Source organism: Marmota monax, unplaced genomic scaffold (assembly GCF_021218885.2).
Source record: "Marmota monax isolate L192 unplaced genomic scaffold, Marmota_monax_Labrador192_F-V1.1 WCK01_AAM20220418_F8-fsc00021, whole genome shotgun sequence".
Classification (NCBI taxonomy): Eukaryota; Metazoa; Chordata; class Mammalia; order Rodentia; family Sciuridae; genus Marmota; species Marmota monax.
The window spans coordinates 20,011,419-20,262,942 of NW_026695228.1; the positions used below are offsets into that span (position 1 = coordinate 20,011,419).

The 251,524-nt window shown below is 54.0% G+C and overlaps 8 protein-coding genes and 2 long non-coding RNA genes across 31 annotated transcripts; 6 read left to right on the forward strand and 4 right to left on the reverse strand.

The window, feature by feature from the left end:
• Positions 1-5,572: 5,572 nt before the first annotated feature.
• On the reverse strand, positions 5,573-16,341 carry LOC124088038 (uncharacterized). 3 transcript variants are annotated; one of them, XR_006850255.2, is made up of 3 exons: positions 16,154-16,341; positions 10,546-10,688; positions 5,573-5,733 (listed from the first exon to the last, which is right to left on the reverse strand). It is a non-coding gene; the product is annotated as an uncharacterized LOC124088038 (long non-coding RNA). The 3 variants fall into 3 exon arrangements; XR_009226077.1 differs by having other exon boundaries at positions 5,573-5,736; XR_006850254.2 differs by lacking the exon at positions 16,154-16,341 and adding an exon at positions 11,594-11,737 and having other exon boundaries at positions 5,573-5,736.
• Positions 14,950-24,657, forward strand: Homer3 (homer scaffold protein 3). 2 transcript variants are annotated; one of them, XM_046437342.2, is made up of 10 exons: positions 14,950-14,973; positions 18,199-18,280; positions 18,360-18,516; positions 18,762-18,893; positions 21,096-21,203; positions 22,098-22,219; positions 22,647-22,803; positions 23,096-23,206; positions 23,304-23,390; positions 24,237-24,657. In XM_046437342.2, exons 2-10 carry the CDS (start codon positions 18,267-18,269, stop codon positions 24,426-24,428), a joined length of 1,080 nt encoding a protein of 359 aa, XP_046293298.1. In that variant the 5' UTR covers positions 14,950-14,973; positions 18,199-18,266; the 3' UTR covers positions 24,429-24,657. The 2 variants fall into 2 exon arrangements, with proteins under 2 accessions (XP_046293298.1, XP_046293297.1); XM_046437341.2 differs by lacking the exon at positions 14,950-14,973 and adding an exon at positions 16,549-16,683.
• A 728-nt stretch (positions 24,658-25,385) lies between these two features.
• Positions 25,386-33,951, reverse strand: Ddx49 (DEAD-box helicase 49). 2 transcript variants are annotated; one of them, XM_046437339.2, is made up of 13 exons: positions 33,797-33,950; positions 32,064-32,187; positions 31,160-31,245; positions 30,953-31,074; positions 30,412-30,599; positions 30,176-30,316; positions 29,097-29,172; positions 28,754-28,830; positions 28,480-28,577; positions 27,385-27,459; positions 26,129-26,217; positions 25,970-26,041; positions 25,386-25,884 (listed from the first exon to the last, which is right to left on the reverse strand). In XM_046437339.2, exons 1-13 carry the CDS (start codon positions 33,909-33,911, stop codon positions 25,696-25,698), a joined length of 1,452 nt encoding a protein of 483 aa, XP_046293295.1. In that variant the 5' UTR covers positions 33,912-33,950; the 3' UTR covers positions 25,386-25,695. The 2 variants fall into 2 exon arrangements, with proteins under 2 accessions (XP_046293295.1, XP_046293296.1); XM_046437340.2 differs by lacking the exon at positions 27,385-27,459 and having other exon boundaries at positions 33,797-33,951.
• Positions 33,952-34,228: 277 nt separating this feature from the next.
• Positions 34,229-50,867, forward strand: Cope (COPI coat complex subunit epsilon). Its single transcript, XM_046437113.2, has 10 exons — positions 34,229-34,404; positions 40,784-40,846; positions 42,473-42,573; positions 43,905-44,057; positions 46,058-46,111; positions 47,005-47,086; positions 48,218-48,373; positions 49,297-49,365; positions 50,330-50,404; positions 50,654-50,867. Exons 1-10 carry the CDS (start codon positions 34,279-34,281, stop codon positions 50,699-50,701), a joined length of 927 nt encoding a protein of 308 aa, XP_046293069.1. The 5' UTR covers positions 34,229-34,278; the 3' UTR covers positions 50,702-50,867.
• A 3,434-nt stretch (positions 50,868-54,301) lies between these two features.
• On the forward strand, positions 54,302-78,341 carry Cers1 (ceramide synthase 1). The gene is made up of 7 exons (XM_046436387.2): positions 54,302-54,588; positions 56,942-57,101; positions 64,817-64,997; positions 66,423-66,584; positions 67,167-67,314; positions 67,532-67,641; positions 78,202-78,341. The coding sequence occupies exons 1-7, from the start codon at positions 54,340-54,342 to the stop codon at positions 78,242-78,244; spliced, it is 1,053 nt and encodes a 350-aa protein (XP_046292343.1). The 5' UTR covers positions 54,302-54,339; the 3' UTR covers positions 78,245-78,341.
• A 272-nt stretch (positions 78,342-78,613) lies between these two features.
• Positions 78,614-80,390, forward strand: Gdf1 (growth differentiation factor 1). Its single transcript, XM_046436386.2, has 2 exons — positions 78,614-78,935; positions 79,531-80,390. Exons 1-2 carry the CDS (start codon positions 78,614-78,616, stop codon positions 80,328-80,330), a joined length of 1,122 nt encoding a protein of 373 aa, XP_046292342.1. The 3' UTR covers positions 80,331-80,390.
• Positions 80,391-80,663: 273 nt separating this feature from the next.
• On the reverse strand, positions 80,664-115,809 carry Upf1 (UPF1 RNA helicase and ATPase). Of its 2 annotated transcripts, none has more exons than XM_046436873.2 (24): positions 115,322-115,809; positions 102,964-103,103; positions 101,126-101,215; positions 98,806-98,973; positions 98,234-98,414; positions 96,292-96,453; positions 95,520-95,637; positions 95,269-95,367; positions 94,459-94,567; positions 94,151-94,310; positions 93,930-94,048; positions 93,223-93,387; positions 93,005-93,119; positions 92,307-92,450; positions 91,719-91,932; positions 88,714-88,831; positions 87,789-87,945; positions 86,634-86,776; positions 86,191-86,365; positions 85,442-85,523; positions 83,897-84,058; positions 83,538-83,755; positions 83,122-83,244; positions 80,664-82,508 (listed from the first exon to the last, which is right to left on the reverse strand). In XM_046436873.2, the coding sequence occupies exons 1-23, from the start codon at positions 115,550-115,552 to the stop codon at positions 83,125-83,127; spliced, it is 3,390 nt and encodes a 1,129-aa protein (XP_046292829.1). In that variant the 5' UTR covers positions 115,553-115,809; the 3' UTR covers positions 80,664-82,508; positions 83,122-83,124. The 2 variants fall into 2 exon arrangements, with proteins under 2 accessions (XP_046292829.1, XP_046292830.1); XM_046436874.2 differs by having other exon boundaries at positions 95,553-95,637; positions 115,322-115,808.
• Positions 115,810-154,690: 38,881 nt separating this feature from the next.
• On the forward strand, positions 154,691-161,473 carry Comp (cartilage oligomeric matrix protein). Its single transcript, XM_046437071.2, has 19 exons — positions 154,691-154,789; positions 154,991-155,076; positions 155,424-155,475; positions 155,852-156,021; positions 156,670-156,807; positions 157,058-157,132; positions 157,225-157,383; positions 157,464-157,568; positions 157,664-157,771; positions 157,925-158,084; positions 158,492-158,610; positions 158,848-158,900; positions 158,985-159,166; positions 159,302-159,480; positions 159,602-159,650; positions 159,920-160,116; positions 160,698-160,870; positions 161,180-161,319; positions 161,403-161,473. Exons 1-19 carry the CDS (start codon positions 154,711-154,713, stop codon positions 161,447-161,449), a joined length of 2,271 nt encoding a protein of 756 aa, XP_046293027.1. The 5' UTR covers positions 154,691-154,710; the 3' UTR covers positions 161,450-161,473.
• A 4,556-nt stretch (positions 161,474-166,029) lies between these two features.
• Positions 166,030-242,723, reverse strand: Crtc1 (CREB regulated transcription coactivator 1). 14 transcript variants are annotated; one of them, XM_046436536.2, is made up of 16 exons: positions 242,565-242,723; positions 192,118-192,234; positions 190,939-190,986; positions 189,257-189,394; positions 188,137-188,198; positions 186,003-186,097; positions 183,857-183,942; positions 181,273-181,313; positions 180,586-180,806; positions 176,145-176,278; positions 173,940-174,092; positions 173,781-173,831; positions 171,686-171,790; positions 168,493-168,579; positions 167,739-167,919; positions 166,030-166,772 (listed from the first exon to the last, which is right to left on the reverse strand). In XM_046436536.2, exons 1-16 carry the CDS (start codon positions 242,688-242,690, stop codon positions 166,561-166,563), a joined length of 1,857 nt encoding a protein of 618 aa, XP_046292492.1. In that variant the 5' UTR covers positions 242,691-242,723; the 3' UTR covers positions 166,030-166,560. The 14 variants fall into 14 exon arrangements, with proteins under 14 accessions (XP_046292492.1, XP_046292494.1, XP_046292496.1 ...); XM_046436538.2 differs by lacking the exon at positions 190,939-190,986; XM_046436540.2 differs by lacking the exon at positions 171,686-171,790.
• Positions 192,987-198,847, forward strand: LOC124087593 (uncharacterized). 4 transcript variants are annotated; one of them, XR_009226012.1, is made up of 6 exons: positions 192,993-193,299; positions 193,928-194,952; positions 195,459-196,007; positions 196,426-196,576; positions 196,807-197,086; positions 197,303-198,847. It is a non-coding gene; the product is annotated as an uncharacterized LOC124087593 (long non-coding RNA). The 4 variants fall into 4 exon arrangements; XR_009226011.1 differs by having other exon boundaries at positions 192,987-193,299; positions 195,043-196,007; positions 196,807-198,847; XR_006850163.2 differs by having other exon boundaries at positions 192,992-193,299; positions 196,807-198,847.
• Positions 242,724-251,524: the final 8,801 nt, after the last annotated feature.

Below are 251,524 nucleotides of genomic sequence, written 5' to 3' on the forward strand. Positions count from 1 at the left end.
GGTGGGGTGGCTCTTTCTTGCTTCCGGACAGGCAGCCCTGCCCCTCTGGGACCACTTCCTTCTGTCCCCACTGCAGCCCGTGGGGAAGGGAGACTGGAGCATCTGGGAGGGTGGAAGCTGGATCCAGGACTCAGCGTGGGACCCTCGGAGGAAAGACAGAGCGGTGGCTTCTCCACCTGCTCCAGGGCCTGGGGCCGCCACAGATGGCCCGGGACCCTGGGAAACTGTCCCATGGAAGCTCAGAGTAGGTGAGATCTGAGACCCAACCTGTGGGTGAACCCAGGGGAACTGCTCCGCCCGGGTTTCACATTATCATTTTCCCCTAATTAGAAAACTATTGGGCAATTCCCTGATGGAGAATCGAAAAGGCAGAAAAGAAAACAAATGAAAACCACAGCCACGGCCAGCAGCGCCCTGCGCAATCTCCCCTGGCGTCTCCAACGACTGCCCTCCGCCATCCCTTCGCCTACATGTCTTAAATATAGTTTTATTTTATTTTTGTTGTTAGCTTAGTAATGTGACTCTATGGGAGAAAAAAGAGTCAACAAGATAAGCAGGAAAAGGGAGTGACCTGTCACCCTCCACACAAGAACTGCTAGTCTTTTAGAGAAAAAAAAAAAAAAAGAAGAGTTCTTTTTCTTGGTATGCACCTACTTCCAAGTATGGCGGTGCATGCCTGTTGTCCCAGCTATTTGGAAAGCTGAGGCAGGAGGATCTCTTGAGCCCAGGACTCGGGGTCAGCACTTGCCTAGCACATTCGAGGCACTGGGTTTGATCCTAAGCACTGCATAAAAATAAATAAAACAAAATAATGGTATTGTATCCATCTACAATTTTTAAAAAATTTAAAAATGACAAAAAAACCTATCACAATTTAATATTTATACTTCTTTCCTCTGCTTACAAAAATATAATAAATATTCCCTTTTCACTTAAATGAAGCATTTTGTAGCTCCTCTTTGGTACAACCAAAGTGTCAGTATTGCTACTCTTGCACTTTGGGACTGTTATTTAGTAAAATAAGGGTTACTTGAATATAAGCACTGCAATACTTTGAGTGTACCTAATAATTAAGACAGCAACAAAGTGACTACTGGGGGAATAGCATATACTGTATGGATACACTGAATAAAGGAATGATTTATGTCCCATCCAGGATGGAGTAGGATGGCTTGAGATTTTATCACACTACTCAGAATGACTATTTGAAACATAAATTTTTTTCTTGGAATCTACTATTTAAAAATTTCAGACCACTGTTGACTGTGGAGAATGAAACCTTGGATAACTGGGGACTAGTATAATGTACTTACTGTGTCCAGGACAATTTTAAAATGTGACGTTGAGCCAGGAGTGGTGATGCACACCTGTAGTTCCAGCTGTTCAGAGGCTAAGTCAGGAGGCTCACTTGAACCCAGCAGTTCAAGACCACCCTGGACAACAGAGTTGAGAGCTTGTCTTTACACACACACACACACACACACACACACCACAAAACCTAATGTTTATACTTCTTTGCTTACAAAAATATGACATGCCTCACACATACACACAGAGCAGCTGCTAATATAGGAGGAAAGGCTTGCAGTCCCACCCAGCAGAGTCCTGTCTGGGACAGTTTAGGATGGGAGACAAAGTTCAGCCTCAGCCTGGAGCCGTGAAGCATGAACAGCTCTGATCCGGTCCTGTCAGAGGTGGGGACTGGGCTAGTACAACCAGCCCTCCATATCCGTGGTTCCAAGTTCATGGATTCAACCAAACTCATATTGAAAATATTTGGGGCTGAGGCTATAGCTCAGTGGAAAAGCGCTTGCCCCGCATGCATGAGGCACTGAGTTCGATCCTCAGCACCACGTAAAAATACATAAAGATGCTGTGTGTTCATCTACAACTAAAAATATATTTTTAAAAAATATTTATTTTTTTAGTTGTAGTTGGACACAATACCCCTATTTCACTTATTTATTTTTATGTGGTGCTGAGGATCGAACCCAGTGTCTTGCACGTGGGAGGCAAGCGCTCTACCGCTGAGCCACAAACCCAGCCCCACTAAAAATATTTTTAAAAAACATTTGGAGGGGCTGGGGATGTGGCTCAAACTGTAGCTCGCTCGCCTGGCATGTGCTGGGTTCGATCCTCAACACCACATAAAAATAAAAATAAAGATATTGTGTCCACCTAAAAATAAAAAATAAAAAATTTGTAAAAAATTGTGTTTGTACAGAACACATAGCCATTTTTCTTTTCCTTATTCCCTAATCTATATACCAACTGTTTTACATAGCATTAAGTCATTTAGAGATGATCCAAAGTCTATGAGAAAATGAGTTGTTATAAGAACAAACTCAACCCCTGAATGACTCTCTAGCGTTCTTGTTTGGTGATGTGATTTCTCTCTTTCTTTCTCCCTCCCTCCCTCTTGTACACTTCCACCATCTGCTGAGGTCCTCACTGGAGTTAAGCTGATTCCAGAACCATGCCGTTGCATCTCTAGAGCTGGAAGCCAAACAAATTTCTTTTCTTTATAATGTTAGACCAATTCAGGTTTTTCATTATAGTAATGAAAAATGGACTAATGAAAATCACAACAATAGAAGCTGTTTTCCAGGCATTGGGCAGGTTTTCTGGGACCGAATCCCACAAAGCTTTGAGAATTAAGGCTCAGAGTAAGAGCAGACTTTCTCCCCAGGATTGGATTTCTGTATATGGTGTGAGGTAAGGATCAAGTTGGTTTTATCCCATGTGGATATCCAGTTGTTCCAGAACTGAAAAAGCCTATCTTTGCTGGGCCTCACCCAGGTAACCAGAGACAGATCAGGGATTCCAACTCGTGTCCATCTGACCCAATCAGGAACAGTCTCCAGGTCTCCTGTGAGCTGTCCTTAGGGTCAGCTAAACAAGCTTTGCTCCATCAGCAAACTGGAGTACTTTTTAAGGTCACAAGCATTTACCAAAGGAAGCAGGGTAGAGAGATTCGGGCCAGCTCCCCTGTGCTTCCTTCCTACAGGGACAGTGAAGTGTCCCCTTCTGCCTTCTGCCCACCCTGACCTCACCTTGTTGTATTTTTTCCTTTTCCTGCCCTCTTCCCAGAAGCCATGGGTACACTGCCCATGCAGAACACCTCCACTAAGGGGAAGTTCAGGCTCGTGCTCAAGGCCAGCACCTTGACAACCGCCAGTCATTCCAAGAAGAACTGCCCCAACATGAGGTCCATGCTGCAATCCCTGCCTGCCACCAAGGGTCAGGATCGCAGGGTGTGGCCAGGCCCCCAGCCGCTCTCAAACTCGCCCAGTTAACTCAAATCTCTGAAATGAGGGAGAGGCTCTGTGAAGCAGGAAATTCAGGAATCTGACTAGATTCCTCCCTAAACCTCCAGAACATTTTCTCACTTGACCAACTTCTCGTGCCCCAACCACCATGCAGACAGGCCATCTTTCCAGGAGGCTGTCCCAGGTCGTTCTTGGCCTCCCCAATACCACTCTCCCATAGTGCTTTCTCCCTATGGCAACCCCAGGGAGCATTCCAGAATTTAAAATTCCAGCTAAATTCAAAATGGGCCTGTGGCTCCCATCATCCTCTAAGATATTCTGACCCTATCTTCTTGCAGCCCTGAGGCCCCCTCATTCCCCTGTTGCATACCTACCACCTCTCCATTTTTTTCAAATACACACAGTTCCTTCCCACCTCAGGGCCTTGGTACATGCTGTTCCCTCTACCTAGGATGTGCTTCCGCCAGATCTGTGTGTGCCTGCTCTTTTGGATCTCAGCTCAAGTATCCCCTCCCAGTGTCTCCACCCATCCCAGAGACAGTAGCCTCCCAGCCATGTCACTCAGGCCAACCCAGTTTCCTGTTTGATTTCCTTCTGTGTTCAAATTGCCCTTCAGCTTCTGCTTGTTTATATGTACAGCTGGTCCTCTGGATTGTGGGCTCCATATCTGTGGATTCAGTCAACCGTGGTTCAAAAACCTGGGGAAAAAACTGTGTCTATACTGAACGTGTACTAACTTTTTTTTCTTTTCATTATTTCATAAACAATTGAAGAGAAGAAGGCAGTTTGGGCCTCAGGACCCTCTTTATTCCCATTAAAGGAGCACCCACCAGACCCTGAGCCTCACAGTGGCCTTAGATGGGGAAATTGAGGCAGAGAGAAGGGAGCTGAGGCTGGGGTCTCCTCCCTGGAATGGACAGAGGAGGTGCTGAGGAGGTGAGGCTCCAGGAGGTGGTTTTGCCACAGAGCGAGGAGGGGTCCCTCTGAGGCCAGGCTGGCTCTGCACCCTACAGGACAACAGCAAGGGGCCACTCGCTCCTCTTCTGAAAGCTTCCAAGCGCCAGGCACAGCTGGCCCGTTTTCTCATGCTTTCCTCCCTTCAAGCATCAACACACAGAACCAATCAATGTGCTTTCAGGGTCATGCCTTCTCCCTCCCTTGTTCACGGCCCCATCTTTGGTCAGAGGGCCTCTTAGGATCTGCTCTGGAGACCTTCACCATGACCTTATTTTCTGGTCCCACCAGATGCCTGCGGCTTGTCTGGCCTGTGTCCCGCTCTGTCTTGGGATTGGCTGTTTCTCCAGAATCCCTCGACCCTTTTGTGGGACACGGCACCTAGAGACCTTAGCTGGAGTTAGGGGTGCTCTCCAGGTCCTTTGTAGTTCTGGAGATGGAGCCTGGAACCCAGGGCCTCATGCACAGTAGGCAAGTCTCCACCCAGAGCCTCCCTCCAGCCCCAGGCCTCCTCCCTGGACACAGAGAGGATGTGCCTTTCCTTTCTGAGAGATGATACATTATATGTTAGACCAGTATTGCCAATTTCCTTATTTAGGATCACAGGATTTTATTTAACTGCATTGCCTTTATACTTGGACTTCTTTCCTCTAACACTAAAATCTGGGTTCCTAACAACATTAACATTATTTTATTTTCTTTATGCAAAAATACATAGAATAATTTCAGACTGGTAATGCCAGCAATTATAGCTAACACTATGATTGTCAAAAACAGCTTAAGATTTGCAATTCTTATGCACAACCAGACGAATGAGAAGTTATACTCCATCTATGTATGCTGTGTCAAAATGCATTCTATTGTCGATTAAAACTAGAACAAATTTTTTAAAAATTAAAAAAAGATCTGCAATTCTTTTTTTGCCTTGGGGTGTATCCTACCAGGGAATATGTGGATAGTGTGCTCAATATACTGTGCTTCAGCCAGGAGCAGTGGCACACACCTGTTATTCCAGCAACTGGGGAGGCTGAGGCAGGAGGATCACAAGTTCAAGGTCAGTCTGGGTACTCAGTGAGACCCTGTCTCAAAACATAAAAAGGGCTGGGGATGTAGCCCAGTGGGAGAGCACCCTTGGGTTCAGTCTCAGCACTGAAAAAAACCTACTGTGTTTTAAAGTCATTCAAAATAATTCCTATTTGTGTGGTTGAGCTGTCAACTCCAAATCACAACCGCCGGCTCATTTTCATTTCAAGTTTCTCTGGTTCTCTCTTTCTCTCCTTCTCCTCCTTTAATTTGGTTTTGGTTTCAGAGTCATGTTGACAAAAATAAGATAAACTCAAAGACATCCAGCCTCCATAAGCCTGTTCCTTTTATCCTATTTCTTTTTTTTTTTCTCTTAAATTTTGAAGTTCATTCTTCCATTTTAAATATAAGCAAGGAGGGACTGGGTGCAGCTCGGTGGTAGAGCACTTGCCAAGCATGCATAGAGCCCTGGGTTCCCATCGCTGCCCTGCTGGAAAAAAAATAAAGTGAGAAAGACACAAGCAGATAAAAATACATTCATATTCTGCCTTAGATGAGGGACAGCCTATACCATGCGCTTTTCTCTAACCTGAGTTCACTCTGATGCTAACGCGCTTATTGGTTTTGGTTCTGGGGATTGCACCCAGGTGCGTTCTACCAATGAGCTTCATCCTCATCCCTTTTTATTGTTTAAAGTTTCCCAGGCTGGCCTCAAACGTGTGATCCTCCTGCCTCAGCCTCCTGAGTAGCAGAGATTACCCGTGTGCGCCACCACGCCCAGCGTGATGCTGAGGACTCTAAACATGGACTGGAATTTATCAACATGGTATTATTCTGTTTGGGCTAAGCGGGGAAAAAAAGAAAGAAAGAAACCCAGAAGGTAGTAGACCATTTTGCTAGTACCAGTTATTTCAGGGCATTGGTTTTATTTTTTAAATTTCATCCACTTGATAGATATTTATGGAGATATTTATGGTACACTCAGGGTGTACACAGATCACTGTCACCCGGGGCAAAAACAGTATCTGAATTTAGTTTTCTGTGCCAATGTTTTTAAATTTACCAGTGAATACCAGGAGCAAATAAACAAGTAATAAAAATTCATTGAGGGAATGAAATGCTTCTGCCCGGGATCTGTTTAGATCATTTACATTATGCACGCCTGTGTTTCCTGAAACTGTTTTCATAGTGAACACTCATTACTCTGGCAACCAGGAATGGCGATAGCTGGGGCAGGGGCTCAGGGGTAGAGATCTTGCCTGGAACATGTGAGGCTCCAGGGCTGGGTTCCATCCTTGGCACCATGACGTCAGAGAAGAAAACTTGTAAAGCTGCGTCCATTAGAGAATGCATGCCCTGCTCGTATGTCCATGCCCCTCCCCATGCCCCGTCAGCGCCATCTGCCTTCACACCTCCATTCTGGTTCCTCCAGCCCCAGCTCCCCTCAGCCTCTTCCCAGGCCTGGGACCCACAGAGCCCAGCTCAGGGGGCCTAGTGCAGGGCTGGGCTCCTGGTCAATGTGTATTAAGATGGGACGTATTGATTTCCAGGAGGGGAAACAGGCTCAGAGAGGTCAAGTGACCTGTCCAGTGTCACATAGCGACACACAGCTCTCTGCCCTTGCTGCCCCCTGGAGTGGACTCAGGCTAAGTCCAGATTCCTTTCCTGGGACCTTTTTGCTGGGCTTACAAGACACTGCATCCCCCCAACCCCGGAGACATATTCAGTTCCTCAATGGGCCACACCAGAAATTACTCCACTTCCTGGCACCCAGCTCACACTGGTTCTGTTGGGCCTCCAAGCAGCCTAGACCTCAGGCCTGGTCCTCAAGGAGTCCCTAGTCTGGAGGCAGAGCCAGACTCCGTGTTTACTCTTACCACCATGGGTTCAGGCCTGGGCTGCACAAAGGAACTGCAAGAGCCTAGAGGGCTGCCTGGAGGAGGGGCCATGAGCTGGGCTTGAAGAATGAGTGGGAGGAGGCTGGACAGAGTGGAAAGGCAGCTGGGTGGACACGCAGATTTGGATGATGTGGGCTTGTGTGGGTGGATGGAGAGGAAGGAGAATGGTGGAGCAGCATGGAGGAATGGGGGCTGGGGAGGGGAGGGGAGGAGATGGGTAGATGGTGGACAGAAGACACAGTGATGGTTGGGAGTGAGGGAAGGGCGGGTGGGGAGATGGCTGACTGGGTGGATAGATGGATGGCTGGCTGGATGGATGGGATGGATATATGGATGGATGGATAGGATGGATGGGTGGACAGAAGGATGGATGGATGGATAGGATGGATGGGATGGATTAATGGATAGGATGGATGGATTAATGGATGGATGGATGGATGGATAGGATGGATGGATGGATGGATGGATGGATAGGATGGATGGATGGATGGATGGATGGATAGATGGATGCATGGATAGGATGGATGGATGAATGGATGGATGAATGGATAGGATGGATGGGATGGATGGATGGATAGGATGGATGGGTGGATGGGATGGATGGATGGATGGATAGGATGGATGGATGGATAGGATGGATGGATGGATGGATGGGATGGATGGATGGATAGGATGGATGGATGGATAGGATGGATGGATGGATGGATGGATAGGATGGATGGATGGATGGATGGGATGGGATGGATGGATGGATGGATGGATGGATAGGATGGATGGATGGATGGATGGGATGGATGGATGGATAGGATGGATGGATGGATAGGATGGATGGATGGATGGATGGATGGATAGGATGGATGGATGGATGGATGGGATGGATGGATGGATAGGATGGATGGATGGATAGGATGGATGGATGGATGGATGGATAGGATGGATGGATGGATGGATGGATGGATAGGATGGATGGATGGATGGATGGATAGGATGGATGGGTGGATGGGATGGATGGATGGATGGATGGATAGGATGGATGGATGGATAGGATGGATGGATGGATGGATGGGATGGATGGATGGATAGGATGGATGGATGGATAGGATGGATGGGATGGATGGATGGATAGGATGGATGGATGGATAGGATGGATGGATGGATGGATGGATGGATAGGATGGATGGATGGGTGGATGGGATGGATGGATGGATGGATGGATGGATAGGATGGATGGATGGATGGATGGGATGGATGGATGGATGGATGGATGGATGGATAGGATGGATGGATGGATGGATAGGATGGATGGATGGATGGATAGGATGGATGGGTGGATGGGATGGATGGATGGATGGATGGATAGGATGGATGGATGGATGGATGGATGGATAGATGGATGGATGGATAGGATGGATGGATGGATAGGATGGATGGATGGATGGATGGGATGGATGGATGGATAGGATGGATGGATGGATGGATGAATGGATGGATAGGATGGATGGATGGATAGGATGGATGGATGGATGGATGGATAGATAGATGGATGGGTGGATAGGATGGATGGATGGATGGATAGGATGGATGGATGAATGGGATGGATAATGGATGGATAGATGGACAGATGGGGGATGTGTGAGTGAACAAACAAGAGGTGGATTGGAAGGGTGGGGCTTGGACTGCCATGTTTTCTAAGCATGCTGGCTACCCCCAGAGAGCCCCGTATAGACAGCCTCCATGGTGGGGGCTCCAGCATGCCTGTGCATGGCAGCCCATCTCCAGCCTGCCCTCCACGGGGCTTTCCCAGGGCCCCTCCTCCTGCCAGACTCCAGACTCCTGCTCTTTATTCAGGGTCTGGTGCTGCTCTACACCATGGAGTCCCACACCGGCAGGTACCACAGCTGCCAGGGGGCGGAGGTCTTCAGCAGGTATGACTTGGAAGTCACCGTGACCAGTTACACTGTGTGACATGGACTCCAGCATCACCATGGTGTCCCAGCTGCTCTCTGAAAGGTGCCCCCAATCCATACCACCCTGAATGTGCCCAATCTCATCTGAATGAGCCCCTACAGGTGTGGCCGCTCTCCTGGGTCGATACGCCTGCATTTACCCACGTGTTCCTCACTCACACGTGCAGCCAGGTCCCCAGGAAGGCCCCACCTCCCTGCACCCCAAGGATGCTAACTGCTGACTCCTTAGCACCCACCACCTGGATTTCCACTCCCCCTACTTCTGCGCATCACCTCCTTTGGCGTTGCCCCCAGAACAGCAGTGCCCCCAAGAGACCCCTGAGGGCTCAGCCTAGCACCAGCTCAGAAGAACCCCAAAACCTGAAGAACCACAGATATGATGGGATGGTGGAGCAGATGGCTAGGGGTACTGACGCCCCTTCCCTAACTCTGGCCTTTTGATTCCTATTTACTTTGGGATTTATTTATTTAACAGAGTTAAGGGATTTTGAGAAGTGGGGCAAGATTTTTTTTTTTTTTGGAGCTGCTGAGAATGGAGTCCAGGGCCCTCACACATGCTAGGCTAGTGCTCGCACTGAGCTACATCCGCAGCCCTTTTTATATGATTTTATTTTGAGGCAGGATCTCACTAAGTTGCTGAGGCCGGTCTTGAACTTGCGATCCTCCTGCCTCAACCTTCTAAGTGGCCAGGATTGCAGGTGTGGGCCACCATGCCCAGCTTGCATGTAACCCTTCTGGTCCTTCCTGTAGGGGTCCTCCCTCCCCAGCCTGCGTCCCCTGTGACCCCCTCCGGGGGTGGAGGATCTCCCTGCTTCCGGAAGCAGATGTTTCCCTCCCATTGGTGCCTGGGATCTCAGTGATAAGACCCGGAGCCGGCCGTCAGGGCCTTGTGAGGGAGAGGAAGGCAGGACAGGACAGGAAGGGGTTATTGAGATGAGCTTCCTCCCCAAGGCCCTGGGAGGGATATGAGCTCTGAGCCTGTGGCCATCCCTAGAAAAATAATGAAAGTGATAATAACAATGCTGCGTGTTTCTCAGGCATGGTCCTGGGCTCGCCTCCCTATGCAGTAGCCGGTGAGAGCTGCGTTAGATTCACCAGCCTCCGTCTATCATTATGTGGCTGCCTGGTCAATCTTATCTAATGATGGAAAAGCCGATCATGCCCCTCTCCTGCTAAACAGCCTTCTGTGGCTCCCCAGTACTCTGACTCCAAAGCCCACATTCCTCACTGGGGCTCACAAGGCTCCTCATGCCCAAGCCTGGGAACCTCTCTGCCCACGCACCTCTGACCCTCTCCCTCACTCTGCTCCAGCCACACCCACTCAAGGCTGCTCCAAGGGGCTTGAGCGCATTCTCCCTTAGGACCTTTCCCCTAAATCAGCTCCTCCTCAGGGTGGCCTTCAACAACCATTCTAGAATTGGTCTGTGGTTTTACCTGATTTTCCTCCTCACAAGATGCTGTCGGAAATTATCCTACGTAGCCAGACACAGTGACCCACGCCTGTCATCCCAGCAACTCAGGAGGCTGAGGCAGGAGGATTGCAAGTTCAAGGCCAGCCTCAGCAACTTAGTGAGCTCCTGTGTCGAAAAATAAATAAATAAAAAGAGCTGGGGGTGTGGTTCGGGAAGAGTGAGGCCCTGGATTCCATCCCTAGAACCACATACACCCACACCCACACTCAGCAGAGGAGGTTAAAGCACAGGCCAAAAGGCAGATTACGGGGGCCCAGCCTTGGCCTTGAGCTGCCACAGTGATGTCTTCCTTCCAGGTTTCCCTCTGAGCACCCCCACACTGGACAAAGGTGTGGCCCCTGAGAAGCCTGGCTTGGCCTGGCCTCCAAGAAGACTCCATTCCGGGGAAGAGGCAAAGTCAGGCTCAGACCCCTTGCCCCCCACCACCCCCTGCTTCCTGAGGTGCCAGAGCTGGTGGAGTTGGCAAGGGAGCTAGGAAGGCTTCCTGGAGGAGGGGGTCTCCGAGTTGGCGGTCTAGGCCATAGGCAGGAAGGAGGCTGAGCCTCCGTGAGGCTCATGGAACGTGTTGGGGCAGGGGAAAGAGCAGTGTGGCTGGGGGGAGGCTTCCCTGGTGAGGGGGCTGTGCTGGCATCCCAGGGGACACAGCCAGGCTGCTGGCCACCAATCAGGACAGTGCCAAGGACCAGGAGCAGCCTCCTCTGGCACACCGAGAGAGGAGGCTGTGGTGTCTGAGTCACCCGCTGCTGGGAGAACATTCGGCGCCCAGAGGCCCCGCGTGGGCTGTCACCAAGCAGGAACACGGCCCCCGGAGCCCCTCCATGCCGCCTTCCCCGGGGCCTCCCGCTCTCTGTTCCACAGCTGTTCCCTGAAGGCCACAGAAGGAGCGTGGGATGTGGGGGGGGGCAAGTGGCGAGGAGGCTGGAGGCTGGAGGGAGGCTGCTCCACCAGCACCCGGGAGCTTCCAGGTCGGGGGGCCTCCCTGGCGAGGGCCCAGAGGATCCCGGGGTTACCTGCGTCTAAAGACTGTTCAGGATGGGGAAACCAGGGCTCAGAGAAAGCTGGGTCGGTCTCCGTTCTCCCCGGGTACAGACACCTCGTCGTTGTTCCCTTTTAAGAGCCGAATCCCTGCCCAGGCCTGGTGGTAGGAAGCCGAATGTGCTCCTCCCTCCCCGGCTCCAAACTCTCCCATGGCTCCCCAGCACCTTCAGAACTAAACCCAGACCTCACCACAAAGCCTGCTGAGCTCCTGTGACCCCCACCGCGGGTCTCAGCAACCTCCCCACCCTTATTCCGCCCTGGTCACCCCGGCCTTCCCAGTGCTCTTCCAACAGGCCCAGTTTGTCCCCACCTCAGGGCCTTTGCAGATGCTTCTGTCCAGAGCACTCGTTGTGAATGATGACACAAAGAAGTGGCCAGTGGGAACGGGGACGGGAACCCAGGTCCACCTGAAGCCCCAGCCCCGCTCTTGCCAGCGGTGCTAAGTTCAAAAGAAACGTTTAGGCCAATGGGCTGTGGCGCTGACCGAGTCTCAGCAAGTCCAGAGCCCACGGCCACTGGCCGGGTGCCAAAGACCCTCATTCCTTCCACCCAAGCCCCTCTGCTCAGAGAGCACCGAGGCCACCACAACCCAAGGCCGTGGCGTCCCTGCTGCTGTGTCCGCAATTTCTCCGCCCCACTTTCTGCCCTCCACGCGGGTGGATGTTGGAGCCTTCAAGGACAATGAATCCAAAAATAATCGGGCGACCTACCTCCCAAAAATGGGGCAGCCCCGCCCAGCCACCTGGCACCCAGGAGGTAATTAGTGCATGTGGCAAACTAGGGTAATTAGCTCTGCGGGAACTGAACCTGGGATCCAGCTTTAGGGGGCTTCGGCACCCACCGCCTCCTCACACCCCCAACCCACCTTGGTCCTGGGACATTAAGTCCACAACCCAGTTCCAGACCCCACCATCTAACCCCACCCTGGCTCCGTGCTTCCCGGAGCTGCTCATTGAATGAATTACGTTTGGTCTTGGGCAGAATTAAGTTCTGAATTGAAGGCAGGGTCTCCCCTAAGAAATGTGAAATCACCAAATTCCCCTTCTCCAGGGCCCCCATGTGTCCACCCTGTATACCAAGGGACACTCAGGCTGGGGGAGTGAGAGGTGGACACAGAGACTGCCAACCATGGGGTTAGGCTGAGTTAGAAGGGAAAGGGATGGGAGAGGGTCTAGAGGAAGAGGAGGGAGGGCTTCCTGAGATGGGGGCATTGGTAGCAGGATTTTGAGGGATGAATAGGAGTTGGTCTGTAGGCTGGCCCAACTAGCTATGGCTACGGGACTGGGGGTTGGTTGAAGGGGCACACAAGGGGATGGAAGCTATCAATTTCAAGGATGTAATGCAGGTTGGACCCATTTCTGTCCTACAGAACTCATGCCTTATTGGGACCCTTCAACCCCTGAAAATGAAAATCTTAAGAATTTCATTCAGGGCTGGGCGTGGTGGCACACATCTGTAATCCCAGTGGCTTGGAAGGCTGATGCAGGAGGATCTCAAGTTCAAAGCCAGGAATTCAGCGAGGCACTAAGCAACTCAGTGAGACCCTGTCTGTAAATAAAATATAAAATAGGGCTGGGGATGTGGCTCAGTGGTCCAGTGCCCCTGAGTTTAATTCCCAGTACCAAAATAATAATAATAATAATAATAATAATAATAATAATAATAATAATAATAATAATAATTTGGTCCAGGATCAAAACCATATATCACCAATGTTTATAACAGCAAGCATTTATTAAGCACCTAAGGTCATGCTCTCTTTACATAAGAATTCATTGGATCCTTACTGTAAACCTCAGAATTGGGCACCACATATAATGCCCAATTTATAAGTGGGGAAACTGAGGCACACAGAGAGGAAAGTGACTTCAGAGTTGCACTGCTAGTAAGAGGCAAGGCTGGCTCGTGTGACTCTGGAGGCCATGGAGGTCCAAGGCTGGGGCCTAGGGATACCCACTTTCTGAAAGCACCTATGGACACTGCTGCCGGCTAGGCTTGCTCTAGGTGCTGGGACTGAACGTGTAAGAAGTGAAGTAATCAGGTCCGAGGTGGTGGCTGAGGCCCACACCAGGAGGCTGGACACACAGCTTTGGGGAAGAGTGACTGGACCTCTCCTACTCTGTTGGGTAGGAACCCTCGGGAAAGGAGAGGCAATTTAGCTTTGGTCCAACGACTGAGTCAGATTTAACCAGGCAGAGACAGAGCTGGCTAAGTAGCTGCCACTGCAGATGCAGCTTCACTAGTGCCGAGTGAGCTGTCCTGGTCCTTTCTTGGTCCCTCCTATAATACGAAGGTCATTCCCTGGCACCACTCCTGCGCCCCCAGCTGTCACATCTAGTCAGCTGCCTTCAGGTGGTGACCACTGCCTGCCCTTTAAGGACATTCCCATTCCTGGAAGAGAGGCCTCAAGTCCCAGGCAGAAGAGGGCTCAGTCTGAGCTCTGGGCAGCCCCCTACCTGTCTACACCCAGGGGACAGATACTGCCTGGACATTCCCTGCCCTTCCCCTCCACCTCCAGCCCTGCGACCATCAGCCCGTTCTCCAGGCTAGGAAACTGAGGGCTACACTGAGGAAGCTACTCCCTCGGCTTGCACTTGGCTGAGACAGCTTCAGGTCGAGTTTGCTCCAGGCCAGCCCTGTCCTTACACCTCCCAGAGGCCTGAGAGGGGGGGTGTCCAGGGAAGCAACTCAACTCTGCACTCTCTCTCACATTCTTGTTTCTGCCCACATAAGGAGCAAAGTCTGCCTGGGCCCCTTGCCCAACCACCCCCCTAGAATAGCCACATGGCCCCAGCTCTGCAGCCAGCCCAGTCCTTGGCAAACTGTGAGCAGTTTCCAGACAACTTGGCCTTTCCAGCACCTATCCCAGATACTTATTTTTTTTTAAATATTTTGTTGGTAATAAGAAAAAGTCACTCTCTGAACAGAACAGACGGTATTTTCTTTGTTCCCCACAATGTTCAGGCATTTCATGGCTTCAGGCCTGAGAACAAAGCCAAATCCTTTGCTTCAGCACATGCCTCATGGAGTCAGAAGCAGCTGAGGAAACTGAGGCACAGAGATGGACAGCTGCTCCTGTGCTCAGCAAAGCTGGGGACCAGGATGGGCAGCCCTAGAGAAGGACCCAGCCTGGTCCCGACCCGTATCATAAACAGGTAACAGACCTCGTGGCCTCAGAGAGGAAGGAAGACACAGGTCAAAATCCCTCCAAGCCCTGGGACTTCAGAGGCTTCCTGGAGAAGGCAGGAACGGAGCTGGAAGGACAGAGGAACAGATGCACGAAGAGAGGGCATTCTGGGTGGAAGGATCTGCAAAGGCCCGGAGGGAGGAGAACTCAGATCGTGGCTTGGGAGTAAGTCTCCAAAGACAAATGACCTGGAATTCACCTACAAGTAATTGGAAGGTAGCTACCAGCTCAGGGACGTGACTCACGCTGGGAGGAAATGGAAATAAAAGACGAGGGGAGAGAGGACAAGCGCAGAGGTCTCTTAGATGAAAAGCAACAACCTCTGAGGAAGTCAGGAAATTTAAGGGTGAGGCTCCGAGCTCTGGGGAACCGCAGACCTTGGTCCCAAAGGGCCAAAGGGAAGTTTCCAGAGAAAGAGCAGCAACAGGATTCACAAGTGGGGCCCTCTGGGGGGCTCAGGACTGAGGAGGCAGGTCTTGCTTAAGTTCTAGAAGGACCGTCTCCTGGCGAGTGTGGCAAGAGAGAGCTCCCTGTGCTAAACACAGCCTTAGGGGGTCCCCAGGATCCGGGAGCTGGACACCCCCAGCACTGGGAACCTCTAACAACATATAACCTTAATAATGATTCAACCATTCTTTTCTTTTTGGGGCTGGATGACAGGATTTCTGTTACTCAGACTGCCCTCCAACCTGGCTCAGCCTCCCCAGTAGCTGGAACTAACTACATTTTATTATTTATTTATTTATTTTTGCTGAGGAGGGATTCCAGGACCTCCCCTACTAGGCAAGGGCTCTACCACTGAGTCATACCCCCAGATCCTTTGATGGCATTTTTTGGGGAGAAGGATACAGGGGATGGAACTCAGGGGCACTCGACCACTGAGCCACACCCCCAGCCCTATTTTGCATTTTATTTAGAGACAGGGTCTCATTGAGTTGCCTAGCACCTCGCTTTTGCAGAGGCTGGCTTTGAACTCGCGATTTTCCTGCCTCAGCTTCCTGAGCGGCTGGGATTACAGCTGTGCGCCACCGCAACGGACCATCGCTGACATTTTTTACTGGTGTCTTGAGGGAGAAAGAGGGAGACGGATACCCGCAATCAGGGCTGGGAGGGAGGACAGATAGAACAGTTTCTCTCTTGGTCCTACTTCCAGCCATCTCCCGGCCTAGGTCTCCAGTTTCCTGGCAACACCCATTGAGCTCTATGGTATGCAGATCGTGGGAATGATTACTGCACCCCTCCATCCTCCCCAACTCCACTGGTGGGGGAAGGACCTGACCCCCATCACTGTTTGAAGGGGATGATACCGGGCACGAGGGCAGAGGCAGCAAAAACCAGGACTGACCCTTAGAAGCCTGAAGGAGAGTGAGGTCACATCTCTGTCTGATCAACTCTGTCCACCTGCTTCCTGTGCCTCCTCCAGTCTGGGTCTCTGCCTCATCCCGGATGTCCGTCCCTCTGTCTCTGTGTCCCCAGCTCCTCCTCCTCCTCCCATCCCCTGGTCCTCCCCTCTTCGCTGCTGCTTTTCCTCAGTCCCGGGGGTCCCCTTGCCCTCCACACCCCGGCCCTCCCTCTCCCTCCTCCCTCTCCTGCCCGCCGCCGAGGGCCGGCAGGGGGCGCAGCGGGGCGGCCTCGGGGCCCCGGGAGGCGGGGCGGGCCGCGTCCGCGTCGGGACCGGCCGCGATGGGACCGGAGGCGGCGCGGGCGGCGGCGGCGGCGGCGCAGACAAAGGCGCGGGCGGTGCGGAGGGCGGCGCGGAGGGCGCGGGCCGGGGAACCAGGGAGTGAGCGGGGCGCCCGGCAGCGCCGAGTCAGCGCCGCCACGGGGGCCGCACCCGACGCGCGCCCGGACACTGGCGGGCGCCGACCCAGCAGGGTGAGCCCGGCCGGCCATCCTGCGCCGGGAGCGCAGGGGCCGCCAAGCCCCAGGGCCCGGGAGAGGGTGCGGAGGGTGCGGGGGACCCCGAAGTTCTGGGCTCGGGGCCCGGGGGTGGCGCGAGGAGCTCTGAAGTTCCAGGGCTGGGGGAATCACCGGGGTCCCGAAGTTCCGGAGTCGGAGTCGGGGAGGGGACAGAGCGAGCGGTTCCAAAATTTCTGGCCCCGGCATTGAAGAAATCAGCCAACGGGTCCCCGAAGTCCCGGACCTGGGCTGGGAGAGCGGCGCAGAGGGGGTTCTCGAAGTTCCAGACCAGGGACTGGGGGGTTGGCAGGGTCTCCTGGAGTTCTGGGGTCGAGATCAGTGCCAGTGTCTCCAAAGTTCCGGACCCGGGGTTGCCGGAGGTAGCGCGGGGCGAGGGAGGAAGGACCCCAAAGTTTCGGACCTGGGTTGGAGGAGGCAGAAGTGATGTCCCCAAAGTTCTGGAACCGGAGTCAAGGCAGCGTTGCGTGGATCGGGGAAGTTCCAGGGTCTGGGCGGCGCGTTATGAAGTTGGGGCGCATACGGGATGCCCTCCTGACGCGGGTGGGACTGGATCCTGAATGAATATCAGGCCTCTGGATTGGGGCGCTTGGGATGAGGTCTCGCCCCCAGCCCGATTGGGGGTTCCTGGGCTCTGCGAGGTGTTGGATCCCCCTTGGGGAACCCCGCGGCCCGCGGCGTCCTAGGCGCATGACTAGTTGGTGAGTAACTTTTCCCAAACGCTGCGAGTCACGGCAGGAGCCGCCGGGCCGGAAGGGCCTGGGTTCCGGGGACCCCTTCAATCCTCAGCCCCTGTCAGTCTCAGGACCCGCCCCCAACCCAGGCCTTAGCTGCCGCTCCTCCCCCACCTAGGGGCTCCGGTTTCAGACCCTGTGACCGGGATAGCAGCTGCCCAGGACAGGATGGGGGGGCATTCCCCCCTCTGACCTCGGAGGCGCCGGGCTGGGGGCCACCCCTCCCCCTCCTGGAGTCCTACTTCTCCAACCCCCTATTGGATCCCCTGCAGATCCCTGGGATGTAGGTTTGGGGACGCCTGAGGACCAGGAAGTCTCCTCCCATCAGCATTGCTGGCTTCCTGGGACGGTGGCTATTGGAACCAACTGGGAGGCTGTGGAGCCCCCTTCTCCCAATCTTGAATGTGCTGGAAAGTACTGAGCAGAGTTATCCTTGGCCTTGCCACCCAGCCCGAGGGTGGAGAGGCTTCAATGGGGAGCCCAGTAACCAGAATGATGAGAAGTTTATATTACATGTTAGGGGCCACCTGTCTTCTCCGGAGCTGCCTCCTGCCCAGAATGTTGTGGGGCTTTCCCCAAATGGAGAATGATGGGGTCCTTTCTCTCTGGTACCTCCTGATTGTCATGCCTTTTTGATTAAAGTTCTATAAATGGTACACCTGGTGGTGTCCTGAGATTGGACCTGTTGGCCTTCTCAGCCTGACCTGAGAGGACACTCACAGGACCCCTCTGTCCCCAGGGGCCAAGCCAGCCACTCTTGCCACCCCTCTGGCTGCTCCTTAGAGCCCACCCAGCCCAGCCTGACCAATGTCCACAGCCAGGTAAGCTCCCACCTACCTTACCCAGCCCTGAGCTCCTTGGAGGTGCTTGTCCCCCACTGAGTCCCCTCTCCCCGTTTAGGGAGCAGCCAATCTTCAGTACACGGGCACACGTGTTCCAGATTGACCCGGCCACCAAGAGGAACTGGATCCCTGCGGGCAAGCATGCACTTACCGTCTCCTATTTCTACGATGCCACTCGCAATGTCTACCGCATCATCAGCATTGGGGGCGCTAAGGTCTGCAGGGTCTGGGTGGGGTATAGGCACTAGAGCCCCAGGAGATAGGCCTGGGTCTGGTCACTGCCTTGCTGGGTGCTCTGGGAAACAAGGAACCCTGGCCCTTTCTCGGCTCCCATCTCTTCCTCCTGAAATGGCTCAGAGCAGTGACCTCTGAAGCCCTAAGACAAAATGGTGCTCATTCATCCAGGAATTCATGTGCATTGTCATCAGGCCCTTCAACCTTGATCTCTGAATCCCCACAGGCCATCATCAACAGTACTGTTACCCCCAACATGACCTTTACCAAAACCTCCCAGAAGTTTGGGCAGTGGGCAGACAGTCGTGCCAACACAGTCTACGGCCTTGGCTTTGCCTCTGAACAGCATCTGACTCAGGTAGGTGGCATGGGGGGAACAGAGGGGAGAGACGGGCCTGGGCCTAAGTCTTCACCTGGTCTCACTAGGGGACAGTGCACAGGACCTGGCCTCTGTCTACTCAGTGGCAGAATGGGTACACAGAGCCAGGCACAGTGTTGCACACCTGTAATCCCAGCAGCTCAGGAGACTGAGACAGGGGGATTGCAAGTTCAAAGCCAGCCTCAGCAACTTAGCAAGGCCCTGTCGCAAAATAAAATATAAAAAGGAGCTGGAGATGTGGCTCAGTGGTTAAGCGCCTCTAGGTTCAATCCTGGAAACAACAACAACAAAAACAATGGGCACATAGAATTAGACAGGCAGGTGGCACATGCCAGTAATCCTGGTTACTGGGGAGGCTGAGGCAGCAGGATCACAAATTTGAGGCCAGCGTCAGCAACTTGGTGTGAGCCTGTCTCAAAACTTAAAAAAAACAATAAAGAAGGCTGGGGATGTAGCTTAGTGGTGGGGCACCCTGGGTTCATTCCCTAGTTCTGGGGGGGAAGACGAGCAATAAGCCCCTTCTAGTTCCCTGGTTTGAATCCCTGTTCTGCTGGCCACTTGCTTCAATTTTAGGTACACCCTTGCCCTCAGGTCATCGCCCTGGTGCCTGGACTAGGGGTCCTTCCCCACTTTCCCAGCAGTACTCAGCTGTTACCTCCCTTCTTCAGGATATTTTCTATATCCATTGTTCTTTTTTTTTCTTTTTTCTTTTTATGATTAATACTTCCTGTACCCTGAAGATTTTCTCTGTTTTATTCTAGAAGTATTATAATGTTCTTTTCAAGGTTAGGTCTTGAGTTAATTTCTGTGGGTGATGCAAGGTAGGGCCTGAGGTTCATTTTATCCCCACATGAATATTAAGTTATTTTTAGGCATTTTGTTGTTGTTGTTATTGTTTGTGCTAGGGGATGGAACCCACGGAGCTGCTTTTTTGTTGGTTGGTTGGTTGGTACCGGGATTGCTTAAGCACTGAAACACACCCCAAGCTCTTTTTATATTTTATTTAGAGACTGGGTCTTGCTAAGTTGCTTAGGGCTAAATTGCTGAGGCTGGCTTTGAACTTTCAATCCTCCTGCCTCAGCCTCCCAAGCCTCTGGGATTATAGGCATGCACCAACTTGCCCTGCTCAGGGGTCTGTTTTTGAAAAGATAATTTTCCCCCAGTGAATTACACTGAATACCTTTGCACGAATCTAGTGGTGTGACTGTAAATAATTTTTTTAAAAAGTTTTTGTTTGGAGGTATTGGGGATTGAACCCAAGGACTTGCTCATGCTAAGCAGGTGCTCTACCACTGAGCCACACCCAGACCCTAAACATTTTTATTGATTGATTGATTGAGATGGGGGTCTGCCTGTGTTGCCCAGGCTGGCCTCAAACTCCTGGCCTCAAACTCTTGTCTCAGCCTCCCACGAAGCTAGGAATACAGGGCATGCCACCACACCTGGCTTTAAAAAAAAAAAAAAAAGGTTTAAACAAAGGGAACTTATTTTAAAATTAAAACAAAACAAACAAACAAAAACACTTTCTTTTTTTTTTTTAAAGAGAGAGTGAGAGAGAGAGAATTTTTCAATATTTATTTTTTAGTTTTCGGCAGACACAACATCTTTGTTTGTATGTGGTACTGAGGATCGAACCTGGGCCGCATGCATGCCAGGCGAGCGCGCTACCGCTTGAGCCACATCCCCAGCCCCACAAAAACACTTTCTATCTTAACTGGAGAACCAGTATTAATTGCCAGAGCTAGGTGGTAAATGTAAACGCTTGGCTTAATGAAAACTGGAAGCAGGTAATTACTCTTTGACTGTCGATGCCTCTCAGGGGCTCCAAGACCTCCTCTCTCTGTTATAAAGGAATGTTAACAGGTGTTAAAGAAAGGTCAGCACCAGCCAGAGGCTCTCCTTGTTGAGATAAGCCTGACAGAGAGGAAAAGGGAATCCCTTTCTTAATGTCTCTCAGTGTACTTACTGCCACCTCCGGGAACATCCCTCCCACCAGGGTACCCATTCTGCTCAAGGGGACATCATTTTCCAACGTGCCCCTTTTGGTTTGTGAGATAAGGGGGTATGCACAGTTCCTAAGTTCCCTTCCAAGGTAACAATGCTGGCAGTGGGTGGGAGTGACCTGGTGGGAGGCTGGAGAGGGGCTGGAGAGTTTGTTCACCTCTGCTTTCCACCCCCCAGTTTGCTGAGAAGTTCCAGGAAGTGAAGGAAGCAGCAAGGTTGGCTCGGGAGAAATCTCAGGATGGAGGGGAGCTTACCAGCCCCGCCCTGGGGCTTGCCTCCCACCAGGTGAGCATTCCCTGCCCCTCCTCCTAGCATCTCTGCATCAGCCATGCACTGTGTGGTACCTAGGAGAAAATGCTCACAGATGACCTAACAGTAGACCTGAGGCATGGACCGTGGAGGCAGGACTTGGGCCATGGAGCACATCCTAGGAGGTTTAGCTTGGCTTGGGCTCAAAATCAGCTCAGATGACAGAATTAATTGAAGACTGGAAGTTAAAATAGCTAAGGGGGGTGCGCAGAACAGCGATCTGTCTGTGGGCACTACCCCCATTCATTTATTTTCAGTGTAATTTATTGAGCACCTGCCGTGAACAGCGATCTGTCTGTGGGCACTACCCCCATTCATTTATTTTCAGTGTAATTTATTGAGCACCTGCCGTGTGCCAGACCCGGGGCTGGGTACAGGGGTTACAGAAATGAGAAAGTTGCTGTCTCTGACCTCAAGGCTGCAGGCCCAGGCAGTGAGATTGCTCCCAAGATGCAAATTCCGCCTGGGGAGGGCTTCCTGCGCCTTTCTTAACAGTGTGTTGAAATTCTGTCCCAGGGAAGAGCAGTGCTCAAGGGAACAGCTTGGAGCAATTAGATTCTGGGCAGCGTTTAGCTTTGCAGATTGTGTATCAGGTTTTCAGGGGTTGGGGAAAGCCCAGCCGAGCAAGGTGGGAGGCTCGGAAGTCCAGTCCAGGGGTCATGGGGAGCCGTAGAGGGTGGGTGAGGACGGGAGGGATGCGCCTAGATGCCAGTACTGGGAAGGACCTACCGGGGTCCGCAGGTCAATTCAGATTCTCTGACCCCAGTCATGACCACAGGGACTTCCGCCCTGACATCAACTATGACTTTCTAAGCCGTTCTTGACTGAAGCCACCACTCACCGTCACCCCGCTTTCATCCTCACCCGCAGGTGCCCCCCAGCCCCCTCGTCAGCGCCAATGGCCCAGGCGAAGAGAAACTGTTCCGCAGCCAGAGCGCGGACGCCCCGGGCCCCACCGAGCGGGAGCGGCTAAAGAAGATGCTGTCGGAGGGGTGAGGGGCGGGGCCTAGGGAGAGGGCGGGGCGAGGTGGGCGGGGCAGGGAGGAGGCGCTCCGGCTGTGGATCGGAGATGGGGAGGGGGAGGAGGCTGACCCAGATCCTGCCGGATCCCGAGCCGGACCACGCCTCCCTGGGGCTGGCTCCACCCCCCTCTCATTCTGGAGTCCTTCCTCCCTCATTCACGCCTCCTTACCCCGTTCTGGCCACGCCCCAATGGGATGCTTCAAGTCTCTCTTTCAGAGGACGTCCTGGGGCTAATGTCACGTGTCTGTTTTGACCCGGGCAGGGACAGAACTAAGCCTGCCCCGCGCCGCCCAATTCCCTAGCTCAGCGCTATTTGGGCCCCGCCCCGCTCCAGCCTAGCCCCGCCCCCAGCCTGGGGCTTATCTACCCCTCCTGCTGACCCCGGTTTCTCCACAGCTCGGTGGGCGAGGTGCAGTGGGAGGCCGAGTTCTTTGCGCTGCAGGACAGCAACAATAAACTGGCAGGCGCCCTGCGAGAGGCAAACGCCGCTGCAGCGCAGTGGAGGCAGCAGCTGGAGGCCCAGCGTGCAGAGGCCGAGCGGCTGCGGCAGCGGGTGAGGGCACTCTTCCCTCCCAGAGACACTGTCTGGCTCTGGCAACAGCAGAGGGGTTCCCAGGATGGCCGAATGACTTCAGCAGATCATTCCGGAGCTCAATTTCTTGCTCTGTAAAATGGGTCTTGAGACCGAAAGCCTCAGAGGGTCTGTCATGCTCTAAAGTCCAAACTACCCGGAGGAGGGGTGGTACCACCTACCAAGAATGAGTAGGAGGCAGATTCTCCAGGGGCCTGGGGAGCAATGGGACAGCACACGCTGGGGTGTTGTGCTGAGCTTCCTGTGGGTGTAGGTGGCTGAGTTGGAGGCCCAGGCAGCTGCAGAGACAGCTCCTGTCGTCGAGAAGGAGGTGCCCAGTCAGTCACTGGAGCAGCTGGAAGCCCTGGTGCAAACAAAGGACCAGGTGAGCACCAAGTGTGGTCCCTGAGCCCTGCCTTCCATCAGCTTCCCCTGTGGATCCAGGACCCCCAGAACAGACCCTGGGAACCCTTCTCCCCTAGGAGATCCAGACGCTGAAGAATCAGACTGGTGGTCCTCGAGAGACCCCGGATGCCACAGAGCGGGAGGAGACCCAACAGAAGGTGCAGGTGTGTGGGGGTGCCAGGGTGTGGGGTGACGGAGAATGGGTATCCAACCCCTGGATAGGACAGTCTTGGGGTCTATGTCCCTGGGCCTTAATTTCGTCATTTGTAAGTGGATCAGGACCATATCCACCTAACGTCATGAAGAATTAGGAAGACTAGACCCACAGAATTCCTGACACTTAGTAGGTGCTTTATAAACAACAGTAATTAGTAGTTTCATATCTGTCCTTCACTCAAAGAGCACTTTCTCAGTCCTTGCTAATTCCATTGCTTAACCCCATCAAATCTTCAAAATGTTCTGGCCTGAGAACACAGAGACTGCATTTGAACCCAGGTCTGGCAGGCTTAGCTTTCACTGGAGTCTTCGAGAAATGTTCATGGGGTACTTCCTATGTGCCCAATACATGGAGATATTAAAGGGGCTGGTGCCTCCCAAAGATTCCTGGAGAGAAAAGTTGGGGAAGTGATCCCTATCATCTTCTGGGCACACGGCATGTGCAAAGGCCCTGAGGTGTGAAGAAAGCCAGAGTGTTTAAAGAACTGCAAGGCTCGAGAGGCTGAGTGGGAATGAGCAAGGAAAGGAGAGCCCCAGCACACCCCTAGGGATGTGCATTTATTTCCAGTGTCGTGAGAGTCATAGGAGGGCTTTAAGTGGAGGAGAACCACAATTGGTTCTATGATGCTCAAGATGGCTGGGGACAGGGAGTGCTGGGCAGAGCAGACGTGCCGAGAGGCGGCTGTGAGACAAACAGGTCCCAGCCCAGCGCCCTCAGATGCTGGGTACCCAGTCAGGGCTGATGACCCTTGAGACTTGTTGGGGTCCCCAACTCTGCTACCCTGTCCCCACAGGACCTGGAGACACGCAACGCAGAGCTGGAGCACCAACTGCGGGCCACGGAGCGCAGCCTGGAAGAGGCCCGGGCCGAGCGGGAGCGGGCGCGGGCCGAGGTGGGCCGGGCCGCACAGCTGCTGGACGTCAGGCTGTTTGAGCTGAGCGAACTCAGAGAAGGCCTGGCCCGCCTGGCGGAGGCTGCACCCTGAGCAGAGCTGGGTCTCAGGGGCTGGTTCTACCTAAAGGATCCCCGCGTGGGGTGAGGCTGGGGCTCAGGCGGCACAGGCGGGCCTGTTTGCCCTGGCAGGGACCAGGGAGCCTGACTCGGCCTGGCCACAGCCACTCACAGCATGGGGCCCGTTTTTGAGCTTTTCATCGTGTAGAATTTCTAGAACCCAGGGGCACGTGCTGGTGCCCAGATTACATTTCTAAGTGTGACTGTGCATGTGTGGTGTGTAGGCACCAGACCCGTCGCCCCCTCCCTTTACCTGCCTCCTCCAGGATGGATCCTGGCTGCCCTGCATCCCTGCGGTGATCCCAAAGCCCTCTTGCAGGTGGGAGGCATGTCCAGGTCACATGTCCTGGAGCCTGCTCTGCCTGGCGCCTCTGCCTGAGTCCCCTTGGGCTTAGCCATATTGTTTGGCCAACTGGTGTCTATATAGGGGATTGAACCCAGTGGGGCTTTACCACTGAGCTACATCCCCAGTCCTTTTTAAAGTTTTTTTACTTTATGACTGGGTCTTACTAAGATGCTGAGGCTAGCTTCAAGCTTGCGATCCTCCTGCCTCAGCCTCTTGAGTTGCTGAGATTATAGGTGTGCACCAACTTAGGCCTTAGGTGGCCCCTGGTTAAATCTCCCTCACTCTGGCCACAACCCCCAGATGTGGGCAGTCAGGGAAAATCCTAGAATACAGCTGTGCTCACTAGGCACAAGGTGATCACACCAAAATCTCCTGGCTAGATTTGAAATGGTGCAGTTGCTAAGCCCATGTGCTCAGTTAGCAAACTGAGGACCAGAGAAGGGGCCTCACAGACCCAAGGTCAAGTGTCTGGAATGGCTGGGCCTGCCGGAGGGGTTGAAGAACTGGGGTAGGTGCAACAAGTTTTGAGAGAGGCAGGCAGAAGCATCCCACCTGTCCTGCCCTCATTTCTAAATCAGGCTGAGAAAAGCTGAAAGACCCATTTATTGAGTGCCACCTATCCACGGAATGCTGTGCCTAGGGGCACCTGTGCCACAGTGCGGAGTTTGTGGAGCAGGGTTCCGCCTCAGTCAGTGCTCCTTCCTCCTCTGCAACCTGACTCCTGGCCAGGGCCCTGGGAAAGGGCCAGCTGGGGCTTCCGGACAAAGGAGTGGGGACTGCATGATGTAGGTGTCCATGGCTTCCACTGAGGGGCACTGGAAAGGCTTGAGGGGAGTCCCTCAGACCCTCAGCTCAATATGCAGTCCCAGACTGGACAGGAAGGGCCATGGTGAACTCAGGCCGGGCCCTGGGTCGGTGCTGGGGCTGTGTGGGACCCAGGCTGGGCCCGGGGTGGACGTCCCCTGTGGCCAGCCCTGCTGGCCTTCTGTTGCTGGAGCGTGTGTTCCACCTTCTCCTTGAAGCGCCGGTTCTTCTGCTTGATCTTGGCCAGCTCCGCCTTGCGCTTCGCCTCCAGGTCGGGGTCCTGGCATGGGGAGGACCAGCAAGTGGCTGAGCTGGATGTCCCCCACCTGGGGACCCTCGTCACCACCTGCCAGCCTGGCACTCACCTTCCCCTCCAGGATCAGTTGCTTCCGCTTGTTGATCTCCTTCTTTTCGTCAAAGTGGGCCGCCTCCAGTTTCTAGTGGGGGAGGGAGAGATGGTCACAGCTTCCGTCTTGAAGGGGACAGCCAGGCCTGAAGTGCAGGCAGCCCCACCCGACACTCACAATCTCACACTCCCTCCGCACGATGTTGACCTGTGTGAGGATCTGCAGCACCTTGGCCTCCTCCACTGACAGTTCCTCCAGCTGCTTCTCTGTGGGGACAGCGGACAGGGAGGTAGTGAGTTCCCTGGGAGAAGGGGCACACAAGCTACCCAGGGTTGTGTCAGGTACAGACACAACAGATACTGGTGTCAGCAACACTATGACCTGGAATACAGTGGCCCTCTGTATGTCACATTCTGCATCTGCAGATCCAACCAGTTGTGGGTGGAAAATATTCAGAAAAAAGAAAACTGCACAGACAACTTCTTTCTGTGGTGCTGGTGATGAAGCCCAGGGCCGTGCACATGCTCAGCAAGCGCTCTACCACTGGGCTACACCCCCAGCCCAGACTATTCCTTGTCTTTAGTCCCTAAATAATACAGGACAACAACCACTTCCACAGCAACCGCGTTGCACTAAGTACTCCAGGTCACCTAGTGACAACATGAAGTCTGCGGGAGTAAGGGTGGTGACCCCTAGGGCAGGCTAGGACAACTGAACTGCGTGTACCAGGTGGGGAGGGTCTAGCAAACACTGCACCACTTTCTAGACGGGACTGGAGCATCTGTGCATTCTGGTATCCATGGGGGTCCAGGAACTAAACCTCTCCCACAGAAACCAAGGGACAACTGGATTCATTTCTTGGACACAATGTCCTTTCAAGTCAAAGATGGGTGTGACAGTAGACATCTATAGGATCGCTGAGATCTAGTAGTTCATGGCTGGTCTGGGCAACATGGGATCTCACAGGGAGCTCAGGCTGTATGTCAGATATTAGCCCTGATGAGCCTCAGCCTGGATCTCTACACTCTGGGCAACATGGGATCTCACTACAAATTAAAAAAAAAAAAAAAAAAGTGAAGGCTCTAACTTTGAGGATGGTGTGCACAGCACCTGGAGACGCTGCAGCCAGTGGTTCTGCTCAGGCCATGGTAAACCACAGCGAGGGGCTCAGCAGGCCCAGGCCTGCCACAGTGGGTGGTCCCTGGTCTCAGGGACCATCTCCACACTCCGGTCTGAGAAACTAAAGTCCACTCCCACTAGACATGGTGTCAGCAGACAACGGTCCTGTGGGGGAGCTTCTTTTGACAATGGCAAAAGCAACATGTGGGCTGCTCACAGGGGGACGCACAGGTGACCTGCTCTGGAAGCAGCCTGCAGGGGTAGATGGGGCAGACAGTGCCGCCTAAAGGTGCCCGAGTCCCTGCCCCACTCACTGATTTGTTCCTCAATGGCGTGTACCAGGTGGATGTCATATTGTGTCACCAGCGTGATGGCCTGTCCCTGCCGCCCTGTGGGGACATACCTCGGTTATAGGACGAGGAACCAACAAAGGCAGGTCCTGATGGCCAGACACCTCTGGGCTCCCCTTGCAAGGTGCAGAATAAGGGCTCCGTGGGGAAAGGACCAGCTCAGAGCATGGGGGCTCGCCCTGTGCTGGGCCTGTGTAGAGGGTGGGACTGTCCTAGGGGAGCCTCCAGACACCGGAGAGAGGTGGTTCTCCTGCCAGCCTGGCCTTACATGAGGGCAGGTGACATGGCTGCCAGGGAACTCAGGCTGTTATGTCAGATATTAGCCCTGAGGAGCCTCAGCCTGGATCTCTACACTCCAGTTTCTGCTTCCAGTATCTAGGATGGTGACTAGAGCTGAACTGGTGGCTGGTAAGGTCCATCACCCTCACAACAGCCTGAAACAGGCACCACCGTTCTCGTTACCCACCATCTGATGAGACAGTGGGACCCAAGCAGTGGATGCAACCTGCTCCAGGCCACAGGTCACCCCAGGAATCCTACCCCAGCTCCAGGAGTGAGAATCTCATGAACACGGTGCCCCTCCAGGACAGGGCTGGGAGGCAGACACTGGGTGTCTCCTTGGCCCTTCAGCCAGGGTCACTCGGGAGGGCTGACCTTAGAGACCAGACCTTGAGGGCAGCGTCCTACCTGCCAGGGCTCTCCATCTACTTGTTACTGGGTCCCAAACAGTAGCCCTGACATGAAAGGGCCCTTGAGTGAGGCCACACAAATGGCAGGGACTAAGGCAGTATGTACCTTTGCTGGTGCCCTTTTTTTTTTTGTGGTGGTGGCTTAGAATCCAGACCTCACGTCTGCAAGGCAAGAGCTCTACCACCAAGTCACGCCCAGAACCTGCCTTTGCTTTTGAAGATGGCTCTAACCTACTGCCTCTGACCCGTGGGCTCTAGCTCACCTACATCCCACTGGCATACGATTTTGGCTCCTCGGCATCTGGGGCGGCTAGGGGGACGGTGTCCATAGGCTGCCCACCTTGTCTGCTAACCCTGCCCACCTGCTCACCTGCACGGGCTGTCCGTCCGACTCGGTGGATGTAGATCTTGGGAAGTCCAGGGGTGTTGTGGTTGATGACCACCTGCACTGTGGGGATGTCCAGGCCCCTGTAGGCACAGGCCAGTCACACCCACCGTCCCAAGTGGGGAAACTGAGGCTTAAACCCCTGACAGGGTTACTCATGACCAAGACTAGGCTCCCTGTCCCTCCTTGGGGCCTTGGCTGCCACTGGAGAGGAAATACCCTGGGCAGGGGGTGAAGCATGGACCTGGGTGCTACTCACCGAGAAGCCACATCTGTGGCAATCAGGATCCGGTATATGCTGGATTTGAACTTCGCCAGAGCAGCAAAACGTTCTTTCTGCACAGTGTTGGGGAGAAATTTGTGAGTGTGTTGGGGAGGGCTTGTATGTGAGGACCAGGGACAGGGTAGAAACCAGGTCAGCTCCTACCCTCAGGGGGCTCACAGCCAGTAAGGGTGGTGACCCCTACTGAACAATGGGAGAGACATGAGGCCAGGGAAAGAAGGCAGCAGGAAGTGGGTTCTGGGCAGAGAGCATGGGCAAAGGCTGGAGGCTGGAGGTGTCCTGGGGCTGGGAGGGGAGGTGCAGCCACCGAGTCCCGCACCTGTTTCATCATGGAGTGTAGAGCCACTGTGGGGAAGCTGAACTTTCGCAGCATCATACACAGGATTTGGCAGGTCCTGGTGGGAAAGATGTGACTGTCAGCTCCTCCTGCTCTGGGTCCTGGGACGGTGATCCCGCCCCAACCCACCCAGAGACACCAAGCAAGGTAACCCTGTGTCACTCAGAAATGAGAAAAAATACAGGGGCCTAGAGGTCCCGCCTGCCTGCCAGACTCTCTGCTGACCCTTCCCTGGGCCTGAAGTGATAACTGGCCTGGAGAGTTAGGGGTACGGCTCACGGCAGAGTCCATACCTTGGACTACACACACGCACACACACACTGTGCCCTGGGACTGCTGCTCATTTCTGAACAAGCGGACTCCTGTTCTTTCGGTAAGGACCACAAGGGCTGGGAAACTAGAAACTGAGCCACTGTCACAGAAGGGCATAGACTCCCCAAGGGGAGCTGATAGAGGGTAACAGCTAAAAGATGGATGGAAAGAAACAACTGGTGTCTGGGCTGGTGTAGCTCAGAGGTGGTGCCCATGCTTATCCACGGGGGCCTGAGCTCAGTCTCTAGCACTTGCCGACCTCACAGAAAGTGATCCCATCCCGTGAGCTGCTGGGTACTGCTGTGCCCGACGGTCACTCTGTATCCAAACTTTTCTCTTGGGAGCCAGTTCATCTGGACTGTCCTGAGTCCTGTTCTTCTAGCCCACGCTGGAATAGCCCACAGCCTCTTGATCATGCTCCAAATAGCTCAAAGGAGGAGCCAGTGTGAAGTGCCCATAAGAGACTATGCCGGCACATTAGGTAGGCCTCAGTTAATTGTCACAGCTTCCCATCAGAGGGTCTGGAAGCCTAGTGACACTCTCGGCCATAACAACTAGGCTGCTGAGATAGCTCTGCAGGGTTTCCTGAGCCTTCCATCCAAGATGGGGCTGAGCCCCTCTCCCAAAAAACCTCCGGTCTGAGCTAAGGCAGGGAGAGACCAGCCTGGCTGTGTGCCCCAAGCCTGTGACTCTGGGCCACCTCTAAGGAAGGGCTGTGGCAGGGAGGCAGGCCTCGCCCCGACACTCACTTGCATGTGTTGGTGAAGATGATGATGGACCAGTCCTCATGCTCGTCCTGGAAGGTCTGGATCAGGTGCACCAGGTATGCATCCTTGACCTTCTCAGGCACCAGCAGGTAGCGCTGGTCCAGCTGCTCCACAGTGCGCACCCTGGGGACAGAGGCCACCAGTTTCCCCTTCTGTCCAATGGGGCTGCTGCCCGCCTGCCTCCAACCTCGGCTGCCCAACAGTGGCCACGGACTCACGGGGCCTGTGCCTCCCAGAAGAAGGGCTGGTTGGTGGCGAGGCCTTGCAACTCCTTGAGCGTGTCTGTCAGCGTGGCGCTGAAGAGCAGAGTCTGCCTGCGGGCGGGTACGGCTGCCAGGATGGTTTCCAGGTCCACCGTGAAGTCGGTGCAGCCCTGCTCCAACAGCCGGTCTGCCTCGTCCATCACCTGCAGTGTCCGTGGGGCAGGAGGTGGAAATGGGGTCCAGGTGCTGGCTGTGGCCCCAGGCCTGTCCTTCCTGTCCTTCCCCAGCCTGCCTCTCCCGAGGTGTGGACACGAGCTCTGAGGCTCTCTCCTCTAGGCCTCAGCACGAGGGCACCTCCTCAGTCAGATCTTGCCCTCCTCATCTTCACTAGTACTGGCTTCTCTCTTTTTGGTCCCTGAGTGGCCTCGTCACTATTTCTAGCACTTTACTAAATGATCCATGTGACCCTCGTTTCCCAGATAGATGGAACAGTGCTCCTGACTCCATCCCATGCCCAGAGGATCCAAAATCAGTGAGCACAGCTGGGGCAGCTCACCAAGAAGCGAATTTTCTTTATGTGGAAGGTGTTAGAGCTGCGGAGGTGGTCAGCCAGGCGTCCTGGAGTGGCAATGACCACATGTGGTTTCCGAGAGAGTTCCAGTGCCTGGGTCACCATGTCTGGGGGTGGAGGGTGATAGGTGAGGCTGGGCAGAAGATCTGTAGCTGTGGGGCTCCCATGCCCAGAACCCACCAGCCCCAGTACCCATGCCACCGACGATGATGCAGTCTTTCAGACCCAGGGGCTTCCCCAGCACCCGGAACTGCTCTGCAATCTGGTAGGCCAGCTCCCTGTGGGCAGGAAGGGGCCAGACTGGGTCAGGCAGTTCTGTGCCTCTCATTCCCAACACCGTCCCCAGAATTCCTCCCTGAGCCCCTGGCTTCCTGTCTCTCCCTCTACTGTTTATACACAAAGGCTCTGAGGCTGAGTACTAGAGCCTGTTGTGGGCTCATCCCAGAACATCCCATGATGATCCCTCTGCCAGTCCAACCTAAAATGGCTTTGGCATCTCCCCCTCCGCAAAACTTACACCTTCTCCTGTGTCCTTTTCTCAGTAATGTTGGCCAACACTACTCAGTCGCCCAGTCAGAGACCCAACCAGTAGCCTCCTCTCCTCTGGGCCAGTCAGTCTCCAGGGCCTATGTCTGCCAGCCCTTGCTCTGCTCAGGCCTTTTCCTGAGCAGAAAAGGCCACTTCCTGGCCTCTTTCCTTGCTCATTCCTGTTTACACACCCTCAGAATCAATTCTAACCCCCTGCTTAACATTTAAGGCTTTCTCAAGCTGGTTCTAACACGCCCAGATCCTAGAACCCTTTGTGCTCCCTGTTTCTCTCATACTTCTGCATGCAGGGCCCTCTGCCTAGGATGCTTTTCTATTCATTTAGCTGTATTGATTGCGGGCAGCTCCCATTTGGCCAGTACTTGCCCTGGTCAAGCTCTATGCTGAGAACTTTTCATAAACTCCTGGTTCATAAAACCTGTTCTGTTGAATTCTGTAGCACTCATAATTTTTGTCCCATGGGCAAAGTGCAGCTCAGAGAAGTAAAGGCACTTGTCCAAGAGAACACAGGTGGTTAACTCACATGCAAGGGACTTGTTGGGAGGCTCACCTGGTGGGTGTCAGGACAAGGCAGAAAATGCCATAAGGATCCTCAGACAGCTTCTGCAAGATGGGCAAGACAAATGCTGCCGTCTTGCCACTTCCTGTCTTGGCACAACCTAAGCAGTCCCGACCTGCACAGAGGGCAAAGCAATATAAACACACTCCAGGTGAACACAGCTAGTCCCTTGGGCACATCTGGCATAGTCCAGAAGGGCTAATGTATGTTTGTTCATTTATTTAACAGGGCTAGGGATTGAACCCAGGGCCTTGTGCATGCCAATCAAGTGTCCTACCACTGAGTCCCCCCAACAATGGCTAACACTTAATGATCAGTCTCTCTGCACCCACTATGCCTTTTCCACTAGGCAACTGACAAATCTTAGCGAAGAGAGACTGCTATTGTCGCTATCTAATAGAAGAGGAAACTGAATCTCAGAGCCGTACCCAGGACATACAACTGGTAAGTAGCAGGCTTAACCGGAACCTATATCCCACTGGCCCAAGATGGTGAAGATGTTGCTGACCACCACATAACTGACTCTTTTCTGAAGTATCCGAGGTTGAGAAGCCCAGAATTCCCCTCCTTGAACTGCATCCTATATTCCCCATTGATTCATTTATATTTGTTTACTTAATCTCTCAATTTGTCACGTCTTAGGTTTCCTGTGACCTCTCCTTTTTTAAAATATTTATTAATATTTATTTTTTTTTAGTTCTCGGCGGACACAACATCCTTGTTTGTATGTGGTGCTGAGGATCGAACCCGGGCCACACGCATGCCAGGCAAGCGCGCTACCGCTTGAGCCACATCCCCAGCCCCCTCTCCTTTTTTAAAACAAGTTATCTTTAAAAAATATTTTTAGTTGTAGATGGACACAATACTTTATTTTTTATGTGGTGCTTAGGATTTAACACAGTGCCTCACATGTGCTAGGCAAGTGCTCTATCACTGAGCTACAATCCCAGCCCCCTCCTTTTTTGAGATGGGGGTCTATGGTCCCCTGGCTGGCACTGAATTTGCAATCCTCTTGATTTGGACTCTACAGTTATTGGGACTGGGTTTATAGACATATGACACTGTGAACAGCAGCCTGTGAATATCACTTTAATGGAAAAACTAAGTTGGCGGTAGCGCACGCCTGTAATCCCAGAGGCTCAGAAGGCTGAGGCAGGAGAATCACGAGTTCAAAGCCAGCCTCAGCAACTTAGCGAGGCCCTAAGAAACTCAGAGAGACCCTGTCTCAAAAAAAAAAAAAAAAAAAAAAAAAAAAAAGTTAGGTCACAGGGCTGGGGTTGTGGAATAGCGCCCGCCTAGCATGTGCAATGCGCTGGGTGCCATCCTCAGCACCACATAAAAATAAATAAATAAAATGAAGGTACTGTATCCAACTACAACTAAAGAAAAAAAAATTTGAGTCAGAAAATCGAGAAGAGTAGTCACAGGACCAGGGAGTTTCACTTGCAAAGTGAAAATAGTGCCACCTCTGCCACATTTTCATAGTATTACAATCAGTTGTTCATCAGCCTTTCCCGTGCTAGGTTAAGAAAGTTTCAGAAGCGACATCACTTGTGTGCGTACACAGCGAGTCAGTGGAGCACGCTTAACGTCAACACTGCCCAGCATGCCTCTGGAATCAGATTCATCCTAACACCTCGCTTCGTGCGACCTGCCTGGGCAAAGAAGAGAAAGGTGGAGAAAAGAGAGGAGACGACTTCGAGGGAAGCTACCGGGCCACTTACCCTCCAGAATGGCGGGAATACAACCGAGCTGCACGGGAGTGGGCTGCTTCAAACCTAGCTGCCGACATTGTTCCACGAGCCACGATGACAACCCAAGCTCCGCGAAGCCGGCCATCCTAGTTGCCAGCCTTATGGCCTGTGTGATCCGCACTTCCGGCGGGCCTATATGACGTCAAGAATATCCCTTCCCATTATTGGTTCTGCTTCCTTCATGGTTCCACCCTCCTATTAACTAGGCCAATCCCAGCCTCGATAGCATCTTAATCGGGTTTCCCGGAATCCCAGACTCTCTCAGGATCAAACGAAACTACAACTCCCGAGATGCCTGGCGAGAAGCGCTTGCGTCCCCCGCCCCCTTACTTCCGTTTAAGAGCCTTATATTATCTCATTCAATTGACACATTTCCCATGGTGCCCCATTGCGGGGCCCTGCTTCCGGCCGACGTGTCTCTCCGGAAGTGAGGCGGGTGAGAGGACCCCGATATGGCACCTCCGGTCCCCGGCCCGGCCTCCGGCGGCTCTGGAGAAGTGGACGAGTTGTTCGACGTGAAGAACGCCTTCTATATCGGCAGCTACCAGCAGTGTATCAACGAGGCACAGCGGGTGAAGGTGCGGACGTGCCGGGACGGGGGGACGCTAGAGGTGGAGGCTGCTTCCTGGTGGCCTGGAGCAGTCCCCTGTCTTGTTTCTAAAACCTTTTCCTGTTTTCACGGCATCTTTTCTCCATGCACCTTGCCAGAGAGCAGCGAGAAATAATCATTTTGGGTTTTGCCAACAAAACCCAAAGCAGTAACTTTGCGTGTTATTGCTCACTCCTAGAGCGCTCTCTTCGCCTTGAAGGCACCTGAGTAAGGGGGAGTTAACAGTCCTTCTGATTTGTCGAGCTATACCCTCACTACCCGTGAAGGAGCGAGTTTTGCTTATCTCACACTTGACGACACCAAATTCTCAGAGTGGGAAATGACTTTCCCGATGTTACTCTGCCCGACCAGCCTGGTTATTTCTCCCAAAGCTCTCTCAATTTTCATTCATTCCTCTTTGAGCATTTGCATGGATCAGGCACTGTATTCCTACTGGATTCAGAGGGAGGCAAAAAAGACAAAATTCCCAGCTCGATTGGAACGTAAGCCTAGCAATAGCAACAGAGACAGTGAACGATGGAATGGTTATGGAGAATGTTGGCAATGAGCGTGGGTGTTTGATGGCAAACCCAGCCAGAAAGGATTGTAACAAGAGAATGAGCAGCAGGGAATGTTTCTTGCAGGATCTTTCAAAGAGGGATGTGGATGTTACTGTCACTTTGAAGGTGAACTGTTGGAGAATGTGTAACTGCAGTGAACATAACATCACAGCCTAATGTTTTGACTGTAGTATGTCTGGTTGTATAGTTCAGTGGTAGAGTGCTTGTCTAGCATGTATGAGGCTCTGGGTTTCATCCCCAGCACAGAAAAAAAAAAAAATGGGGCTCTCGGGGGTATCTCAGTGCATGATTGCTATGTGTGAGGCCTTGAACTCAACCTCCAACATAAAAAATAAAAAAGATATAAGCCAGTGTAGCAGAAATGGAATGAATGAGGGGATAGACAGAGAATGGGGTGGACAGGGCCTTCAGGGCCCTGTAGGGGTTTGGATTCTGAGAGGTAAATGTCTTTACTAGTACATGCAAAAGGTTGGGAGGAGTTTGACACTGAAGTAGAGAAGACTGGATTTCTGTGTTCCCTGCCTCTGGCAATGTATCCAATTACCCTGAACATTGTCTGTATGATTGGGGATAAAACCTGGAAAAGGCCAAGCACAGTGGTACACACCTATAGCGCCATTCACTTGGGAGGCTGGGGCAGAAGGATTACTTGAGCCTAGGAGTTTCAGATCAGCCTGGGCAACACGTGAGACTCTGTCTCAAAAACAAAACAAACAAAAAACTTCACACTGACTTCAGGAAGCTGTTAGGGTTTGTTGAAGCAACATTTGCATGGTTGTATTTTATTTTGCCATAGTGACAAATTATAATCATCCCTCAGTATCCACAGGGGATTGTGGATTCAGGACACCTAGCCTCCACAGATACCAAAATTTTAGAATGCTCAAGTTCCTTTTATAAAATGGTGTAGTGCTTCCATAGAATCTATGCATATTCTCCTCTGACTTTCAATCATCTCTAGATGACCTACAATTGAAATTACATTGTAAATGCTATGGAAATAGTTGTTGTATTACTTAGGGAGTAATGAAAAGGGAAAAAAGTCTGTACATGGTTCATACAGGTGCAGTTTTTAAAAAATATTTTTGGTCTGCAGTTGGATAGCAGAAGTGACTGTGCCACAAATGCTGTTGAAGATAGAACATGTTTATTAATCTCACAGTTTGTGGGGGTCAGAAGACAACTAGGCTCTGACCAGGCTAAAATCAGGTTGTTGCCAGGGCTGTCTCCTTCCTGGAGATTCTGGGAAAGAATCCTCTTCCAATTCAAGCAGACGACCGCCTGTTGGCTAGGGGCCACCCTAAGCTCCTAGAAGCCTCTCTTCAGTCCTCAGCTTCTCATATGGCCCCTCCATCACAGCCATTCATGGGGCATTGAATCCTTTTAACTCAATCTCTTGGATTTCCCCTCCTGTTGTTCCTCCTCTGTTTTCTGTTATAGGATTGTGTGACTAGACTGGGCCCACCCAGATAACCTAGCATAGTCTTCTCATTTTAGGGTCTTTAACCTTAATCACATCTGCGAAGTCCCTTTTCCATATAATAGAAGCTATTCTTAGACTCAGGGACAGTGGGAGACTTCCTCCAATCACCCACAACTTGTGTGTGCCTCCCTTCTGGGTACTACCAACTAAGAAGAGCCAGACAGACCTAGGCTCAAGATTTCAACTCCAGGCACTGCAGCTCTCTGAGCCTCAGTTTCCCCTTCTGTCAAGTAGGAATGATGACACCTAGCTCAGTAGGGTTGTTGTGAGAGTGAGCATTATGCTCACATTTTGCCTTCCAACTTCTGCCAGAATTCTGTTCTGTTTGAATTTTCTTGTGTCAGAACACTGAAATTTTTTTTTAATATATTTTTGTTGTAAATGGACACAATACCTTTATTTATGTACTTATGTATTTATTTACGTGGTGTTGAGAATTGAACCCAGGGCCTCACACATGCTAGGTAGGTTCTCTATCACCGAGCCACAACTCCAGCTCAGAACCCTGAAACTTCTGAGAACCAGTGTGATCTGCTTTATGTAGACAGTGACTGTAGATGTAGACAGATACCAGACTGGTGGACACTCTGGCTGAACCCAAGACCTATGCCCTCTCCTTAGCAGTGTGGTCACCAAACAGATATTCTCCCTGATCCATCCAGATGAATGGGAGTATTCTCCCCTTCAAGCCATTTGATGTGATTTCATTCTGGTCCACAAGCCACCTCAACTCTGTCAGATGTGTCCTGAGTTGAACCATGTTCCCCCAAAGATATGTCTACCTGCAACACATAAATGTGGCTTATTTGAAAAAAGGGTCCTTGAGGATGTAATTACTTGAAGCGATCCCTAGGTGAGATCCTCCAGGATTTAGGATGGAACCTAATTCCAATACCAAGTGGCCTCCTATAAGAAAAAAGGGAAATTAGAGACAGAAAAGACTGAGACAGAGATTGGCGCAACACAGCCACAAGCCAAGGACTGTCACAAGCCACCAGAAGTAAGGTGGGGGGGAGGGGGGTGGGAGAGCAAAGGATTTTCCTCTAGAGCGCCACCTTGTGACTACTTGGTTTTAGACTTCTAGCCTCCAGAACTGTAAGAGAATAAATTGTTATTGTTTTAAGCCACCCAGACACCAGACAGTGGCCCCAGCAATCTCAAGTAGGCCAGTAGGCCACTTAAGGTGACCCCAGGTAGAATACCTGTTAAGTCTTTGCCCTCTTGTTGATTGTAGCACTTATCACCTTTCATGATATTTCCCCATCTGTCAGTCATTTATCAAGTGTCCACAAGATGGCAGGCACCACCTAGGTACACACAAACCAACCTTGGAGTTCCTGGTCTACTGTGTTCAGGTGACTCAGGGCCACACAGACAGTGAAAGGGGACACCATCCCTTGAGATTTCTGGCTGCAGAGCCCCCACCCTATCACGAGCCTCCCCACACAGCACCCTGATCCCTCCACCCTGGCTGCACCTCTGAGCCATGTGGGAGGGGCCAAGGTGAGCCACCCCAGGGGCAGAGTTGTCCTTGGTGGACAGGGACCTCCTGACTTTGTAGGTTTCTAAGCTCCCAGCTGACTAATGAGAAGTTGGGGTTGATGATCAGAGGGCTGACCTGATGGGATGCCTCAGAGTCCCCGGTGCTCCTGAGCCAGGCTGTCTGAGCCCTCCCGGGGGGTCTCAGTCAGTGGGTGAGAATGGGCCTGAGACTGCTCTTCTGTCTCACTCCTGGTCCTGCTGCTGCCAAGTACAGGGACTGGACTCAGACCCTCCTGTGCCCCCTCAGGCAAGCCTCCTGACAACTCAGCCTCAGGTGTTAGCACTCCAGTTTACTGGGAGGGCCTGCCTCAAGGGGGGACTGCAGCCTCAGGGTGTCATGGTTGCTCAGCTTGGGTTTCAGGCAAGCCCCCAGTGCAGGTTCACCAGTTCCTAGAACATTTCTACCTGACAGGCCTTGGGGCAGGGGGTTTGTCTGACCACATCACTCACCCTGTGCCTTTGCAGGAAGAGCACTAGGTCTGCAGTCTGTTTTTAGCAGAGCCTCTCTAGTTCACACCCCAAACCGAAGGTTCCCAGAGGTAGCTTCAGACAGAGCAGATGCTTGCAGGTGACAGTCTGCTGGGTGGCAGACTGCCAGGTATGGTGGTGAGCCTGGACTGCCTTGGGTTGGTAGCTAGGACTGTGCTTGTATGACTGGCCATTTCCCTCAGGTGCAGGGGTGAGTGGCACCATGGACTTGCCCCTGTAAAGCATAAGCCCTGGCTCACTGGTAGCCCCAGGTGAGAGGTACCCAAGAAGCACTTGTTCAGAAAGGCCATCCTGTTTCCATGTATCTTGGGATCTCCTTGACCATTTGCAACATGGGCTCTGCCCAAGTTCCAATGACTGGCTTTCCTTTCCTTGCTCTGGCTGGCCCGGCCCCACCCATTGGTTTGGATCCCCCAGGTAACGGGCAGGTGAATGAATCTCTTACAGGGAACAGGCCAGAGTTGGCTCCCGCTCCTCTGCAGCAAATGATCGTGTCTGTGCCTGTCCATCTGCCACATTCCTTTTACCTGATGTATCATATTTCCACAATAGGGACTCATTGGGATTTATTTAATTATACCTCTGTTGCAGGGCATTTAGGTCACGTCAGGCTTCATGCTGGGGTGGGCGTGTCAGCAAACATCTTGCCCTGACCTCACTTCATTCAAAGCTGACTCCTTTCTGCTCTCACTTTCCCACCTCAGAGAGATGCAGGCTTCACCTCCAGTTTCCATGGGATCAATGAAACATGAATGTTGAGGAAGATTATGAAGGTTCCAGAACTACCCCAATCCTTTGGTTCTAGAAGCTTGATCACTCATGGTCCTGAGTCTGCATATCTCTTCCTATTCCCACGCTAATGACTGTGAGGTCTTCTTGGGAGCCTTCATGGTTCTGCAGGGCTGGTGGCACACTACCTGTTTTGCACATGGGGGAAGCTGAGGCCAAAGGATGGCCTCTGATCTTGGATTATCCCATCTCATAGTGTCACACCATGTCTTCATGTCGAAGCTACTAAGAGCTGATGTTTATCTCTTGTTTCTTACTGAAGTTGGTTTGTCCCCAGGCTGGTTGTCCTTGGTAGTGTCCGCTTCTGAGGGTCATTTGAGAGCTACTTATTTAGTAGACTCCACATTCTAAATTATGGTTAGTTGTCTAGCCTGGCCACTAGGGCCTCAGCAGAAGTTGCTAGGATTCTCGGTGACACCGACCCGAGTCTGACAGGGTCAGGGTTCCACTGTCCTGCAACAAGGACACAGTTGCTGTCCACATGCCTCCCTCAGGCAGGGGAGAAGGAAGAGGGCCAGGGAGCTTAGAATCTGTGGTTCTTGGGTTCTTGGCTTCAGGAGGACAGAGCAGTCCTGGCATTCCCCCACCGATGGGGTGCCAGGTCCTTGTCCCTGTGTTCTGACAGCTGACAGACCAGCTCACAGTGTAGTTCCCAGGCCCCCTGGTTTGCAGGCTGTTTGTAGGCTTGGTAACTTCAGGACCAAGATCTGCTTTCACTGCACTTACTTCTCCCAGCCCCCAGGTGGCCTGTGCCAGTGTCCCCAAGTCATGGGCTGAGCTGCTCTATGCCCTCCTGCTCCAGGCACTACAGGGCTTTCCAGGAAATCAGCCAGCACTCAGGAGCCCCATCCACAATTATTCTCTTGAAAAAGGATCCCCTGCCTCCCTGCCTGACCGGGCTCATGGGGCTTCCTCATGGTCCTGAAATGCATGTTGCCAGAGTCACCTCACACCCTGTTCCTGACTGCATGCCGTGGCTGAGCTGAGGCACGTGGTCTGTGCTCCCCAGGGTCTTGCTGGCCAGTGGAGGCAGATCCCTGCACTGGGCATCCAAGCCAAGCCCTCTTAGAAAAATCTTCTCACTGGGGACAGGGTAGGTCATCTAAGTGTAGCAGATATGTTTATTGTTTTTAAGAAATGTCTTCAAATAAAGTAGAACAGGAACAAGGCAGTAAGAGGTCAGAAGTATGGTCTCTGCCTTGGTTCCCTGTTGTGTGTTTAGAATAGGGACTGCTCTTGTGTTCAACAAGGGTGACAGTCAAGCCTCCTTTCTAAGGTGGTATTGAGATGGAACAAGATCAAGCACTCTCCACCCTGCATGACACTGTAGGTCACAGGCAACTGAGGTCCAAGGCTGGGACTCAAACCTTGGACCCTTCTGTGGCGGCTGCCCACTCCTACCTCAAGGGCCCATCAGTCCCGTGACCTGTGCAGGCTGTTCTGTGCCTTGACCTCTTTGTCTTGACCTGCCTCTGTTCCTACAGCTGACAAATCCAGAGAGGGATGTGGAAAGGGATGTCTTCCTGTACAGAGCATACCTTGCTCAGGTGAGTATGGGCCCAGGACTGGGACATGAGCTTTGGGACAGGATAGTAACCCACAGAGTGCCAGGGCAGGGGTTTGGGCAGGAAGGTGCCCGAGGTGGTAGGACGGGTAGGCATAGCAGAGATGCAGCCTGCAGGGCCCCCCAGCCAGTCATTGTGCCTCCATTATACACCTGTGTAACCGAGGCCCTGGACAGCCAGGTCAGGGCACCTATGTCGCCATTAATAGACATTTTCCTCCAAAATATAATTAATAGGTTCTATTTTTTTATTACAGTTTTAGGTTTATAAAATAACTGAGCAAATTGTAGTTATATAGTTCTATATGTTCCTTCTCCTTCTCTCTCTCTCTCTCTTTCTCTCTCTCCCTTTTCCTTGGAAGTACTAGGGATTGCTATCCCAGCCCCCCCCCTTTTTTTTCCATTTTGAGATGGGGCTCTCACTAAGTTGCTGAGGCTGGCCTTGAACTTTAGAGGCAGGCTCCTACCTCAGCCTCCTGAATAGGGGTATTATAGGCATGGGCCACCATGCCTGGTCACATTTTTTTTTTTTTTTTAATTTTATTTCTTACAGTGCTGGGAATTGAGCCCAAGATCTCATGCATGCTAGGCAAGTGCTCAACCACTGAGCCACACTCCTAGCCCTGTGGGTGTGTTTGTTGGTACACTAATTTGGCACATTATTAATTGGAGTTATTACCCAGAGTCCACAGTTGACACCAGGCACTAGGCTTTTTAAATGCAGGGTACCCTGATAATACAATAGCCATGTATTCTCATGTTCAGAAAATAATCCTAGCTGGGCATGGTGGCAGCAACAACTCAGGAGCCTGAAGCAGGAGGGTCACTTTACCCCAGGAGTTTAGGGCTAGACTGGGCCACATAGTGAGACCCTGTCTTAAAGAGAAAAAATAAATAAATAGCAGCTGGATACAGGGACACACCCTGTAATCCTAGCTACTCAGGAGACCAAGGCAAGAGGATTACGAGTTCAAGGCCAGCCTGGGCAATTTAGCAAGATCATGTCTCAAAATGAAAAATAGAAAGGGCTGGAGGTGTAGCTCATCTTAGAGTACGCTGGGTGCAATCGCCAGTACTAGGGGAAAAAAAAGTAGCACATGGGTGTATAAAATGGAAATCATCTGGAAGGGAACGCAGTGAGGGGCAGGTCTTCTGACTCCATGAGTGACCACCAGCATCCGTCGGTGTCAGCAGGAAGACCTGCCTGAGGTGGGCTGGGTGGGATGCATTGCTTTATAGAAGCACATGCCCAGGCCTAGTCCCTCCCTGGTGCTGCCTTGCCCCAGGTGACATGCCCACTTCCATATGTCTTCTCATCAATAGGGGTGGACAGCTGGGAAGGGAAAGTGGCCTTTCAGAGTCTCCAGCTAGAACAGTGGGCAGCATGGGTAACAGATGAGGGCATATCTAACTGCCCACTGCCTGTGACAGGTGACACCTTACTGGCTTCTGTAGTGCACTCTGGAGAGAGTGGCAAAAGGCGGGCAGGGTAAAGGCTTCCTGTCTGGAGGCACCACCAGGACAACGCTTGGAGCTGGGCTGAGGACATAGGAATCCTTAATGGTGGGCAGGTAGAGCTGACACAACTGACCAATTGTTTTAACTACAGAGGAAGTATGGCGTGGTACTGGATGAGATCAAGCCCTCCTCAGCCCCTGAGCTCCAGGCTGTGCGCATGTTTGCTGAATACCTTGCCAGTGAGAGCAGCAGGTGAGGCCCAAACACGCTGGGGGCCCTGGGCCTTGGGATCTCTCCAAGAGATCCCTCTGGTGTCCCTCTAACAGGGTATCCCTCCTTCTCGCCCCCTCACCTCCTGATGCCTCAGTTTCTCTCACTTGCATGATAAGGGGGTAGCAAGGGACACTGCTGCAAAGGACCTTTGGCGGGGGCTAGGGATGTCACTCAGTGTAAAGCACGTGCTTAGTATGCACGACGCCCTGGGTTCCATCCCCAGCATCATAAAAGGCGGGGCTGGGAGTTGGAGATTGCAGAAATCATATGTGTGTCTCAGGGCTGTGAGGCACTCTCTGAACCCACAGCTAAAAATGACAGTTAATGGCCAGGCATGGTGGTGCACACCTGTAAACCCACCAACGCAGGAGGCTGAGGCTGGAGGATTGTGAGTTCCAAGCCAGTCTCAGCAAAAGGGAGGCACTAAGCAACTCAGTGAGACCCTGCCTCTAAATTTTTTAAAAAATATTTATTTATTTATGTATCTTTAGCTTTAGGTGGATACATTAGTTTGTTTTTATGTGGTGCCGAGAATTGAACCCAGTGCCTCATGCGTGCTAGGCGAGCACTCTACCACTGAGCCACTACCCCAGCCCCTGCCTCTAAATTGAAAAATGCAAAATAGGCTGGAGATTTGTCTCAGTGGTCTAGTGCCCCTCAGTTCAATCCTTGGTACCAAAAAAAAACAGTTATTGTCCAGCCCTTGGCATTGCCAAGAGCACCTGCCCTGAGACCACAGGGGCAGTAGGGAATTGGGAGCTTCTGTCTTGTCTTCTGATCTGGCTGTCTTCCAAAGCACAGGAAGAGGGCACCCACCTGCCCAGCCAGAGACCAGACCCGCCTGTTCAGCACAGCCTAGCAGGTCTCAGGCAGTTCCTGAGCCCAGGGTGGCGGGGACATCACAACTCCTAGCACTGAGGACCAGGGGAGCTTGGGAGCCTGACGGTTCCTTCTGCTACTTTCTGGGCAGAGCTGGACTGTCCCTCTCCCATTCCACAGCCTCCCCGCACTAGTCCCACTGCTTACAGCCTCAGTTTCCCATCTGTCTGAAGGTCGAGAAGTGCTTTATGGGAAGATAACAAGGTTGGCGCACAGGTGTCAAGTGCCTGTGCCCACTGGGGCATGTCGGGGCTGCTTGGTGCTCTAGAGACAGCTGGGGCCATTCTGCCACCTGCTGCTGTGCACCTCTAGGGCCCTGGCTCACCTTTCCTGGGCCTGTCTGTACCTGTTAAATGGCAGCACTCAGGGTCATGCCAGGTGTGAAGGTACTGCTTGCCTGGCCTTGGGCCCTGAGCAGCCTTGTCTTGCAGGGACTCTATTGTGGCTGAGCTGGACCGGGAGATGAGCAGGAGTGTGGACGTGACCAATACCACCTTCCTGCTGATGGCTGCCTCAGTGTACTTCCATGACCAGAACCCAGATGCAGCCCTGCGCACCCTGCACCAGGGGGACAGCCTGGAATGGTGAGCTGCTGCTGTGCCCCAGGGGACTTTTGTCTTTTTCTTTCTTCCTTTGTGGGTTTGTTTCTCTGTCTCTCTCTTTCTTTCTTTTTTTGAGGCAGTGTCTTCCTGTGTTGCCTGGGCTGGCCTTGAACTCCTAGGTTCAAGAGTACCACCTCAGCCTCCCAAGTAGCTGGGACTCTAGCTATGCGCCATCATGCTCAGCCAAGGGGACCAAGTCTGTTTTCTGCTGCTGTAACAGAACACCACAGACCTGGGAATTTATGGAGAGTGGAGTCATATTTGGCTGATGGTTCCAGAGGCTAGGAAGTCTAAGAATATGACTTGAGCATCTGGCAAAGGCCTTTGTGCTGTGACATAATGTGGTGGAAGGGGAAGGTGAGAGAGGATGGTGGGTAACATCCTATTGTTAGGACACAGCAGCGATAGTTCACCCACTACTGTGATCAGCCATTCTTCAGGGCCGAGCTATTGACACCTAATCGCTTCTTAAGGGTTCCACCTCTCAAGACTGTCACAGTGGCAAATAAGTTTTGGCATGAGCTTGAGAGGGGACATTCAAGCCATAGCAGGATGGCACAGGGGCACTGAGTGACCCTCTACAACTCCAGGCGGCATAGGGCCCCACTGGCTACTGTTGTGGGAAAAGTGACTGGGGCGGCTCAGCACAGCAGTCCCTGGCCTCCCGTCAGCCTGCAGCTCCCATTCTCGGGCCAGGAGACATTTTCATCTGCATGGCTGACCTGGCACTCCAAGGACACAGCGCTGGAGGCTGAAAACCTTCTGTTCCCAAGGGCAGAGCAGAAAGCACCTTTGTCTCTCCTCTCGGCTTCTGTCCCTCCACCCCCATGCAGCCTTCGACTCTGTCCTGGGCCCTGATCCAGGTCTCTTATGCCATTCTGGCCCCACAGACTGGCCAGCCAGCCTTCCTTCAGCACGCTCTGGGCTGGGGCCACTCTCTGCCCCAGGGGGCCTTTCTGGGCCTGCATTGTATCCAGGTCATGGTCATCCCTCCCAATGAGCAGAGCTGTCTTATCTCTTCACAGCACCTTGCTTCCCTCCGTTGATCAGTCGTGGCTGGCTGTGTCTACTCACGTCACATCACTGTCCAGCAAGGGGCTGGGGGTATGGGTACAGCTCAGTGGTAGGGCACTTGCCAAGCATGCGCAGAGCCCTGGGTTCCATCCCGGCACCAAAAAGGAAAGGAAAAAAGAAAGAAATAGGGCTAGGGATAGTGGCAACTTGGGAGGCTAAGGCAGGAAGACAGCAAGTTCAAGGCCAGCCTGGCCTCTTCAGTAAGATTTGTCTTGAAGTAAAGAATAAAAAGGGTTGAGATAGAGCTCTCAGAGGTAGAGCAACCTTGGTTCAACCCTCAGTACTGGGGGAAGTGAAAGAAGGAAATAGAAAGGAAAGAAGGGAAGAAACAGGAATGGAACGGGGGACTGATGAGTGACCTGTCATCTGCTGGTCTGGTGCTGGCTCCTGTCAGGTGGGAAAACACAGGGACAGGCAGCCACATGAGTAACTGCTGGTCTAAGCTGGCGGGGGTGGGGCTGAGAGGGAAACTGGGCAGAGGGGAACAGAGGGCTTAAGGGGTGTGTGGGGTGTGGGGTTCAGATGCCTCCTTAGAAACAGGAGTGGGCATGTGTCCCTCCGCTGCGGGGCCTCATCCTGGGCCACAGTGCTGGGTGGTGTCAGGAAGCCTGGAGCAGGTGTTCCACCCATGGGCCTGAACAGTGCAGCTCCATCTACAGGGGGACAGCAAGAGGGCCATGCGCCTGGAGCTTCTCCCTGCAGACCTTGTGGGACATCCTGGCCTGAGCAAGCTTGGCAGTGAAGTGGAAGAGCCAGGGTGTCCCCCTTTGCAAGATGGGGCTGGTGGACCAAGATCTTTTAGAGGAAATAGGAATGTTCTAGAAGGTGGTGCCACATGGAGTGAGCCCCTGGTGGGGGTCTGCAGTGCTTCTGGGGCTGTCTGCTGACCCCACCTGCCCTGTCCACAGCATGGCCATGACAGTACAGATTCTGCTGAAGCTGGACCGCCTGGACCTTGCCCGGTGAGTCCCCTACCTGTTTGACTGGTCTCATGGCCACAGCTCAGCCATGTACCAGAGCCTCTGTTACTCAATTGTTTCTGGTTGTTTTTTCCGTTGCACTGAAGCAACCTGCCATCCTTTATCCAACACTTCCCTGCAGTCATTGCCAGAAACACGGGCATTACTTACTGCCCATGTCTGTTTCCCTCTGGGCGGTTGGTGGTGGGGCCTGACCTTCAGGGTAGGGGTGGGCTTTGTGGAGAGAGTAGAGGAGGCTGAGCCACGGTGCCCGCTTGCATAGCCCCTCTGGGTCCTCTCCTCACTCAGATCCTGGAAGCAGCAGAGTCAGAGGCTGTGGGGAGCGTTTAGGGCCCCCCCCCTTGCTACATTTTGCAAGGCTCTTGCTTAAGAATTGTCCTCAGGGGCCTATAGCTCGATGGCAGAGCGTTTGCCTTGCATGCATGAGGCACTGGGTTCGATCCTCAGCACCACATAAAAATAAAGGCATTCTGTCCATCTACAACTACAAAAAAATTTTTAAAAAAAGTTTTCAGGTTTCAGGCGTGGTTCAGTGGGAGAGCACTTGCCTGGCATGTGCATGGTCTGGATTTCATCCCCAGCACTAAAAGAGAAAAGGAAAGAAAACTTGTTGTCACTCTGCCTCTGTCACCGCTTCCTGAGCTCTGTCCCCCAGGGAGAGGGAGTGCATCTCCTGAGCCCTTCCTCCTGCGGGCACTCTTAAGGGGCAGCAGGCAGGGCCTAGCCTGCCCTTCTGGGCATGTCGTGAGGCAGGAACTGTTGAGGGACAGTGGGCTGTTGGTGCTCAGGCTCTGGGGACCCGTGAACAGGAATAAGGGGGAGCACCAGGTGGGCGTCTTGGCACTCAGTGCCCTCTGTCCTCCCCCTGCCCCTAGGAAGGAGCTGAAGAGAATGCAGGACCTGGATGAGGATGCCACCCTCACCCAGCTGGCTACTGCCTGGGTCAACCTGGCTGTGGTGAGCCTCTTGACCTTGCAGAGTCTCGGGGGGGGGGTGGTGGAGATTGACGCCCTGCTTCTGCCTGCTGCCACGGGGACCTCACTCCTATGGACTCATCCGCTCCTGGCTCATGTCCTATCTCGACCCCATCCCAGGTCTCCTGAATCCAAGCCATGGGGACAGAGCCAGAATGAATAGAGGGACTGGGGGTCCAGAACCACAGGCAGCTTCACAACTGTCCTCTTCCCAGGTCCCCTTAGGGTTTGTGGGGCTCACTCAGCTTTGTTGGTCAGACTCCTGGAACCGGGCTGGACAGGGTCTTAGTGAGGCAGTGTTCCCACCAAAGCTATGGAGGTGTCCTCAGCCCGGAGCTACCCGCTGCCCCACCCTCCTGGCAACAGCACCTTTTCTGGAACTTGGCTTCCTTTCTGAGTCACTCTTTTGTCTGGGCCTTCCGAGTGTACCCGCTGCCTCTGCTTCTCTGGGGACCAAAGCTCCATGCCCAGGGACTTCTAATGTCCATCCAGTTGAGTGTACAAACTCCAACACAGCTTTCTGATAGTTTTGTTTATTTTGAGTTTTTTATTATCTTTTGACATGGGCTTTCACTGTATTGCCCAGGCTGACCTTGAACTCCTGGGCTCCAGAGATGCTTCTGCCTCAGCCTCCAGGTAGCTGGCACTGCAAGCACCATTGCCATGCTCAGCTTAGATGTGCATTCTTTTCACAGCTCACCTTGGTCTCAGGCCCTCCTTGCAAGTGTCACACTGTATTGTTAGCAAGGGGACAGGTCAAGGCTGCTGGCCATAAAGCAGATATTACCTCTGATGTGCCCTGACCTAGTGGTCCCAGCACAGTCCCAGGTGCTGCCTCCCCATGCACTGAATCCCCTGGAAGCCTCATTCCCCCCTCTGTAAACTGAGTGCTCAGGGAGCCAGGTGTCACGTGAGGCATGGTGTGACCAGTGCCCCAGATCTTGTCAGCAGGCTCCTGGCCACACAGGGTCTCTGCCAGGAGGGGATGGCAGGGCCATGAGCCAACCTTGCCACATTTGTCTCTGCAAAATGCCACAGTCTGGGCTATGTGGGGAGTAGACAGGGGCCAGGTTGGGCAGCAGGGTGACAGGCAGTGATGTCATTGTACCCTCAGGGTGGCGAGAAGCTACAGGATGCCTACTACATCTTCCAGGAACTAGCAGACAAGTGCTCGTCCACCCTGCTTCTGCTCAATGGACAGGCGGCCTGCCACATGGCCCAGGGCCGGTGGGAGGCTGCCGAGGGCGTACTGCAGGAGGCACTGGACAAGGTAGGCACTCTTCCAGGAGGAACTGAATTGGGCATGGCAGTGACCTTCACTTGTGGCCCCACGAGTATTCTGATGCCCATCAGCTGCCTAAGACCTAAATCAGGGGATTGCAAATGAAAATCCCAGTTCAGGCTTCTCTTGAAAATAGGAGGATCCAGGCAGCTTGGGCCGTAGTTGGCCTGAGCTGAGCAGACACATGCTGTCCTCGGTGTCACCTCAGCTCCCTGATTTGGAGCTTTCAGGTGCGACTCCTCATCTGATTCTGACCTGGAATTGAGGAGCTGCCCACCAGCAGTGATCCGGAGAAGAGTGGGCAGGTGGGAGGTGTCCCTGGGCCTGCCCTTGTCTGAAAGGAGGGAGTGCTGCCTGCCCCGTGGCTGCAGAGTCTCCTGGAGGCCTTCTGTTGTTATAGTCAGCAAGGGCGTCGGGTGAGTTTGTTACTGGGGAGCATCTTCAGCTGATGGAGACAAACACTGATAGGAGCCTTGCTCCCCATTCTGTTCTGTGAGTGGCTGTTTTCATCATTTGCAGAGTGGAAACAGGCTGTGGGGCCTGGCCTTGGTGACTTTGAGATTGGTGTGGTTAATGTGCCCCTCTGGACAATCAGGGCCACTATGTCCCAGGCTGGCCTCCACATGAGAAAACTCTGAAATCTGGAGAAGACCTAGCTGGCATGGGGTGTCAGGAAGGCATAGGCCACCAGCCCCTGGCACTGTGTCATCCCTGAGGTCCCACCTTATAGAATGATGGGAGGGGGACTTTGGACTAGCAACTGGCCCCACCTTTTAGGAATAAACTTGTGTGGGTCAGTGCCCACTCCTGAGCAGTGGAGGGCATTATCCCACCTGAGATAGGGGGCGAGTAGACAAGCTCAGGGTGTCCTGGAGTTGCTGACCTTTCCTACCCCACATCTGTTTTTCCAGGACAGTGGCCATCCAGAGACACTGGTCAACCTCATTGTCCTGTCACAACACCTGGGCAAGCCCCCTGAGGTAGGCCCCCCTTCACCTCCTCACCAGCCCAGCCCACAGCCAGGTGCAGGGGTCCCAATCCCTGCGGAGCTGATCCAGGGTGTGGTTAGGGGCTCAAGTCAGCCTGAGGTTAGGGCAGAAACCCGCTGTCCACCAAAAGGCCCCAGGATCAGTGGTGTGTGTGTCCTCTGGGCAAGATGGTGGGCCAGTGGATCCTTAGGGTCCACTAGATGGGTGGACTCAGGGCTGCCGGAGTGGGGCTGACTGGACTGGGACCCCAGCTGGTGCCCCTTCAGGGTGAGTGTGGGCACAGGACAGAGAAGACCCAGGAGGGTGACTATTGAGCCCACCTCACTTGAGGCGAAAAGTGAGGCCATGCGATGATCATTCACTGGTGCCTGAGAAAGGCTCCTCAGGCAGGAGCAGGGCATAGGTGGTGTGGGGAGAGAGAGTCCCGAGATGCTCTGGACCCCAGTCTCAGGGAGACAAGGACACTCCCCAGCCCCGGGCAGTTGGGTGGAGGCTGGGCTGAGGCTGAGAGCAGGCTCTGCTTGAGGTCCAGGTTCTAGTCCCCAGGCCTCTGGTGAGCCTTGGTACAAAGTATGCCCAGAACAAGTTCACCCCCCCTCAGACGGCCATCTCCCTCATGTCTCTGTCCCATCCCTCCTGGCATGGCCTGGCCACTGTCCTCCTAGGGCCTTTTCTGGCCCGCTGCCCTGAACCCTGTGGTGCAACCAACCCCGTGCAGAGCGGCTCCGTGCCAGGCACTGTTCCAGGGTGTTCTCTACTCCCTGCCTGAGGCTCCTCCGTCATCAGCCCAATCCAGGATGGGGTGAGGAGCCCCCAGGGAGATGGAGGAACACGGGGCAGGAGCAGCCCACTCCTTTCTGGGGTGGGGGGGACCCCGCCCCACCCTCTCTACCCTTAGGTCAAAGCTGCCTTGGGATCCCCATTTTTGGCTAATCTTGCCCCACTTCCCCCTCAGGTGACCAATCGATACTTGTCACAGCTGAAGGATGCCCACAGGTCTCACCCCTTCATCAGGGAGTATCAGGCCAAGGTGAGCAGAGGCCTGTCCTAGGCTCCCAGCCTAGCTGGGCCGGCTGGCCTCATGTGTGCCTGCGTGGGCTCTCGCAGGTTCCCTCCCCGCCATTCCCTCCCCCTCCTCCCCTTCCTCCCCCTCCTCTCTCCCCTCCCCCTCCTTCCCCTCTCCCCCTCCTCCCTCTCCTCCTTCTCCTCCTCCTCTCCTCCTCTCCACCCTCCCTCTCCTCCCACCTTGATGCAGCCCCTTCTTTCCTTCCTGTTGAAGGAGAATGACTTTGACCGCCTGGTGCTGCAATACGCTCCCAGTGCCTGAGTACAGTCCCAGACTCAAGTCCTGGACATGGAAACAGCAATACCAGGGACCCTACTGCCCGCCAGCTGGCACCTGCTCCCCACTCATCCCGTCCTTGGGCTGGAGGTCTGGCCCCTGCATCCCTTATCTGCCAATAAATGTCTTTACTCTGGGGTGTCCCCACCCAGTGCAGTGCTCTGGTCACTTTGGTGGGAGAGGGTAGGAACCAAGGGTCGGAAGGTAGGGTCCCGGGCCTCTGTCAACCGCTCTGCAAATGGAAGTGTCTGCGTGGAGTCCATCGCCCCACTGCTTACATGCCACAGGTCCCGCACTCCTGAGCTGCAGTTTGTGGAGCCCAGTCCCTCCCTGCGGCCCTCATGCCACAGCCTCAGTTGGTATTCAGGGGAACAGACACAGGTCCATCATGCAGTTGTCATGGAGGGTGTTGAGATTCAAACCCAGGATCGTCTGTCGGTCCGGAGGTGCGGGCAGGAGCAAGCCCAAAGCACCCAGGCCTCTGCCCAGCAAAGCAGGGAGGATCCCAGGCCTCTGTTCCTCACCATTGTCCTGTGCTGAATTGAGACTTGGCAGTGGTCGGGGCCCTTGGGCCCTGGGACACCATAGTGGGCAGGTACCAAGATTCTGCCCCTCCCAGACAGAAATTTGTAGAGAGCCAGACACTAAAGGGGAGGTGGGTGGCAGGGCTGGGGGTGGGAGAGAGGAATGGCTGGAAGAGCCACTCAGGTGAGGTCGCCAATGAGCTGTGCCCATCCAAATAAGCAGCTTCCAGGCCAGGTTCTGGGACATGAGCATCCATGGCCCAGACACACCTGTGTGGGAGCCCAGAGTCCTCTCCGGATTGTCATGGTGAGCTGGATGGGACAATGTGCCCTTGGCCACTGGCCAGTGTCTGGCTTTGGCCTCAGCTTATCTCCTGTGGAGGAGATACGACACTTGGGTCCAGGCCTTGGGGGTGGCCACCTGAAAGAACCCAGTCCTTGGTTGCCAGAATATGACAACAGATGACACCCATCCCCCAGCTCCTTCCTGCCCAGCTGGGGAGGGAGGTGGCAGAAAGGCCTTCCCTGGGCAGTGGCATCAGGATCCTGTTCCCAGTATGCCTTCTGAGAGAGGAGGCCTGTCCTCTTGAGGCAGAGAAGGGACACCGGTGTCATGAATGACCCTCAGCGGCCCTTGTTCTCTGCTGTCGGTGCCAGAAGCCACTTTCCATCCCTGCCTGCACCCACCTGTGGGTGGCCTCCTGACTGGACACACCCAAAAGAAACCTGAGGCTGAGCTGGGGCTGGTGGGCAGGCAGCACTTCTCCCATTACTGATGGGCACCATAGTGACCAGATAGTGCTCAGTGGGAGGTGGATAGAGGAAGAGGGGAAGGTCCAGGGCTGCCCCACAGGCCAGGTCAGACCTGGGGAGCACACCCAGCGAGGCCTGAGCCCCCTTCCCCACCTCAGAGGCTTCCATGTTAGTGACCTTTCAGGCCTCTGCTGGCCCTGAATTGACCAGGCCAGGCCTCCTGCCACCCACTACGCATAACACCTGCTGGGCTTGTCACCTCCCCTACCCACATTCATGAGTAGGATGGGGCTGGAGTTGTGGTTCAGTAGCACAGCACTTGCTCACACGGGTGAGGCACTGGGTTCAACCCTCAGCATTACATAAAAACAAGTAATAAATTCTGTTTGTTTGTTTTTTTTCTGAGATGGAATCTCACACATGTAATCCCAGTGGTTGTGGAGGCAGAGACAGGAGGATCGTGAGTTCAAAGCCAGCCTCAGCAAAAGCAAGGCACTAAGCAACTCAGTGAGACCCTGTTTCTAAATAAAATAGTAAATAGGGCTGGGAATGGGGCCCGGTGGTCAAGTGCCCCTGAGTTCAATTCCTGGTACCCCCCGAAATTATTTTTAAATATCCCCTTTAAAAAAAAAGGGATGAGTAAGATGAACAATGGGGTAGTGACAAGAAGACTGAGGAGAGGGTGGGACTCAGGGAGGTGCACTGAGTAGGTGACATCTGAGTAAAGCCAGAAGGAGGTAAGGGAGACCCCTGCAGCTACTAGGAAGGGTGTTGCAGGCAGCCCTTGGTGTTGCAGGAACAGCCGGAGGCCACATGGCCTGAGGATGCAGCAAGCGGGGGAAGGAAGATGGGGGGGGTGGGCTGAGTTGGTGGAGAGCTGTTTTTTTCTGAGATTGGAACCCGGGAGGGCTGTGAGCTTGGCAGGAAAGCGCCCTCGTGTTGGAAGGTCCTTTGGCCTCTGTGTGGGGTAAGGAGTTAGGGCAGGACAGCAGACAGGAGGCCCAAGGTGGTCCCAGGCAGCACAAGGACCAGGAGGTGCAGTGCAGAGAAGTGGCCAGATAAGGAACCTCTGAAGCTAGGGCTACCGGTGCTGCCGGACTGGATGTGGGGGGAGAGGCAGAAGGCTCCCGTGACCCCCCCTCCGGGGTCTTCACCAGCACGTCAAGGTCAGGATAGACTGGTGATTGTGGAACCAGTCTGGCTCCTGTGGGGCCCATCCCTGCATCCTGACCCTTGAAGGCCAGGTAAGGGAAATCGTAGCAGCTAGGAGGTGGGGCAGCAGTGTCAGGTGAGGCGTTTCCAACAAAGGTGACCAGTACCCTCATTGATAGTTTTTGGGGAATTTGGGCCAGGGGTTGTTCAGTGGTTGATGGAGAGTGGTCCCCAGGGTGGTCTCAAATTATGATCTTAATCCAGCTTCTCTGAGTCTTCCCACAATGACACCCATCCCCTTGGCCTCCCGCAAGGCCTGTGTTGACCTGATGCTGGGGAGGCCTGCTGGTCCCCAGTCTCTTAGAGCAGCAGCAGATGACCCTCAGACTGACCCAGCTCTCTCTCTCTTCCAGGGAGGCCCCTAATGTTAGCAGCCCCAACCTCACTATCTGCCTCTGAGTCCCTAACCACCTACCACTGGCCCGAGGAGCAAAAGCTAGGAAGTGTCACAGGTCCCCAGCCCAATGATGCTCTGCCTGCTAGGAGCCTCGTGGGAAAACAGGGTGAATCTCCACGAGGGGAGTTTTCCTTATGTCTCGCGTGGGCTCTGTCTTTTTGGGGAATGAGAAGTTTCATGTACCCTACCCTTCTGAATGTGGGAAGGCCACAGGATGGTCCCTGAAGCTGGATTTGAATGCCTCAAATCCACCAGGTGGGAGGGCTCTAGGAAACGGTAAAGGTAGGGGGGACGGTATTGGCGCAGGAGAGACAGGCTGGAGGGCCCGGAAGAGAGGGTGTTGCCGGCCGAGGACACTGCCTGCTGATGCCCGCAGTGCCCCAAGCCGCGGACATTATGTGGTGGGTACTGAAGCAGGGGGTGAGGACACGGGTAGCGACAAGGGGTCGCACGGAGCCTGCTGGGGATCTAGGTCCACCCGCCCGCCATCCCGCCTCGGTGTCCGCGCAAGAATAGCGGTGCGAGCTAGGGCCGGCCTCCAGGACGCCCCGCAACTCCTCTGCCGCCCCTCTCCGCGCCCCTGCTGGGGCGGAGCTTGCGTTGACCCCGCCCCTCCGTCCTCTGCGCTCCAGCCGGCGCGCCCCCGGCCCAACTGCGGCGCGTGACGCGGGGTGCGCGGCTCCGGCGGCCACCGCGGGCTGGCGCAGGCAGCAGGGGACAGCCAGAGAGCCGGCTGCATGGCGGCGGCAGGGACCGCAGCAGGGCCGGCGGGGCCCGAGCCCATGCCGAGCTACGCGCAGCTGGTGCAACGGAGCTGGGGCAGCGCGCTAGCGGCAGCGCGGGGCTGTGCGGACTGCGGCTGGGGACTGGCGCGCCGCGGCCTGGCCGAGCACGCGCACCTGGCGCCGCCCGAGCTGCTGCTGCTGGCGCTCTGCGCGCTTGGCTGGACCGCGCTGCGCTCCGCGGCCACCGCGCGCCTCTTTCGGGTCAGTGAGAAGCGGGGCCGGGACATGGGGACCCTGGGTTGCAGGGAAGGGGGCCCTGGACGAGGGATTCAGGGCAGCCACGCGTCCCTTTCTGTCAATGCTAGCCAAGGGGGGATGTTATTGGAATGTGGTGGTCCATGGTCTAGAAGGGCCCGGGACATTGGGGCCTCCAGACAAGAGACCCTGGGCCGCTGCGCGCCCCTTTCGATCAGTACCAGGTGGGAAGGTGGGGGTGGATGCGGGGGTGTGGCCGGGCTGGGGTGATCCCAGGATGTAAGGCGCCCGGTGCTGGTTAGGTGTTCTGGACATGGGAGAACCAAAGCACGATCCTTCCTGGTCCGTTTGGGACAAGGGGCCCCGCATGGTGGGGGGACTCGGGCCTCTGCACGGTCTCTCAGGCAGGGCCGAGCTGGGGACCAAGAAGTCCAGGACGTGGACCAAGAGGCCTCGGCTTACGGAAGTCGCCGGCTCCTTGCGTCTGCATGGCCTTGCGGAGCGCGCTGGAGGACCGCTGCTCAGCCTCCCCGGGGTTCGTGCAGCGGCGGGGCCCGCTGCCCATTGCTACCGGCCAGAGGCCGGAGCCTCCAGATCGCTGCCTCGCGCCTGTCTGGGGTCAGCGCCACCCTCCGATCAGAGGTGGCAAATGCCTGGGCGTCGTGGCCACGTTTGTGGTCTCTGCCTTGGGGGTGACATGGCCTGGGTCTTTGGGGATGGACTATGCTGCCTCCAAGAGGCGATGACTGAATCACCGAGTTTCTGGAAAACCTGAGGAGGCCACCTCCCAGGTCAGAGAGTGACAGGTGGTGACATTGACTCTGACCCCTCTCCCTTTCCTGGGAAGTCATGTTTGTGGCAGGAGCTGATGGAAAGGCATCTGGGCCTCTAACTTGGCTGCGACTCCCCCGGGACTGGCTGGGGGTCACCCCACCCCAGTCTGACTGGAGGTGGTGTAAAGGGTGCGGGGGGACAGAGAGCCCAGTGCCAACAAAGAGGCCTTTCTCTGCTGGCTGGGAAGAAGCTGGCCCTTGTTAGGTCAAGATAGGGTGTTGTCTGCTGCCACTGTGCCCACCCTGTCTCCATATCACCCACAGGAGGGAGAGATCCCCTCCCCCACCTTGCTCTAGGGAGGGGGAGGCAGGTGTGGGGAGGGCTGCTCCACAGGTTAACCCTGTTCTTCAGTTGCCTCCATCCGCCTCCCCCAATTTTCAGCTTCCCAGGCTCTTGAGGGTGAAAGCTGGCAGGGTGATATGGCCCTTTTTGGCCACCAGGGCAAATAGGTGCTTCCTCCCAACCTTCCTGAGTGACCTGGGTAGGGCACAGCAGGACCATGTACATCCGCACTTTGGAATCCTGAAGCGCCCTCCCCAGCCTGGGTGGGGTGTTCTCCCCAATCCCAGCCTCGCCCTTCCCCAGAAATGGGCGGAGGGGCTGCCTGGTTCTCCAAAGCTCATCTTCTTGGCAGGAGCCCGGTTGCCAGGGGTTACCAGAGCTGGCTGTGGCTGTCTCCATGACAACTGCTCTGGGCTCCTGCGGCCCCCTCAGCCCAGGGGAGCAGGCGGGGCTTGGCCTGTAGCTCTGGAACCCCACCCCTAAAGAGCGGGAGCCTCCTCCCCTTCTTGTCCCTGACCTTTCTAATTCCTGGTGGCTCCCCTTGCATGGCCACACTTCTGTGTTCTCCCTGATGTCCCCCAAAGCCCCCCGTCCACCTCTGACACCTCCTCCATCTAAGCCCTTTCTCCCCCAGCCCCATCTTTTGCTCTTTCCGCCTCCCCAGGTCCCTGTCCTCCACACCTGTCCCGTCCTCCCTGGCCTTCGGTTCTTCTCTGGTTCCTCAAATGCCCCCTCCCAAGCACCTTTTCCCCTCGCCTTCTCCCTCTCCCCTCATGTCTCCCCAGGGGATCCCTTGGGTTTTCCAGCCTCCCGTGGCCCCCAGATGCCTCCAGATCTCCTTTATGGTGCCCCCATCCATCTTCATGCCTTCTAATTCCTCCTCCTCCTGATTGTACCCCAAGCTCACCCTGTGACCCGAGCCGGGTTCCCCCAGGCTGACCCCGTGGGTCTCTGTCACTTAAGCCCAGTGTCTCCCTGCTGGCCCTCCCGTCTTCTCTAGCCTTTTCGCAGTCTCCCCCTCTCTTCCCTCCCCAGTGCTGGGGCCTCGTGGGCTGGACAGCTGGGCGCTAAGTTTAGCCCTTGGCAGACACACCTGGGCTCTGGTTGCTCCAGGCAGTTATGGGCATGGGGGCCGGGCCCTCCCCAGCCTTGCCCTTCCTGGGGAGCTCCGGGGCCCGTTTCCTCAGCTGATGGAGTAGCTCCTGGTCCTGGGGCCAACTACCACCCACCTTCTCACCCACAGCCCCTGGCCAAGCGATGCCGCCTTCAGCCCAGAGATGCTGCCAAGATGCCTGAGAGCGCCTGGAAGTTTCTGTTCTACTTGGGCTGCTGGAGCTACAGTGCCTACCTGCTCTTTGGCACTGACTACCCCTTCTTTCATGACCCACCCTCTGTCTTCTACGGTAGGGATCCTTTAGGGGTGGGTGGGGTGGGCTCTGCTTAAAACACACTAAAAACAGGGCCCTTGGTGCTGCTGGGGGTCAGAGGAGCCCCCTGGAGGAGGTGATCCCTGCACGGATCAAGGTGAACATTTCAGGAGTCAGTACCAGCATATGCAAAGGCTCTGGGGCACTTACGAGGTTGTTACTTGAGAACTAAAAGAGTGGCTGCTGCAGCTCTTGACAGGAGATGGAGTTTCATTCTAAAGGGAGGGGTTTAAGAAAGGGATGGAGAGGGCGTTTGTGGGTGATAAAATGTTTCCTCTGCAGCTGGGTGGAAACGAGAGTCTCCCCAGTGTCTTGACCTATCTTGGCAAGGATATAAAGATGATGAGAGGTGGCTTCCCCCAGTTGGTTGATTTGATGTGGGCATCACAGAGGTTGGGCAGGAAGGTGGCTACAGAGGCGCTGGGTGGCCTGTCCCAGCCAAGGAGGCAGGGCAGGGCTAGCATTGGCCACGTGGCACAGAAGAGTCCACCTGCAGTGGGGTTCCAGCTCCTCTGCTCTGTGCTGAACACCTGGGCTGAGTTTCTGAGTCACATGTCAACAGCGTTTCCTGCCATTTGACAGGAACAGACTGGGGGGGCTTCCACGGGCACCAAGCCACAGTGGGGGGCCGTGGCCTGGGAGCACACACCACGCAGGTTTTCCGCCTCCTGAGTCCTTGGAGGGACCAGTCTGGCTGAAGTGTAACTGATCTCCCTTAGGGTTCAGGGGCATGGAGTTGCCTTTGGCTTCTTATCAATTATGCTTTCAAGTGAGCTGTTTCAATGTGCATTGATTGAGCACCTACTGTGTCCCACTTGCTGTGTAGACACAGCCAGGAGCGGGTAGAGAAAGCACGTTGTCCATGCAGTGCTGACTGTGGCGCGGACAAAGTGAGGGATGCCATCTGCTGATGGCAGGAAGTGCCCCCGGAGAGTCTGGGCAGCAGACGGTAATGGGGTGCTGGGGATGGGGGCCAGGGGCAGTTTTCAAGAGGGATAGGGATGGCCTGTCACTGAAGGGGACTTTGAATGAGGGCCAGGAGAAGAGCAGGACAGGCAAGAACGCAGTGGCCAGGGTAGTGGGGATGGCGGGAGAGGGGCAGTGGGCACCTAAGGCCTCGGAGACCATGGTGAGGGTTTGGGACAAACCTGAGGGCTATGAACAGAGGCGGGAAGTGACAGACCCTGCCATTGGCTGGCATTGGCTGGCATTGGCTCTCTGTCACCAAGGCTGCAGAGGGGACTGAGGACGGGGTTTAGGAGGCACTCACCAGGACACACGGGGCCCCGGGGACAGGAGTGGCCGATTGGAGAAATGCTCAGGAAGTAGAGCCGAGAGGCTCAGCAGCCCAGCGGAAGTGGGTGTGTGAGGAAGGCGGGTCCCTGGGCGAGGTCTGGGATGGGGGCTTGATGCCGAGTCAGGAAGTGAGGAGGGGACAAGGTGGGAGGACACTGGGTGTCCAGGTCAGCAAGTAGATGCAGGTGACGAGGGGCCGGAGAGTAGTTGTGAGGCCCCTGGGTGAGCCCATCCGGTTGGGGGTTCTGGTCGGGGGACACCAGGGAGCCCCTTGTTGGAAGGTTGGCTGAGGTGGGGCCAGAGCTAGCGATCCTGGTGGCCAGAGGCAGATTTCTAGAGTCAGGCTGGAGAGGAACCAGGAGCTGGGGTGCAGAGGGCAGGGAACTGGGGTGCAGAGCCTTCTCTTGAGTTTTGTCCAGTTCCTGGGAGGTCGAGCAAGGGCTGTGGGCCCAGGGAGGAGGAGGACAAGCAGGTGGTCCTCTTGCGTCAGGTGTCTGGTGAGGTGACTGTGGTCCAAGATGTCCTAAGGGTGTCAGGGAAGGCTGCAGTGGACAGTCAGGCTCGGAAGTGGCCCAGGCTGGTCAGTAAAGCACATGTCCCCTGCCTGTGCCCCAGATCTGTGGCCCTAGCCTGGAGGAGGACGCTTTGTAGTAGTGGCAGGACACAGAACCTGGGGGCCGGCGGGCAGGAGCTCCAGGTGTGTGAGTGCATTTCCCCCGGGGCTGCCAGTGCACCAGCCCTGATGGTCCTCAGCACAAATGGCTGTCCTCGGTCCCCAGCCTGCTCCTGCCCTCCTCTCTGGAGCTCCTACCACGGGCTGGCCGGACACAGCTCTCTCCAGAGAGGTGGCCAGAGGTGGCCACCGTGTAGAAGAGGCTCCGATGGGTCAGGATCCCAGAGGGACAGATCCAGGACCCACATGGGAGCAGTAGGAGGCCCCCTGGGGTTCCAGTGGGCATGGCTTGGATGTCAACTTCAAAGTTAAGGGTGGAAGAGGGACGAAGCCACCCAGCTAGTGTGCAGGTGGGGCGAAGGGCTAGAAGCTCGGGACCTGGAGGGGCTGCAGCGTTCCCAGGCAGCCAAGGACAGAGCATCAGGTGGCCAAGGACAGAGCATGAGGTGAGAGTCTAGCCAGGAGCGTCGTTTTTGCTTTGGGGAGCCCCTGGGTGGGTTCAATGGGGCGGAGCTGGGGGAATGGGATCCGATTCATGAGATTTTTTTTGGGGGGGAGGGGAGTACCAGAGATTGAACTCAGGGGCACACGACCACTGAGCCACCTCCCCAGCCCTATTCTCTATTTTATTTAGAGACAGCATCTCACTGAGTGCCTAGCGCCTTGCTTTTGCTGAGGCTGGCTTTGAACTCACAACCCTCCTGCCTCAGCCTCCTGAGCCACTGGGATTACAGGCCTGTGCCACCGCCCCTGGCCATGAGATGTTTTTTTTTTTTTTTTTTTTACATTTTTTAAATTTATGTGAAATTATCATTACATGAAAACCATTTAGCCAGTCACAAAAAAAGATAAATGCTGTGTGATTCCCCTTCTGGGAGACCCCTTAGTTGTCACATAGACAAAAGGTAGAATGGTGGGTGCCAAGGGCTGGGGGAGGGGAGCGGGGTATGGGTTTAATGGGGACAAAGTTTAAGTTTTGCAAGAGTCCTGAGCAATTTGAATATACTTAATGCCCCTGAACTCACAGATGACCAGGATGGTATCAGGGTTCCTTATCAGAGTTCCTTAATTTGTTTGTTTGTTTATTCATAAGACAGGGGGCTCACTGTTACCCAGGCTGTCCCTGAACTCCTTAGTTCAAGTGATCCTCCTGCTTCAGCCTCCCAAGTAGTTGGGACTACAGGTGCCGCCACCACACCTCGTGAAAATTAACCAGCGGTTTAAGCCAAGTGCAGTGAACAGAACCCAGCTCTTTCAGAGACTGACGTGGGAGGATCATTTGAGCCCAGGAGTTCGAGGCCAGTCTGGGCAACAGAGGGATATACCTCATCTCAAAATAAATAAACAGCTGGGCACAGTGACACACACCTGTCATCCCAGCAACTCGGGAGGCTGAGGCAGGATGGCGAGTTCAAGGCCGGTCTCAGCAAGTTTTCGAGGCCCTAAGCAACTCAGTGAGTCCCCATCTCAAAACAAAAGAAAAGGGCTGGGGATGGGGCTCAGTGGTGAAGCACCCCGGTGCCAAAAATTAAATAAATAAATAAAGTGAACAATTGAGAGGCACATTCACAGCACTGTGTAAGCACCAGCTCTATCTAGTTCTACAGCATTTCCATCACCCCCAGAAGAAACCCTGTCCCCATCAGGAGTCCCCCTCCGTTCCTCTCCCCCGCCCCTGACACCTGCTTATCTGCTTCTTGTCTCTGCGGATTTGCCTGTTCTGGGTATCTCTCTCCTTTTCAGATGTTTTATCTTATTTTGTGTTAAAGGCTTAAATCATCCACATCAGTGGGGTGCGGTGTGGTACCTCACCAGGTGCACAGGGTGCGCACTGACTCGCCCAGGCCCCTCATCCACGCTCCCTTTTCCCGTCCACCCTCTTGCTGTAATTGCTCTTGTACTCTTAGGTCGGCTTGTTTTCCATTTTCGTTTTGGTGTCCGCCAGGAGAGCCAGCTGCAGTGTTTGCCTTCTGTGCCTGGCTTGGTTCACTTAACACCATGTGCTCCAGTTCTATCCAACTGGCTGCGAATGGTAGGGTCTTGTTTTCCTTTAGGACTGAATAATATTTCACCGTGGATCTGTCCATCTGGTGATGGTCACTAGGCTGATTCCACATCCGAGCCTCTGTGAATAGTGCTGCGATCCACACGGTTATGCGGGGGTCTCTTGGGCACTCTCACTTTAGGTGCATTCTTGAGCGGGGTTGCAGGATCACATGGAACTTCTATTTTTTAGTTTTTGGAGGAATCTCCCCACTTTTCTCCACAGTGGGTGTGCTAATTCACATTCCCATCAACAGTGTATCAGAGTTCCTTATTTGCCACATCTTCACGAGCATTTTTAATTTTGTTCTTTTTGTTTTTCTATAATAACTATTTTAACTGAGATTAGGTCATATCTCATTGTAGGGGTTTTGTTTGTTTTATTTTGTTCTTGATACGGGAGATTGAACCCAGGGGTGCTTATCACTGAGCTGCATCCCCAGCCCTTTCTATTTATTTATTTGTTTGTTTGTTTGTTTTTGAGACAGGGCTAAGTTACTGAGGATGGCCTTGAACTTGTGATCCTCCTGCTTCAGCCTCCCATCACTGTAGCTTTGATTTGCACTTCGAAGCTATTCTGGAGGCTGGAGCAAGAGGATTACAAGTTCAAGGCCAGCCTCAGCAATTTAGTGTCATCCTGTCTCAATAAAAAGGGCTGGCATGTAGCTCAGTTATGGAGCGCACCTGCATTCAATCCCAGTACCCCCCCCCCCAACACACACACACATTGTTTGGCTGCTCAGAGTCCTTTGTGCTTCTGTATTAACTCTAGGATTGTTTTTTCTATTTCAGTGAAGAATATCATTGGTATTTTGATGGGAATTGCATTGAACCTGTAGACTGTTTTGGGTCTCCATAGGGACATTTTAACCATATTAATGCTTCCAATCCATGAACATGGGATATCTTCCCTCTACACCATGTTGAAGGTTCCTTAAGCTGCTTTGGCTGTAATTAATGACTCTGAACACAGTGCATACAGAGACACAGTCAAAGAGACCCACTGTCTCTGGGAGCCACAAAGGGATGGGGACGCTCTAGAGGCTCAGGAAGGGGTGATGCAGACATCAGTGGGTGTGTGAGGCTCACTGTATGGCCACTCCTGCAGAGGGAATGGGGTCCCCTGTCAGGTGTTGCACTGAGGAGACAGAGCTATGCTCTTGCAAGGCCCTCTGACTCTGGCAGGTGGCACTGGTAAGGGGCCTGAAGCACTGACCTCCAGCCAGACAGTGCTGTGTGCTCAGGCACTGCACAGGGGGAGAGGACCCCTGGAACTGTGGCTGGCACACCTTCTCTGACTGCAGCACTCGCCCAGATATGGCCCAGGGGTGGGGTGGCAGTGGGAACCCAGTACGCAGGGGTAGGGTGGCCACTGGAGCTGTGGCCCTCCTCCCACCCCTGTAGCAGTGCACTCCCAGGCATGGCCTGTGGCGGGAGGGGGGGGCAGCAGTGACCCCAGGGGCACTTGGCATGGCTGTTGTATCCTGACCCCAGGGGGCGAGCTCCTAGTGTTCTGGACGTCACTGTGCCGTGCCAGCCATCCCCTGCAGTGAAGGGTGCCGAGTGGGCTTCGGGGCTGGGGCCACAGTTGCCCTCTGGGTCCCTGAGGCTGCAGCCCCTACCCAGTGCAGGGCAATGTCCATGGTGTCCCAGAGATAAGGATCTGCAGGACTCTCTGATGCTAGAACAGCCCGGACTCAGACCAAATCTCCCTCCTCAAATGGACACCCTGCTGCAGCAGCCTGGGAGACCATGTGCATCCCTCCACAAGCAAAGCTCATGGGCACCGCCTGGGTCACTCCCTAACTGGGCTGCAAGCCTGTGAAGGCTGTGGAACTTTCCAGTAGCCAGGATTACCTGCTTCCATGCTGATAGTTTGTGGGACACCACCATTTCCCCCTGCGAGGGGGGGGGTCCTTTCTCCCCTGGATGGTGCTACTGAGCACTTTGTGCCTCTTTTGGTTGCAGTAGCCCGGGGGCTTCTGAGTCTCAGAAGGTTCTGTTCTCTCTGCAGCCAGTTCCCATGTTTTGTCACGGTCTGGTCACCTCCAAATCAATAAACTGCTACCTGGTTCTTCTTGGTGAAGGAGGAAGCAAGGGCTGAGAACCTCTATCCCACGTCATCCTGAAACCCCTCTGTTCTGGACATTTCTATACATAGAATCTTGCCAGGTGGCCTTTGTTTCCCTCCACATCAGGGGTTCGGGGCTCGTCCACGGCCCTGCGCAGGTGCTGCTGTTCCTCCACTCCTCCACTGGGGGGCGCTTGGGTCCTTTCGGCCTCTTGGCAGCGGGGACAGCGCCGCGGGGAGCGGCTGTGCAGGGGCTTGTATGAGACCTGGGCACATCTCTAGGAGCGGAATTTCTGGGTCACTGTGGTATGGCCACCGAGGAGGGAGGGAGCGGACTCACTGGGTGGGAGGCACCACTGCCCGGACCAGGTTGCGGACCAGGTGGAAAGGGGAACGAGCAGGGGCGTGATGGAATCGTTCGTGGAGGACTGTCACTGACGTGGGGACGTGGGTGCATCTGGATTCCCAGGGAACATAAGAGTCTAGCTTCAGGTCACTGGGGCCAGAAGCAGGACCCCCCCCCCCGATGGAGCCCCGAGAAGTTTCTTTTTCAGGGGTGGGAGGGTGGCTGGGCAGGGGAGGCGTGGCCAGAGGGAGGGACAGCACAGGCGGCTCCAGGCTGATGCGAGCACAGCAGTGGTGGTCCTTGGCCTCGGTAGCTGATGGCCCCTGTGACTGGCTGAGCCGAGAAGGAGACATGGTGGTGGAGGGCAGGGAGGGGCTCCTGCCTTGGCCTGAGGGTGCAAGTCCCCCAGGACGGTGGACAGATCTCCAAGAGGCTGTGAGCTGGCCAGAGAAGATGGGAAGGGAAGCCGGGCACAGAAATCCTGCGGGGGAGGAATTTCAGGATCAGGAGCATCTTGGAATGCACTAGAGAGTAGCAAGGAATTGTTTAATAAAAAATGTCTCTGGGCCAGGAGCGGTGACATCTGTGATCCCAGCTTCTCAGGAGTCTAAAGCAGGAGGATTGCAAGTTCAAGACGAGCAACGTGGACCCTGTCTTAAAAACTTTATGCCATCTGCTGGGCATGGTGACTATGGCTGTAATGCCAGCGGCTGGGAGGCTGAGGCAGGAGGATCACCAGGTTGAGGCAGGTCTCAGCAACTTAGTGAAACCCTCAGTAGTTTAACGAGATGCTATCTCTAAATAAAATATTTTTAAAGGGCTGTGGGGTGCTGGGGTTGTGGCTCAGTGGAAGAGTGCTTGCCTAGCACATGTGAGGCACTGGGTTCAATCCTCAGCACTTCATAAAAATGATTAAATAAAAGTATTGTGTCCAAATACAACTAAAAATATTTAAAACAAAAAGTTCTGGGGATGTGGCTCTGTGGTTAAGCGCCCCTGGGTTCAATGCCTGATACAAAAACAACAAAAAACCTTTCTATACCATCCACTCACAATTTCTAGGAATCTAAACTAAACTGCTCTATCAAAATAACACCTATTAATAAAAAACGATGGGTAGAGAACCAGGAGAGAGAGCCAGCAGTCAGTACCCTGCAGGGACTCATGGTCACTCTGGCACTCAGAGGACACGTGCCCAACATGAGGGGTGTCACGGGGCCACAGGGGTGAAGGTTCCTGACCACAAGTCTGGCTGTTCCCAGACTGGACGCCAGGCATGGCGGTGCCGCGGGACATTGCAGCCGCCTATCTGCTGCAGGGGAGTTTCTACGGCCACTCCATCTACGCCACGCTGTACATGGACACCTGGCGCAAGGACTCGGTGGTCATGCTTATCCACCATGTGGTCACCTTGGTCCTCATCGTCTCCTCGTATGCCTTCCGGTGAGTACAGGGTGGACAGGCTGGCAGAGGGGACAAGAGGGGGCAGAGCTGGGAGCCAGCTCAGACCAAGGTGCAGAGGCTGATGCCACCATGGGGGACCTGTAGGAAGGCCTTGGAGGAAGGACAGGTCAGAGGTGGGGGCAAACTGTCAGGAGTATGCACAGAGAGACTGAGATTCTGGAAGGATGGGGTGAAACTGGCCCAGAGAGCCACCTTGTCACACAACCAGTGTCCCTGGATCTCTACCGGGATGGTACCCTTGGCTGAGTCACAGCAAGGGTTTCTTGGAGGCACGTCTGTGATCACAGTAGACACATCCTGACATTCTAGAATCCAGCAACTGTGGTAGCTGGGCACAGTGGCCCACACCTGTGATCCCTGGGTCTAGGGAGGGAGGCTAAGGCAGGAGGATTTGCAAGTTCAAGGCCAGCATTAGCAACTTACCAAGGCCCTAAGAAGCTTAATGAGATTCTGTCTCAAAAAATAAAAAGGGCTGGGGATGTGGCTCGGTGGTTAAGCACCCCGGGTTCAGTCCCCAGGACCAGAAAGAAAAAAGCTTCACATACAAAAAGGAATGTGAGAAATATCTGTCCATCTTTTTTAAATTTTTTTTTTTTGCAGTTGTAGATGGACAGCATGCCTTTATTTTATTTGTTTATTTTTATGTGGTGCTAAGGGTCGAACCCAGTCCCTCACACATGCAAGGCAAGCGCTCTGCCACTGAGCCCCAGCCCCAGCCCTATCTGTCCGTCTTTTTGTTATCTTGGATTACATATTGAGATGCTTTGGATATACTGAATCAGTCCCCCCCCATATACACACACATACATACACACATACATATATATGTGCAATGTATATGTAAATTTCATATATATATATATATATATTATTTGTGTGTGTGAGAGGTATGGTACTGGGGATGGAACCCATGCTAGTCACCTTTCAAGTACTCAATGCCAAATGTGCCTGGTGGCTGTCCTATCAGACAGTGCAACATTAGAACATTCCTGTGGTTCTGGAAAGTTCTACAAGATAGCACATCACTGGAGTGTAGAATAAGATGATGAAAGAAAGAAAGAGCATGTAGGCAGCCATCTCCCCCTACCTTTAATGAAAGGAAAGATTCAACAGTTTATTTGAAAGTTGTAAGAACCATGGGGGAAAATTAAGTAGGGGCTAAGGCTGGGAGGTGTCGAGGTTTCAGTGGGTGGTTGACTGACAGGTGAGGAAAGTGTCCTGAACACCTGGGAAGGGTATGTTGGGTGATGGGAATAGCATGTGTAAAGGGCCTGTGGCAGTAATCAGTGAGCTCAGGTAATTAAATGCCCCAGTACAGAGAGAGAGAGAGAGACAAGAATGACCTCAAGCCACCGAGCCCAGTGAAAATTGCCTTGTTGGACCCCCCTTGTCTCGTCAACCCAGATACCACAACGTGGGCATCCTTGTGCTCTTTCTGCACGACTTCAGCGATGTGCAGCTGGAGTTCACCAAGCTCAACATTTACTTCAAGGCCCGAGGCGGCTCCTACCATCGGCTACACGCAGTGGTGGCAGACCTGGGCTGCCTCAGTTTCTGCTTCAGTTGGTGAGTGGGTGGGGTACAGGGTGGGGACTAGCAGGGCAGGGGTGGGCCTGGTGGGGTGGGCGGGGACTGCAGGGCAGGGGTGGGCCTGGTGGGGTGGGCGGGGACTGCAGGGCAGGCGTGGGCCTGGTGGGGTGGGCGGGGACTGCAGGGCAGGGGTGGGCCTGGTGGGGTGGGCGGGGACTGCAGGGCAGGGGTGGGGCTGTGCAGAAGGGGCCAGGCCAGGCTCCTGGAAGCTGCTAGGCAGGAGAGAGGAAGGGTTGAGGGGTGTGGGGCCTGGCGGGTGAGGGGGTGGGTGGGAAAGGGAGGGCAGGCAAGGAGGAGGAGCCGGGTTTTGAGGAAGGGGCGGGGACTAGTGCGGTGGGTGGGGTCTGGCAGGACAGGGGTGGTTCCGAGTGGGGGGAAGGGTGGGACTGAGGGGGGAAAGCGCAGGAATAAAGGTGAAATGGGAGTCCGCAGGGGTGGGGCGGGGAGCACTGGAGGGTGGGGTTATGTAGGGACAGGTGGATGGCACTGGACAGGGCCTGGGTGGGTCCACTGTCCCCTGTTCCCCAGCAGCTTTCCTGACCCACTCTCTGCTCGCAGGTTCTGGTTCCGCCTCTACTGGTTCCCGCTTAAAGTCCTGTATGCCACGTTCCACTCCAGCCTGCTCGCGGTGCCCGACATCCCCTTCTATTTCTTCTTCAATGCGCTCCTGCTGTTGCTCACCGTCATGAACCTCTACTGGTTCCTGGTGAGTCGGCTCACCCACTCTGCCGGCTGTCCCATTCTTGTCCCTATCGCCAGGTGGCAGTCCAGTGGCAGGTCCTTCTCAGGCAGGCAGGGGGAGGGGCATGTTGGGCAACAGTAACAGCACATGCAAGGGGCCTGTGGCAGCAGCGCACCTTGGTCAGAGGGCTGCACAGCAGAGAAAGGGGTTTCCGTCTCACCAGTGCCTTCCCCTCCCCCAGTACATCGTGGCCTTCGCTGCCAAGGTGTTGACTGGCCAGATGCGCGAGTTGAAGGACCTGCGGGAGTACGACATGGCAGAAGCCCAGAGCCCCAAGCCCAGCAAAGCTGAGTGAGTGTGGAGGGGCGGCCGCCCCGAGGTCGTTCCTTTAGTGGCACCGTCTAGGCGGGCTCTGTGGGCAGGCCTCGGAGTTGCGGCGGATGCCGCGATGCCACTGCAGCGATCCCACGGCTCCCCGAGCCTCCGTCCAAAACAGACTGCAGCAAAGGCCTGGATGTCGTAGCTACAGACTTAACCGCTGTGATGGACAGAGCAGCAAGGAGGGGCAGAGAGAGGTTTGGGAGGGGCAGAGAGGAGAGGGGCAGGGTCTCCGCAGTGGGAGCAGAGGGTCAGGCCAGCATCTGGCCAGAGCGGGAAGCCAAGGCCCCGGGTCATGAGGAGCAGCTGTTGACCAGGCCAGACCCACCTCCAACTCACTCCTAACCAAAGCCCGGGGCAGCAGAGCGACCCGGCTTTGTCCCTGCCATGACTTCCTGGCCTCAGAGTCCGGCAGGCCAAGGCTGGGGCTGGGGACTTGGACCCAGTCCAGACGGGGAGGGAGTCCTAGGGAAGAACTAGTGAACCCCTTGGATAGAGAGACCAGGAGCCTCACCAGCCCTCAGTGAAAGTCAGACGCATCTCAAGGCCCAGTGTAGGGCAGGGTCCGGGACTCACTCACGTGAAGGGTCACATGAGGGGCAGGAGGCATTCCAGGTGTGCAGCTCCCCTCTGCCATGTGAGGAGTGAGGAGAGTTTGAGCTGGAGCAAGGACAGGAGGCTGCGGAAGGTTCCAGAGGTGCTGACCAGCCAGGTCCTCTGCTTTGGTCGAGGGGTCATGGTTTCAGGGAAGCAGTGGGCTCAGACCTGAGGAGGTCGGTCTGAATGGGAGTTTTGTAAAAGAGTGAGCAATGAAGAGATTTAAGAATCTTCTCGAAGGACGTGACAAGGGTAACCAAGACCCGGGAGAGGGAGAGCAGTGTGTGGAGACAGCCCCGGCCACTCAAGTAAATGGGCATATTGTTGTACCCGCCAAGCACGGGGCCTGCCAACGGGATGTGCCAGGGCCAGGGAGTTAGCACCTGGAGGTGGAGAGGGCAGGAAGGTGCGTGGGAACAGGGTCACTCACAGACAAGGCTGGGCCACCCCTGAAATTGAGGTTGGGGTGCTATGTGACCACGGGGAGGCTGTCACCATCATCCAGGCACACGGGCAGCGGGTTGTAGCCCCGAGGTGGAGTGTGGTCAGGTGGCAACTCTGAGAGAACCAATCAGATTTACTTTGGATGCAGGTGAAATAGAAATAAAAGAATCAAAGATGACGTAAGACTTTTGGCTCAAACTGCTGTCTACAAGAAGGGATTTGAGACAGGGTATGTGCACCTGCAGATGGGGGCTTTGAGGGTCTCGTCTGGGATATGTGGCATTCTGGCTATCCATTGAATGTACGTCAAGGGCTCAGTCAGGTGTAACTGAGGAATCTTCCAGAAGATTCCAAAGGCTTCCAGTAGCTTCCAGGGGAAGGGGTGACTAAAGAGAATAGGGTAGGGGGAACCTCCTTGGACAAATCCCCAAACCAGAAAGGCTTTCTTGTAGACAGTGAACTCACGGTGGAGATGCCCTGTAAGTTAAGGCCTGAGTCAAGCAGAAGCCAGACCTCCTGGCCCCACCAGTGCCCACTCTTTTCCCCGAGAATGTCAAGCCAGAATGTGGGGTGATGGCCAGCAGCCTGCAGCTTCACGGGAGAGCATCTCCATTAGAACAGCAAAACACGAGCTGTGTCCATGAACTGTGCCCAGCAGTAGAGTGCCAGGGAACACACTGTCGTGACAGACCCCATGGCACCTCCACAGAATGGGATTCTCCAACGAAGGCTAGAGTTAGCACAGCTGGGTATAAAACAAAATGGGATAAAAAGGGTAAAACCAAGGGTGGCTCGTAAAAGAGCTGGTTAGGGCGCCTCCGCTGACAGCATTGGAGGCTGGTGGGTGTTGCTCAGGAGTAGAGCACTTGCCTGGCATGCACGAGACCCTGGTTCTATCCCCAGCAGACAATCAATCGCAGCCAATCAATAAAGGCACCCTGTCGAGATGATGAGAAGCTAGGATATGAGGAGATTAAGGACATGTGACAACTAAATGCAGTGTGAGTTACTGGGCCAGGAAAAGATATTATTGAAAAATTGGTGAAATTCAAATAATACATTGGGTTTGGTTAATAACAATGTAGCAATAATGATGGCTTCTTAGTTGTCTTAGTTGTAGATACCCTGTATCATGGGAATTTAAGGTGGAACATTCTGGAAGCTGGAGAAGGGTATATGGGAGCTGTTTCTGCAACATTTCTGCAAATTTAAAATTACTCTAAAAAACTTATTTTTTTAAAAAAAAGCTTGAGAGGTCATTAAAAGTGGCATTGGGTGTTGTTACTTTCCTAGGGCTACTGTAACAAAATGTCACAAGTGATTGGCTTAAAATACTCAGCTGGGCTCCGTGGTACAGGCCTGTAATCCTAGGGACTCAGAAGGCACAGGAATGTGAATTTCCAGTTCAAGGCCAGCCTCAGCAACTTAGCAAGACCCTGTCTCAAAACAAAACAAAATAGAATTGGGAATGTGGCTCAGTGGTTAAGATCCCTCCTGCCTCTTCCGGCTTCTGAGGGTTCCAGGTGTTCCTTGGCTTTTGGCTATGTCCCTTCCTCTGTCTCCATATGGCCACCTCCTGTTTTTTCGATCTTGTCTTTTCTTTCTTTCTTTTTTTTTTGGTGTGGAGGGGGTATGGGGGATTGAACTCAGGGGCATTCGACCACTGAGCCACATCCCCAGTCCTATTTTGTATTTTATTTAGAGACAGGGTCTCACTGAGTTGCCACCTGACCACACTCCACTTTTGCTGGGGCTGGCTTTGAACTGGCGATCCTCCTGCCTCAGACTCCAGAGCCACTGGGATTCAGGCATGTGCCACCGCGCCCAGCCGTCTCTTCTCTTTTATGTGGACAGTTGTCAACCTAAATCTAGGATGATGTCATCCTGAAATTCTTCACTTAGTTGCATCTGCAAAGACCCTTTTTTCAAATAAGGGCATACATACAGATTCTAGAGATTGGGATGTGGACATATCTGTGGGGCCACCATTCAACTCACTGCCATCATTAAATCTCCATTAGATATAGCTGAAGAGACAATCAGTAAATTGAACACTGAAGAAGAATATCCAGAACACAGCATAAGTAGATGGAAAACAGGAAAGCCAGGATTATAAGAATCATAATCTAGGAGTTCTAATAAGAGACAGGGAGAGGAGAAACAATATGAGAAGATGTAATGCTGAGAACTTTCCAGAAGTGACAAGACATAAATCATAAGCAGAATAAATTTAAAAAGTATGTCTGCGACCCATCAAAGCGAGAATAGAAATCAGCTATGAGGAAAAAGAGACGGGACCTGAAAACCGTCTCAGACAACTGCAGCAGGCAAACCAGCAGATGAGGAGGAAGAGTCGCTTCAAGGGTGGACAGATGACAACCAACTCAGAATTGTGTACACAATTTAAAAGCAATTACTCAAGAGAGAGGACACCCACAGGAAAAAACAAAACAAAACCAAGAAAGTACTGCCAGTAGATCTAGTCCCAGCCACTTGGGAGTCTGAGGCAGGAGGATCCCTTGAGCCCACAAGTTCCAGACCCTATCTCAAAAACAAGAACCAAACAAACACATTTTAAAGCCCCAATTTGAGAAATTTTATTTTTACTTTTGGGTTAAGTGTTTCTGACCTTCCTCCCTCCCTCCCTCCCCCTCTTTCATTTTTGTTATTGTTGTTACTGAGGATTTAACCCGGGCGCCCCAACCACTGAGCCACACCCCCAGCCTGTTTTTATTTTTTGAGACAGGGTCTCACTAAGTTGCTGAGGCTGGCCTCAAACTTGTGATCTTCCTGCCTCAGCCTCCCAAGTCATTGGGATTACAGGAGTGTGCCACCTCACCTGGCACAACATGGAATAATAATAATTATCATTATTATTTTTGTTTTTTAGAGAAAGAATTTTTTTTAATACTTATTTTTTTAGTTTTCGGCGGACACAACATCTTTGTATGTGGTGCTGAGGATCGAACCCGGGCCGCACGCATGCCAGGCGAGCGTGCTACCACTTGAGCCACATCCCCAGCCCAATAATAATAATAGTAATAATTATTATTATTTTGAAACTGGACATTTGACCCAGGGACACTTAACCACTTAACCACATCCCCAGCCCTTTTAATTTTCTTAGATTTTAGGACAGGGTCTCACTGAGTTGCTTAAGGCCTTGTTAATTTGCTGAGGGTGCTTTGAACTCTCAAGCCTGCTGTCTCAGCCTCCAGAACTGCTGGGATTACAAGCAATGGAATTCTTTTTATTCTTTTTTTTAAAAAACTTGTTTTTAAAGCTGTGAATAGACCTTTTTTAAAAAAATTTATTTTATATGTGTGCATGAGAATCAAACCCAGTGCCTCTCACTCAAGCGCTCTACCACGAGCCACGACCCCAGTCCCACAAGTTGATGTAGAATATTCCAAATGATGTGGCCTTAGAGCACCAAGGCTATATGACAAGTGACAGTGCTCCAGAGAGGTGGCAGATGCACCATGCTCCTCATTCAAGCAGATCAGAACCAGAGTGACCGTATGTTCTTAAGGATATTGGTAGAAAGTGACCTGACTGAGGCTTAGGGGAACTGGGCTGCTGCCGACGCCAGGATTACAGACTGCATGAAGGAAGTCAACCAGGTTTGAAAACGGAGGCAGCAATGACTAGGAATCACTGTTCAGTAGATCATTCAAGTGTTACGACAAATCCTATGGCAATTAAGTAGTGCCGATCCCGTCCTCACTCCATATTGCTCGGCCCATGTCACTTCCTGGGTGGTCTGAGTTGCTGGTAGACTGCTCTCCTTCACTGACAACCACCCGTCACCTGGGGTCACCATGCCTTCATGGTGCACCTTGCTCTGAAGCCCTCATCTCCCTCTTGAGGCTACTGGGATTGTCCCTCCATCAAGGGACCATTACCTCATTCCAGCTCTGCTGACCTGGGAGATGGTACCCATGCTTTGTACGTTCAGTTTCTTGCTTCTGCTGTATCTGCCACCATTTCTGACCTACACACTGGCCCAACTTGGAAGAATCATTGTCATAACTGTCCCTTCTGACAATGATCTGGCCTCCACATCCTGGAGAGGCCGGGGGCTGTTCACTTGCATGCTGCCTGCCCATGGCAGCTCCTCTCCAGAGCCGGTCTCAGCCTTCAGATGTGCATCCTCCCATTCGCTCAGAGACAAGGTGACCATGGAGACAAACCTCGTCTCTGCCCTTCGCCACCAGCCATCTATTCCAGGAGACCTGCAGTTCTCCTCCGTTCTCCTTGAACCTACTTGCTCTGGGCTCTTCCTCCTCCATCCCAGAGATCACTCCTGTCTGACCGTCCCAGTGGCTTTGATGCTAAACCTGGGGGTCACCTCTCCCTCTTTCCCCCCATTATTTATTTATTTATTTATTTAGTGCCAGAGATTGAACCCAGGGTCTCTTTGAGTTGCTTAGGGCCTCACTAAGTTGTTGAGGCTGGCTTTGAACTTGTGATCCTTCTATCTCAGCCTCCTGAGCCTCTGGGATTATAGGCACACATACAACTTTTAAAAATAGTGTAATGGTTAATTTGAATTGTCAACTTGATTGCATTAAGAGATGCCAAAGATTAAGGGAAAGATGGGTGTGTCCATGAGTGTGTGTCTAGGAATGATTGGCATGTGGGATAGCCAATTGAAATGGGGACCCCCCCTAAGTGTGGGCAGCACCAACCAATAGGATGCTGGCATGGATGGAATGAAGGTTGGAAGCACAAGGAAGCAACAGCAAATGCAAGCTTGATTCTTCTTGAATTGGATCGCTGCTGTGATCCTCTGAGGATATCCCATTCTTGCTTCTTCCTTCTTCCTAAGTGGAGACTCTGTCAATGATTCTCCAGGGAGTTTCCAGAAGCCTTCAGATGAGGAGAGCTCTATTGATCAGACTAGGATAGCTCTATTGATCCCTCTTGTTCCAGGTTTCAGCCTCTTGGACTGGGCAGTACTGGTCCTTCCAGCTCTCCAGCCTGCAGATGGCCATTGTGGACTATCCAGCTTCTGGTCGCAGAACCAACCTAAAAAGTCCCCCTCTTATAATTATACTTCCTGTTGATTCTGTTCCTCTAGAGGACCCTAATACAAATGGGCTTTATTGAGACATAAATTAAGTATCATACAATTTACCCAGTTACAGTGTAGAAGCCAGTGGTTTTTAGTACATTCTCAGGTTTGGGCAGCCATCACTATTGTCAAGTTCCAGAATATTCTCTTCATCCCACAGATCCATCCTCATCGGGCTGTTCCTCAGTCCATGGCAGCTGCCACCCTGCTTCCTGCACCATACTTCTTGAGCCCCCTTCTCCCTTTTGTGTCCCCCTTTCTCCCTCTTCCCTGGTAAGTTCTTGCTTGGCCTCTCTGGCCACCTAGCTGCCCACCTGCACTCCCAGGGCCCTTTTCTGCCCGCATTTAGTCTGCACTGACTTCCACGCCTCTCTTCTCACGCTGCTCCTCCAAGCCCTGTCCTCCATCCCCAGCCACTGCTTGACCTTCCTAACTTAAAAAAAAATATCCTAAATCAACCCATTCCCACCTCAGATTACCTCTCCAGAACAGTTTCCCGTCGCAATTGATGGCAATTCATAAATGTCTTGCAAAGCCCCAGGGAGTCCCCTCTCTCCTCCTCCTTCATGAAAAAAAAAAAAATATACCCACATGCCACCCAAGTTGTCCACTGTCACCTCTTTCTCTTGTTACCACAGTGGTGGGCTGGAGCTGCAAGGTACCGATCTTATATGGAAGAGAGGTCACCTCCCTCACACTGGGTGCATCCCACTCCCCAAAAGGAAAATGCTGGTAGCTGACTCCAGTGTGTGTGTGTGTGGGGGGGGGGGGGCGGCACTTTGAGGTTTGTGCGGGGGGGTGGGGAACAAGCAAGAATCAGCAGGAACTCTTGGTAAAATGCTGTGGGGCAGGGATGCCGGTCCTCAGAGTGACCTAACTTGCTCTAAAAGCATAGGAATCAAGGACCAGGCACAGTCTTCGCTATTCAGGGGGCGGAGGCAAAGGATTCCCGGAGCCCAGGAGTTCAAGAGCATCCCGGGCAATGCAGGAAGACTCTATCTCAAAAAAAGGAAGAAAGGAGGAAAAAGGAAAGGGAAAGAAGGAAGGGAGGGAGGGAAAAGGAGACGCCCCTGTTCAAGAACAGAGCTGAGAAGTAGGCCTGAGTCCGTGAAAACTTTAGCAACTAATAAGGACCAGAGAGGGCAGGAAGCCTGTCACAGAGGTGGTGGGTCACGTGGAGGAGCAACTGCAGAAAAGAGTGAGATTGGGTCTCTACCTCTTTTCAGTTCCCAATTTCAAACTCCCCCTGCCCCGGTTTTAGTCAGCTTTTGTGTTGCTGTGACCAAACTAGAGGAAGAAAAGTTTATTTTGGCTTGTGATTGCCAGGCCCCCCGTGCGAGCAGGGTGCCCCCATGGTCTCTTCTCAAAGAAGTCTTGAATTTTACACCCTTGAGCCTGAGGTGGGTATAGTTTTGCCCATCTCTGAGGTGCCCTCAAGCCATCGGTCCTATTATCTCCGAGAGACATACTTAGCATCTCTTTGGTGACTGTGATGTCTTTAACAACCAGCCCCAGTTTTATTTGCACTTTTCTCACTTATGGCCAAACTGCAAGTTTTCCGAATATTTTTTTTTTGCCTTCTGCTCTTGATCATCACAGTAAACTTCACTACTTCACTAAAAGGTGCCAGGAATATTCATAACACCACTTGAATTTTGTGCTGCCAGATTAGTTCATACCTTACCTTTAAATTCAGCCTCACAAAAAGTCTCAGGACCCGGGGTTGGGGCTGGGGCTCAGTGGTAGAGCGCTCCCCTAGCACGTGCAGGGCCCTGGGTTCCATCCTCAGCACCCCGTAAAAATAAATAAATAAAATAAAGGTACTGTGTCCAACTACAACTAAAATGTAGACAGCTTCTTTGCTGGAACATAACATAAATGGCCTCAACTGCCCGGGAAGCTCCAATTACAATGTTCTAAGGCGTCTCCAGGCTGCACTTCTAACTCTTCAAAATCCCTCCCTTTGCAAACCAGTTCCAGGGGTTTCTGAGCCATGTGGTCAGGTTAGTCACAACAGCAACCCTGCTTCTCAGGACCAATTTCTGGTTTAGTCAGCTTTGGCATTACTGTGACCAGAAGACCTGCAAGAACAACATAGAGGAGGAAAAGTAGTTCGTTTTGGTTTACAGTTTCAGAGATTCAGTCCACGATTGGCCGACTCCAGAGCTGAGTCCAAGATGAGACAGACATCATGGCGCAAGGCAAGGTTGAAGAAGGCCACTCAGGACATGTCAGCCAGCAAGCAGAGAGGGTCCATTCACCCAAGACAAAATAAAAACCCCCAAGGCAAGCCTTCAGTGACCTAATGCCTCCACCCGCACTCTACAGTGAGTGCCCAGTCAATCCATCAGCGTATCAATTCATTGATGGGTTCAGGCTCTCATTATTTAATCATTTCACCTCTGAAAATTCTTGCATTGTCTCACATATGAGCTTTTGGGGGACATTTCATATCTAAAACATAGCACCCCATGTATCAAAGATGTCAACATAACATAAAAAACTTTGAAATCAGCCCTGAACTCAGATGGGAGAATGTGTCATCAAGGAATGGAGAAACTCACTTCACTGTGGGAGACTTGAGAAACCACAGCAGGTGGGTGAATTTGACCCTCAAGGCCTAAAGGGTCACTGGCAAAGTTAAAGACAGAGGGGGTCTGAGCAGGGCTCATTCCCCCACCCCCACTCCCAAATAAAAAAAGACCAGCAAGACAGGATGGTGTGCTGCAGGAGGGGACATCCAGTTGGCTCTGAAACACATACAGAGGCTGAGTTTTAGTCCAAGGGGAAGAATGAATTAATGTGACCAAGCCAGGTGTGATGGCAGACACCCAGAGTTCCAGCTTCTCAGAGAGCTGAGGCCGGACGATTGCTTGAGCCCAGAAATTTAGGATCAGCCTGGCAACATAGTGAAACCCTGTCTCAAAAATAAATAAAACAGGGACTGGGGCTGGGGCTAAGTGATAGAGCGCTTGCCTAGCACGTGTGAGGCCCTGGGTTCGATCTTCAGCACTACATAAAAATAAATAAAATAAAGCTATTGTATCCATCTACAACTTATATATATATATATTAAAATAAACAAAGTGACCAAGACCACCTTTTCCCTCAGGACCACCCTTATTTTTCTCATGGAAGGTTCTCTGAGATGGAGTGCTCCACAAAGCTAAAGTGCAGAGGGGACCACAAGCACATGTGTGTTTGTATTGTGACAACACCCAAGTGCAAGACACAAAGATTGGCCTGCAAATGTGGCTCCAGAGACCTGTGACCTTTCTTCTCTTTCTGATGTCAAGACTATTAGATGGTTGGCTCTGTCCCCTCTTGACCATGCAAGCCAAGTCTATGAAGCAAACAAACAAACAAAAAATAAGCGTGAAGACATGAGCAGTGCCCACAGACCAAAACAACAATGGCCAATGACCCTGACCATGGGGTCAAGAACCCGCAGTGAGAGGCCAAATCAATTCAACAAGGTGCCACTAGGAGGCAAGGGCAGAAATTTGGGCATTCCTCCCTCTTGAGTGAGGACCTCAGAGTCCTACCACGAACTCCCACAGGGAAAAGAGAATTTCTGGAGGGTGGCAGTAGGCACCAGGAGGAATCTCCGATTAGTATTGGGTTTTGGGGAAAACTGCGTGATTTTGCACAGAGAAGACGTTTTCTCTCTCTCTCTCTCTCTCTCTCTCTCTCTCTCTCTCTCTCTCTCTCCTCTCTCTCTCTCTCTTTTTTTTTTTTTGCAAGAGAAAACGTTTTTACAAACCATACCTCTTGTTTACCGGTTAAGTGTCCTTCCCAGGTACCGGTTAGGTGTCCTTCCCTTGAACCTCATGTTGGTTCAAGTTTTGCAAAGTAACAAAACTGGGGCTGGGGATGTGGCTCAGTGGTAACGACCTTGCATAGCATGCGTGAGGTCCTGTGTTCCATCCTCTGCAGCGCAAAACAAAACTTCGCCAAGCTTGTTTTCAGAACATAGAAAGTATGGGGCGGGGCTGAGGTGCATGGAGGGCGTGGATGCAGAGGCTCGAGGCCCACAGGGGGAGGGGGCTGTGGCCAGTTTTACCACCCTGGGAGGGCGGTAGGATCAAGTGCCTGGTCTATGAAGGCGGAGGCGGTGGTGTCAGGCGGGGAATAGGGGAAGAGAAGGGTTTAATTGGGAGGGGGAGAGTAGGGAGAGTAGTGGGAGAGTAGGAGCGGGGTCATGCCCATAGGAGGTCTTATGGCCCTGTGGGCAGGGACGAGGCGGGTCCGAGGCGGGGGAAGGGACGGAAAAGTAGTGCGGCAGCAGCCAGGCGGGGCCTGGGCCGGGCCTGGTCAAGGGACGTCGGGGCTAGACAGTGGGGTCCTCGGAAGATCAGGAGAGAGTGGGAGGAGCCTGGGGTTACCAAGCTAACTGCACTGGTTCTGGCCTCCAGGAAACCGCTGAGGAACGGACTGGTGAAGGACAAGCGCTTCTGAACCCCTGGACCCCCTTCCCCACCTCCCAGATCCGGCCCCGCCCCCAGGACACCCACCGAGCCCCTGGAGACACGGGTCCGCCCCCTGACGAGCCCTGTCTCTGGAGGCCCGGGTCCGCCCCCAGGACCCTCCACACCACACTTCCCGGGACCTTGGCCCCATCCAGCTCCGCCCCTCCAGGGCCCGGGGCTCTCGCGGCCACCAGTCCTGAGACCCCCGCCCCGCCCCCTCAGATCCCGCCTTAGGGATCTGTCCCAAGTGGACACGCCCTCAGGACCTGGGTCCCTCAAGGCACTCCAGCCCCGCCTTCAGACCATAGGTCCAGGGCTACGGCGGACCCTGCCACTCTGGTCATCGCCTGGGAACAAAATGCAGCCACCACGCCGCCGTTTCGGCCACCACCACCTCCTCCTCCTGGTTCTGCTGCTGCCCTCGCCGCCCGTGACCCGCGCCCCAGCGCCCCCGGGCCCTGCTGCCGCCCTACTCCAGGCTCTTGGGCTGCGCGATGGACCCAGGGGAGCCCCCACGCTCCGGCCGGTTCCTCCGGTCATGTGGCGCCTGTTCCGCCACCGCGACCCCCAGGAGACCAGGGCGGGCTGGCGACGGACGCCCTCGGGGGCTACCCTGCGACCGTGCCACGTGGAGGAGCTGGGGGTCGCTGGAAACATCGTGCGCCACATCCCGGATCGTGGTGAGTGGGGCCTGCGTGGGAAGCATGGGTCCGGGAGGCCGAGACTTCCTCCAGCGAGCCTTGAGCGCGGCAGAGCGAGACCAGAGTGACCGCGAGGGCCCCCACGCACCCAGTCCAGCCCACTACAGCCTGGGTCTCCGCACCCCATCCCTCCTAGTCCTCTGCGCGCCTGAGACACCCGCTCTGGCTTCGCGAGGGAGGGCCCCCTTGCCTTGGGCAGCCCCTGGCTTGCAGCCGAAGCCCTGCCCCCACTCCACTTCACACCGTTTGATGCCTTCTTGCAGGTGCCCCCCGCCATGTCCCAGCATCCCTTCCCCAGGGGCCTCAGGCGCTTGCTCATCTCTCTTTGCCTGTGTCCCCCAACTGTAGGGCAGCCTGCCTGCACCCTGCAGGGCCTCTTCCTTGTAGCTAGTGCCCTGCCCCCACTCTGTCACTCCCACCCCGCCGCGTCACACCTTGTGAAGCCTTCCAACAGATGGTGCGCCCCCAGCCCCAAGCTCTCACCTTCTTCCCTGTCCCCAACTGAGATCCTTTGTGTGGCAGGCCGGGCACCAGGCGGGGACGCTGCCTAAGCCAAGCTTTCTCATCTCTCCAGGTGCACCCACCCGGATCCCAGAGCCGGTCTCGGCCTTAGGGCTGTGCCCTGAGTGGACCGTCGTCTTCGACCTGTCGGCAGTGGAACCCGCCGAGCGCCCAACGCTCGCCCGCCTGGAGCTGCGCTTCGCGGAGGTGGGGACAGAGGCGGCAGCCCCCTCGGGCCGCTGGGAGCTGAGCGTGGCGCTGGCGGGCGAGGAGGCTGGCGCAGGCCCCGGGCCGGTCCTGCTCCACCAGGAGGTGCCCGCCCTAGAGCTGCCAGTGCGCGCCGAGCTGCTGGGCATCGCCTGGGCTCCCAACGCCTCGGCGCCGCGCAGCCTCCGCCTGGCGCTGGCGCTGCGCCCCCCGGCGCCAGCCACCTGCGCGCGCCTGGCAGAGGCCTCCCTGCTGCTGGTGACTCTTGACCCGCGCCTGTGCCACCCTCTGGCCCGGCCGCGGCGCGAGGCCGAACCCACGTCGGGCGATGGCCTGGGGGGCGTGTGCCGCGCGCGGCGGCTCTACGTCAGCTTCCGAGAGGTGGGCTGGCACCGCTGGGTCATCGCGCCGCGTGGCTTCCTGGCCAACTACTGTCAGGGCCAGTGCACTCTACCCGCCGCACTGCCGGGACCCGGCGGGCCACCCGCATTGAACCATGCGGTGCTGCGCGCGCTCATGCACGCGGCCGCCCCGGGCGCCGCTGGCCTGCCCTGCTGCGTGCCTGCACGCCTGTCGCCCATCTCTGTGCTCTTCTTCGACAACAGCGACAACGTGGTTCTACGGCACTATGAAGACATGGTGGTGGACGAGTGTGGATGTCGCTGACCAGGGGCGGGCAGGGAAGTTGTGGCACGGACCCAACAATAAAAACCTGGTGGTCTGCTCTGTTGGTCCTTGTCACCTTAGTGGGGAGGAATGGGCCTTTGCTATCTACACGCACCGGGCCACTGGGTGGCGCCACCATCCCAGTCCTCTCTACTGCCCCCAATCTCCAGGGGGGCCACAGGCCCAGATGCTGTGCCAGAGAGGCAAGGGCAGTGGTCTCCCGGAGAACCCTCTGCAGACAGCTGAGCCCTCTTCAAAGCCCTCCCAACCAGCCAGGTCCCCAGTCCAACCAGTGCCCTCCCAACACACCCCTGCAGTTCACTTGGCCCCATGTGAAAGCAAAAACTGTTTAACATTTTATTGGTGACAAAAGAGCTTAAAACAAATTGACCAAAAATCAAGTTACATCGCCTTGGTACAGATGCTCTTCAGTTTGTAAAACTCAAATGCTGCTAGGAAGGTGGAGGACAAAGCAAAGGGCACACAGCAGAGGCAAAGCATTCCAGCCAGAGGCAGGCGGGTTGCAGCTGCCCAGGGCAGCGCAGGGTCATGGCGGGAACCTACCCGAATCTATGCCTCTATGCAGCCTACCAAAAGAAGGGGGACCAAAAGCCCTACAGCAATGGGAATAAATAAGTCCTTGCCAGAAGGTGGCCTGTGCACTCCTGCCGGTCCCACATCAGCCAGAATCTGGAGGCTTTGGGATAAGGGCCTTGGACACCTCGTTGGGAGGGGAAGGCTGGGTGGGGTCACCAGGGCCTGGGCAGGCAGGACATGGTCTTCAGTGAAGTGGTCACCAGGCAGATAGCCACCCCAACCCACGTGGGCAAGGAGCTGGGTGGGGGCAGTTTTCCCAACAACTTCTGGCATTGTAAAACCTGAACCCAGACAGATGCCCCTCCACCAACTGAGGTGACGTGCTCCTCCAAGCCCCTTTAGCACACAGCCAGCTTCTCAGAAACTTCGTTTTTCCGCAAAAGCAGAAACGGCCCCACGTCAGTGAGCTGTGCCAGCAGGTAGAGGGGCTCCAAATCAGGGTGGGTACTCGGCATGTTTACCAGCACGGGGACTGTGTGTGCCTCCCCAGTGACAGGGACAGACCTGCTTGGCTGTTGCCTTCCACTGCATCCTTGGGAAGGACCCTGGGGAAGCAGCCGCTGGACCAGAAACAGCCACCCTTCTGGCCCCTGGCCTTATGGCCAGTCCTGGCTGAGGTCCCCTGGTGGGGCCACGAGCACCTTCCTCACGGAGCAGCTACAGCCCTACGCCAAGTCCGCCGCGCAGGGAGCAGCTGTGCTTCTCAAGAGTCCAGTGGAGCAGGCGGGGCCTCCAGGCCAGGCGAGGCCACTGCTGCACCAACCTGCCACCTGCAGCGAGAAGCCTCTGGAAGCTAAAACTTAAAACAAAAATCCTCCTCGAAACCATGGCACAGGTGTTGATCCCAGTCTCCAGTTGCGCTGGCTTGTATAAACTTCGTTTCTGGAAGCTTCTTGCATCTCCCAGGTCCACCACTAAGATCTTAGAGACAAACTTAGGACAGTGTATTTTTCAGTACTCCTTCGAAAGAATCTTTAAAAAAACAAACAGAAAAACCCAAAACCATATTTTCTTTAAATGAAACCCCTCTTAAAACACAGGCCGCGTGACCTGGGCGGTCTGGGAGCCGATGTGGGCAGAACCCACACTCCTACGGCCCTGCGTGGCCGGCAGCCACCCACAAGGAGCCTGCTCAGGCACAGAAACGCCAAGTTTTTTCCTGCTAAAACGTAGTCCCCTTTCAATAAAAGAAAAAAGAAAGAAAAAAGAACAGAGGAAAGGGCTACTCTGAGATGAGGGTCTTCCTCCCTCCGCCCTGGTCGCAGACCCAGGTGTGGACGCAGCGAGCTGGGCCTCCTCGGCAGCGGGGCTGGACAGGGACTGGCCAGGCGGCTCCTGCGCGGCCGGCCCACCTCCCGCTCTCCCTTCTCCTTCTCCTCGCCGCCGCCGCGTGCCAGCAGGGGGCGCTCGCTCTGTCTCGGCTCCTCTCTCCCTCGGTTGCTCCTCTCCCTCTCCTGTTGCTCACACAGTGGTGCTTCAGTTTTAGCAGTGGAAAACAGGTATCCATTTATTTTTATTTTTTATTACCCAGAATAAGATGCTGATGGACTAAGCCACGTAGCTTAGCTCTTCCGCCGCCACCTGTGGGAGAAGGACAGGGCGAGAGACCCTTAGGGGCAGCATGGGAAGCCAGGATCCTGAGCTGCTGCCCAGATACTTAGGCACCTGGATGATACATGGGTGCCCAGGGACAGGGACTTACAAGGAGTGAGCAAAGTCGAGCGCTAAGGCCAGCAAACCCCGAGCTTTGGCAGCACCCCACTTGTCCAGCACAGACAAGCTGGGGCAAGGGGACCCGGAGCCCACACTCACCCCACTCTGGTCCTATGTTATAGATGAGGAAACTAAAGCCCAGGTATAGGGATGCTCAGCAGAGCCTGGCAGGCGCTCAGAAGGCCCTCTTCAGGCAGCAAGCTGCCATCAGGGTCAGGGCCCACTGTCTTCCCGGCCCAGGCAACTGTGGGCCCCATATCCCTTTCCCTGAGGGGTTCTGGAATTAATTCTCAATGGGGGGACACACGTAGTGCCACTCTGACCCACAGTGGCAGTCACAGGACAAATTGGTCCCTTGGGGGCCAGCATGCATTTCCAGAATTTCCTCAAGAGTCCAGAGCCCCAGTGAAAACCCCCGTACTGGCTCCAGACCCTTTTTCAGGGGAAGGGGCAGGGCTAAGGTCTGCTCAGGGTGACTTGCCTTCTAGTACTGGGACAGCCCCGTCACCCCGCCATGCTGGTACGCCCGTTCTCCCTGGTATGTGGAGTCTTGAGATAGCGCCACATCAATCTGTGATTTAAACTCATCACCAAGGTAACTGTCCTGAAAGACAAGGTCAGGGAATCAGGGAAGTGAGCAAGGTTGGGGAAGCCAAAGGGCATTCACATTTCTGTCCTCAAGGCCAAGTGGCAGGATGACCCACCCAATTATTGCAGCACAGCAACAGGTAACCCAGATGGGGACTGCCAGGCCTGTTGCTTGGGACTCTTCAGGAGAACGGTGTCTGAATGAAATGTTCTAGACTTATGGCCCCATGCTAAGTGCCTCATGTCACGAAGGCGCCATCATTGTTCTTAGAAGGTGCTCAGTCCTAGGGACAGGCATCACAAACTCACCTGGGACAGCTCGGGCTGGGAGAGACCGGGTTGGCTCATTTGGGAGGGCTGGCTCATGGAGATGTAGCCCTGCGTCAGGGCTCCCTGGGAGAAAGGCTGCGAGGCCACATCCTGGCTGGCCTGGCTGTTGGGGAGGTTAGTCTGGCTGGGTCCAGGAAGCCCGAAGCGATTCTTCTGGCGTCCCCCACGACCAGTCTTGCTTTTGGGGGCACCCCGGCCTGAAAGACAAAGTTCAGGTGACCTGAAGGAGGATTAAGCCTCAGAGACAAGCGTAACTCAGCAAAGGCAGCCTGAGGTTTGGCACTGCTCAATCCTGATGCCAACATGCTCTCCCCAGCACACGGCTGCCAGGTGCTCACCTGCCGCTGGCCCATTAGCTTGTCCAAAGTAGCCTGGTGGCGGCATGGGTGGCATAACCAGATTGAAGGGAATAGGAATGTTCATGGCAGCCACGTGGCTGGGGCCAGCGCTGATCATGCCGATCTGGTCGTGGGTCTGAAAGTACATGTTCGAGGGCCGACCTGCAATACAAAGCAGACAGCACATGTCACTCCCAAGTCAATGTCCCCAACAGGCTAGTCTGACCCAGACAGAGTGAGAACCTTTGTCCTGTGGTTTCCTTGCCTGCCCTGGCCTTGCAAGGGTGAGAAATGAAGCCCTCCACCCCCAATTGTGCCTGCCCCCCTGGGGGATCCTGGGAAGTCACCTAGTGAGACTCTAAAAATGGCTGGGCTCAGAGGAACAGTGCTTGTCCAGCATGTGCAAGGCCCTAGGTTTCATCTTAGCGTCAGAAAAAATAATCCTTTTAATAGCAAATTTCACATTCTTACTCTATGTTAAAAGCAAGAAAACACCTTCGTCGGGGGGAAACTCTTGAGTCCTACTTGCTCTGGCTAAAGGCCCTGGTGCACCTCAGGGGCTGGGGAGGCCACAGGGAGGAGGTCTCGCCCTCCAGAGAAAGGGATACAACTGCACGGGGCTGACTCTAAGGCTCAGCACTAATTCAGAGTGAAAACTTTTGAACTCTGTGACACCTGGACATCCTCAGCTATTCGGTGACTTTCCCAGTAAGGGCAATATGGTTTTTTGTCTTTGTTTATTTTGTGGTGCTGGGGATTGAACCCAAGGCCTTGTGAATGTGAGGCAAACACTCTACCAACTGAGCTATATCCCCAGCCCCAGTTAAATGGTTTGTGTTGTTAAAGAACACAATTCATAGTTTGAGCCTCATGGCTAAGAGAATATCAGGCAAGGGAAGGGGCTGGCCACTTTCAAGGACATCTGAGGTTGGTGAGTAGTCACCTCAGGGCCCATCTCTACAGCATAGATGAGGGCAAAGCCAGATGTCTGAAGGCCCCAGCCTCAATTTATAGTGCAAATTAGCACGGGGAGGAGCCGAAGGAGGCAGTGTCTGGGGCAGTTAGGACTGTTCTCAAGCAGCAGGGGCAGGCCTGACCTTACTATACGCAGAGATTCTGCTTAGGAAGCAAGGACACCAAAGAGGCCAGCCAGCTTCCCCCAAAACAGAGCACAGATGTCTCAGGAAGGCAGCAGACCTCAATTAACTACAGGCCATCAAAGGGAGCTGTGGTTACGACCTGCTGGTGAAGGGTGAGCAAAGGGCAGGAGGCAAAGGTCAGAGCTGGCCGAGGGTCAGCAAGGCTGAAACCTAAGGAAGCAAAGCTGAGGGCAGAGCTGCCATGTCTGAAGAAACATCTTGCTTTTAGAAGCCAACAAGGAACAACTATTCAATTTCCGACCAGGGACACTGAAAAAATGCCCCTCATTGACAGGACCGAGGCTTGTGAAGACCACCCAAGAAGCAAGAGTCAAAGCGGAGACTTGGGAATGTCAACATCCTGGCATGGGGACATGGGCTGGATTGGTCCCTGTAGGAGACTCACCCTGGCTGCTCCGGTCATAGACTGATCCTGGGATGATGGCCTCACGGGCATCGTACATGGCTGTTGTCATGAAGCGGGCCCCCTGCAAAGTGGTGGACAGATGAGGAATTTGTCATGTCAACAGAATGCAGAATTCTCCACAGATCTGGTGGCTTAGAAGTGGCAGGTGCTTGAGCTCTTGAGGTTTGCTGACTTCGGTGCCCCAGCTCAGTTTCCTAACTGCAGTGCTCAATGTCCTTGCCTGCTACAGGCCAAATGTGACTCCCAGAGACCACCCAGGACTTAGCAGCCCATGAATCCCAGAGCCAAGCATGCCCTAGAGGGCTCAGGAGACTCCATGTGGGAGCTCAAGCTGGTGCTCCACCTCTCCCCCAGGAGGCCCTCTGGGCGACACACACTGCTCACTGACCTGAGGCACAGCCTCAGCTTACACCTGCCTGATGCCACATCTGCCACCATTCACAGCTACCTTCCCAGGACAGAAGCCAGGAGAAGGAACCCCCAGACCAGTATCTGCCCTCACCCTGCCCTGAGACCCTCTATGCCTGGTGATATGGCCCAGAGAGCTGGGCTCACATGCCCAGAAGAGGTGAGGCCAGGGGTCCCTAACTCCCAACTCGTGGGTTTTGTGTACTTTGTTCCTCTACAGAGTTCTGGTGCCACTAAAACAAGAGATGGGCCAAGTAGACATGTGAACAAGGTGAGAAGCTGGCCCTTCTCCCTAGCCTGCTCTGCCTCTGGATGCTTACCGGGTTGATGGTATTGACAAGCTTCCGGGGCTTGCTAAACTGCATGAGGCTCTCCCGGAGGTTGTTCAGCGGCCCCTCCACCAGCACCTTCTGCTCCTTGTAGTAGTTGAGCAGGTGGTTCCACAGTGGCTGCTTTGACAGGGCCTTTGGGTTGCCCACGATGATGACGCCGTACCTGCAACAAGAATGTGGTGCTGAGGACCTGAGTGGCAGGGCACAACAAGGGCACCCACAAACAAGCCCGAGCTCTGCTGGGTTTGAACCTCAGCCCTAAAGCCCCAAAATATAATTCTGGCTGGACTGAGAAACATAGGCCCCCGACAACCACTAGGACACAGAAACAAAGAAAACTCTTGGTGAGACACGGAGCCCTCTGACCTCTAGCACTAGCCAAGTCCTGTCAGGCAACCTAAGCTGGGCCTGTGCTGCGAGGGCGAGCATACCTTGCTCTGGTCAGAGCCACATTAAGACGTCTGGGGTCGTTTAAAAACCCAATTCCTTGGTGCTCATTTGCCCGCACGCAGGAGAGGATGATGAAGTCCTTCTCACGTCCCTGGAAGGCATCCACACTAGCGATCTCCACCTCCTGAAAGGGGCAGCATTGTCCCATTAGTCAGCAGGCTGCCCCCAGGGACCCCCAAAACCACATGGAACATGTCAAGATACACCATCAAATGCCACTGGTAAGCTAAGGACCAGGCACTGCTCACCATGCCCCTCTCACATCACTCTCTTGACTTTTTTTTTTTTTTGGGGGGGGGAGGGGGGCAGGGTTTCTTGGAACTGAACCCAGGGGTGCTGAGTAACATCCCCACTTTTTTTTTTTTTTTGAGACAAGAGACAAGGTCTAAATCGCCAAAGCCAGCCTCAAACTTCAGGATCCATGCGCCTCAGCCTCCCAAGTCCCTGGGATTACAGGCATGCACCACCACACCCAGCTCTCCTGGCCTTTCCTACTTTTTCTTTTCTTTCTTTTTTTGGTGTGGTGCTGGGGACTGAACTCAGAGCAGTGCACATGCCAGGAAAGCCCTCCACTGTTGAACTACACCCTTGTCCTTTTTATTTTGTTCCCCAATAATAAAAGCATATGTGTGCTCCTGGAAAACCCAAGGAACAGAACAGAAACCACTTGCAATGTCATCCCCCAGATTTTGCATTTGGGGTTACTTCCACATGGAGTTCTACCTGGATGTTAATAAAGGAGCAAATTCTGTGTCCACTACACAGCAGCACCCATTGTTTCCCACTGTTCCCATCTTGGAGTAGTTTCTCAGTTTACTCTGAAAAATGCCCCAAGAAATACACTTTCATGCACACATGGTTCTGACCTTGGAACATACTCCCCATGGCCTAGTGCCTGACCATACAGAACTCCAGCAAGGACACTGGAAATGTTCTATCGGGTGCCCTTCCTGAAAGGCTGGACTGACTCGTGTTTCTGGGCATGTTCTGAACTCTGCTTGTGACAGGCGCCCCTGATGTGGGCAAACTTGGAAGGACAAAAGTCAACATTTACTGTGTGACCCAGAAGGTCAGGCCTGAAACAAACTTCCACTGAGTGTGTGGCCCGTGGCAGAGCATCCTTCAGTGTGACGTACCTGGTAGAGCTTCGTGTGCAGGGAGCCACTGAACTGCATGTACTGCACCAGGTAGGAGCGCTGGCCCTCGTAGGGTGTGATAATGCCAATCTGGTCGGGCTTGGCTCCCGCCTTCAGCAGCTTTGTGGTAATTTTCTCTACGTTGGCAGCTTCCGTCCTGCAAAAATCAGGCTTTCAGTGACAGAGCTGTCCTGTGAGAGCCCCAATCCCAGGTGGAGGCTGTGAGGAGAGGGTGCAGCTACACCTCCAGTGTAACATGAACCTATAGCAACCCAGGGGGCAATGGGTACCACTCTGACAGCTAAGAAAGAGCGTGACACTGAAGGCCCAGCTGGTATCACCTGCCCCAAACCCAGCATGACCTTAGCTGGGCTCCCTCATCTTTACTAAGAAGTCAGAAGAAGTGGAAAAGACTCACACCGCAGGCTTAGAACATGCCCAATAAAAAACAAATATGGCCGTGAACAGTGATGCACGGCTGTAACCCAGCAATTTAGGAGGCTTAAGTAGGAAGATGCTAAGTTCAAGGCTAGCCTGGGCAACTTAGTGAAATCCTTGTATCAGGAAGTAAAAAGGTAGGGCTGGAGTTGTGGCTCAGTGGGAGTGTTCGCCTGGCAGGTGTGAGGCACTGGGCTTGATCCACCACATAAAAATAAATAAAATAAAGGTACTGTGTCCATCTATAACTAAAAAAAAAAAAAAAAAAAGAGTAAAAAGGGTTGGGGACAGAGCTCAGTGGTTAGAGCACCCATGAGGGTTCCATCCCCAGGACGGCAACAAACAAACAAGCAAGCAAATACATTGGAAAGAAGATGGAAATAAAATCTATTGGTAGAGTCTACACAGATGGGGGAAAGGAGAAAAAGTATCAATATCACTCCGCAGATGGCTTCAAAGCCTATGGATGCAGGTATGTCCTGCTTACCTGTTCAGGTAGGATGTGCCTGAGCTGGCGATCTCCTCCTGGCCCTGAGTCACGTAGAAGAACATGGGCTTGTCAGGCTGGGGCCACTGAAAGTCAAACCCCTTTTTCACACGGTCCGCTGACATAAAAAGGAAAGAAAAGAGACATGTCATGTCAGAGAAGAAAAGTCACAGCTGTCTCAAATAAGCCCAGAGAGCAATGGGGACACTGCTCCAGGGTAAAGAACCCAGGTTTGGGGTGCCCTGGCCAGGGTATTTGAGCCAGTCTCCTATCAGGACTGAGCAAGGCCATCAGGCAGAGCTGGCTAGCTGTGCATGTCCTCATTGTCGGTGTTTTCTTGAAGTCCATTCAAGACATGCACCTACACCAGGATATCACAGATATCTGCTTCCTTCCAGAGGTTTTGCTGTCATCTCACAAGACCCATAAATCCATGATTGACTTCTATGTGACTGTTGAGCTTCACTGTCACTGATCTGGGCCTCTGGACAGGCACCTCTGCCTCTGGACCCCTTCCTGAGTCTGATATTGCCCTGGTGCCTACAGCGGCAGTACTCCAATACCTCACAGTGGGCACTCTCACTGTCCTTGAGTTCTTCAAGATGGCATGACTGTCCCTGGCCCTGTGCATTTCCTTATACTTTTAAGGTCAGCCAGTCAACTTGCATGTTCTAACTCCCTGGAACCATCACCAGTGTGAGAAAAGCAGTGTTGCTACACAGCTAGACTAACAGTGACCAAGGCAGATGGCCACTGAGGACATACTGTATAAGACCTTTTATGTCGAGGTGAAAATAAAGTATACCCCTTCCATCTAGTCAAAGTGAGGAGAGGGGCCAGCTGGGTGAGACTTGGGGGCCCAGGAGCCCAGGGACTACTGGCAAACGCTTAGCCGCACATATCCACAGCCAGGAGCTTGCACATGTAATCACAGCCCTCAGCAGCTGGTGTGGACTGGCTCCAGTCCTGCCTTGGATAGTGGCCACTCTCAGGGATGAAGGCAGCTTCTGGGAGCTGGTGAGGTTCTGTCTCAGGGTTTGGCTACTGGTTATGCAGGTGTGTTCACTTAATGAACCTCACTGAGCTGGGCACTCATGAGATAGGCACAATAAGTTTACTAATAAGTTCAATAAGTTTAATAAAAGTAACTCACTGGGTACAAACTAAGTGTAGGGAGGAAGCAACAAACAGTGTCCTCCCAAGTTGCTAATGTCCTGGGGATAGCCAAGGAGGCAAGAGTGGGGCTGGCAAGGGTCTAAGCTAGCACAGAGGCACTCAACTCAGACACCTCAGAGGGCCACAGGTGAGGTCTTCCTGGCTTCATGTTTGCTAGCCTGGCCATGTAATGGCACAGCACCATTCCAAGAGTCATGGTGACAGTGGCAACAATTGCCAGGACATATACCATCCATTTGGGAGCAGTGTGGCGTAAACTCTGAGCTTGTGTCCTCATGTCTAAGTGGAGCTAAACACAGACATGACAGGTTGTGAGGCTCTCAAATGCTGCTTTTAACAGGACCCCTTAGAGTTCTTAAAAAGTCGAGAGGCTTTTGTTTATGTGGGTCACTATATTTTAAAACAAACATGTATTAATCCCTTTTAAAAGAAACCCATTATGTGTCACCAAAAAATTTTTTTATGAAAATATACATTTCAAAATGAGTTGAGTGAGAATGGTCTTGTTTTCGAATTTGTAAGTCACTGTACTGTGGCTTAATGGAAGACAGCTGGGCCCCAGACCTGCTTTTGCGCCAGACTCTTGTGATATGCTCAAGAATGCAAGGAAAGCCAGGCTTAGAGTCACATGAGTTAAAAGCAGGGAAAGTTTTTATGATCATTCTGGATAACCATGGCTCTCCATCCCTGATACCACATCAAAGCTGCAAGAGCCAGTTCCCCTGCAAGCCAGTTATGCCCATCCCTGGCTATCCTCACACTATGGGGTCTTTGGCCTCTGCATGACCTTTTGGTTATTTGGGAAATATGTCTTCAGTCCATGCTGGTTATTTGGGAAATAACTATTCCCTGAGTCATGAAGAGTTCCAAAATTCACATATTTCATGGACAAGAGAAGGGCACTCCATTTGTCACCACCACAGATCTCATCAGAAAAGTTCTACACTAGGCACTGGCACAACCCCAAGCCCAATGACAAGTTTTCCAAAATTCTACTTTCACTTGAATCCTCAGATTTTTATCACCGGTGACAAGCACTGCTAGTTGTTTTCCTTGAAACCCTAACAAGTTTGCTTGGACCATTTTCAGGAAAATATCTATCCAGTGCCCCAGTGTGAACAATCGGCATGTATCTACAAGTGCCTCCCTGTCAGTACCTCCCACACCTACCAGGTCTCACAAGCACTTCCATTCTGTCACACTGAAGATATAAGGCAGCACACTCACTCAAGGCATTCTTTACTGACACTGTGTGGCAGTGACACCAAGGGTCTGGCATAATTGGGCAGTCACATCCCAGTCAATCATCATGAGTGTGAGTGTTGGGACAGTGGAAAGGGCAGATATTGTCTCTGCTAGTATCAGAGTAATTGTGACGTCAGGAAGCCTGCAGGTCTCTGGACTCCACAGCCTGGAGCCGTTTTGGGGTTCTGGGCTTTGAGAACCATGCACTCTGGCTCTGATAATTTTCATAAAGCACTTAACATGCCTCCCAGCATAAAGCAAGGTTAGCACCCAAATTCTTGTCCCTACTGCTGAATATGAAGCTGCGTAAGCCCTGGTCTGAATTCCCAGGAAGTAACTCTGAATTCCCAAGCCCACACCCTGGGGAGCCCCACACTCCAGAGCAGTTGTTCAGTCCCTCTGACCACCACACTGCCCACATGAGGAGCCCTGCCAAGACCTCACACAAAGTACCCTGTTGACAGAGGTGGCTATGCAAAGCCCCGTAGGGAGAAACTGAAAGGCAGGTTCCCTCTCCTCAAGCCACCACATTCCCTTGTATCCACTTCTCTCCCAAAGCCCCTGCCCCAGGCAGAGCCTACTACCTGCAGTGACGCCGTTTTGGAGAGAGCCCTCATAAAAGATGTTGGATGGGAAGGCACTAAGTGCGGGGTGCATCCGGTATTGGACTTGCAGGCGGATGGGACGGATTCCCAGCACCACCAGGCGCTCAAAGAGTGACTGTGACAGCCCGGCTTTGGCCGCTTTCTTGCACATCACCACTGGGCCCAGCTGGCAGTGGTCACCCACGAGGATCAGCTGTAGTGAGAGAGGCCACACAAATTGAAATCTCAACCATGAAATGGTCTAAACGCCACTAGCAGAGGTCTAAGGGGCCCCAGGTCCATGTACAATCACCCAGCCTTTCAAATTCAAAAGGAAAAACATTTGGTAGGAAAACTGCTCAGCACATTCTGTGACACCCAGAGCACAAGATTACAACACTCAGGTCCTGGTGCACAGGGCCTCTGAGCACGGTGGGCACAGGCAACAGCCCCATGGGTCTACACCTTAAACACTCTCAAAGGGCCTCTATGTATTTATTTCTTCTTCAGTGCTCTACCCAGCATCATGTTTTTAGAAAACAAATCTTGGGTTTCAAATAAGACTGCAGTGGAGGCGAGGTACCCCACCTGCTTGGCTCCAAGGACCACGGGCACCATGCACTCTGGCTCAGTGGCTTGGGTGCTCTCGTCGATTAAGATGGAGCGGAACTGCATCTTCGCAAGCCTCGGGTCACCAGCACCCACACAGGTGCAGCAGATGACATCCGCATTCTGAGAAAGGGGTACAGAGGCAACAGGAAAACTACATGGTCAATACTACAGCCCTGGGAAAGGAGGCAGGCAGGATGGGTACAAAATATGTTCTGTTCCAAGCCCTCTCTGACAATTACTTAAATAAGCTGCCCCTCCTTCCCACATTATATCTCCTATCCAGGTTTCCATGACTAGCAAAATGATCAAAACAGTTGTACTCTGTTGGAGGAGACCTTTCCAAGTAGACACAGCTCCATGTCTCATGACAGCCTCTAAGGGGCAGTGCTGAGCTGGTAAAACCCCAGACTAGGACTGACACTACTTTTGGTAGGTTCATTTGTTGTAAGAATATGTTCCAGGGGCTGGGGTTGTGGCTCAGCAGTATAGCACTTGCCTTGCACATTCAGGGCCCTGGGTTTGCTCTTCAGTACCAATTAAAATAAATAAATAAAATAACCACCCCACAGGTGCCATCATAGGCTTCACAGATTGGTCTTTTGGCCCAAAAGAACAAAACAGAAGCCCACTTTCACAGACTGTTCCCAGCCAGCAGCACCCAGCCAGGAGCTCACCATGAGCAGCTCTCTCTCAGCCGTGCGTTTCAGGGCCCGGTACCGCTTCTCATCCGCAGAAGAGAGTTCCCCTGTCTCATCCTTCAGCTGCTGTAGCTTCTGCAGCTCTGGCATGCTGCAATCACACACCAGGTTAGCGGGCACGCAGGAGATCTGTATGTGCCAGCAGTATGTGCGAGGGCCCAGTGAGGGGCCCACAGAGCTAGCCTGACACCCACCTGTCCATGTTCCTGATTTGGTTGTGCAGCGCCAAGAAGGACACTGGGGAGTCAATGGCCTCGCGACTCTTGGCACAGAGGCGCACAACTTTCAGCCCTGTCTGGTGGATCTTCTCCGTCAGTTGATCCACAGCTATGTTACTCGGAGCACAGACAAGTACAGGCCTGGAACAAGATGTGAACATCTCAGTTTTTGCCCAGAGGAAATTCAGTGAATGTTAATGAGCCAAGACCATTGCTTTTAACAGGCAGTGCAGCCAGCTCTGGATCTATGGCTCCAAGCTGGAACGACACATACGGAAGGAGTTACAACCCCAGCAGTAAGAGCTACTTGCTTCCCACCCAGCTTTCAGAGTTCTAACTCATGAGAAGTAACACTCGTGACTAAATTCTGCATCCTCATCCTCCTGTCCATATATATTCTCTGGAACCTTCAGAGTTCTCAGAAGCACAAAGGCACAACAAAGCCCATGACACACTGACCAACACTGTGTTTACGATGGCAGCGGGCCTTGTTATTCAAAAATAATTGTACAGGTCAGATCGAGTACAACTCATAGCAAGTGCAGAATGCCAAGCTGCACAGGGTCACCTCATAATCTGGGCCTGAGGACACAACTGCATCCAAAGTTCTCAGCACACAAAACTCCCCATTCCTACCACCCAAACCCTCCATGTCTCACCCACAGGCTGTGCAGAGAGCCTACCCATTGCCTTGCCGAGCCAGGTGGTAAACAATAGTGGCTGATGTCACCGTCTTCCCTGTGCCTGGAGGGCCCTGGATCAGACTCAGCGGTCTCTGCAATACAGTCTTCACGGCATAAACCTTCAAGTACAGGCACCAGCAGTTAGGAGCAGCAGTCACCCAGCAACCCTCCCAACAGGCCATGCAAGGTGGCCCTGCGTGTCCCCATGGACCTGCAAGAACCTGAGAGTGGTTGAGGTCAGGGAGCCCTTGTGCTGTGAAGCGCTTCGGCAGCTGGCACTTGATGATCACATCCTCCACCTCATGGCCAAGCAACTTGTGGTAGATGTAGCCCGACACGGAGGTCTCATCCACAGCAAATGTTTTTAGCGCACTCTGCATCCTGCAGGGAAAGCACAGGGTCAACCAAATGCAGCTGTGAACCACATCCCTGGCCACGGTGACAAAGACAATTTACAGAGATACTGAAGGTGGCAGGTGGGTGTTTGCAAATCAGACAGCAGCAGCAACCTGCAGGAGGGTGGACGTACCTATCAAATGAGGTTGACTTCCACACAAAATCCACCTGGAAATTATGAGTCACCTCCACGGGTGCTCCCACACTGCTACGGAGTTCAATGGCGATCTCATCGCCATAATCTGGGTGCTGAGTTAAGTTTGCTTTCTTGTCCAAAGTCTAGTTTCCCCTTCCTAGGAGACCTCAGTTGTTGGTCTTTTTCTTTTTTAAATATTAATTTTTTTTAGTTATAGTTGGACACAATACCTTTATTCCATTCATTTATTTTTATGTGGTGCTGAGGATTGAACCCAGGGCCCTGGGTATGCTAGGCGAGTGCTCTACCGCTGAGCCACAATCCCAGTCCAGCTGTTGGGTCTTTAAATATTACTTACTTGGTTACTTAGGAGAGCCCTCCTCTGCACCGAATGCTGAAAACATGCAGAACCAACACACAATCAGAGAGATCAGAGTTCTCATTTACAGCCTTTGCCTTTGAGAGCCCATGTTCACTTGCTGGTGCAGGCTGTGCACACACTGTGTGTTCTCTCTCTCTCATACACACACACACACACACACACACACACACACACGAACAGGTGGGGAGGGGCCGGCTTCTGGCCAAGGCATAGGTGCCACAACTGTGGATGCCCTATTTGAGTGGAGGGGAAATAACCATCCACCTTACCCAGCCAAGGTTAAGAGATTATGGTTTTCCTAAGGGCAACAAAGAGTTATACCAACCAGCACCTACCACTCTGCACAGCTGTGCCCATCAAACCCATGACCCCACAACCATCTTTTCCCAGCCTGGTTGGCCCAGCCCCCAGTACATAAAGGATACTATCAGGGACCTTGATGACGTGGCCGATCCCTTTCCAAAGGGGTGCAAGGTCCCCTTTGTACCGCAGACATATCTCATCTCCCTGCATGAGTCGCATGTCTTGTGGTGAAAGAGACAGCAAGAGAGTTAGTGTTTTTAACATATGTCGTGGCTTCCACCATGAAGAGTTCAAATCAAGGGACACTTTACAAGGGTGAAACTAGGAATTTTATGCTACTTATGGTCACAAATATTTTAAAACTTAAAATCACCTCTTAACCAAATTATGACTAAATCCTCATTACCAGAGTCAGTCTTGGGCAAAGTGAAGTAGGCGATTCTCTTCTTGTTAAGGCCCAGGTCCCACCTGACCGTGATGTTATCTTGAGTCTGAACACATGGAAAATAAAAGCCCGGTTAGCCTGCACACAGACATGGGCCTGGACACCACGTGTCTGGCTTGCCCTGAGGCTGTAAACCTCCACAAAGGCCATGCCAGTGGCTGCACACTGTGACTCCTGGGTGCAGAATGACACCCACAGGCCTGAAACTCCATCAAGGGCACATCTGGGAGAGAAGCAATCAGGAACCCCCAGAACCCATAGAAGGTGACCCGTCAGCAGACTCTGCAGCAAACAACAGGAGGGTCCAACACAATGTTCACTCCAGAGGAGGCTTCTTCCTGGCCGTGGGCTGTGAGAACTGGCTACAGGAGGGAGAGAAGAGAGGCCGACTGCCATGCAGGAGGGTTCCCGTTTCGTGGTCACGTTCTTTGTAGTGACCTGGCACAAGGCCTAACTCTCGTCGCTGTAAGCAAAGCTGTAAACCAGACTGCAAGGTATTTTGTGGGTTTTAAAACAAAACACTCAGGCTGGTGTTTACTCCGATGACTGGGCACTGACTCCTCATCACTCGAATGTGGCCTCGGATCTGCGTTTCTGTCCAGCTCTGCAGCCTAGAGAGGAAAGCACCCTCCCCACCTTAGGAGAGATGCTTTGTTAAAGGAGAACCAGAGCACCTCGAGCCCTGCACACACCACATCACCTGCGACTCTTTCAGTTTCTTATCATAGTCAGCCTCCAGCTTGACCAGGGGGCCAAAGATGTTCTGGTACTGGTAGGCATCTTCGTACCGCAGGAGGACATGCTGCGGCTCCTCATCCACTCCCGGCTTCTCCAGGTCCTCCAAGGTGGCTGAAGGGTTTTCCTACAAGATGAGAAAAGCAAGTGCTCGGCCCATTTCCACCCACAAGCAAATAAGCATGAGTTCAGAGGGCACCCAAGGGACAGAGCACAAGTCCTACACCTCAGTATGGGTCCATTTTAGGTAGAGAGGTGACTGATGTTTTCTTTAGGTAGTGAGTGGTCTCCATCCCACAAGGAGCGCCCTGGTAACAGGAACTCCATGCTGCTATGCCCTGCCAGCCTAGGACGTGCCTGTGCCTCAGCTGCTACTCCTAACCCACAGAGTGCTCCCAAGTGAATCTGCCTACAGAGCCCCAGGTGCACAGCCTGACATACAGATCTATAACATAGAGGTTTTGGACCTGGCTGTCTTCTCCAAGAATGCCCAGCAGCAAAGAACAGTAAGGCCTCTTCCTGCCTGTGTGAAGCCCATTGGCTTCGGTCTGTGGTCACAGCAGAAGAGGCCCATCTCATATGTCCTGCTACCTCTGAGCTGAACCAATGTGGTTCTGCAGCTCTTCCCCCGGTGTTCTTAGGGAGCTCTGCACTGACAGACAAAATGGTACCTGGGAACAGTGAAGTACTTTGACAATCTGAAAACTGAAACTGAAAGGTGCTAAGCTAGACAATGCCTGAAAAAACAGGATCCTACTGCTGGGCAAACTAGAGAAGCCAAGGCATAAGAATGGCCAGCTTAAGGCCAATCTTGGTAATTCAGCACAACCTCTCAAAAAAACTAAAAAGGGCCGGGGATATAGCTTGGAGGTAAAGCACTTGCCTAGCCTGTGCAAGGCCCTGGGTACCTCAATAAAAAGATCCTTTTTAAGATTTCTGGTTGAATGGGTGCTAAATTAAAATTTCTAACTCAGTTAGAGCTAACTTTATCACAAAGTCCTAAAGAGCCAGAGCAAGAGAAGGGTTTCCTTGGAGAAACAGGTGGGTATAGGGGGTGTTTTACCATGAGTCTGCAGTCAGAGCAAGAACCCCATTATCTGGCTTCTCTCCTTCACATCTACCTGTACTGACCTTCTTATAAGACAGACAGCTGCTCCCCTGGTTTTAAATGGCATCCACAGTCTTCCCTATTGCTCAGTCTGGGCCCTCCAAGTAAGTATGCCAAAGCTGGTCCCCAAACTTTTCCCTCCTATCCCCCACCAAAACTTTGCCTAAATGGTGGCCTGTGCTGCACTCTGTTTCACATCAAGCCAGCCATACACAGGGACTCACTGGCCTTAACCACTCCCAGCAAGAATACAGTTTCCAGCCAGGAGTGGTGGCGCACGCCTGTAATCCCATTAGCTTAGGAGGCTGAGGCAGGAGGATCACGAGTTCAAAGCCAGCCTCAGCAGAGGTTAGGTGCTAAGCAACTCAATGAGACCCTGTCTCTAAATTAAATACAAAATTTGGCTGGGGATGTGGTTCAGTGGTTGAGTGTCCCTGAGTTTGATCCCTGGTACTCCCCCACCACCAAAAACAAAACAAAACCAAACAAAAAACCCAGATTTCAACAGTCAGAACTTCCCTTCCCAGAGCTAGGTCTCCTGGGTCAGGAAAGTCAGGATAAGCTGCTGATGATAGATGGCCCTAAACATCGTGAGTTGCCCACCAGGAACGTACAGGTGCTATAGGAACCCCTCTGGCTTGCAGGTGCCCCCACGCCACTGCAGATCATGCTTCCATTCCTTCCAGAATCTCAGGTGGTCTCATTTGGTCAGCTGTTTCTGAAGACACTCCATCTACTCCTGTGCAGCCAGAAGCTGGCACTGCAGGTCAGAGGGTTAGCTTTACATTGAGACACTCACCTTCCAGAGCTCCTCTAGCTTGTTGATCTGCTGGGCCGTGATCTGCCGGGCCCGAAGCTGTTCCTGCTCAGAGGGGATCTTGACCAGCCAGGAAAGGAAGCATCGGTCCTGGATCAGGGGCTGCCACTGCGAGCTGTCCCAGTTGATGTCCTTGAGGCTGCTCTGGCTTGCACACGGTTGCCTGCAAAATCCCCGAGGGGGGGAGGTGTAGAAGAGCCCACCTTTAGGACCAACCCCACCCACTCCAGGGATGACCTGACACCCAAAAAGGGATTTCCCTGTTTACTATGTGATCACATTACCTTTAAATTGTTAGTAATAAATTGCATCTCCCTGCACACTTGAGCTCTGAACTCTTAAAACTCAGAACAGACTTTGTTTTCACAGAATTGTTTTTATGATTTAACCAGAACACACCCCAAAAGAGTTACTCAACATTCCCAATTCTCTAACCAGCCCCAGCCCCCCAAAGTTCTCATACCCTGCCAGTCAGCAAAAAACATTTTTAAAGCACAGTACCATTGGGTCAGAGCCCTGGCTATGGCGGAGGGCCAACCACAGTGGCCCCTCACCTGCACAGCAGCACGACAACTGAGTCGGCCTTGGCGGGAATGAAGCCGAGAAGGAAGACATTGCGACAGCCACAGTTGTAACACTCCAGGACCGTCTCCCCCAGGGGCCCGTCCTTATGCAGAGTCACCTCTTTGCATTTTGCCCTCACGAGGTGATTTACAATGTGGCTGAAACCAGGAAATGATAAATAGTTAACACCCAAACTTTAGCTTTTCACCACTTCCAATTTTCAGGCCCCTGTTAAAAGTTCCGGTACCGTTCATGGTCCATTAGCAGAGGCGGTCACACCTCATCCATCTGGTGTCCCCTGGGAGCAGCCCTCCCCTGATCTGGCTCCCACTGAGCACAAAAATCATCCCTAACTTCAACCACTTTTAAAGAAAACTTCCTTAACACATTTCACGTAGTTCCTGCATTTTTTCCTCCCCAATTCCTGCTTTCTTAAACCCAACACATCAGCATCAGGCCTATCACTGGGGTAGAGGCTACTGTTAGGACAGTGGATGGGCCTGTAGGAGACCCCACTGCTCTAGCCTCACTTCTGTCTTCTACTGAAAGTCACTTCTCAGAGCCCCTGTTCCTACTTCCTGGAGCAATGGCCCCTAAATTTGTTGCAGATCAGGAAATATGATAACTGAACATATTAGAAACCAGATAGTTTAAACAAAACAAAAAAACACCCAAAACCCCCAAAACCTGAGTGGGGCTCAGGATAGCCCTCCTAGCTCACCTAAACAGTGGCCTGCACTTCACTCGGCCCCTGCTAAGTCACCACATACAGACACACAATGGCCTCATCTAGTTGCAGGAGGCCCCCCAGTGCGCCTGTACACTGTTCTGATTCAGGTTCTCCCAGCATTTCCACTGCTCTGAGCCTTCCTCCTGACTGCTGCAGGCAGGTCATAAGAGCTGAGCATGCAGCCAGCCTCCAGGTCTTCCTTGCTATGCTTCCTCTCTCCAGAACGCTCCCCTACTTTCTCCATTCCACCAGAAGCTTTAACTCAAATGCCAACCTTCTTACCCTCTCTAGGTGCCACCAAACTCTTCAGGTTATCTAACCAACTCCAGTCACTCTGGCATCCCAGAAGCTCCCAAATCTTCCCTGGAGCAGCCACCACTAGACAATTAACCAGAAACAGTGATGTCCTGTAGCCTTTCCTGGGCCTTCTTCATCCTATGGCATTCAAAGCTCTCTGAAGATAAATGACTACCCCATCATTTCTGGCCAGGACTCACACAGAACACGCAATGGTGGTTGGCTTCTTTTTTTCTTGGAGGCCCTATGCTTGCTTCCCTGTTCTTGGCTGTGCTGGCTGGAAGCAGGGGTTGCCAGCTAAGAAAAGTTTTATTTAATTGCTTTTCCTGCATGAGAGGAACTCATGCCAACAGAGTAACACTCGAATTATTCACAATACTCTGAAAAAGGGACATGAATGTCTTAGATAATCTGAAGACCATTCCTTGCCATGCTCAGAACACCACACAGTGAGTCACTAACTCAGAGATAACATGAGATCTGATCTTTCTGTCCACATCCCTGTTGCTGATATGGGAAGTGTCAGGTCTCTGTAAAAATAAGCTTGCCTACAAGCTTTGGTCACTGTCTCCAAAATGTGATTCTCAGAAAAAGATCCCACTGCCTAGCTGGCACTGGGAGCACTGCCTCACCAGACTTTGCTCCATTTCTTGGCAGCAGTGGAGTGAGCCCTGGGCTATCCCCACCAGCATGGAGACCCAGAACATGGGCAAGATCTTAGACTCTCCTGAAACTCAGCGCCAGGAGGATGCTCATCCTATCCCAAACACAAAACAAGGGACCCAGTCACAGCTGCTGCTGATCAACAGCAGGAAGGGAAGCCCAGCGCTGACGGTCAAGTGAACTTAATTTAATCCGATGATTCAGGATCTGGCCCGAATTAGCCTCAGGACTGCTCAGATGAGCCAGGGCCAGAGTGAGCCTTCTCAGGAACCAGCTCCTCTGGTTGCCCGTGACCGCCCTGGGAACAGCCTCCCAGTAAGGAAGACCAACAGGCGTGCCAGCGGCTCATCTTGCAGAAACAGAGAAATAAAAACTGGGAATGAAAATTAAGCCAACCCTACTTGCATAATAAAAAGAACCACAGAGAATAAATCAAGGGTAAATACATTAAGGCATTCACACACTACCATCTGTTTCAAGTTAAACCAGTCACAGAGGAGGAAAAAAACCAGGTTTGTTAGCGTGATTTTATATTGCGCTTCGCTTCAACATTTCCATAATTTACACACAAATCTGAGCACACCACTGATTAAAGACACATGCACGGTTTGATTATCTACCTGCCAGAAGTATTTCCACGGCCGTTACAGAACCACTTCTTGCTGGTATTACAGTAAACCACGCAAGCAGGATCGTGTATTCCGCAGTAACTAAAAGAGTCCAAACATCAACAGTTAAAGCTGGAAGGGTGTTCTCTGGTTTTAATTTGGCAGGATGTAAAATTCCTTCCTCTTACAACATTTTTAAGTTTTTCATTAAGCACACACTCAAACCCAGCCTAGCAAGAAAGTCACTCAGGTTAAATGCAGGCTTCACAAACCTGAGATCACATGGAAGAGCCAGGTGAGCTTGGCCACTCTGGGATTGGGGGGGGGGGGGGGGGCACCCAGACCAGCTGTAGAGCCACTTCCAGGTGAGAAGTGCTTGCTTCTAGATCCTCCCTTTTGTCCTAAAGTTTCAGGAATCCCAACTAGTGCAACGCTGTGGGCAGTGAGCTGCAGGCTCCGGCAGAGGGCAGTGTGCTCCCAGGGAACTGGGCACAGACCCTGAGGTGGAGGGCCTTTCTGAGCCTGGCAGCAGATGGAAGCTCACGCAAGGAGCACTTAAAAGGACCCCGCTCTCTACCCCACTCCTGGTCTAGGTTTTCTGAAAAATCAACACATCCAAAACACTGGCTCTTGCTGGATATGGTAACACATGCCTGGAATCCTAGTGATGTGGGAGGCTGAGGAAGGAGGATTGCAAGTTCAAGGACCATCTCAAAACTTAGCAAGACCCTGTCTCAAAAAAATAAGGGGCTGGAGATGTGGCTCAATGATTAAGTGGTTTCAACCCACAGATCCTCAATACCCAAAACAACAACAACAAAATAAAGAAAAACAAAACAAAATGAAACAAAAAATCCCCAGCTCTCCACAGAGTTCTGCTAATATACAGAGTTAAAAGTCAATTTCAAACTAAAATGCACTTAAGGCTAGGAAGCCTCCCCTTATCCTCACCTCCCCCACTATTATAATGGGAGGGGAAAAACACCCATCGCCCATCTCACACCATGGAGAGAGCAGGAAGGACAAAGGACCATGCAGCTTACTCCCCTGCAACTTGCAAGACGATTTTCCAGCATCACTACACAGAGCAGTACACTACTGTGTTCATAAAAGTTTATAAATTATACAGAGCCAAAATAAAGTGTCAGCCACTATGTGGGAACAAGATACACCCTCTGCCCAAGAAAGCTGACCTGCATGCAGCCAAAAAGGCTGCAGCAGAGGGCACAGATCACTGATGGGCAGTGTGCCCCAGGGCCAGGCAGGATGAACTTGGCCCAGGCCCACATGTGAACTGACTGGCCAGGTGCCCTGCACCAAATTATCTTCTCTCTTAGGGTCTCAATTCCTTCATGTTTATGTGTAAGAAACAAAAAGCAAGATAAATCCAAATATAAAGGATGGCCCTGCCAGAGATGAGAATTCCAAATTTGGTCAACATACAGGTCTATCGCTCCCAATTTTCCTGGAATCATGAGCTTCAGGGAGGCAGATCTTTTAAAAACTCCTGCAGTAAAATCGCTTTGTAACAGAGTCTTACTACTTTGCCTACCCTTCAGTCCCAAAGCTCACCCACTGTGACAAGATCCTCCTGATAAGCAAGTGGGCAGGGACCAGAGGGATCTCAGGTCCTAGAAGGCATACAGGGCTAAGACTAAAGGAAGGGTAACCCTCAACAGCTGGGTGAATTCAGGGTGTCAGAGGATGCTGGTCCACCCTCCTGCCCAGTAATAGGGACTTATGAGCAACTTCCTTACTCCTAATGACAACATTAACAGTGCTGCAGGCCACAATCACAGCACAAGGGCTCCCATGCCTGGGAGGTGAGCGTCCCAGCCCCAAGTGCCCACCTGCAGGCATGGATGGGAAGGTCCTTTGTGTAATAGGTATCTTCTTCATCTTCTTCGAAGTTCAACTCTGCCAAGAGCTGGCTGGTCTTAGCCACACTGTCGTCCACAGCCCCATTCTGCAGGATGCCCTCAGGTCCAACCTATAGCAGAATGGCAGTGTTACCTAAGGGAGGCCACAGATGCCAGGACTTGGCCCAGGCCCATGGCCTCTCCCAAAATAAGCAGTCATAGCGACTCTCCAGGGAGGCCCTGGTTTGCTCTTTGCTGAGACAGTTTGTGCTGAACGGGTTTTTCACATGTTATTCTTCCTTATCAAACCTACCCAATAAAAAATGACTCTGGTGCATCCACCTAACTCACTTCCCTGCACAAGCAGTCTGATCCCTGCCTGGCCACAGAGCCATGTCTATGACCCCAAACCAGGATGCTGACACTTGGTTCCCATGACTGAAGGTCATAGAAGCAAGATAACTTTCACAAACTCATTTTGGCCCACCCTGGGAACAGGTGCACTATGTGAGACCAGAAGGTCTGGAGTCACAGCAAAGGCTCTTTGAGCAAGAGAAATGCTGGCTGTCATTCCAGGAGATACAGAACAACTACACCACTGGCCCCTCCCCTTTCCCACAAGGAAGCCTTGACTGTGAAGCATGAAGGGAATGTTAATGGAATCCTTTTCATCCACGACATAACTTTAATTTTATTCATTATAGCAGCAAAAAACAAAGAGGTTGATTTTAAATATCTAATCCTTGAACTGCACAGGACATGGGCACTGAGGTCACAACATTAGAGAATACACTGACTCAGTTGGCAGAAAGCAGCAAGAGCTCCTAATGCCACTCCCAGGAACTACCACCACAAACCACAGGTCAACAATCTCTGCCATCAACCCCTCCAGGCCACTTAACCCCAAGGGTGGCTGGGTCAGACAGCAGGAATCTCACAGTGAAAATGGAACACAGTGATGGTACAAAATTCAGGGTTAGGGAAGACTGACTGGAACCTCCAGGGAAGGTGTCAGGTTTCTGATCTCTAAGATGGGAGCAGACACCTCACATCCCTGGAAGCCTCCATCAGGGGAACAAGACAACTGAGTGAAGGAGGAGCCTCATTCAGCACCTCCCCAAATCCCATCCCTCAGCCACACCCCTTCCCCCAGTGTTACCGCCTCAGGAATGTGTGACATCTATCAGAACCCAAACCCAGGGGCTGGGGTTGTGGCTCAGTGGTAGAGTGCTCGCCTAGCAGACATGAGGCACTGGGTTGGATCCTCAGCACCACATAAAAGTAAAATAAACATATTGTGTCCACCTAAAACTAAAAAATAAATAAAAATTAAAAAAAGAGAGAGACATAAGCAGAACCCAAACCCAATTCTGTAGTGGCATAGGCCATGCAGGACCCAAATAGATACCTAGCCTGTCCACTACTACTCACCAGTCATTTATTTATAAGAAATAAGAACAGGGGTTCTCATGGGGTGGGGGGTGGGGGGACAACAAGAAATCCCCTAGGGACATTCTGAATGTTGCCAAGGTGTATCTGGTGGATATTTTTACTTGTCTGTAAAGTACTGTGCAGAAACTGAAAAACCATCTCACTATCTGCCATCACTTTAATATTCTTTTTGGCAATCAATGGATAAATTGCATATTTTGGTATGTTTATTAGAAAAATATTTTGTATAATCCAGCAATTCCATTCCACATATTTTGAATTATTCTTTTGAACACACTCTTAGAGTGAATGGCTGGATCACACAGTAATTCCAGGTTTAATTTTTAGAGGAACTATTATACTATTTTCTACAACATCTGCACCAATCTATATTCTCACCAACAGTGCACAAGGTTTCCAATTTCTTCACATCCTCACCAATAACTGTTTTTTCTTATAAGTATCCAAATGGGCATGAGATGGTATCTCATTGTTCTGACTTGCACTTCCCTCATAGTTAGTGATGCTCAGCATCTGTTCATGTGCTTGCTGGCCATTTTTATCTATTTCAGAGAGAAATGTTGATTTAAGTCCTTCCCCAACTCCCCTGCCCCCCTCTTCCCCCATTTTTTGGTAGTCCTGGGGGTTGAACCCAGGTGTGCTCTACCATTGAGCTATATCCCTTTTTTTTTTTTTTTTTTTTTTTTGAGACAGGGCCTTTGCCAAATTGCCCAGGCTAGCCTTGAATTTGCCATCCTCCTGCCTCGGTCTCTCATTGCTGGGATCATAGGCATGCGCCATCATGCTCGGTTCTTTCACCCATTTTTTAAATTGCATTGTTTGCTTTTTTCAGTGTTGTATTTTGTTCAAAATTTTGATAGCTGGTCATACCTTCTCCATGTAATGATGCTCCTGCCACTTAGCAGGGTCAGAAGGGTCTATCAGTGTGTGCCTGGGCACCCATAGGCCTGCCTTCTGAAGAATGGCTGGCCAGTGCTGGAGTGAGGCCTTGCCTCAGGGCAGGGAAGGAGGCATTATGAAACATGCCACAGGGAGAAGGTTGAAAGCATAGTCTAGAATGGGCACCAGCCTGTGGCTGCCTGGCCACAAAACTTGAGTGTAGTATTTATATTTTCAAATGGTTGAGTTACCAATTTTGCTTCTTGTCTCCAAAGCCTAAACTATTTACTATTTAGTCCTTTAAAAAAATGTTCACAAGCTACATGCAATGGCACACACCTATAATCCCAGCTCCTTGGAAAGTTAAGGCAGGATGATTGCAAATTTGATGTTAGCCTGGGCAACCTAGGGAGACCCTGTTTCCAAATAAAAGAAAAGGGTTGGGGATATAGCTCAGTAGTAGAGAACCTGGGTAGTGTGTGTGAGGCCCTAGGTTCCATCCTCAGTACAAAAAAAAAGAGAGAGAGAAAAAAGAAAGAGAGGGAGGGAGGAAAGGAGGGGGAAAAAAAGTCCACTAACCTTTAGTCTAGAAGAGCTCCTAAAATCCCTGACCAGGTTCTGTAAGTGATTCGTTGTTTACAGTACTGGCGATGGAACCCAGGACCTCACACACGCTAGGCAAATGCCCTCCCTCTGAGTTACACCTTTAGCCCGAGGTTTCAAAAATTTTTACATATGAAAATCTTTAGTAACCTTTGGATCTGTATTTTCCTGTGGAGTGATACAGAAAACAGCACCTGGGAACCCTTGCCCTGCCAGTTCCTGTAGCATCAAACATTTCCCTCCCCTCTGCAGGAGCACACACAAGAGACTTGAGCCTGAGCAGAGGCCCCAACAGTGTTAGCTAAATGAATGTGTCTTCTTCAAAACATAAAGGCTGAGACTAAAGCGATTCATCACCTATTCTTCTAACTCAGGGTTTAAATGAAAATATATCGGAAGTCACCAACCTCCTCATTGTGGCTGGCTGCAGACAATCCCCGAACTTTCCCCAGCTTTTTTTTTTTCCTCCCTGAAAAATTCCAAGCCTACAGAAAAATAGCCACATCCTGGTTGTCTGAATGCACGCTATACCATGTTCCACATGCATGAACCCTCCTTCTTACTACCCACTCTTAGATTTATCTTCACAAGAACCGGGGCTTTCTACATCTACATACGCATACCTTGCTTAGGAACGTGGTGTGGTTCTGACATTGTGGTCTTGCTATACATAGTTGCATATATACATAGACAACCCCAATGTTCTAATCATGTCTTTTTATCATTTTTTAAATCCAAGACCCAGTTAAAGGAGACTATAAAGGAGACAAATCAACCACTTTGAACCACATAAATACACTGGGATTTGGCCATTTTTGACCTACAAAGAGGGTGACTTTACATAGTCCTGCCCAACAGAGCGATGGTCCCTGGGTCCCTCTTTCCATGTTCCCTCTTGACTGAAGAAAAAAAAAAAAAAAGCCCCTCCCTCCTCTCTCTTAGCACTGGGCATCTAAAAGGTCCAAGGACCCTTGCTCTACACAGGGTTCTGGAGTCTACCCTAGAGTCAAAGAACCCTCCACCAGGCCAACAGAGACTAAGATCCCCCAGATCACCTTGAGTTTAATCCTGCCTGCCTAGCACTAGGATGAATCCCTAGCCACTCTGAGATGAATCCCACCTCACCCATGTGGAGGAGCTAGGGTGTGATGAGGGGACCCAATAGAGAAGTGGACACCTCACAAAATCACTCAGATTGGACCCGAGTTCACTAGCATGAAAAGAAGGTAGAGGGGATGCTCTGGAGTGGAACCTAGGGACAGAGATCATCTCCAGACCCAACCTCCACAGAAACCAAGGGGAAAAGTGGATAGTGGAGAAAGGGAAGCCCCACATCAAATGATACTGACAAACACACCACTAATGCTGTTTGTCTGACAACAGCAATGTAGCTATAAAGATGCCCTACTCTACTTCCAGAAATACGTCTTGTACATTATAGATCAAAAGGGTTGAGTATCAGCTGGGTGCGGTGGAGCTGGAAATCCCAGTGGCTCAGGAGGCTGAGGCAGGAGGATTGCAAATTCAAAGCCAGCCTTAGCAAAGGCAAGGCACTAAGCAACTCAGTGATACCCTGTCTCTACAGAGAATAAAAATAATAGGGCCGGGGATGTGGCTCAGTGGTCAGGTGCTCTTTTGAATTCAATTCTCATTTACCCCCCACCAAAAAGGGTTGAGTATCACAATTCATATGGCTTGACCTTAGAAGTAAGGGTACAATAACACTTGGGGGGGCGGGGAGGAGAAAAAAAAAGGGGAGAGGATGGGGCTGGGGTTGCAGCTCAGTGGTAGAGCGCCTGCCTAGCATGTGTGTAGCACTGAGTTCGATTCTCAGCACCACATATAAATAAATTAATAAATAAAGATCCATCAACAATTTAAAAAACATTTTTTAAAAAAAGGGAGAGGAAAATCTTCCCAACTGTAATATGGAAAAAGGTAGATAGGCTGGATTTGCATTCTCTCTCCTGTTAGAAAATTTGAATTCAATGTTTCTATATAGAGGATAAAGCAGCAGGCTCTGCAGATCCAGTGCTCAAAAGGAGGCAACAATTGTCAGAAGGTTCAGTATAGCTATAACTCAATGCCCTGGCCTCTACCCAGGACCAGAGCCACCTCCCTGGGCTGCTGTGGCCCATCTACTATGCTCTATAAGCTGCTGATGCTTGAGAGAGTTGCCTCCCCTGGTTGGGGCAAGGGCCACCCACAGCCCAACAGGCAACCCAAATCACCTGAATGTTGATGTGCTGGCCTGGCAACAAAGGGATCCTCAGAAGCCCGGCTCAGACATTCAGTTCCCAAGCTACTATTTGACCAACGCATACACAAAGACACAAAGAACTGTTTTCAACCTGGGATCCTAGGACCCAGTAGCTCCCTACATATGGAAGGAAGTCAAATTCTGCTCTCAGAGGAAAGCTTTCTGCCCAAGAAGAGTTCAAGGTTACCAGGAGCAATGGTATACTTCTGTAATCCCAGGGACTCAGGAGGCTGAGGTAGGAAGATTGCAAGTTCAAAGCCAGCCTCAGCAATTTAGCAAAGCCCTAAGCAACTTAAGAGAAACCTGTCTCAAAATAAAAAATAATAACAATAAACAAACAAATAAAAAGGGCTGCAGATATAGCTCAGTGGTAAACACCCTTGGGTTCAATCCCCAGTTACTACCACCACCGCCCCCACTTGCAAAAAAAAATTCAAGGCTGTGAACATATGAGAGCAAAGCTGCAGACAGCACTGGGAACTGGCCCAGAGTCATCACCCTGGTTCCCTGGCCAGATTGGCCTCTTGGCTCTGGGTTCCACAGAGCACAGCCAGACATCATGTCCCTTTTCTGCCAGGCTAGACCATCCCAATAAAATGAGAGCACCCCACCAAGGTAACAACCACAAACTTCCCCTGGCTTGAACCTCTGATCTGAATATGGCCCCTACAACTTACTACTCACTGACCTGGGGAGCCCTCCCTTCTCTCAAGGCCTCTCAGGGAAGCATCTCCCTGCCAAAAGGGAGACCTGTCTCAACACAGGGGCAGGAGGCAGGCAGACCCAGAGGAAGCCATGAACAGCTCAGGTCTGCTCTAGTCTGTAGCCCCTCATGGAGAAAACCCCAATGCTGAGCACATGCGCCTAGAAGGGACACTTGGTACCCCGGCAACCCCCCCACACACACACACACACTCATGTGTACTTGTAACTTGTGCACACAGTCCTGACTGACCAGCCTCTTCTGTCTCAGCTCCCCTTCCAACTCCTCCATGTTTGTGAGGCTGTCCAGTGACCTCTTTGCCACAGTGCTTTCCCAGGCCCCCAAAGTCTAAGGGCTCTTCCTCTCAATTACATTTGTGGCTCCCTCAGCAGTTTGAGGCTCAGGATACCACCTGAACCCCTCAGCCCAGCACACCAGCCTTGCAGCCCTGCTAGCCCCACACCAATCTAGGTAGGACTACCACACACGAAGACCTGCCCTGAGAGCAAACCACTTTCCTGTTCTAGGACCCTCTTAGTTTCAAAGCTCACTCCTGAGGATTGCACCTGAGCAGGGAAGCACATGCAGTTTTCTTGGTTTTTTGTTTTTGTTTTTTTCCCCCCAGTGCTGGGGATTGAACCCAGGGCCTTGTACACATGAGGCAAGCACTCTACCAACTGAGCTATATCCCCAGCCTGCACATGCAGTTTTCTAACAAAGAAATAGCAGTTGGCCAAGACCTTATTCTATATCAGCTGGTGTCACTGCCCTTAGCGCTCCAAGAACAGCAGGCCAGGAAAAGGTAACCTGCAGGGTGCTGGAGTCCAGGGTCAAAAGGGAGAGGCTGGCCTGGCAGCTGGATGGAGGGTATGAAGGTAAACATGAACAGATGCGCAACGGCTGAGAGGCAGGTACCCACCCCCCAGGTGGGCATATCTCCCGTGTGACCACTGACCAATGAGCATAGATCTGTCAAGGCAGTCAGACCATGAAACCATGCACAGACACTGGAGCTGTGGAAGAGTGGCTATACAGACAGGCAGGACAAAACAGAGAGGAGGGAAGGAAAGGAGGAGTGAAGAGAAATCAAATGGTAAGCAATGACGTGATGGCTGCACAACTCCATAAATTTACTTAAAAAGCGTTGACTTATACACCTGAAAACAAGATTTCATGGCAAGTGGTCAGACTTCAAAGAGAAAAATATATATTTTATTTTTTTGCTTGTGGTGGCTGGACTGAGAAGAAACTTTGGTTTTTGTGAATAACGATGAAGTGTTAACTTCTCCCCTAATCATTCTAAATGTGGGTAAAGAAATTAATTAGAAGAAAAAAGGAATTGTTCCATACATTCGCCCTAAGTGTACTGTTGGCTCAGCCTCTTGGAAAAGTCCTAAATATCTGGAAATGAACACGGCAAGTCAAGTAAGGGTGAAAAGTGCTGACTAAGCACCTGCCAAGCCTTTCCAGGTAAGCAGCACCTTGTCTCCCATGCTCTCATGGCCCACTGAAATCACAGCTATACCCGAGAGTTTGTAAAGCCAAAAGGGACAAAGTTACCTGTGTACTTTACAACTCACAACCCTTAAGAAACCAGGAACTATGGGAAACGACCATCAGCTACAAGATCAGCAGGCAGAGGGTCTATTCACGGACCTTGGGACAAATCCACACAGCCATCCATCAAAAGGAAGTCAGCACCACAGTTTTGAACATGAGGCAGCAACTTTTAACCTAAGTATTCTGCCATGTGAAGAGGAAAAGAAAACCCTATTTTATGTGCTCAATACTAGAACTACAGAGAAACTGCATGTGAAGAGCTTAGCAGGTGAAAAGGGAAGCCAGTTTCACTGGACAACAGGCCAGCTGGGAGCTTTTGCTAGATGGTGTCCCTCATGCAATGGAGAAAAGATGGTGTATTTTTTTATATATATATTAGCAGCTCCTGCACTTACAAGTAAAATCTTGAATGTGGGCTGATGGTTGAAGCTGTGAGTAAAGAGGGAGCACTTGGCACAGGCCTAATCTAAAGATGAGGGAACAAGGTCCCCAGGTCTCAAGCAGCACCTTCAGGGTTACCTGGAGCATCTGCTCCAAAACACTGAGTTCCTATCTGAAAGGAATATACCTTCCCACAAATCTTACTATTTTCAGGAGATATGAGCTAAAGAAAAGCCAGCCAAGCCAACAGGCAGGCTTGTCCCCGATTGAATGTACGTACATACTTTATCCCTTCACCTGTTGATGGCCATTTGGGGCTTTCTCCACTTAGGACTCTTCCATGAACAAAGCTGCTGTGAAATTCCAACCACCCTATGTGGACAGACACCTCATTTCTCTGCTGGGTCACAGGAAGGTGAGCGTAGAACTGTTCCACTCATAAAAAAGTGTAAGAGAGTCTCAGCACTTTCAGCCTGGGGGCGGTCACTGGAACACTGAAATGGGCACAGACAGCTATCTCTATGGGATTTTTCTTTTAACAGTCCCTCTGAGGTAAAACTGACATGCGATAAATGGCATATATTGAAGGTATATAATTTTAGAAACTGACACACATCAACATATATAAACACACAACTGTCACTACATTCAACATAATAAACACAGCCATCACCCTCAAGTCTCCTAGTGCCCTTTATCATTCCCTGTTCCTACCCTACCCTCTTTCCACCCTCCCTATCACTGATATGCTCTCTATTACTGTAGATTAGATGGTACTTTCTAGAATTTTGTGAGTGAAATCGCTCGTCTGAATGCTTCTTCCACTCAGAGGAATTATTCTGAGATGCATCATGTTGCTATGTGCAGCAGTAGTTCCTTCCTCTTTATTACTGAGCGGTGTTTCCATCTCTTACATTTTCACCATAATTCCATTGTTTGGAGGAAACCTGATATCACCAACAGTTGAGAGGAAATACTTGAAGTGCAGACTAAAAAGTTTGTTACCCTAGCTATCATGCAAACAACTTCTGAAATTACCTTTCAGTGTCCTTTCAGAAGTGGGGGAAGGGCCCAGGAAGGGGTCAAATACTCAAAGGAAAACTGTTCCTTTATCTTCTGGACATTTGGCAGAATGTGTGAGCACTCTTCATCCCTGGATCTCAGGAGCCTTGATAACCTTCAAAATGAGTGTTGAACAAGCTCCCAATTCAACAGGAGTCACCCCTGCTGCCACTCTCCACCCTGAATGGGATGCATATTCCCATAACCCACTGTGCAAAACTGGCACAAGCAGAACAGACATCAAGAGTGGCAGCACATTGGGGCTGGCGATGTGGCTCAAGCAGTAGAGCGCTCACCTGGCATGCGTGGGGCACTGGGTTCGATCCTCAGCACCACAGAAAAATAAAATAAAGATGTATGTCCACTGAAAACTAAAAAATATTAAAAATTTCAAAAAAAAAAAAAAAGAGTGGCAGCACACTGGCAAGCAGTGTGACTCCTCAAAGGGTTAGATGCAGAGGTACCATAGGGCCAGTGATCTCACCAAAAATGCATCCACACAGAAACTTGTAGCAATCCTGGAGAATCACAGCAGAACCATCCATAAGAGCCAAAGATAGAGACAGCCTCAATGGTCATCAAAAGACAAATGGATAGACAAAATGTGGTCTATCCATACAATGGAATATTATTCAATCATAACATAGAATAAATAAATGAAGCATTGATTTATGAAATAATGTGAATGAAGCCAGATACAAGGCAGGGGCTGTAACTCAGTAGTAGGGCACTTGCCTTAGTATGCTGGAGGCTAGGGTTCCATTCTCAACAACAGGCAGGAAGAAAAAACATGAAGTCAGATCTAAAACACCACACACTTTATGATCCCATTACTGTGAAATTTCCAGAAAAAGGCAAATCTACAGGGACAGAAAGTTAAAGATAAATGATTGCCTGGGATTAGGGGAGGAAAGATTGTGCGACTAAGGGATGAGAAACAAATTTCTTTCTGGGGTGATAAAACGTTCTAAAATTGATTTGGGTGATGGATGCACAACTCTGAACGTGCTAAAATTCACTGAAATGTTAATGTACAACAGGTGAATTGTACCGTATGTGAATTCTATTCCAATATAGCTATGCCACAAAAATGTCTGCCCTTGACAGTTGACAGACACTCATCCAGTAGGAAAAAAATCAAAAGGCAGAATAGAAGCTCAAGTCTTCCTGGTGGCCCCTGGTGAATGGCTGGTTACACAGTCACTTCATGAGGACAAATAAGAAAATCTTCCCAAATGTTTTAAGCAGCTGATGCCACCAAGCTGGCACAGGGGACAGTCAACTTTCTCTTACTTTCCAATTATATTCAGACTTTCCTGCCCCAAAATTCGGGTCCTCTAGTGATACAAACAGATTTCAAGTATTCCCCTTCATCAAATATGAATCCAAAGTTAGGCTACAGGTGGGTGGGTCATCAAGTTTAATTAAAAGTAAGGAAAGACACACCCTTTGACGTCTTCAGAACTCCAATGAGCTCAACAGCAATGTTTACCTCTGATGATGCATTTTAATGGTCTGATTTTATATAGTTCAGTGTTCGGGTGCAGGAAAGTGAATCAATCATTTCAAATCAAAGAGGACACATCCCATGACTGACTGCCAACAGACAGCAGCAGAACTCAAAGCTGTTGCAGGTTTGTTGTCTTATACTAGCTACAGTTATAAGATGATTATCTTTCACCCCTTTCTGCACTCCTCAGCTGCCCCACCACTGTTTGCTGCCAGATCATGAGATCTTTACCCCAAGCCTTCTTGACACATGGACTCAATTTACAGACACAACTGTCTGGACAATTTACACATGGATCCAGATTGCCCTTATAACTAAAAGGAATAAAAATATAACTGTCACCTCCAGTTTTTATAGCTGGAGAAGCAGAGATCCACAAAGCAGGGAAACTAAAAGGAGGTGAGGCTTTACCCAGCTCAGCTCACTTCTCCATGCAAACTCTCCCCTCTCCCTACCTCCCTTCACCAAATGTAAACAAAACTGAAAAAGGAAAAAAAAAAAAAAAAAAAACCTATACATGCACACCTGTTCTTCTGATGCCCCAAGCCAGCAGGCTTTCTATTTTAAGGAATCTGGGGTTAAAATGAGTCAAATGTTTTTGCCTCCTATCAGGGGACTAAAAGAATGCCCAAGTGGGTGGTCTACCCACAGGGGTGATTCAGTCATTAGCACAGATTCCCCCCACGCCCAATAACAGTGTCTGAGCTTACTGTGGCTGAGGATGGGGTGGTTCCCCCAGCCCTGGAGCACAAGGATGTGCCCAGGGACACCTGTGACAAGCTGAGCCCTGTAGCTCCTCCCTAGTGGAGGACTCAGGAAAATAAACCTGAGGGAGGTGCCAGGCACAAAAACAAGCAGTGGGTGAAGGCAATCTGAGATCCAGAAGGTGGTAACCATATTCTCCAGGACCCCAGCTCAAGACACCAACCACCCCACCCTACCCACCCTCACCCCGCATTCCAACCAGGTACTAAGACCCAGGAAGTGCACACTTGGTAGTCTCACAATCTCAACCCCAATTTAAAACACCTAAGCAGTCTTCGCTAAACATTCACATCATTAAAAATTAGTTTCCGACGTGGCACACTCCTTTATATAAAACCCACTATCACTGCTATTGGAGAAACAAAACTCAAACACAACTTTTCCAAGGCAGGGCTGTGGAGTTATGTAACAGGTCAGTTTCAGCAACAAGCAGTGCAAGGAGGAAAAACAAAACGTAACCGACCTCTTGAATAATCTCAAGAGTCAGCGAGTGTGTGGTTCTTGCACGCGAGTCACACATTCTGTCTCTGTTCGGGGAGCCTAGACCCTCCGCTTCCAGGGTCCCTGAACCCCGGGAAATTTAAACTCGCACAACTTAGCGCGCCTGAATGGCGGAGCGGGAAATGTGGTGGGGGCCAGGGGGCGGTCTAGCCAGACCACTGCGACCACAGACACTGGGACAGGGCGGTTGGACCTACCAGAAGGAGACCCGCGCAGAACCCCCCGGACCTGGCTCGAGCAGGCCACGGTCCCAGCGTGAGAAACTTGGGTTATGCCAGGGGCAGACCTAGGACAGGTCATCCTAGACACACCCGGAAGGGGACTAAGGGCAGGTCACCTAAGATCTGGCCCGAGCAAGAACCAGACTTAGCCGTATCGGGGGACTGAAGCAGATCGCGGAAGAGGCGGGTGAGGGACCCACGGCAGGTCAGCCCTGGTCTGGCTGCAGTGGAGAAACGGGGCAAGTCAGCTGGAATGCAGCCGAAGTGGGGGACCGGAACAGGTTACTCCAGGCTTGGCGGGTATGAGAGACACCGGGCAGATCAGGCCGGGCCCGGCCAGAGTTGGGGACCTGGGACCGGTCAGGTCAGGCCCGGCCGGAGTGGGGGAGCTGAGGCAGGTCCCGGACGCCGACGCCCGACCCGGGCTTCCGGCGCCGCCATGTGCCGCTCACCTGCGCGTCGAGCTGTCCGGCCGCAGCGCCCGCGCCCGCGCCCCCCGGGCCTCCCGCGCCGCCTCCTCCGGGGCCGCCAGGGCCACCGGGGGGCGTCTGGGTCTGGCTAGGGAGGGTGAAGTCGGTGAACTCGAACTCGGAGCCCTGTGTGTCGGCGCCGAGCAGCTCAGCCTCCTCGGTGTCCAGGAAGGTGAGCGTCTGCGAGCTGGGCCCGTACGCCTCCACGCTCATGGTGCCGCCGGGTAGGGCCCTCAGGCCGGCTGCGCGGAGTACTTGAGCCCGCAGCCGCGCTGAGGCCTAGGCCGCAGGCTTCGGGTTGCCACCGCCGCCGCCGCCCCCGCGCGCCCGGTTCGGACCGAACCGCCCGCCTTGAAGCAAGCTGGGCAGAGAGCCACGAGCACCAAGCCGCTGCCGCCGCCGACTCCTCAGAGCCTCCGTTCCCCTCAAAGCTGCCCGCCGCTCTGAGCCCCCGGCAGGAACCGCCGCCGCCGCCGCCAGTGCCGTGCGCGTGCGCGAGCTCGACGCCGGCGCAGGTGCGCGTGCGCGAGCCCGACGCCAGCGCAAGCGCGCGCGCTCCTCTCGGACGCCGCCAACCGCGCCCCGACGCGGGAGCCCAGCGGGACGACGGGACGCGCAACGCGCACGCGCAAAAGGGAGGAGCTCCCAACCGCCGCGGCAGGGCTGCTCGAGGACATGGCCCCGCCCCAACCGGTGCTCAGTGACGCTCCGGCGGCGGGCGGTGCGGATGTGGTGGTGTTGGGAGCAAGCACAGGATCGGGTTAGTTGAGCGCTGAGTGCCCTCCTCCATAGGTGGCCTTGGAACACCCAGCTGGGGAGGTTGGGGGAGGCCGTGCGCCCCATCCCTCGAAGAGGGTTCTTTTTAAAATTTTAAAAAATTGTTCTTTAACATACACATGACAGTAGAGTGTGTTGACTTATCATCGTACAGGGGTGTAACTTCCCTTCTCCTCGTGGTTGTACACCATGTGAAGGGACACTGGTCGTGTGTTCACATCGGAGCACAGGACAGTCACCTCCCTCCCTTCTGCCGTCTTTCCCGCTCCTATCCTCACTTTCCCTTCGCCCCGCTTCGTCGGATCCAGTGAACTTCTACTTTCCGCTCCCCGCGTACTGTGGGTCGGCGTCCGCAGATCAGAGAGAAGATTCGGCCTTTGGTTTTTTTGGGATTGGCTTAGCATGATAGTCTGGGAGAAGCTTCTTTTTAAAAAATTTACATATATATATATATAATGTGTACATATAATATATAATATATATATATTATGTGTACATATAATATATATAATATATATATATATATTTTAAAGTTGTTGATGGACCTTTATTTTATTTATTTATATGCAGTGCTGAGAATCCAACCCAGTGCCTCACACATGCTAGGTAAGTGTGCTACCACTGAGCCACAACTGCAGCCTCAGTTTCTGCACCTGAAAAAAAGGAGATTACATGGCACATAGTAGATGCTCAGTGTGCATTTGTTGAATAGATGAGTGGGGAGTGGGACAGTCTTAGCACTGACCCTGGAATGCCAAGATGGTGGTTGGCCCTATGCCTGAGGACCCTGAGACTTATTACTCTTTTTTATTATTGTTGCTCTAATGATTGTTCAGAAGCAGTATATAGTAAAGTGATTGGGCACATATGCCTGGGATGAAATCCCTGTACACAAGACGTGATTCGCCTCTTTGAACCTAGAGTTTCCTTGGTTGAGATTGGGAAATAATGACCATATGGTGGATAAGGAACAAATGAGCCAGTATTCACTCCTTAATTATTACTTATTTTATTATTTATTTTAAAAGATTCATTAAGGCCAGGGTTTTACCTTCTTCATACAGGTCTTTCCAATAGGGAGAATAATGCTACACAAAATAGGCACTTGGGCTGAGGTTGTGGCTCAGTGGTAGAGCACTTGCCTGGCATGTGTGAGGCACTGAATTAATTTAATTCAATCTTCAGCACCACATAAAAATAATTATACAATGAAGGTATTGTGTCCATCTACAACTAAAAAAAAAAATAAAAATAAATAGGTGCTCAGTTAAAGGTTCAGAGATAATTTAAATCCAGGGTCAGCTACTGGTTTATGGGTCTTTATCTTGCAACTCCAGAATTCAGATTCCTCTTTGGTAAACTGACTTTGGAGAACATACGTACTTCCCTTTCTTTCCCAAGATTCTGGAACTTTCTGAATACTTGGAGCTAGCCCACGGGACTCCTGGCATACACAACTGAGTTAAAAGTTCCCAATCTTACCACAGTTCCTCATTTTTCAAGTTTTCCTATTTATCATGACAGGAAAAGAGGCTTCATTTTCCTTCACATTTTAAAAAATATTTTATTGGTTGTAAATGGACACAATACCTTTATTTATTTATTTTTATGTGATGCTAAGGATTGAACCCAGTGCCTCATATGTGCTAGGAAAGTCCTCTACCAATGAGTTCCAAACCCAGCCCTTCCTTCACATTTTGAGGGGTTTCAACTGTGCCTAAACTGTGGGAATATGGAATATGAACTTAGATCCCCTTCCTCAGAAAAACACAGTTTAAGCAGAACTCCTGACAAACCAGCAGATGGTATCAATGAAATGTAAAGCCCTCTTAGGAAAAAAAGTAGTAGGAGAATTAAAGATCATTCTGGTGTTAGCTTTTAGGGTTCTAATTGCACACACTTCTCCCACTTTGACCAGCAACTCCACTTCTAAGGATATCCATTTTTTTTTCTATGTATATTCTCATTTACAAAATGATATTATGAAGGCACACTAGAATATATATATGTACATAGTTAAAACGAAGGAAGTAATGGAAGAATTGAACAAAAAAGACTAGATTCCTAGAAAAATAAGAACAACATAAATAAATCCTCATCAGTAATTATATTAGATGAAAATGGATTAAACTCGCCACTTAATATGCAGAGATCATTAGAATGAGTTTTAAAACAATAATCCACCTGTATGCTATCTAAAAGAGTCTCACTTTAGCTTCAAAAAGTAGGTTAAAAGTAGATGGATAGGGCTGGGGATATAGCTCAGTTTGTAGAGTGCTCTCCTCATGCACAAGGCCCTGGGTTCAATCCCCAGCACCAAAAAAAAAAAAAAAAAGAAAACAAAGTAAATGGATAGAAAAAGATGTTCTATGCAAATACTGATACCAGACAAAATAGATTTAAAAACTATATAATGACATGAGTTTCAATCTATCAGGAAGATATTATAAACATATCTGCACCTAACAGAGCCCCAGGATATATGAAGCAGAAAGTAATAATTGGGACTGGGATTGTGGCTCAGCAGTAGAATGCTCGCCTAGCATGGGCGGGACCCGGGTTGGATCCTCAGCACCACATAAAAATAAACACATTGTGTTGTGTCCATCTACACCTAAAAAAGAAATATTTAAAAAAGAAAGTAATAATTGAAAGGAGGCATAAACAATAATTGTAAGAAACTTTAGCACTTCTCTTTCTTTTTCTTTTTCTTCTCCTTCCCACCCCCTCTGTACTGGGGATTGAACCCAGGGATGCTCTACCACTGAGCCACACTCCCCCACACATCCTTTTTAATTTTTATTCTGAGAAAGGGTCTTTCCAAGCTGCTCAGACTGGCCTCAAACTTGTGATCCTTCTGTCTAAGCCTTCTAAGTTGCTGAGATTACAGGCATGTATCGCCACACCCAGCTTCAGTAAATTTTAAAAGCTTGAAATCATAAAATTTGAACACAAAGGCATGAAATTAGAAATCAATAACAGAAACAGGTTTAGAAAATCCATTTATTGGACTGGGGTTGTGGCTCAGCGGTAGAGCACTCGCCTAGCACATGCAAGGCCCTGGGTTTGATCTTCAGCACCACATAAAAATAAATAAATAAAGGTATGTGTTCAACTAAAAAATATATTAAAAAAAGAAAATCCATGTGCTCACTTCGGCAGCACATATACTTAAAAGAAAATCCACATCAATATGCTCCTAAATGTCCAAAGGATTTAAGAAAAAAAAATTGCAAAGGAAATTAGAAAGTGCTTTGAAAACAACAGCAAACCATTCCAAAATTTATGGTATGCAGCAAAAGAAGAGTTTAGAGGGAAATCTGTAGTTATAAATGTCTACATTAAAACAGAAAAGCTGAATTCATTGGCGCATGCCTGTAATCCTAGAACCACAAGTTTGAGGCCAGCATGGGCAACTTAGCAAGACCTTGTCTCAGAATAAAAAAATAAAAAGGGCTGGGGACATAGCTCAGGGGGGAAGCACCTCCGAATTTAATTCCGAGTACTAAAAAACAAGACAACAACAACAACATACACAGAACATCTCACACGAACAATTTAAGCTTCATTAACAAAGTGGAAGAAGAAATAAAACCCAGAGCAAGAAGAGATATGGAAATAAGAAAGATTAGAGCAGAGAGAAATGAAATGAGGAGGAGAAAAACAACACAGAAAAGTCAACAAAACTAAAAGTTGTTTCTTAGAAAAAGTCAAGAAAATTGACCAACCTTTTGTTAGACTGACAAGAAAAAGAAGTTTCAAATTAAAATCAGAAATGAAAGAGAGGACAACGGTACTGACTCTACAGAAATACGAGCGATTATAAGGAAATGGTGTGAGCAATGGACGCAGGAAAGTAGATGATTACCTGAAACTGACAGATTTCTGGAAACACATAAACTGCTAAAACAGATTAAAGAAGAAATAAAACAAAACAAAACAAAAACACCTGACAAGGGCCTAATGTGGTGGTGCACTTCTGTATTCCCAAAAATTCAGGTGGCTGAGGCAGAAGGACTACAAGTTCCAGGCCAACCTCAGCAACTTAGCAAGACCCTGACTCAGATGTATAAAAAGGGCTGGGGATGTAGCTTAGTGACAGAGCACCCCTGGGTTCAATCCCCTGTACTGAAAAAGAAGAGCCAAGCACTGTGGTGCACACCTGTAATCCCAATGGCTTGGGAGGCTGAGGCAGGAGGATCGTGAGTTCGAAGCCAGCCTCAGTAACTTAGAGAGGCTCTAAGCAACTCAGCGGGAACTTGTCTCTAAATAAAATATAAAAAAGGGTTGGAGGGTGCTGTGGCTGTGGCTGTGGCTCAGCAGTAGAGCGCTACCTAGCACGTGCGAGGCGCTGGGTTAGATCCTTAGCACCACATAAATGGGTTGGGGTTGTGGCTCAGTGGTACAGTGCTTGCCTAGCATGCATGAGGCACTAGGTTCGATCCTCAGCACCACATACAAATAAATAAAGATATTGTGTCCACCTAAAACTAAAAAATCAATACCAAACATTTTTAAAAAAATAAAAGAAAGGCATTGTGTCCAACTACAACTAAAAAAATTAAAAAACAAAGGGTTGGGGATGTGGCTCAGTGATTAAATACCCCTGGATTCAATCCCCATTGCCAAAATACATAAATAAATAAAAACTTAATAGTCAATAATCAAAAAATTTTAAAATTCCAACAAAGGGAAGTCCAGGGGCTAATGGTTTCACCCATTTATTCTACCACCATTTAAAGAATTAACACCAATTCACACACTCTCCAAACAAGCAAATGAATAGTGAAGAGAAAAGACCACTTACTAACTCTTCCTATGAGTATAGTATCATCCAAAGCCAGTCAAATGCATCACAAGGAAAGAAAACTCCAGACTAGTAGTCTTGATAAACACAGCTGAAAAAACTCCCAGAAAAATACTGTAAAATAAAATTCAACATCATATAATAATATTACACTATGACCAATTGGGATTTATCCCAGGAATGTCAAGTTGATTCAAAATATAAAAATCAAGCAATATAACAAATCATGTTAATAAAATAAAGGGCGAAAATGATTGTCCCAATAGCCCTAGAAAAAGAAAAAGTCTTAATATCCTTTTGTGATAAAAACAGTAAATGAGGAATAAATAAAAAGGAACTTCTCAGCCTGATAAGAGGCATGTATGAAAATCCCACAGCTGGGCTGGGGTGTGGCTGAATGGCAGAGTATCCTCCTAGCATGTGTGAAGCCCTGGGTTCCATCCCCAACAGAAAAACAAGCTGGGATGTGGCTCAAGTGGTAGCGCGCTCGTCTGGCATGCGTGCGGCCCGGGTTCGATCCTCAGCACCACATTCCAACAAAAGATGTTGTATCTGCCGATAACTTAAAAAAATAAATAAATATTAAAAAAAAAAAAAGAAGAGCCGGCAACCCCCCCCCCCAAAAAAAGCAAAAACAAGCAAACAAATCAACCAACCCATGGCTAATGCCATACTTAATGGTTGAAGACTGAAAACCATCAAGAACAAATTGAGGGGCCAGGGTTGTGGCTCAGTGGTAGAGCCCTTGCCTAGCATGTGTGAGGCACTGGGGTTCGATCCCTGGCACCACACAGAAATAAACAAAATAAAGGTATTGTGTCCATCAACAACTAAAAATATATTTTTAAAAAAGAACAAATTATAATGTGAGTGGGCCTCGTTCAATCAATTAAAGCTTTAATATGAAGACACTGACCTCTCCAAACATTCTTGCCATTTCTATTCAACAATGTGTTAGTGGTTCTAGAAAGATCATTCAGACAAAAGTAAAGAAAAGAGAAAAGAAGGAAGAAAGAAACGGAAAGGAAAGGAAAGGCAGAAGGAAGGTCATTTACATTGGTTGAGAAGTGAAACAACTCGATTTACAGATGACATGATCATATATGCATATATATACCTAAGGGGTACACACAGACAAAAAAAAATAGAGCTAATAAGGAGTTCAGCAAAGTTGTAGGATGCAAGATCAGTATACAAAAGTCAGTGATATTTCTGTACATTGCAATGAAAATCTTAAAATGAAATTAAAAAGTGATTCCATTTAAAATAACATCAACAAGAATAGGAATAAGTTTAAAAATATATAAGATTAGTACATTGAAAATTATAAAATATTTTTAAGCAAATTAAATAAGACTTAAATAAATGGAAAGACCTCTAGTATTCCTGGATTGGAGAACATATTCTTGTGAAAATAGCAGTACTATTCCCAATTTGATCCACAGATTCATTTCAAACCTTATCCATAATTCCAACTAGAATTTTTTATGTGTGTCAGAAAAGGTCAACCTGATCCTAAAATTCACATGGAAATGCAAAAGACCCTGAATACTCATGTTATTTACTTATTTATTTGGTACTGGAGATTGAACCTAGCATGCATGTGGCACTGGGTTCAATCCTCAGTACCAAATAAAAATAAAAAATAAAAATATTGTGTCCACCTAAAACTAAAAAATAAATATTAAAAAAAGATACTATTGACTGTTCTTCCAGTAATTAAAAAAAAAAAAAAAAAAGCACTGATAGTCTATGGCCTGATGTGGCAATAGAAACATGCAGATATCACCATTCATACTCCTAATCAAATTCCTATAAGGGACAGAGTTACAGGTAACCAGGTATATGACACTTTCAAGTATTTCTGTCCAACTAACAAGATAATGAGGTTGTCTGGTTGCTCCTAATGTTGCTGGACAAAGTAGAAAATGATAAAAATGAGCTCAGGGATTCCAATTCCCAGCTCAATCACTACCTAGATAACCTGATATTTCTGGTTGAAAAATACCCTTATTTCTTTTAGCTGCAGAGCTGAGATTGCTGAAAATCAAACCTAGAATCTCATTCTGCTAGTGACTGTCATTACGATGCAAACTGACCTCCAAAGTTTACTAGGTGTCTGCTGTGAGGGCCTCAATTGGGAAGAAATGGGATCCTTAAAATTGGAAGTTGGACGTATAGAAAGACTGATGAAACTGGATGCATTGAGTCCCTAAATTCCACCATTCCTTTTTTTCTCAGTTCCAGGGATTGAACTCAGGGGCACTTAATAACTGAGCCACATCCCCAGCCCTATGTTTTGTATTTTATTTAGAGACAGGGTCTCACTGAGTTGCTTAGGGCCTCACTTTTGCTGAGGCTGGCTTTGAACTTGCCATCCTCCTGCCTCAGCCTCCTGAGATGCTGGGAATTACAGGCGTGTGCCACTGCACCTGGCTTTATACTTTATTTTGATCAGGGTCACACTAAATTGCTCAGGGCCTCGCCAAGTTACTGGGTCTGGCTTTGAACTTGCAATCCTCCAGCCTCAGCCTCCAGAGTTGCTGGGATTACAAGCCTGTGCCACCACCTGGCAAGAGTCCCTAAATTCTGATGGGTCTCTTTGCCAGCAATAGCAAGCTCTCCACCCACACCTGAGGAGTTAGCCTTACATTGCCTAATGAACCATAATGACGTCCTCAGAGACAGTTGTCTTCCAAGGTTCCTCAGAACCCACCTCCTCCACCTCACTTGTCTTCTGGACCTATCACTAGACATTGGTCCCAGGAAGTGCCTAACGGTTCAACCCAAAGAATAACCCAGGAGGAGCTTTGCTACACTCCAAAAGGACTACTTGATTTTTTCTAATATATAAAAATAAACATCTCAGGAATACGTGTGAGAATGGATATGAAGAGCGTGGGATGATGGTGGGAAGGACACAGAGTTGGCTCAGGCAGAATGGGTTGACACAGGCCACAAGCAGAGATTCTACCTTTCATGTTGTGTCACGACACACAACTAAACTGGTCAGGGTCACTCCAAGTGAATTTGGGGACTAAATAAAGACACAGACACGGAAAGTACCTTTTCTTTGGGTTCAGTGACTACTCCTCAGCCACATCTCTCACAAGGTGGGCAAGGCAGGCAAGAGGAGAGCACAGAGCAGGTGCTGAACCCTTTTATTGAGGAGAAGCCTCTCAAATGAGGCAAGGAGTCAGGTTTCAGGGGTGGAGTCTAGCTTCCTGATGTCTGCTGTCAGCAGATTGACATCTTGGAAGGCCACGCCCATCTCAGGAGCTGTGTGGGGAATCACAGGCAGATGGAGTGAAAAGGACACATTTGTCGCCAGCCCAAACAGAGAGGCAACGTCAGTCCAGTTTATTTAGTTGGTTAGATGAAACATTGACAAAAGGTGGCCCACCAGGTGCCAATTGCAAATGCTAGCCTTGCCACACGGGGAAGGACCAGAAGACACACTTCTCACCAATATGTGAGAAATAAATGTGCAAGGGAAGCCGGTTTCCTTGAAGAAGAGCTCTGCAGTTGCTCTGTGTCTGGCAGCAGTGTGGAAACTGAAAATTAAAGGCAATGGGGGTAGTTGGGTCCCAACTGGCATTGCAGGGGCCAGGTGGCAGCACTCAGCCACCAAGGGCAAGGTGATTGTAGTCACCATATTGGACGGCAGAGTCAAAGCAGCAATTGAGCAGGGGATGTAGCTCAGGAGTGGAGCACTGGCTTACCATACGCAAATTGGATTCCCCAGTACCAAAAAGAAAAAGAAAGAAAAAGCAGCAATCAAAATAGTCTGGTTCACTCAGACCTGTGGAGTTCCTAAAAGTGAAATAGATAGGAAGTCCACTAAATTCTTATTTGATCTGTAGAAACAGAAATGTGTCTAGGTCAAGGGAACAAGAGTCTATCCTGAATTGTAAGAATGAAGACCCACGGCCCCTCAACAAGCTCCCAGACCTGAGGTGATTTACAGACCCAGAACCCCTTGAAGAAAGTGGAGGCTGGGTCCCCTTGAGGAAGGGCCTGGGACACTGCCAAACATTTATACTATCAATCTTCCTCTCAGACTTCTTTACCAGGGTTAACTGTGCATTGAGGAAAAGGAAATAATGAGACCATTTGGGGACTGCTGGGCACTGGCTCTGAACTGACATTGATTCCAGGAGACCCCAACATCACTGAGGTCTCCCAGTAAGAGTAGGAGCTTATAGAAGTCAGGTGAGCAATGAATTTTAGCTCGGGTCTGTTTCACAGTGGGCTCAGTATGTCCAGAATCCCATCCTGTGGTTATTTCCCAGTTCCAGAATGCAGAGTTGGAATGGATAGACGACAGATATGTACAACCCCTGAGTGTGGACTGAGGGCTGTTATGGTAGGAAAGGTCAAGTCAAAGCCACAAAACTGTCTCTACCCAGGAAAATTGCAAACCAAAAGCATTACCACATTGCCGGAGGGACTGTAAAGAGGAGTGCCACGTCACCAACTTAAAAGGTGCAGGGATGGTGATTTCCATCTTGTCTCCATTCAGCTCTCCTGTGCAGAGGACAGATGAAGAACAGTGGTTCAGGGTGAGCTTAACCATTGCAGCGGCTCTGCCAGGTGCGGTTTCATTGCTTGAGCAAAGTAGCATCTCCCTGGATACCTGATTCGCCACTATTGATCTGACAAATGCCATTTTTCCTCCATCCCTGTTAGTAAGGACCACCAGGAGCAGTTTGCTTTAATCTGACAAAGCCAGCAATACACCTCCGCTGTCCTAGCTCAGAGGAGCGCCAGCTCTCCAGCCCCATGTCATCCTTTAGCCCACAGGGAGCTCCTCTCCTTTCCCTCCCACAAGGTACCTCTCTGCTCCATTACGTGGTGCATTATATCGAGTGGACTGAGTCATCATCGACAAGTAGAGACTCCGCTTGACTGGTTGGTAAGGCAGGTCAGAGGATGGGAAATAAATTTGACAAAACTTCAGAGGGCCCCACCTCAGTGAAATTTCTGTGGCTCCTGCAGGATGGGGTCAAGATATCCCTTCTGAGGGGCTGGGGATGTGGCTCAAGCGGTAGCGCGCTCGCCTGGCATACGTGCTGCCCGGGTTCGATCCTCAGCACCATATACAACAAAGATGTTGTGTCCGCCGAGAACTAAAAAATAAATATTAAAAAAAAAAATTCTCTCTCTCTCTCTCTCTCTCTCTCTCTCTCTCTCTCTCTCCCACTCTCTCTTTAAAAAAAGAAAAAGATATCCCTTCTGAGATACAGAAACAGGTGTTGCCTCTGACCCCTCCTACAACCCAGATAAGGGGGCAGTGCCTAGAGGACCTCTTTGGGTTTTGGAGATAATATATTCCTTAATTGGGCGTGTTACTCTGACCTATTTACCAAGTCACCAAAAAAGCAACTAGTTTTCTGCTGGGCACCGTGGCATACGCCTGTATTCCAGCATCTCAGGAGGTTGAGGCAGGAGGATCGAAAGTTCAAAGCCAGCCTTAGCAGAGGTGAGGTGCTAACCAACTCAGTGAGACCCTGTCTCTAAATAAAATACAAAATAGGGCTGGGGTGTGGCTCAGTGGCTGAGTGCCCCTGAGTTCAATCCCTGGTACCAAAAAAAAAAAAAAAAAAAAAAACCTAGTTTCTTTGAGTGGGATCTGAAATTAGAGAAGGGCCCGTCCCAGGTCTGGGCTGCCCTGTGAGCTGCCCTGCCAGCCGGGCCAGCCAGGCCATAAGATCTAGCAAATCCAACAGAGCTTGAAGTACATGTGGCAATAAAGGGTGCTGTTTGGAGACTTTTCAGACCCTTTAAGTGAATCACACTGCAGGCCCACGGGAATTTGTCACAAAGCCCTGCTGTCCCCTATGGATAACTACTCTCCTTTAGGGAAATGGCTCCTGTCCTGCTACTAGACTTTAATTGAGACTGAATGCTTACTCATGGGACACCAAGTCACCATGCAACCTGAACTGCCCATCATGAACTGAGTGTTTTATGACTCACTAACCCATAAAGCTGGGCACGCACAACAGCGCTCTATCATGGATGAACGTGGCACATACGCTTGGCTCTCTGTATCTGCCAGTTCTGCATCTGCAGATTCAACCCACCATGAATCAGAATTTTTTTTTTGTTGTTGTACTGAAGATTTAACTCAGGGGCACTCAGTCACTAAGCCACATCCCCACCCTTATTTTTTTTTAAATTATTTTTTAGTTGTAGTTGGACACAATACCTTTATTTTATTTATTCTTATGTGGTGCTGAGGATTGAACCCAGTGCCTCACACATGCTAGGCGAGTGCTCTACCACTGAGCCACAACCCCAGCCTCCCTATTTTGTATTTTATTTAGAGACGGGGTCTCACTGAGTTGCTTAGTGCCTCACCATTGCTGAGGCTGGCTCTGACCTCGCGATCCTCCTAACTCAGTCTCCCCAGCCCCTGGGATTACAGGTGTGCACCACCACGCCTGGCCAGAAATATTTTTTTTAATTGCTTCTGTACTGGATATGTAGATTTTTCCTTATTATTCCCTAAACAATGGGATATAACAACTATTTTTTTAATATTTATTTTTTAGTTTTAGGTGGACACAATATTTTATTCCTATGTGGTGCTGAGAATCGAACCCAGTGCCTCACGCATGCTAGGCGAGCACGCTACCACTTGAGCCACATCCCCAGCCCTGGATATAACAACTATTAACACAGCATTTACATTGTATTTGTATTGAGAATTATAAATTATTTAGAAATGATTTAAAGTCTGTGGGAGGATGAATATAGGTTCAATGCAAATACTATGTAATCTATGTAATTTTATGTAAGAAAATTGAGCATTCACAGATATTGGTATCTTATGGGGGGGTGGTCCTGGAATCCTGTGGATACTAAGGGGTGAGTATACCTGATTGTCCCAAGTAAACCTGAAGACACAAGTAACTTACATGAAGTGACCCAATGCTCCTGGTCCCCATTCTAGCTATGCTGCCTTCTCTTTCTCAGCCAGCAGCATGGCCTGCTGGGAGTTCCATATGATCAGTTGACAGAGGAACAGAGGACTTGGCCTAGTTTGCAGATGGTTCTGCATGATCTGCAGGCACCACCCAAAAGCGGACAGCTGCAGAGTACAGCCCCTTGCTAGGATCTCCCTAAAGGACAGTGGTGAAGGGAAATCCTCCCGGTGGGAAGGCCTTCGGGCAGTGCACCTGGTTCTGACTTTGTTTAGATGGAGAAAAGGCCAGATATGTAACTAAATACTGATTCATGGACCATAGCCATTGGTTTGGCTGAAGCATCAGGGATGTGGAAAGAACAGGACTGGAAAATTGGTAACCAGAACTTCTGGAGATGAGAAACGCAGATAGATCTCTCTGAAGGAGGGAAACATGAAGATATTGGTGTCCCATGAGAATGCCCACCAAAAGTGACCTCTGCAGAGGAGGATTTTAATAATCAAGTGACTAAGCTGACTTGTTCTGTGGACAGCCAGCCTCTTCCCTAGCCACCCCTGTCATTGCCCCTGGGGCACATGAACAGAGGGGCCATGGTGGAAGGGCTGGGGGTTAAGCCTGGGCTCAGCAACATTGACTCCCGTTCACTAAGGCTGGCCTGGCTATGGCCACTGCCAAGTGCCCAATCTGCCAGCAGAGGAACCCACCTTCATTCCTGAAGGTGATCAGCCGGTGACCTGGTGGTGGGCTAATTAAGTTGGATCACTTCTGTCATGGGAGCAATAGTGCTTTATCTGTACTAGAATAGATGCCTATTCTAGGTATGGATTTGCCTTCCCTGCACAGAATGCTTCTGCCAGTACTACCATCCCTTGTCCACTGTATGGTCCCCCGCAGAGCATTGAGTTATGGAATACTGTGTTAGTCAGCTCTCTGTTACTATAACAAAATGCCCAAGATAATCACCATCTTAAAAAGAAAAGTCTTGGCCTGGGGTTGTGGCTCAGAGGTAGAGTGCTTGCCTAGCATGCATGAGGTACTGGGTTCAATCCTTAGTACCACATAAAAAAATAAAATAAAGATATTGTGTCCACCTATAACTAAAAAATAAGTAATTTTTTAAAAAGGAAAATCTTCTTTAGGCCCACAGTTTTGGTCAGTTGGCCTGTGATGAGGCAGCCCAGCATGGGGGAGAGCATATGGCAGAAGGAACTCATTCAACTCAGAGTTGGAACATGAAAGAAAGAAAAGACTAGGGTCCCCAAATTTTCTTTAAGGGCACATCCTCAGTGACTTAAAACCTCCCACTAGGCCCCACCTCCCAGTAGTGCCATGGGCTGGAGTCCAAACCTGCAACACGTGGGCGCTTTCGGGGAAAGTGTTGGTGCATTTTTGGTACTATGCAGGACAGCTGTATCATTTTGGATGGAAGTGTGACATTGTTATTGGCTTTATTAGGGGAATTTTTAAGAATGGTATAAGAATATATGTATAAGTGAGGATTGTTAATTTTATTAGTCAGCTTGGCTAGACCATGGTACCCAGAGATATGGAATTTGATCAAACATGCTAGATGTTTCTGTGAAGGGTTTTTATTTATTTTTTCTTATTTTGGTACCAAAAAAAAAACAGATGACTGAACCCGATGGCACTTTACCACTTTACTATATCACCAGCCCTTTTTATTTTTTATTTTGAGGCAGAGTCTCACTAAGTTGCCAAGATTTGCCTTGAACTTGTGATTCTCCTACCTCAGCTTCCCAAGTCCCTGGATTACAGGCGTGGCCACCATGCGCAATATCCCTCCCTCCTGCAGTGCTGGGGACTGAACACAGGGCCTGTGCATGCCAGGTGCCTGCTCTACTGCTCAGCTGTATCCCTGCCCTGTGAAGATGTTTTTCACATGAGATTAATATTTAAATCACCATATTTTGAGTTAAGCAGATTACCTCTATAAAGTGGTGGACCTTGTCCAATCAATTGAGGGCCTGAGTAGAAGGACACCAACTTCACCTAGTAAGAAGTAATCTGCTATCAGAATACCTTTGAACTTGAACTGCAGCTCTTTCCTGAGTTTCCAGCCTTCCAGCCTACCCTGAAGTTTTTGGACTTGCCAAACCTCTACAATCATGTGAGAAAATCCTATAAAATAAGTCTCTCTGTCTTACTGTATTTTTACACACACACACACACACACACACAGTGCCGGTTCTGTTTCTCTGAAGAATCCTAACATACTATTAATTAAAAATAAATAAATAAATAAAAATTGTTCCTTTGACAAATGGTCCAGGGCATCTGGATAAGCAAAAGAATGAATCTGGAGACACCACAGGTGCACAGAGAAAGAGACCACATGTGGATATGGAGGAGAGGTGGCCATCTAAGCCAAGGAGAGAGGCCTCAGAATGTAACCACACCTGTGGGCACCTTGATCTTGGACTTCTAGTCCCTAGAACTGTGAGAACATAAATCTGTTCTTTAAGGCCCTCCACCTTAAAAAAAAAAAAAAGAAAGAAAAAAGAATTTGGACTCCTTCCTCACACCATATACAAAAATTAGCTCAAAATGAATCAAATATCTGAATATATGAATTAAAATCATAAAACCCTAAAAAGAAAACATGGAGGTTAATCCTCATGACCTTGGATTAGGCAGTAGTTTCATAGATATAACCCAAGCACAAGCAGTTATAGAGAAAATAGATTTATTAGACTTGACCAAAATTTAAAGCTTGTATGTCAAGGGGCACCATCAAAAAAAAAAAAAAAAAAAAAGAGGAGAAAAGAAAAGACAAACTCACAGGATGGGGGAAATGGTTTGCAAACTGCATATCTCCTAAAGGGACTGATATCCATAATATAAAAAGAACCCTTGGGCTGGGGCTGGAACTCAATGGTAGAGCACATGTCTAGCATGTGTGAGGAACCTGGCTCAATTCTCAGCACCACTTAAAGAAATAAAATAGAGAGAGAGAGAGAGAGAGAGAGAGAGAGGGCTGGGGATGTGGCTCAAGTGGTAGCGTGCTCGCCTGGCATGCGTGCGGCCCGGGTTCGATCCTCAGCACCACATACAAAACGAAGATGTTGTATCCGCCGATAACTAAAAAATAAATATTAAAATTAAAAAAAAAAAAAAAGAGAGAGAGAGAGATTATATATATATATATATATATATATATATATATATATATTACACACATACATGTATAAGACATACCAAAATTTAAAAAAAAGAATTCTTAATTAAAGCTCAATAATAATAAAAAGAGAAATAATTAAAGCATAAAAGGATGAAGGATTTGAATATATACTCTTCCCCAAAAGTCATTCAAATGGCTCACACATACATGAGAAGATGCTGACCGTCACTAGCTATTAGGAAAAAGCAAATCAAACTCACAATGAGGTGGAGAATGGTGCGCGTGCCTGTAATCTCTGTGACTTGGGAGGCTGAGGCAGGAGAACAAGGAAGGAGTTTTCATCTAAATGTGGCCAAACTCTACAGGTTGAAGGGACAGCTAGAAGGACAGTCGCATGTTGTCAAAGGCACCTGTGGCACAGTTTTCTTTTTGCAAAATTAAGATCATCTACATCTTAATTTGGGCCTATGGAGACTGTATCAGGCTCCTCGAGGGAGACAGACAGAGCGGCCTGTATGTGAAGAACTAGCTCTAGGGCTGGGGTGGAGCTCAGGGCACTGTCCTGCGTGGGTGAGACTCTGGGTCCCGTCCCCCAGCACTAAACATCAACAAACCAAAGATCTAGAGCCAGGAGGAGATTCTACGGTACTGCCTCACGTGACCGTGAAGGCTGAGAAGTCCCAGTGTGCCGGCTGCAGGCTGGAGAACCAGGAAAGCCCGTGGTGACGTTAAAGGCCTGAGGGCCACGGAAGGCTCTGTGTCTGTGGGTTCCAAACCTGTGCATTCAACCAGGAAACATCAAAACTATTTTTAAAAATTGGTGTCAGTACTGAACACATAGACCCTTTCCCCGCTTGGCACAAGTCCCTAAACAACACAGTGTAACAACTGTTTACAGAGCACTTACACTGCCTCAGGTATCATACACAATTTAGAGGGTTAAAAGTCGGCAGGGGAGCCGGGCGTGGTGGTGCACACCTGTCACCCCAGTGCCTGTAATCCCCAGGAGCTCCGTGGCTCCACATGCAGAGAAGCAGCACATCACAGTGGGAGCAGGTCAGCCTCTCACCTTGAAGTGACAGGAAGGGGCCAGGCCCACGGTGCTCTCTTGGGGGCACAGCCCCAGGACCTAACTTCCTTCCACTAGGCTCCACCCCTTGCATGTTCTGCCACCTCCCAAGAACACCACAGACTGGTGACCACGCCTTGGCACATGAACCTTTGGAGGACATTTGAGATCCAATCTGTAACAAGCACACTGCCACTGAGCTACCCCGCGAGCCCTCAGGTGCCTTTTTAAATACAAGTAAAATTTGAGACATAGGGTTGCTTAAAAAAATAGTGTATATCTGAAATCATCAAATTCAGATGGGCGTCCTGCACTCACACTGGCTGAATCCAGCAACTCTATACTGGCATCTAGTGGGTAGAGGCCAGGGAAGCCGAAGGTCATTGTGCAGTCACGGCCCAGTCCTGACTGAAACACCGGTCGCCTGCCTCTGGGCAAACGGAGGAGTCGGTGGTTGATATTGAAAATGCTCAATAATAATAAATATACTCAGGAAAACATTTCCTCTGTTCTGAACATGGACAGGCTTTTTGTCCTCCCTCAACAATACAGGATAGCAGTGATTTGTACAGCATTTACTTTGTGTTGGCTATTATATGTTGTCCAGAGAGTCTTTAAAGTATATGGGAGGAACATCACGCTAAGTGCAGAAAGCCAACCCCCAAAACCAAAGGCTGCAGGTTTTCTCTGATAAGCAGAAGCTGACCCATGGTGGGGGGTGGGGCGTAAGGAAGGATGAAGGGACTTTGGACCGTGCAGAGGGCAGTGGGGGAGGGAGGGCTGTGAGGAGGGGAAGGAGGTAGAAGGAGACAGACTTTACCACCCCACACCTATACGATTACATGACCCATGTGACTCTTCCCTTCTGGTAAGGAGAAGTTGTGCTCCATTTGTGTACAATGTGTCAAAATGCATTCTACTGTCATGTGTAACTAATTAGAACAAATTTTAAAACTTAAAAAAAAAAAATTACTAAATAAAATCTACTTGAAATACAAAAAAAAAAGTATATTGGAGGATGTGCATAAGTTCTCTGCAAATTCTCTGCACAATTTTATAGACAAGACGTAAGCTTCTATAAATTTAGATGAGGGTTTTTTTTTGTGTGTGTGTGGGGGGGCGGAATGGGGTGCTGAGGATTGAACCTAGGGCTTCACACCTGCTAGGCAAGCGCTGTACCACTGAGCTACACCCCAGCCCTGTCTCTGTGGATTTTAGAATGTGAGAAGGGTCCTGGAACCTGGAACCCAAGGGCGGCTCTATTTTTATGACACTTCTGTGAGTTACTAGAAGTACATGTGCATATTTATTATTAAAAGGACATTATGTTGGGCTGCGGATGTGGCTCAAGCGCAGGGCGCTGGGTTCAATCCTCAGCACCACATAAAATAAAATAAAGGATGTTGTGTCTGCCGAAAAATAAATATTAAAAAATTCTCTCTCTCTCTCAAAAAAAAAAGGACATTATGTTGGGGCTGGGGTTGGGGCTCAGTGGTAGAGCACTTTCCTGGCATGTGTGAGGCACTGGGTTCTATTCTCAGCACCACATGTAAATAAATGAATAAAATAAAGGTCCATTAACATCTAAAAGAAAAAGAAAATATATATATTTTTAAAGGACATTATGTGCTGGGTGCAGTGGCCCACACCTGTAATCCCAGCAGTTTGGGAGGCTAAGGCAGGAGGATCGGGAGTTCAAAGCCAGCCTCAGCAACAGAGAGGTGCTAAGCAACTCAGTGAGGCCCTGTCTCTAAATAAAATACAAAATAGGGCTGGAGATGTGCCTCAGTGGCTGACTGCCCTGAGTTCAATCCCCAGTACCCGTCCCCACCCAAAAAAGGGCATTATGCTATTTGTAGTCTTGGGGATCTGCTATGTTTGGATGTGATTCGAGTGTGAACCCCAAGGGGTCAGGTATTAGAAACTTGATCCTTATTGTGGTGATATGGAGGTGGGGCCTGGTGGGAGGAGGTTAGGCCAGAACGGGGTTCTTCCTTTGGAAAGGATTAAGTAGTTCTTGTGTAAACTGGATTCATTCTTGTAAGAGTGGATTGTTATAAAAAAGAATGTCTGGGCTCTCCCCCAGTCTCTGCCTTTCTGCCTGGCCATATGATTCTCTTTCTCTATTGGGTTCCGACCCTGATGTCATCTGCCATTAGAACCTCACCAGAGAGGCCAAACAGATGAGGCCTGATCTTGGACTTTCAACCTCCAAAATTGTGAGCTAAATAAACCACTTTTCTTCATAAATTACCTGGCCTCAGGCATTTTGTTACAGCAGTGGAAAAGGGATGCAGACAAAGCTTCACTCTTTTTCATGTGATTCATTTTTTAAACTATGATCATATGACTGCTCATTCCTCTAGTGTTTTTTTTTTTTTCCCAGTAGTAGGAACTGAACCCAGGGGTGCTGTACCATTGAACTACAGCCCCAGCCCTTTTTATTTTTTTTTATTTTGAGACAGTATTTCACTAAGTTGCTGAGGCTGGCCTCAAACTTGTGATCCTCCTCCCTCAGCCTCCAGAGTAGCAAGGATTACAGGCATGCATCACCCAGATGACCAGTGATTTATTCAATTGTGTCTGTGTAATGAAGCCTCCATAAAAGTCAAAAGGACAGGATTCAGAGAGCCTGGGTAGCTGGAGGCTTCTGGAAGGGGAACAAGAACAGGTGGTATGCTGGGAGGTTGACACACTCTGACTCCACAGGGACAGAAGCTCCTGTGCTTGGGACCCTTTTAGGCCTCGCTCTGTTTATTTCTTCACTTTGCTGTCTATTTGTGCCCTCTGTTTCCCTGAGTTGTGAGAGCAGCTTTAGCAAAACTAACGAAAGAGAGGGACGGGGTCCTGGGAACCCTAGTGCAGCCGTCAGTCAGAAGCAAAGGAAAACCACCTGGGGGTGGCGATGGGCCTCAGGAGGGAGGGACGGTCTTAGGACTGAGCCTCAACATGTGGGATCTGATGCTGCTCCGGCAGAGAGTGTGGGAGTTGAATCAGAGGACACCCAGGTGGTGTCCATTGCTGGTGGGGAGAAGGCCTGACACCTTTTGGGGTCACAGACATCTTTTATTGGTTGTTCTGGGAGAGAGCAGAGGAAAAAAAAAACAGAAATGGCGGGGGGGGGGGTGGTGTTGTCGTAGTTGTTTTCCTATCCCAGAAAGTGAAAACTGTCCTCTACCAACAGGAAACGATCAAAGTTGTCCAGGGAGGAGGAAGCAGGCAGGAGAAAGGGAGAGAGGCAGGAGGAAATGTTGGGGGCTGTGGATGTGTCCCTTCTCTTGATTGTGCTGATGGCTTCATGGATGTAGATGTGTCAAATGTATCTGATCGAATGCTTTAAATATCCCCGTTCATAGCACAGTTGTCCACCTTGGTCCACAGGGAACACATTCCAGACCCCCAGTGGATGCCCCAACCCCAGCAGTACCAGATCCTAGGCCCACTGTGTGCAAGGTTCAATCTAGTTGTCTGGGCTCAGTGGTGCACTCCTGTAATCCCAGCAGCTCGGGAGGCTGAGGCAGGAGGATGACAAGTTCAAAGCCAGCCTCAGCAACTTAGCGAAACGCTGTCTCAAAAGAAAAAAGAAAAAAGCTGAGGATGTGGCTCAGTGGTGAAGCGCCCCTGGGCTCAATCCCTGGTACCAAATAATTATTATTTTTAATTGATACATAAACTCCCAAAATTGTACACAATGATTGGATACCAGGGGATGTTTCAATACAGCTATTTTTTTTCATAAATACGTATCATTTATATAATTTATAAATCGAACTTTACCACATATATATGTTTATATATACATACATGTATATGTGTATAGATATATAAAGTTTAAATTTATAAATTGCACAGAATAATAACATAAAACCGTTATACCATAACAAAAATTAAAAATTAAAAAAAGGGCAGGGGATGTGGTCAGTGGTTGAAAGACCCTGGGTTCAAACCAAAAAAAAATAATAATAATAACAACAATAATTTAAAGAGGGGACGCAGAGGTACTTGCTTGCACGAGTCCATAGAAGTGTTATTCACAAGAGTTAAAAGGTGAAACAACCCGAGGGACTGAGGGTTTGTGTTCCCCCCTAAATTCCCACATTGGAATCATAACCCTGAAGGTCCTGGTGTTAGGCGGGTGAAGCCCCGTGAGTGGAGTCACACTGGGTCAGCCGTCCCTTCTGCCACCAGCGAGTGAGAAAGTGGGTCCTCCCCAGACCCAAACCTGCCCACGCCCTGGTCTGAGGCTTCCCAGCTCCAGAACTGGGAGCCATGAATTTCTGAGGTGTTTCTGAGCCCCTGGCCTGTGCTGTTCTGTTGTAGCACCCAGAGGGACTTCGTCACAGCCCACGTGTCCACGTGCCTATGAAGGACACGGAGGCACGTCACTCAGCCATAGGATGGAAGGAAGCTGCCAGGTGGCCACGGGTGAATCTCTGGATCCCTGCGAGGCCTGAGAGAAGCCGGTCAGGAGAAGCAATGTCCTTCATGATTCCAGGGCCTGAGGTCCCGAGCAGGTGAGTCCTCAGAGAGAGAGGGCCGATCTGGGGTTGCCGGGGACGGCTGGAGGCGACTTAGAGTTGTAACTTAATGGGCACAAGTTTTGTGTTTGGAGTGATGAAACTTTTTGGAAGGAGATGATGATGACTGGACTGAATGCCACCAAACTGTACAGTTAAAAGGCCTGGCTGGGCACAGTGGCACATATCTGCAGTCCCAGCAACTCAGGAGGCCGAGGCAGGAGGATTGCAAGTTCAAGGCTGAACTCAGCTACTTAGTTAGATTCTTTTGGGCGGCTGGTGGAGTACCAGCGATTGAACTCAGGGGCACTCGACCACTGAGCCCCACCCCAGCCCTATTTTGTATTTTATTAGAGACAGGGTCTCACTGAGTTGCTTAGCGCCTGGCTGTTGCTGACGCTGGCTTTGAACTCGCCATCCTCCTGCCTCAGCCTCCGGAGATGCTGGGATGACAGGGATGCACTACCCTGCCTGGCTATTTAGCTAAATTCTGTCTCAAAAAATAAAAAGGGCTGGGGATGTGGCTCAGCGGTGAACTGCCCCGAGTTCAATCTCTGATACAAAAAAAAAAAAAAAAGGCCAAAATGGCAAATCTTATGCTATATATATTGTACCACAATAAAAAATGTCTAAAATCCAGTTAAAAAGAAAAACATGACACACAGCTTTGTTGTACTCACAGAAGGCAGATGGGTGCTGCCCTCTATAAACAAGAGCAGATCTGGATTCCCGTGTCTGCCCAGTCATCTGCTTGCTGTGTGACCTCTCTCAAACATCTTGGTCTCTCTGTGCCTTGCCTGTGAATGGGATTTGTGGTGGGTGTAGGGCTATGACTGGTGCCTGGCTGCCATCATGGAGCACCAGCTATTTATGAACATCTGGACGTCTTTGCTTGGTCTCCATTTTAGAAGTTGCTTATTAAGAAAGCGTTTCAGACTCTGCTGGAGTTGCCTTGAGTCTCCACTGCAGGCCCCTCTCTCCCTCTCTCTCTCTCTCTCTCCAAGCCCAGGCTGGAGTCCAGGTAGAATGAGGCCACCCCAAGCCCATCCCTCTCAGTGACCTAATCCAACCTGGACACATCCCAGCGACCCGAGTCTGGAATTCACAGCCCTGTCCCACATCCTGGCTCCTGGACATTTCCTGGCCCCTCCTGGATTCCATGCCAGCCTCCCCGGGTCCAGGAAAACAGGATTTTTCTCTTGTACCAAGAGAGGTCCCTCGAGGGTAAGCAGCAGCCCTGGCCGCCCCGGGACATTCCACAGCTTTGAGAACAAGACACGCGGCCTCGGTGGCCGCCCTCAGCCGTCACCAGCTCTTTGAAATGCCCGCGCCAGGCTCCGGCACCCACAGAGGAGGGGCCCCCAGTGCCACCCTTGCTGAGACGTGGTCAGCCTGGGTAGACCCTGGAGGCTCTGCCTGCTGCCCGGTCCCGGGAACAGTGGACACTTGTGGGTTCTGGGTCCTTCTCTGCAGCTCCGGTTCTTGCCTCAAAGCAGCCCCTTGTGAGCCTCGGGGCCTGGCCAAGGCCCTGGGCACACCCAGCCGTGCCAGGGGGGCAGAGAGGACTGGGCATGTGCGGGGGGTGCTGAACGGCCTCTGCTCCCTGTGAACGGCCTCTTTGAAGATGACCTTGGGTCTCGGGAAGCCTCAAGCGGGGAGCACCGGAGCCCACCACGACTCTGAAACCACAGTTGCTTTTCTGGGGACGTTCTGGGGGGTCAGGGTGGGTTGAGGCCCGACCTCAAAGCCCTGCTTCCTGCAGACGCTCAAGGCTGCTATTGAGCAGCTCCCGGGGGCACCCCTGCCCGGGCTTGGCTCCCCACCAGGCCGGGACGGATGTATTTGGGTGGAATTTCGCTGTGGCTGTTTTACAAGGCGCAAGTTAAACGAAATAGCAGCCCTCCCTGCACCACGGCCCTCCACACACACTGAGGTGGGCAGCACGTCCCCAGTTCACGTGCCAACGGCCGCAGGGCCCCTTGGCTAGCATCCTAGTAGGGGGAGGGACAGAGCAGAGTCATCAGCAGTAAGTAGGTAATAAGTAATAGACCCCCAGAGGTCGGACCAGGTCACACCCGCAAGGACGGCCATCACCCCAAACAGAAAATAACAGAGTGGGTTGGGGGCAGGAACCGGGGCCTGGGTGGCCCTGGCCGGGAGGGGCCCAGCCGCTGTGGAGACGGCCCTGCAGCTGAACCCGACACAGAGGTGACCCAGCAGCTCTGCTCCCAGGCACGGAGCCCAAATGTGGACACAGGGACTCGGACAAATCCTCATATGGCGACCACAGCAGCCCGAATCACAGTGCCCACGGTGCAGACAGCAAGAGACGGATGGAGGACCAGCGAAACTGGTCCACACGACAGAACATCACAGCACTGAGCCTCGAAGACATCACGCCGAGTGACAGAAGCACACAGAGGCCACGCGGTGTGTGAGCCCCTCGACATGAAGTGTCCAGGACAGGCGAATCCACAGACAGCAGCCCTTCCGGTGGCTGCGGGCTGGGTGGAGGTGGGGGTGACTGCTGGGGGATGGAATGTTCTGGAACTAGCTAGAAGTGATGACCACACAGTGCTGGGGGTGTACAGACACCACGAGCTGCTGGCTTCAAAACAGTTCACGTGATGAATTGAACGTGCTTTTTATGTCTTACACAATTTTCTTTTTGTACCAGGGATTGAACCGAGGGCAGTTCACTACGGAGCCAACCCCCAGCACTTTTTCATATTTTATTGAGAGACACTGAGTTGCTTAGAGCCTTGCTGAGTTGCTGAGGCTGGCTTTGAACTCTCAGTCCTCCTGCCTCAGCCTCCCCAGCTGCTGGGTGACAGGCATGTGCCACCATGCTTGGCTTTACCTGCTTTTTTAACAAGTTGCTTTAAAGTCACCCAGGAACCTCAATGAGCCACCACTTTGCCCCGTAGGTTGGCACTAATTCCCAAGGGACAGCACACAGAGCACCAGGGTGTGTGACAGGGCTGGGGTACTGTCATGTGGTGGTCATGTCAAAATCAGTCTGGCTCCTCCTGCTCCAGGGGATTGGTCACCTCCACGGTTTGGATGTGGTTCGTTCCCCTAAAGATCCGTTTGCGGGAAGCTTGGTCACCAATGTAACGGCATTGAGAGGTGAAGGGACCTTTAAGGTGAAGGTGAGTGAGAAGAGGGTAGGCCTTGGCGATAGGGACCAGGCCCTTAAGGCTGTTCCAAATCATATTTACCCCTGTGCTTTGTCCTCTTCCAGGAATGTCTGCTCTACTCTGGCACACGTCCCGCCATGTGGTGCCACCTGCTACCACATAGCATGAGGTCTTTCCCAGATACTGCCACCCAGTTCTGAACTTTCTAACCTCCAGAACTGTGTACTAGATGAACCTTTTCACTGTATAAACTACCAAGCCTCAGGGTGTTCTATTATAGCAACACAAAATGGGCTAAGATACATGCCTTAAAGTAAACCCAAGAGAAACTACTAGAAATGTTCAATGGAGTCCACAGCAGGACAAACTTGGAATCTACCTGAATGATGAATGGAAGTGGTAGAATAGTATATAGCCATTAAAAATGTGTGTGAGAAGGATGGATAGCATTTAACCACAACTTAGAAATAGTATCACCAGAAAAAAGCATTACTGTGATAATGAGTAGGTCCTCCAAGATTGTACAAACATCATGATGCCATTGACTGATTGATTGATTGATTGATTGGAAATACTGGTATGGAACCTAGGGATGATCTACAGGGCTGTAGCTACATCTATAGTTCTTTTTATTTTTCATTTTGAGACAGGGTCTTATTAAGTTGCTGAGGCTGATCTTGAACTTGCAATTCTCCTTCCTCAGCCTCCTGAGTCTCTAGGATGACAGGCGTACACCCCACCATGCCTGGCCAGCATGATATCTTTTTAATAATAAATATGTATATGTTCTAGTAAGTACCATAAAAATATAAAGAAAGAAATAAAAAGAATGAGTGGAGACTGGAGTGAAGGGTTCCCTGGGCGGTGGTATGAGTGTCCTGTGGCTGCTCTAACAAGTTACCACAATCTGGGGGTCTCAGCACCACAGCTCTTGATTTTCTCACAGTTCTGGAGGCCAGAAATCCAAAATCCAGGTGTCAGCAGCTTGGTTCCTTCCATCAGATGTGAGGATCTGTGCCTAACCTCACTCCTTTGCTCGTCACTGGCCGTCTTTGCTGTAGGTGGGTGTGTGCAATGCAGGGGTGGACCCTGGGCCTCATGCACGCTAAGCCCCTGCCCTTTATAGGGCAGTAGTCATGTTGAGCAGAGCCTGCCCCAATCCAGGATGGCTGCATCTCAAGGTCTTTACCTTCTGCCTGCCATCCCAGCTATGCAGGAGGCTGAGGCAGGGGAATGCAAGTTCAAGAGCAGCCTGGGCCAGACTGGCCCCTGTGATAGTTCATTTTAACATGTCAACTTGACCAGTTGAGCATAAAATCGCCCCAACATTCAATTTGGGAAGACGGACTGGAAGTAAAGACGTACAAGCCATTTGACTGGAGGTTCTTGCATTCAGGAATTGGCTCCAATAAACTCATGTAAGTATCTAGAAAGCAGGACACTAGGAGCTCTATGGCAGCTCGGAAAGTCCTGGGAGCTACTTGTCTATGAGAAGTAACAGTGACAGGCTACTTATATGGAATATTATGCACTTTGGGTTTTTTATTTGTTTGTTTGTTTGTTTTTGAGTTAAGGTTTTTACCTTGTTGTCCAATTTGGCCACAAACTTGTGAACTCAAGTGATCCTCCTGCCTCAGCCTCCCATATAGCTGGGACTGTAAGTACACACCATCACATGTGGCCATTTGCAATTTTATTTAAACATATGACCCAGGAATTGCACTCCTAGACCCAAAGAATTGAAAGCAGGAGTTTAAATTAATCCTTTTTCTTTTTCTTTCTTTCTTTCTTTCTTTCTTTCTTTCTTTCTTTCTTTTTGTACTAGGGATTGAGCCCAGGGACACTTAACCACTGAGCCACATCCCCAGCCCTTTTTTGTATTTTACTTAGAGACAGGATCTTGCTGGGTTGCCTAGGGCCTTGCTGAGTTGCTGAGGCTGGCTTTGAACCCAAGATCCTCCTGCCTCAGCCTCCAGAGCCACTGGGATTACAGGTGTGTGCCACTTAAATGAATCCTTATACAGGACTATCCACAGCAAGCCTGTTCACCACAGGAGGAAACAACCCAAACACTCACCAGCAGACGAATAGATAAACAAAGCATGGTCCATCCACACGGTGGAGTATCACTCAGCCACGAAAAGGCACAGAACACCAACCCAGGCTACAATGTGGACGAACCGCAGAGACATGACGCGGAGTGGCAGGAGCTAGACACAAAAGGCCACATGGCGTGTGACTCTTGATACGAAATGTCCAGAAGGAGAAAAACCCATATAGACAGAGAGCACATCAGTGATTGCCAGGAGCCGCGAGAAGGAAGTTGGGAGTGACTGCTGATGGGGACCGGGTCTCCTGGGATGGTGGACATGTTCTAGGCCACTTTATTGTTCTTTGAAAGGACAAAGCGTCTGCCATCTGATCCTCAGCTCCATTAGAAGGTGGCCGCTGGCTCTGGCTGCTCACCGGGCTTGGCCCTCTCCTTGGGCAGGTTGCTCCCCTCCCTCCCTGGCCTAGCTTCCCCTTCCACCCTCCTGCAGACTCCCCAAGGGCAAGGTAGGTCCTGCTGGTTCCCTCGGTGTCCCCAGCACCAACACGGAGATGCACTCGCAGCGAAGCCAAGTAGATGGTCACTAAGTGAATAAATGACTTCAGCCGGATCCTGTTCTCCTGGTGGATTGCTCCCCGGGTAGGGGAAGGGGCCCCTGCTGGAAAAACTTGGCAGAACCCAAGTCTCAGAGCAGGGCACCGAGGGAGGGCCGGTCGGAGCGCCGTGCGGGAGGAGCCCGGTGACGCGGCCTTTCCACTCTGTGGTCTGAGTCCTGCCCCGACAGCCATAAAAGAGCCCTGCTTAGACTGGGAACATTCTCCTCTAATGTGCTCCTGAAGGCGTTGGCAGAGGCCGGGAGGAAAATTCCAGGGTAATAAGGAGAGACTCTCTGCATCCACCAAGGCTGGGAGGGGCGGCCGGGCCAAGGCTTAGGGAGACGGAGCTATTCTAGGGGACCCTGGGGCTCCGCAGCTGTGGGCGGCTGTCTGGTCTGGGAGGCTCCCGACACGGGACGGACCTCCCTGAGCCCTGTGGGGAGGCTGCCTGGTGGCCTGGCCATTCTGGGATGGCTCTCCACAGGAATTTGTGTAAAACTGCTTTGGGATGATCCCACCAGGCGTGTCAAGCCACCGAGGGCCCAGGTCTGGGAAAAAGCCTCCTGAGACCTGCCACAGGGGACAGAGCTGGTGTGTCCTCCCTCTGCTCACACACCTGCCATGGCTCCCCATTGCCCTGAGATGGAATCCAGCTTTGGTCATCCCAGACCCTGCTGGCCCGTCCAGCTGTATCTCCCTGTCTCCCCTCCCCCATGTGGGCCAGACCCCACCACACCAACTCCGGGGACACTGGCTTGTTCTCCATCACCTCCAAGCCTTGGCCCACACTGGTCCCCCCACTTGACCACACTTTCTGGCCTCTTCCCTGGCTGATTCTTTTTTTTTTTTTTTTTTTAGTACCAGGGATTGAACCCAGGGACACTTAACCACTGAGCCACATCCCCAGCCGTGTGTGTGTGTGTGTGTGTGTGTGTGTATATATATATATATATATATATATTATATATATATTATATATGTATATATATGTATATATATATATATTATAGTTTTTTAGCTGTAGATGGACACAATATCTTTATTTATTTATTTATTTATTTTTATGTGATACTGAGGATCAAACCCAGTGCCTCATGCATGTGAGGCAAGTGCCCCACCACTGAGCTACATCCCCAGCCCCCTTTTTATATTTTATTTAGAGACAGGGTCTCATTGAATTGCTTAGGACTCTGCTAAGTTTCTGAGGCTGGCTTTGAACTCGTGATCCTCTTGCCTCAGCCTCCCGAACCACTGGAATTAGTCGTGTGCCACCGCGCTGGGCTGGACTGGCTGGGCTCCAGATGGAACCAGGGGCCTTGCAGGTGAAGAACAGCGGTCAGTGACCAGACATGTGGGCCGCCACCAGGGAGAGGGTGGGGAGGTGGCTCAAGCCAAGCTTTGACCCCAACCTCTGTGCAATAGGAGGGGCCTGTCTCCCACCAGGATCCTCTCATCCTAGCTGGAAGCCAGAACCAAGTCGAACTGTCCAGATGTGGGGCTGGACACAGCTGGGACCATGTGATTTGGTGGGGGGACTATGTGGTTTGGGGGAGGCCCCGCGGCCCCGTCAGACCTCTATGTAGCCTGGCTGGCCGCAGCCTGGCTGGGTGTGGGGGGCATGACAGCTTTGGTTTTGAGTCTCTGGCTGAATCTGCAAAGGTTAAAAAAATAATCACCAGCAGGGCCAAGGCGTTGCCCCTCCAAGACATTAATCCTAGTACCAGGCGGGAAAAGCAGGCCCGGGACCCCCGCCAGGCCAGACTGGCTCAGGGGTTGGGAGGGCAAAAGGCTGAGCCTCAACGTCCCTCTGGCCGGGACGGGGCCTCGGTTTCCCACTGGAACACAGGGCGTCTTCTCTGTAATCGCTCACGTGCTGAGCCCTGTTTCCTCCAAGCAAGATGGCCCTCACCCGGGCTCCAAGCGCGAGGCCTGGGTGGGACCGGGTGGACCGGGTTGTCAGGACCGCAGGCCTCGGGCTTTTTCATCAGCATCCAGCTTAAGGAGCCCCCCTTCTCCTCCCCCCACTCTTCCTCCTCCTTCCTCCTCCAGTGCTGGGGCGGAACTAGGGCCTCACACAGGCCAGGCAAATGCCCCACCATTGAGCTGCGTCCCCAGGCCTGCTCATTCTTCTTTTTTTGTACCAGGGATTGAACTCAGGGGTGCTCAACCACTGAGCCACATCTCCAGCGCTATTTTGTATTTTATTTAGAAACAGGGTCTCACTGAGTTGCTTAGTGCCTCGCTTTTGCTGAGACTGGTTTTGAACTTGTGATCCTCCTGCCTCAGCCTTCTGAGTTGCTTTTTATATTTTATTTAGAGACAGGGTCTCGCTGAGTTGCAGGGGGCGCTGGGGTTGTGGCTCAGTGGTGGGGCACTTGCCTAGCACATGTGAGGCACTGGGTTTGATCCTCAGTAGCACATAAAATAAATAAATAAAGCGATTGTGTCTATCTACAACTAAATAAATATATTAAAAACAAAAAAGTTGCTTAAGGCCTCATTGAGTTGCTGAGGCTGGACTCAAACTTGAAATCCTCCTGCCTCAGCCTCCCAAGCCCCTGGGATCACAGGTATGCGTCATTGCGCCTGGCTCTGGTCATTCTTCTTATTATAACGTCCTTGTGTCCCATCACTCATGACCCAGCTGGGAGCCCTTGCAAGACTATGATGTCCCCAAGTCTTTTGATCCAGGTGGGATTCATTGGCTGCTTAAAGTCACGGTAGATGACAACTGTGGGGAGTCACATTCAGGTCCTCCGACACCAGGGGTGAGGAGGTTGTTTAGTCTGTGGGTGGCTCATGCATCCTTGCCTCACATGGGCCAGGCCCCTCCCCCACCACCCAAAACAGAGCAGCAGAAGAAAAGAGGGTCCTTCCAAGGACTGCAGGAGGCGGGAATGTGAGTGGGTTTTGTAGTTGTTCTGGGCTTTATTTTTTTGTTTTGTTTTTTATTTTTACAGACAGGGTCTCCAGGTCTCACTCCATTGCCCAGGCGGTCCCCAAACTCCTGGGCTAAAGCAATCCTCCTGCCTCAGCCTCCCACGTCACTGGGAGAACCAGGAAGCGGCCCAGGCAGAGCTTAGGTGTGAGTGTTGAGTGGCTGCGGAGTTTCAGTTTTATGAGACACAGAGTCCTGGCCGTGGTGACCCAAAGTGAAAGTACTTAATGCTGCTAAATTTCTCCCAAGAAATGGTCAGAACAGAACCTTTTTGTTTGTTTGTTTGTTTGTTTTTAAACACCAAAAGAAAAAAAGAACCCCAAACATAATTTTTTGAAAAAAGCAAAACAAGCAGGTGGAGGTTGGAAGAGATCTGTGGCTCATGTACTCTGTGGCCCTGAGCGAATGTGTTGCCCTCTTTGGGCTTCCGCTTGTCACCTGCCTCCCTTCCTCCCAGGCTCCGAGTCACGGCTGTCACCTGCATCAGGACGATATTCCCTGTGATTCTTCACGTGCCCATTTCAACCCTCAGGGCCCCGGGTGAGGGGAACGAACGTCTCTTGAACGGTGTCTGAACTGGTGACAGTGAGGAAGCCGCTCATGCCAGCCGCTGGCACCTCTGCCGCCCACCAGCCATTTGGAAAGAACGGCTGTGGGTGGGGGCCTTGAAGCAGTGAGTGTTTCCTCGTGGTGCTCCCGGTTGCCTGGTACCCAGGGGGGTCAAGAGGCCAGCAGAGTGGGGAGGCCCCGGGCCAGCCCTGAGCGCCCAGAGGCCGCGTTCCAGGCGGACCCGGGCTGGGGCTGGGACTGTGGCCCTTCCTGGGAGCCAGGGGCAGCAAGAGGGACCCTGAGCACAGCGGTGGGCGGGGGAGGCTGTGGCAGAGGCTTGGCATCTGCAGGTCACCCGTTAAAGCTGTCGGGTTCCGAAGCCCAGGGTACGGAAGGCCCACCCATCGTGGCAAGGGTCTGGGGCGACCCAGCCTCCTCCACGCTGCCTTTCGGGCATCCAGTCTGCACCGAGAATGACGGGTCCCCACCCCGGAGGGGGCTCAGGCGGGGGGCTGGCCATTGGAAGCCCTCCACTCACCGACCACAGAGATTGGTTCGGGATGGCGGTGGGATCTGAGCTGGGCCAATGAGGATCAGCCCTGAGATCTTTGCTGGCCAATCAGGGGGAAGATTCTCTGCAGCAGGGGGTGGGGGCGGGGCGGGGCAGGGGGAGAGGCCAGGAAGGGGACTGAACTAAGGGGCACTCAACCACAGAGCCACATCCCCAGCCCTTTTTAGTTTGTGAATCAAGGTCTCGATCAGTTGCTGAGGCTGGCCTTGAACTTGCCATCCTCCCGCCTCAGCCTCCAGAGTCGCTGGGATTACAGGTGAGCATCACTGCTTCCAGCTCAAACAAATCTTTGTACACAGATGTTCGTGGTAGCATTATGACAACAGGTAAAATGTGGAAATAACCCAAGTGGCCATCAACACCTGAGTGGATAAGCAAACATGGTCTATCCATATGATGGACTATTAGTCAGCCTTAAAAAGGAGTGAAGCACTGACGCAGACCACCACATAGAAAAACCCTGGGGACATGATGGAAAGAGCCAGACACAAAAGGCTACACTGTGGCTGATTCCATTCATAGAAACTCCCGAACGGGGAAGTGCATAGAGAGAAAACAGATCAGTGTTCGCTGCGGCGGGGAGGAGGGGTTGGGAGTGACTGTAGTGGGCATAGAATTTCTTGGGCAGAGGTGAAAATGTTCTGAAACTAGGTAAAGATGATGGCTGCAGGACATCAGAAATAGACTCAAAACACCATTGAATTATCCACTTTAAAACTGTTGAAATGATTTATTTTATGCATATTTTATCGTCATCAAAAGAAAAGGAAGAAGGGGACAGCTGAAAGAAAGTCATAGGTCCCAGTAGGCAAACACGCCACGTCCTGTTCCATCCCTGGGTGACTTAGAACACTAACGCCACGTGACTGCTCACAGTTCTTACGTTGTATTTTTAGGGAATGATTAATAAGAAAAAAGTCTGTACATGTTCAGTTCGGGAACATTTTTCTCTGCGTGTTTTCCTTTCACGGTTGGTTGAATCCGCAGCTGTGGAACCCATGGAGACCAGGGGCTGGCTGTCCCCGGTGCCAGCTGTATGGCCACCCTGTCCCCATGGCAGCCCTGTGAGGAGGGCATGAGGAGTTCAGCGAGCAGGAGAAGCTGCCCGTGCTCACGCTCCGGCTTCTACGCTTCGCCACATCTGGAGGCAAACATCTGGGTCCGGAGAGGCAGGCTGGCCGCGAGCCGCTGGGCCCGCTGTGTCCTGGGCCGTCTCCACCTGGGCCTGGGTTTGCGCTCTGAACCGGGCTGGTTGCCGCAGGCCCCGGGTGAGGGGTCCCCACCAGGAGCAGCCCAGGAGCCCCTTCCCACGGGGTGTGTCTGGGAACCCAAGCCACCCTGACTGCCGGAGCGGGTCCCGCCTCGCCCCACTTCCCCACCTTGTTGCTGTTGGCCCCTCGGGCTGGGGACGGTGAAGGGACTCATTGATTCCCTTGCCACTTGTTGCTGAGCACTGGGCTCCTGGGTCCTCGCCTGGCCCTGGCCCCAGGACACGGGCAGCTGGGTGGCTGGCTGGAGAGAGACCTCCTGGGACAGCAGACGGGGCGTGGTGGCCCTCGATGGTCCTGCCGAGCCCACTCTGAACCCCTGACCAGGTGGCATCACATGTGCCGTGTCCTCGTGCCCTGTCACCCACTCTCTCCACCCCTGGGTCCCGTAGCTTCCACCGCCCTGTGGACCTGTGCTCTCTGGGGACTGGTGGCCACAATGTGTGGCTCTGTGGGTGTCTTAACGCTACAGAGGCAAGGACACTATTAGCCCCTGTCATGAGTCCTCACTCCCAAGTCTCCAGCCACCGTGACCTGGGGTCTCCTGGCTCGGATCCCCTGGACTCCCTGCTATAGAGAAGGGCACGGCTCAGCCCAGTGGCAAACACAGCCAGGAGGTGCCCGGGGCCGGTGTCCAGCGGCTGCCCAACACCATCAACTGCAAGTGCCATCAGACCCCTTTCAGGGGCCCCCTGTGTCTGCCCCAGAGCCCCCTCCTTGACTTCCCAGTGGTGTGGTGTGGATCCTCCTGGGAGGAGGGGAGCATCATCTGCATCCCTCTTGGGTGGGGGAAGACACACCTGGCCCTGGCTGGGCCGGCTCCAGCCGCAGGAGGAAGTAGGTGTCAGCCAGCTGGAGAGTAGGAGGAAGGCTGCTCCAGGCAGCTGGCACAGCCTGTGCAAAGGCCCTGAGGTGAGACAGACCTAAAAGCAGGAGGGACAGAAAGAGGAGGCTGGGGCAGACGGAGGGGTCCCGCCAGTCCATCTCATACACGGCAAGGAAGGCAGAGAATGTCTGAACCGCACCTACTGTGTGCTTCACCTTCTTTCTTTTACTGAGCGCTTGACCATTGAGCCATGACCTCGTGACCATAGTGACCTCTGAATGGGGCTGCCACACAGCGAAGCTCCCCGCTATCCACCTGCTCATCCAGCCACCCGTCACTCACCAACCCACCCTTCACCCACCTTCTATTCATTCACCATTTGTGTATTCTACCGTGTGCCCTGCAGGAGGCTCCCCGAGGACCGGCACCCCAGGACTGGCACCCTGAGGACTGGCACCCCAGGACCGGCACCCCAGGACGGGCTGCTGTGCGGAGGAGGCAGCCACATGACCCTGCAGTGTGCCAGCGCCAGGCAGCAGGGTCGAGCTCTGAGGGAGCCACTCAGGGCACTGCAGAGGCCAGAGGGGACTGCTGAGCAAGGAGGAGGCCATGGACGGAGCCCAGGGAGGGTCACAGACCAGGTGGGAGCCAGGAGGGCAGAGGAGCTGGGTGGGCCCCGCCTGCCCCTGGGCCTCTGCCCTGGCTGTGCCTCTGCCTGGGCCCCCGCCTGCAGGTGCCGCTGGGCCTTGATGGGCTCCCCTCACCCGCGCTGGCAGTGCCTTTCCTGTAGTCTGCACCTCCTTCCGGGCCACCAGCACCCCACAGAGGGGACAGAGGGTCAGGGTCTGTCCGGTGGGTGAGGCTATTGCATCTCATGCAGCCATCAAGAAGCAGTCACTTGGCTCCTTAGGTGCACAGGCTGGGGGCCGGGCTCCTCCCTGCCCGGCAGCATCCCTCCCTGCCAGCCGGGCTGCCCTGGGTCCCTGCCCAGTAGGCAAACACGCCACGTCCTGTTCCATCCATCACCCGCCTGAACAAGGGCCTCCTGTGAAGGGCAGGGAGGGGACTGCAGAGGGCCGAGAGCTGGAGGGGTGTGGGGCTGGGCAGGCCACAGGCCACCTCCCCGGGGAGCTGCAGGATGGGGGAGCTGCTCTGTGGCCGGGCTGTCTGTCTCCCTGGGGGTGGGCGGGGCATGACCTCCCTCTCCAGCATCCAGGGTCCGTGCAGACAGGACAGGACGGGCAGGGCTGGCCGAGCCTCAGTGCGGCCACCTGTGAAGCAGGGGTGTTGGTGGCCGCACTGAGGGCTCAGCACCTTCCACCCAGTCCCCCTCCATATCCACGGGGATGGTTCCAGGACCCCCTGAAGCCAAAGCCCACAGATGCTCCGTCCCTTCCGTGAAATACCGTGGTATTCAGTGGTCTCTAGGTGGCCTGGGATACTGGACACGAGGTCAACGCCATGTGACTAGTTCCTGTCGTGCATTGTTTAGGGAACAACAAGAAGAAAAGCTTCCGTCTGTGTTGGGATGCACGGCTTTTCTGCATATTTTCTACCAGTGGTTGTGGATTTTCACCTTGTCTGTACAAAACGCTCATGCAACATGGGAGGGAAGGAGAGGAGGGCGGGTTGCTCGTTTATCCTACCACAGTTATCCCTGGAAAACAAAGAAGGGAACCGGGCACGGTGACGCTGCCTGTCATCCCAGAGATCCGGGAGGCTGAGGCAGGAGGATTGCAGGTTTGAGGCCAGCCTCAGCAACAGTAAGATTCTGTCTCAAAATAAAAATTAAAAAAGGGCTGGGGATATGGCTCAGTGGTTAAGTGAATCTGGATTCAATTCCTGGTACCAAAAACAAAACAAAAAGAACTCAGCACCTCGCAAAAGCCACCTCCTGGAATTCCAGTCCATTCCTAGGGAAGCTCCTCCTTCCTCCAGTCAGAAGGCTGACCTTAGCAAGTCAAGTATGGGGCTGGGGTTGGGGCTCAGTGGTAGAGAGATCGTCTGGCATGCGTGAGGCCCTGGGTTCGAGCCTTAGCACCACATAAAAATAAATAAGATAAAGGCATTGTATCTGCCTACAACTAAAAAGTATATTTAAAAAAAGAAGTCATGTAAGTAATGAGGAGAAAAATCTTTGGAAGATGGCAGACAGGGAGAGAGAAAAGAAGAAAATGAAGAATCTGAGCACAGACTGGTTAAGCAGCTTTCCTCAGGTCACACAGCAGAACCAGGCTGTGAAGCTCAAGCCCTGAATGTCCAGACGTCATTGCTGTGCCCTGATTGCCCCCCTGTGTCCTGTGGCCTCCCATGATGATGAATTCTTGACTTCTAGGGCTTTGATGAGGACAGAAAAGAAAAACCCACAAGAGCCTCATGACAAGGTTGCAGGCACTTGGCACTTGCTCAATAAAATTGTAGCCACTATGTTTATTGTTATCCTCTTCCTTTATCATCACCCAGCGGGGAGCCTCAGCTGGACTGGCCTCAAGGCCAAAGCAGAAGGAGGGCAGGAGGCTGCGGAGCCTGCTTCCTCAGGAAGCGGGCGTGGGTTTGCTCTGGTTCTAGACCCTCACCCTGCCCCTGGCAGGCGGTCCTTCCTGAGAACTAACTTGAGTGTGGCCATCCGAGGCGGGACGAGTCTGGTTCGTGGGCTTGGAGGCAGAGGTGGCCAAGTGGCCCTTCCGTGCTGCCTTGATGAATTCCCCAGACCTGGGCTGTGGCCGGCCCGCCCGGCGCAGCTGCCTCCCCACATACTTTCCCTCTGGATTCACCAGGCGCAGTGCTGGGCAGGAGAGCCAGCCGGGCGCCCGCGTGTCTCCTGGCCCAGCAGGCGTCGGCCAGGAGGGGCCCAGGGGCTCCATCAAACAGGCACCAGCCCTCGGCCCAGCCTGGCCCGGCTCCCAGAACTACTGGGCCTGGCCTGGTGGGAAGGGGACTGGCTTGGGCCAGCAGAGGCCCAGTCGGGAGGCGCTGCCAGGGCCACAGAACCTCCCAGCTCCTGAGGGGGTCGGGCCAGCGTTTTTAGTCTGGATTCTGTGACTGCCGCAGGGACTGGGTGTGTGAAGGGCTTGGGGTTCTTGTCTTCTCCTGTTTGAATTCTGGCTGTGTGACCTCAGGCCATGGCCTCTCCTCTCTGAGAGGTGCCACAATGTCCAAGTTCCATATCATGTAATCCTGGAGCTGGGCACGGGCTTAAGGACTCCCATGAGGCAGTTCATTCCATCCCCTCAACATCACTACACCCATTTTACAGGTGAGGAAACTGAGGCACAGAAAGGGTAAGCGACTTGATCTTAGTCACACAGCAAGGCCATTCGGACAACACTTGGAACCAGGCTGTGAGCCTCCAAGTCCATCTTCACTACCGTATCAAGTACCGTGACGTCAGGGGTCCCTATTTTTTTCAAAATTTTAAATTACTGCATTGCAAGTGTATCTAAGAATGGGATTTGTTGTTACATATCCGTGCTTATAGTCGTTACTGTTTTTAATAGTAAAAATGTGACATTATTTTAAGGAATAATAACTACTTATAGGGCTGCTCTCCTGGTTACCCAACCTTTTGGCCTCTCTGCACCCTCCCAGCCCCCCGGGAGCCCCAGGTGAGAGGGACGAAGCAAACCACAGACATTCCCAGTTGGGTCAGGGCTGGGATAGGGGTCACCCACCCCAATGTTTTCAGCTGGGATGATCTGCCTGGGGTCTGAGGTGCTGCCAGGAGTGAGGGTCCCCGGGGAAGGGGCGGCAGAAACAGCAGGTCCAAGGTCATAAAGATGCCTGCAGTGGGCTTCTCTGTAGCGTGGGCTGGTGCCACGTGTGCCAAGGAGGGGCAGCTGCCTAGAAGGGGACTGTGGGCTGGTGGGGTCCAGGGGCGAGCCACTGGCCTGTCCTCCAGGACTCTGCTGTCTGCCTGGGTACCGGCTCATCCTCGAGACTCTGTTCCTGCGGTTCCCTCTTGTAACGCCCTTCCCTGCACCTTCGCATGGCCTGGTCATGGCCCAGGCCACGTGTGTCCAAGCCCCAGCCCCGTGCCTGGCTTGTGGCAGGGACCTGGCTTCCATGTGCGCTCGTCCCAGCCGCACGAGGCACACACAAGCCCACAGGTCCTGCTGGAGTCGTGGTTTTCCTGAGAATTCCAGTGCTGCCTGGGAGTGGCCCCCAGGTGTCTGGATGCCAAGGAAAACAGGAGGTGAGCTCATGGCCCCGGGCAGGAGCAGTCAGGCTGGGGGCCGGGTGCGGGCATGGGCTTCACTGGAGATGCCTGGGCTCGGCGGGCGGCTCCCAGCCAGCTCCCCCCTCCAGACAAGCCTTTCCTCTTTCACCCTCTGTGGCTCCCTATTGCCCCCGGAAGAAAAATGCCACTGGCACTGACCTCCTGGAGTCTCATCTGCTGCTTCTGCCTGAGCCCCGAGATCCCAGTACCCTGAGATCAGTATGTCCCGTAGCCAAGGCTCATGCCTGTCTCAGGAATAGCCTCTGCTGTTCCCTCTTCCTGGAACACCTTTCCACCCTCTCTTTATCTGGTACTGTCCTCTTCATCTATGTCCCAGCCTGGGTGTCTCATGAAGCCCCTCCCCATCCCCCTCCCTTCTCCCACTGGGTCACCTCACCTCCCGGGGTGCTTCCCATCATAGCCCGGCCCCTCTGGGTGATGGTGTAGTTATCTCCCCACTAACCTGGGCTCCCTAAAAGGGACAAGGCTGCATCTCCTCCTGTGTCCCCTAGCACAGGATGTGACCCACAATGACTGCTCCCTGCACATTAGTGGAATGAATGAATGTGCCTAGAAATGTCCCCACCCTCAAGCCCCCCAAGCTTCTCCCCACTAGAGCTGCCCTCTCGTCTCCCCTCTGCTGATCGGAGTCCTTTTCCTTTTTGAGACAGGGTCTTGCTAAGTTGCAGAGGCTGGCCTTGAACTTGTGATCTTCCTGCCTCAGCCTCCTGAGTAGCAGGGATTACTGAAGAGCGCCACAGCACCCAACCTCACTTTCCTTTTTGTCCCCTTGCCTCCACCTCGAGGAAGCCCTCGGTGACTCTCTGTAACCTCCCTTGTGAACAGATCTGGCTAAGACCCACTTCACCTCCTCCCTCTTCCCCTTCCTGGACCTCAGTTTCCCTGTCTGTAGACTACAGGCTGTGAGTCCTGGAAGGCTGGGGTGGATAGGGTTAACGGACTCCAGGAAGTCAAGGTGTTTTATAGCTCAAGAGTGTAGCTAGACACCGAGGAGAGATTTTCCCCATGAGCCGTCATTTTTATTTTTATTATGGACGGTTCCCACAGCGACTAGGAGAAACTTGGAAGGTATGGCGCAGCCTCCACAAACAGAAGCCCCAGACTCCCCCTCGGATCTCCTCCAACAGGAGCTCTTGAGGGGTAGTTCACACCCTGGCTGGGGACTGACGCACACACACCCCCACCCACGGTACAGACTGAGAAACTGAACACTGTCCTGGGCAGTCAGGCGTCCAGCACCAGCAGCCAAGAACCACAGGGAGAGCGAACACCTTGCAACCCTCCAGGGTGGGAGGCCAGGAGCTGCCCAGATGGCATCTCCCCTGCTCCTGCCCCGTTTTCCAGTACTGATGATAACAGTTCAGGATGGCACACATCACCTCCCTTGTACCAGGAAAGAAGCGCACAGAGAGACCTTATTTATTGTCTGTGTTTTCTTTCTTCTTCTTCTTTTCTTTCTGTGCTGAGCATGGTCCCCAGGGCCTCACTGAGCTGAGCTCTACCCTGGCCCCATTTGCGGGATTTTGAAGCAAGTGAGGAGGGAGCAGGGGACCAGCCCGTCTCATCCAAAGTGGGTGTGTCCTCACCTTCTCAAACCCTCAGGGCAGCGGTGGAGACTTGTTCCCAGCTCTACCCCAGGCTTGTATGCAGCAGGCACTCAATAAATAGAGGGAATGCAGGGCTGGGGGAGGGGGGTTGGTTTCACTGATTCCCCCCAAGTCATCCCTCTCCACAGACCTCCAATTGCCCCACTGTGTCCTGATTCAGCCGCCGGCAGCTCTGCTGGGCAAATCGGGTGAACGCAAAGCCCAGCGCCATCTGTTTACCTTGCGGCTGGAGCTGGGCAGGGCCGCGGTGGGCCGTCCCCGGGGCCGGCCACTCCGCTGGGATAAAAAGGCCCCGCGGGCCTCGTGGGCGGCAGAGAGTGAACAGCCGCCCAGCATCCCGCCGCAGCCATGGCCCCTGGCACCGCCTGTGTTCTCCTACTCACCCTGTGGGCCCTCCGCGTGTCCGGCCAGGGCCAGATTCCTCTAGGTAAGACACGCTGGCCTCAAGTGCCATGTCCCCCCATCGGCAGGAGGACCTTTGAAAGGCTTGCAGTTCCAGCTTCTTGAGGCTCGGGACTGTTCGCTGGGGCGCGCAGGGCTGAGAAAGCAGGCTGTGGATCCCGAAGGAAGGGATGGGATTGTGGGATCCCCAGATCCCGAAGCCCACCAGCACCCCCTGAAAACACAGGCGGAGACCTTGCCCCGCAGATGCTGCGCGAGCTGCAGGAGACCAACGCGGCGCTGCAGGACGTGCGGGAGCTGTTGCGGCAGCAGGTGAGGCGCGCGAGGAGACGGCAATGGGGAAGGAGGTGGGAGGGGGTCTCGAGGGTAGGAGAGCAGGGGGGAGGGGAGACAGGAGGAGGGAGTCCTGGGCGAGGAAGTGTGTGGAAAGGAAGAGGGAAAGAGGGGTCACGGAGGTAGGGGCTCCAAGGAAGGAGGAGGCAGTCTAGGGGAGGGACAGGGAAACCGGGAGGGTAGGGAGTCTAGGGGTCGGGAGCCCTAGAAGAGAGCGTCTAGGGGAGTGGGACGGTCTGTGGACAGGGAGTCCGGGGGATGGCAAGGGGAGGCCAAGGGAGGAGAGGGAGGGGGCTCCACTGATCTTCCCACCCCACGTCCTGCAGGTCAAGGAGATCACATTCCTGAAAAACACCGTGATGGAGTGTGACGCGTGCGGTGAGCGCGGCTGGGGCGGCAGAGACGCGGGCGGGCGGGAGAGAGAGGAGAGATGGGGAGACAGAGAACGAGAGAAAGTCAGAGAAAGAAAGATACAGGAAGATGGGTGCTGGCAGAAATAGGGAGATCGGATGAGAGACGAAGAGAGACCAAGAGGGAGGGGGGACAGGGAGACCGAGCGTGCTGCGAGAGATGCAGGGAGATGGAGGAGCGGAGAGGAGAGGCAGAAAAGGGCACAGCGCAGAGTCCACGAAAGGAAAGACACCGCGCGCAGCCCAAGGCGGGATCCGGAGCGTGCGGGACCTCGCCCCGCCTCCAGGGGCCTGCGTTCAGCCCCAGGGCGTGACCCTGACCAGCCCCGCCCCCTCCCCCGCAGGGATGCAGCCTGCGCGCACGCCGGGCCTGAGCGTGCGGCCGCTGTCCTACTGCGCGGCTGGCTCCTGCTTCCCTGGCGTGGCCTGCACTGAGACCGCGAGTGGCGCGCGCTGTGGCCCCTGCCCCGCGGGCTTCACCGGCAACGGTTCGCACTGCACCGACGTTAATGAGGTGCGCGGGCTCCCGAACCCCGCCGCCCTGACGATCCCTCCACCACCCACCCAACAATCTCCCACCACCCCAACGACCCCCTCCTCCACTGGAGGTGCTCTCCCAGACGAGCCTCTCACAGTTGAGGACGCAAGCCAAAACGACCTCCTCACTGTCCGGGGACCTCCACCCAGATCACGCTCGTTATCACGGGAGACGCCCGCCCTGATCACCCCCTCCACCGCTAGTGACACTGACCTCGACGACTCTCTCACCGCCGGGCGAGGTCCTCCCCAACAACCCTCCTCACCACCTGGGGTCGACCGCCCCAGCCACTTTTCTATGACAGAGGAGCGCCATTTTCAACGACCCCACCGTCGTCGGGCACGCAGGCCCCGGCGACCACTCCCTCCCTCCGCTGGGGATGCCCGTCCCCAAAACTCCTCTCCTCGGCCATGAGGGAGCAGCCCCCTTCTTTCGTGGTCGCGTTTTCCCATCAGGGCAAAGTCGTGTGTGACTCCTGGAATGGTTGCCTTCGTCCCACGTGGCACCCTGCTCCCAGGGCTGGCTGACGGTTCTTAAATTTTCCAAATCCCGGAAACCCGGAGGTGTGGCTCTCAGGGTCCAGCTCCACATTTTCTGACCCCGCTGTGGCTCCTTCTCCCTCAGTGCAACGCCCACCCCTGCTTTCCCCGCGTCCGCTGCATCAACACCAGCCCGGGGTTCCGCTGCGAGGCTTGTCCCCCGGGGTACAGCGGCCCCACCCACGAAGGCGTGGGACTGGCCTTCGCCAAGGCCAACAAGCAGGTGAGGGGCGTAGGGGCTCGGCTTTGGCAGCAGAAGGGAAGTGGGGAAGCATTTTGTGCAGTCAACTCGTCCTCCAGCCTCGCTCTAGCGGGAGGATGAAGGGGCTTCCGCGGTAGATCCGATTCCGATTGCTCTGCCGGGTAGGATGGGAGGAACGGCAAGGCCAGGTGTGGAAGCGGCGAGGACCGGGTGAGAATGGCGGGATGGGTATGCGAGTGGGACGGTGACCTCTGCGTCCGCCCTCCCCTAGGTTTGCACGGATATTAATGAGTGTGAGACCGGGCAGCATAACTGCGTTCCCAACTCGGTGTGCATCAACACCCGGGTAAGGCCGGCGCGGGGAGGGCGGAAGGATTGCGCCCAGGGGAGCAGGGCAGGGGTCAGGGCCCGCGCTGACTGTCCCGGGCATGGGCGCAGGGCTCCTTCCAGTGTGGCCCGTGCCAGCCCGGCTTCGTAGGCGATCAGGCATCTGGCTGCCGGCGGCGCGCGCAACGTTTCTGCCCTGACGGATCGCCCAGCCCTTGCCACGAAAAGGCTGATTGTGTCCTGGAGCGCGACGGCTCCCGGTCCTGCGTGGTGAGTTGCAGGAACTCAGGGGGCGGCAGAGGGGTCGAGGGTACGGTTACATCAGGTCACCCACCGACTCCCCTCTACAGTGTGCAGTCGGCTGGGCTGGCAACGGACTCCTCTGTGGCCGGGACACTGACCTGGACGGCTTCCCGGACGAAAAACTGCGCTGCTCCGAGCGCCAATGCCGCAAGGTGGGCGGGGTCGTGAAGGGGCGTGACCGAGCGGGAGTGGGGTCTGGACAGGGCTACATGGTCAAGCCACTCATGCCTGCCGTGACCACCCTCAGGACAACTGCGTGACGGTGCCCAACTCAGGGCAGGAGGACGTGGATCGCGATGGCATAGGAGACGCCTGCGACCCTGATGCCGATGGTGACGGGGTCCGCAACGAAGAGGTGAGGCCATGAGGGGACCAAGGTTGGACTGGGCTTTCGGTCTGGGGTGAAAAGGGTTCCCTGAAGAGGAGGCAGGACCTCAGAGATGAGCAAGAATGGGAAATGATTTTACCTTTCCCAGCCTGACTCTCCTTAACTGGCCCTTTCCCCCAGGACAACTGCCCCCTGGTGCGGAACGCAGACCAACGCAACTCGGACAACGATAAGTGGGGTGATGCGTGCGACAACTGCAGGTCCCAGAAGAATGACGACCAGAAGGACACAGACCAGGATGGTCGGGGCGACGCCTGCGACGACGACATCGATGGAGACCGTGAGCAAGCAGGCTGGGGAGATGAGCGGCCAGCTCCGGGGCGGGGCTTGATGGATCTTGGAAACTGGATGGTGTGAACTCGCCTAGGTCGCCCTAGACCAAGGCTCGTGCTCCCGCGGGCAGAAAAATGCAAGCCGGGCCTTGAGGCAGGAGGCAGGACTGGGGCAACGTTCCTAGGAGTGGGTGGTGGACTTTGTGTTAGATGCTGCAGACGCCAAAAATGACATTTTTACAGACAGGGACATAGAGGTTTGGGGTGGCATTCACAAGGTACCCAGTTTAGCTGGGAGGGAGAACCATCCACGGAGCTGGGGCTGTGTTCCAGGCTAGCATCAGCCTTGGTCTTTGTCCTAATGAAGTCATCTGACCCCGCCCCAATCTTGGGACTTGTGCCTGGATTCCTGCAGGGATCCGAAACTCAGCAGATAACTGTCCCAGGGTGCCCAACTCAGACCAGAAGGACAGTGACGGTGATGGTGTAGGGGATGCCTGTGATAACTGCCCTCAGAAGGACAACCCAGACCAGGTGAGAGCAGGCCAGATCCCAGCTGGGTCAGTGCCCTGGGGTGAGCCCCAGGCTGGGTTACCAAGACCACAGCTTAGAGGATCCCGCCTGCCAGACAAGGGCCTCCCACGGTCCAAGTGGCCTGGCCTTGGGGGTTTCCTTGGCGTCAGGAGGAGCTTGGCTGCAGAGGGAGTGCAGAGGGAGGCTTCTGAGATCCTCTCTTCTGATTGTGAACCCTGATCCTTACCTCCTCCCCAGAGGGATGTGGACCATGATTTTGTAGGTGATGCTTGTGACAGCGACCAAGACCAGTAAGGAGGCCACCTAGGGTGGGTGTGTGGGACACCCGGCCAATCCTCTGAGCTTCCCACCTTTATTGAACTTACCCTCTTTAGGGATGGGGATGGACACCAAGACTCCCGGGACAACTGCCCCACAGTGCCCAACAGTGCCCAGCAAGATTCAGACCACGATGGTCAGGGTGACGCCTGTGATGACGATGATGACAATGATGGAGTCCCTGATAGTAGGGACAACTGTCGCCTGGTACCCAACCCACGCCAGGAGGATGCAGACAGTATGACAGGGGTGACAGGGGCGGGCCGGTATTGGTGGGGGTGAGGTGGCCTGGAATGGGTGTGGCCCCCACCTGTGGCAGAGCCTGAAGCTGAACCCACGTGGAGGGGTTGTCTCAGTTCCTATCTCCTCTCAGGGGACGGCGTGGGTGACGCGTGCCAGGGTGATTTCGACGCGGACAAGGTGGTAGACAAGATTGATGTGTGTCCGGAGAACGCCGAGGTCACCCTCACGGACTTCCGGGCCTTCCAGACTGTTGTGCTGGACCCCGAGGGCGACGCTCAAATTGACCCCAACTGGGTGGTGCTCAACCAGGTGAGGGCAAGGCCAGATAATGGTGGTTTTGGGAGAGCAGGACCCCCTCAGCAGGGCCTAAGCGGGGGACGGGAAGCCTAGAGGCCCTGGTGGCCGACCTGAGGCCCTTCTTCCTAATCAGGGGATGGAAATCGTGCAGACGATGAACAGCGACCCAGGCCTGGCTGTGGGTAAGAGGCCGGGGAGCTGGGCGGAGCCGGCTCGGAGGCGGGGCCGCAGGGGGCGGGGCCGTGGCCAAGTCAGGCCTGAAGCCGGGAAGGGCGGGGCCGTGAGCGTTCTGGGCTCCGGAGGGGCGTGGTCAGTGGTAGTTTAGGGCGTGGTCTGGGCTCCGGGGCTAGGTCTGGACTCCTGAAGGGGCAGATTCCAGGGGGCGGGCTGGGCTCTGGTGAGCACCCAAGACTGGGGCTATGAAAGCCCGAAACCCCCTTCCCTTTGTCAGGATACACGGCCTTCAATGGCGTGGACTTCGAGGGCACCTTCCACGTGAACACAGCCACGGATGACGACTACGCGGGTTTCATCTTCGGTTACCAGGACAGCTCGAGTTTCTACGTGGTCATGTGGAAACAGATGGAACAAACGTACTGGCAGGCGAACCCCTTCCGTGCTGTGGCCGAGCCTGGCATCCAGCTCAAGGTCCTGCACACTCCCGCAGACGCCCCGCAAAAGCCTTTACACACCCACAGCCCCCCCCCCCCAGCATCACTCTGCAGAATTCCAAGCTCTCACTCCACCTAGGTAGCCAAAGGCCCCAATCTTGCTTCCTCCCACAAGCCCTCAAACACTGCCCCAGGGTCCCCCCAACCTGCCTTTGCCCCCTAAAGCCTATCACAGGGCCCTGTTTTTCTGAGTCCCCCAAATTTTCTGCAGACTCCCTTAGACCCAAATATATTGCTGAAACCTTCTAGCAAATCCCCCCAATTCTGTAGATTTCGGTTTATCCTACAGGCACCCAAGTCCTGCAGGTCATCTATCCTCCCCAAATCCTCCCAGACCTCCAATCTGTTCAAGACTCCCAGATCCTCTCAGGAGACCCCATGACTGCCCCTCATGATCCACCTCTGAGCCCCCATTTGGCCCCCAAGAAAGCTTCCTTGTGGGTCTGTCATCCCAACAAGGGCCTCCTACCATGACCCACAGCTCTGTCCTTCCAGGCTAGGATCCAGGTTTCCCCAAACCCCTGAAGTCTCTGAACCCCTTTCTCTGGACAATGGCAGGCTGTGAAGTCCTCCACAGGCCCCGGGGAGCAGTTACGGAACGCGTTGTGGCACACAGGGGACACAGAGTCCCAGGTGCGGCTGCTGTGGAAGGACCCCCGCAACGTGGGCTGGAAGGACAAGACGTCCTACCGCTGGTTCCTGCAGCACCGGCCTCAAGTGGGCTACATCAGGTGGGGCCCCCACCTCCACCAGTGATTGGGGCCAGGCAGGGACACTCAGGCCCAGCTGGGAGTCCCTCAGCTGCAGGGGGAAAGGGGCTCCTGGGGCCTTGTCCCCTTGTCTGTAAAATGGGAATATGAGGCAGGCAGAAGCAGCGCGCAGTGGGTCTCCAGTTAGAAGAACCCTTTGACCCTCATTCCACGATGCTAGGATGCCCGGGTGCGTCACTCAGCCCTGGCTGTGGGCAGGGCCCCTTCGTGTCCATTCCAACACAGGCAAAATGGTGCTGGCTGTGGCCTGACTCACTCTCCCACCTGCAGGGTGAGGTTCTACGAGGGGCCCGAGCTGGTGGCTGACAGCAACGTGGTCTTGGATACAACCATGAGGGGCGGCCGCCTGGGGGTCTTCTGCTTCTCCCAGGAGAACATCATCTGGGCCAACCTGCGCTACCGCTGCAACGGTGAGCTGGGGACCCGGGAGGGAGGGCAGGGAATCTGCCCAAAGGCCTTGCAAGGCCTCTCACCCGCTGGCCCTCTCTTGCAGACACCATCCCTGAAGACTATGAGACCCAGCGGCTGCAGCGGGCCTAGGGAACCCGGAACCTACTGTTGGACAGGGAACCCGGAACCTACTGTTGGACGTTGGCTGCCCTTATCATGGGGGGATGGGGGCCGAGGGAGGCCCCAGCCCAGAGGGGAAGGGAGAGGGTCAGAGAGGCGAATAAAGCTCGTGTGCGGGGGGAGTGCCAAGTGTGGTCTTTGCTGCAAGGGGACAGTGTAACTGGGCCTCTGAGGGGCCCACCTATCTGCTGGGGACTATCCAGTCCTGGTTTGGGGAGGTTCCTAGGTCTGCCATGTGTCCCAGTCACTCAGCCATGATGAAGCTGGGACCCCTCCACTGGAGTGTCTGCTGGAGGATTCTAGGGGGCTGGTCTGTCCCCTGAAAGTTTGAGGATCCCTCCTCAGGTGCCGACAGGGGTGTGTGGGGCACTCATGCCTGTGTGTCTGTCTGTGTGCCTGTGGCCATTCATGGAGAGAGAGGGTCAGGGGCCTTTGCCATCCCCGAGGGAGGGAGACAGGGTAGGAAAACACGGGAAGAGACAGAGACGAAAACATTGGATTTTTATTCCATTTCATTACAAAGGATGCAAAGGTACAAAGACAAAAGCGTCCGCGCCAGAGGGCGGGCAGGGGCAGCTGAGTGTGTCCTGAGCGCCCACCCCACCTGCCTGCCACAGCGCCCGCGCAGGCCCACAGGACATCCGCAGTGGAGTGTACATGCTGGGGGACAGAGCCAGCCTGGGCACAGAGGGGCACGGGCGGGGCGGGGCTTGGACCAGCAGGTTTGCATATATCAATGGGGCTGCCCAGCCCCTGGGGGGCAGTTCCTAGTGGGGGCAAGGCAGGGCCTGTGGACCTGGGCTGCCAAAGCCCAGTCTCCGGGGTGTGGTGTGAGGCCATGGCTATGTCCCCATGTTCCCAGTGGGCAGGAGGTCAGGAGTGCTTGACCAGCTGGGCTAGGCAAGGCCGAACATGGATTGATCCCAAATCCAGAACCCTGTGAGACAACCCCCACCCCTGACACGGGCCACGCGGAGAAAGGTGGATGGAGCCATCTGGAACCAGCACCATCCCAAGGCCAGCCTCTGCTCCCGACCCTGGTCAGGGAGCCGGGGGCCCTGAGACCTTCGGGTTTGGAAAGTGACAGGAGGGAAACTGAGGCTCAGGCCCCATGGGGCTCACTCCTGACCCCGTGCCCTTGGGAGTAGCCTCGCACCCAGGCCTGGGATGCAGGTCACCCACCTCCTGTCCCTGGGTGACAAAGGTAGAAGGGACACTCATACCACAGGGAGGGCTCTGAGTGGTACCTGAGCCCTGGCTGGCCAGAACTCCTTGGAAAGAACCCAAGGACATGGTTGGCTCAGGCCAAACTGACTGGGCACGACCTGAGGGGGGGATGTCCCAGGGACACCAAGTCAAATGCCAGAAGACCCCTGTAGGAATGGGGACTCAGGGGCCAAGGAGAATGCGGCTTAAAGGGACCCTGCTGCCTCCGCACCCCAAGCATCCTCAGTGGTTTGTAAAGGACTGAGTCTTCCCCAAGCTCTCCAGGCCATGTGGGGAGGGCTCCAGGAGCCATGGTCCCCTCACCTGGAGTGTCACCTAGCAGGGTGACAATGCACCAGGCTCAAGGGTACCTCCTATCATTGGCGTTGGGGCCCCTGGTGCTGAGGGACCCTCATCCCACCCCCACAGTGAGGACCCTGTGACTTCTGGCCACCAGCTGCATCAGGAACCACTGGAGAGCGTGGAGGCCCAGTACCACCCGGCCTCACCACGCCCAGCTGGCCAGGCGCTCGAGGCCTTCTTTGGAAATACAGAAAACCGGGAGCCAGGTCAGGTGGGGATTTGGAAGAGTGTTTGGTTTGGACCAGCTGAGGACCCACCAAGACAGGAGGGCTGGGGGTCTCCGAGCCCCCCTAGGGACAGGCACTGACACAGGGTGGCTGCCCAGCTGTCTGGCCCTGCCTATCCCTCCCTGGGCTGTGCCCCCGAGTGGCTGTAGGCAGCTGCTGGCCACACAGCCCTGGCTGTGACGTCCCACGCCCATCTGAAGGCCACTGGCCACCATTCCATGCCCCACCATGAAACACGGGCCTCAGTACGGGACCCTGCTATGTCCTCCAGAGAGCTGGACCACCTGGAGAAATCACACCATGTCAGAATTCTCCTCCACAGCACTGAAAAGCCACAAGAAGGTGGCACCAGAGAGGAGTGTCCCAGGTGGGGCCCTGTGGAGCAAAACGCCCGGAGCACAAAGGAGCTGACCCAGGGGCTCCGGCCTCTGAGCCTTGTGAGGGAGCAAATGCACCCCCTGGGACCCAGAGGGCGGGGGTAGAAGAGGTGGTGGGGACGTGGTGTTCTCAGAAGCCCCCTATCTTGCTTCTGCCCTGGGGGAGGGTCTGCAAAGCAGAGGGACCTGGCCAAAGCCGGGAGTACATGGGTAGGGCTGGGGGAACGGCTGGCCTGGCCCTGCCTCTGACCCGGCAAGGGCCGAGTATCCAAGCCTGTCCCAAACGAGGACACGAGCAGTGGGGCTATATACATGCTGCAGGGGCCCCTGGCCTGGCCCTCCTGGTGCAGCGCGTCTGAAATCACAGTATTTTCACGTCACAGAGCACAGGGCTGGTTCCCTTAAACTGTCTTGTTTTAGAAAGTCTTGGCAATTCAGGAATATTTAGTAGAGAAGTGACATCTAAAAAAAGACCCCCACAAAATCCCGTTACAGAGCCCAGGTGGCCTGCCCAGGTGCAGAGGGGGTGAGCGTTTCCAGAACACGGGGACGCCTGGCTGCTGGCTCCCAGCTGGCCCTGAGAACGAACAAGGCCCCGCACCTTCGCAGGAAGCCCTGACCTTGATCCACCTCATTCCCACTGGAAAAAGAATTTGGCGATAAGCCAAGGCCACTGCATTAATACAATGTCACCTGTGGTCCTGGCTGTGGGACACTGGAGACGGGCCAAAAACCTGGGATGCTCAGAGGGCACTGTCCCTCCTCTCTCGCCTGTCTGCACCAAGAGCCTGAAAGAGCAGTGGCGGTGGCATTGGCCAGTGGCTCGATGGACAGTTGTGGCGGCCCATGAGGCTCCTTTGTGAGGTCCCCAACGCCTTATTTGAAAACTGTGCCCAGGCAGGTTGTGTGGGATTTTATTAAGGCCATTTTTTAAAGTTCTACATACAAGTCTAATGTAACCAAAGCCTCCCGTGTACAGTTTTTCTTAAAAAAAAAATGTCCCCACTTTTTGCTTCCGGCCTCCATCCCAGCAGCAGAATGGGCTGTGACCTGGACACCGTCTAATGCTGTGCTCCTCAAGCCCAGGGTGATGGACAGCAGCAGGTGCACAGTGACCCAGGAGGTCAGTGGCCACCTGGCTGCTTGGCCATGTGCTAACAGCGTCACTGGGAAGGAGAGGGAGGGACAGTGCTAGTATCAAATGCAGCTCCGGAGGACAGAATGAGGGCTCCTGTGACCTGGCGGAGATGGCAGCTGCGACACCACAAAGAAACGCACCCAGCAGAAGGTGCCAGCCTGGTGGGCAGAGGCGCAGGCGAGGGCGTCAAGGTGCAACCCAGAGGAAAAACCCAGAGTGTCACATCCCAGAGCGGGAGACAGAAAACAGCTGTGCCACTGCCTGTCACAGGGCCTGTGGTGGCAGTGTCTGAGGCCACTCCGGGTGCCCCACTGCAACCTTGGCCTCCAGAGGCACTTCTTAAAGCACCTGGAAACCTGCCACTAAAACACATGCTGCCCTTTGCCTCCAAGTCCCCTCGGCCCTGGCTGAGGCACCAAAAACTGGTGGCTGGGACACAAGGCCCATCAGAGGCCTGGACCGGGAGCCAGAGAGGGCAGGGTGCAGGAGACGAAAGGCCAGCTCTGCCCTGGCTCTCAGAGGTCCACTCTTTCCCACTGGTCCTGATGCCCTCAGCGCAGAGGCCCCAGTCATGGGGTCTTCAAGGTGAGGCTTGGGGACACACTGGGGAGCAGCAGGCAGAGTCAGTTCTTACAGAGACCCTCCCATAAAACGGGCTACGTCCCAAAAGTCTGCTTTATGCACCAACAGCGGCCTCTTTAGCCATCACGAGCTTCTGACAGGCGGGGCCTTAGGTGGCCTCTTGGTGGCCGCAAAACTAAGAAAGTCCGAGGTTCGGGCTTGGGCCTGCGGGCGGCCACTGCTCCTAGGTTTATCAGCCCACGTTTCCAGTTAGCTTAAAAATGGGGAACACAGGATTCTGGGATTATAAAATCATGCTCTCAGGCAAGTGTTGGCTGGAAAGATTCAGCTACTCGTCTACAACCAAATGTAAATACAAACCAAAGAAGAAAAAAAAATCACGACAGAGATTCCCTGGCCACCTACCCGCCCGACCCCCCCAGCCTTAGTAACAGTATGTACCTCTAACATGACCACAGGACAGGGCGAGGGAGATAAAGACCCCAGGTCATCCCTGCCCGGGGCAGCTGTGGTCGGCTTCAGCCTGTCGGGACATCTCGGGACAGAAGGCCCTGGCTGGGCTGAAGGGGTGGGAGGGCGAGAGGGCGTCGGCCGCTCCGCATGCTGGGTCACACCTAACGTTCGCCCGGTGCTTTTGAGTGTGCTCAGAAAATAGAAGACGGCCATCAAAATAGTGTTTATTTCACTCTGCCTGTCCCTCCTCTGGCACCTTCTGCCTCGGCAGGTGGGGCCGCTGTCTACCTGATCGTGGGCTGGGGATGGCGGGTCGCGGGGACGGGATGAAGAAAGGCAGTGAGAGCTCATCAACAGTCGGAAAGTGCACCTCAGCCCAGACACCCACCCCAAGCCTCCTGACACCCCACTCTCAGCATCCTGTGGGGGGCTCGCGCCCGGCCCCGGGGTAGGAGAGGAACGAGCGCAGGGAGGGTCTGCAGGAGTGAGGACTCACAGCCTCTGACCCCGCCTGGCGCCAGGCGGACGGACGGACGGAGGGCCCCGGCTCGGGGCCCCGCCGGGCTTCAGCGGGAGGTGAACAACCGGGGGCGGGCTGGTGGGGGCGCCGGGCGGCATTGCAAGCTCAGAATCACAAGCTCGGCCGTTTGCGAGGGACGGAGTGTGGCCGCCCCCAGGCTTGGAGGGACGCCGTCGGAGACCATGGACCGGCGGCACTATGCCAGGCATGGCCGCTCACAGACGGTCCATCCGGAAGGTGTCCTCAGTGGCCGGGTCAGCGAGGACCATGTCAGGGTCATTGAGCATGTGCAGTCCGTCGAGGGTCAGGGGGTCGATCTTGAGTTCATCCAGGGGGAACTGGTTGTCAGCGTCGAAGCTGACATCGCTGACCCCGGCCAGAGTGCTGGTCAGTTCTTTAGAGAGGCTAGGAGGGGACTCTCCTGTCACTAGGAGAGACAAATAGTACAGCTCAGCCTGGCCTCCCTGGCTCCCACCCTCCAGCAATGTCAGACCTGCCCTCCAGGGAACACTGCCAAGGTCTGGAGACATTCTGGTTGTCACAACTGAGGGAAGTGACACTGCTGGCATCTGGTGGGTGGAGGCACAGGAAAGTACCCACCTCAAAGAATGACCCGACACTAGATGTCAGCAGTGCCCCGGGGCTGAAGCCCCAAGGGCCATGAGAGGCAGGCTGGGTGCAGGCACGAAGGGCACTTGTCCCCAATGGGCCCAGCTGCTGCCCAGAAAGGAACCTGGCTCCTCCCTCTACTGCCCTGGGGGAGGTGCTGCGCCTGTTTGCAGAGCTGGGACGTGGGCTTCAGAGTCCCCGTCTCCCTGGGCAGCCGCGCCATCAGAGAGCAGCCCTGTCTTGGGAGTCCCTGGTCTCTGTCCCTGGGCGTCCACCTCTGCCCACTGCCTGGCCCAGGGGTGGGGAGGTCAGGATTCCCACAAAAGGCACCAGGGGCTCTGAATGTGACCTCCCGTATCCTAGAGGTGCCAGTGGGGACATCCCCAGCAGCCCTGGTGAAGACGGGGGTGGGGGTGGCCACTGAATGCCTGGGTTTTGTGCTGGGTGATTTCATCCGTGCTGTGCAGGATGGGGCTGCGTGTCCCCTAGGTACCTGGGCAGCGCGTTCCTGACTGGCTTTGCACTGAGTGCTGGATGCCTGTCCCAGGGCCTAGGTATCTCCTTGGCCTGTCCTGCCCAGGAATGGGTGGAGTTCAAGGTGCGGGAGGGATCTGGCCTCCTCGGGGCCCTGTCCCGCTGAACCCTGGGCTGAGGGCAGGGAGGCAGCCCAGCTCAGTCTCCTGATGGGGCTGAGCCTCTCCCAGCGGCCACGCTGCCCCTGGGCACAGGGAAGCCCCACCTAGGCTCCTGGGCACTGGGCCTGTGACGGGGCTGGCAGCCTCACCTGTGAGGATGATGTTGGGGATGCCGCTGTGGCTGGAGTAGCCGAGCTGCTGCGTGTCCTGCAGGCTCCCGTGGCTGCTCGTGAGGCCCATCATGGCCGCCTGCGAGTAGTTGAGTGTGGAGCCGGAGCCGTAGAGGCTGCTGGAGCTGATGGCGTTCTCCATCATGTTGAACTGCTCCAGCTGGCAAGGCAAGCGCGCCAGGCCGTGAGGACCACCCAGGGCTCCCGGCTGCCACCTGCGGCCCCAGGATGCCCCTGCAGGGGGCCTGGCATCCAAAGCTGCTGAGCGTGAGCCCCCAGGCCCGGGGCCTCCCTGGCACTCAAGATGGATGGATAGATGGATGGACAGATGAGCAAGTGAGTGCTCCAGGCCCCGGCCACACCTCCTCTGCCCCAGTGTCCCTGCCCCGGCCTCCACGCAAAGCCAGCGCAGCCTCCCGGCAACCCACGTGCACGGCCCACGCCAAGGCACTGCTCTGACAGCCGCTGCCCTGTCCCCGCCTGGTCGAGGCCTGCCCTTCCTCCCCCTCTACCTTCGGAATCCATTCTGCCAGCCAGACAGAGGTCCGGGAGACCAGGCCAAGCCACCTCTGCTGGGGCCTTGGCCTCCACAGCTCAAAGACAGGACAGGGACTGAGGAGCGAAGCCAAGGGGTGGGCAGGGTCCCCTGAGTGCGTGCGGCCCTGCCCCCAAGGTCTGGGTCCTGGCGAGCATGTGCTGTGGGCACCGGCCGGTGGCCTGGGCGCCCCCTCACCTGGCGGGACAGAGCATTGGCCTGCCTGGCTGCCATCTGCTGCTCATAGTATGAGTCCCCAAACACGCTGCCCAAGGCGGACGAGTGCTGCAGACAGAAGAGAGGCCTGCTGTGGTCACGGCCCCCAAGACCGGGCAGGGGTGGACCAGGGCCCATCAGGACTGGCGCTCCCAGGCCCTGGCTGGACAGGGAGAAAGGCCCCCGGAGCTCCCTGGGACGCAGAAGGCTGATGACTTTTATCTTGGGGTCCGTGGGTGCGCCCCAGTCCTGGATGACTGCTTCCTTCCACCTGGGGTGTCTGCACCCTGATACCCTCCAAGGCACCGCCCCTAACTCCCCTTGAGTCGGGTGTGGAGACCCCATTTCCGCCAGAGAGAAGGTGGGGCTGCCAGATGAGAGGCCTGGAAGCCTCAGAGGTGACCTGGGAGAGGGGCCAAGACAGAAGATGCCTGGACGTTACATTCACGACAGAACGTGCACTGGGGAACCCGATGGGCCCCCAGGAAGACAGGAGACAGGCCACACATACTTGGACAGGACGATGCACAGAGCTGGCCACTGGCCAAGCGAGCACAGACGGGAGCAGAGAGAGGCCTGAGGCCCGCACGGGGAGGCCACCTGCTGCGTCCCGTCTCAGCCAGACGTGCTCAGAGGAAGGGGCACGGGCTGTCCCTGGGAGAGGAGGAGGGGACTAGGGGACTCATGGGTGGTGGGAATGCTGTAAAGGTGCGCTTGGAGCCACACCAAAGAGACAGGGGACAGAGCCTAGCTGGGCTGTGCAAGTGGCCAAGTCACATCCCAAGCCCCTGATGAATAAGGCCGAGAAAAGAGCCCCGGAGTGACCTTGAAGCCACCAGAGGCCCAGCAGCACCCCAAGGCTGGGAACTCCAGCCTGCTTCTACCTGTGCAGGACAGGGTGCCCAGCACACCACGTCTCAGAGACCATCTCCACAGACCAAATGCCCTGGCCCCCTGGCCCTTGGGAAGACCCCAGGTGCTAGGACAACTCAACACTTCAATCTGGGTTGACAGCAAACCCTTAGCCCCCTGGGGTCAGTGGACCAAGAGCAGAAGGGACAGATGCCCACTCTGACTGGAGTCACAGTGACGGATGAGCCATCGAAGGCCAGCGAGGAGTTAAAGAGGGGGACTGAGGAAGAGAACAAAGTGGCAAATCCCCGAAGCCCAGAGTCCACAGCTTTGAGCCGGGGTGAGCCCGAGGTAGAGGCCCCTGGCGCACCCACGGCCGGGCGCCTTCCCCAGCGCGGCCCAGACACAACCACCCACTTCAGGCTTTGCCAAGGGGCTGCAGGGCCGTGGCTGATGCCGCCCAGTGAGAAGGAAGCAGAGAGTGCGGGCTTCACCCAGCTGGCGAGGCTGGGGCAGGTGCTGGGAGGGACTGGGCTTCTGAGATGATGCCCGATCCTGTCCCTGTGGCCCTGGCCCTGACCCACAGGGGCACTGATGGCCAAGGTGTCTCTTATGAGGCTGCCCTGAGGGTGGCCAGGACGTCAGCTCGGGAGCAGCCTGGGGCCGGGCCTGACTGGGACAGATGCAATGGCCAACTGAGGACAGAGGTGGCAGGTGTAGGCCGGGCAGGGTGGCCCAGGCCCAGGGGTCTGATGAGCGCATCTGTGGAGACCCAGCCGCAGCCAGAAAACCAGGTGTGGTCTCTGCCCAGCACCTTCTGCTTCTGGGGGAGCCCCAGGCCACTTCGCCTCGAGCCCCCGCTGCCCACACCAGTACACAGCAGACGAGCAGGCGGCCGAGCAGGCGGCCGAGCCAGCGGCACGCTCTCACCCAGCCAGACCACAGCGCTTTGGTTGGTGGCAAAGAATGAAGTGACCCTCAGCGGACTCCCTCCAGGGAGAAGCTCTCCGGCCCCGCCCAGCACATGGGGGCCCCAGCTGAATGGCATCTCTAGGCCCTCCCCACAGCAGCGCCGCGTGACGAGACCAGATGTGTTACCAGAGTTCAGGACAGCGTGGGTGGAATGGGCTGTGCGGTCACCAGGCTGACCAGGTGTAACTCGAGGTCACCACCACCCTGCCACTGCTGTGCAGCCGGGGCTGCGGGCAGGAGTCCCAGCAGGGCCCTGGCTGAGGGGGAGGATGACCCACTCATGTGGTCTCAATGCTGGTGACAGAGCAGAAAGGCCACCTCTCAGCATGTCCCTGGGGACAAGGGAGTCTGTCTTCATTCCTGTAGGGTCCCCCTAGAAGGAAGCAGTCTCCCCGCCTCGCCAGGAAGCGGAGCCCATCATCCCTCTGCCAGGGTCAAGGGAACATCTTCATGACCTTGGGCCCTGCAGTGGCTTCTAGGACATTTTGGGGATGAGGTGGTCTCTGCCCAGGAAGTGGGGTCCCCTGATGGAAGTTCTGAATGAAACATGGGACCCACTGAAGCCAAGACCACACCTCACACCAGAGCCACACAAACAGCCACTGGCGCAGGGAGCCTGGGCGGGCAGAGAGGCTGAGCAGGACCAAGGGGTCCTAAGACACCTAGACCTGCACCCGGCTGGCAGGAAAACCCGCGTCTGATGAAGTCACATCTTGCCCTGTCACCTGGAGCTTGGACTCAGCCTCAGTCTGTTCATCCACGGATGGGGAAAGAGGGGCTCAGTGGACTGACCTAGGCTTGGGGGCCTAGCAGCCAAGGGACATGCCTTCCTGCAGGGTGGAGGGGAGAGACGAGCTGAGAAGTCGGGGCTGCCACCACTGAAGGTCAAGTTAACTGTGCCCTGAAAGGGAATCCACTGCCCCCTTCAGGAGCCTTGAAGCTCGAGGCTGCAGGGTGGCCAAGCCTGGGCTCCTGCTCTCGGCCACACACTGCTACGAGTCTTGAGGGCCTAGGGACACTGAGAGAGTCGTCACTGAGTCCCTTGGTGGAGTGACCACCACAGCCACTGCTCATGTGACAGGCTTGGATGAGGAACCCCATTATCCCTAGCAGGCTTGGCAGAGACCATGAAGGCACCAAGTGATGGCAGAGGCTGCATGTCTTCCTCCACCATGGCCCAGGTGGTGGTCTGTCCCCAGGGCCCGCCTGGTGCAGCCCGGTGCGTGCACAGCCCTGGTCCATGGAAGGGACAAGATGGGATGGGTGAGCAGTGAAGCAGACGATGGCACACAGGGACACGAAGCAGGCTGCAGTGCGGGGCCAGGCGAGGGGAGGCGGCGGCGTCCCTTACTTGTGGGGAGCTCCCGGGGGAGAAGCCTTGATTGGAGACAGGCGAGGTGGGAGACTGGTTGGCCGGGGAGCCCGCGCTAGTGCGGTACTGCTGCAGAGCCGGCGCCTGCGACGACAGACAGGTCAGACCGCGGCCTAGCTCCCCGAGCACGGGGGCCTGTCTTGGTTTCCTGGGAGCGGCTGGTCCCATGAGCTCCCAGTAGGCTCCCACCACGCATGCCTTGACGGTGGGTGCCAACCAACACAGGTAGCCAGGGCACCCCGGGCACCCGGAGCTGTGTCTGAGCCTGAGGTCTCCAGTGAAGAGCAGGCTGCGAGAGCCCAGCACGGGTCTCCCTCCCCGCCTTCCCAGGGCCACAGGAGGGGGCTGGAGAGTCAACCTGGACTCAGAGCTGAGAGCGCCATGTGCACACACCCACACCCACATGCAACAGCCACGTGTGCACACCCACATGCACATCTACACAAATGTGTGTACACACGCATATCCAGGCGCGTGCACACACCCATTTGTGCACTCAGATACAAGTCTGCACTCACACAAGCCCACACACACCCCCACCCATGTACTCGTAGCCAAACACACACAAGTACACCCCTCTATATACACGCAGGACCACCAGTGCCCACACCCCATGGGCACATGCCCCTCTGAGCATGCGCCCCTCACACACAGGGCGGGAGAAGCCCAGCAGGGCAGGCAGAGCATGACCTCTGCTCCCAACAGCCTTCAGCAGGGGCAAGCCTGGCCCACCCTGTTTACTGGGGCTGACAGGAAGGCTGTCTCTGGACGCGCCACAGGCTCTCAGCACTGTGTGCTCACCACTGCAGGCCTCCCCAGGGACAAGCCTGCCTGGGTTATGCCATCTGAGAGACCTCTGAGGGATCTGACCACTTCCTTGAGCCAGACCCAGTGAAGGCAGCGCAGGCCAGGCTAGGACCTAGATTTAGGCCCCACTCTGGTCCTGATCCAACCTGGCCATGCTGTGTGCCTCCAGGCAAACTGCCAAACTTCTCTGAGCCTGTGATTCAAGGAGGTCCAGTTCAATTGATCCAGGGCCCCAATACTGCTTCACCTCCATTTTCTCAGTGGCCCTTTTTAAGCAGTCTGGGGTAGGGGGTGGAGTCCAGGTGGGACAGGATATGGGTGACAGAGGAGCCAGCAAAGAGGAAACGACCATAAAGAAATGATCCCCACTCACTGAGTCTGCACAGAGACTCAGAGGTCACTCGGGTCTGTGCCCAGTGGAAACCAGCAGATCCTGGGGGTGCTGGGTGGTCCAAGTAAGTCCTGACCCAAGAGCCCTGGAGAGGCTGTCTCTGCACCTGATGGGGACACAGCGCTTCCAGTGACGGCCCAGCTCCTGAGCAAGGGCACGGCACCTGCTGTGATTTCACCAGAGGAAGAGCCTGGACCATGGGGGTCCCCACGCAGGGCAGGTCTGCCTATTCTTTACAGAGCACGAGGTTCTAAGGCCTTCAGCCTGCAGCCGGAGCCAAGGCTTGAGTGGGAGGGTCAAATGTGTGCCAAACACGGTCCTTAGTGGAGCTGCGACCCCCATTATCAGGAAGGTGTAGTAGTCCAGGGGTTAACCCAGCCAGTCCTAGCACTCGTTAGACTCCCTTGCTCTGGGCTGTGGCTTCCTGCCCCAGGGGCTGTGCTGCCTGAACCACCTCACGAGGCCCTGGCCTCAGCCTGAGCGGGCTTCCAGAATGCTGTTTCCCAGGCCATAGGAAGCGCCCTGGCACCGCCCAGGAGGCCGGCTTCCGGCAGGAGCGGGGGCAAACAGGAGTGCTCAGCAGTCAAACCCGAGGGGGCCCCTGGAGGAGTCTGGGGCCAATGACCCTGCTCAGGCCTCAGTTTCCCCTCCAGTACTCGGGGTGACAACCTCGGCTTAAGGAGTCCCAGCAGTTGCCCTCGTCGTGGGGGGCCTGGCCTGGCCTGGCCCAGGGCAGGGTCTGCTTCTATCCTGACCCTCACACACACTGTCGGGGGGCCCCACCGTCCTGCCCGGCCCAATGGGGTCTCCTGCAGCCCCCAGACTCCTCCTCCACGAGCCCCCCAGCCAGGCCCTGCAGGACCGTCCCGGGCTTACCGAGGTGATGTCAATCCCCATCGATGGCTGGCCCGGGTTCTCTGGGGGGGACTGGGGGAGAGAGGACGGTACCGTGACCGCGAGCGGGGGCAGCTGTGGCCCCCGCGTCAGGCTGGCGCTTGGCATCAGAGGGCCTCCCGGGGGCAGGCCAACGGGCACCTGAGGCGGCGGCGGGGGCGGCTGCTGTTGGGACGCCGGCGGTGGAGGTGGTGGGGGCTGGGGCTGCGGCGGGGGCGGCTGTTGGGAGCCAGCCTGGGTGAAGAAGGCGTAGGGCAGCTGCTGCTCCAGAGACAGGGCGTCCATGGCCACGGCCTGGGGAGGAGAGGTCATCAGGTGGAGCCACAGGGACCTGGTCCCCAAGGCCCCACAAACTTGTCAATACTACCACAGGTAGACAAACCCCGTGGGCTCCGCCCCTGGACTAGGGGCTCCCAACAATGAGAGACTCAGAGCCTCGGGAGGGCAGAGCCCACCCAGGGCCCGTCCAGCGTGTCCACGCTGGGGAGCCTGGGAAGGTGGGGGCTATGGAGACACTGATACAGTCACGGGCCAAGGCTGGCTCAGGTCCTTGTCAGAATTGGCAAGGGGCTGGGGTTGTGGCTCAGTGGTAGAGCACTCGCCTAGCACGTGCGAGGCCCTGGGTTCGACCCTCAGCCCCACATAAAAATAAATAAATAAAATAAAGGTATTGTGTCAACTACAACTGAAAAAAAGAATTGGCAAGAGGAAAAGAAGCAGAGGGTAGTGGTGGTATTTGGAAATTCTGTGTAGAAGCTCACAGCCGTGGGGCCCCTGGGGGAAGGCCCAGGGTGGGGAGGGCCAGGTCCCCATCCCAATCCCCTGAGAGAGGATGGCTGCCCAAGAGCTATAGCACATGGGCACTTAGTATGCCCCGCCCCCAATAAGCAGTGGGGTTCAAGAAAGGGGCTGGGGCTGGGGCTCAGTGGTAGAGCGCTCAGCGGTAGAGGCCCTGGGTTTGATCCTCAGCACCATGTAAAAATAAATAAATAAATACATAAAGGTACTTTAAAATTTAAAAATTAAAAAAAGCAGCTGGGTGCAATGGCACACCTGTAACTCTATCGGTCTGGAAGACTGAGGCAGGAGGATCGCGAGTTCAAAGCCAACCTCAGCAAAAGCAAGATACTAAGCAACCCGGTGAGACCCTGTCTTTAAACAAAATATAAAATAAGGCTGGGGATGTGGCTCAGTGGTCAAGTGCCCCGAGTTCAGTTCCTGGTACCCCCCACCCCTCAAAAAATTTTTTTAAAAAACAGTTTCAAAAAGGAAAGGGGCAGGAGGCCCAGGATCCAGACAGTCCACAAAGACACACAGCTGCAGGAGCTGGCCAGGGCTGTGTGGATTCTGACCCAGAAAGACACACTGATAAGGAGACGGAGGCATGCGGTGGTCACCCGGCCCAGGCCTGGCAGCGGGAGGGGGGGATTACTGTGCATTCTGTTGTAGGTGGACGGTGCCATTGTGGCCATGTTAAAACCAGGTATTTAAAAAATAGGGACAGGTGGTACTCAGTGGAAGAGGGCTTGCCCAGAGTGCTCGGGGCCTGGGGTCTGTCCCTGGGACGAGCAAAACAGAAACAAAGCAAAGCAAAAGATGTTGAAACAGACAGACTCCTAGGAATCCACAAACTACCAAAAACAAATCGACAAGAAACAGGAGACGTCTTATGATACGTAAGGAGATTGAACCAGTCATTAAAAAACTCCCACTAAAGACAGACCAAGAGCCAAGTGGTTTCAGTGGCAAAATGCACTGAATTTTACCAAAGATTCTGAGCAGGAATTGAAATGCTTCTTAAACTCTCCCCCCCCCCCCAAAAAAAAAAGGAAATAATTCTTCCCTCACTCTACAAGGTAGGATTTATCATGTCAAAGAGAAGTGACTGAAAATACTAAAATCAGAAATGAAAATGGAAAGTCCCTACTGATTTTACAGGAAGAAAAAGGACCATAAGAATATCATGAAAATTTACAACAGTGAGTTGAAAACCCGAGATGGACACAGGGACACCAATATGAGAAGCAGAAGAGAGTAGATAGAGCCCTGTGGCAAACTGAAACAGTAAATCCAAGCTTGCTGACCATTCCATTACGGAAAAGTCAACCAGACCATGAAGAAGGGAAGCAGCTTAGTGGAGGATGCTCATAGGACCCGCAGGAGCCCCCTTCATGGCCTCTGCCCAGGTCAGGCACAGGGGACTCTAGGACCGCTGACTCGTACATTTTCCCTGTGGTTGAAAATCAACAGGGAATCTTTTGGATTCCACCGTCCCCTGAAGGGGCAGGGGCCTCTTGGAGGGGCAGAGTTGAGCCCTCACCTTCCCCACCCACCTCACCCTCGCACCTGAGTGATGGGTGACAGTGGGGACAAGGTGGGCGACACCTGCTGGGCCTGCTGCCTCCTTGCTTCTGTGCTCAGGGACAGCGGGCTGACACCAGCAGGTCGGTGCTGTGGAGAGGAGCCCGGCGTGCTCATCCCTGGAAAGGAAGAAGGGAGGCGGGGAGGACGGTGTGAGGGAGGCCAAAGCCACTCACACCCCCACAGTCACGCTGCATAGGGACAGCCCAGGTGCTCAGACAGAAGCCAGTGGGCACTTCCCAGTGGCCAGAGCTGGGGAGTCCCTCCACCCGGTGCGGCCGTCTTCCTCTTGCCCTCCTAGTTGACCCCACCACTCCTCCAGCAGGGGTGTGACGCACAAACCCAATCAGCACTTCCCCACTCCTGGAGCACGATTGGTCCCCAGACAGGCATGTGACCAGGTTGATCCAATGAGAGCCTGCCTTGGGATTTTGGATGGAAACTCCAGGAAGGGCTGTCTGGTGGGGGGGCACATTCCACACAAGGAAAAGATCCACCAGCTGGAGGGCTGAAGGGGACAGGCAAGGACTGAGCCTCTCTCCAGCCAGAGTGGTATTTCCTGGCTTCAGACAATAAACCCCCTTTTTGTGCTGAAGTGGGCTCAGGTCAGAGATAGCTTTAGGCAAGTCTGTGCTGCGGCTTCCTCCACAGGCTCAGCGCTCCTCCTCCAATGAGCATGTCTGCTCCCTGAGCAGCCCCTCATGGCTCCACAGTACCCCAATCCACGCCATCCTCCTGCACCAGAGTGCCCCCCCCCAGGCTGCCCAACTCAGACCTGATTCCTTCACGTTCTCCCCGTCCCTGCAGGGGCTCCTGTCAGGAGCCTGCACCTTGCCCCTTCTTTCACCCTGGCCTCCGAGGCCCTCACCCTGAGCAATGTGATCCCCTGGATACCACTGTGGTGAAAGAGCAGGTAAGATCGAGGACAAGGTGGCAGCGGTTTGGGCTGCTGGGCTCTCCTGGGCACCATGCCAAGCACACAGCAGGCCTCATGAGAGGAACCCTGGGGCCCAGCCTGACCCACACCCACCCTGACACTCAGTTTCCCTGTCAGTGAGATGAAGATGGTAACAGCTGCACTCAGGTTCACCGTGAAGCCCCAGTGAGGTCACAAGCGGGCTTGGGAGAGTCTGGCCTGCAGCCAAGGCCGGCTGAAACTGCCTGACTCACCCCGGGAGATCCGGGGCCCATCCGCCCAGGGCACCAAAGAAACTGTGTTCTGGCAGACGGGGCGGCGGGTTTACGGGTCTGTGGGAACACACCCAGCACATGCCAGGAGACAACAGGCAGTCTTCCCCATGCCCAGGGCAGCTGCTCGCTGGGGCAAGCTGGGTCATGCCTGGACTTTCCCGTGGACCCCCTGCTGGCTCTGCTCAGCTCACATGGGAGGGGGGCAGGGCTGGTGTCTGCACAGACCCTGGGCATCAGGACCAATGATGTCAAGGGGACATCAATGAAAGACCAAGCAGGAGAAGTCTGGGAGGCACCTGTTCAGAGGAAACTAGGAGTCAGGACCGCAGGCCGCCCTGTTGGGTCTGGGCACCAATTATCTTGTATGTTTGGTGGGGCCAAGGAACATTTGGTGCTCAGGTCAGGAGCAGATGTCAGGGCTCAGTAAGGGGCACAGCCTGTGCTAAGCGCTTGCAGGAGGTGGACGTGGGGCCCGTGGCTCATCATCAGCGCAGAACACTGACCTGCTGTCACCTGCCTTCTCTCTCCAAGAGAAGCTGGAAACCAACGCTTCCACACCAGCTGCCTGATTTTTAAATGTGGATTTGAAGTCACACGCACGCACACACGCATGCACACAATCATGTACCACACAAAACACACCACCAGCTGGTTTGCCCTTCGGCTGCCCACCTCCAACATCTGTCCTGAATACGAGTCTAACTCCCTGTGGGCTGCCAGGCAAGTGCCCAGCCTCACACAGGGCGGCCACCACCCCAGAGGGGCCAGTCGGGCCAGCAGGGCACACACAGCATCTTGCTATTGTATGCCTTTCAGCAACCTGGCTCACCTCTGGAGCAGGAACACGGCCAGCTGGAGGGGAACTCTGGGGCGGGCGGGCAGGGAGAGCTGCCAGGAGGGCGGGCCGGGTGGGCCAGGTGGCAGGAGCCCGCCCTGTGGCACGCAAGCCCTGCTGGCAGGCATGGCTGGCCTCGGAGCTGTGCCAGGAAGGGCCCCCAGGGCCTGCCCCCCTCCCAAGACCTGGCAAGCAGCCAGGACAAAGCTTTTGCAAATGTGAGACGCCGGGGCTGCCCCCCGCGCCTCTTCTTCCCCGTGGGGCTGGTGGTGGGGCCCGGAGCGGGTAAACACGCATGTGCGCCGGTGGCCAGCAGCTCAGCTTTATTTAAAAAGCACCCAGAAAGCAGAGTCCCTGCTCGGGAGCTGCTGCAGCGGCAGCTCCACAAACAATGGCGCTGGTGTTCCTGGGCCGGTGCTCAGGGCCCACACCCTGGCCGCCTCACACCTCCACGTGGGCTCTTTCCTGTGCTTGCTTAGACTGGGCGCGGGATGGAGGTGCAGGCTCTGGGGGCCTGCCAAGGACCCGCAGGCAGCGGAGGGGGAGCTCTGGCGTGGGGAGAACGGGTGTGGAAGCTGGTGGCTTCTGCACTGGCGGGGCGGGGGCACTGGCAGCCCCAGAGCTGACCTTTGGATTTTACTTTGCACAGGCCATGTGCGGGCAGGCGCCACCTGTCTGGCCAGGTCTCTGGGGGATGGAGGGAGCTCAGTAGCAGGAAGCCTGCCTAGCACAGGAGAGACCTTGGTTTGATGCCCAGCAGCACGCGTGCGTGCACACACGCGCACACACACACACACCTGGCATCATCTTGCCCGCCCCCTGCCCTGCTGGCACCTGCAACAGGAGCAAGTTAGGGCTTCCTGCTCGCTGCCCCACCTCGGGTGACCTGGCTCCCAGGCTGGTTAGTGTTACCCTGACATCTATCTGCAAAGCACCCAACGAGATTCCCACTCTCTCCAGACCCTGAACACCCTCCTGAGAGCCCCTTCTCCCAGGGCAGCCAGGGGGACTCTGCCAAGTATGCATTTTAGCGTGTGATGCTCTCATGGAAAAGCCTGCGTGGAGCTGCCGCTGAACCTGTAGCGGAGGCAGGATGGGCTCACGGGTGGGGAGAGTGTTGGCTTGTTCTATGGCTCTGGGTCTAACAGGGCCTGTGTCATCCACACCCGCTATGGGCCCCCCAGAAGCCCTTCTGCCTGTCCTACTACCTGGGGCATCTCTTCTCTGGAAGTCAGATGCCTGCCCCAGATGCAAATGCACACCCTAAACAGCAAACAAAGGGTATAGGTGTCATGGCAGGGACCCGGGAGGTTGAGGCCCAGTGCAAGGGACAGCTGAAGAACATGTGGCAACGCTAAGAACAAATACAGAAACGCAGCACAGCATGAGAGGTCAGGGGACAGTCAGGGGACAGGTAGGACGAGGTGGGTAAGGCGGGAGCAGCACAGGATCAGGGTAGTATGTGCAAAGGCCCTGAGTGAGTTCATCCAGCTGTGGGGCAAGCAGGGAGACGAGAAGGAGGGTGGAGGGTGACCCGGGCTCCAAAGGTTGTATGGGGAGGGAGGTGAGGCCCAACAGAGGCAGGTTATGGGCTGGTCATGTTCTAGGTCAGAGAAGAGGCTGGGCAGGGCCGAGGCAAGTGAGCAGGAGGAAGGGTCAAGCTGGGTCAGGTCCCCATGGAAGAGTTGCCGGGTCTAGATTAATAAAGGAAGGGTGTTGTGCGTGTGTGCGTGTGTGTGTGCGTGTGTGTGTGTGAGAGAGAGAGAGAGAGAACACAGGAGTTAGAGGGGATACCTCCACAGTCCTCAGGGAGCCACCAGTGGACAATCCCCAGAAAGAACAGGAACAGAGCAAAGCTGGGAGCTCCTGGGACAGGCCCAGAGCCCGTGGGACGAGCCCTGGACCAGGCCAGGGGAGGAACAGGTGTAAAGAACAGGGAGGGGCCAGAATAAAATGTCACAAAGCAAGCTGTCTGACGTGATGAGGAGCAGGTCGGGCCCATTTCTGTCCCCAGTGAGGGGGTGGGGCAAGGAGGGATGGGGGACAGCATGACCCACTTCCGGAGCTCTGCTCCTAGGCTCCCCAGCCTCTCTGAAGCCACTTGGTACTCTCAAAGTTGCAACTGGACCCCTGGAGGCAGCATGCACCCCTCACACCCCACCCTTCTTTGCCCAGGCTGGGCCTAGGCGGAGGGGGGGGCCTTCCCTGTGGGTCAGCCTGGCAATGCTGAGCCCCTGCGGCAGGTCTGTCACCCCTCATCTCCACCCTCCAGGTGCCTGGCACTGTGGACACGACTGTTTAGCCACCATCTGAATGGACATGCCACCTTCAGGAGACAGTCCTCTACCAAGGAGCAAAGCCCGGGCACCTCGAGCTTGGGGCCATGCTGCGGGCCCTTACCCTGGCCGGCGCCACCGATGCCCAGGTGAGTCAGGTTGGCGGCGAGGTTGCCAGTGCTGCTGGAGCTGCTCAGCGCAGGGAAGGTGGGCTCCTCGGGGTCCAGAGGGGTCGGGAGGGGGGAGGGGAAGTGGATGTTGGTCAGGTCGGGTAGGGAGCCCCCCGTGTTGTGGGTGGCGGGGATCAGGGCTGTAGTGTTTTCCTGGTCGGCGGATGGGAAGATGCTGGGGGAAGGCCAGACAGGGGCAGAGGTGAGGTCTGGGGACAGCCGCCAGCCGACCGGCCGGGTCGCCCCCAGAAACTGTGGCAGGGGCAGGAGGGGGCTATCAGGAGAATACGAGCAGGTGTAAAATGACGTTCCTCAGTCAGGTGCTGCCAGGCTCATAAGATGGCTGTCGGGGCATCACCAGTGACTTCAGGAAGCAGCCTGCCCCCAGGGAGGGGAAGGGGAGGGTGGGGACAACACTTTTCTGTTGCCCAGGGAGGGCTGTTCTCTCCAGGGACAGGGTATGTCTGAGGAGGCTCTGACTCGGGCAGCAAGGGGCTGGAACCGGCCCAAGACAGGACTTGCTGGGTGGCCACCGTGGTGTCCCTCACCAGGACGTGCAGGCTCCTGGCGGGTGGGAGCCTGGGGGAGCCCACGCAGCCCCCATGGCTGAGGGCTTGTGGGAAGGCCCTGCAGGGACTTACTTGATTCCGGGGACCTCACAGGACTTGGGCCTGGACCCCGTCTGAAAGAGAAGACAGCAGAGGCTGAGCCAGCGCCCCGGGGCCTCTTCATGTACACTGTGCGACCTTCCCACTGTGCCAAGAGCTGTTCCACGAGCACCAAGCTTATCGGCTAGGGACACTTCCAGAATACGCGGACCACGCGGGGAGGGAGAAATCCCACCTTGGCTCAGGCACTTCATATGGCACGGCCCATAGTGGCCTCTGAGTGTCCCACAGAGGACACAAGTGGCCCCACCAGGTAGAGGGGCAGAGCCCAGAGGAAGCTGAGCCTAGAGTCAAGAGTCATGTGGGGAGGCTCTTCCCACAGGCCCCACCCCAGCTCCTGCCCTTGGCAGGGAGAGGGCACAGTTCCACTCTGGCTGCTCGGTTGGTGGGGGCCACAGACAGAGGGTGACGTGGTGCCTTGTCAGAGCAGGCATCTGGGCAGAACCTGTGTGCCAGCTCCTCATGTCCCCAGGGCTTTCCATGGCAGTACGCTGTCAGCTGTGCAGAGGGGCTGCTGGGGCCTGGGTGCCCGGGGCTGAGTGCTCACCAAGCTTCCCCCACCTCTACACTGTCCCTGGACGGAGACAGCTGGGGCGCCTAGAGCAGGGGTGCTTTTTGCTTGGTGGCCATGGGGCGAGTCCATGAGAAGCCACCAAAGCAGTGGAGGGCACCAGGTCAGGAAGAATGAGGTGGGCTGGGCCAGACGCCTCAACTCGGTCCAGAGGCTCCCACGAGGGGGCCTCTCCTTCCATGAGGACCTGCCCTCCTGCGACACTCAGAGGTGTGGCCCCCATCTGGTCCCAAAGCACTTCTTTGCCATATGGGCATTCATGTGTCCATGGACCAGGGCTTGGGAAGCCTCTGGGGCAACGCCAGTTTCAGTGCTTGGTTAGGAACACTTCCAGAATACGCGGACCACGGCGGGGAGAAGAAATCCCACCTTGGCTCGGGCACTTCATATGGCACGGCCCACACTGGCCTCTGAATTCAGGGCCACAGCCCAGCCCTGCTGCCCGGGCTTTGGACTTTCAGCAACGGAAAAGTAAACTGCGACCCCAGTGCCAGGCCTGCTGTGCTGCAGGGGCCTCCCTGGCTGGGCAGGACAGCCCTGGGCGCCCCTCCCCAGCTCCCCTGTGGGCTGGCCCCAGGGAGAGGTGCCAGGGAAGCGTTTGGGCAGCAGGACTTGGTCTGCTCCTCTGTGAGTGGGGGACACGAAGGCCAGGGAGACAGGATCCTGTGGGGCCCGGGGACTGTGGCTACAGGCAGGGCCCCCAGGACTTGTGCTTCTGACCTCATGGGCGTGACAGAGACAGTCCCGTCTCCTGAGAGGAGCCTCCAAGCGAGTCACGTTTTCTAATTTCTAGTCTGCCGCCAGCGCCTGGGACGACACTGCTGGCGAGCTTTCAGGAACCACCAGGGGGGGAAGACGCGCCCGCTGGTGGAGGGAGGCTCTGCCTGGCAGCCGCACCTCGGGTACAGTGGTGGCAGGGAGCCAGCAGGCGCCAGGCCTCCGCAGCAAATGCCCAGGGACGGGTTTCTACGGGGCCAGGGGCTCCACATGCTGGAGTGGACAGTCCCTCCAGGACCAGCGTCTGCACCACCCGCGGGCACCAGCTTTCTTAGGGATACTTTGAAAAGCCTTCCACGAACTTTACGGGAGACATTAACGGGTTTCTGAAGTACTGAAGAGCCACTCCTCATTCTCCGCCATCCCTAGGGCCCCTCCGAGGCAATAGCCTGTTTTGCTCTCTGTAATGGAAAGGTGACATCCAGCTGCGCCAACGGACCAGGACCTACTTTTCGGCTTTACCAGACATTTAGTGGTTGTGCGGTTTCATTCGGGTTAGATTTTTTTTGCTTTTTCTCTTCCTGATTTGTGTGGTGCTGAGGGCGACTGCTGCACCCTGAGCACCCCCCTCTCAAGCACCCCCATCCTGACCTTGCGAGGTAACTGCATTACCACGAGTGTCTCTTATTTCCTCAGAATTCCTTTTAAAATCCCAACTCAGAGCGACTGGGGGTCATCTCATAACAAACCCCTGCTAACACTCGGGTGGTTCCCGCTTATTCCGAAAGCTCTGCATAAGCGCTTCTAAATGCACCCCCTCGCTACAACTGCATTCCCAAGGGGGGAGTTCCTGTGTCAACACCCCTGAAAAGCCTCCTAGGGCGGCTGCTCCATTTCTTTCTTGGAGGGAGAAGCGGTTTTTCTCCTTTTGGAGACAGGGTCTCCCTTCAGTTGCCCAGGGGGGTCTCACACTCACCGTCCTCCTGCCCCACACCCAGGTGGCCGTGGCCGGGCTGGCATGGGCCATCTGTGCTGCTCTACTTTCTGCTGAAACCTGACCAGCCACGGGTTTTAACGGGTGGCTTCTGCCGTGTGACAGTCCTGCTGTTAGCGTTAAGCAGGCTTAAGGGCCCCCGGAACCCAAGCACAGGCAAATCTGTGCGGGGGCAGGTCTGGGAGGGCGACCCACCTCCATGCGTCACTCTGTTATCTCGTCCCGGCCTGGCCTGAAGGAGCAAGGAACAGGCCTCCGGAGCCCCGGGCTCTTACCTTCTTGGTGTCCCACGCTTGCTTGGGAAGGTTTTTATCTGCTTCGGTCGTGGTCTCCTCCATTCCTGGGACTGTTAATAGTAAGACTGGGACAGGGGAGGGGGACACTCAGAAAGAGGACAACCTCCCTGACGGCCAGGGCCGGGGTGAAGCTGGAACTTTCCTCATGGTCATTTCTGGGGCTTCTACTAAAGTTACAAAAAAGGGTCTCATTTTTTAAAAGATCAGATAAGCCCGAGAATCTGTATCTTACAAAGAAATAAAAACCAAAGCCCTGGAGCCCGCGGCCGTGTCGAGTCCGCCTCCTGGCACTGACCCGGCCTCCGTGGCACCTCCATGGGCAGCAGACAGCGTAGTCTGTGTGGGCGGCTGCCCCCCCTCTCGGTGCTGGCTGGGCTCCTCTTGGGTCACCAGCACCGAGCACAGGGGGTCAGCCACTAGGCCTGATGTCAGCAGGCACAACGACAGCAGCCTTGTGAGTCAGCTGTGACGACTGTTCTAAGACAGAGGGTCCAGAAGGATGGAGGGACAGAACGGAGGAACAGGACGGCATCACTCAGATCAGCCACGGCTGAAGCCTGTTCCTTAGACTTTCAGTCGAGGCAAGAGTGCCCGCTGCCCCGCCTCTGTACCTGCTAGAGGTGCTATTTTTTCATTCGCCTCTGAGCGCGCCACGAGGAACCAGCCAGATCTGTCACACACTCTGTGACACGTGGGCTGGCAGGTGTGGCGAGACGCAGAGGAACTCCAACCCTGGCACTGCCTGGGCCCCTCTTGGGAGCACAGGGATGAGTGATGCCTCTGATTGTGACTCCAAGACCAGCTGGATTCTGAGCAGCAAGGGTCTGGGTCTTGCCTTCCTCCCATGGTCACAGAGCGTCCTCAGGGACAGTGACATCCTTGTGCCTGCCTACCCTCTAAAAGCCCTGTGCTTGCGGGGACCCACCAGGACAGGCAGCAATCTGAGGAGAGTCTCGTTGCTGGCCACAGAAAGAAGGCCCCAGGCGGTGCCTGCAGGCCGGGGGGAGGTGACCCAGGCTGGCACCCCAGAACCTGCCCTTCTACCTCCTGCACCTGTTGCCTGGCTGTCGGGACTCCCAGGGCCCAGGTTCCAGTGACAATCCTATCGGCAGGGTCTCCTGGCATATTTATACACCCACCCGGTGAAACACTATCACAAAAAAAGAGGCACCTGGGCATTTCACTCCAGGTCACTCTATGGCTTCGGGGTCTCAGGCCAGATGACATGCACGTGGGGCTTCCCGGACATGGCCTCACAGCATCGACAACCCCTCTCTAGATGACACTACCCAGCTCTGCTTTCACTGTTTTGGTTCTGGGGTTGAGCCCAGGGTCACTTAGCTGCTGAGCCACACCCCCAGTCCTTTTTTGTTTTTTTATTTTGAGACAGGGTCTTACTAAGTTGCTCAGGGCCTCGCTAAGTTGCTGAGGCTGGCTTTGAACTTGGATCTTCTTGTCTGAGCTTTCCAAATTAATGGATTACAGACGTGTGCCACTGCGCCTGGCAGCTCCCCAGTCTCTAAGACATCTACTCGCCTTGAAGGTTCCCAGGATGCTGCCTCCATGCCTGGCTCCAGGGCAGAGCTGAGGACCTGGGCACAGCGGCCTGGAGAGGAGGCACCTAGCGAGAGCTGGGGAGAGACGGGCCCTTTCTCACCCGCTATAGCCAGGATGAGCTCAGGAGCTGCAGGGGACAGTTCTTAGCAGCACAGCTGGAAAGTAGTCCAGTGTGAAATCCTAGATCAAGCAGTGCCTGAAGCTAGAGGTCCGACCCTAGACTGCAGTCCTGAGCTGGTAAATGCCCCTTTTACAGGCTCACTGCCCCTGCATTTGAAAGAATTATTTGAACAGCACCCAGTCTTCACGGCCCTACCCTGAATCCATGAATCCTGGACTCTCATGTATTTGCAAGGCTTTCTCTGCCTAGAAAACTCCCATGCATCCTTTAAAACCCAATCCAAGCAGCCCCACTCTGAAGTTTCCCTGAGCCCCTCTCCTTGTCCTTGGCACAGCCTGGGTCCTTCTTTGAAAGCCTGTCCACCCATGGACTGCCAACCTCCAGAGCACAAGGGCCACCTGCTGGGCTTGCCTGATCCCAGCAAAGACACCGAGTCCCCTCTCATACCTCTTTTCTGGTGTGCATCCTGAGATCCACCCGTAAAGGATTCTGACTGGGTGGGCGTCATTGTGCTCTGGTGAAGGGCGGAGTCTGAATTGGTCCTGGGGGAGAGGGGAGAGACAGTGAGACCCCCCCAGAATGAAGAGGAGTCATGACCACAGCCACGCTACAGCCCTGGCACTATGTGCCCTGCCCAGGACATACCCCATGGGACAGGGTGGCAGATGTAGTCATTTTTCAAACTGCTGCACCTGAGCAGAAGGACATCATTTTGAACAGGACCACTGGACTCAGGCAGTTTTTGTCCACAAAGCCCACCGAAATCCAGATCAACAGCAAAGCTGTCCCTCTGTTCCCAACCGCCCCTGCCTGCCCCTTCAGTAGGGAGTTCTGGCTTCAGGGATAGGATGGCCCTTCCTGTTGAAATTCCCAGAGGGAGCCTGATGGTCCCACAGGGACCTGGCCTTAAGGGGTTTGAGTGTGCAGCCTGTCACTAGCTCCCCTCCTGGTGACAAACACAAGTGGGTGAGTATCTCCTCTAGATGCTCAGTCTCAAACATGCTGTGATGGATAGAAAGGGAGGTTCAGAGAGACCCCTGGGTGCCCCCTTGGTGGGAAACCGACTGGGGAGGGGCAGTCCTGCTCCAACCGGTTGGACCCTGGAAGGAACCTGGTAGAGACTCCGTCCTGGGAACTCCCGTGGGGAAACTGACAAGAAAGGCCAGGGTGAGCCAGACATGATGGCCCACGCCTGTAATCCCAGCAGCTCAGGAGGCTGAGGCAGGAGGATTGCAAGTTCAAAGCCAGCCTCAGAGTATTAGCCAGTGAGTCCCTGTCTCTAAATAAAAGAAAAAAAGGGCTGGGGATGTGGCTCTGTGGGTTCAATCCCTGGAAACAAAAAAAAAAAAAAAAAAAAAAAAAAGACCAGGGTCAGCCAATCTGTTCCCAGCTAGAAGTGCCTCGAGGGAGGGTCCCCAGAACAACTCCTAGACAGGAAAATGGGGGTCCAACTGCAGAGCTGTCAATCCAAGGAGGAGACTAAGGGCCAATGTGCGCCCAGTGGAGATATCCCAGCCTCTAAGAGTGACTAGAGGAAACGTGGTCCAAGGAGAAAAGGATACAATGGCGCAGGTTAAAGGAGTCTTGAACCCTGGATCCTAGCCCTGCCCCCAACCAGCTGTGTGTCCCTGAGTCAGTGTTCTGGCTTCTCTGTGCTCAATGTCTATGTCTAAAATGGGAAAACAGCCGAAGCCACACAGTTGTCTGTTGTGTATCAGCTAATGTGTGCTTGGTGGATACTTAACTACGTGACTGTATCATGTCATGAAATTATGTGTGCGCGTGTGCACATATAGTTGTGCGTGTGGTGTGCATGTGTATCCAGTTGTCTTTCCATATCTGTTCCTTGGAAAGTTGGTCCCAGGATCCTCCTCAGACACCAATATCCATGAATGCTCAAGTCCCTTCTATGAAATGGCATCTGTGTAGACTCTAAGCACATCTGTAGATGACTTATAGCACCTAATGCACCATGAATGCTATGCAGAGTTCTAAAGATGTGACTTTTTCTCTTCTATACACCTTTATGCATTTTCCTAGTCTTCTAGCACAAGCCTAGAAAACTTTTTTAAGGGGGCAGGGTAGCGGGGATCAAACTCAGGGGCACTGGACCACACCCCGAGCCCTATTTTGGATTTTATTTAGAGACAGGGTCCCTCTGAGTTGCTTAGTGCCTCGCTTTTGCTGAGGCTGGTTTTGAACTTTGATCCTCCTGCCTCAGCCTCCAGAGCCGCTGGGATGACACGTATGCGCCGCTGCACTCAGCCTGTAACAAGTGCATCTTCAATAATTTGTTCGGTAACATGAAAAACTGCTCATCAAGCATCAAATGAAACAGCAAGTGGCAATTTGGGGTAAAGAAAATAAAGAAACAGACAAAAGTGAGGATGGGTTGAAGATCTCCTAGGCAGAGCGCTGGCATTATAGAGTGACAGTGATTTCTAGAAACTCGGGGATGTGTCTTCGTTTTCTCATTTTGAGTAACTCCGCCCTCACGGCTTTTCTATGCACTACTATGGTGAAAGTTTAGTTTTGTTCCCACCGAGTGGGTGGGGGCTGGGAGCCAGCTCTGCCCACTGACCTCCTCCAGCTGGTGTCCGCGGGTGGTGACAGATACACGGAGCCGTATGGACAGCTGTCGGCGTGAGTGTGAGTTAAGGGGACGCACTGTGGGCTTGGGCCTGCCTGCACCGAAGTGCTCGTGGCCACTGAGCAGGAAGACCCCTGCAGCCCAGCGGCCCTGCTGCTGGAGCTGCAGGAGTGGCGGCCAGGCCCGCACACAGCTGGGGGCCGGCGGGGCGGGGTGTCCACTGCTGCCTCACAGGCGCTTCCTGCCGGCCTTTCCTGCCTGGCTGTGAGCAGCCCAGGCCATAGGGGCTCCCCGGGGGTGCGGCCCCACTCCACCTACCACTCAACGCTGTCCTCTTGCAAGTGCACGTGCGGCCTGCACCCCGTCCAAGAGGGGCCTGCACCGTGAAACCAGCCGCAGGCACAGCGGGGAGTCTGGTTCAGCTGACCCTGGTCTCGCCTCTTTATTCTGGGCTGATGGGGCCGCTCCCGGGGCCTGAGGGTCCGGTCTGGGACTCAGCTGGTTGTGCTTCCCCAGCCCGCGGAAATGAGCAGCAGAGAACAGGCGTCTGCTCTGCAGAGCTGGGGATCCCAGGAACCACCTGAGGCTGCTCAGATTCTGGTGCTGGGGGCCCGGCTGGCGGAGCACCAAGGAGTGGCTGAGCTGGGGCGGGGGGAATCTGGCAGATCTCTGCTTGGCCGAGGAACAGATGCAAATTTTACATTCGTCTTGTAGAAATGGAGCCACCCTCAGACCCTTCCCTCAGCTGCCTGGGCTGGGCACCCCATGCACTGCCCACGAGGGCCCCATCAGCCTACAGTCCTGAGACACGGGCTCCCACTCATGGCCCTCTGGGCCCCACTGCCTTGCTAGGACCCTCTGTGGGCCAGTGTCTCCTGCCTCAGCTCCTGCCTTGGGAGGCGCTCCCTGGGCCACCCTAGCTCCAAGGGGTCAGAACAAAGGCTCCTTGGCTTGTGGCACTGCCTGCTCTAGGAAGCCCCCTGGGTGGCTGAGTCCATCTCCAGAGCCAGCAGCAGGCCCCCCATCAGCAACTGCAGGCCAACTCGGGGTCGTGTAGCTGCTGACCGGGGGACCCCATCCCTGCCTACATGTTCTCTGGGAAAAAGGATATCTGCCGTCCATGTTTGTCCACTGACAGGGGCCGGCGGTGCGGGGAGCCAAGCCGGCCACGTTCCCGATACACTCGGTCCACTAGCCCATGATGTCGGGTAGTCCGGCTGGTGTCCAGGCCTGAGGACTGGAAGGGTGTCTGGGAACAAGGAGGGGGTGGGGGGAAATTGAAACAGAGAAACCCAAACAGTGATTATCAACTGTGACCTGGTATCTCCCCTGCTCTGCCCCAGGATCTAATCTCAGGGCCACCCACTCCAGAGACACCCTTGGATACCATTCTGAAGGCTGAGACGGGTGTCTCTGAGGCCCCAGCTCCCCAGCCCTCCGAGCACTGGGGATGGGGGTGCGAGAGCTGGCAGGGTGTCTGGCGCCGGGGACAGGCGTGCAGTGCAGCTGGCATGCACGGGCCAGGCAGAGCGGCACAAGCTCGGGGCCCAGTGCTGGCCAGGGTGCCAGGGGTGCGGCGGCCTGAGCAACCTCCGCCCCGGCCTTACCAGGTGCACACAGGCCTCCGCCCTCTCCCTCAGGGCCCGACGGCCTTCTATGCCCTGCTGCGTCATCCCTGGAGGGGCTGCCAAGGGAGGGCCGGGGGCTTCTGCAGAGAACTGCTGCTGGCCCACCTGGCCAAGCGCTGCTCCCAGGCGGCTTCCTAGTTAAGCCCAAGGCTGCTCCTCACGGAAACTGGGCCTCACACACCCTCCTCACCACCTTAGCCAGGCGCCACCCAGAGCCCTGGCCCACAACTTCACCGGATGGGGCTTCCTTCCAGCACCTGGGGTTTGCACGAGGTCCCCAGCCAGGCCTTGCCCCTGCCAGGCTCTGTGCGCCAGGGGGCGCTGGGAGCCTGCACTCTGCCTACCCTGGCCCTGCGCTGCCCTCTTACCATCTGACCAGAGCTAGGTCAGCTGCCTCTGCCAGTTCTGGACACGGTGGGTCCCCCTACCTAGCCATCTGGTCCCTGGCCCTGCTGTCTTCTCTGGGCAGTTGAGCAAAAGGCAACCCTGCGGTTCAACGAACCGCCCCTTCCAGGACAAAGTCAGTGTCCGGAACTGCTGTCCTTTCCCACCTACCAGGGCTCAGGGCTGCCTGTCCAGGGGACTCAATGGGGACTCCCAAATCTGCCTTTCACCCAGTGGAGACCCTGCTGGCTTGGGTATTGCTACACTTCTGTCCCCAAGAGGCTCGCTGTGGGGCCTAGAGGGCAGGGCCACTTATCTTTCAGAAAGTCTGAAACCCGAAGGGGAAACCAAGGCGGCTGAAGCCGAGCCAGAGGGGAACGGAGCTGGGCCAGCCACGCCCCAGCTCACCAAGCCCTGCCTGCTGGCCCCACGAGACACGTGCACACGCGGACGTGCATGTGTTTGGAGGGATGGACCATGCAGCGCTGGGGGCACATGCTCGGATTCTGCTCAGGGGGACCCCAGACTGGGATATGCAGACGTGGCATCTGCCCCAGGCAGACCCCAAGTGTGGGGCGTGGGGGCTCTTGATGCAACCATACATATTTCCCGAGACAGGAGTGGGGAGCAGATCCATTTCCATTTGGTGGACAGGATGTCTCCCTGGGAGCCACAGGGGCAGCCACATGGGGGACTGGGGGACACCAGCAACCTCACACATGTCAGGGTCTTGCAGGCTGGCGCTGGGGATGCCACAGCCTCAGCCTGGGGGCTCAATTACCAGAGAGACAGGAGCCGCTGCCAGGGCCTCCCCCAGAAATCCGCTGGGCTGAAAATGCAAAGAACCGAGACTCTGAGATGCCCAGCAGGCAGGACGCGTGGGCCCCAGGCCATGAGCCTCCCGCAACAGATGCCCAGGAGGACCCCACACCCCATGCCTGAGAGGGCTTGGTCTGGGCCCCATGTGGGGCTGAGCAGAGGAGATGCCCAGAGAGACGTCCTTCTGGAAGGAAGAAGAGATGCAGAAACAGAGGAAGGGAGAGCTGGGGGGTGGGGCGGGGAGACCCGACTCAGCAAGGGACTCAACCGGGAGGACGCAGGGAACCAGAGAGGAGAGCCCTGAGCATCTGCTAGATGAGGCGCCCTGAGGAACCGATCCCGGCAGACCCCAAGCCAGCCTGCGGTGGCACCCATCCCTGCCACGGTGTGAGAGACACTGAGCTCCCGGGAGACGGCCCTCAGTTCCACCAGGCCTGCCAGCACTCAGGGACAGGGCTATTTCCACAACTCTCCCCAGCACTGGACGGCAGTGTGATCACTGGGGGGACCTGTCCATGCAGAGCCCAGACACTGCCCTGAAGGTGGCCCTGAATCACAGCCTGACCCCACCACCGGCTCCTGCTTCCACCTGCAGACCAGAGGCCAGGCAGAGGATCCTGGGACCTTATCTCCCGTTGTATTCGATAAGGCCGTGTGCAGCGGCCTGCAGCCTGCGGGAGCCGCTGTGTGGGTCTCTGCCAAGAAACGTTTGCAGACAAGTGGGGTCAGGCGGCCGGGCCTCCTTCTGAGAAATGCTGGGCTTGTGGATTAGTGAGGCGGGACCGAGCCAAGCCCCAGAGGCCCTGAGCACTTCCCGCTGCCGCACAGCAGGCGGACAGGTGTAGGGGCTGCTGGAATGCTCACAGGCGGCCAGACGGGGGCTCGCTTTGGGGTCTGCTCACAGGGGACAGGCTGGCGGACAGGCAAGTGAACCAGGGCTGAAGCGCTGCTTCCTAATGTCCCCAGTACAGAAAAAGAGTAGGAAGGGGAAGGGAGGGCTCAGGCGATTGTCGGGTGACCTCAACTGCCCTCAGAGTCCACAGCACATGCTCTGTGGTGAGGGAAGGGTCAGAGCTGGACCAACTTCAGGTGGGAGGCTATAGGGGCTCCCCCAGGGGAGGCAGTGCTGCAGGGGGCTCACCTGGAAGGACAGGTCCATGGTGCCACTCCCGATCTGGTTCACGTTGGGCAGGGAGCCTCCGTAGTACTGGCCACGGCTCGGGCCCAGTTGCAGGAACTGGGACTTCTGAAGCTGAAGCTGCAAAAGACGAGTTGCCCGCTGTCGTGAGGGAGGGGGTACCTCCGAGTGCACCTCACAGAGCCCCAGCCCCCAAGGTGCCCACAGGACCTAGGCGATGAGGTGCACATCCACCAGGGAGACTGCAGGGTCCTCAACGAGGTCAACTGTCTCATGACCAAAACTGACAGAGAATCTGGAGGCACTGGAATGGTCCTCCTGAGGCAGGAAGCACCCCCAAGGAAGCCCATGATCGTGAAGCTGGGGAGCAGCTGCCTCTCTGGCTGCCCCAGCAGGCAAGCAAAGGAGCGAGAAGACCACAGACACCAGCCCAAGAGGAGCCCTGCACCCACGGGAGCCACTTCTTGTCCTGGCTGCGGATGGAACCCTGGACCTGGGAAACCATTTTTCCAATGGCCTGAATCAGAGAGTGCTGTCTCCAAAGGACAATGACGCCTTTCAAGGAGTAGCCCTTCGGATCCCTGTGGCAGCCTACTCAAGACCAGGGTGGCTGAGCGAGTCCCTTAGACCCAGCCCGAGTTCTTGGGAGTCTTGCCCATGTCCCCAGGCTCCTTCTGGGTATCCCGCGGGCCTCGCTGAAGCAGGCACCTTCATGGGGCGGTGTCCCTGCTGCTCACTCCACAGCGACCAGCACTTGGCGCAAGGCCTGCAGCTGCCTGACTGACCCTGCTGCCCCAGAACAGGGCGGAGAGGTGGTCCCGCCTCCCCACCAGGCTGATTCTAATCTGCAGGGAGCAAAGGCAGAGGTCCCTGGCCCAGGTGGCAAGATGACCTTCAGGGACGATGGCCCACAATCCCTACCCGGCCACCGGGAAGGCGGCTGCCATGGTGCAAGGTGGGAGCAGTGTCGGCTGCGGCCCGGCAGGGGCGGTTGCTAGGTCCACTCTGTGTACACAACAAGGCCGGCTCGCGTTCCCTCACAAACAGCTCCTGGCAGGCTCGGGAGCTGGCCGCCTGGCTGCTTGCTCTCCCACGCCAGCCCCAGCTTCCTGGGGGGCCTCGGACACCGGAGGGGGAAGCGAAGCTCGGGAACTGGCTGAGCGCCCAGCAGAGCACCTCGCCCAGGTAAACAGCTGCTTCCTGTGAGCTGCAGTGGGGCTGAGCGCGAGATTAACCTCGTGTGCTCCTGGGTGGCTCTCCGCACCTGCACAGCCTGGCCCGGGGTCAGGCTGGGAGGCCCCGGCCCACAGTGGCTGCCCGTCAGCCACGCCCACCAAGAACACCCCACTGCGTCCCTCCTGGCAGACTTGCGAGACAAACAGGCCAGCTGCAGGCCAGAGGGGGAGGCCAGGCAGGGTGGGTGGGGCCCCTGCAGCTCCTGTCCCCCGGCTCTGCTTGGGCACAGGTCCCTTCCGACCTCCCACGACCTCATCCACATCCTCCTGTGTCAGAGCTGTAGGGCAGGAGCCCGTGCTCTGTCCACTTTTTGTGGACCTTGTGGCCTCTGAGGCCTAAGCCCTCCACCCCTCCAGGTCTCGGCTTCCCCTTCCCTAGACTCAGTCACAGGGCGCATCTGTGCGCAGAGGTCGGGCACGAATGGAGGCGCTCGTGCTGTCCACACAGGAGACCCGGCGTCAGCAAGAGCCCGAGGCCAACCTGCTGATCGTCTCATAGGATCGGACACTGACAGGATGCTCCCAGCCCCCAGGTCCCACCTCTGTCCAAACCTCTTTCCTGTGATGCCCCAACCCAGCAGGTCCGGACTGAATGTCATGGAGGACGGTTGTCACTGAGTGCTACATGCCTACTTGAGAGGCTGAGCAGGAGGATCCCAAGTTCCAGGCAAGTGTGGGCAACTTAGCAAGACCCTGTCTCAAAATAAATAGAAAGGGCTGGGGGTGCAGCTCAGGAGCAAAGCACCTGCCTAGCCTGTGAGTCCGGGGTTCCATGCCTAGTACCACGAAAAAAAGAGTTACTGTATCCCCAGGGCCTCAGGCCACCCTAGATGTCCATGTCCACACTGTGGTTTAGGGCGGAGGCCCTGGGCCACCCAGTATCAGCTCAGCTTCTGGAGGAACTAGACACTGATGTCAGCCACCCTGGTGATTATCCACGTGGACAGGACAAACCCCCAGTAAAAACCTCAGCCCCCAAGGCCAGGGAACATCCCCGGTTGGCAGTACACTATGCCTGTTGTCACACACAGCTGGGAGGTTCCAACACTGTCCACGTGACTCCACTGGAGGGGAAACTGGAAGTCACTGCTTAGTCTCCAATTCCCTTTCTGACCTGAACTCACGTCCCTCTGCTGTGATAATCCACCCTGTGACAGTTCCAGATGAGCGCAGTCCTCCTGGCGCTGCCCAACTTGAGAGTAGACGTGGGGACTCCCTGAATCTGTAGGCACTGACAGCCCCCCAGGCCTGGCTGGAAACCCCTGGGAGCAGGACCCTTCTCTACCCAGTGGACCTCACGCCTCAGCTCAGTGAGCTGCTGGGCACTGAGGCACTGGAGTTAGCTCAACCTCTTCCTGCGGTCACGCCACATCCCTTGTTATGTCCCTCTCCCGGCGTCATCATCCTGTCCCCCACCATGCTGTGCTCCTGAAGCCAGAGACCGCACAGAACTGCAGCAACACTGCTGGTGGACACACGCACACGGGGCACACGGGTGAATGGACGGACACACGCAGGGATGGACAGACGCCACTGCTCTTGCCCTCTGAGCTCATGGTCACCGGCTGGGGACAGGCCCACCTGCAAGCCATATAAGACCAAGGTAGGAGGCTGGAAGGCTCTGTCAGTGGCTCGGCCACTCCCTCCTACCCAACTCCAGTGACAGTCAGTCTTGACCTTGATGTAACCCAAGGTCAGACCAGACGCCTGGCCCTGGAGGGACCTCCTAGGAGGGCACAGAAGATTCCAGACAACGTCCCTCCACCCCAGACTCATGAGAGCCGACAAAGGGCCATAGATGAGGAGCTGAAGCCTGGAGAGGACGTCAAGCCCAGGCCACAGCTCCCAGGGTGCCCCTCACTGTGGCCTAAGGGTCAGACAGACCAGGGTCAGAGTCCAGACTCCCCCGTCATGGGAATGGGCCCCCGATGCCCTGGCCCCCCACCTTGTACTCTGCCCAGCCCGGCTCCCGCAGGGCCTCTCCTGTGCCAGCCCACCTCCACCCGCATCCTGGAGGGGCCTCCCTGTCCCACACAAGGAGCAGCCCCCGTCGCCGCCACAGCAGGCCCTGGCTCTGTGACTGTCCTGACACTGTTTTTATCGGGAAAGTTGTAGATTTACAGAAAATGGCAGAGATGCTCTTGAGAGCTCCGAGCACCCCTCGCCCAGCGTCCCTCAGAGCTCGCCTCTCACTCCTGAAGCGTGGGAGTCAAATGACAGCCACGACCTCGGTACAGCACCACCGGCTGGGCTACCTGTGCTCTCGTCATGGCTCCACAATCTCCTGGCTTGTGTCACCTCAATGACCACGTCTGAACTGCCCCGCCTCATGAATGTCCGTCCTTTAGCCTCCCGAGCCCACCAGATGGCCAGCACTTGGGACTTGGTCGGATGGTCGCTGCTGCGTCTGGCACCAGAGCTGTGCGGCTGCGGCAGACCTGAGGGAAGTGCTACAGGTCCCTCGCTTGCTGCCTGCTAGCAGCAGCCCTGGACTTTTCCAGAACACCATCCCCAGGCCATGAACCTCAAACCCTCGATTGTGACCAACCACTCAGCAGCGCCTGGCCTTTGGGGTCAGAGGGGATGACAGTTGAGGACAGATGTCCCCGCCACTGCCCTGGCTCTGAAGGGACCTCCCAGGCCCCAGAGGTGTCTCAGGTTGGTCCCAGCGTCAGTGGGGCTGTGAGGGACTGGAAGGAGCACACACTCTGGTCATCTCGTGCCACCCCATCCCTGGGCCTCTGGGGTGGGCCCACTGGGTGTTCCTCAGGCTCTCCCCTGGGGTGCAGAGCCATGCCCAGGTCTCCATGCAGCTAAGCATCGTGACAGCCATGTTAGTATCCTGGGGCTGCCAAAGGACCACAGGTTGGGTGGCCCAAACCACAGGGACGTGTTCTCTCACGGTCCAGGAGGCTGCAGGCCCAGTCACGGCATCCGCAGTGCTGCTTCCACCTGAGGGGGAGGCCCTCCCTGGCTTGTGGCCACGACCCTCCAATCCCCTATGACACGGGCTTCTCTGGACCTGCCCTCCGCTACCTTCTGTCATAGTCATGGCGTCGGCCCTCCATATCCGCAGGTCCCACATCCGTGAACCCAACCAACTGCAGATCAGAATTACATGGAGAAAAAATTCACTAACACTGAAGATGCGCAGATCCAGCACGGCCACGCAGCTGCTGAGCACTAGTCACGGTGAAGGAGACGGTCCGCAACGGCGGGCGGCGGGGGTAAGTCCATGGGAGGGCATGCGCAAGATCTACACACACTAGATGTTACAGAAGGTCCTTGAAATGGATTTCCATCCATTTCCTGGTTCTGAGCCAATTCCCCTTGGACACTGAGGGAGGATAGTTCCTGTCACTGGATTTAGGGGCCACCCCAATCTAGAATGAGCTTATCTGGAGACCTTTAGTTACATCTGCAGAGACCTTATTTCCAACTAAGGACACAACCCCAGGTTCTAGGAGCGAGGATGCTGGCATATCTTTTGGGGTGACACCATCAAACGCACAGGCCTTCTGAGGATGGCAAGCTCCAGGGCTGCCCAGCTAGAAAGTGGCCAAGACGACATGGACTCCACACCTGAGCGGAACCCTGCATGGCCCTGCACGGCTGGGGCCAGAGCCCTCCTGGGACCAGGGATCAGTGGGAGACAACAGAGGACTGTGCCCAGAGGTGGACCCGGTGCTCCTGGTCAGAGCAGCGGTTCAGTTATCAAGGACACCAGCTCCCTCGAGGTAAAGAGCAGCCTCTGGCCCTGCCCTCAGCCCCAGCCCCTCATTTCTAGGCAGGGACCCCCCACACCTCCCGTGTAGCCTCTGCTTATGTCCCACGACCTTCTGCACAAAATCCTCAATCCCCATCCCATGAAGCCTGAGGAGGCCCCTTGTGCTGATGGGCTCTGCTGCACCCAGTGTCCACGCTCCTGCAGGCCCATCCCCCATCCCCCACAGGTTGGGAGAAGCAGGGTCCCAAGGCTGGAGAGCAGTGGCCAGGTGACCCTGGGAAGGCCTGTAGTGATTCGGCTATGGCGACTTCTCCAGAGGGGACAAGATCCTGGGGCAGTCCCCAGTCTCCTGAGGAGTCCTGTGCGGCACCAGGTGACAATTCCCCTGCCACCATCCCCACCTTACTGCAGACGGCGTGGCCTTGGTTAGGCCTGTCGGCAGTCACTAGGGCAACAGCCTGGCCTTCTAATGAGATTAAAGGGAGCAGACTGGCCAGCTCCGCCCTGCTCAGGGGCAGCGGCGCAGACAGGAGTTGGGGACGGAGGAGCTGTGTGGGCTGAGCAGGTCTCAGTTTGGCCCTCCCACCGGGACGGCCTGCATGGTCTGGCCCTCCACTCTCCCCAACACTGTACCCCAGCACACGGGCTTCCTTGGGGCCCTTCCGCCGCCCACACCAGTCACGGCTGCTGCAGGGCCTTTGCACGGGCACTGCCCCCGCCAGGAAGCATCTCCCTGGGAACAGGACACCACCCAGCCCTGGAAAGCTGCCTTCTCCAGCTGAGCCCCTGACCAAGCTCTGTGGGTCTGTCTCCGGTCACACTTTCCCTGAGGCCCAGAGCAGAGCCGGACAGTGGTGGAGTCCAGCACATGTGGGGGACAGTGAGATGTGAGGAACCATTCACAGACGGCTCCTGGATTCCCAGGCAGGGCCCGCGCCCCGCCTGTTCCCACACAAGCTGCTGCCCCTCCCCCCGGGCAAGATACGAAAACTGAGGCTCGAGGACAAAGGGGGGCTGTCCAAGTGTAGAAGTGGCAGGTACTGCCGCTGAGGGAGGGGAGGGCGTGCTGTTTGTGCCAGCTCCAGCTGGTGACACTCGGTGTCCTGGGTCATTCGCCACCCGGGCCCTGCAAACCTGAGGTGGAGTCCCAGGAAGGCAGCCTGGGCAGAGGGGCTCTGAATGCAGGGCTGCTCAAGGAACGGAGGGACAGGGCTCCACGGGGTCCTCCAAGCGTCCTGAGAGTCGTGGTGGCAGGAGACTTCCCCCTCCGCAGACAGGCGCGTCCTTCTGACAGTTCACACTGGCCCAGCGGCCAGTCTGCAATGGCTGACATGACAGCGTCCCCAAGGAAAGCATCTGGCCAACACTGGGCCCTGCTCTGTGTGGAGGGCACTGGCAGCAGGCCAGAAAGACAGAGCGCTACCTGCGGAGCCCCGGGGCTGGTGGACTTCAGCACGCACACGGGCAAGAAGCGGCGGGGGCAGAAGGCAAACGTGGAGGTTCAGGCTGGGCTGAAAGCAAGAGCCATGAAGGCCTCGAGGACATGGCAAAGAACAGGGAAGGACAAATGTTAAGTGCAAAGGCCCTGGGGCTGGCTGGTGGCACCGGGTCTGAGGACCACAGTGGCAGCCAAGGTCAGAGAGTGGCTGAGAGGATGGAAGCTCTCAGTGACACTCTGCATCATCAGCCAGGCCAGGGACCTCAGCCCGACAGCTCCAGGGCCTGCTCATGGTGCCCAGGCCCACAGCAAATAAACCGCCTGAAGCCCTGACACCGTCCCCACCCCCCCACCCCCGCACTCCTGGGGGAGGCGCCATCTGCTCCCTGCAGCCGAGACCTCGGATTTAAAACAAGGCCCGCAGGAGTAGGCATGGGCCTCGTCCCAGATCACAGCACCACGCGCAGGCTCCAGCGCTCTGGGGGCTGGACAGAGCAACTCTGCACACCCAGGGGGCTGGCCTGGTGGGAAACGGCGCCCCCAGCCTCAGGGAGGGCTGGTTCCAGGGGGAGGGGGCTGGACATGAGCCCAAGCCCTCCACCCAGCCCTGGGCACCGGCCTTTGATGAGCTCCCTGCAGCTTCTCCTGAGTGACATCAAAGCTGGGGGGAGGCTCGTGCTCGCCAACTTACGGAGACTAGAACCCTGAACGTCTGACTCCTGAGCCTTTTCTGGGCTCCTCCAAGGGCAAAAGGAACTGCCCCAGAGCAAAACGCACCAAATGCACGTTCCTCAGATTTCTGACAGGCCCTGTTCCAGGCAGGGGTGAAGATGTGATGCCCTGGGGACATCTGCATGTCCCTTAGTGGATCCTTCACCTTGGTGCTGGGGACCCTGGGTCACTAGGAGGGCAGCTGTGAAGATGGCAGGCTGGACGGACGAAGGGGCACAGCCCTGGTGCAGAGCAATCAGTGCGAGGCCCTGAGGGCGGACGCTGCCCACAAGGAGACCTGGGCGGGACGGGCCCTGCAGAGCCCCGGGCCAGGACTGAGCCCAGAACCACTCCAGCCGCGCCGGACGCTTGCTTCCTTTTTATTGTTTTGCTCAAAGTACTTTTTAGTTGTAGGAGGACACAAGATCTTTATTTTATGTGGCGCTCAGGATGTTGGCAACAGGTCCACCCTGGCCCCTGGAGCCCTACCTCCACTAGTTTGTTCTGCATGCCAGTGTGGCCAGCTCACAAGGCCATGGCGAACTTGCGGTTTTTCTGTTCCTGCTTGTCCGTCTGAGACATATGTATCCCACGGGAATGCCTTGACCTTTTCTGGTCTGATGGACTTATTGTTAAGGGAGGTTTCGGTACCTGACAATAATAGATGTTGAAACTAAATTTCTCCCCCCTCCCTCCTGCTTTTGGGTAGTTTTCCACTTCTGCTGCTTGGGGTATAAAAAAAGGTGTGTTAGCAATAAAGATTATTATTGACTCCTGGATGAAGAACCTTGGTGTCCTGTGTGTCTTTTAACCTCGCCGTCCCTCGCCGGACTCGGCTCCCTTGGCCGGACGCGGCAATTGGAGGCTCCCACCGAGATCCGGAAAGCAGGGGTAAGCGGACGGGGCTCACCTTCTAAGAAAGAAGGGGGAGGATTGGTTTAAAGATATTTTAAAGAGACAGGGTACGTACCATGGGTAACTCAACAGCGAAGGTTCGTCTGGCCAACGAACTGAAAGAGCTGTTAAATACACAAGGAACAGGAATAAAAACTAAGACTGCAACCAAATTCGTTGAAATTATTGCCCAGGCTTGTCCTTGGTTTCTGACAGGAGGATTTCTTAATAATAGTGACTGGGACCTGGTGAGGCATGACCTTCAGAAATTATTGAGGGACCGGGGCTCGGACAGTGTCCCAGTTGCCACCTTTTCCTTAGGGAGGTTGGTAAAGGATGCTTTATTAACAGATAAAGTAAAGATCAAGGATCAGCTTGCTGAATGTGAACAGGCCCTTAATCAGGTGCAGGAAGAGCAAATGGCAGAATCCTTAAAGGATGAGGGTCCCCTTGAGGACTCAGGCTCGGAGGGTAGGAAACGCCTCCAGATTTCTAAGCCCGAAAAGGATCCTGAGGACCTCAGTTCTCTCTCTGAGGAAGAGGAGGGATTAGAAAGGGAGATAGAAAAACTAGAACATCGCCTTAAAAGGGCAAATGTGAGGGTGCCTAGGGCCCCCTCAGTTGCCGCACCTCCTCCCTATAATCCTGATTGGAATGAGGACGCCCCTACTAGACGGGCGGGGGTCCACTGGGGTTCTAGAGCGGCTCAGGTTTTTCCAATGATTGAAAACGCCGATGCTGATGGACAGCCGGCCAGAGCCCATGTCCCCCTAGCCTTCAAGGACATAAAACAGCTTAAGGAGGCGGTCATTAATTATGGACCTCATGCCCCTTTCACATTGACCCTCTTCGAGTCTTTCTCAGCCAGTCAACTGATACCTAATGATTGGCAGCAACTTTGCAGGGCTGTGTTATCTGGAGGGGATTTCTTATTGTGAAAAAGTGAATATCATAAAAGGTGCCGCGAGCTGGCTCAGATTAACCTGAATGCGGGCCATCAACGGCGAAATGCTGAAATGTTGACAGGAACTGGGCAGTATGCCACCATAGGCCAACAAATTAATTACGACCCAGGTGTTTATGCTCAAATAGCCTCAGCTGCAGTCCATGCCTGGAAAACCCTGCCCGTTTCTAAGACTGAAGCAAAAATTTCCAAGATCTCTCAAGGACCCTCTGAACCTTATTCAAACTTTATAGCCCGCCTAATGCAGGCTGCTGAAAAAATATTCCCTAATCTGAAACAGGCTATGCCACTTATTAAACAACTGGCATATGAAAACGCTAACACTTACTGCCAAAATGCTATTAAGTCCTCCCGGGCCAAAAGTATAGATGACATGATTCGAGCATACAAAGATATAGATGGGCCTCATATTACTGGTCAGGTTTTGGCTGCTGCCCTTAAGACTGGAATGCAAAAAGCTGATAACAGGGGAACCCGCTCTAAGGGGTGTTTTAAGTGTGGGAAAGAGGGACATATAAAGAGAAACTGCCCGGAAAGGAGCGAGGGTGCTGGCAGAGGGATGCCTAAAATTTGTCCTAGATGTCATAAAGGAAATCATTGGAACAGTGAGTGCAGGTCAAAATTTGACATCCAGGGTAACCCAATACCGTCGGGAAACGGGAGCAGGGGCCCGCCCCGGGCCCCGGAAGCCAAAGTGTACGGGGCAATGCAGAGACAAAACAGTGCCCCAGGGAGTGGGCGTCTCCGCCGCCTCCCACTGACCAACCCCTTTCTATCTGGGAACTCCCCAGGGGAACACCAGGAAGCGCAGGACTGGACCTCAGTTCCACCTCCCAAGCGGTATTAACTCCCCAAATGGGACCTCAGACGCTGCCTACTGGGGTTTTTGGACCCCTGCCAGAGAGGACGGTGGGACTAGTGTTGGGACGAGGTAGCGCAACTCAGTGGGGCTTGAAGATTCTTACGGGGGTTGTTGATGCTGATTATCAGGGAGAAATAAAAATAGTAGTAGAAGCTACCCAAGGAATTGTTATTCTTCCCCCCGGGGAGCGTATAGCTCAATTGCTGCTGCTGCCCTTAGCTTCCATTCCTGGGCACACCCTCCGGGGTCCCAGGGCGACGGCAGCTTTGGCTTCACTGGAACTCCCCAGGCCTTTTGGGTAGCTCATTTGGATTCGCGTCCCAACCTGACCATTGAGATACAGGACAAGGCTTTCAAGAGAATACTAGATACGGGGGCGGATGTCTCTGTCATTTCTGAAAAACAATGGCCACCTGCCTGGCCCCTCCAGAGTCCCTCAGCCATATTACAGGGGATAGGACAGACCCGACCAAAAAGAAGTGCCTCCTTTTTAAAATGGAGAGATGGCGAAGGACATAGTGGCCATTTCCAGCCCTATGTGGTGACTGGACTCCCCACGAATCTTTGGGGGAGGGACTTGCTTCATCAAATGGGGGCTATTCTCACTACCCAGACTTTGAAAGGAAATAATGACTTTGTTAATGATACAATGCTAGACATGGGATGGATCCCTGGAAGGGGACTAAAAAAGAGACATGAGGGCAAAATATCACCCGTGGATCCAGCAGAACAGGTTACCCGGCGGGGAAGAGACCGGAGAGGACTGGAAAATTTATCCTAGGGGCCACTGAAGTGCGGCCGCCTCCACTGTCCATTACTTGGTTATCAGATGACCCTGTGTGGGTAGAACAGTGGCCCCTAACTAAGGACAAATTACAGGCCGCTTCCCTATTAGTTCAAGACCAGCTTAAGTTAGGACACGTGGTGCCCTCTACCTCCCCTTGGAATACCCCTATTTTTGTTATACAAAAGGGGTCTGGGATTTGCCGTCGTTTTTGATGGATCTCAAATTCTCCGACAACCTGTGTCAGGTCAGTCGGCCCAAAAGGCAGAAGTTGAAGCTTTAATCATAGCTCTCAAAGTCTATAGTTCTATTCCTCTTAATGTGTATACTGACAGCTTGTATGTAGCCAATCTGGCTCTAGTCATAGAAACAGCATCATATATTGGAAAGCAATCCACCATCACAGAACAACTACAGGTAGTTCAGCTTCTCATTTGGGCTAGAGGAGATCCTCTATACATTGGCCACATCCGAAGCCATTCAGGGCTCCCTGGACCTTTGTCAGAGGGCAACGCAAAAGCAGACGCTACTACTCATGCTGTTGGCCTTTCCTGTGTGACGACCAAATATGATAAGGCCTTACAATTCCATAACAAATTTCATTTAAATGCACAGTCTTTACGCTTCCACACAGGATGTTCACGAGACCAAGCTTTACAGATTGTCTCATTATGTCCAACCTGTGCACCATTTATTCATTCTCCTTCCCTTGGGGTTAATCCAAGAGGACTACAACCTAATGATGTCTGGCAAACTGATGTTACACACTTCCCTAGCTTTGGTAAGCTCTCCTTTATACATGTTTCCACTGACACATATTCTGGCTTCATTTTTGCCACCTTACATACTGGAGAGAAGGCTAAGGGCGTAATCAGTCATCTTCTAAAAGCCTTTTCCTCCATGGGCACCCCACGATGCCTCAAAACCGATAATGGTCCCGCATATGTAAGTCAGGCGGTTCAACGGTTTTGCACCCAATGGGAAATTAATCATAAGACTGGAATCCCTTATAATCCACAGGGACAAGCTATCGTGGAACGAGCCCATCAACATTTAAAAACTTATTTACAAAAAACAAAAGAGGGGGAGATATACCGGAATTGTCAGGGACCACAAGCACTTCTAAGCATAACCTTATTTACTTTAAATTTTTTACTCACTGACACTGGAGGGCGCACGGCTGCACAACGCCACTTTTCCCCTCCCACTGTACAAGATGCTCAAATAAGGTGGAAAGATTTATCCACTGAAAAGTGGCAACCCCCGGCTCCACTCTTAGCTAGAGTGAGGGGAGCTGTATGTGTTTTTCCCCCAGGAACTGAGAAGCCCATTTGGATCCCGGAGCGCTGCACCAGACCGGTGAATGAAAATTCAAGACAAAATGAAGTTCCCAAGATGGCTGATCCTGCCGTTGTTGTTCTCACCCCTTCAAGTGAGTGCCGAGACACACCTCATGAGCTGGACCCCTCTTGTGGCACTCCTTCTGGACAGGTTTGCTGAAGGAGGGCTTGACCCCCCACCTGGAAATATTCATGAATATCTTTTTGGAGCCCCTTGTGAGTGTAAGGGAGGGCCCCAGCACTCGGCCCCCTCTGGTTATATCCAGAGCATTGATTGTGGGACTAAAGTAGCCTACATGGCGGCTGAACTCAATGAAAACATCGGAGGATTTAAACAACCAAAATGGGTATGTGTTAATAAGCCCGGACTTGTTGTCCCTAATCCGACTGAGACTCTTGGAAGCTGTTCCGCCACTTGTCGTTATACCCCAGCAATGCACATCTCCTGTTATACATCGGCCTCAATTTGTGTTAATAATCAAGGAAAACAGTATTTTGAGGCCATCCTAACTAACACCCGTGGAGAATGGGGGACCACTTATAATTATATTCCTTTTCTTGGTGACCGGGGAGGGGAAGGCATCACGACTCGGTTAACGGAGGCGGGATGTGAGGGCGTCGTGGGTAAACCTTCCTGTTGGCCCATGCAGGCCCCTATCGGAGTCTCTGACGGAGGGGGACCCACTGATGCTATCAAACACCTTCAGGTGATTAAGCTTTTAAAGCCGGAGATCCCTAAGCCTACATACCACCCCTTGATATTGCCCAAATCCCAGTTTCCTGATTTAGATGCCAATACATTAGATATCCTAGAAACTACCTTTTCTTTACTTAACAGTTCCAATCCTACATCATCCTAGATGATGTGCAAACCCTGTCGGGAACCATTAAAGACTTACAAGACCAGATAGACTCTCTAGCAGAAGTAGTTCTTCAGAACAGGAGGGGTTTAGACTTGCTTACTGCCAATCAAGGGGCAATTTGTTTAGCCCTTGGGGAGAGGTGCTGTTTTTATGCTAACAAGTCTGGCATAGTTCGCACAAAAATTAAACAACTCCAAGAAGACCTAGAAAAAAGGAGGAGGGAATTATTTGAGAACCCTCTCTGGACTGGACTTAATGGATTTTTGCCTTATCTTCTTCCCTTATTGGGGCCATTGTTAGGCCTCCTTCTAGTAGTGGCAATAGGACCCTACATTGTAAATAAGATAGTACAATTCATTAAGGATCAAATTAATATCTTAGCCTCTAAGCCAATACAGGTTCACTATCAACGCTTGAAGATGGATGATCGCCTCTCTGAGATATACTTCAGACCTATCCGAAGATGAGTGTCCTCCTTAAAAGAAGAACTCCTGCCATATCTTTTCTCTATGCATACCTCTCCCTCTTGCCTTCCTGTACTAGGATCTTTGCTGTCTAATCTCTCGGTCCAATCACATCTGCCATTCGGCGGTGACGGTCATGGGTCCCGTGGGTGGAGACGGTTAAGCGTTTACCGCAATAATGTCTTGATAGGTCATAACACCTTGAGCTGATCTTGTAGTACCCAGTGACGGGCAACTTTCACGCTTGCTGTGCGACCTAAGCCAGGGAATCGGGGCCTTCCCAGAGACGGGTAAGCATCGCAAGGGCTGTGAACGACCTAAGACAGGGGCTACTTGATTCCCACTGGCATGCAAAAAACAAAAGAGGGGGACTTGTTGGCAACAGGTCCACCCTGGCCCCTGGAGCCCTACCTCCACTAGTTTGTTCTGCATGCCAGTGTGGCCAGCTCACAAGGCCATGGCGAACTTGCGGTTTTTCTGTTCCTGCTTGTCCGTCTGAGACATATGTATCCCACGGGAATGCCTTGACCTTTTCTGGTCTGATGGACTTATTGTTAAGGGAGGTTTCGGTACCTGACAATAATAGATGTTGAAACTAAATTTCTCCCCCCTCCCTCCTGCTTTTGGGTAGTTTTCCACTTCTGCTGCTTGGGGTATAAAAAAAGGTGTGTTAGCAATAAAGATTATTATTGACTCCTGGATGAAGAACCTTGGTGTCCTGTGTGTCTTTTAACCTCGCCGTCCCTCGCCGGACTCGGCTCCCTTGGCCGGACGCGGCACAGGATCCAACCCAGTGCCCCACACGTGCTAGGCGAGCGGCCCCAGCCCCTTTTTATTTTAGATTAAAAGATGTGCGTTTTTTTAAAAAGGTGGAAAACCACACGTCGGTATCCCGACTCAGTGGCCCCGAGTGTGCTGTGCAGCCATCACTTTGGCTCCAGATGTTTCCATTCCCTAAGAATGGCCCGGCCCCGCCAGCGGTCTTTCCCTGTCCCCTCCCCCAGCGCGGGCGGCCACTGATCTGCCTTCTATCTCCGCGATCCCCCTTCCTGGACATCACACATCAAGGAATCCTGCCATGTGTGGCAACGGTGTCTGGCTTCTTTCACATGACGTATCTTTGAGGTTTGCCTGTGCTGCGTCCAGGACGGGGGCCTCACTCCTCCTACAGCCCAGGGTACCCCACGCATGTGTGCGCCTCGCTTCCGCTTATTTATTCACCAGCTGACGGACACTTGGGCTGTGACTCCAGAAACTGAACCTTTTGGCTGCTGGGAACAATCTGCAGGGAACACGAGCTGTGTCTGCACCCACTTCCCAACCTCACGGCTCTGCCTGGGGAGGCTGCAGGTCCTGCACTAACTGTGGCGGACCTGCAGGCCGCGCTCCTCAGCAGCCCGCCACACTAGGCTCCCGCCAGCCACGGAGGAGGCTTCCAGGCCTCTGCCTCCTCCCCAACGCCTGTTCCGTGTGTGTGCAGCCCTGGGATGGGCCCAGGCCTTGTGCTCCACCAGAGCTGCTCCCCCGTCACTGGTTTGGGATAACAGTAGTTGGGGGTGTGAGATGGTGTCTCGCTGTGCTATTTTTTGGGTGGGCGGGAAGGGGGTGGTGTACCAGTAACTAAACCCAGAGGTGCTTAAACACTGAGCCACATCCCCAGCCCTTTTTATGTTTCATTTAGAGATAGGGTCTCGCTCAGTTGCTTAGCACCTCACATTTGCGGAGGCTGGCTTGGAACTTGTGATCCTCCTGCCTCAGCCTCCCGAGCCCTGGGATTATAGGCATGTGCCGTAGCGCCGGCTTTCATGGTGCTTCTGAACTTGGATTTCCCCGGTGGTTGGTGACGCTGGGCATCTGCATTGCCTGTCGGCTCTCTACAAGTCACCTTTGGGAAAAAGTCTATTCAAAGTTCTTTGCCCATTTTTAAACTGCACCGTCTTTTCCTTGTTGGTTTGTAAGAAGTTTATTAGACACTCTGGAAATTCATCCCCCATCAAATACACAAACTACAAATATTTTTCTCCCATCCTACAGGCTGTCTTTTCAGATGCCTGAGGATGGATTTTGAAGCACAACAGTTTTCACTGGGATGGTGTCCAATGTACCTTGCTGCTGCGCTTTTGTTATGTCTCAGTGTCCACTGCTGTCCAAGGTCAGGAAGAGCTGCCCCTGGGTTTCCTTCTAGCAGCTTCGGAGCTTAACTCTCACACTCACGTGTGGGGCACGTCTGGAGGCAGTGTCTGTGGAGCTTTGCTGTTGCCTGGCCCCCTGGCCCCCAGGCTGACGGAGGGCCCTCAGCTGGCTGTGCGGGGCATCTCGGGAAACGCGGACCAGCGGGGAGGAAGGCGGGAGCGGGAGTGAATGAGAGCCTGAGAGGCGCGTGGGTTCCAGGCTGAGTCACTGAGGCCCGGCCCTCGGGACGCTCCGGGGCTGCCTCCTCTCTCGCTCCCCAAGTGTAAATACAGAACCAAATACACAAACACCGGGGCCTGGAATGCCTTTAATCAGGCTCCACTGCCGCTGCCAAATTTCCAGACCCAACTGAATCAGGGTCGCCGTGAGCACGTTCTGTTTCTCTGCTGGTGGCGGCTGTGGAACACGGATGCTCTGGCGGGGATGGAGGGACGTCCCTAGGGACGGCGAGCAGCACAGCTGGTTCACAGGGGCTCCCTCCCCCGACAGGAGACCCTGGCCTGCCAGCTGGCCAAGCGCCCTCTTTGAATGGGGCCTCCCGGCAGCCCTGCAAGGGCGGGAACACGACTGCACCCACGTTTTGTGAGCAGGGAAACTGAGGCACTGAGGAGCAGGGTGCCAGGAGGGGCCTTGGTTACAAGCCAGGCTCTCTCCAGGGCCTGTGAGCACATCTCCTGTCACCAGGAGCGTCCCTGAGCTTGAGGGCTGCACTTCACAGCCCTGGAGGCCATCCCAAACCTCCCACTGCAGCCCCCAGGCCTTCCTGCATTCTGCCACTGGGCCCTTGCACTTACCACACCCTTGTCTGGAAGCTTCTATGGTGGCCCCTGCTCACCATTTGGGTTTCAGGCCAAATACCACCTCTTCAGGAGGTGAGCTCTCTGACCGCGTGGCTTGCTTCCAAAATGACCCCCTGGAAGCTGGAATTCTGAGACCAGGTGCCAGCTGGTTCCACTCCTGGCGAGGGTGCTTTCCTGGCTGGCAGGGATCTGCCCCCTGGGTTTTTCCAGGGCCCTGTCTGGGTACATGGGGTGCAGACGTAATTTCTCTCTTCCTCTTCAAAACCAATCCTATAAACTAGGGCCTTGTTCTTAGGCCTCATTAGCCTTAATGACCTCGTAAAAGCCCCATCTCCAAATACGGTCACATTAGAGGTTAGGGCTTCCTCATATGAGTTTGGAGGAGCACAAAATTCAAACAATAGCACCCTGTCAGGGGAACATTGCCTGCCTGTGTCTGTCCAGGAGGCTGACATGCCCTGACAGCCAGGGACCCGTGCTGCCCCTAGCAAATGTCCATGGACAGCCATATCTAGAACTGGGGAGCCCTAAGTGGCCCTACACCCCAAGTATTCAGGGAGTGGCCACAACCAGCCAAGCCCTGTCAAGACCCACAGATCCCAGACTCTCTGAAGGAGTTCACAGGACACAGGGGTGTGAGGGCACAGGGAGGGGTCTCTGAGCTACACCGTGCTGTACCCAGCCCTGGAGAGAGTCTAGGATGTAGGCGTGACCAGCTGATGCCTGTCCTCCAGGGCTGCCGGACAGCTGACACTGACAGTCGGACTGTGGGTGAATTTCTGGATTCCGTCTCGTGAATATAAGGCAAGAGGCCTGCTCCCAGGGGTCTCGGGTGGGAGCTGCTAGAGGAGCCACCATCCGCTTGAAGGAGTTTCGGGCTGCAAGGCAGTCCAGGCGACCTGGACACCAGGATCTATTTGCTTCTGATTGTGCTAGGGTCGGAGCAGGGCTGGGCAAGCACTACCACTGAGCCACACGCCCGCCTCTTTCCATTTTTTTTTTTTTTTTGAGACAGGGTCCTCCTGCCTCAGACTCTGAGGGAGATGAGATGACAGGCATGTGCCACCAAGCCCAGCTCAGCATGGGGACTGAAGGTGGGCAGCCCAGGATATATTGTGCACAAAACAGAACCCGCCCCGGACCCCTCACCCCACTAAATTCCTGCCCACGGAAGCCTCGCAATGTGACCTTATTTGAAATTAAGTTTTTTGCAGATGTAATTAGTTAAGAATTTGAAAATGAGATCACCCTGGATTTAGGGAGGTCCCTAAATCCAATGACTGGCGTCCTCCTAAGAAGAGGGGAGGACACAGACACAGAGACAAGAAGGCCATGTGAGGACAGAGCCTGGACTCACGCGGCCACAAGCCAAGGAACTGCCGAGGGCTGCTGGGAGCTCAGAGGCGGGCTGGGGCGGACTCCCTCGCGGCCTCCGAAGCAAGCAGCCCTGCCGCACCGCCATCCTGGGCCTCTGGCCCCCAGAAGGACGAGGCTTCTATTGGTTGAAGCCATTTAGTCCTTGGACTTTGCTGTGGCAGCTATGAACCTGGCCCCGACCCCCGTCCTGCCTCATCTGTGAAACGGGCTCAGCCACGGCTGGGGCACAGCAGGAAAGGCAGCCAGCTCTCCAGGGTCAGGAGGCCACCTGGGCTACAGGGTCTCTGAGCTGGTCCCCAGGAGTTTTGGCAAGTAACAGAAGGGCCTGTGACGAGGCAGGGAGGAGCCCAGGGCAGGGGTCTCAAGGGAGGAGGCCTGGGCTGCAGAGCAGGGTCCTCTGGGGCCCAGGAGAGGCAGGACACACAGAGCCAAGCTGGGTGGGAGGGCCAAAGATGGGGACCCTCCAGAGTGAAGAATAAGATAGGCAGGGGATCAGGCAGAAGCAACAGCAGGGGCAGAAGTGGAGGCCCAGCAGTTGGGGACAGTCCCAGGGAGTGAGGGCAGCAGGGACCAGTCCAGGTCATCCATCAGGGTTGTCACTACAGAGGGGTGGGGAGGCAGGGCTGGAGCCCAGGACACAGGAGGGAGGGTGGCAGATGTCAGTGACTCTACCCTGTCCAGTGGGGAAGGGTCACAGGACCCCCTCAGAAGCCCTTCCAACTACATCCCCAGACCCCAGGGCTAAACGGGGTGGATGGCGAGGATCTGGGGTCTCCCGGGCACTGAACCTGGCGGCTCTTCCTCCACCTCAAGGCTGGGGGCCGGGCGAGCATGGCTTCCCACCTGCTGACCGTGCAGGTGTAGGGGGCTCCGCGCAGCAGGCCAAGAGGCCATTCCTGCCCGGGATGTGTCCCAGCAGGCCCAGGGGAGCCACAACGGTCCTGGAAGTGAGCATCATGGTCTACACGGAGCCAAGGCAAAGGGCAAGTAACCTTGCAGAAGGGGCTGAGGAGCTGCTGCCACCCAGGGGAGGCCATGGCCAGCCTGGGAGTGTTGAGGTGGCTTTTTACCTCTTACACTCAAGGCCCTGGTCATATACGGACGTCCTCAGCATGGGGTCAGCTGAGAAGAGGAAGGAGGGCGGCCACCCTCAGGGCGCAGGCGACCGCACCGAGGCCCGCCCTCCCCCAGTCTGTAGAGGAAGCAGAGATCCCACCACGCAGATGAGCTGGGCTTCTGCAGGAACCACTGAGGGCCAGGCAGGAGCCGGGCATCTGGTTTCACCTGTGACTTGGGGGAGCTGCCCGGGGCTCCAGCAGGGCCAGGCTGACACCTACGGGAGGCCGTGGGGCTGGGGACCAAAGAGGCTTCCAGAACCAAGACGGCTTCCAAAGGAAGGAGCAGGAGGAAGTTCCTGGTGGGCATATTTGTTGTCTGCTATAACGAACAACCACAAACCAAGTGGCTGAAACAGCAGAAATACATTCCCTCACAGTTCTGGGGGCATAAGTTCAAAGTCAAGGTGTGGGCAGGGGGGCTCCCTGAGGCTGGGAGGCAGAATCTGCCCTAGGCCTCTTTGGTGGCTCCCGCAATGCCCAGAGCTTGCAGACACATCACCCTAATCTCTGCCTCCTCACATGTGCCCCTCCCTTCCTGTCTCTCTTTTCTTAATTGTACCTTCTTTATATATACATATATATAAAAGTCGTAGATGAACACAACACTTTTACTTTTGTGTGTTTATTCCTACGTGGTCCCAGTGCCCCACACGTGGCCCGACGAGCACTCCACCTCTGAGCCACAACCTTATCTTTTTTTTTTTTTTTTAATATTTATTTTTTAGTTTTCGGCGGACACAACATCTTTGTTTGTATGTGGTGCTGAGGATCGAACCCGGGCCGCACGCATGCCAGGCGAGCGCGCTACCGCTTGAGCCACATCCCCAGCGACCTTCTCTTCTTATAAGGACACCAGTCACTGGATTCAGAAACCACCCAGAACCATATACTTACTTGATCAGATCTGCAAAGATCCTATTTCCAAATGAGGTCACACTCATAGTCATGGTCATGAATGGCTGTGAGGGACTGTTCACTGGTTTTCTTTTGGGGGGGAGTCACTTTTCAACCCACTACTGCTCCAGGCTCCAGCCCCAAGGGCCCCCGGGGCAACATCTTCTCCTCCCCAGACCTAGTGTCCTCCACTGCCACCCAGGGGACCCAGGGGTGAAACAAGGCCAGCACACATCAGCAGGGGCGGAAATGATCAGGACTCCGAGGCAGGTGGCCGGTAGCATCGGCAGCGCCATTTGGCAGCATCTGTGGAGAGCCTGAGCCACGTTCCCGACCTCCGACCCGGTAATCCCACTTCTGGGAAGCCATCCTGAGGGAGATCATCCAAAACGCAGATTTATGCGCAAAGATGTTCTTGCGTCAGGAGAACAAGCAGCCAGATCCCGTTCCAGGGCACAGCCTCAAGTCGGACAAGACTGAGGACTAGGGCACAAGAATCAGGGGAGAGCGTGTCTGGGTGCCGTGGCCAGCTCCAGAGCTGAGACATGCCACATGTTCCAGAAATCCACGGGAAATCCACGTGGGCACAGAGGGGCCCAGGGTAGGGCCACACTGCCCCCAACCCAGGGACAACCCAGGGACGTCCCCGAGAGGACTGGGCAGAGCAGGAGGGTGGAAGTGGCAGGGATGGCAGCTAGCAGTTCAGAAAGGCCACGGTCAACAAGGAAGGGATTCTCCAGAACAAAGGAAGAGCCCCGTGACCCGACCAGGAGAGGCGCACACAGGCTAGGATGAGGAGGGGAGAGCACAAAGCGCAGCCAAGAGGGCAGCGGGGCTTCCAGAGGAGGGCGCAGGCCGGCCAGCAGGTACCAGAAACCGAGCTGCATTCACCAGCACCCTCAGGCATGGACAGCTCAGACTGGAGGCCCCTCAGGCATGGACAGCTCAGACTGGAACTTATGACTTCTTCAGTGTGGACTGAGGGCCCCACCCTTGGGGCTGGGGGACAGTCAGGCCACTCTGTCCTCTGAGGAAGGTGACCAAGGCCTCCTGGGCTCTGGGAGGGGACCAATGACCCCAGGTTCCTCCTGTCCAGTACAGAAGCAGGCCTAAACCTCCAGACACCAAAGAGATGGCCTGATGGTAGATGTTTGGTGAGGATGGCAAGGGGCTCCCCAGAGGCCACAGCAGGGAAGCCAAAGGTGAGCCAAGCTGCTGGTGGGTGACCAGGTTCAGGTGAGAGCTGGAGAAGTGACGGGGCACAAAGTACAGAGGCCCCACAGAGGTCAGAGATTCCCCAAATCGGTATGGCACAGGGCAGGAGCGGAACCGGAGAACAGGATTAAACATCAACGAGAGTCTAGTGGGCAGGGGAGAGAGGACACTGGCTCCCAGGGGGAGCATGGAGAGGTCTGCAGGGACAAAGGGAGCACACCAGCTCCCACAGATGTCCCCAGGGGGATACAGGGGAGATGATCCCCAACGGGGCCCAGGTGCTCACAGGGCCAGAGACCTTCGGGAACTGAGAAGAGCGTGACGCAGGGACCGCATCTATGTCTGAGTCCGCAACACACAGGCACCGGCCGAACCCTCAATCAAAGCCCAGATTCGGGCTCACCTATGTCCCCAAAAGACACAGCCACGTCCTGGAACCCAAGAGTGCACGACCTTATCTGGGAAAAGGGTCTTTGAGATGGAAATAAGCAAACGATCCAAGGATGAAAAACTCATCCTGGAGTACCTACGAAGGACCCCAAATCCCATGGCTGACGCCCTCATAAGAGACAGAAAAGGGGGGACAGATCAGGAGGGGAAGGCAGGGACTGAAGGGATATGGCTCCAAGACAAGGAATGTCTGCGACCCCCAAAAGCCACAGGAGGCAGGAGGGACCCTCCCCTGGAGCTGGGGAGGCCCAGGCGCCCTGCCGATGCCTGAAGTTTGGACTTGGAACCTCCAGGACTTTGCGAGAGCTCATTCCTGTGGTTCTAGCCGCCTGGTTTGTGGCCGCTTGTTACAGGAGCCAGGGACATTTATCTGCATGGCTTCCCAACCTAAGGCAGGTGGGACCATCTCCCCTGGCCTAGGGAAACCAAGGACCCAGGTGGGTGGGCGGGGCTGAGGCGCAGGAGGCTCCTGAGCCCCCAGCAGCACAGTTGCTGGACCCACACCCGGCTCATCACAGAAGCCCCTCCCTGGACAAAAACGACACCGACACCGCCTGTCACCTCTCTCAAGACCTGTCACCTCTCTCAAGTTGGAGACAGTCCCAGCAAGTGGAGAAGGCACCACACACTCTCGCATCTGCCTGCGGATGGAACAGCTGTCCCCTCTCCCTCTCTGCGATTGAATCAGGAACCCCGGGGATGCTGTTGAGGCTGACGCCCACCCTGCGGTCACCGCAAATCCTCACTGACGCTCCCCAAGGAGGCCCCGAGTCACTCTCTCAATCTGCGGCCATCCACGTGAAGACTGCAGTTCTGTTGTGGAGGTTTTATGCTCAGGTAAGGGTGTCACAGCGTCACTCAAGCCACGCTTCTCCCTGGGTGAGATGGTGCCATAGATCTGGAAAGTCCCCCAAGGGTACCTGTGCAGCAGGCCTGGTCCCCAGCCGTGGGGCTTTGGGGAGGCGAGGGACCCTTCAGGAGGGGAGGCCTAGGGGAGGAAGTGAGGCACTGGGCGTCCTGGAGACGCCTGGCCCCTTTCTGTCTCTTTGCTTCCTGGCTGTCATGAGGCGACAGCCGCCTCGCCACATGCTCCGTGCCACAACGTACAGCCTTGTCACAGGCCCAAGGCAACAGGGCCAGGTGACCACGGACTAAAACCTCTGAAACCAAAATACACCTCTCCCTTTAAGGAGATTATCTCGGCACTGCGTCTCGGTGACAGCTGACTAACACAGGAAGGGACACCATTGCCGGTCGTCCCTTTTGGGAGCCCTGAATAAACCACCCCACCCCAGAGCCTCACCAGTGTGTGTCACTTTTGATGAAGCTGCTGTAGACCAGGCACTCAGAAAGGGGACCGCCCTGTTCCACCTGGGCCTGACTCCCCGGAGGCCCCGCTGACCCCCCGGGGCACATGGCTACGAGCTTCCTGCTCTTGACTCCAAATGGCGATTAGGCAGGAAACACCAAGCAAGTGCCTCACCTTCCACAATCCTGAGGTCCTCTGTCCTCTATGATGCAGGCCAGTGAGGGATGAGGCCACTGCTGGGAACCCTGTCCGGGACCCCAGCCCCCCACTCTGAACTGGCCTCCGCCATGAACCTCCAGCACTCTAAGCTGCACGTGGAGCTCACAGCGGGGCTGACGCATCGACTCGGGGCTCAGGCCCTGCATCTGGACCCCTCTCTGCACTTGGGGTAATGGGGACACCCACCCTCCTCCTCACTGCCTGTACTACCAAAGTGTCACCAAGGGCAGGGATGTGGGACAAAGAGGGACAGGAGGGAGAGTGAAGAGGGATGTAAACAAAGCTGGGAACTGAGGTGGACAGTGGGGAGAAGAGGCGCCAAAAGGTAGCCCCACGGCAAGGCACCTGCCTGCTGTGCAAGAGGCCCGGATGCAAGCCCCAGCGCTACAGCAGAGGAAAAGTGATGACCTAACAGAAAAATGGATCTTAAGATGTGGTCCATCCACACACTGGACTATTAGTCAGGCATAAAAAGGAATGACCCTGGCCAGCTCCAACACAGGCGAGCCCCAGCAACACAGCACTGGGTGACAGAAGCCAGACACAACAGGCCAAATGGCACATAATGCCACTCACATGAAATGTCCAGAACAGGCAAAGCCAGAGAGACGGAAAACAGGTCAGGGGCCCCCAGGGCTGGGGGAGGGGGGGGAGTGATGTGATGGACACATCTCCTTTTGGGGGGACACAGAGACATTCTAGAACTGGACAAAAGCAATCGAGGCACAATGCTCCGAATGTTCTGAAAATCACAGAATGTTCCCTTTAACATGGTTAATTTCAGGGGCTGGGGCTGGGGCTGGGGCTCAGTGGCAGAGCACTCCTCACACACAGGAGGCACTCCTCACACACAGGAGGCCTCAGCACCATGTGAAAAATAAATGAATAAGATATTGTGTTCATCTGCAGCTTAAAAAAATTAAAATAAATAAACAAACTGGTTGATTTCATAGTCTGTATATTTCACCTCAGTCACAACATTGGTGATGCTCAGCAGTCCCTGCTGGACCTTGGCTCTGGCCATGCCACTCCAATCTCTGCCTCCATCATCACATGACCTATCCCTGGGCGTCTGTCTCTGTCTGGTCTTCTCTTTTCATGACACCAGTCACTGGGTTCAGGGCCAACTCAAAATTTAGGACCACGTCACCAAGATCTTAATCACAAATCACACCCCAACAACCATTTTTCCAAAAAGGCCCCAGTCACAGGTGCCAGAAGATAGGACGTGGGTGGGAGTGCTGGGGTCACTACCCAACATACCACACCAGCATTGTGGTAGGCCAGATGGGGCCCCCACGAGCCCACGCCTGCAGTGTGCCCCAGGTCTAACTCTCACTGGCCATGGGGCCCAGAACAAGTGCCAAATCACTTGGCCTCAGTTTCCTATACCCGACACCGCTGAGAGTCCCCACTAGCAGGATGGCGGGAGGTTGGGATGCCAGTGAGTGGGTCACAGGTGTGAAGGACTGGCAGTGCACGTCCCCAAAACCCACGGATCAAGCCCAACAGCACACCCCCCATGCTCTGCTCTGCTGGGGTACAGGACAGCATGGGGACCCAGCCTCCCCGTGACCTGGGCATTCCGAGGTGCCCGATGTGAAATGGGGTACATACTGCCTGCTTCAGGAAAGCCAAGGACCTGTTTAAGAGCTAGTGAGGCGGGGGCAGTGGCCACGCCTGTCATCCCAGCTGCTCAGGAGGCTGAGGCAGGAGGATCATGAGTTCAAAGCCAGCCTTAGCAACAGCGAGGCGCTAAGCAACTCAATGAGACCCTGTTTCTAAAGAAAAGGGCTAGGGATGTGGCTCAGTGGTCAGGTGCCCCAGAACACCCCCACCCCGTCACAAAAGAAAAAGAGCTAGTGAGGACATGGTAGAGAGTCTGTGGTGGCTTGTGTCACACCCTAACCCCAGTCCCTGTGAAGGGACCTTATTTGGAGAGAGCGTCTCTGCAGATGTCGTTAGTTACGACAAGGTCATTCTGGATGAGGGTGGACCCTAAACCCAAATACTGGTGTCCTCTGAAGACAAGAAGAGACAGACAGAGGAGAGAAGCCCATGAGACGCAGGAGGCAGCAGCTGGGGTGTGTGGCCGCAAGCCCCAGACCTGAACCCCCAAAGCCGCCAGAGGCCAGGAAGGATCCTGCCCTGGAGCCTGAGGACACCCTGATCTTGGACTTCTGGCCTCCTGAACTGGGAGGGAATATTTCTGTTGTTCTAAGCCACCGCATTTGTGGTCACTTGTCACAGCAGTCACAGAAAATAGAGAGACTGAGGCCCTACACATGAAAAGTATGTGTGTGTGTGTGTGTGTGTGTGTGTGAGAGAGAGAGGGGGGGGGGAGGATGGGGACGAGGGAGGGGTTCCAGCACTCCCTGCTCCTCCACGATGCCTCCAAACACACCCCTGGTGTGCGCGGTTTCTGGAATGTGCGAGCACACGTCTCTATTTGTAGCTGGGGGAACAGATCCTTTGCAGTTTAATTTTAAATCTCATCACCAACTGAATAACGCAAACCACCAGCGGGAGACGCCGGCCACTTGAAACAGGGCCTGCCTCCCCACGAGCGGCCCCTCGGTCCGGGCAGGGAGCCCACCCCGCCCACACCGCCGAGCGAGCGGGGCCTCCCCTAAGCAGCCCCGTGCCCGTCTTGAAACTGTCAGGCCTGGTTTTTGACAGGTGCCTGACCCAACTCGGGAAGTTACATCCCAGATGCAGTGAAGGAGGAGGCCCAGCCTTGCTCCCGCAGGGTCACTGCCTCCGGGATCCTAAGCACTGCGGCTGATCTTCCAGAAGATGCCCCCAGCCCGTGTCCAGCAAATGATGTCTTAAAGCGGCATCACCCCCCGACACATGGCCTCGCTGGGGTCTGGCTGATAAGGCCTCTCTCGAGGAGCAGCCCGTTCCACGCCGCCTCCCCACAGGATGGCGGGGACCACGGGAAGATAAGACAAAAGTGAGATGCCCTCATTACCACGGGCCCAAAATAGCTTTAATGCTCCATTTTTTAGACATAGCTCAGTGTCGGGGTTACATAAGAACACTAAAGTCATTCTGTGATCCAGGAGGCTGGGTCCTGGGCCTGCCACAGCCCGCCACTACCCTTTGGGCAACTCTACATTCCCAGAGCCCTGTTAACAGAGCTCCCCAGACTCCCAGCCAGGCCTCCAGGACCCAGTGGGGTTGGACGTCACCTGCCTCCCTGTCCTCAGACCACGGCAGCATTTGTAGCACGCTCAGGCAGTCCAAGGGACACTCGCAGTGCAGGGAATGGTCAGGAACCGCCTCACCATGGAGCAGGCGTCACCAGCCCCAGGCACCCACCAGGGCAAAAGAAAGCAGGGGCAGGGGCTGGTGTCCCCTCTGCACTCCCTGCACTCTCAAGATCACGTCCTACAGCCTGACCTTCAGGGCCCATTAGCAGCCCCTCCCCTGGTCCCAGTCCGGGTCATCATTCACCTTGTCCAGGTGTCCCCTAGACAGAAAACCCCCTGCATGTAGCCGACACACATGCCCTTCCTTTCTTCCCTTTCTTCAATTCAGATGGTGCCGCTCTCCGTGTTAAAACACACAGCAGGTCTCTATTCTATTTAAAACAAAACTCCCTGCTTGTCAATTTGACAAGTTAAATGCCAAGTTTCCATATGACCCAGGAATGCCACTCCCAGGTCTAGGCCCCAGTGAAATAAAAACACACCCATGCAAACCCTTGCACACACGTGCTCAGAAGAACACAACTGATAGAGCCAAAAAAAGGGGAAACCCACCAATGAATGAGTACCTACATAATGACATGTCCCGCCAAGCAGGGAGTGCATGCCTATAATCCCAGCGACTCAGGAGGCCAAGACAGGAGGATCTCAAGTCTGAGGCCAGACTCAGAAAATTAGCAAGGCCCCAACTCTAAATAAAAAGGGCTGGGGTTGGGTGCAGTGGCACACACCTGTAATCCCAGAAGCTCAGGAGGCTGAAGAAGGAGGATTGCAAGGTCAAAGCCAGCCTCAGCAACGGCGAGGCACTAAACAACTCAGTGAGACCCTGTCTCTAAATAAAATACAAAATGAGGCTGGGGGTGTGGCTCAGTGGCAAAGCACCCATGAGCTCAACCCCAGCTCCAAAAATAAATAAATAAATTGAGTATATGCACGATGATGAAGCCATACAGTAGAACATTATTCACCCACGAAAAGGAATGAAGCACTTACACCTGCTGCTATGCATGAACCTCAAAAACATGACAACCAGTGACAGATACCAGATACAGAGGGACACACATTGCAGGATTCTGTTGATATGAAACGTCCGGAACAGGCAAATCCACAGACAGGAAGCAGCAGATCAGTGGTTTCGAAGGGCTGGGGGGAGGGGCGAGGCTGCTGGGAGGTAGAGGGTCTCCTTTTGGCGGATGAACATGTTCTGGAACTAGACGGAGCTGGTGGCTGCACAACACTGAAATGGTGCCAAATGCCACAGAACTGTTCACTTTAAAACGGTGAACGTTGCCAGATGCAGAGGCGCCCACCTGTAATTCCTCAGGCTGAAGGAAAGAGACTCCGGCTGAAGTAGAATCACAAGTTCAAGGCCAGCCTCGGCAATTTAATGACACCCTGTCTCAAAATTAAAAATAAAAAAAGGACTGGGGGCACTGGGGTTGTGGCTCAGTGGTAAGAGTGCTCGTCTGGCCCGTGCGAGGTCCGGGGTTGGATCCTCAGCACCACATAAAAAAAATAAATAAATGAATAAAATAAAGGTATTGTGTCCAACTACAACTAAAAAATAAATTAAAAAAAAAAAAAAAAGGACTGGGGATGTAGCTCAGTGGTAAAGTGCCCCTGGGTGTAATCCCCAACATCCCCTCCAAAAAAGGTGACTTTTACGTGTCCCATTAAATACAATGGATCCAAACCCAACCCTGTCCCCGGGCTGGCAGGGCCCTGCCCTTCTGTCCCTCAGGACCGCTGCCAGGTCTTCCTCCCAGCCCCCCAAGTCCCTCAGCCCACACACTCTCTGCCTGTGCCATCTGCTCCCACACCCACTCCCCTAGTTCTGGGGACAGCTGCAGCTTTGACCTGGGGACCAGGTGCAAAGCCCCCTCCTCTGAGGGCCCCCCTACAGCAACCAGCAGCTCTGCTCTGCCCCTGCCCGCACTTGGCCCAGCTGGGAACTTTCACCTCCTCGTGGAGCCGAGCAGACAGAAGGGAGAACGCAGGGCGTCACCACCCTCCAATGGGGACGCTGTTTGGGAAACTCAGCTTGGAGGGAACGCAGCACGGGTGGCCACCCTGATCCAGTCCAGGTCCACTGCAGAGACTCCAGCTGAGCTCCCAGGTGGCCCCTGACCCAAGAGCTACTGCCCAGGGACTGTCGGTGCAGCTGAGACGAAGGCCACAAGAAGACACATCCAGTCCTGGGCTCCTCGTGCCCTGATGCCACACAGGGGACCCCAGGGGAGAGCCTGGCTTCCCTGCCCCTCAACGCCTCACTCCCAAGCCCCACCCGCCCCTCAGCCCCCACCTTGCACCTGTCACCACTCACTGGACACTCTCTGAATCCTGCACCCCCACCCTCCTGGAGCTAGACTGACACGGCTGGTGTGCACACACCCATGTGCCCGAATGCACACACTCACACTGTGGCTACAAACCCCCGTGCGCCGCGATCAGCAGCATCTGGCCCGCAGCATCTGCAATGAGACCTGGCATAATCGGGTTAAGAGGAAGCCGTGCACTGCAGTACCGTGGCCCTCACCCAGTGGCAGGTGACCTCGTATGATAAGAACAGACATAAGAAGGCCACATGGAGACAGAGTCAGAGGGAGGCAGCCACAAGCCAAGAAACTCCGGAGCCACCAGAAGCTCAAGAGGCAGGAAGGACACCCCCGCCTCTGCAGCCTCTGGAAAAATCAGCCCAACTGAGTTCGGACTTTCTGCCTCCAGAACAGCGAGCACACACTGCTGCTTTTTAAGACCACAGGTTTGTGGTCATTTGTGTGGCAGCCCTGGTACTGTCCCTGACCAGGCATGGACACCCTCCCCAGAGCCCAGGGTGGGCACTGCCGACTCCCTGCAGGAGCAGGAGCTGCTCTTGAAAGGCACCAAGGGAGGTGGGCACAGTGGCACACTCAGAAGGCTGACGCAGGAGGGTCGCAAGTTCAAGGCCAACCTCAGCAACTTAGCAAGACCCTGTCTCAAAATAAAAAATAAAAAGGTCCAAGGCTGTCACTCAGTGGTAGAATGCAGAGTAGGGGCCCAGATCCAGACGTTCGGAGTTCAGGAGCCCCAGCTAGCCAGGAGGCTGAGGCAGGAAGATTACCTGAGCAAATGAGTTCAAGATCAGCCCAGGCAGCTGGGCATGACGGCACACATTTTTAATCCCAGTGGCTCAGGAGGCTGAGGCAGGAGGGTCAAAAGTTCAAAACTAGCTTTAGCAACTTAGCGAGGCCTTAAACAACTCGAGACCCTGTCTCAAAGTATGAAATTTTAAAAAAGGGATTGGGAATGTGGCTCAGTGGCCGAGTGCCCCTGGGTTCAATCTCTGGTACAAAAAAAAAAAAAAAAAAAAAAACCAGCCTGGGCAACGAGGTAAGACCTCATCTGAGGAAAGAAAACAGAGACAAAACAAAAAGTTATTCCACTCCTTGGTACAGACCCAAGAAAACTGAAAACCATTCACACAAATCCTCGTACACACACATTCAGGCAGCTCTGCACACACCCGCCAAACCGTGGAAACCACTCAAATGCCCACCCACAGGTAAGCAGATAGACACAACGGCCCATCCACACGGTGGAGTATCAGCCATAAAAAGAAAGGAAATTCGGAGCTAAGTGGTGGCTCAGTGGTAGAGCACATGCCTCGCACGTGAGGCACTGGGTTCGATCCTCAGCACCACATAAAAACAAACAAACAAAATAAAGGTTAAAAAAGAGAGAGAGAGATAATACATTAAAAAAGAAAGGAAACTCAGTCAGGCAAGGTGACACACATTTCTAATCCCAGCAACTGGATCGACTGAGGCAGGAGGACCACAAGTTCAAGGTCAGCCTGGGCAACTTAATGAGACCCCATCTCAAAGTAAAATAAAAAAGACTGAGGGTGAAGCTCAGTGGCAAAGTGCTGCCTAGAGCATGCAGAAGGCCCTGGGTTCCAAGCCCAGCACCACACACGCAGAAAGAATGAAATCCTGATCTACAATGCGGACGAACCTCAAAAACATGATCCTGAGCAAGAGCAGCCAAGCCACAAAAGGCCACATAGTGAAGAGCCCATTTATGCAAAATGTCCAGAACACCCAGAGCTGGGCACAGCAATGCGTGCAATTCAGGAGGCTGAGACAGGAGGATCCAAGTTCAAGGCCAGCCTCAGCACCTCAGCAAGGCCCTAAGCAACTTGATGAGACCTTGTCTCAAAAATAAAAAATAAGGTGTAGGTATGTGGCTCAGGGGTAAAGTGTCTCTGAGTTCAACCCCTGGTATCAAAAAAACAAATAAGAGAAACAAAATACCCAGGGCAGCAAATCCAGAGATAGGGAGCAGATCAGTGGCTGCCAGGGACTCGACTTAGGGGCAGGGAGTGGCTGCCGATGGGGATGATCTCCTTTTGGGGAGATGCAAGTGTTCTGGATCCAGAGAGAGGCAACAGCTGCACAGCACCACACTGAGCTGCCGAACCATAGACTCCAAAATGGTGACGTTATTTTGTGTATTTTACCTTGGGAAAAAAAAACATAAAAGAGAAACCAAAAGGATCCTCGGGGTTCTGGCAGTGTGGGGGTGACCAGAGGGGCCCACATCAGCCCTCGTGCATGCTGCCAAACTGGGAAGCCACCAGGGCCCCATGTGCATGTGGAAGAGAAACAACTGGTGACCCTGGACATCAGCCCCCACAGGTCCCCTCCGAGGGTGGCTGGGCACAGGCAGAACCCTGGGGAAGGCACCGCGCCTCTGCAGCTCAGAGGTGCTCACCAGAGCCTGCAGCCTGGCAGGCAGGAGCGGGGCCAGCTGCAACTGCGGTCTTCCTGAAGTCTGAGGAGCGTGTCCAGAAAAATGCAAACTGGTGGCCAACTTTAAAGTTTTTTATTTTAAAATTAACTTAAACATCAGAATTGCTGGCTTCTCCTTAAATGCTAGACGTGCCGACACACCAGTGCCTGGATTCCTGGCTGGGATTCATCAGCCTGCTCCCCCCACTGCCTCCCGTGGGAATGGAAGCTTTGGTCCCCTCAAGCCTGAATCCAGCTGGCCCTGGACTATGAGGGGTTGTCACTACTGGAGGTCACCCAGTGGACTACAGCCCCAGGGCCACCAAGCCCAGTTTGTTCCCTCTACTCCCTGCTCCAGCTCAGCAGCTGCTTGGCCCGGTTCGAGGCCTGGAGGAAGCTCCCCCTCCACGAGCAGCCCCCCGGCTCTCCCTGAGAAGCAGGCCATCTGGGACAGGAAGGTGCAGTTAGGATGCTGCACGCAGGCCAAACGAGGCCTGGAACGCAGGCGTCCCCCGGAGCCAAAACACCAAAGACATCCACTGTGGCCCGTCTGTAATTAACCGTGAGTGGCCCTGGCCTGAGTGGATGCCCCAACTCCTGAGGCCTGTGAAGCCCTGGGGAGGGGACACTGCGGGGTGGACCGAGCATGAAGACAGATCAGCAGCCAGGCCCGGGCACAGGCTTCCTCCAGAGTCAGGGAGGGGCCGGGGCTGGGGCTCAGTGCTAGAGCGCCTGCCTGGCACGCGTGAGGTGCTGGGTTTGAGCCTCAGCCCCACACAAAAAGAAAGAAAGAAAATGAAGGCATTGTGTCCACCCACAACTAAAAGAATATTTTAAAGAAAAGAGTCAGGGAGGGGCTGGGGCTGGGGCTCAGGAGTGTAGCGCTCACCTGGCACTGGTGAGGCCTGGGGTCCACCCCAAGCACCACGTAAAAATAGATAAACAAACAAACAAATAAAATGAAAGTTATTAAAAATGGTTAAAATGGTAAATACTGATTTAAAAAAACGTCAGGGAGTAGGGCTGCGGTGTGGCTTGGTGTGGAGCACTTGCCCAGCACCACAAAAAAAAAGTTTTAAAGGAATTCCTGGGGTGTCGCCCACACTTCACCGTGACCCAGAGCCCCCACGTAAGGACACGGCCCACACCAGCGTTCACCCAGGCCCACCTTTACCCCCAGCAACCCCACTGGGTCCTGCGCTTCCACCCATTGGGCAAGACTTCTCCCTGGGACCAGGCACTGTCCCCAGCCAGCAGGACAGAGGCTGAGGAGGGTGAGGAAGCACAGGGAGCCCGGAGCAGGGAGGCCGGCAGGTCCAGCTGGAGCGCCCTGGCACACAGGGCCACCTGAGCAGAGGGAGGAGGCCATGTAGGGGAAAAGCAGGGAGTGGGTGGCCAAGAGGTGTCATTAGGGCTAGGAAGAACAGTCCGGGAGAGGTCCAGCGAGTGCAAAGACCCTGGGGCTCAACGGCAAGCAGGCCAGCAGAGAACAGGATCAAGGGCAAGCTGCCCACGAGGGAGCCAAGTGGAGGGAGGGAGGCGAGAACCTGGGGGGGCCGGAGCCCCACAGAGCCTCACCCTGCACCGGGCAATGCAGGAGCAGCTGGGACGTGGCCGGTGACCCAGGCCTCTGCCCTCAGAACCCCTGCGTCATAGCTGCAGGGCTGGGACCTTGACCCTGGCTGCATTTAGACAGATGAGTGGGCTTCCAGGCACAAGGACTATACCCAAGAGAGATGGAACCTAGAGACCCACCCTCTCTTCTGGGTTAAGCCCCAGCACACTTTTGGCTTCCCAGAGGGTCCAAGAGAGGTCACCTCCACTCCTGCACATGGCCTCTTGCACATACAGCTGCTGAACAGCCCCAGACTCCCTCTCTGGCCCGCATAACCCAGCCACAGACGCTCCCTGCCCTCGCTCCCTCCTGACCGCCCCCTCCTCACTATCCAGCCCCAGACAGGAACTTGAGGCCACATCCCAGAAAGTTCTGAAAGACGTCAGAACTGTCCCCAGATCATGTTGCTCCACCTAAGGATGATGGCCAAACACTGACCGAGGGGGCAGGCAGAGGGGCCAATCCCCAGGCCCTGTCCCCCCAGTCACCTCCTCTAGTACATCCACCAACACAAGCCTCTACAGCTGCTCTGCCACCACCTCGTGCACCTGTCTGCTCCAAGGTCAAGGCTGGCCCAGGAGCACCCTGGGCTCCCCAGGCTCTTCCCACCCCCTGCCCGGCCCTGCTGCCCTAGAAACGGCACAAGGATCCTGCCCCTCCCAGTACCATGCGAACCGACAGAAGCCCTGGAAGGTCTGCCCACTGGGGGGTGAGGTGCACCCAAGGCCTCAGGGGAGGCAGCAGGCGGGGGGCGTCAGCTGGAGCCACAGCCCAGCTCCCAGCACCAAGCTGCAGGACGAGCCTCCCATGACATGAGGACCCTGGAACAGAAGGAGGGGGACAACCAGAGGCCGAGGGACATCTGCAGGGTAGGACGATGAGGGAGGAAAGTCACAGTGCGGCCTGCATCTGCTCTGTGTGCCGCTGTGCTGGGGACGAGGGCGGGCACTAGCAAGGTCCTGCAGAGACCTGAACAATGGCAGAAGGGCAGCTGCCACAGGAACCCAACCTTGGTCCACGCGCCCCATGGGACGATGCCAAGGCCCTCGGGCCAGCTCACGTCCAGTCACCCTCCCTCCCAGCCCCATGGCTCCTGGCCAAGCTCTTCCCACCCCTCAAACTCAGCTCTCCAAGGACTCAGGCCTCAGGGCTTCTCAAGTGTCACCTCTTCTGTCAGCCACCTCCCCAGAGCCTCCCAGACCTGCTTCCAGAACGTTCCCTGTGATGCTCACAGGATCCTCCTCTAGCCCAGCAGCCCCTCACCAGGTTCATCATGTCCCTGATTCCTCCTTCCACACCCCCGCTCAAGGCCCTGGCAGAAGGCACAGTGATCTCCCTGATGCTGGTGTCACAGCCAGAAACCCGGGGGTGGCCCCGTTTCAGCTGCCTAAGCCCTGCGTCCCCCTCACCCAGTCTGCTTACCCACACCACCATCCCTCCCCAGGTGCTCCTCCATCCAAGGCTGAGCCTGGGTCTCCCCTCCCCCACCCCACGGCCGCTTCAGGACCACGGCCAAGCTCCCCACTTGGCTCCCAGGGCCCTTCCGGATCTGGCTCCTCTCCCCTCCCTTCCCACCTGGCCCTTCTAGGCCTCTGGGCCTCTGTACATGCTGTTCCTCCACCACCCAAAGACCCTTCCCCTCCCCCCTGCACCAGTGACCGAGAGTCCTTCCTCCTGTCCTACTGCAGAGCCCTCCTCCGCTAAGCAGCCTGCTGTGGACAGCCAGCAGGGCAGGCGATGGCCCTAATGGCCGATCACACACTAACAGGGTGCACAGCACACCTACTCTGGAGGCCGAGACGTGAGGATCACAAGCTCTAGGCCAGCCTTGGCAACTTAGGGAGACCCTGTCTCAAAATAAAAATTTAGAAGAAAGGGCTGGGATGGAAGTCAGTGGTAGAGCACTTGCCAAACATGTGCAAGGCCCTGGGTTCAACTCCTGGTACTGCAAACACACACACACACACACACACACACACAGAGTTCAGACAGCACAACCCAAAGCTATCTCCAGACTCAATACATTCCCTATCTAAACCCAAACAACATTTGAATAGAAATTTAAAAAGATACACCGTAAAATTCACATGTAATCTCAAGGGACCTCAAATAGCTCGGGCAATCTTGAAAAAAAAAAAAAAAACAAAGAAGGGGGACTCACACTTCCCAACTCCTAAACTTACTACGAAACTACGATAATCAAAACAGTGTGGTACTGGCACAAAGACAGACATATAGACAAAATGGGATAGAGAGAGAGCACAAAAATAAGCCCATATGGTCAAATCATTTTTTGACAACGGTGCCAAAACAATTCAATGGGGAAAGGACAATCTTTTCAACAAACGGCTCTGGAAAAACTGGATTTCCATATGCAAGAGAATGAAGCTAGACCTTCCCTAACACCATAGACGAAAATTAACTCCCAACAGATCAAAGGCTGAAAGTTAAAACTGTAAAGCCAAAAAACGTTAAAACCATAACTCCATAACTGTAACTAGAACTATGAAACTATAAATCTAAAACTACATATAACTCAAACTATAAAAACTTTTAAAAGTAAATAAAGGAAAAACTTCATAACCGTGGATTTGGCACTGATTTCTTGGATCTGACACCAAAAGCACAGGCAACAAAGACATACATAAATTGAACTTTGTCAAAATTAAAAACATTTGTGCGTTAGAGACGCAATCAACAGAATGAAAAGGCCCCATTCCCATGGAAAAAGAGAAAATCTCTGCAAATCATACAGTTGATAAGGAGTTAGCATTCAGAATATATAAAAGGACAACCCAACCCAAAAACTGGTTTGCAGAGGACTTCCAGACATCTTGCCAAAGAAGATGAATTGATGGCCAAAAACACACGAAAAGATGTTCGGCATCTTTCACCAGCCACGAAATGCCAAGGAAAACCACAACCAGATACCACCTCACACCCCCTGGATGGCTATTATTAAAAAAAACAACAAAGTAACAGTGTGGAGGATGTGAAGACACTGTTGGCAGAAATGTAAAAAAGGAAGACCGCAGCCCCTGTATAATTACTTCTTGGTTTGGGGGTTTTGTAGTGGTGCTAGGGACTGAACCCAGGGCCTTGCGCATGCCAAGCAAGCCCTCTACCACGAAGCCACGTCCCCAGCCCCCGCAGCCCCTGTATAGAAGAGTATAATTACTCAAAAAAAAAAAAAAGTCAAATACAGAATTAACACACACTATAGCCACCCCACTTCTGTGTATACATGCAAAATCCTTCAAAGCAGGGACTCAAATGGACATTTACACAGCAATGTTGGCAGCAGCATTACTCACAAGAGCCCACCGCTGGAAACAGCTCAAGCGTTGGTCCATCAATGGATGAACAGATACTCAAAACGTGACCCACACACATAGCAGAATAACACCCAGTCTCTTTTTTTCCCCCGGTACCAGGGATTGAACTCAAGGGCCCTCGACCACTGAGCCACATCCCCAGCCCTATTTTGCATTTTATTTAGAGACAGGGTCTCACTGAGTTGCTTAGGGCCTCGCTTTTGCTGAGGCTGGCTTTGAACCTGCAATCCTCCTAGCTCAGCCTCCCCAGAGCCTGGGATTAAAGGCGTGTGTCATGTGCCAGGCAGCATCCAGTCTGAAAGAGGAAGGAAATCCTGACCCAGGCTACAACGAGGATGAACCCTCAGTCAAGCAAGTCAGTCACAGATGGCAACATGCAGGAGGGTCCCAGAGTGGTCACATTCACAGAGATGGAAGCCGGGATAGTGGCAGCCAGGGCTGGGAGGTGGGAGTGGGGGCTTATGTGTGTGGAGGGGACAGGGTTTCAGGTGGAAAGGTTGGAAGTCCTGGAGAAGGATGATGGCAACGGTTACACCACATAAAAGCGCTCGATGCGCTGACCAGTCCATGTTATGTGAATTTCATCAGAATAGAAAAGGGGGTCTGGGGGCACAGCTTGGTGGTAGAGCACTCGCCTCACATTCTCAAGGCCCTGGGCTCCATCTTCAGCATTAAAAAAGAAAATTAATTTCTCTGGAATTCCTACCAAAAAACACACCACCTCAGTCCTACTGCCAGGAAACATCAGCAAAATCACTGTACAAAACGCTTGGGCAACACAAGGGGTGAAGGCCAGGGGTGAGAGAGAAATCAGGAACCGTCACAGGTCAGAAGAGTCCACGGAGACACTTCCACTAATGCCACCTGGAATCCTGGAGCAGCGGAAGGGCAGCAGGGAAACGTGGGAGAGTCCAGCGCAGCCTGGGGCGGAACTTGGACCACTTGCAATCCCAGGTGACCACTGCACCCAGATCAGCACACGAACCTTGGTGAGGGAAGCCGGGGGGAGGGGCAGCAGGGACTCTGGATGGTGTCTGCAATTTTTCCCCAAGTCAAAAACCATCTCAAGGACTGGGGATGTGGCTCAAGTGGTAGCGCGCTCACCTGGCATGCGTGCGGCCCGGGTTCGATCCTCGGCACCACATACAAAACAAAGATGTTGTATCCGCCGATAACTAAAAAATAAATATTAAAATTCTCTCTCTCTCTCTCTCTCTCTCTCTCTCTCTCTCTCTCTCCTCTCTCACTCTCTCTTAAAAAAAAAAAAAAAAAAACATCTCAAAAGAAAAAGTCAACGCAGGGCGAGGGGCCCACGCCGGTAACCCCAGTGGCTCGGGAGGCTGAAGCCGGAAGATCAAGGGTTCAAGGCAGCCTCAGCAACAGCAAGGTGCTAAGCGACTCTAAATAAAAGACAAAATAGGGCTGGGATGTGGCTCAGTGGTCAAGTGCCCCTGTACTCCCCAAAAAAATAAAAATAAAAAGGTAAAAGAAATGAATAGCCACACCACCACCAAATGAAACTGAACAGGCCGGGGCTGTGGCTCTGGGCAGAGCGCTTCCTAACACACGGGGCACGGGGTTTGATCCTCAGCACCATATAAAGATAAACACATAAAATAAAGGCATCTGTCCATCCACAACTACAAAAAAGAAAAAGAAAGAAAGAAAGAAACTGAACAGAGATAATTCATAAACCAAGATGCCAGGTGCAAAGGTGAACAGGGCACAATCCCACCCTCATGGCTGCACAAGTGGCACCCAAAGGCCAGCCTCAGGCAGGAGGGCGTCCCTGCAGCCACCTGCTGCATGCCAGGTGGGCAGGCCCAGGGCCAAGCGCTCTGCCCAGGGAGTACCGTGTGTGCCCGGGCCATCTCTCCAGGGGCCTTATTAGTCTCCTCCTTGTGCAGATGGGAAACTGAAGCCCAGAGGGGAGGGCTCATTTGGCAGGAGGTGGCAAATGTGGGGTTTAAGCAGCAGAAACAAGCCACTCAGCCAGGTGCTGGGGGCCCTAGGATGGGATTCTTGGGGCACAAGTGGCCTCTAGCACCCCAACCCTGTCCTCTCTGTGTCTACTGAGCCTTCTGGGAAATTCACCTCTCCCTGCAGAACTCAGCTCTGGACGCGGCTGCCTGTGGGCCAAGACTGAGCTGAAGGGGCACAGAGCACCCAGCGGGGGTGTATTCATTCTGTGATTTAATGAGCTACTCCTGTCTTAATATAACCACCAAGCCCACCAGCCTGGGAGGACACAAGGATCCCCACAGCGGGATGGCAGCGGGATGCTCACAGATGCAAAAGGACCCAGCAGTTAAGGGCCCTGGGAACTTCTCCCTCTGGTCACTTGAACACTGATCTTGACCGCAAGTGAAGAGAGGCCTTCCAGCAGACACTGGGGGCTCAGCGGCCACTGCGGAGCTGGGCAGCAGCTCAGTGTGCTCATGATGGGGACACGCTCCACCTCTGCGTGTCCCCATCATGAGGGCCGCCAGCCCCGCAGAGGCAGCCCCAAGTGCCCAGCCTGGCTGTGCTGACACTTCCTCCCAGAAATTTCTGGGCGAATGACCAGCTGGCACGCACCCTCCCTCCCTCTGCACCCAGGTGAGCAGTGCCAGATGCACAGAAGAAACGGGAAGCGCTTTGGTTTCTCTGGTTTCAATTTTAATTGATGTTTGGAAACATAATTTTTTTTTTAATCAAGGTGTGGGCTGGAGGTGCAGCTCAGCGGACACGAGGCCCTGGGTTCCGTTCCCAGCACCACCGAAACCAAGGTGTGGCAGCCGAACACACCCACAGGAAGGGCGAGCAACCTGCAAAAGTCCTCAAGGAAGCCTCACCAGGCAGGGAGCCCCTGAAGCGGGCGGGGGTCTTGGGGAATGGGTGTTCACATACACGTAGCAGAAGGCCCGCAAACAAGAATGCCCATCCCCGGGCTGGGGGGTGGCGGTGTACCCGGGGCCATCTCCCAGTGCTGGTCACAGAGATGCAGTCCCTTTGGGGTCAACGCCCCACCCACCCGTGCCGCAAGCTCCACCTCCCAGGAAGGGCAGGCGCAGAGCAGGGAGGACATCCTATACGGAATTAGGACCCAGTGTCTCTGCTGCGGAAGTGATGTTGCTCCACATGGGGCCACCGGGGAACAAAGTCATGGCCAGTTAGCATAAGCCTCCCCTTGTCTGTGATCCTAGGGAAACGAACTCAAGACTTGAGTGAAAAACCTGCGGAATGATTCAGGAAACTTACAGTACGTCACAGAGCCAATCAGACTTGGCCCAGCCACCCCCACCCAAGTCACCCAGCCCCAGCGCCCACCACCTGCAGGGGATACCAGCCCTAGCCCACTCCCAGCTTTCCTGCACCCACCTGCATTCCTCCCAGGTTTGTCCCCATGTGGCAGCCATAGGAATCTTATACTAAGCATCAATGTCACGACACCGTCCTCAAAACCCTCCCCAAGCACTGCACCACCCCGGAACCAGATCCCAAGCCACAAGGCAACATCCACTGAGCCCAGACAGGACAGCTTCTCCCTGTGGGAGGCCTCCTGCTTCTCATCATCTCGGCCACCCTTGTTCCCCAGGCTCAGCTCAAACATCACCCCCTTTACTTTCAGAGCCGTAACCTCAGGGGACAAGGCCAGCTGGCTGCTGGTGTTTTCTGAGCATTCCCTAGAAAAAACAAGGTCTCCATCTGATTTGACCTGCAAGGCATCTCCAGGGCCTAACACTTAGTAGGTGCTCAATTAACACAGACTGACTGACCAAAGGAATGGACTCCCAATTCAATCCCAGCTGCCAAGGGCAACATCACTCAGAGACCCTAGTGCTGCTCGCATTTTCCCTAGGGAACCCAGCGGGTTGGGCGGGTGCCACCACACTGCCCCAGGCCCATCCCACCCTTAGTCACAGGGGTCTGATGGCCTGTCCTGGAACTGGAACACACTGTATGAGTTGGTACAGACTCAGGGCTGGCTCGTTGAAACAGTTCCAGAGATGGCCGTGCTACTCTCCTGGCTCAGGACACCTTAGTGGCTGGTACACAATCAATCCCGCATTGAGCCCACAACTCCAGGCCATGTGTGAGGAACTAAGGGGGATGCCTGAGCAGCAGCGGGAAACCCCGCCTCCTAGAGACCACCACCTCGGAGGCTCTGGAAGGATCTCCGGCAGGTCACAGTGCCCGGCTGCTGCTGCTGCCTGCTGAGTACCCTCTGTGCGACCCACCGAGTACATGCTGTGCACCTGCTGAGTACCTACTGAGTACCCACTGCGTGCCTGCCAAGCGCCTGCTGAGTATACACTACGCACCCACTAAGTATATGCTGTGCACCTGCTAAGTGCCTGCTGACTACCTGCTGTGTGCCAGGCAAATGTCTGTTGTATACTTGCCAAGAACCTGCTGCATGCCCACCCAGTGCCCACTCAGTGCCTGCGTGTGTTTGCTGGGCGTGTACCCCAGAGCCTTAGCGGCAGTGAACAGAGTGCGCATCCACACACCAGGCCACACTCAGATGCAGAGAGCTGCACAGAGACACTGGGACCCCCATTTCCCAAGGACAAAGCACAGCCCAGATGGGACATCCTGGAAGAAAGTGGGGAGCCGGCTGAGGCTGGGCACCTACGGGATGGCCCTCCACAGTGCCCACGCTGCAGAATCCTCCATGCCCATCTGAGAAGCTGAGGACGACACCCTGGCCACGCTTCATTTCCTTTTGGCAAATAATAAATATTGACTCTCCGCATCCTCGGCCCTGGAGGCACGTGGTAGCTTCCTTTGGGCACCTGGACCCCCATGCGGCCAAAGCACCGCAGTCGGACGCGGCCAGGGAAGAACACCCCCTTCTGCCCTGGGCACGCTGGATATGGTGTATGAGGAGAGGAAAAGGGAGGAGATCAGAGAGTGCCCCAGCCAGGCAGGGAGCCTGCTCCATCCTGTACCATGAGGCCTGGGGTCCCCATTCTCCCAGGAACCCGCCGCCCTGGCCTCCTGAATGCCCCCAGTCCCCCTCCCAGCCGAGGCACCCCTCCTCCTACTGCAGGGGATCAGGGACACAGAGGTGGGGCCATTCCCAGAGAGGGACCCTGCAGAGCCTCCCATGCACATGCGTAAGAACATACTCAAAGAACGTGCGGTTCAGGAAAAGCCCAGGGCGGCCTGTGCCAACGGGCAGATATGCACCAGGCTCAGCATGACCCGAGGTCAGCTTCAGAAAAACCTGTGCCCTGAGGCCAGACACAGGTCCCAATCCCTACTCCTCACATTGCAAGCCTCGCGAACTCCCAGGCCTCAGTGTCCCCTCTATGCAATGGGCTCTTTTTCGTGGGTTCCCACAACTGTCCGCTGGGTCCACACTACGTGGACTCTAGCAAACCCAGCTCCTGCCACTCCTTGTATGGCCCTGATGACTGTGGCCATCCCACTGAAGCCTCGCGTGGCTCCCCGCAGCCCACACGCTCAGGGCCCTCACCACCTGCCCAGCTTCCTTCCAGCTGCTGGTCCTGGGCAGTTTCTAAGAGCCATTTCCTCCCTGCGCGGTTCCGGCAGCCAGAGTGCCCTGCCCCACCCTGCCCAGCTGGCAAGCCCTGGCTGTGTAACGCGAGAGGACGCACACTGGCCGCTGGCTTGGTCCAACCGGGTCAATCCTAGCTCACCCCTAATGCTGCTGGCCTCCATGCCGTGGCCTCCCTTCTGTGAAGCAACAGAGAGGCCGGGTCTGCCTGTGTCGCTACATGTTGCAGGCTTCAGGGTGGCCCTCAGGTGACTGTGGCCTCTGCCCAGCCCTCTCCCACACTCACTCAGGCAGGGACCGCTCACCGGGCTTCTGGCCGTGCCCTGCTGCCACTCAGAGCCAGGTCGCTCTCGGTGGTGGGGGCCGTCCTGAGGCTGTAGGGCTCGAGCAGCATCTTTGGTCTCTACCCACTCAATGCCAGGAGCACCCCCACACACCCCATCATGACAACCAAAAACGTCCCAGTGCTGCCAAACGTCCCCAAAGGCAGAATCAGTCCTCAAGAGCATGCTGCTTTCCATGGAGTGATGTCGTTTCTTTTTTCTTTTTCTGGACTGGGGACTGAGCCCGGGGTGACCTACCACCGAGCTGCATCCCCAGCCATTTTCACCACTTACTCTGAGACGGGGTCTAGCTACATTGCCCAGCTGCCGTGACCTCGTGGTCCTCCCGCCTGGCCTGCTGGGATCACAGGTGTGCACCGGCGCCCAGCCCAGCTGCGGGCCGATGCTCCCTTGGCAAGCGTTCAGGCCGACCCCTCCTGCCAGCTGCCCCCAGTGTCCACGTGGCATTCCTGATGCGGCTTACGGAATCCCGACTGAAACCAGAAAGCTGGTGACACAGAGCACAGCTGACCCAGCAGAGACTAAAGAACCCCTCAGCCCCCAACAGTAGGGCCAAAGGGCCCACGGTGTGACAGGAACCCAAGGGACAGAACAGAGATGTGACTGGCCAAAGCAGGTGTTACTTGGCACTGTGCTCTGAGGGGCTAAACCTGGGGACAGTGAGGAGGGAAGACATTTCCTGGCTGTAAGACAACTGGAAGCTGTCACCCCCAGGACTGGCCAGCTAGCTCACCCCAGCCCAAGGTGAGCACCCTCCTTCCACCTAGGTGACCCAGAGGCCCAGGCCCCCAAGCAGGACCCGTGTGACAGGCTCTTCAGACCTCCACCTAGGACCCCAGCCCCCACTCCAGACAGCAGAAACAGAGTCTTGGGGAGCCTGTCCCTGTCCCTCCAGATAGTTCACAGGCCCCCAAACCAGGAGGAGTGCCACCTGCCACGCCCTCCCTCCAAGCCCCCGCCATCTCCAGCCAATCCTCCTCACTCTCCAGGTCAGCGGGTCTTGAAGACACACTAGCCCAGGGGCCAGCAAACACCTGGGCAGACCATACCTCGACTTGTCATTGTCCCACAGAAGGAGCCAGAGACACGTGTCAACGAACGGGCGTGGCCCGTGTTCTAATAAAACTTTATTAGGTGTAGCTAGCCAAGGCCTGGATCTGTGGGGTAGGATAGCAATCTGGTGGGTCCCAGCTGGCATTCTGTGTTAGACGTCGGGCCACCAACATGCCAGCCCACGGGAAGTGAGGTCCTGGAGAAAACTGCCTTCAGGGAGTACTTGCTGGTGGACCCGGAACGGCACGGAGACAGGTCTAATTGTGAGACTCAGCCAAACTACCATGCTGGTCCCTCAGTGGGGACACCCCCCTCCCCCACCTGGCCACCCTATCCTACACATGCTGCAGGTTCGGAAACTCTCCTCCGATCCCCAGCGAAGGCGGGCCTGACTACGTCCTCTGAGCACTGGCCACTTGGTTAGGTCACAACACACAGCTACCCCCTCCCAGGAATCTGCCCGAGAGAAGTGAAAAGGAGCAAATCCTCACGAGATGCTCGCCACAGCCCAAGGAGGAAAGGACCCAAAGTCCACCAAGAACAAAGGGAGCCAAAGCGGGTGAGCCATGCCTGGAAAACACCAGTGAACCTCGAAAACAGGACGCTGAGCGGCAGGAGCCACTGGAAAGGCCACACGGTGTGTGAGTCCACTGTACGAAATGCCAAGAACAGGCGACTCCACAGAGCACGCGGCACATCAGTGGCTGCTGGGACCCGGGGGAGGGGGACGGGGGAGTGACTGGGCGGTGAATGCACAACCTTGTGAATGCACTAAAGCCACCGTGTCGTATACCAAAATGGTTAATTTATTGCGAATTTCATCTCTCACACACACACACACACACACACACACACACACAAAGATACCATGGCGCCCAGTCTGCCTCCAAGGCTGCCCATGGAGGAGCGCCAAGACACGTTCTCGGGCTGGTGGGGGCACCCAGGAATCACGTGCGGGGTACGTGAATGGAAAGGCCTAGAGCCGGATTGGGGTCCCCCACGGGAGCCTCCTTCCCGTGGCGAGCCATCAGATGAACCAGGAGGCTCCTCTGCATCCCCTGAGAACCGGCACCCAGAGCGCGCTCCAGGCCCAGCGGGCGTGGCCCCGGGAAGCAGAGCTGCGCCCCAGCCACCACCTCGAGGCCATGGCGGTGAGGGGCAGGAGATGCTGACTCCCAGGCCCAGGTCCCCAGAGAAACAGGACTTGGCTCCGGAAATCGAGTCACACAACAACAACAGCACTCCCCCACAACCGGAAGCTCCAGTTTGTTTTGTGTGTGTGCTTGGCGGGTTTGGCTGCTTTGAGACGGGGTCGCACCAGGTTGCCCAGGCTGCTCTACAACTCCTGGGCGCAGGTGATCCTCCCGCCGCAGCCTCCCACGCAGCAGGGACCCCCGGCGCCCTCCGCTGTGCCAGCTGCCCGCTGGTTTTAATCCTTGCTCCAGACCGCCGCTGCATGCTGCCCGGGGTGCACCCCAGCTCGGCCTCCTCCCAGAAGGATGCTCCGCGGGCCTCAGCTCCCCATCAGCAAGATGGAGGGAAAGCAAGCTCCTTGCTGAGGCGTTACTTCCAGGAGTAAGTGCAGCCACAGGGTGCGGAACAAGGCACAGGGCTCCTTCAGGGCACAGGGCAGACTTCTCCTCCGAGAAACCTCTGCTCGCGTGTCCCCCACCCAACTCGGCACACAAGCCAACACCCTCACCCAGCACCCCTGCCCCGGGCCCAGGCCCTGTGGTCAGCCCCCAAGCAGAGGCGACCCCTACCTGTGGCCCTGGTATCCACCGGCTGTCCCTCTGTCTCACTGTTACCCTGAGCTCAGTGTGGGGCGAAGGCCCCCCGTTTCCCACAGTGGGTGAAGGAAGGGCCGCTCCCCCACGGAGCCAGGCGGAAAAGGCCAGGCACCTCAGCAGCTGCCAGCCCGCCTCGGGGAGGTCCCCACCAGGCGCGGCTTCCGCAGGCTCTCTGCCTCAGACCCCAGGGAGCCTCCTGTGGCCACTGTCGCAAATGACCACAAACTGGGAGGTGTGAAAGGACCCAAATTGACTCTCCCCCAGTTCTGGAGGCCAGAGGTCTGTGAGGAGGTGTCGGCATGGCCACCTGCCCTTGAAGGCCCCAGGGCAGTATCGTCCTGGCCTCTTTGGCCTCTGGTGCTCCTTGGCTTGTGGCCACCTCACAGCAATCTCGGGCTGTTTTCACGAGGCCTTCTCCCCTGTGGCTGTGGCACGTCCTCTTTTCTTAAGGACACCAGACACTGGCTTGCAGGCCACCCTAGATCCTGGATGATCTCTCCTCGGGCTCCTGACTCTGATTACATCTGCGACCCTTCTTTTCCGACGAAGGTCCCCCTCACAGGTGGGGGGTGGGAGGTGTTTTCCTTGGACCCACCGGCCACCCGCCATGGCGGACAGCTGACAACCTGGGGGGCTTTGGGGGGACAGGCAGAGCGGCGAGGGCGCCTCATCCTGTCCTCTCATCAGAGTGGCTCAGGGAGTCCTACATGCACACCAAGCCGAGGCCACAGATGGCACCGGGGAGTGGAAGCAGCCAGCATGGAGGCCACCCGTGCCAAGCGTGACTGGGGGCCACGATGGGGGGCCGCCTCCACACGCCACTGGTTCAAGCCCCTGCTGCACGCTGCCTAGACCCACCCGTGCAGGGCCACCACATCTCAGAGCAGGACCAGGAGACTGCAGTCGCTCGGTCGTGACCAGGTCACCCTGGGCTGCTTTACCGGGGAACTTTGGCCCAGGTGCTGTGGCCTGAGACACTCAGTAACCAGTGAAGGGCCGGGGCGGTGGCTCAGTGGCAGAGCCTCGCACGTGTGAGGCGCTGGGTTCCATCCTCAGCACCACATATAAGTAAAATAAGGTAGCGTGTCCGTCTACAACTAGAAAATATAAAATAAATATATAAATAACCAGGTGGTGACACCCCAGCTCTATCCCTAACCCTTCCCATCTGACCCCCCAGCCCAAATGCCACCAAAATCCCTTGCTCTTGGTCACCCCCTATGGGAGCCACCACCCCCCTACTGGCTGCCTGAAGCAGCCACTCAGCCCACACCACCCCCCTCATGGCTGTGGCCATCTTCTAAGCCAGAGCATTCTTGGGGGTACACAGTGCTACCACGGGACCCCGCACCTCCACTCCCCAGCACAAGGCCAAGGACGCAGATGCCCACAGCTGCCAGATCCCCAACAGCCAAAAGGGTCCAGCGGGATACGTGAATGTGACAGATCCACATAAAAAGTATATGGCTCAGCTACACCAAGGAATGAAGTGACGGATGGAAGGGATAGTTGTGCAACACTGCGACTGTACTTAATGTCACTTAATAGTACACCTCAAAAAGGTTAAAGCAGCTAATTGTATGTTAAATATACTTTGCCACAAAAAATTTTTTTGGCAGAGCGAAGGATTGAACCCAGGGGTGCTCTACTACTGAGCTACACCCCAGCCCTTCTAATCTTTTATTTTAAGGTACGATCTCGTTAACTAGCTAAGGGCCTTGCTAAGTTGCCAAGGCTGGCCTCAAATTTGCAATCCTCCTGCCTCAGCCTCCCAAGTAGCTGGGATTACAGGCGTGTGCCACTGCACCTGACAGCCATAAATTAAAAAAAAAAAAAAGGAATGAAGCAGCAATCTTTGCTACTTCAAAAGCATGGTGCTGAGTGACAGAAGCCAGACACAAAGGCCACATGGCATATGATTTCATTGATATGAAATGTCCCAAAGAGGCAAATCCAGAGAAAAAAAGCCGATTAGTGGTGCCAGGGGTTGGGGAAGGGGAGTGGGGAGTGACTGCTAGTGGGGGTGGGGTTTCCTTTAGGGGCACAGAAGTCGATGCTGGGCGTGCAACTGTGAATATGATCACACCACTGCAAGGTGGGCCTGGACGCTGTGGAGAAGGACAATAGTCCCTTGGCACCCCAGGGGCCTGGATCCAGGACGCTCCCAAAGAAAACCAAAACCCACAGATCCTCAAGTCCCTGGTAGGAACCGGCGTCGCCTTTGCATAGAGCCAAGGCACTTCTTTCTGCAGAATCTCCCTCATCTCTCGATGACTTCTGACACCGACACGACGTAATTGCTGGGAAAAGTCACCGTACTGTATTGTGTGGGGAACAAGGACAGGGAAAAGGTCTGTACGCGTTTGGTTCAGATGCAATTTTCATTTTCCAAATATTTTCAATCCCCTGTTGGTGGAATCTGAGGACACTGAGACCAGGGACACGAAGGGCCAACTGTGACAGGAATAAGCAACAGACGGGCCGCGGCTGAGCCTCACGGGCTCTGTCCCCAGGGTGAAATCCAGGCCTTGCACCCACCTCTCCTCCCCTCTCCACCCACGCCAGCTCTAGGCTTCTCCCCAAGGCCTCCATACCTCTGAGTGGGCAGCCTACGTCGCCCTCTGCGCCCCCAGCCATCCCCTCCCAGCACACCGCTCCCTCGCAGTGACAGCCTCCTTCACTTGATTCCTTCTTCTCCCCCCCAAATCCACATCAGCTCCCCAAAAGCACAGCCGTGGTGGACCTTGTACACCACTGGGTTACCACACACTCAACACAGTCCCTGGGACACGCTAGGCAATAAAAATTGTCACTAAGTGAAATGAACGAGCTGCCCCAACTTTACAGGTCTGGATTCGAGGCTCAGAAAGGTTGTGAAACCTGCCCTAAGCCACACAGCAGAGCGCCACAGCTCTCCCACAGGAAGGAAGGTAGCAGCTCCCCTGCTCAGGCCTGCACACCACACCAGTCCCTCCACCCAACACCCTGGGGTCCCCCGACAGGGACGTACTCATCCAGGTAAACCCCTGCAGATCAGCCTCCTCCGCCTGCAAGCCCCTCAGGCGAGCCCACCATCGCCACGGGGAGCCAGGAGCACACACAGGAGGAGGCTGGCCGTCCTTAGAAACTCCCGAGAGGAGCAGGCGCTGACCCGGCCACTCGAGTCCATCCACAGGTGTGAGGGAAGCCCTGGTGTCTGCTGCAGGAGGGAGCTCAGGCGGGGACCTGCGTCGGGTGAGCCCACTCACCTACAGGCCACACAGACACACCATGGCCAGTCAGGCAGAGTGCCTGCTTGTCCTGGTCCCACCTGCCCAGGCGGCACAGCCCACGGCTGCACGCTCAGCACTGAATTCTACCCAGCAGGGTACAAGGCTCGAACCCTGAGCACCTCTGGGTCACTCTCCAGTGGGAGACTTCTCCACCTTGGAAACCTGGAGCCAGACTGCTCTCTGGGTGGGGTGTGCTGTCCATTGAGGGTTCTCAAGAGCATCCCTGGCCTCCATCCCCAGTGCCAACAGCCTCCCTTAGTCAGGATGATCAAAACATCTCCAGATATTGCCAAGTGTCCCCTGATTCTGCCACCCCCACCAGTAGAAAACATTGCTTTGTCTCCAAAAGTTCGGTGTAAATGCACCTCAGCCTGGATCCAGCCCCCCCAGTGTGAAGAATGCAACAGAGTGCGCGGCGGGAGATGGAAAATGGACACCAGTGTGGACAGAACCATCAAATGCATATTCTAAAAATTTTTTCTAAATTCACTAACCAATGAATGGATAAACAAATATGATGTGTCCATCATAGGAATATTACTCAGCCATAAAAAAGAATAAAGCACTGATACACAACATAGATGGACCCAGAAAATGTCAGGCATGCCTGGTGAAAGCCAGACACACAAAGCCACACAGTGCAGGATTCCATTGATACAAAATGTCCAGATCGGGCAAATCCACAGACAGAAAGCAGATTAGTGCTGCCAAAGGCGGGGGGAGGGGGAGAATGGGCTGTGACTGCTAATGGGGACAGTTTTTTCTTTGGGGGCAATGAAAATAATCTGGAATTAGTGGTCCCAGTCACACAACTCTATGAATTAACTAAAAATCACAGAACTTTTTCATTTTAAGCAAGTAAATTGTATGATATGTGAATTATATCTCAATGAAGCTGATATTTCTTATCCTTTTTTTTTTCTTTTCGTAGTTAAGTGCACTGAACCCAGGGGTGCTTTACCACTGAACTACATCCCTAGCACTTCTTATTTTTTATTTTGAGACAGGGTTTTGCTAAGTTGCCGAGGCTGGCTTTGAACTTTCAATCCTTCTGCCTCAGCCTCCCAAACCACTGGGATTCCAGGCGCCCAGCTGGAGCTGTTCTGTTAAAGAAATTTTTTCAACAATAGTCCATTTCCAGCCCCATGCAGAAACCAAACTTCCAACCATGATGACACCACAAACCTAGTATGACCCCTTGCTTCCTGTCACACTACAAACATTTGACACCATGTGCTAGAGATAAGCCGCATACACTCCTGCTTCAGTTAATTGACTGTGGATGCCACTCAAGTGGCACACTTTCTTTCTTCTTCCACTCATTCATTCGTTTGCCAACCACCTCTTTCTTCACATCCTAGAGGAGAAACATTCGGGGCCCGCTCCCTGAGCAGGCTCTTGCAATGTCTGCCCGACACAGCACCAATCTGCACTGAATGTGTACACAGAAATGAAGACACACATCCTAGCCTGCAAGGCCACCTTCTTGGAGAGAAACAAGCATCTAATTATAAAATAACACAACCCCAAAGTTCCACCTGAGGAATCAGAGATGGAGGTAAGTCCACCTGCACCAGTCAGATCAGTGGCTGAATCCAGAAACCAGGGGTGTGGGTGCCTGCAACTCCCACACCCACCTCCTCTTAGATCCCACAGTGCAGGATGAGGTCTCACCACTGAAGGACCACAGCAGACATTTGCAGCCACCTGTGCACAGCATGCTCTCCTCCTTGACCCCTGAGGAAGGTCTTGCTAGACACACTTGGGAGGAAACTGAGGCCATGATCACGGGCCTACGAGAAGAGCCGCTTCAGACCCCACCGCCAACACACCCTGCTCCAAGCCCGTGGCAGCTTCCCAAGTGAGCCAGGCAGAACCTGGCCTGCTCCTGCAGGCCACATGCACCCAGCCACCTGAGGCAGACCTATCCTCCCACCCTCATCCTGAAAGGGCCCCTGTCCCCCTGGGAGAACATCACCTGGTCCCCAAAAGTTCCAGGACTCAGCACAATTTGCCTTCTTAGGTCCCATCAGGACCCCGTGAGGGAGAGCATCCGACCTTTCCCTCACCTGTTCAGGAATGAGAGATACCTGTCCCACTCCAGGTCCACAAGTGGGGACGTCTGTCCCTCCCCAACACCCAAGAAGGGCACAGGTGAACGTGATGTAGAGGCACCTCTCCCCCTCAGGTAGCAATGCTGTGAGAGCACCTGTACTCCAACGCCCAGGTAAAAATGATGCCGACAAGCAGCACTCAGCCCCTACACCTCAGCGTCATCCTGTCCCCTCAGGTAGCAGTGACACGGGGACATCTGTCCCCTCCAGGTAGTAATGATAGGCGGCATCCGTCCCCCTCAGGTAACAACGATGTAGTGGTACCTGTTCCCTCCGGGTAGTAACGATGTAGAGCCCCTGTCCCCTCCAGGTAACAATGATGTAGTGTCACCTATCCTCCTAAAGTAGCAATGATGTGTTGACACCTGCACACCTCAGGTTTCTAGGATGTGGGGGTACCCGTCCCGCCCACGACGCCCGGGGCACGGGGACACCTGTCCCCCTCGGGCCGTGCCAAGCCCCGCCTCCGCCACGCGCGCCCCGCCCCCGCCGCGCGCCCCCCCCGCCCCGTGCACGCGCCAGACACGCGCCCCCTCCTTTCTCCTCCCCCGGCCCCGAAGGGTCGGCGCGGGCACCCCCTTACCCGCGCGGCGCGCGTCAGGCTCAGGTCCTTCATGACCTCCTCGAAGGCCGCTGTCTCCTCCGCCTGCTTCTGATTGTGCAAGGCGATCTTCTCGCTGAATTTCCGCGGATTGTTCGAAGTCGCCATCTTCTCGCCGCCGCCTCCTCCTCCTCCTCCTCCTCCACCTCCTCGCCCCCCCACTCGCTCGTGCCACAGCGCAAGCGCCGGCCGGGCCCACGGGCGGTGAGCACTGCGCAGGCGCGCAGGCGGTCGTGAGCGCGGCGCAGGCGCAGAAAAGAGACGCGCGGCGCGGGGGCAATAGCGCATGCGCGCGCCTCGGCGGCGCGCTTCAGACCCACGGGGAGGGAAGAGGGAAAGAGTGGGAATTTCGGCGCAGGCGCTCTGATCCGCTGCCTGACTAGCTGGACAGCGGCCGCCTGGCCGTTGGGCAAGATCCAGAAATGGGCCATAGTGCTGGAGACCCCCAGAGCGAGCCAGCCTGACCCACGCACTCCCGTTTCACAAGGGTGGGACCAGGCACGTCTCGGGGACAGGTGGCTCCCGGAGGCAAAGCCTGGACTCGGACCCAGAGCTCTGAGACCAGTTCAGAGCTACATTCATTTCCTTTTTTTCCAACTACATTCATTTCCTTTTTTTCCCTGGTTTTGGAGTGCTGGGGTTTGAACCCAGAGGCTCAAGCATGCTAAACAAGCACTCCACCTCTGAACGCCATCCCCACCCTTTTTCTTTTTTATTCTGGGAGAGGGTCTAGCTCTTGACTGTCCTGGAATTTGGCATTCTCCTGTCTCTGCCTCATGAGTTGCTGGGACTATAGGTGGATGTCACCCCCACCTGACAACGACATTCACTCTTTATGAAGTACCTACTATGTGCCAGGCAAACTAGGGTTTGAGCATGGACACGTGAGCCCTGCCCTTTGGTGCACGGTTGGGGAGAGAAGCAAAAATAACCCACAAAGACACGAGCAAGAACATCTGGAAATAAATGTGTGGAAAAATAAGACCAGTGACAGGCCAGCTTGAGAGCCACACTAGGGAGAGGCTCCTACAGCCACCAGGGCCAGGGAAGCAGGGCACATTTGAACTGAGACTTGAGCTCACCATCAGCCCCAGTTCATAAACCTGGAGGTCATCCTTAACACCTTTCTTTTCCTTCCTCCACCCATTGAACAAGCCATTCTGGACACATGAGCCCAAAAAACTGAAATTATGAAACTTCAGCCTCCTCTGTGTATTTCTCACTTTGGTCCTGTTCAAGGATTTCTGCTTTGCCATGGAGGGTTAACAGAAGGATCCAGAAATTCCACCTAGACCTGGCAGTAGAAGTTGGGGACAGAGTCTCACCAATGGAAGCAGGAGTGACCTAGAGAAGCAGGAGTTGCTCTGCCATCTAACTATCCCTCCTGGATCAAAGGGACCTCAGCCACCATATTGAAAATCATGTTCAGGAGGATCAGGGACTTCAGAGAGGAAGCCAGGAGGAGCCACCAGAAGGATTTGGGGAGGCTTTGGACAACAAGCACATTTGTACTAGAGAGAGATGACCGAGGGAATGCTGATTATGGGGAGACGCCAACACTTTCCAAGAGTGCTTTTATTTGCTCTTTACAATGGGTTGATAAAATGTCCATATTAAATACATTTATATACATAGATTTGCATTTGGAATGGCTCAGGCCTTTGCCGCTGCCCTGTTTTTCTTTCATGTTCATATGATTTCGAGCATTTCATAGACTTCACCTCTTTTTGCCAAACCACCCTTCCCCACCCTTTATGACATCAACAGTGATCCTTCTGGGAAACCCAGTCAGACTTTCAGCATCTGAGGTGTGCATGGGGCTGTCCTCACTGCTCTTCCTTCCTAAGACATGTCTCCCTAAGATGGAAGTTTTGGCCAATCAGCACAGCCCCTTGCTCTGGCCATAATGGTTGGCTCAGGCCAGACAGTGCAATGTAATTCTGGAATTTTTGTTTGAACCATGGAAAATGAAGATAACCCTCCCCCAAGACTAGTATAGGTCTTCAGTGCCAGAGGTCACTATATGAAGAGGGTGGGCCCATGCAGAGAGGATAACAGAACCAAAAGGTAGCAACAGACATTTTCTGAGCTCCTGGATCCAGCTGTGCCTGAAGCTAGACATCCTTGCCTTTTCAGTTATATGAGCCAAAAATGTATTCCCTTTTTTGCTTAAAGTGATTTAAAGTCCATTTTTCTATCCCTGGCACAGATGTGACTGCAGCTTCTATGCGTCAGGTGCAAGGCAGCATGCTATAAATGTGGCATCTAGTTCTTGTTATCGTCACTTGAGGTCAGAGATGAAATAGAAATGGGGCAGGGACAGGGACAGCAGCTTCCCAGAGCAAGTTCAGCATGGAAACCAGGGCTGGAATCTGTCCTGACAGTAGAGCTCAGCTTCCTTCCTCATCCCAGGTTTTGTAAGGTTTAAATGAAGTTAATGCATGTCACCTGTTTGGCTCATAAGTGCGTATTAAATATCGGTTACCCTAGTCACTCACATGCATCAGCAGGAAGCCAGTTTCTGGACCCAGAAAGATGGAGGAGGAAAGATTTGGGAGGCAGCAGAGGTTGCTGGATCTCAACAAGGGGCCACGCCCCCACATTCAGGACCCAGGCCAAAGCTCACCCTGCTCACCCCCATTCACCCCAAGCTGGGCATGTAATTTGATCCTTCCCAAACCCTGGAGATGAGTCAGAGGAAGCTCCCGGCTGCTTATTGCACAATGGCCAGACAGTGACCCAAGCCCTCCTTCCTGCTCCCTTGACCCCGGGGCAGGGGGAGGGCTACCCCGGAGGACCCATCCTGAGGTCTTCACTCCCACCTTCATCAAAAGAAGTCACTGCTGCCCAGCCAGCCTGTGATGCTCCTTAGAGCCGCCCGTGTCTTGTAAACCAGTTCCAGTCCTGAGCCCCCAAAGGCCTGTGCTCCCTTGACCCCCCCCCCAGCCACCCTGTCCTCTTCCCCTGTGCTGCTCCCTCTGCCTGGACTGCTGTCCCCCCAGATCCTTCCATGGCGGGCGCCTGCTCACTTTTCTTCTGAGATGCCCTCCTTAAAGGACTGTTGGAAATGACCCCAGAGTCTGGACCTGTGACCCAGCTGTTCAAAGGCAGCTGTTTCTGGGGCCCTGTCTGCTTTCCCACTCACTGAGCTGAGATCAGAGGGTGATCTCACACCCGGATCCGAGGGCACCGACACACGCCATTCCTTTTTTTTTTTTCTAGATTGATTGATTGATTTTTCTGGTGCTGGGATTGAACCCATGGCCTTGGGTATGTGAGACACTGAGCTAAATCCCCAGCCCTTTTTATATTTTTATTTAGAGAGAGGGTCTCGCTGAGTTGCTTAGGGCCTCAGTAAATTGCTGAGGCTGGCCTTGAACTTGCCTCAGCCTCCTGAACTGCTGGGATTACAGGCCTGTGCCACCGCGCCCAGCTCACGATTCCTTATTTTTAAGGCTCGGTTCCTATTCCCTGAGAGTCTGAGAACTTTGGGCCTCATTTTAGACTTACCTGTGTTCACTCTTGTTTCCCTAGGAACCCAGAGCTGACACTGTACTAGGCACAAAGTGGGGCACAGAGTGTCTGCTGAATGATTTTGTCCCTGGGAATCTCCTATTCATCCATCAAAACCCACTTCCAGGGCTGGGGTTGTGGCTCAGTGGTAGTGTGCTTGCCTAGCACAGGCAAAGCCCTGAGTTCGATCCTCAGCACCACATAAAAATAAATAAGTAAAATAAAGGTGTTGTGTCCAACTACAAATAAAAAGTAAATTAAAAAAAAAAAACAAAAAACAAAAAACCACCTCCAGTGTTCTGTGTTTTAGAAAACCCATCTGATCCCCAAAGAGATCGGAGTCCCTCCCTCTAGGGCCGACCTGCCCTGGGTCACTCTTCAGCTAATCAGTTGCTGAAGAGCTTCGCTTGAGTTATGAAGCACATTTCATAAACCACTTCCCACTGCCTCCCAAATCTAGTTCTCTCTCCTCTGCTTCCTAACTCTACCTGGCTCCATTCCTTCCCCATCAACTCCCCCAACATGGCCTCTGCCCTTCCCTTTCTCACACCCTATACTCCAGCCTTGCTATGTTTTGCCTCAGGGCCTTTGCACAGGCTGCCCCCTTGGAACACCTTTCCCCTCTGCATCTGGGCCACAGCAAGCCTCTCAACACAGTTAAATAAAACCCTAAACTCCTGAGAGCTTGCAGTCCGAGCTTTGTTGATTGTCCAGATGTGTGACAATGGGAAAGTGTCATCACCTCTCTGAGCCTCACTATCCTCCCCAGTTAAATGTGGATAATGGCACTCCTCATACCAGACTCTGGGGAAGATTAAACAGATAATGCACAAAAGCACTTAGCCCCGCGCCCGCTTCATCATGGGCACTAACTGCCAGGGAAGCAAAATGCTTCTTGAAGATGTTGGTTTACGCTTTGCTTTCTTGCTCTTCCTTATATGGGATCTTAGTCTATTTGGGGTACCACACTGTGTCGAGGTGAATTAGGGCCGTTGGAACTGGGAGGCAAAAAGGAAAACCATCCAGGGCCCGCTTCTGACTTCCAAAGCAGGCTACTGTCAGAGAGTTTTAAGAGGGTAACCCGGGGCTGTGTGCGCCTGCCTAGCACGTTCAAGGCCCTGGGCTCCATCCCCAGTGCCGCCAAAAACAAAAAGAAAGAGGTGAAGCAAGAAAGGAATCAGGTCTGATTATGGAGCAAGAGGTAAAGTCCCAATAGAAGCCAAAAAATTCAGACACGGGGCCGGAGATGTGACTCAGTGGTAGAGCGTTTGCCTAGCTCGTGTGGGGCCCTGGTTCCAACCCCAGCTCAGCAAAGACAAAAAGAAAAAGAAAAAGGAAAAACCTGTTCCGGGCGCGGTGGTGCACACCTGTAATCCCAGCGCTGGGGAGGCTGAGGCAGGAGGATGGCAAGTTCAAAGCCTGAGGCTTCAGCAAAAGCAAGGCGTTAAGCAACTCAGTGAGCCCCTGTCTCTAAATAAAATACGAAAGAGTGGGAATGTGGTCGAGTGCCCCTGGGTTCAATCCCCACACAAAAAGAAAAAGAAAGAAAAAACCGGGTTGGGGTTGTGGCTCAGTGGTAGAGCGCTCGCCTACCATGCGTGAGGCACTGGGTTCAACGCTCAGCACCACATAAAAATAAAATAAAGATATTGCGTCCACCTAAAACTGAAATAATAATAAATAAAACTGACCAAAAAAATGTGCAGACCTCATGGCAGAACACGTGTGGGGTGAGAACCAGGCCCTTGCCCTCCAGCCCTGGCTCAAGGTGGAGTAGGAGGTGAAACAAGGTGGGGTCACCACAAAGGGCAGCAAGGGCTGGAGCTGAGTGGGCGGGACTCGGGGGTCACCTCCGAGGGGCCCCAAAGGCTCCCGTGAAGGGGCAGCCAGGATGGGCTACCAACAGCACCCACAAAGCCTCCGCCTGAACCCAGCTGAGCCTCAGCTGGCCCGCCATCCAGATCCTCCCGATGCCCAGGACAGCCACAACCACGCCCACCGGACAAAAATTGAGAGGCTCCCCCTCCCTGCCTCCAGAGGCCAAGGTGCGGCAGAGGAGGGCCGGCTTCCCTTTCTGGTTGTCCACTTCTGGGTTCCTGTTCAAACTTGGGGAGTCAGCCCTCTCTAACGGACGCCCCCAGGGCAATGGTGATTAATGGAACTGTGGGCCCCGATTCCCCCACTCATTCCTGAGACCGTGTCCTTGGCCATGGGACTTGGCAGTTCCCCACTCCTCCTTCTCAGCTCAGCCATGTGACTTACGTGGCTAAAGACACGGGAAGGTGCAATTGCATCTAAGTCCCAAGTCTAGAATTAGAAGGCCTCAGGGGATCCCACTTGTCCTCAGGAGGAGGAGGAGACCGTGCTGTGGCTAGCTGCTGGTCCCCGGAGAATGTGAGACAGGGAAGGAAGAGCCTCTGCCCACCCATGGCCTTGCATGTGGAAGCAGAGCTGCCCAGCCAAGGCTAGCCCAGCAGGAGCACCCTAAGGCTCACTTCAGAAGTGAAAAACAAACACTCATTGTGTGCTGTTGAGATGGGCTTGTTCACTACGCAGCAGTAGCTGACAGATACACTCACATACTTACTGTCTCTACTCCCCAAGTGCCTGGGATGTTGGCCTAAGATGAGCGCTGGGCTAGCAGGACATTTCCATTCAGGGAGAAGTGGTACCAAAAAGCAGTGTCAGAGCAGGGCCATCCAGTTCTGTAGTGGTTCCAGGGGCCATGATGGCTGAATGCCAAGGACAGATGGCAGTGCCAATGGAGGCATCTGGATTCGGCAGTGGTGGCAGGAGCATCATCACCGCCCTGGCCCCTGACATTATTTTACCCTCAGCTGAAATCACCATCCTTCGGCTTCTGTGAGCTACACTTTTCTCTTTTGGTTTCTGACAGTGCTGGGGGTTGAACCCAGGGTCTCACGTGATCTGGGCAAGTGCTTTCCCACTGAGCTCCACCCCCAGCCCTGTCAGTTTTCTAACATGTACTTCCACTGCTTAAATTGGCCCCCATCAGCTTCTGTTGCTTACAAATAAAAACCTTGACTCATTTACCATGAGAAACTCTAGCCTCTGTCACATTTTATAAGTTTTTTTTTAATATTTATTTATTTTTTAGTTTTCGGTGGACACAACATCTTTATTTTATTTGTATGTGGTGCTGAGGATCGAACCCAGCGCCTCGCGCTTGTCAAGCGAGCGCGCTACCGCTTGAGCCACACCCCCAGCCCACATTTTATAAGTTTGAAACTGTTTTATTGTAAGTATTAGAATATCTGACTGTGAGTGTCTTAAATAGCACAGATATTATTTCTCATAACAAGGAATCTAGAGGTCAGAAGAGCCATGATAGCACTGGTGACCCTGTGTGTGATTCGGGGATCTGGGAGAAAGCATCTCTCTCTTTCTTTTATTTTAGTTGTTAATGGACCTTTATTTTAGTCACTTATTTATATGTGGTCCTGAGAATTGAACCCAGTGCCTCACACATGGGAGGCAAGCACTCTACCACTGAGCCAGAACCCCAGCCCCAGAAAGCATCTCTAACTTGCTCCTCATGGCCACAAGATGGCTGCAGAAGTTCCTGGCATTGCATCCACATATGAAGCAGTAAGGAAAGGGAGGGGGCAACAAGGTCTCTCCCTTGTCCAGAAACATCCAACCCCTTAAAACTTTCTGGCCAGAGCTGGGAAACATGCCCGGATTGAAAACAACCCCGGTAAAAAGCATTGCCAAGAATGGCTCAGCTGAATCTTAAATCAACCCCTGAGGCTGGGCACATTGCTACTGGCACCATATCAGGGTTTTGTTGGGGAGTTAAGGCTGCTGGGTTGGCCACCAGCAGGATAGGCCATGAGAATGACAGGCAGACAAGAACTAAGCTGGGGGCCTTATACAGCCCCCCGCCAGTTCTTCTTGACCTGGGAGGCCCAAACACAAGTGGTGCCCACAAAGGCTGGGGTGAAGGAGGCTTTTGCTCCCGCCTTCTCACCCCAGGCCTCTCCCCTGTGCCCCGCTCACTGGGCCACGCCCTCTCTGTGCCTGAGCCTTGCTGGGTGCGGAGCTGCTGCGAGGCAGGGTCCGGAGGCTCCACTGTGCAGAGCCAATCTCCAGGGCCCGTGAGAAACAAGGAGCTGGAGTCTGTTTCTTGGAGACAGAGCCAGGGGCGGGTTTCCAAGCTGGCCAGGTCCAGGATGGATTCCCACCTCACAGGGCTCCCCAGAGGCCCCCTTGGCCCTCATTTGTTGCGAGGTCCCAGAAGTCACACTTGGCCTCCCTCTGGCGGGCCTGCCTCCTCCGTCTCAGGAGAATGTTTTCCCACAGCCTAAACCAGGTGTGGAGGGAGGCTCGGAGTCCACGTCCAGGCCGCAGCCAGGAAGCAGCACGTCTGGAAGCCCAGGGCCAGGGAGGTGCAGGGCTCCAGGTCCCTTTGGGACACCAGGCAGGGGGGGGGTCCGGGGGCGCGAACTCGAGTGAACTCGTGCCTGTGGCTCGCGTCTCAGCACATGTGAGCGAGGATGCGAGGTGTCACAGAGGGCGTGAGCCAGAGCAGGCACACCCGAGTGCACAGCAGGAGCACACGAGTGTGCGGGGCACAGTGCACGCAGGCAGGTGTGCCGGTGAGGGTGTGCGAGCGCGGGTGTGCGCAGGCGTGTTCCGCCTCTCTCCCAAGGACACAAACGTTCACAAAGTGAAGATTCGAGCCAGTTTCTGCTAAATTAAAAACAGCTTTTTCGTGTTTAAAGTTTACAATGCAAAAAATAATTTTCCTTTCTTCCGGGGGTAGGATGGGGGCCGAGGGAGGGGCAGAGGGCCCGGGAGAACATTCCATGAACCGGCTCAGACGGTTCTGCACAATCGACCGGGTTAGATACGGCAGCGCCCCCTCCCGCGGCCGGCACCCCTGCCAGCTCATTGGGGACAAGATGTTCTGAGGTGTGAGCTGATCTGGGGGACTTGCAGCTGGCAAAGGCTTCTCTCTACCCCCTGAAGGGGCTGTGCCTCCAATGGCGAAGCGCTCTCTTTGGGGAGCTCGGGTCGGGGGTGGGGCGGGAATGTTCTGAGGAGTCCCCAGGGACAGCGGCTTTGGTTTTGATGCCCCTGGCAGCGTGGGCTCCTTCCAGGTTCCCAACCAAGTTCCTGTCTCAGCACTGCTCCGCCTCCAGCCTCACCCTGGGGCCCAGGGCAGCTGCACAGGGGTGCTGGGACATCGGGTGAGGCCACTTACACAGACCTGCGTTTGCAGAATGATCCCAGTGCCATCCCTTCTTGGAAGTCTGTCCAGGATGTCAGGCATTTGCCACCAGCAGGCAGCCCCCAGTGGCCTGCTCTGTGTAGCTGGGTGCCTGGCAAGGCCTGGGGTGTGGGGCTCTTGGAGGCGCTCTCAGGCCCATATGGAGGAACGATGACGTCACGCTTCCTGTAGGACC

Excerpts from the sequence above, each read along its gene's own strand:
- Homer3 (XM_046437342.2), top strand. Across the intron at positions 22,804-23,095 it reads CCGAGCGGCTGCGGCAGCGG|GTGGCTGAGTTGGAGGCCCA; the intron begins GTGAGGGCACTC and ends CTGTGGGTGTAG. Across the intron at positions 23,207-23,303 it reads TGGTGCAAACAAAGGACCAG|GAGATCCAGACGCTGAAGAA; the intron begins GTGAGCACCAAG and ends CTTCTCCCCTAG.
- Ddx49 (XM_046437339.2), bottom strand. The coding sequence starts at position 33,911 with ATGGCCGGCTTCGCGGAGCTTGGGTTGTCATCGTGGCTCGTGGAACAA. Across the intron at positions 28,831-29,096 it reads TACACTCCATGATGAAACAG|AAAGAACGTTTTGCTGCTCT; the intron begins GTGCGGGACTCG and ends AACACTGTGCAG. Across the intron at positions 25,885-25,969 it reads AACTGATCCTGGAGGGGAAG|GACCCCGACCTGGAGGCGAA; the intron begins GTGAGTGCCAGG and ends TCCCCATGCCAG.
- Cope (XM_046437113.2), top strand. The coding sequence starts at position 34,279 with ATGGCACCTCCGGTCCCCGGCCCGGCCTCCGGCGGCTCTGGAGAAGTG. Across the intron at positions 40,847-42,472 it reads ACAGAGCATACCTTGCTCAG|AGGAAGTATGGCGTGGTACT; the intron begins GTGAGTATGGGC and ends TTTTAACTACAG. Across the intron at positions 47,087-48,217 it reads CCTGGGTCAACCTGGCTGTG|GGTGGCGAGAAGCTACAGGA; the intron begins GTGAGCCTCTTG and ends TTGTACCCTCAG.
- Cers1 (XM_046436387.2), top strand. The coding sequence starts at position 54,340 with ATGGCGGCGGCAGGGACCGCAGCAGGGCCGGCGGGGCCCGAGCCCATG. Across the intron at positions 66,585-67,166 it reads CTCAGTTTCTGCTTCAGTTG|GTTCTGGTTCCGCCTCTACT; the intron begins GTGAGTGGGTGG and ends CTCTGCTCGCAG. Across the intron at positions 67,315-67,531 it reads TGAACCTCTACTGGTTCCTG|TACATCGTGGCCTTCGCTGC; the intron begins GTGAGTCGGCTC and ends CCCCTCCCCCAG.
- Gdf1 (XM_046436386.2), top strand. The coding sequence starts at position 78,614 with ATGCAGCCACCACGCCGCCGTTTCGGCCACCACCACCTCCTCCTCCTG. Across the intron at positions 78,936-79,530 it reads GCGCCACATCCCGGATCGTG|GTGCACCCACCCGGATCCCA; the intron begins GTGAGTGGGGCC and ends TCATCTCTCCAG.
- Upf1 (XM_046436873.2), bottom strand. The coding sequence starts at position 115,552 with ATGAGCGTGGAGGCGTACGGGCCCAGCTCGCAGACGCTCACCTTCCTG. Across the intron at positions 103,104-115,321 it reads CCGGACAGCTCGACGCGCAG|GTTGGACCTGAGGGCATCCT; the intron begins GTGAGCGGCACA and ends ATTCTGCTATAG. Across the intron at positions 98,974-101,125 it reads CGTGGAAATACTTCTGGCAG|CCACATTGTAAATCACCTCG; the intron begins GTAGATAATCAA and ends TCCTGGTTTCAG.
- Comp (XM_046437071.2), top strand. The coding sequence starts at position 154,711 with ATGGCCCCTGGCACCGCCTGTGTTCTCCTACTCACCCTGTGGGCCCTC. Across the intron at positions 156,022-156,669 it reads ACTGCACCGACGTTAATGAG|TGCAACGCCCACCCCTGCTT; the intron begins GTGCGCGGGCTC and ends CTTCTCCCTCAG. Across the intron at positions 156,808-157,057 it reads TCGCCAAGGCCAACAAGCAG|GTTTGCACGGATATTAATGA; the intron begins GTGAGGGGCGTA and ends GCCCTCCCCTAG.
- Crtc1 (XM_046436534.2), bottom strand. The coding sequence starts at position 242,690 with ATGGCGACTTCGAACAATCCGCGGAAATTCAGCGAGAAGATCGCCTTG. Across the intron at positions 192,235-242,564 it reads GCCTGACGCGCGCCGCGCGG|CTTCAGCTTCAGAAGTCCCA; the intron begins GTAAGGGGGTGC and ends CGTCTTTTGCAG. Across the intron at positions 181,314-183,856 it reads AAGCGTGGGACACCAAGAAG|ACGGGGTCCAGGCCCAAGTC; the intron begins GTAAGAGCCCGG and ends CTTCTCTTTCAG.